This window comes from Ictidomys tridecemlineatus, chromosome 11 (genome assembly GCF_052094955.1).
Source record: "Ictidomys tridecemlineatus isolate mIctTri1 chromosome 11, mIctTri1.hap1, whole genome shotgun sequence".
NCBI lineage: Eukaryota > Metazoa > Chordata > Mammalia > Rodentia > Sciuridae > Ictidomys > Ictidomys tridecemlineatus.
The window spans coordinates 104,824,087-105,111,786 of NC_135487.1; the positions used below are offsets into that span (position 1 = coordinate 104,824,087).

The 287,700-nt window shown below is 48.3% G+C and overlaps 2 protein-coding genes and 1 long non-coding RNA gene across 21 annotated transcripts; 2 read left to right on the top strand and 1 right to left on the bottom strand.

Annotated features, from left to right (window-relative positions):
• Positions 1-2,640: 2,640 nt before the first annotated feature.
• Positions 2,641-211,817, bottom strand: Kcnd3 (potassium voltage-gated channel subfamily D member 3). 3 transcript variants are annotated; one of them, XM_040287394.2, is made up of 8 exons: positions 211,431-211,817; positions 203,332-204,509; positions 19,028-19,190; positions 11,969-12,070; positions 11,531-11,620; positions 9,938-9,994; positions 8,552-8,799; positions 2,641-7,821 (listed from the first exon to the last, which is right to left on the bottom strand). In XM_040287394.2, the coding sequence occupies exons 2-8, from the start codon at positions 204,435-204,437 to the stop codon at positions 7,620-7,622; spliced, it is 1,968 nt and encodes a 655-aa protein (XP_040143328.1). In that variant the 5' UTR covers positions 204,438-204,509; positions 211,431-211,817; the 3' UTR covers positions 2,641-7,619. The 3 variants fall into 3 exon arrangements, with proteins under 3 accessions (XP_040143328.1, XP_021590437.1, XP_021590439.1); XM_021734762.3 differs by lacking the exon at positions 211,431-211,817 and adding an exon at positions 211,153-211,411; XM_021734764.3 differs by lacking the exons at positions 9,938-9,994; positions 211,431-211,817 and adding an exon at positions 211,153-211,411.
• LOC144368250 (uncharacterized) lies at positions 145,471-186,937 on the top strand. The gene is made up of 2 exons (XR_013428049.1): positions 145,471-146,132; positions 185,180-186,937. It is a non-coding gene; the product is annotated as an uncharacterized LOC144368250 (long non-coding RNA).
• LOC120890528 (uncharacterized) lies at positions 210,548-220,380 on the top strand. Of its 17 annotated transcripts, none has more exons than XR_013428033.1 (4): positions 210,549-211,787; positions 212,693-212,802; positions 219,700-219,771; positions 219,939-220,380. XR_013428033.1 is itself a non-coding variant. In XM_078027006.1 (3 exons), the coding sequence occupies exons 1-3, from the start codon at positions 210,600-210,602 to the stop codon at positions 216,003-216,005; spliced, it is 1,302 nt and encodes a 433-aa protein (XP_077883132.1). In that variant the 5' UTR covers positions 210,558-210,599; the 3' UTR covers positions 216,006-220,380. The 17 variants fall into 17 exon arrangements, 2 of the variants coding, with proteins under 2 accessions (XP_077883132.1, XP_077883131.1); XR_013428028.1 differs by having other exon boundaries at positions 210,561-211,787; positions 212,693-212,730; positions 218,160-220,077; positions 220,182-220,380; XR_013428029.1 differs by having other exon boundaries at positions 210,561-211,787; positions 212,693-212,730; positions 218,160-219,771.
• The last annotated feature ends 67,320 nt before the right edge of the window (positions 220,381-287,700 follow it).

Here is a 287,700-nt window from a genome sequence, read left to right on the forward strand (position 1 = left end):
GCCTCTGAAGGTCCAGTTTTCTCATCAATAGAGTGAGAAAATTGGGGTGGGGACTGGAGATATACACAGTGACAGAATGCTTGCCTAGCAAGTATGAGGCCCTGGGTTTGATTGTTAGCACTGGGGAGTGGAAGATTTTTAGGGTTCCTTTTAGTTTTAAGATTTAATTGTTGGGCTGGGATTGTGGCTCAGCGGTAGAGTGCTGGCCTAGCACAGGCTGGACCTGGGTTCGATTCTCAGCACCACATAAAAATAAAGGCATTGTGTTGTGTCCATCTACACCTAAAAAATAAATATTAAAAAAAAAAGATTTAATTGTCATAGAACTGGGGATGTAGCTCAGTGGCAGAGTACTTGCCTAGCATGTGTGAGGCATTGGGGTTTGATCCTCAACACCACATAAAAATAAACAAAGGCATTCTGTCAATCTACAACTATAAAAATTTTTTTAAAAAAAAGATTTAAAAAATTTAAAAGAAGGAAAGAGAAAAATCACTACAAATATTTGCCTTATTACCACCTTGACTTAATAGTGATCTGGCAAATAATTATGCAGAATTGGTGGTACAAGGACTTGCTTTCTCTATCCATTTATACATTTAGTTGGCTTCCTATTCCTATACACTAGTATAAAAATAATAAAATCTTCATTCACACCATATAGTTTTTAGTATGTAATCAATATGGGTATAATAGCATTACTCCAGATTCCATTAGATATAATATTTGATTAAAAATTTAATTGTTAAATGACTCATGAAGCAAAAATATTTTCTAATCATAGAAAACCATAATGAAATTTATGAATATAGAGGACCTTTATAAATTCAAGTAGTGTGGGTGAACTCTGATGCATATTGGTTAAATGTCTAAATTTTCAAATAGTTTTCAATCCATATGCTTTAACTTGAATTAGGATTTCAGTATTAACATGTAGAGAAATCTTTGGGAAATCTGCTTCTTTGGATATTTCTCACTTAGAATATGGTTTACTCTTTAATTAAAAGTAATATTTCCTAAATTTACTAAGCTTTAATGATATGTGATTTAAAGGTAGACTTCAGCCCCAGAATATTAAAAATAACTTTACATATAAATTCTAGTATTTATTGATGAAGCTTTATAAGGGAGTAGTTTTTTTTTAATTTTAAAATTTGTTCTAATTAGTTATACATGGCAGTAGAATGCATTTTGACATATTGTACACAAATAGAGCACAACTTCTCATTCCTCTGGCTGTACATGGTGGAAATAAGGGAATAGTTTGTACAATAAGGGAATAGTTTGAAATTTTGGGGCTTTCTCTCCTTAAACTGAAATTGGGTTAATATTTAAAAGTAAATATTTTATAAATATAAATTTATTTTTGATAGTTATAGCTGACATTGGAACTCTTGCAAGGTTATCCTCTTATTTTTGTAGAACATGTTTATTTTATTTTTTTTTAGAGAGAGTGAGAGAGGAGAGAGAGAGAGAATTTTTAATATTTATTTTTTAGTTCTTGGTGGACACAACATCTTTGTTGGTATGTGGTGCTGAGGATGGAACCCGGGCCGCACACATGCCAGGCGAGCGCGCTACCGCTTGAGCCACATCCCCAGCCCAGAACATGTTTATTAATTTGTACCTCTGTGAATAAGCACATCTGTCCTACTTGACATTTAGTGCTTTTTAATGAAAACAGGGATTCACATCTGGTTTTCTTTCTATCAGATTATTTGAGCTGTAGTGACACCTAGTGGGTGATGGGGATGTAAGCATTAGTGATTAAAATGAATTTAACAGCCAACTTCTAGGACCTTAGGCCATCAAGCATCTGCCTTAATGTTCCATTTCTATTTCTGTTTTCATTGATTAGTAGTTGTAGGGAAATTAAAAGGATTCATATTTTTGATGCCACACTGAAACATGAAAATGGCTGCTGTACGTACCACTTACATAATTTTAAAAATTTTAAAGCAGATCTTCAAGGTTAAGATGAGCAAAGAAATGAAGCAAAGAGAAAGTGACTGATAAGAAGTCATATGTGATAGAACCTAAATAAGCCTCTGGTTACTAAGCTTTCTACTCAACCCCATATAACAAACACTTTGGATTTTTATTGCTTGAGACTTTGATTTAGATGGAGGAGCAGATATTATATATATATTCTTAGTAGAACCAGAACTACACATAATGGCAGGTTCTCTTTCAATGATAAAGGGCTGGGCCTCAAAAGAGCTATTGACAAATGTAGTTAAGTGATTTACCTTTTAAATGTTTATTAGTGAACATCCATTGCTATAGCATAGGGGCAGGCAAGAACCATCAGAAGTTCTTATAGAGTTACTTACATTGAGGGAGGCTAATAGGTGGGTTAGACTAGGCCTTTATGCAACCCTAAGATTGTCATTTCTTGAGAAAGGTAGAAAGCCCTCTTTGTTCATATTACTATTATTTTCTAGTGTATGGTAGTACCATTGGAAGGAATGGAGAACTAATCTTAAACTGTTCATGGATGGGGTTGTGACTCAGTGGTAGAGTGCTTGCCTAGCATGTGTAAGGCACTGGGTTCGATCCTCAGCGTCACATGAAAATAAATAAAGGTATTGTGTCCATTTACAACTAAAAAAAATTAAAAAAAACTATTCATAGTCAATCTCAGGGTTTGTGGCACATAGTTTAATCCAGATTGGATACATCAGGTATAGCAGTGGCACACGACTCAATACTGTAAATGATATACATGTTGTAACATATGCACTACAGTTTCAAAAGAAGACGACAGGAAACTCAAGAGTCATTTTCCCATAGAAAGTTTTCACGTTTATCTTCCTGCAGTTTTGTACAGTATATTTCTTTGCTATGTGATGTAGTTTAAGCAAAGCTCATTTATTATACGAAAATAGAAAAAAAAATCACAATTGATGTTTTTCACAATAACAATGGGAGAATGTGACCTCTAAGGAAAACATACTGGAATGTCTGATTATCAAAAATAGACCATCCCTCCCACCTCCCAGGTTTGTAAAATAGTCCATTGGTCCGAGGGCCTCCCACCCCCACCCCCAGGACTTGGGTCAGTGCCCTACACTGGTTAGAGTGATTGATATCAGCCAGTGTAGTAAAGTAACCTGCTAAGATAATGTCATTCCCACATTTGATGAGAAAAAACGTAGAACATCCTAAATAGAAAACAAGACTTATAAGGAATCCCTTTAAAGCTGCTTTCATTTTCTGATAGCCACTTTCTTTTAGTTCTAATGATGCTCTTCATGATTCCGTTTGGGAAACACTCCAAGGGTCATGGGTCAAAACAGTATTTTTTCTTCATCCAATCATTTTAAAGCTTTGCAAATAACAAGAATTCATTAGGAAACCAAAAAGGGAAAAATTAAAGTTTCTCAGGTTTCTGTTATCATGGTAACCATGCTGACTAGTATAGAGGGATACTAATATTGTCTTAAATTAACAGTGTTGGGATCCTTCTGTCTTATGTTACCTGGTAATTAAAGTGAGGGGGGTAAATGCCTGAAATTCATTAATAACCTCAATTCTAGTGTTAGCTCAATTTCAACAACTACTGTGCAAAATTTTAAAAAGACCGAAAAAAAATCTAGGTATATAATGTTTTAATGTATACATTCCCTACTTGACATAATCCTGAACTGCAGGAAAAAAACCTGGATAAAGTCCTCAGCATATCCACATGTGGTTTTGGTTAATCATGGATGAGTATTAACCACTTTCTTTTTAAATTCTGTGTTATTGTAGACTAATGTGTTCAGCTGTCATTGAGAATATCTATTGGTCTCTTGAAAAGGGTTCTGTACAATTAGTCCTGAGCTTGACACTACTTAGGAAAATAGGGGATTAGGGAAAAATAATAGTTAGCTTCTAGAAGTCCTGATTCCTCAGGGTGGTTCTGAATGAAATATTTTCTCCCCTAATCACCACCCTTGAAAACCAGGTTTTAAAAATATAAGCAAGCCTTATATTTTTAAATATAAAATAGAAAAAAAAATCTCAGGTCAAGATGTTTAGGTCCTGAATTGAATTGTGGTTCTGCCACTAACTTGCCATATGAACGTGGATGAGTCTGTCTGTTTCATCTCTCTGAATCAAGGTTTTAGACATTGTTATCAGGAACATAAGGAAAGGTATGCTTTGAAATGGTATCATCCTAGCCTTCTCTTCATTGAGAAAAGACATCTGACTCAAAAAAACCCTTGACTATTATCTGTTTCTGTCAGAGTTGGTGGTCCATAGATGGTTCTACCCAGGAAATGGTAACTTCTAGAGTACAATTTGTATTGGCACTGTCAGAGAATTTCCAAGGGCTGTGTCCAAGAAGTATTTCTATTTACAAGACTCTCTAATTCTAGCATGGAGTCTTTCATGGGTCATCTCCAAAGCATTGCTTCTGGGAGGCAATGTGTGTGTTGGGGGGCGGGGGGCAGGAAGCATTAGCCAAAGGACTACACTTCTGGTCCCAATTCTGTCATTAACTGACTGCATGGCCTCGAGCAAATCCATTTCTCTGGGTTTCATCTTTCTATACTATAAAATGAATTAGATATTCATTCAATTAGACCTAGTCTCTTCTAGGTTTGATATACTCTACTGTATTTTCTGTTTCCACTCAGTTGACATATTTGAATGGAGTGTTTTTTTTTAAACCCTCCTGCCCTCAATGCCTCCTGGTTACCTCAAAAACCATGAGTGGGAAAAGTGATTTTGGGAACTTTCTATTAAGCTACAGTGGTTCACAAACTAAAGAAGCTCAACATCATTGTATCAAAAAGCTGTTGGTTTTCAGAAAACTGATTTCCTGGTTTTTCAGTTGCTAGTCAATAGTTAAGACTTATTAAGCTGATTCAGTACATTTTGATGGTGTGTTTATTTTAAAATACCCTTTAGCAGTGTAGCCTGGCTATATTCTATTGTGTAGGTGAGCCATTTTCCTGGGTTAACAACTTTGGACTAGAGGTAAGGTGGGTCACCCATCACTGACTAATGCTGCAAAGAAAGGTGGAAATGAAGGGAATGGTCTAATGATCATTAGGAAGTGTCATGATGTGGATTTTGGAAATGAAAATGAAGCAACATAAAACATTCAATTCCTTAGGGTCAATAAAACATGGGGAATTGGAACATCAATTAAAATTAATTTTGTAAGGACCACTAACATACTCCCTTTGGTGTAGTATCAAAAGTGACATGTAGATTCTTGGTTAAATCAGTCATTATTCTTAATACTGTAATGACCTTAAATGAAACACAGGCAATTTGTATATGCAACCTTGTGCCTATTTACCTCTCAATCCTTTACCCCATTCAGTTTTTAGGATGTATAATGTCCTTAGGAATTCCTACTTTGTTCCATTATCCATGGATTCAAGAGAAAGTTCTTAGTCCTTTGCCTGCCTTCTAAATGGGAATCTGGCTTGGTTCTCTGCCTTTCATGATGAGATGTGTGTATGACATGGTTGGATTTATTTATTTTCAGATATGTTTAGGTTGGTGGTGTGTTGTATGCACACATATGCCTCCATAGTTGTATGGTAATACTTTTCTGCTTTCTTAAACCAAAGCTGCAAAGACAGGAGCCACCCCATTCCCATGTTAAGGGGAAATTCTTGAGGCCAGACCCAGAGAAAGGACTATCATTGGGTAGTGAGGATAAGCACAAGGATATGAGGATTGAAAGAAGGCTCTCCTCTGATCTTCTGCTTACCTCCTGGTTACCTCAAAATCCATTGACTTCTGCCTACAGGGTCGTTTGAACTAGGGTCAGAAGGAAGCCCACAGAGAGAGTTTTTAGGTTCCTAGCTGGTGAAACTCATCTAGATGACTGTGGTGGGCAGAGAAATTCTTGGTCTACAGTTAAACAGTTAAACTCCAAGCTACAGAATGGATGAGGAGTTCCGGGGAAGCTTGTGCATTTCAGTGCCCAGGCTACAGAGGCTGCAGTAGGGTAGCTGGGGATTGAGGAGGGCAGGAAAGGGCTTGTCACTAACCCTGAGGCCCACCTGCTCTGCTTTAAGTGATGAAAATGGTTAGGAGGATTCTAGAAATGCTGTTCCCAGCCCCACCAGGATGCAAACTAGAACAAAAAAGCTGTCCAGGTTTTCAAGAAATAATCTTCATTCCCTCATTGGTATGGAGGCGATCAGCTTCTTCCCCATTGCAGCTATCTTCAGAGATCAGGCCTGAAGATGCTTCAGACCCAAGGCATCTTTCAGACCAGGTAAGAATCTCTAATTTGATTTCATGCTTTGAAACATCTTTCATGAGGCACAGGATTAACCTGCCGCCTCTATGTGGGAGTTGCCTCAGGCTGGAGGTAAGTCAGAAGACTCTTGTCCATTATGCTGTCCTTTCTGGAAGAAACTGCTCATGGGGCCTTTTTGCAGAGCTCCTGATGGACTTATGGTGGATCCTGACATGAAGAATAGACACCAGGTGCCAAAGGGATGGCTGCAGCTGTGAGTCCTGGAGTCTTCTGTCCTCTCTTCACAGGTACACTAGAGATGATGGCTTCCCAGAAGTTGGCTTTTCCTTTTTCAAGATCTCAGTGTGATAAATCTGACCATTTCCTCTCTTCCCCAGAAAGAGCAATTGCAAATACTAGTGGTTCCAATGACAAGGGAAACATCTTTGTTCATAGGTGGACTGGCCTCATCCCAAAACTCTCCCCATTCTTGCTTCATTCCTTCTTCTTTGTCATTTGCATTCACTCAGATGTAACTCCCAGGCACAAGTCTGTAATACTTGGCAGTGACAGAGAAGGCTTTACTAGCACATCTCAGGATCACTGGATCCATGTAGAGACAGATGGTTGGACTCAGAGAAAAACAGCCAGGGGGAAGCAGAAAGGTACAGAGACAAAGGAGACAGGGACAGACAGAGCATAGGGTTATTGTATGGTCAGTTGGCAGCTCTGTGCAGGTCAGCTGGGCAATGAGGGCCCAGACTCAGTTGACCTCACCCACCTGGGAGAATGGAGAAAGAACTCAGCTATAACTGACTTAGAGCCTGAAAGCTTTTGCTATAAAAGGAAGGAAAAAACAAAAAACAAACAAACCCTCACAAAATGCATTGTTTTGGTTCAAAGATGTTGGGTCCATGGAGAAAAACATTTCACAAAAATCCGTTGGTGTTTTTGTTTTCCACCTTTTCCCATGAATAAATATTATCCATTAAGAGCCTTGAAAAAGGTGCTTAAATACACAGTGTTATATTTTCTTCCTGTTTTGCATGTGACCTCTTGGCCTCTGCTGCTCTTGGTCTTATAGTTTCCTCACTGGGGACTCCAGAAACAATTGTCATTTGGTCTGAGGCTCCCCTTCCAGGACCTGCCTTGACAGGCAGCCTATCCCCCCACCGCCCGTCCCCTACCCTTCCCCTCCCTCCCTTTCTCTGGCCCCAGTGAGATGCAGTATCACAGGGCTATGTCCAGGTCAGCAGTGGGGACCATGGGTGCCCCTTGCTGCCTCTTTTTCCTTCTCAGTGCTAGGGGTGCAATGGGGCAGGCAGAAATAGTGGAGAATGGGGGAGGGAGTGGTCCCACTGGCCACCCACCAACATGCCAGCCCCCTTCACTCCCTCTACCCCATGTGGCTTTCTGTCCAGTGGTTTTACAAGGCAGAGACCTTGACAACATTGCTGGCTATGGAAGGAATGTTCGTGTTGGGGCCCGGGCTGGCAGGGGGTGGCCGACTTTCCCCCTCTGGGGTTAGCGCTGGGGGAGTGGGGATGCTGATGATGGCTGTGGTGATCTGGGATGTTTTGCAGTTTGGTCTCAGTCCGTCATCTGCTTTCAAATTAAGGCTGGAGCGACTAGGATAGAAAAGAGTGAGTTGATGATGGTTCCTGCCTGTCAGCAGCCCAAAGCTTCCTTGACCTCCTACATTTCTTCATTATTAGGAACTAGGAGAAAATTTTGGTGACCATCTACCTCTGCCTTGGGCAATCAGCTTGTAATTTTCCACTCTCAACTATTATTCCTGAACTACTAATAATTACAAAGTCATGTGAATTGGGCTCAGAAATGCAGAGTATACATTCCCCCACCCTATCCCCTTGCCCTGCAGTGGTCATTTACCTGTCATTTGTGACATTTGGCATTTGCTTTCCCTGAATTCTCTGCAACTTATTTGAAGGTAGTGGGACGTGGCTTCAATAGAAGCAGAGAAGGGAGGGAAAAGTCAATCTGTGGTTCAAAATCATTCTGGGATAAGCCATGCATAACACAATTGTGAAAATTATTTCTTTAATAAAATTTCCTTCTTTGCACTGAGGTGGATAATTTTGGATTGTTTTTGAGTTTTAAAATCCCTAATATCCAACCCCACTTTTGGCCTGCTCTGTATCCTCCCACAGCCTGTGAAGGCCTTTGGGTTAACTTCAAAGGATGAGAAAGATGGTGAGGGTGGAAGGAAGATGCGGGCTCATGCATTAGATAAAGGGACATCTTGAAGGTTCACAAGTTCTCCAAATGCTGAAATTACTGAATTCTGCGAATGGAATTGTGCAAAGCTTTGGGAATCATGGAAGGGAAGTCACCTACCTGGTAGTGAGGGAGGGCTGCTCACTGCCCTGGATGTGGATCGTACTGAGCTCTTGCATGCTGCGTAGGCGAGTTGCTGGCAGGTTAGAATTGGGAAGGTGTGTGGTCTTCTTATTACGACGGGAGCAGCAGGTGGTTGTGAGGCCTGGGTGGCTGGACAGTGAGGGACTTCTTGTGGATGGGTAGTTCTGCATTGAGCTCTCCATGCAGTTCTGCTCAAACATCTGCTCATCAATAAACTCATGGTTCTGTGGGAGGCAGAAGGAGAAGAAGTGGGAAAAAAAGGTAGGGAGCAGGAGCATCACCCTATACTCTGAATGCTGCCTGTCTCTGTTTTGGGCCTTGAAGGAAGGGCTTCCAGCTGCCCAGATCACTGATAAGCATTTGGGTGAGGTCATATGGGCATCAAATGTGAAAAGAAAGCATTCATATTAGCAGCCTGGACCATCAGGTTGAAGGGTGGGAACTGTAGTTGTTATGTCATGATATATCCATCTATAGCTTTAAGCAGAAGGGAAACAGAGGACATGGAGAGACTCAGTGGCATCATCAGAGCTAGAAGCAAAGATTTTTCTTTGTAAGCTTTGTAAGATCTGCCAGAGATGGCAGATAAGGAGTCATTGAGTAGAGTACGCTGGGTCGTCTTTTTTGGATCTTATGAATTATAAGATTGTCACAGAAACTTTTAAAAGCACTGAGTCATTCACAAAATTGGGAGAGCATTTGTCTTAAAAGGGCCTGGGTCAAACTGTCAGGGATTTGATTTCTTTCCCCCTTTTCTCCTGATTATGGGATGTAGATCCTAAACATACTTTGGAAGCACAGGAATCCCTAGGTCAAGTGTAAGCATGGGGAGGCAATGCTAACGGTCTCCTTCCTAATTTAGGACAAGAAGGTGGCAGGGGGCTGAACCCAAGATAACTAGAAAATGGCTGTTTGGCCAAGGTAACTAAAAATCCATGGTGTTAATGATCTGACTGAGGCTACCAGGGTGAGGAGAAAGTCTGAGGAGAATTAGCATGAGAACTGAGTTCAGAGACAGACCAGCCCTGGCAGCCAATACCCAAAGTCCCCAAGATGCTAGGGAGGTGGCTGGGACAGAGGCTGTTCGTGGATACTTACGGGATGCCAACATTGGTGGTATGTTCTACCACCCCCTCTAAGCCCCTTGGGAGGTCAAAAAAGGGAATCAGAAAGGGAGTTTGATAGTTCAGCACAAAAAAACCTGAAGCCTGAACGGGTACATGTGTGACAGCAGAGGTAGGAAAAGCCCCAGAAGAATCAACAGCACATGCAGGGAACCAGACCAGGGGTAAAAAGAAGAGAATCTACAGACTCAGAAGAATCAGAGAGAAAAACATCAATTGAATTTTTAAAAAGTTATACCTTGATGGTGGAGGTTCGTACAGATAACAGGGGATCATCCACAAGATAGGACAACCCCTACAGGACAACATGCCAACAGAAGATAAAAACACCATTGATTGTACATTCCAGCATTCACAAGCCAGTTTTGACATTCAAACTCTTAATCCCAGCATTCCACCCTTTGAGTTCAACATTCCATCCCTAGTTCCAGCATTCTGTCTCCCTTGTCCAAACATTCTACCCCTTGGCTGCAACAGGACCCACCCCCCCCACTTCCCCAACATTCCTTCCTTCATTCCTCCCAACATTCTGTCTTTTCCATCTCAACATTCCAGCCCTGAAATCCAACATTCCTCCCCTAAAATCCAGCATTCCAGAGCTTTAATCCCTGAATCCCACCCCCACAGTCCAACATTCTTTCCCTCAAACTCAGCATTCCACCCATTCAATGCCAGCATTCCATCCCTCAATTCCCAAACTCCCATTTTTTCAATACCATCATTCCAGCCCTTTAAACCCCAATATTTTCACCCATGTTCTTTCAATTTACACATTCCACCTAGCTCATGCAAACTTGGAAAGGGCAGTTGGGTCTGGGCCTATCCCTTTGGCAAGTTTAGTCTTTGAGAAAAACTCTAGATATGCATAAGTGATAAATCCTTGAAATAAGGGTCTCAGAGCACCTTCCATTTTGGAAGTTCTCACTGGGTTCTGCTGCCATTCATAGTATCCATGTTATGCTCAGACTGAGTCATCTAGCATCTATTCCTGCCACATCTGGGAGGCCAAGATACAGAATAGTTGGAATTAGGAAGTTTCTTCCTTAGTGTATTGATCCCTGACTATAGGCTTTTGGGGGAGGACCTTTCTAGAAAGGAACAGGGAAGGATTTCCCTTTGGCCTGTCTACTCTGACTTCTCCCTCCCCACTATTCTCAGCACTTTTTGCCAAGGGTTCAGGGTTAGCCCTACTGCCCTTTCTTTGAGGCTGTTAGTGAGGCACAAGCATCATTCACATTCCAGCTGTGGTACCCTACACAATAACCACTTTAACAGTCAGAGTTCAGAGAATCTGAACTCCCTAGGAATTGCAGGGTGACCAACAGGGGTTTGAACTGATAAATGCTGGCTAGAGAAACATACACAATGCCTCTTTCATTCACTGCCTTCCATTTCAAGAGAAATGTAGGGCACAAAGGAACCCACAGATTGCATCAATCTAGCCCCAGGGGTGGGACAAAAATCAACATTCTACTTTCCTGTGCATATTCGGTCTGGATTTTGAAAGGTGACGTATATCAGAGCTGAGAAATGGATGGGCCGAGTCCTTAGCCCTCAGCCATCAAGAGAGGACTGACAGAACTGGTGGAGGGCTTGGGAAGGCTAGTGGCCTGGCCTTTTCTCTGATGCTGCAGGACGGAGCAGATCTCCCACCCTTATGACCTTGCCCCATTTCTTAGGTCTTTTTCCTGGGAGTTGCCAGACCCCATCACTATCTTTTGAATCTGAAGGGGACAGACTGACTCCTAGTGCTGGATAAGGATGCGAGCAGAGCCCTAGGGAAGGCCAGGGGTCAGGGAGGAAAAAGGAGATGGGGTGGACTGGCACTCACAGTGGTCTTTTCCAGGCAGTGCAGCAGGTGGTGGTGCTGGCTCTCGATGAGCGATGTGGTCTTGCCCACGTGCTCCTCTTCTGGGGTGCCCTAGAGAGAGAAGAGGAGGAACTGAGAGTGAAGCTGGTGACATCTCCTCTTTCCAGCAACTTCTCCACAGGTGGGAGGACACCAGAAAAATCCAGATGAGCCAAATTTTAGGGTCAGCATAGGACATGCTCACCTTTGGGGTGGGGGTAGGGCTTTTGTCGGCAGCTGGTTTAGGGGTACTGGTGATATCCCATAGGAAAGGTATGTGGGTAGGGAAAATTTGGAAATGTCCTCCTCAGGGCTCAAACGGGAGGGCGGGGGGCTTTTGGACAGGAGTGCTGGTGTCTGTTGAGAAAACCAGCTCATCTTTCCCTTTACGGTTCCCAGCCAGGTCCTTTAGGCACTTACCGCCAGTTCCAGAGCCTCATTGAGGAGCCCGTTGCGCTTGCTGTGCAGGTAAGCATTGGAACTTCCTGTTTTGGCCACACGGATCCTGGCAAGGCGGGCCTTCTGTGATGGGCAGAGATAATGAAATAGTGAGGGAGATCCAAATACAAAAAAAACAGGGGGGCTGGCAAAGCCAGCAACAGTGGGCTTCCCAGAGGTAGGTGACATCTGACAACGAGGAGTGGCCTCTCTGCTTAGAGACTGTGGGACTGGCTCTGAGACACTGTACCCACTTTGAGCAAGTTTGGCCATGGTAAGAAATCTGAGGAGCTTCCACTCATGGTTTTTAGCCTGTGTGTACCTGGCAGAGAAATAGTATCTATCCAAATTCTTTTTCCTCCCAAAATTTTCATGACCTTTACTCAGTATCACACAATGCTGTTCAATTGAGTATTATCTCCTAACTAGATTGCAAGGGCCTTAAAGGACAGTATGTGACAGCGTCTTGATTCTACTAGGATCCACTACAGTTCCCTGCATCAGAAGGTCTCCAAATATTAGTTATAAGAAAAGCCACCAATGCACATGTGCCCCTAAGAATATGTTTTATATATTTACCTTGCTACTGTTTCTCTCTCCCATTAGAATGTAGACTCTTTGAGGGAGGAGTTTTACTTTGGTTTAATGATGTATCCCCAGTGCTGAGTAACCAGAGAGTCAAACTTCTGAAAGTTAATAAATGTATTTACAATTGCATATCTGTCTTTGGGAGTGAGTCATGTTTGGATGTGTCAATATATGTGCACTGTGTTGTGTATGTTGGTGGGAATACATGTAGTGCTCATGAGAGGTGACCCAGTATGTGGAGGTGAGGGATGGAACACATTTCCATATACCACTTTGGCTTTAGCTAGGACTGTTGAAATCTCCCCAGCTCCAACATGGGAAGCTTCAGCAGAGAAAGCCCCCTATAGGGGGTCTGCGTGGAACCTCTGTCTGAGCTTCTCTCCTGCTTGCAGAGGCAATGGGAGAGGCTGGCCGTGCTTCACCTGCTGGCTGCTCTTCTTCCTAATGACCATAATCAGCGTCACCATGACGGCAGCACAGCCAAAGAGAGGAGACTAAGAGAAAAGAGTCTTTGGTACTGGGAAGAGGGGTTCGTGTTGGTTTAAAAAGTGCAGCTTGAGTTTCAGGCTCTGTAGGTCTAGACCCAGCACCAGGATCTTGCTACAAGAAGCAGAAAAAAGCCCACAAGGATCACAGACCCATCCTGGAGTGGAGGGCTTCCTCCTCCTGCCTCTGGGCACATCTAGAGATAACTTCAGTATGGATTCTGAGCAGATGAATCCTTGAGAAATTGTGGCAATTTCCATTTCTTGTCACATTCTCCCCAAGTATTCCCCCAACCCCAAGCATCCCATCAGCCTGGTTCATCTGCTAAAAGAAAGCCATGGGCTCAGGTGTTCAGGTGGTCAGCAGACATACTATGTCTCCTGCAAAGTCCCCCATTAGCCAGAATTTCCCTGCAGAGACAATTCATTCCCTTCCCTGGATTCTAAATGTGGGGAAGATCCTGATACAAATCTGAGGACAACTGCTTCTTTAGATAAAGGAGAGAATGAAAAGGGGAACAATCTGGGAGAGAAAGTCCAGAAAGTCAGTCCTATTACTCTTCCTCCTCTTTGAGAAAAAAAAAAATTCATTCAAGGTCTAGAGTAGTTCTCCCCAGGAATCCTGCTTCAGCCCTCTCCTTGGCTAGATGTTTGTATCTCCTCAAGCAAGTTCCTCCTTGTTTGCTCATGTGGCTGTATTGCCTTGGGTGAGTGGCAGGTGTTGAGAGCTGCCTATGGAAATCCAATTGTGTCAAGCTCATTATAGCCTTATATAATCTGATTGCACCACTTAGAGCCAGACCTTTCTCATATCTGGGGTCTGTCTTCATTACTTTCTAGAGATGAAAGATTCTCCTGTTCTCCTCTGTGGCACTTCTTTTAATCTTATCTTACCCTGAGCTCTATTAAAGCAACAGATTGTCATATCCAATGCACTGTATCATTTAATCATTTCTCACAAAAGATAAAGAGGTTTGTGATGTATTAACAGAACCATACCTAACACATGAAAATTGTTGGGGCCCTTTGGCTTGGCTTTGAGCTCCTGAGGGCCAGGACATGTGGCTTATGCATATTTTTATCTTTGGCACCCAGCACAGGGCTTTATGCTTTGCTCAAGCAGTTTGTGTTGGCCAAGGAGGTAAGGAGGATAACCACATATGGTCAGATAGACATTTATGCTTATTAAGCCATTGGTGCAAGCTTGGTGCTTGATCCTTGGACTGATCAGCTTTACTCTTTCTCTGACCATAAGTATGATATGAAGGTTAGAGGTTATCTATACCATATCAATGAATGAATGAATGAGTGAATGAATGAGTGAAGTGTGTGAGGGAAAATGATTTATCCAGGGCAATGTAGTGGACTAGCAAACTTGGGCCTTCCTTCAAGCCAAGTGCTGCTTCCATGGTACCTCCTCCTCCACCTCCCCTGAATTTCTTTCTTTTCTTTCTTTTTTCCTTCCTTCCTTCCTTCCTTCCTTCCTTCCTTCCTTCCTTCCTTCCTTCCTTCCTCCCTCCCTCCCTCCCTCCCTCCCTCCCTCCCTTCCTTCTCCTTCTCCTTCTCCTTCTCCTTCTCCTTCTTCTTCTGTACCGAGAGTGAATCCAGGGACACCCCATCCCACTGAGCTACACCCCAGACCTTTTTATTTTTCATTCTGACACAAGGTCTTGCCAAGTTGCTGAGTTTGGTCTCAATTTTGCAATCCTCCTGCCTCAGCCCCCTGAATCACTGGGATTACAATAAGATGCCACTGCACCTGGTTTCCTTCCCTGAATCTCAACTGCTATCACACAAGTTTCTAAAGTTGAAGAGCAAAGCCCAGGAAACTGCATTTTTGACAGATGTGGAGATTCCAGGGTTGGAGAGAGCTGGAAGGAGGATGCTGCTTCCCCGGTACAGTTTGAGACACTGTTATGATCAAGACCATAATCCTAGGAAATCTTGTGACGCCTTTTAAGACTGAGTGCTTTCTAGCTGTCTAGCCATCGGGTGCCCTTTTGGCCATGAGTGTTTATATCTCTTGCTCCGGAAGAAGCAGAAGAAAGAAAGAAATGGAAGGGCCAAAAAAGAAAACAGGCAGTCACACCCTAAAGCATTATCTAAGAGATATTAAAACTTGAGCTTACATAAAACCTGTGCATTTGACAGTAGCTTCATTTGTAACAAATGAAAACTAATCATACCAGAAGTTCTGCAAGAGTTACACTGATGCGTCCATATTATGGAATACTACTCAGCAGTAAAAATGAATGGCTATCAATACACACAATTTGGGTTGAAACTCCAGGAACTATGCAGAATTTAAAAAGTTAATTTCCAAAGGTTACCTACCATATGAATTCATTTATGTGATATTTGGAAGTGACATTTTATACGTGGAGAACAGATATGTGGTTGTTGGATTAAGACGGGGTGGATCTAGTTATGAAAGGGCGATACAAGGTCCTCATGGTATTGGAAGTGTTCAGTATCACTGTCATCAGACTGTGGTGGTCCGCACAAACTTAGGTGATGAAATTGTGAAACACTTGCAGGTGGGCTGGGGATGTGGCTTAAGCGGTAGCACACTGGCGTGGCATGCGTGCAGCCCGGGTTCGATCCTCAGCACCACATACAAACAAAGATGTTGTGTCTGCCAAAAACTAAAAAATAAATAATAAAAAATTCTCTCTCTCTCTCTCTCTCCTCTCTTAAAAAAAAAAACACTTGCAGGTAAACAGATGGAATTAGAGAAGATAATGCTAAGTGAAGTTAGCCAATCCCCAAAACCCAAATGCCGAATGCTTTCTCTGATATAAGGAGGCTGATTCATAGTGGGATAGGGAGGGAGAGCATGGGAGCAATAGATGAACTCTAGATAGGGTAGAGGGGTGGAAGGGGAAGGGAGGGGCATGGGATTAGAAATGATGGTGAAATATGATGGACATCAGTATCCAAAGTACATGTATGAAGATACAAATTGGTGTAAATATACTTTGTATACAACCAGAGATATGAAAAGTTGTGCTCTATATGTGTAACATGAATTGTAATGCATTCTACTGTCACATATAAATAAAAAAATAGTTTAAAAAATTGTAAACACATATACAGGTACAAGTAAAACAAGCAATTTGAATAGATTGGTGAATTGTATGAGTGTCCATACCCCATATAATATTTTACTATACATTTTTTAATACGTTTATTTTGTTTATTTAGTTTTTTATTTTGTGTGGTGCTGGGGATTGAACCCAGTGCTTCATGCATGCTAGGCAAGTGCTCTACCACCGAGCCACAACCCCAGCCCTTACTATACAGTTTTATAAAATGTTGCCCAAACTGGGGAAAACTATACAAGGGATCTCTCTTTATTCTTTCTTTCTTTCTTTCTTTCTTTCTTATTCTTACTGGGGATTAAAGCCAGGGGTGCTTAGCCACATCCCCAGCCCTTTTTTGTATTTAGAGACAGGGTCTTGCTGAGTTGCCTAGGGCCTCACTAAGTGCTGAGGCTGGCGTTGAACTCTCGATCCTCCTGCTACAGAACCCCGAGCCATTGGGATTATAGGCATTTGCCACTGCATCTGACTCTCTGTATTATTTCTGAAAACTACTTGTGAATTTATAGTTACCTATTGAAATATCCGTTCATAAACAAAGGATATGGGATTGCACCAGAGCTGGACAAGGGTCCAAATGTCCCTCTGCCCATGCACTGCAAGATCTCCCCACTTGACCTCTACTTCTCTTGACTCAGCATGCAGACTGAAGTGAACCAGTGTCCACAGATAGAGATGGCAATGTGGACTTCCTGCACTCAAGTCTTCTGGGCTGGAGCTTACCTCTGTGGCCTTGATGGCCCTTAGCCATGATGTCTAGCTGGGGACTAACATTAATCTCCCTGACCTCCTTCCTCCCAGGCCCAGCTCTCCACTCCCATGAAGTACCTGGGCCTGCCTGTCTTGGCTCACCAAGACAGACTCGGCCTGGAAGCAGGCAGTATTGTATTTTTCCTCTCTCAGGAAGTCCAAGGTGAAAGAGACAGAGCAGAGCAACCTTGAGGAGAAACAATATCCAGGCAAAAACACTGTAAATATTTATTCTGATTTCAAAGGGAGATGAAGAAGGAGAGGAGGATGGGAGGGAGGGACAACCCTCTTGAGCAGCAAGAGGGAGGAATAAGCCAGAATGACTCCTTCTGGATTCTAATCACACACAATGAGCTTTATTCAGTCCCAAAGGGACACATTCACGGCTATGTTCTTTGCAGATGAGATGCTCTAAGAAGTAGGTAAGAGTGTGGGTAGGGAGTGGGGCGGGGGCTGCAGGAGCGACCTAGAGCCCAGCTGCGATGGACTGTGAGCAGAGAATTCTTGGGAATCCCACCTGTTATGCCCAAGAAACCTACGTCAGTTTGGAGTGGGGGTAGGAGGGTGTATATGTGACAGGATTCCTGGATCTTCAGCCTTAGGCTTCATATCCAGAAACTGGATATGAGTTTCCAATTTCCCCCTGCCCCTTTATTTAGAACTGTGTAATGAATTTAGACATTGTTCAAACTTGCCAGCTGACTCCAACAGGGAAGGAGATAAGACTATTCATTTCTGGGATGGCTGGGAGCCGGTGGGGGTAGGGCAATCCTGACCTTGGGTGAGACAGGTGCTAGAAAGGTCGGAGAGGTCAACAGAAGAGAAATCATGAGGCTGATGACATTATAGAACAGGTCAAGATAAGTAAAAATAAGTTTAGCACAGGAAGAAGGGGACAAGACCACAAGGGCACAAGATCTGTTGGAAGTAAGAAACAATGGGTTACCATATAATTAGAAATTGTGTATCTTTTATTATATATTATTCTAAGTAAAATATAATAAGTGATATACATCTTGGAACTAGCGTTCACAAATTTGTGGCTTTGTCACAGTTAGTATATACAGATCTGTTCTGAAATTCTGGAGTTCTTCCATCCAGACTGAAGCCGTACCACTGCCTAAGGCTTATCCTTACAAGTGGGAGGAAATAATAGGCCTGCCCATAGTAGATGCTCAGTAAATGTTTGTATTGTAAAGGAATGAAAGAAAGCCTAAAATAAGGAGACAAAAGCCCAGGCCTCCATAAGCCAATCTTTTAGTGAGGTTCCCTCCTGGCCCTTGTACCCAGAGGCTCTGACCCTGCCACTTGGAGGCAGAGATGCTGCCAATGGGTACCCTGTTTTGGCCCAGATCAGGAAGGAAATGGAAAACTGCCCTCAGCCCTTTCCTTATGGGAACACTGGTACAAATTCCTGCCTTACGTTCACTAGCCAGATGCCTTAGAAACTCAGGGGACTGAGAGCTGGCTGACAGGGCGAGTTGTTCTAGAATGGAGGTTGAGGGCGAGTTGTGCAGGAACATCCTCAGAGCCCAAGCCTTTCTACGTGTGGCTCCTTTGCACTTTGCCCTTCTCCATTGACTTTGGGAGTGCACACTGGGCATAATCTAGACCTTTCCTGAGGACTGGTGGTGAGCCCATCAGTTAAGTTCTGTGCCTTCACCCTATGACACCCTGAAGGTTACTAAAGCCTGATGTGCCATTTGTCCCTGAACCCAGTGGCCTCAGATTGTTCTCCTTTCAGGGTGTTCATTTTTCCTCTTGGCACAGTTATTTTTGTCACTAGACTTTGCATAGGCTATTATATTAAAACGGGACTGTGTTTACCAGCAAGCTCTTGGCTGGGAGAGGGTGGAGCCAGGGACCAAGGAAGTGCCACAGAATATCCAAAAGGGGGATGATCAGCTTATGGATATTGCAGGGTCTGTTGCATTTTGCAGCTAACCGGGGCTGGAAATAAGGACACGGTGGGCAATTAGGGACACAAGGCTACCTTACCTTCCCCAGTCAGAGGCCAGCGGTACAGCGATCCTCCAAAGGACCCCAGGCCTGACAACCCACCTGTGCCCCCTCCCTTTCATGCCACCCCCGCCGCCATTCCTGGGTCCACAACTTACCTTTTGTGCCCTGCGTTTATCGGCTCTCTGATTCTGGTGGTAAATCCTGCTGAAGTTGGAAACAATCACAGGGACTGGCAGAGCAATGACCAGAACACCACTCAGGGAGCAGATGGAGCCGAAGATCTTTCCTGCAATTGTCTTGGGCACCATGTCTCCATATCTGAGAGAGAGAGAGAGAGAGAGAGAAAGAAGCAGAGTGTAAGGAAGAAAGGGACCATTTGAGGACCAAGTCAGGCTTCCCAGCCAACTCACCCATTTTTTGGTTTGTTCAAGTATCGTTTAGAGTGCCTACTATGTGCCAGGTCCAATGATCCAACCTAGGAGTGAACGAAAGAGACCGGGTCTTTACGTTCACAGAGCCGACTTCCTACAAGGGACCATACACAGGAAAGTGAGTATGTCAGCAAAAACTGGAGCTTGTAGTTTTTTCTAGAAAGAGAACAGAGGAAGATACTGTGTCAGGTGGCAGTAGTGTGGTCAGAGAAGGCCTCTCTGAGGCTGAGATCTGGAGGTGAAGGGTCCAGCTATGCAAATACCTGGGCACGAGTGTGCCAGGTGGGAGAACAGAGAGTATAGAGGCCCTGAGGCAGAAGGAAGGAGGATGACTCTTTCTAGAAACTGTCCATCGGCCAGTGGGACTGGAAACAGGGAGGGAGGGGGAGAGCTAGGGCCAGGCCAGGCAGAGCTTGCAGTAGTGCAGTGGGTCATGGGGAGGAGTATGGACTTTATCCCAAGTACAGTGGGAAGACATGGGTGAATTTTAAGCCAAAGAGCAATAAGGGTCTCATTTATGATAATAAAAATAAAGTAATAAACCTGCTTTCTATTCCTGTGGAGGTTTATAGTTGACAAAGCACTCTTACAGATTGACCTCTCATAAGCCCCTGAGCCCTGTGAACTCTGCCCTTAACCCCACCTCACAGATGCAGGAGCTGAGGCTCAGGGACATTGCATTAATTGCCCTTCTTCCCTCAGACGGGCTTAAAATCTACTTCTCTTGCTTTTATTTTCTATTGACCACCCTGGTCTCAGAGGAGGATCAGGATCTCTGGAACTCAGCCCCTTAAGCTGTGAAGCCACATTGGGACAGTGCCGGTTCCTCTCAGAGCTTGGAGAAACTCTCTTAAAGTACTTCACACCCTGGCAGCTGCCCGCTGGGACTGGCGTGGTCTGGCTCCCACTCAGCCCCAGGCAAGCTGGCCAGAGTCTCTCTCCTCCAATCAATAAGATGCTCTCCACAGTGGTTAAGTGTTTAGCCTCCTCTTTATTGAGATAATTTAAAGGCCTTATTAAGCAAAGAGCTGTGATAACTCCTCTGGCCAAAGCCAGAAACATTATCTCCCCTGTCTCGGAGCAGAAACAGGCTTAGCATGACCACGAATGGTTGTCGCTGAAGTAGGCTCAAAAGTCACTTGTCCTGAGGGGACCCTGAGAAGAGGTGGAAGGGGATGGGCAAGCTGTTTCAGAATTCTGAGGTCCTCACCCAAACGGCTCAGGGCTTTGTGGAGGGTGCAGCAGAGGTTGCTAGCTGTAGGGTAAAGAATGGATGATCTCATTGAAGCCCCTCTATCCCTGTGAAGCAGGTTCCTGTTTTGAGAACTGCCTTCTTCCTCCTCAGAGTCGAGGCCTTCGTACTTGCTCAAGCGTCCTCAGACACGCACTAACATCAGGGCTTGCTACGCTCCTCGGGGCTCTTTGCAGGCCAGATTTGCCTTCTTGGCCATGACATGCAGGGCAGGCTTTAACTGAAGAGGTTGAGAAGGTGGATTCTGCAGTAAAATAACCTGGGTTTGAGAACCCCATCCCACCATTAGTCACTGTGTGACTTTAAGGGACTGAAACTTGGGTCCTCTTTTTCCTTATCTATAAAATAAAGATGAGAATAGTAACCTGCATCACAATCCCACTGTGACCTATCCAGCTTCCATCTAGGCATTCTGGAATCCATAATCTCCATTGGTGGGAAACTCTAAAAACACAGTTCATTATCCCAAGTTCAAAGAAACACAGTGCTGGAGAAAAGCAAGCCACCCCTGGGATTAAGCTGGGATTTTCAGATGACCCAGTTGAGAGGCAGCCATGGCCTTGGATGAAAATGAAGTGTGGCAAGAACATACAAGACCAAAGCTGTTTCAGAGTGACCAAGGCTAGTGAAAATGCCAAGGTCAACAGAAAGATTGTTTTATCCATTCGAAGTGGTCTGCCAGTAGCCTATGACAGAGGCACAGCAAAACAACCCCACTACCAGGTGTTTCTGCCTTCTCCTCTCTGAAGAACGAGCCTCATCTTGGAAAGGCTGGGACAAATGTCCATAGGAAGGATCTGGAGCTAGCTGGAAGTTGGGGAGTGGACTTGCATCACAGGCCCAGGTGGACCCTATCCTGGGACATGGGAGGACTGTGCAGATGGGGATGCAGAACCACTGCTCATGATCTCTGAGAAATAATGGTACAGCAGAGAAATACCAAGAGAATAGAGATGGAAAACTCTTGCATTTATATTTTTAAAGAAGGGGAAAGGAGAACCGAGAAACCACAGGCCATCAGGCTTGGCATCCATCAATTCTGCCATAGCATTGCTTGGCAGAATGTGAGAGCAGATTATTAAGTGGACAGCTTGGGAACACTTGGAAAATAATTCGTATTGGTTTGCTATGCACACGTCTTGCCAAATTAACTCGATTTCTTGTTGTGAGAGCAAGGTTAACTGGCTGATGGATCAGGAGACTGCTACAGACCTATTGCATCATGATTTGAGCACGAAGTGTTCTCGTCCCAGTTCTTTATACCCTTGACAAGCTTAGGAAGGTGGTGTGGATAGCAATGTAGTTATTAGGGGGTTGAGTAACCATCTCTAGATTTCTGGAACTTCTTCAAGATTGTCAAGGGGGGATTCTATGCCAGTAAAGAAAGCTCAGAGTTTCCAAGCTCACAGTTTTTGCAAAGGTTGACTTTAGTGAAACAGTAAGTGAAACAAAGAGTGGATCTAAAGTTAGGTCTCCAGTGGTGTGTTCCAGAATTTTTCAACAACTTGTACAAAGCCAGAGGGAGGCAGCATGGCCTAATAATTGAGAGAGGAGACTGGACTCAGATGTGAGTTTGAACCCTATCCCTGTATTGCTTACTAACTAGCTTAATGATCCTGGGCCATTTAATTTGACCCTGTGCCACCCATAAGATGGGTATCTCCAGAGTTGTAATAGTAATTCAGAAAAACAAAACAAAACACTTCACTCAGTGTTTGGGTGACTGTAAATTCTCTATAAATAGCCAGTGTGGTGGGCTCCTATTTTTTTTTTTTTTGTCTATGAAAATCCTACCTCATCTAGGACCCGTGGCCCACCCATTATTATGACATAAACTCTGCACAGAGGAGCCACCATAGTTTTGCAAAACTTCCCCTCTGCTCCTTCTGCCCTACTCAAAGTAAGTTCAAAATAGAGCATCTGACCTAAGCTGGGTCAATGGTTTCCTTTTCTGGGTTTATTTTTCAACAGTTTTATTGAGATACAATTGACATACCATAAAATTTGACTTTTAAATCATACATTGCAATATTTTTTTTGTGTTTAGTTATATAGTTATGTTTCCATCATAAAACAGTCTAGTTTTAGAATATTTTCATAAGCCCCCCCACCCCCCAAAAAACCACCTTGTATTCATTAGCTGTCAGTGATCATTCTGCACCCTTACTCCCTGGTGACCATTGATTCTCTATAAATTCCCTGTTTTGGATGTTTTATCTAAATGAATCATAGAATACGTAGCCTTTGTGTCTGATTTCTTTCACTCAGCATAATGTTTATGCACATATCAGTACTTCATCCTTTTTGATGCTCAATAAATAATCATCTGTATGGATATATACCATACCACATTTTGTTGAGCCATTCATTAGTTGACAGATAGTTTGGTTGTTTCTACTTTTTACCTCTTATGGCCTAGAAAGCTTTTGTGTGGCCATGTTTTCAGTTCTTTAGGAGTCAGATGGTAACAGGATTTAACAGTTTGAGGCACTGCCAGACTGTTTTTCAAATGCACCATTTTTATGTTCCCACAAGTGATGAATGAGGGGTCCAATTTCTCCTTACCTAAGACAACCCTTATTACTGTCTGGCTTTTTGATTATAGCTATCCTGATGAGTATGAAGTGGTATCTCGGTGGTTTTATTTATTCATATTTTTTGTGCTAGGGATTGAATCCAGGAGCACTCTGCCACTGAGCTACATCCCGTGCTTTTTGGGTATTATTTTGAGACAGGGTCTCGCTGGGTTCCCAAGGTTGGCCTCATGCTCCAGAGTCTCAGGGGTTACAGGTGTGGGTACTGCTGGGCCCGGCATCTCAGTCTGGTTTTGATTTTCATTTTTCTGACGGCTAATGATATTGAGCCCCTTTTCCTCTTTCCTGGATTATACCTTTGGGACCAGATCAATCTCCTTCAAAGGAAGAAACTGCAACAAATATAGCTCTGGAGTTGTTGGCAGCTATGCTTTCTGCCATTGGAAAAAACCAGGGCGTAGTTAGAGAGGAAGAAGGCTGCCATGTGGAAAGAGATTCGAGGTGGGAACAGAAGTTGTGGAGTTTGAGTTCCTGTGACAGTTCTTACGGAAGGCCAGCTTGACCTCTGACCTTTCTGTGGTTCATAGTTCAGTCCTTTGACGATGCTCACTGACAAATTATTATTGTTGCTTAAACATCTTTCTTTTTTTTTTTTAAACCTTTTTCCATTTGGATCTGAAGATAATTATGATGATGATACTACTGCTGATTGTTTTAAGATCATTTTTTCCAATTTCTAAATGACAGAGCTACTATGAATTGGAGTCTTTAGGAGTCAAAAGGATTTTAACAGGTTGTAATCATGGGAGAAACCAACCAGCTTCATTTTAACAAAGACAAATGATACCACCAGCATTTTGATTCAAATAATCAATGGCTTGTATAGCGGATGGGAGGGACCTGGCTATGTTAACAATCACAGGGGAATTTAACTTCAGCAGCGTTGGCCACCAGTATTAGCTGCTAAAACTTTAATTTAGCAGAAAAGGGGAGTCGGTAGGCCAGCCTCTCTCCTTTGTGCAGGCTGCTGGGTTGAGTTCCAGGCGCTATGGGACATTGGACATCGGCGAACTGGCCTGTGTCCCAGAGAAGGACACTGGGATTTGAATTATCTGGAAATCATCTCAAGGGAAACAAAAGAACAGGAATGCCTGGCCTGAAGAAAAGGGGCTGGGGACGGAAGCATGGAAGCCAGCAGTGTACAGAAGCCTTTCTTAAGAACTTGATCTTCATCAGCAGGACTCAAAACAAGCTGCCCTGACAGAGAGGGAGAACCCTCTACTGCGCTCCAACTGGGCTAGTTTGTTTGACATTGCCCTGCTCTTTCATTTCCAGCTTCTCCTGGGCTGGGTGGGGGTAGGGGTGAGGTGTCAGGTGTCAGGAAGATATGGTCCTGGAAGAGGGCTCTGGGAGTCAGTTAGATATTACCCTCTTCTCTGCATCCCCCCTAACCCCCAGCAATACAGTTTTGTGGTACTTGAGGCGAATCCTGGCTCTGCTGTTCATTAGCTGGTCCACCCTGGGCATGCTACTTACCTTCTCTGTCCTTGGTTGCCTGGCAACGATAAAATAATGGAGGGAACTTCACAGAGTTGTTGTGATAGATTAAATGAGTTACTATTTGTAAAAGTGCTCAGCTTGGCACATAGGAAGAGCTTTATGAGTGTTTATTAAACAAGTCCTGGATCCAGACCACCATTGTTTCTAGACTGTACTTCTGCAAAGGGCTCTTAACCAGACTTCTCACTTCTACTTCTGTTCCCCTTGAATTCATAAGCATGTTCTTCAAATGCAAATCCAAGCACATCATTCCCCTGCTCAAAGCATTTCAATAAATGTTTGTGGAAAGTACAAGTTAATGAGTGAAACCTGCCTTGCAATGTTGGTGTCAAGACTATGTGCCTGTTAGACTGCAAACGTTCATTAAGCTGTAGCTAATTATAATCGTAATGACCATGACGGGCAGGGACATTTCTCCCACATTCTCTCCTAGGTCCCACCTGAGCAGGAGCACTGTGGTGGGGGGGCTGATGGTGGCTAAGTCCTGATGGATTCTTGGCTTATTTTTCTCTATGGAATTTCTTAGAGAGAGATTAGAAAAACAAAAATAGAAAAGCCATGACCTAGGGGAACAATGACTACAAAAAAAAAAAAAATTAAACTAAATCCAGAGACTTATTCACTTGTCTTCCTCCATCCATGCCAACGAGGACTCTCTTCTAGGCCCCACCCCTGCTTTGAGGGCAGGGATGGTAAGGGGAGGGAAAACCCTTCCAGAAGGCCACAACCCAGGTACAGGTGAGCTAGGTGCTCACACCAGACTCAGGAAGCCACCCAGACCCCACCTGGGGTCAATGAGGAGCAGCTATCTGCCCTGAGCAGGTGGTGAGGGACCTAGGACTGCATGCCTCTCTGCCTCTCTCTCCTCGAGCATCCTCGGTAATCCACAGTGATGTCTGGGCTGAGGCAAGAGCAGAGAAGCTTACCCTCCTAATATGGAAGACTAATTAATTTGTATTAGGGCTTAGGGATAATTAAACTTTTTATCTGAACTTAAGCTGCACAAACCACCCGCCTTGTACAATTAATTGCTGCCTTCATTTCCTCCTCCAGGTGCCAGGAGATAAGTGCAAGCCAGGCTCCCCTGTCCAATTCTGCCTGCCTCCCAGTCAGGGACAAGGCTGCCCGTCTGCTGGGGAATCTACGCTTACTGGAGACCACGACGCAGCCCGTTTAGGGGGCTCAATCAAAGACACACTAGTGAGTGTCAGGAAGGAGGAGGCCCCAGCCTCATGCCACGCCCACTCCTGCACCCACCTTCAGCCCTGGGATGCCCCTGAACTTGGCTTCCTGGAGACCCTGGTGTGTGGGGGTGGGAGTGGGGGAGTGGGAGGGGCAGAGGCTGTTCTGTGGGGCAGAGTCAGGGTGAGGAATGTTCTCGCAAGAGCCTGGGCCTCCAGAATGAGTTCCACAGACTTATCTGGGGCTTACTGTCTGTCCAGGGGCAAAGGACAATTGTAGACCACCCTGGAGGACCCCGAAAACACCAGCCTGGACTGATGGTGTGTGCCCCTTGACACCAGTGCTGCCTCTTTCAGGGTCCAAGTCCCATCCTAGGTAGCAGCACTGCTGTCCTCTGTGTGGGTGTTTCAACCTCACCTCATGGCAGGTACTGAGCATATAACGTTTCCTTTGCTCCTTCCAGCAACCCAAAGAAGTAGATACAATTAATATGCTTATTTTACAAATGAGAAAATTGAGGCACAAACTGGTCAAGAAATATAGGCTGGATGTAGCTCAGAGGTAGAGTATTTGCCTAGCATGTGTGAGTCCCTGAGTTTGGTCCCCAGCACCACACACACACATACACACACATACCCCCCCCCCCCACACACACAGCAATCTGTCTATATGACTGAGTTGATCATTTAGTGTCAGTTGCAGAGCTGAGACCTGGACCTGGACTCCACTACTAGTTACTCTGGTCCAAAGCTGTGGCCCCTGAGAAGTCAACATGTCAAGCAGCAGTCAGATTAGAGGGAAAGGGGAAGAAAACTTCAGAGCTGATCAGATCTAGGGCATGTGTTTAGTCATAATTCTTTCCCTAATCTTGTTTGTTTGTGGTGCTGGGGATTGAACTCAGGGCCTTCGCATGCAAGGCAAGCACTCTACCAACTGACCTAGATCCCCAGCCCCTTTCTGTACTCCTGATTCCTCAGGAGGGAACGTGGGAAATGAAAGCTCCTCCTTTCATTTCAATCAGTCCTCCTTTCTACCAACACCCCCTGCCCATTTCCACCCCTGCAGCTAGGTGTTCTGCTCATCTGCAAAGTGAGTCTTAATTGTGAAACCAGGAGCCAAAAGGCTGGGTTGCCTTTTGGAACCTTGCAGATCCTCTGAAAACCCCACCTGGGGATGGACTCAGAGGGGAGAGAAGAGGCTCAGAGCAGGAAGTCTAATAACAATCGCAGTGGCCACTCAGCAATAGTTTATTTTTACTTGGCATCAATACGAGCTGTTCAATCTTCACAACAACCTTAGGACACATCAGTCTCATTTTTTCAGATGAGGAAACTTGGAGAGGTTAAGTAACGTGCTCAGGATCACCAACTAATCTAAGCTGGTCTTCCAAACCAGGCTTGTCTGACTCCAGGCCCTTCTACTTTCACAGTACACCCTGCTTCAGGAAGGGGGAGATGAACCAAAGGGTTTGCTAATCCACTGGATTAAGAAGAGTCTCAACACAGCAGAGGGGCCCTCAAAGGGGTGTGATTCCTGAAACCCTGCTGGAGGCTCTCAGGTGCTAAGGGAGATGTCTCTGGGATCTGCCTCTAGAGATTCTTGGAGAAGGGACTGTGCCACTCTTCCTGGTCATTGGTGGGTTGGCTGTACCCTGCAGTGTCACAGCCAGTCTCAGCTTCAGGCTCTTGACAAGAGCTAGACATCACTCTTGGCCTGTGGCCATCTTCTCCTTGCCTTGCCCCCTCAATGGCAATTGTGCTGAGTGATAAAGCTGATGCTCAGAGTTGGTGGTTCTCAAACTTCAGTGTGTATCAGAATTTGCCTGGAAGGCTTGGTAAAATGTATACTGCTGGGACCCAGAGTAACGCTTGAGAGTCTGCATTCTAAGTTCCTCAAAGTCAGTGATGTGGGTGATCGTGGGATCACACTTTGAGAATCACTGCTTGAAACCACTTTCTCCTGTGGATCACAGATTTGCAGATTCATAGACTGCCAGCTTCAGACCAGTCATTACACAATGAAGAAACCAAGACAAGCCAGGAGCATGCCTGCAATCCCAGCAGCTAGGGAGGCTGTGGCAGGAGGATCATGAGTTCAAAGCAGCCTCAGCCAAAGTGAGGTGCTAAGCAACTCAGTGAGACCCTGTCTCTAAATCTTTAAATAAAATACAAAATAGGCCTGGGGATGTGGCTTGGTGGTCGAGTGCCCCTGAATTCAGTCCCTAGTACTCCCACCCCGGCAAAAGAAAGCAAGACAAGGTCATACATAGAGGGAGAGCCTGCCTGATAGTTCAGAGGGATGCCCTGACCATTGTGTTCACTTCATATGTGCATATGTGCACACCTCTCTCTCTCTCTCTCTCTCTCTCTCTCTCCTCTCTCTCTCTCCACACACACACACACACACCTGCACTAGTCCACACATTTCTACCCTCTTGACTGATTCATTAAACCTGTGTCCATACTTTATTAGGCTCTGAGATACAAAGCTAGTTAGACAGGCATGTCCTTGTCCTCAAAGAGCTTATGACATCATAGGGAAGACAGACACGTTAATCATGATGCTAGCCCAATGTTACAAGGATGTATGCAGGGTCCTTTGTAAGTGCAAAGGAGGGGCCTCTAAATCCCACTGGAGGGGGATCAGAGGCTCTGCCAGGGGTGGAGGCACAGGCGGATCCTGAGCCATGAGGGAGTTATGAGAAAGTGCTGGCTGGATTAAAAGTAGCTGGGAGATGAGGCTGGGGCGGTGGTCCCATGACGGGCCTTCGAGGTTAATCCAGCTGACTCCGGAAAGCCATGGGGAGCCAAAGAAGGATGTGAAGCAGAGGATGGATATAATCCAATAGTCATATTTGAAAGATCACCCTGAAAACACGGAGAGCGGATGGGATGGGGATGAAGTCGACCAGTTAGTAGGCTATTGCACCTGTCCAGGCAGGAAATGATGAGGCTTGAACCGTGGCAATGGGGCTGGAAAGGAGGCGCCAGGTGAGTACTACTTAGGAAGCAGAATCTGCTGGACTCAGTAACTGACTCGTTAGGGGGGTGGTGGGGGGAAGGGAGGATCCTGGAGGGACACTCGGGCTTGGGAAGTGGGGTAGCTGCTGTGTACGTCTCCAGCCAAGCTCTGGCCCTTCCCTTTCGCTGCCCACTCCTGCCAACTGTGCTCCTTGGTGCTCCCAGATGCACTGGGCTCCCCCATGACTCCAAGCCTCTACCCAGGCCCTCCTCCCTGCTGGTGTGCCCTGCTGTCTCTCATTCTTTGCCAGGAAACTCATCTTTTCAGATGTTGTTCCAATGTTACCTCCTGAGGCTTCCCCTGACTCCTCTGAGTACCACTCATTCCTATCTTCCATTGGAGCACATACCCCTTTATGCCCTGATCAAGCCTCCCCGAACGTCCGTTTTCCCCACTGGGATAAGAGCAGTCTGAGGACAGGACTATCTGTGCCTGAGTCCCTGGTGCCTAACATGTTGTGGGATGCATAACGGGGAATCAATAGTTCGTGAGTGTGTGTGTGATAAAGCAACTCCCCCAGAGTGTGTTCCATCGACTGGATTTGCCCCCAGGGTCAATTTTTTTCTGAAGCAAACCACAAGCTCCAGGAAGGCAGAAACTGTGTTCTCAATACTTACAACCATGTCTGGTACATGATAGGCACTTGTGATATTTGCTGAATGAGTGAATGAACTATGAATAGATTCTCAATGGCATTTGCTCACTTCAGACCAGATCATCAGAGGACCCATCTGCTACCAAACATCTACAGTCTGAATATGCTTTTGATGCATCATGGGGTTTACTTGACATAGGAGAAATTTCACCCCCAATAGAAAGGAACCAATCGTGAGGCAAAATCACAGCTGGGAGGAGGGGGCCTAAAGCAGAAGGAAGAACACTGTTGCTCTGAGGCCTAGGCCCACAAGAACCAGGTGATCTGATTGGTCAATGGGAAACTGATCCTTGGGCTAACAGCAGAAAGGGAGAACTTCAAGTTCAGTTGGGTCTTGGACAAAATCATGGAATTTGCAGGGAAATGGATGGCACTAGAGCAGATTATGCTAAGTGAAGCTAGCCAATCCCTAAAAAATAAATGCCAAATGTCATCTTTGATATAAGGAGAGCAACTAAGAACAGAGCAGGGAGGAAGAGCATGAGAAGAAGATTAACATTAAACAGGGATGAGAGGTGGGAGGGAAAGGGAGAGAGAAGGGAAATTGCATGGAAATGGAAGGAGACCCTCATCGTTATACAAAATTACATATAAGAGGAGGTGAAGGGAAAGGGGGGAAAAAAAACAAGGGAGAGAAATGAAGTACAGTAGAGGGGGTAGAGAGAGAAGATGGGAGGGGAGGGGAGGGGAGGGGGGATAGTAGAGGATAGGAAAGGCAGCAGAATTCAACAGACAATAGTATGGCAGTATGTAAAAAAGTGGATGTGTAACTGATGTGATTCTGCAATCTGTATACGGGGGAAAAATGAGAGTTCATAACCCGCTTGAATCAAATGTATGAAATATGATATGTCAGGAGCTATGTAATGTTTTGAACAACTAATAAAAAAAAGTTGGGTCTTGGAAATAGGCTGAAATGGTTCCAGATGGTAGTACTACCAGGCTGATAGGCAAACCATTTCAGTTCTGCCCTGTGGTAAACATCCTAACTGAGCCTTTCAGAATTCCCACAGATTAAGGGAAAAAAAAAAAAGAACCAACAAAACCCAAACTAAACCAAACCAAAACCAAAACCAACAAGCAAAAAGAAAAAACAAGGAAGTAAACAACCATGAGTGAGAGTCAACAGAAAAAAAAAAAAAAAGATGTAGACCCTGCCCCTAAAAGCTTCAGATATCATAGGTAAAGAATATCTATGTATGCAATGCCTCCAGAAAATAAAAGATGAAATAACAAAGATGAACAAGAATAGCCATCAAGAACCACCAGGCAAATGTGAAAAAGCATCAAATGAATTTCCATGCTAAAATTAATTAGGACTGAGCACAATGCCTCCCACCAACTGGTCATCTCCCAACTGATTCCTTAAAGACCTCACGTTGTTACTTACTCCAAGACATCCTTGTACCTGAGTCTATTCCTATCATGACCAGTAGGAGAGCATTAAAGACCAGGAAGCTGCCTGTACCAGCCTTGTCATCCAAACAGGTGACCAGGGTAGTGACATCACAAAGCTGAATGAAGCCGACTTCCTATAGAGACGTCATCTCTTTGGCTCACATGGCCCCCAAGAAAGACTTGGACCAATGTAGAGAGGGTGAGAAGACAGCAAACCAATGTGAAAACCAGAGAGGGATGGAATAGCAAGGGCCAGCCACCAGCAGATGAAAACCAGGAAGAAGATGTGACCATGTAATTAGAGTCACTGCCTGTCTTCAATTGATGGGATGATATCCAAACAAAAAGTGGGATGTGGTTAATGATGGTGATGGTGACATTTAAATAGTCAGTTGTTCCTTGCTCCCTGGATGTGGTTGCTCAAAGTGTGACCTTCAAGGACATTTGTAATTTGGAGGGAACAAGTAGAAGGTAGAAGACTGAGGCCCCAGACCTGTGAAGCCAGCTAGCCCCTGCCTGGGGATGAGGCCCATCAGATGTGGAGAGGGCGGATGCCTTCACCTGGGGTCCTGTCCCCAGGTGGGCTAAGACACATCAGCATGTCCAAGTCCTAGCCCCAATGTTTGTTTTTTAGTTGTTGTTGGACACAATATCTTTATTTGATTTATTTTTATGGGGCGCTGAGGATTGAACCCAGGGCCTTGCATGTGCTAGGCGAATGCCTTACCGCTGAGCCACAACCTCAGCCCCCAGCCCCAGTCTTGATATATATGCTCTTTGAGGAGCTGGGCCTTGGTCAGTCCATCCTCCCCAATCTCAGGCCCCAGGAAACGAATCCCCATCGTCTCCCCAGATTCCCAAGGGTCTGGGGAAAGAGCCACAAGGAACAGAACACGTGTCTGCTGGAACAACAGTGCTCCCTTGGAGACCTCTCCCCGCAGGCCTGCGCCATCTGCTTCTCCTGCGCCATATGTGCATCGCAGCAGCCCCACTCCCCGGGGCAGCTTCCCGGCCTTCTGCCACCCTGGGCCAGCAAACATTTGTTGGACAGGGATGTGCTACGTCAACTCTACAAAGCAAGAGCCGTGACCAGGCCTTTGGTTAGGGTCACAGTGGGAACAGGTTGCAGAAGGGAGGGCTCCTCTAACTTTTGCCTACTGTGAGAATGGGAGACGGTGGGAGGGGCTCCAGAACATCTGTGTGGCCAAGGTCTATGTGGCCAAGGTCAGGCACCACCGGCACTCCAGGGGTGAAGCACTGAGGTTGACGTGCACGGAAGCGATGGAGCGAGGGTGCAGAAGCGGGCCTGGGCATTGTGGACTGAACATTCCTTGTTGGTGTGGACCCTCCCCGAGGCCCAGCCTGGCCTCCACTAGCCCCCCCCTCCCATTCTGTCTGCTGTGGATCCCACTGAGGTGGCAGTTGGGGGTGGAGACAGGAAGGAGGCAGAAATGGGCAAGATGCAAGAGGACGGGGTGAGAGGGGTGTTAGCTCCAGGCCAGGACAGATTGAGGTGCTAAGTAATTTGGACCCTATCCATGGCCACCAGGTGTCCCCATTCTTCATACACACAGCTCTCCCCTGCCCATGGCCTGGAAAATCCAGGCTGCTCTAACCGCCCTTTCTGCATCTTACCTGGTTCTTCTCCCCTCCACCCTGTGCTGTTCTAGGACCCCCCTCTGCCATCTTGAGGCTTCTTCCTTCTGCTTTTTCCTATCCTCAAATCGTCGGATGACCAGAAGTTCTCCCTCTTCCACAAAACCACCCCTGTCTCAGTTTCAGACTTTTACAGGGTCTGGTAGGGTCTTAGAGGGTGCCAGGTCCAGGTACAGGACCCTTTCGTTTGCAGCCCCAGCCTCTGCCCTCCCCTCCTGGCATAGGCTTTGGAGTCGTACAGACCTGGACTGAATTCCATGAGCTCCCTGTACCCATCTAAGAGGCCTCAGGCTTCCCGGGCCTCCTATTACTAGTTTAGAAAACAAACTGTAATAGCCTACTTTGTGGGGCTGTTATAAAAGTCCAGTCCGTCAGAATACTTTATGAACTGTGAGGTCGCGGATGGTGCTTATTTATTCTACTGCAAAAAAACAACTTGGGCCAAGTGCCATGGTGCACGCCTGTAATCCCAGAGGCTTGGAAGGCCGAGGCAGGAAGATCATGAGTTCAAAGCCAGCCTCAGCAAAAGCGAGGTGCTAAGCAACTCAGTGAGACCCTGTCTCTAAATAAATACAAAATAGGGTTGGGGATGTGGCTCAGTGGTTGAGTGCCCCTGAGTTCAATCCCCAGTACCCCCTCTCCCCCCCCAAAAAAAAAACCCCAAACCGAAAAAACAACTTGGGTCATGGCTGGGCCGCTCCCGGTGTAGGTTTACTTGTGAGTCCTGCTTCTGCCCTTGGGAACTCCAGAGCATGTCTGTCCCATCTGCCAACACCTCAGCTCTTCTCAGTCTCCTCAGGCACAGCCTGACTCCATCTCATTTACCTTGCACGGCTGCTGGTGGTTCTGCAGTTACCTGTCCCTTTTTCACGTGACCCTGAGTTTGGGAGAACGTGATGTCATGCAAAGAACACAGGCTTTGGAGTCACAAGGCTCCAGATTGCAAACCTGCGCCTCTCTCTCTAGTTCTGTGAATTTAGAGCCTCACCTCTTTCATCTGTAAGATCTGGAATCATGACGTTTCCTGATGAGGGGTTCACAGGCTCTCGCAGATTCCATAGCACGGCATTCACATGGTGTTGGGTTCACATCTTCCTAGCCACCAAGTGAGCTCCATGACAGCAGGCCTGGTACCCAGCTAGGCGCATTATCGGTGCATTATGAGTCTAATGTCACCATCCTGAAAAGGGGTCTTTACTTTCCGCCATTCTACTTGGCTGGACACACCACTTTTGAGGTGGCAGAATAAATCCAGTCTGTATTTCTAAGGCAGGTTTCCTCTTAAGTCTGTAGCAGGACTAAATTCCTGGGTCCCCAAGACACTTAACTACTTCCTCATCTCAGGCACTTAAAATCCTGCTCCAGGGCCTGGGGCCAATTTATTGTTTCCTTTGAGCCGTGGAAAACCCAGAAGAATCCTTTCTCATCTTACCAGCTTCCAGCCCCAGGCTCAGTGCTTCTGGGCTTGGTTTGATTCAGTTTGGTAAATTCGACTGAGTCTTGATCATTCCCCCAAAGTATTTCTTTTGCTTTGGAAGGTGGAAATGGAGCTGTGTGCTGAACTCCAGCTGGCTTGGAGCCCACCCGAGGCTGTGCTAGGGTGAGGAGACTGCTCCCGTGGTCCTCAGCAGGGATGTGGCCTTGGACACCTGGCCTCTCTCCGACTTGGGTTTCTGGTTCTCTGAGCCTTTGCTTCTTTCTCTCCATCTTTTACCCTCTGGTTCTAGATGAGAGGCTCTCTGTGTGACACCCTGGCACGGCACCCTCCCCTTCTCTCCCCTGCCCTCTAGTATACGCTGGTGACAGCAGGGACTTTGTCTCTGTGGGTCTCCTCTGCTTCTCCAGTGCCTAGTCCAGGGCCTGCTGTGGTAGGGTCTTATTACCCATTTTATGAATAAGTGGACATTTATCTGTCTCTCTTTCAGTCTCTGCCTTTCAGACTCCCCATGTAGAAGCAGATTCAACCAGCCCTACCTGAGCTGAGACCTGCTAGGATCATCGAGGACAGTTTCTGAGCACCTGAGATGGACCTAGGGGGCTTGTGCAGGTGTGTGTGTGTGTGTGTGTGTAAAATCCTCACCTATGCGGAAGCTGGACACGGACAGATCGCTCTCTGCTCATTCCTTTAAGGGAAACCCTCTGACATTCACCATTACACGCACAGAACAGGACACAGAGCTACAAGAAACCTTAAAAATCATCTGTTTGGTGCCTATCGAAGTAATCATGGGTGAAACGACGCATCTGGAATCCACTTTAAAATACTCTGGGGAAAACACAGCCACCTGTGGAAGCAGGAGATGGGTCCGGGGGGTTCATTTACCATCAACTCTACTTTTGTATATTTGAGAATTTCCATACTGAAAAAAAATTTTTAAAAAACAACAGCAGCAGAGTTAAGAAAGGAAGCATCTGCTCAGTGTCCCTCATTTTCAGAGGCACCTGAGGGTCCTGCACAGTTTGCACATCTGGCCAACAGCCCTGCAAAGTCCCTTGTCGCTTCTCTGACTTTGCATTCTGGTGGGGCTCCTCTCAGCAGCTAGATTCTTGCTTCTTGGGGGCAGAAAATAGGACACTGGGTGGAAGCCACCCAGCCCTTCCCCTTGGAGGACCGAGGTCCGCTTTGTAAGGCCCATGCCCTTGGCATTTTCCTCCTCCCCCATCACTTGACTCTCGCTCTTTCCTGGCTCCTGCCAGGGAGGATGGGATAAGGCGACAGCCAGACTCCCAGGTTTCCTTGGTGATCAGTCTCCTCCGGCCCCGGCACCGTGCATTCCTTGTTGGCCAGTATTTAATTTAGTTTAGATTCTCATGCAGACAGGAGGGAGGCAGGTGGGCTTGGGGGTCACTGTGGTGCTGACAGCAGCCCTGTAACCCTGGTGTGGCTGCCCACGTTACCCTGTAACTCAAGCCTCTTTGCTCTGAACCCTCCTTTTAGAGCATCTATAGCCCCTGACCTTCCGTCAACCTTCTGCATCCTGGGCCCAATGTGGCTGCAGTGGGCAGGGTCCGTCTCAGGGCTCCACATGGCTTCTTGGGCAGCCCCACCTGCATCCTCTGGAGGAAATACAACTGCCACTCCAAGTGCAGTTGACAGGAGGGGTTGCTGTGCTCAGCTGCTGGGGGAGAACTTTTGAATAGTCATAATGTATGAATACTTACTGTGGCACAGGCACTGCCCCAAGAATTCTCCCGACAAGCCCAGGAGATGGGTTCTATGGTCATTCCCGTTTTTCAGATTAGGAAACTAAGGCTCAGGGAAGTTAAGTAATAATGGTCAAATTGCACAGCTAATTAACAGGAGGTTGGAATTTGAGCCCAAGGGGTCTGCCTTCAGAACTTCTGCTCCTTCAGGGAGGGAGGAGCACAGAACAAAGGAGCACAGGCCATCCCATCTTCTGAGAACAGCCATGCTTCCCATTTCTCCTTGGTCCCCTCCAGGGCCTCAAGTGCATGGCTGACAGGCAGGAGGCACGAGAGACCCTCTCAGTCTGCTGCAGGGTGACGGGTGGATGAAATGAAGGACCCAGGTGTTCTTGGTGTGGAGAAGAGGGCGACTGAGGCCAACAGGCAGGGCTTATTTATTGCTTTCTCTTTGTCAAAGGGCCCCTTTCAAATGACTCAATCGACTATTAATCTTAATGGAACATCAACCCCAACAGAGAAAAGGAAGAGTACAAAAATCTGCAAGACGAGAATGCATACATCTTAGCCCAGTCCACAGGACAGGGGCATGTGGGGACACTGTGGGAGGCAAATCTTCCAGGGCCTTCCATGTCTCTTGTCTTCACCCCTGCCCCAGACGGAGCTCCCAGTCTACCTCTCTCTGCTCCCCTGCAGCTGGGTCCTCGCTGGGCCCTCACAGTCAGGCTACCAGAACATACCCTGGGCACTTTAATGTGCCTCCTGCATGGGTGGTGTGGAAATGAATCTTAGCAAATTACCAAGTTCAAAAAGGAAATTCCTAGAGGGGTGTAAATCATCCCCTCTTAAAGAGCTTGGCTCCGCAGAGGCCTTAAACTTTAGGGAAATCCACACTTTCCTTGAGAATGAAAGCCAGAAGGGGGAGAGGGGAGAGCTGCCCTCTGCCCTCTGCTCTGCTTGGGGGAAGAGTTGGAGGAGACTCTCTCTGCTGTTCAGCAAAAAGGGTCGCAACTGGCTTGTGGGGGGCAGTGATTACGGATGTGCTAACCTTTTCATAAACTTGGAGGTCTGGGACCAATGTGTTTTGGAGTCATTTCTTGGTGGCAGTAAGAAGACGGGAGGACAGGAAGGAGAGAGAGGAATATGAGTAGCTCCCAGACCGAATCCTAAGGCCTCAGGCTGACCTTCCTCTGAGGTCCTTCTACCATGGGGTCATTTAATGTCTCCTGGTAGCACTTCAGCTGGGTGGAGCTACCTTCTGGGAAATGGCACCCAGCCTCTGGGGTGCTCATTTGCTCTCTGGGCACCCCAGATCAAGGAGGGACACCTGTCTCCCCAAGGGGGTCAGATCTCTTTCAACAGGAACCCTCCACGGGGACAGAGATCACCCACTCTTCCTGGCAGGCTACTGTCCCCGGAGGAGACTCCTTTCCACCTGGCAGTTCTGCTCTCATGGATGCGTCTGTTCACGGCTGCCATGTCCCAGCTCTCTCCTCTGTCTCTGAACTCTTCCACATGCCCTTCCGGAGCACTTTAAGTAACTTTTCTGTTCCTCTTTTCCATTCCCAAGCATTGTGTAGTGGGAAAACTATGGGCTTTGGCTTTAGAACGATCTCGATTGTTAGAGATCATAGGGGAACATTTCTGACCCTCATTCTCTCATGGGTAAAATGGGAAAATCCAGAGCTGCGCACCTCACACAGTCATTGTGAGGAAAAATGGGAGAAGGGACATCGAATGGCTTTGGAAAACTAATTGATTTGAATAAACTTTTCTGCTGAGGACAAAAGCAAAAAAAAAAAACAAAACAAAACCAAAGCTGGATAAAATAAACATTTTCTTAAAATCAACCAAGAGATAACAGAGTGATGAGAAGTGAGAACTAGCAGAGGTAAGCCCTGTGCTCCATACCGCTCTGCCTTTAAAGAAAATCAGTTCAGCCGGGCGCAGTGGCACAGGCCTAAAACCAGGGGCTTGGTGGGTGGGGCTGGGGTTGAGGCAGAAGAATCACTTGTTTGAGTTGAAACCCTAGCTAAAAAAAAAAAAAAAAAAAAAGGCAGGGGTTGTAGCTCAGTGGCAGAATGCTCCCTGGGCTCAATCCTCACTACCTCCCCCAACAAATTAGTTCAGAAGTAACAGTGACAAAAATGAGCCTCGGCTTTTGCAGATTCCCCATTCCCAGTCAAGGTAGAAGACCTGAATAAGTAGTTTATTCCATTCAAAGTTGGGATGCTAAAGGGCCATCACCTCTCATGGGTTTTGCGGCCTTGAATTTGGATTCAGAAATTTGGATGAAGGTGGTCCTAGACTGGTAGTCCTCCCCCTGGGTGTCTGGAAGAAGAAAACCAAAATGCTTTCTGGAGAAGAAATACTTATTTTAAGCTACAGATCATTCCTTCAAGTCATTTTCAAGGACATGGGCTGACAGGGCCAAAGATAACGAAGGGCACAAGGGAAGACAACACTGTGGGCGAGAGAGAGCAGAATAGACAATAAAAAGATGCAGAGGATTGAAATATTGGAATCATCAGAGGATTTTGTTTACAATTCAAAGAAATAAAAGGTGGGCTTGAAAATTTTGTCAGGAAATGAAACTAAAGTGGCCTACCCATTTTGAAAACGCCAATAGAAATTCTAGAACTAGAAAAGCGCAACAACTAAAAGGAATGCTGGCTGGCTGGGTTTGGATGCTAATAAAACACAGCCAAAGAGAAAATTGGTGCGCCTATCCAGAAAGCAGCAAATAGAAACACGTGTGTGCTTTGTACAATGCCTGGCAGCACAAGTAGAAACTCAATGAATGTTCTATTCTTTCTCTACCTTCAGGTTCTAAAGAAAAAGATTTCTTCTTTCAGCAAACCTTTCCTGATTCTTTCGACCTGACATCTATCACTCCAGGACTCTGATACTCTGAATTTTCTTAGTATCTCTGTGCTGGGTTAATTCATATTGATAAGAACTCATTTATTTCTCAAGATCAGTGAATACAAGAGCTAAAGTTACTCCCCAAACTGTCTTTTGGTCATACATTTCCTGGTTCACAAACCTTTTCTTTTCCTCGGCCATGATGATGTATCATGTAAGGTCTTGAGGTATTGATTCAAGGAAAAAGGGTCAGTTGAATTCCAAAATACGGTCTGCTTCCTGACCCTGTTCCCTAATCAATGCTGGGTCAAAGGTTAACTGCTAACCAAAAACAGGTGCTCCAAGTTTCAGGGTAAACCAGGATGTGTGACAAGCTCTCTTAGGCCATGGTTTTATCTTCCATTGGAGCTTGTCTTCTAAGTGCATTCTGGAAATTCTGATGAACAAAGCTGTGATTAAGAGTGGCCAGAGGTTGCCATTTATGCAACCAATAAAATCATCAACCAAAGAGGAGACTGCCGTGGAGAAGTACTTCTGTTCTACAGCCCTGGCTACCTGGGGACTTTGAGAATGACAGTGGCCTTGCCCGGGAACACTTCTTTCTGAACACTGGCTTTAAGGATCTGCCCTTCATTTACAAGCACTGGAGAAAGAGGGACTAGGAGGCCCTGAACAACCCCATTCCCTATCCCCAGTCAGGCTTATCTGAGACTCTTGATTGGAACCAGGACCAATGGCCTGTCTCAGTGGACGTGAAGAAAGGGAGAGTGGTCAGCATTGGCTCTTGGAGAGAACAAGAGAGCTCTGGAAATGTTGGGTTTGAGAAAGGTCAATGAGGGGCTGGGCAGAGGATGAGAATAGGGCCTGGGCTGTTCTAGAAGGGGACAGACTGGAGGCCAGGGAGGGAGGTTGCTTTGTGCAGGCGGCAAGGAAAAATGGTGGTAGTTGTGTTTTGATTAGTAATAGCCCAAGGGGACTACAGAATCCAACATCCAGGTCTTACAGCTTCTGTTCCAACAGCAGAAAATTGTGCTTCTAGATTTGGAAAAAATTGTGCCACCTCCCTTCCCACCCCATGTGCTAATAAAGGGTTTGAACAGTATTAATTGATGACCTTTGTAGGTCAGGCACTGGGCTGAGTGTTGGGGACTCAAAAATGATCCCGCCAGGGTCCTCAGCATGCCTTCTGGATGCACACTGGCTCAGGTGCACTCTCCATGGCTGCAGGCTCTGCCCAGCCTGCCCTGGGGCTCTCTTCATTCACTGATTGGTATCTGGAGCAGCCAAATGTTTCCTCACAACTCCCTCCTGGGCTGGGCTCCCAAGGCAGTAGCGGAAATTTCAAGCAAGAAGCTGCTTCCTTCACCCAATGTGGACAGGATATTACTGAGATCAAAGATGGATGACCTGTTCTGGCCCTTGTCCACCCTTTTTGCCCATGATCATCACAAAGCAGGAGATGACCAAGGAGGTCAGCCTGGGAGGGACCTCCTGAATCTATTTATGGATCCACTTTGAATGAGACTGGGTTTGAGTGGTTGTGTCTCACGACTCCTCTGGCTTTTATTTTCCTTCTTTTTGGGGGGTCAGATTAGGTTCCTGGACCCAGTAACTACTTAGCCTCTTTCAGTTCTTGATCCTATGGAATGGGCCTTCACCTAGTGAGAAGAGGGCAGTGACCCTCATGCTGGAAAGGAGAGGTCCCTGGTTGACCTGGGACCCATAAGGGCCACTGAAGAAGCTCTGCTCTGCTGCTCCATCCGTCTGTCTGCACCTAAATGCCCACTCTGAGCACAGGCCGACACCTCCTGACCTCTCTGTGCTCCATCCTGGCTGGAGGGACAGCAGGTGGCTGAGGACTGCTATTCCTTGTTTTCTCAGTGAGACTCTGTAGCCAATTAGCCGAGACCAGGCAGGTGGAAAATGCCTCTCTTCAGCCCTGGAGCTAACAGCAAATCCAGTGCTTCTTGTAGACAGGTCTGTGAAGGGCGAGGATAAGGGATAAGCCCCCAGGAACCCAGGGAGCTGGTTTGTGGCTGTCAGCCCAAAGCTTCATAACAGAAAAGACAAAGGGACCCTTTACTTAGTAGCTTAAAATAAGTGAAATAAGAGTAAAACTTGGCCATGTCTTTTCCAGAGTCTGTCTGTTCTTTCTTTTTTTTTTTTTTTAACTTTCCCTGGAGTCCAACAAATTGGGGTCTTTGCTGTGAGGGACTGTGGCAGCTGTAAGAGGAAGCAAGCCAACAACAGAGGGCTGAAATAATTGGTCTCAGGATGTACACTCCCTCTAGCATCTGCCTGTCACCCCCTCCAGCTGTGGGGCCTCAGGCAGACTGACACACACCGGCTGCTGTGACATCTTTGTGTCACCGCCGTCAATATTCCATTTCATCCGATTTTATCTGTAGAATCTGCCGGGTGAGGGGACAGGGGCCTGAGCAGTGTGGCTGGGGGAGGTTCTAACCTGTGAGTCTCACAGGCCACCTCCCTCTCTGTACTTGACTATCCCCTCACCTGGTCAGACAGGTTGGGTGACACCTGCTCCCCCCCATTACCTGGTCACAGGAAGAAAAGAGGAATCTCTGAGGGGTGTTTCGAGTGTGCCAGGTCCTGGGCTAGGTGTGCTACACACTTCCCTCACTTGGCAGTTGTATGGTGGAGGTCAAATGGAGTAAGAGAGGTCAGTGGATTTAGGATTTTTTTTTTGGGGGGGGGTACCAAGGATTGAATCCAGGGGCTCTGAACCACTGAGCCACATCCCCATTCTGTTTTTATTTTTTATTTTTATTTTGAGGCAGGGTCTTGCTAAGTGGCGGAGGCTGGCTTCAAACGTGCGATCCCTCCTGCCTCAGACTCCTGAGCAGCTGAGGTTTCAGGCTTGGGTCCCCTCACCAAGGGAGAGGTCATTGATTTAGACAAAACTATAAAATGCTATACAAATATGAAGGTTGATATATTTTCCTGCTCACTACCCCAAATCAAGAAACCCGGGCAGTGCCGACCTCAGAGGTTATACTGGATGAATGAACCCTAGGTTATCTGCCGTGTTCCTCTCTCCCTCACCTGGGGACTGGCTAAGGGATAGGAGATGACAGGTGGGCGGGCGAGTCAAGGCATGAGTAGGTCTTTCTGGGTCCCTGGGTGAACGTCATTCCTTGGATTCTGGGGTCAGCTGCCCTCTCAGGATCACCCACTCTCAGGGTACTGACTACATAGGCTTCTCTGCTCCCCCACGGGCACCCACGGTCAGATTCGGCTGCCTAAAACTAAGACTTGATTTATTTTTAAAAATCTTGGGCTGGGGTTGTGGCTCAGCGGTAGAGCGCTCTCCTGGCATGGGCGAGACCCTGGGTTCGATCCTCAGCACCACATAAAAATAAAATAAATGAAATAAAGGTATTGTGTCCAACTGCAACTAAAAAATAAAATTAAAAAAAAATCGACTGGTCTTATTAAGGTATGACTAACGTTCTATTTTAAGCTTCCCCTGGAGAAGTGTTACTCACTGGGAATAGGTGAGTAACAATAGCATTTTTCTTTGAGAGTGGAGACCCAGAGATTTGAGGCTCAGATGTTTCTTTTTCTTATTCTTCCCCTGCCTGCTTCCTTGGCCTGGCACAGAAGTGGTTTCAAGACCTAGAAGCCGTGAAGAATGAGACTAAGAACAGGCAAGAACATTCCTGGCTCTATTATTTGCAGCGGCAAGGGGAGCAAGTCTCTCTTGAGTTTCAGTTTTCTCAGGTGGAAGGTCTTGTGATCCTGGGGACCCTGGGACGCGCTCTGGGTGCAGTAACTGATGCTATCGGAGGGGAGGCGAAGGTCATGGCCACTTCCCTGGCTGTACTGGGAGTGCCCTGTGGCTGGTTTTCATTTCATACCCCAAGGGTGTGGAAGGGCCTCTGTGTGCCACACCTAGCACCCCCCCCCCAGCATTAGGGACGAGGAGGTACCAATGGCAAGGGTGTCGCTGGGCACCCCGCACCACCAAACATGGAGCCAGGGGAGGGTGAACATGCAGAGGGTCACTGTGCGAAGCGGCCTTCAGATCACAATGTGGTCTCTCTCTGGGAGCAGGGACAGAATACCTTGCAAAACGTCAGCAGCCATAAAAATAAGGTCTGTGCCCACTGAGTGGATGCTTACTAGAGTTGAGAAACTGTGCCAAGCACTTTCTTAACTTGATCATTTTACATTTTCATCTAAATGAGGGCCCACTGAAGTAGGTTCTCATATCACCCCATTTCATAGATGGTAAAACCAGGACTCATTGCATAATAACTCCACTGGTGTCACCCAGTTTGTAAGTAGTACAACCAAACATCACGCCTAGTCCTGCTTCACCCTAGTACTGAGCCAAAGCCCTGTCTCCCATGCCCTGGCCACTGGGCACAGGGAGGCTGCAGGAGCCCACGTCAGCTACTGCAGCACACACATCCCATCCCATCCCATGGATTTCTCTGGCTGGGTTCTAGGGGCATCCAGAAACATGTTCTCCTGGCCTCCTCTGCCCCTCACCCCCACTAAGATGGGGCCTGGCGTCTAGAACCTGTACAGTAGAGGCAGGCAGCTAGGCTGGGTTTCAAGGTGAGGGGTGGGCGGCAGTGGGTGCCCCTGTGTGAGTAACAAGACCTCAGGTTTTTTAGAAGCCAAACATCATGCTTCTCCCTCAGCTGAAGAAGAGCAGGAGGGGAGCCCACCTGGAGGCCAGCAAAGTGGGTGTGTGGGGAAGGGGTCACACAGGCTCACAGGGGCCCCAGATCACCCTAGAAACCTTAGCAAGGATCAGAAGCCAGCAGTTCTGGGGCCAGCCCTATCAGACTCCAGTCCCTCAAATTAATGCACAATCTGATTTAATTTCCCTTTAGGAAATTACGTATTTTTAAAAAATACATGAAGAGTCAGTAAGGAGCCATAGCAACGAGGAGGCTGAGCATCAGAGTCCAAACCCCAAACCTCTACCCCACCCCTCAGCTGGACCTGTCTGGTCTGCTGGGTCGGAGCCTCCAGACCTGCGCATATCGTAGCACAGATGGAAGTGGCGACACAGTCCAGAGCACTGGCGTCACCAGGGACAGCAGTCTGTAGCCAGAGGTGAGCTGCTTGTGGCTCTACTTGCCCAGCCACAGAGAGGTGGAGGGGCCTGGGTCTCTTCATAGTGGTCCAGGTGGAGTAGCTCTGCCCTGGACATCAGAGGCTGGCTCTCTAGCTGGGTCAAAGGTGCCAAATGGGGTCAGCTGACACTGACTGTAACCCATGAGGAGCCAGGCAGGCCTCACCCATGGCTTGCATTCAGTGACTTGCCCAGGGAACCAATAAAAATACTCAGTGAGGGCCTGTTCTCGGTCAGGCACTGTGCTAAGTACTTTATGCTCATTATCTCCTCTGCGGAGAGGCCCTACCACACCACCATGCCTGCCATCTCTCTGAGCTTTCACACAACGTGCTGAATGCACTTGCATTCACTCATCAAATGAAGAGCAGATATGATGTCCTGGGCCCTAGGGTAGGTAAATAATGGCAATGGTCCTGTCCACAGGAGGCCCATGCTCTAAGACAGACACGTAGCCATCTGGACCCCGTCGAGGTTTATATGATGTTGGACATTGTGCTGGACACCTGTACAGAAGGATGAAGCACTGAGACCTACTGTTTGCCCTAGGAAAGTGCAAAAGGGGAGCCAGACACTTAAAATGATAAATTACAATGCAGCACGGGGTGCTTCATAATAGAGGTAGCAACAACCTGCATGGAACCTAGAGGAGGTGTTCCATCCTCCACAAACACACCTGTGGACACACGCCGTGTCTTGAGGATGACTTGTGTCTTGTATGACCCGGTTGGGTTCTGCATGTAGCAGGTGCTCATTGCTTACATGCTGCACCAAGGGTTGGCTGGGTGATGAGTAATGGAGGACCCTCTGCTATCTTCTTATTTTTTTTTATCTCTCAGATGAATCTGGTTTTAACGAATGCTCAAAGCAGAGACCTCATTATTAGAGAAACCACAGTTTGGGGATCAAGTTTGCTTTAAGAGCCTGGAAGTTATTGCCAGAGAACGGATGCTAACACAAGTTTCTTCTGACATCCTGTTGGTGTGGGGGACACAGGCTCTGCTGCCGAGATGGTGCCTGATTTTCCCTTGATGGGCGTCTATCTCCACAGCGCTCAGCTTTGCTGTTTAAGGCACATACTCATTTTCTTCCCCGACTGAGTCCTGGCAATGTGTCTGCTCAGCCATATGAGAGAGACCCAGTGCCCTGGTATGTTTATGGAGTAGCAGGACATTTGCCAGGTTGGGAAGGGTCACCACAGACTGGACGTGCTCTCGGCTACCTGGGAAGAGCATGTTGAGTGGGGTGGAGTTGACCCTGCCCTCAACTCCTGGACAAAAAGCCTGGACAGATGTTTGGTTGGTTTAGCCTCCTGCTGCCTCAGAGAGAAGCAACCAGTTCTGTCTCTAGAAGGGGTAGTGGAGGTCCAGGGAGGGCATGTGTCTTGTCTGAATCCCCAGGGTCTTGGTGGCAGAGCCCAGGCTAGAACTAGCCCTGACTGTGGGGTGGGGGTGGGGGGTCAGGTGTCAGACTGCAGCTGGGGAAACTGAGTCCTGCCTTCTGCGTGCCATCTCCAGGGGTCTGTGCACCAGGACCAATCCATTTGCTTCTCTGTAAATTTCATTCCAAATAGCACCTGGCGCTCCCCCCTTCTCTCCCTCTCTTCCTTCCACTTCTGCTTTGTGCTCATTTCCCTTCGGGGGACATTTTCTCTTTGAGCAAACTTTAGTTGGACTCCTTGTCATCTTCCTCTTATAAGGTCCTTGCTTAGCATCTGGACGGCCATCTTAAGTGAGAGCCGCCATTTTAAGGAAAAAGTCTTGCTTTCTGGCCCGTGGGCGTTTCTGAGTAAGGCTCACCACTCCCCCATACCAACCCGACCCTGTTCACTGCCCATGAGGACCCTCCGGGCTCTGGTTCCTGAGCCTCCCCCATAAAAGTCCCAGAACTCAGGCCTGGGTTGCCTCTCTCTCCTACAGAGAGATGGCCTTCATTTGTCAGCTCTGACAGACTCTCTGGTCTCCGGCTTTCATTTCTCGCTTACCGGTCTCGTCCCTTGCTTTCCCTTCACCCCCAGCTAGGCCTTCCCTTTTGAACTTCCATGTCTGTCTTTGCATGGCTCAATTTTAATAAGAACCCTGTTAAGGCACAATCTGATCACCCTCAATACCCAATCAGTTCCTCATCCCCTAACCACCCCCCGCCCAGGGGATGCCAGTTCACCAGTCACAGCGGAGCCCTGGAGTACTCAGGCTGCACCAGGCCTTGGGAACTTTTCATGCATCACCTTCCTTAAACCCCACAATGTCATTGAGGCAGATGTTATCCACATACCCATTTTATAGATGAGGAAGCTGAGGTACAAAGAGTTTAAGTAACTTGCCCCCGTCACATAGCTTGGAAGGGTGGGCTGAAGAGGCAAAGCCACACAGGTGTCCCCAGAGGCTTCCCACCACCACACTGCCTCCCTGGGAAGGGTGTGGAGTCCCACTCTCCATAAGGAGGGCCTGTGGCAGCTCTCCCCACACCCTCCTGCCAGCCGGGCCTCCTCCCTCCCTCTCAGGCATTCACGTCTCACTCATGAAACGCCAGGTTGGGAAGGGTCACCACAGACTGGCATGCTCTCAGCTACCCGGGAAGAGCATGTTGAGGAGGGTGGAGTGGACTCAGCCCCTTTCTTCCAGTGGGGCCCCACACGCGTTTGCATAGACATTTATTCATTCACTCCACAAACTCTGCAGAACCTGAAGAATGAGTGGAGTTTCTGTGGCTAAAGGACAGAGAAGCTGCTGTCTCTCAGGAGTGGTCATGGCCTGGGTGTCTAGCAGGGTCCGTGCAAGCCTGCCTTCGCACCCAGACTAGAGGACCACAGGGGAACTCTTCCCGGGGGCTTCTACTATGCCTTCATGGTTCACGTAACATTCCCCACAATTCTCCATCTGCAGCACCATCGCCAACCACCTTACAGCCGAGGAAACAGAGACCAGATCAGAGAGGGAAGTAACTTGCCCCAACTCACAATGATGGACGTGGTGACATGGAGTCTGAATATTCGAGCTTACATTCTTCCCTCCTCACCTCTCTGTTTCCCACAAGAAAGTGAAAATAACTATATGCACTCGAGAGTACAGACACACAAACCCAAGCACCTGATCACAGAGATGCACCCACGGCCGTGTACACACAGAGGGGGGGTCCTCTGCACACACGGGCACACGCAAATCACTTTTAAAAATAGCCTTTGCATGTTTTGATCACTATTCATTAAACACATGGAAAGATATCTAGCCTCCCTGCATGCTAAAAAAAAAAAAAAAGGTGAATTAAACAGTACTTCCATTTTACTCCATCAAATTAGCCAAAATTAGGAGAGAAATGTGTCACCGTGAGAATGCAGCAAAATGACCATCCTCACACACGACTTTTTGAGAAAATGACTTGGCCATATTCATTAAGATGTTTAAAAGCGTCCAAGACCAAGAGTTTCACCTACACAGCATTCCCAAATAAATGCATCCAAGTGTTCAACACAGCCTTGTTTACTACCGCACACTCTTGATAGTGACCTGTACAACTTAAACTAGTTGTTAGTTCATTAAATTATACAGAAGAAAAATGAAGATAAACATCAAAACTCACGATGTCATTGTTGGTGGGTTTGGGCCATCAGACTGTGATTAACTTCTTCCCCATCCCACATCCAGTTTTCTTTTCTCTCTGGTTTTAAAAAAAATATTTTTCAATAAAAAAAAATCATGCCTCTATTTTCAATAAAACAAAACTTGGTGAAAAAAGTTGGGAGCAGATCAAAATACTACAAAATGAGTGAGCGTAAGCTGGACCACAGAATTCAGCGTTGTGATCGAGCGAGACCTGCAACAGAAATCATCTATCACGTCAACCAGGTGCAAAGCAGAGGCACTGCGCATAGGCGGTTGGACATAAATAGTGAGGAGTGCTCATTAAGAGCTGTAATTAGTTTGACTTTTATACCACAAAACCAGGTTTTAGTTCTTCTCTTTGTTGTTAATTCTTCAGCATCTGCTTACTATATCAGGCTGATGGTTTAGCCTAAACCCAGGTGTAAGCTGTTCCCACAGGCACGTGTGCTCATGTGCATGGCGAATGCACACACACACACACACACACACACACACACACACACACACATAACTATTATGAGGCAGCTGTCTTGCCCATCAGGATCCAGGGCTGGGCTTCAAGAACCCCTGGGCTGGGCTGGTGGGTTCTTGAAGCTGTTAACGCAATGGAGGGGGAGAAAACTTGGAGTGAGAGGGGCGGAGAGGGAGGAGGTCCAGGGCTGGGGGGACTGAAGGCCCTGGCCCCTCCTTCCCAGCAGGAGACCTTGAGAACAAATTCCCACTGGGCTTTAGCCAAATGTACACAGAAGTAGGACCTGACTAATGTCAGATCCGAGGCTAAAAGCGGATGGGAGGCAGACGGAGAGGGCTGGAGATCCCCTGTGGCTGAAGATGGAGGAAGACTGTTGAGAAACAACCCAACGTTTTGTTGGGGAGGGATTTTCACCTTCATGAGCGTCGTCTCAGTTTTTATCTTATTGATTTACCAATTGCGCAATTGCCAAGCTTTTCAGCGGTCCCTTAGAGACGGGCTTACAGGTCCTCAGGGAACAGAGTGAGGGGCCTGCTGATGCTCTCCAAACAGCCCGAGGAGAGGCAGCTGGCTGTTGTCCTTACGTTTTCTTTTCTTTCTTTCTTTCTTTTTTCCCAGAACCCAGGGTGTCACACATGCTAGGCAAGTTCTCTACCACTGAGCTACATACCCAGCCCTTTTTAAAAATATTTTGAGACATGGTCTCACTAAATTGTTCAGGCTGGCCTTGAACTTGGAGTTCCTCCTGCCTCAGCCTCCTGAGTGGCTGAGATTAGAGGTGTGGCCATGGTGCCTTGCTAGATTTCCCTTCTTGCTCAAAGCTCTGAATTGGCCTCCAGGAGCCTCCTCACTTTCTCCTCAGGATCAGAGGTCAGTCTGGGTTCACACTGGCTCCCCCCGACAGGAAAGCCAGTCTCTGGCTTGGTCTCATTCCGGGGAGTTCCTGGGGCAGTCCCTGAGGCACAGGACCTGAGGCACAGGTGGCCCAAGCAACACTCTGTGCTCTTGTCCGAGCAGAGAAATAGGCCTTGGGGTACCTCCTCTCCAGTTTCTGAAAGAGCAGGAGCGTCCCATTTGCGTTTGGACCCAGCAGGGCCTTCCAGCTATGAGGACAGCTCACACGCTCCCAGATGTGGTCACGTGTGTGCACACACGGCCTCCCACTTGTGCCCACTTGCACACACACACACACACATACACACACACACACACACACGCCTCACTGCAGGGGGATGGTGCTGCCCCAAGCCACAAGTGTGGACTGTTTCAGCCGTGGCTTTGGGAGCTTGGATTCTGCTCGGGCTGTAGCCGGGAAAAGTCACACGGGCCCTGCTCACCTCCGAGGAACCAGGAGGAAAAGAGGTACGGTAGCCGGAATGCAGATCACAGGTGTGAAGAAGAAGAAATAGAAGAGGAAAACAGAAAAGAAAAGAAAAGAAAGAAAAAGGAAAAAATCCCCAGACCCAGCCAGGAAGGAAAGCTCATTAACGTCTCGGCTCCCCTTCTCATTAAGCAGGAGCTCGCTCATAAATATTCACAGAATTCTAAAGCAAGATGGAGGTGAAAGTTAAGTTAATGCAGAACAATTAAGACTGCTCAGCAGCCTGACCAGGCTCTCGCCTCCCCAAAGCCCATGGATCTGGATGCATCTGGTGTCCCATCGGGGAAGGGAAAGGCAGCAGCAGATTCTCCCCCCCGGCACCCCACGATGCCCTGTGAAAGCAGCTCATGAAGCCCCACTCGCGTCTCCTTAGGCTACGAGACACTAGCTATGGGAGGGTCTTGAAGATCTAGCACCTGTCCCTGGCTCGCATCTTAGAATGAGCTGACCATAACCAGAGAAGTTACATGACGTGTCCAAGGTGATCAGCTCAGCCACGCCAGACTCCAAGGCACTTTCCAAAATGCACCTTCAGTCTCTGGCCAGGACCAGGAAAGCTCTAGTCTCCATGGGGGATCTCCTGGGCTCCAGGACTTGGGCTTTCCCTGCTCTGGACACTGCAGAGCTCTCTGACTGTGCCCGGCATAGCCCGATTAATTTTCTTAAATGCAGGTTTAATTGTGTCACTCTTTCCAAAAAACATTCATTGGCTCCCCATAGCCCATGAATTAAATGCAAACTCTTCGTGCTCCGCTGTCCAAATGCTCCTTTATGACCTCAATTACCATTACTCCTTATTCATTTCCCCAAATTCCAGCCAAATGGAACTCCGGTGCTCTTCTTCAAGCACGCTCTACACTTCCCTGAAGCCAAAGCTTGGTTTTGTAGCGCTCCCTTCCTGGAATTCTCCCCTCTTCAAGTCCCACCTGTCAAAATCCTGTCCACCTTTTCAAGGTCTATTTCAAATGTCATCTCTTCCATTAAGCTGATTCTATTCCGCACCATGTGATGTCGTCTACTCCAGGGTACTTTGTGTGAACGTCTCCTAGGCTGTATCATTTTCCTGTGCCTCGGCATTCAGGTAACAATGACACGGTCACAACAATATTAGCTCCTTACTGCCTACTAGGTGTCTGTTGTCTTTGCAAGGCAGGTAGCCTCATCCCATTTTACAGCTGTGTACGTGGAGGTTCGGAGAGGTTAAAAGCCCAGCTCTACCCGGCTCCAAGGTTTCTGTTTGTATTTTTTTTTTCCTTTGCTACATTGATTTTACTCTTACTTCTGCGAGCTCCCTGGGTTGAACTGTGTCCTCCTAAAAGACATAGAATCCCTAACCCCCTGCGAATGTGATCTGGTTTGAAATAGAGTCTTTGAGGCTATGATCAGGTTAAGATGAGGACAGACTAGGAGGGTGGGCCCTAATCCAATGACTGGCGTCTTTATAAGAAAAGAAAAAGGAGGACACAGACGCACAGAGGGAAGAGGAACCTGGGAAGTTGGAGGCAGAGACTGAAGGGATGCAGCCACTAGCCAGGAGAGAGGCAGGGAATAGATTCTCCCCCTGAGTCTTCTTTTTTGGGGGAGGGTGCGGGATACCAGGGATTGAACCCAGGGGCACTCAGCCACTGAGCCACACCCCCAGCCCTATTTTGTATTTTATTTAGAGACAGGGTCTCACTGAGTCGCTTAGCGCCTGACTTTGGCTGAGGCTGGCTTTGAACTCGCGATCCTCCTGTCTTAGCCTCCCCCGCTGGGATGACAGGCTCCCTCTGAGCCTTCTATTAGGAAACAAGTCTGCCTGCACCTTAACCTTGGACTTCCAGCCTCCAGGACCGTTGTTCTAAGCTACCCAGTTTGCAGGGCTCTTTGACTGCAGCTCTAGGAAGCGAATACACTCCCAGATCGGGATCTGTTTTCCACCCTCATTACCTTTTACAGAGATGGACATGCTGTCTTCACATGCCTGCGGGACATAGCCGAGTTTCGTTCCCTGCCTGCAGAGGTCCCAGGGGCAGGGAACCCATTTAATATTTTCCCGAGGGGTGTTAGAGGACAGGAAAGATCAGTCGGTCACCTTATGACTAGGTGGCAGTAGGGTGGGTCCTGGGGCAGGAGTCCTGGGTCTCCGTAGAAAGGTCAGCCCAACCCAGAGGCCTTGAGAGTAGCTGGGGCTGTCTTTGGCACCACCAACTGTGAGCCCTTTCAAGTGTCCTGCAGCCATGGGAGTGTTGGGGACGGAACTGGAGAGTGCCGGTCACCTGCCTACTCAGGAGGCCCGGGGGCGGTCAGCTCTGGTGCTGGGCCACATGGCCGCTCTGGAATTTGGGTGTTCCCAGGAGGTGGACTGGAGACTGTGGAGCTTGGCACACCTTCCTTCTAAGCACCCAGTGGTGAGCCTGCCTCCCCTGTGACGTGGGGCTCAGCTGGTGTCCTCTCCCACAACAACAGCCAGATGTCTCTCACCCTGGCCCCCTGGTACCTCTGCCGGCAGGCACTGACCCCTGCTGGACATGTCCAAGGAGACCTCCTGGGAGAGGATCGGGAGCAGGGGCTGAGCCTGTGCCGGAGGCTCCTGGTGCCACCACAGTTGGCGGCAGATGTGAGGTGGGCTGACCCTGAGTGGGGGTGTGGTGGTGCCACAGGAGCTAGGGGGTGGGGCTCAGCTCTAGCGCTGGCACCGCAACCCCACACTGTGAGGCAGTTACACAGCACCCTGAGATCTCCCCCAAGGCCCAGTCTCCCTGCTTGTGACTCGGAGGCGTGGATTATTTTGCTGCCCCCCTCTCTGTGGGTGTGGGAACTCAAGTGCTCTTTTTTTTTGGTGGTGCTGGGGATTGAACCCAGGGCCTTGTGCCTGCGAGGCAAGCACTCTACCAACTGAGCTATGTCTTCAGCCCTTCAAGTAGTCTTTGTTTCTTTCTTTCTTTTTTTATATTAAAAACCATGTTCTCTTAAAGTTTTACAGGATTTTCACATTCTGATATTTACTAACTCATGTCATGACCTAAGATTTAAGTGTACTTTTTTTTTTTTTTTTTTGGTCACGTAAGAAATTTCTCATTATGTAAGACACACACAGCATAACATTTACCATTTGACTCATTTTTAGGTGTATTGTTTCGGGGGCATCGTTTGCATCGTGGTACAACCCGCAGCACCATTCATCTCTACCATCTTTTCATTGACTCAAGATGAAACTCTGCACCTACTAAATAATAACACCCCCCCTTTCCCCTTTCTCTGGCCCTGGGCAATCTCCTCTCTCCTTGTTGTTTTTCTAGGTACCTCATATAAGTGGAATCGCTGCAATCTCGCTCGCTCCCTTGGGTCTGGCTTTCTTCACTTAGCACAATATCTTTAAGGCTCATCCATGTTGCAGCACATGCCAGAAAGTCCTCCTTTTTGAAAAGGATGAGTCACATTCTGCTGTGTGGTGATGCCATGCTTTGCTTATCCACTCAGCATCTCGGACACTTGGGTGGTACCCACCTTTTGATTATAGTGAGCAATGCTGTCCTGAACACGGGTGAATGAGTATCTGTGAGAGGCCCTGTTTTCAATTTTGGGGGGTCTATACCAAGATGGAGAGTTTCTGGACCACACAGTAACTCTGTTTAGTATTTTTTCTGTGGAATTAACCTTTTTATAATCAGAAATAGAAATAGGAGGGGCTGGAGTAGTGGTTCAGTGGTAGAGCACTTGCCTGGCATGTATGCGGCCCTGAGTTCGATCCCCAGCACCACATATTAAAAAAAAGATCCATGAACAACTAAAATGTATTTAGAAAGAAAGAAAGAAATAGCAATATGGGAAGTGGACAAAGAAGAATAAAAGAATCCATCTTTTGAGCACATACTTCATGCTACGGATTTTATGTCACTTATTAAAATTTTGCAAGAAGCCTGTGAGCGAGGTATCATTTGCATTTTATTGATGGAAAAGCCAAGACGCAGTGGCCCCTGCCCACAGTCACATGGTTTGTAAGTGTGGAGGGACAATCTGAACCCAGACAGATGGTGGTGGGGTCCCATAGGGGGCTGAGCTATGGATGGAACCACAGAAATGGGGGGACTTACTGCTCCACGGTCTCTCTACGTCTTTCCTGTGACTGACGAGGAGGCTGCCGGGGGCTGCAGTGTACCTCAAAGATCCTGCAGGGGGTGCAGGGCAGGGTGGGGTGGATGGGGAGAGGCTCTCTACAGCTTGTGAGGCTCTTGCAGGAACCCCTAATTCTAAGCAGGCAGGGTCGTGGGTGCCTTCCTTTGAGTCTGTTCTTATCTAAACTTTCCAGTTTCTTTCAGTGGCTTCTCGTGTGTGACAGTGGCCAAAGCCCTCACTGTCCTTCTGGTTTTCTCTCTATTGAACCTACTCTGGTTCCCAACAAAACACAGGCTGATAATTTTGTCCCTGCCCTGCAGACCGAGCCCGGAGGTTCTAAAGCACCCAGGGGTTGAGCTCCTTTATAGAGTCATCCATTGTCTATCTTTGCTCCTATTTTGAGCTCTGCTTCTCTTTTTTAATGATGCTGGTTTTACCCTTCCCAATCGGAAGAGCATTCGCCTTGATGCAAAAAAGCAAAAGGAAAACAGACGCTGAATAACACATTTCATTGTGGGGTGCATTATGCCCTGCAAAGCATTTTTTTGGGACGACCAGCTCATTAGGACCTTGTCGCGACCCTGAGAGCTAAGTAGGGCAGAGACATTGCTCTCAGCGAGGTTGCCCGATTTGCACAGGGGCCCCCAGCTAGTTAGCCATCCGGGCAGGATGTGGAGGTATGAACCCACGGCCAGGGACTCTTAGGGGGAAATTCTGACTACACAAGCACAAATCACCCCCAGCAGGAGGCATCTAAAGACACCAATATGGGCCACACCTGTGAATCTTGGACAGGTTCTGTGAACCTAAGAAAAAAGGCTGCTTTAGTTGTAAATAGACAAAAGTCCAGCATCGGGAAGCCCCCAGGGAAGGGCGCCAGGAGATGCTGGCTTTTTAGGTAAAGCTGAGGTTTGGGAAAAGTGCAGAGACAAACTAAAATCATTTTTAATTATGTTGATAGCATGATCCCATGATGGCTCCAACTTAAAAAAAAAAGCCCAAATAACAAACCAATGAAGAACAACGAACCAGACAGAACGAAGTCTCTAAATCTGCAGGTTGGAGGAAGATGCAGAAATACCAACCTAGAGGAGGGGGCCTGAGAGCGTGGGGAAGGGGACCCAGGTGAAATTGGGAGAGCAGGCGTGGCCTGGAGTCAGCCAGGAGGGTGACTGGCAGGGAGCCACCGTGCCTCCTCTACCTTTGTGTTTCCCGATGCCCAAGGTTCTGGACTAGCTCAGTGTCCCCAAATGTCATTCACTCATTCTCCGTCGCTCGCCATTTTGGCATTTCCACGCACGACCTGCATTATTACATTCTAGGCCAATGCTGGAGGGGCTCTGGCTTGGTTAGAAAGGGAGATGAGCCAGGGTTAGAGCGGCGTTAAAGATATTCTAGCATCCAATGAAGACTTCATCTTTGGTCAGAGAGACTGAAAGACAAATCAAGGAGAAAACATTTGGAAGATAATTCTACCTAAACAGTCCCAAGCATTGTTGGAGTCATTTGGAAGCCCTCTGCCGGTCCAGGGTTCCCGCTTTAGGAAGCAGCGGACCGCAGTGGTGGCCACTGTCATCTCTACTAGGTGAGGATGTTTGAACCGCGAGGTCTGTGGTCCAGGATGCTTCTCCCTTCCTAGCTCAGTGGGCCATTGTGCTCAGGTTGTGTGTACCCCCCGTGCCTGTTCTCCTGTGGCACCTCACCCCGGTCTCCATCACTGTCTTGGGGACAACATGGTGGACGTTCCTCGTGTGGATCACAGCACTGCCCACAAGCCAAGACCCCTCTGAAGCTTTAAGGATCCTTGACCTCAGACCACAGGGCTGCACCTGTCTTCCAGGGTGGGAAAACCTCGTACCCTCCTTTTTACATCCCATCCCAGTGCATTTTAACAAATGTGGTTTATTTTTCCATAATGATAATAAGGTATACTCATTGCAAAAAAAAAAAAAAAAAAAACCTGACTGCCAAATAAACGCAGAAAGAACTAAACAAATCATCTTGGGTTCCATCGCCCAAAGATGCCATCATTCATTATTGTTCCCTTCGAGAATTATGGCTTTCCTAAAGTTATGGTTGTTCATAGATAATCTGTACAATTTTGTCTCCTGCTTTTCCCCACACTGCCATGAAATCATCATAAACACTGTTCTAGATGGTTACATTTTGATTCTTTCTGATTTTTGCTTGTACAAATAACATTATTAATTACAATATTTCAGAACTTAGCACAATGTCCTTAGAAGAGATTCAAAAAGTGACTCTCCTGGGTGTCAAACTATCTGCAGTGTTTGAATGAGACAATTTTGTTTCACTCACCGGCAATGGGTTCTCATTAAAAATCAAAATCGAAGGCTTTGTAAATTTACGAGGCAAATTCTAGTTTGGATTTTCATTTTGATTGCAAGAAAGACTGTAGATAGTCCATCTGTTGAAAAGCCTGCCTTATTTCTTTAGTGAGTTGTTTATTGCATCCTTGACTTACTTTTCTATTGGGTCCAAGAGGTTTTATTATTGATTTATATGTGCTCTTTATATATTAAAGACATTAACTATTTCCCAATATCTCCTGCAAATATATATTTTTTTGCCAGTTGGTTTTAAAAACTAGGTTCATTAGAAGTTTCTTAGGTAGCTACACCAATTTCTTTAGATGTTCCATTTTCTTTCTCCTTGGACTTGTAGGTGATTTTACTGTCATAATTTCATTACTAGAGTCTCTCTCTCCTTGTGAACTGTTTCCTTCAGAGTTTGTAGGCATGGGACCATAATAACTCTGCTTTCAGCTTTCAAATCCAGGACACTCATCTAACCTGCTCCTCCCTTGCGTCCCATCTTTCCCTGTCATGGACACACAGAGATGCTCAGCCCTAGGCTCTCGGGTCTGGTTCAGGGATTTTCCTGAAAATCCCTTTGAAGTTGGTGCTGTGATATTTCCCAGTTTTCAAATGGAAAACTAAGAGTCCTTAAGTCATCTGTCCATGTGCAGCGGGCTGGGAGACATGCCCGCGGTGGCATATGTGGCCAGGAGAACAGATGTGCGTGCAGATGACAGCTGGAATTCCCTGTGGGGAGTGGAAACTGAGGTAAGAGATGAGAAATGCCCAAAAGGTAGCTGGTACTGGCCTGGAGGCTAAGCCCGGGTGAGCTCGCCTGCGTCCTGTGACTCAGTGCTGGGTCCCTTGACCTTCGGTGGGCTCATGGATGGAGCTCATAAATTCTGGAACTCATTCTACCAAGGGACCGTAGCTACCTTCAGGGATTCCAGAACACTGAGCAGGCAGAATGCTGACACCTGCCTACACTGCAAGTTCAGCACTGGGATTCCTGACCCATGATGGAGCCTGGGGATAGAGAACAAGAAGGAAAAGAGGCTGCAGTCTGAAGGCTGTTGGATTCCATTTTTTCCCCCCATCGTGAAAGGCCAGGGAGTTCTGGAGGAGGGGGGCAGCCTTCTGCTGGGGGTTACTGGGAGCAGCATTTCAGGGCCCCAGACTCCCCCCCCTTTGCCTGAACAGTGCACTAATGGGGCATATCCGGGCGTGGGAGGCAACTCTCAGTGATCTTGGTCCCATCTGCATTCACTGGGCTCCCAGGGCTGGCAGCAAGATCCCATAAAGGCTTTTCCCTTCCCTCCCAGGGCTTGGCCTTCATGCAATTTCCCCCATGGTGGTTTTGTGAACAGAGACAGGACCTCGCCTTTACTTCGTCTGCCTCTGGCTGTCTCCTTATAATTGTCTCCCTTCATGGGCTCCTTTCACGGTTTTTAGCCGGCTACTTCCCTTGTTTGAGTAGACCAAGGAGTGTGTTCATATGATCCCACTCCATCTCCCCTCAGTCACCCACGTGAACCTCCTGCCAAGAGAGGCCAACTCCTTCTCTGTCCTCCCAAATAACAAATGCCACCTGGGAGCCTCGGGTGCTGCCAGCTGCTCCTCGACCAGCCCCTCTAGTTGGAAGTCTCTGGACCCAGTAGTCCCCAGAGTGAGCCAGGCCCCCTCTGAGCCGGGCTGATCTTTCCTGTCCCTCAGGTAAGCTCAGGAAGGCTTATGCACCACCGGCCTCTTTTGTGTTGCTCTAACAGAACATCACAGACTGGGTCATTTATGACAAAAAAGGGATCCAGTTTAGGTCTAGCTACGACTCTGACGCTGGCAAGTCCAACATCCAGGTGCCTGCTTTGGATAAGAACCTTGTTTTGTCAGCTTGGGTCTCTCTTCTTATAAAGCCACTAATACCATCATGGGGGGCCTCACCCTCATGACCTCATCTAACCCTAATTACCTACCCAAGACTTCACTTCCAAATATCATCAACACATGAATTTGGGGATTATGTTTCCAACACGTGGATGTTTGGGGACATAGGGGAGCCATAGCTTCTGGGATGCAGGAGATGGAAAGAGCCCACCCACAGCTCAGCTCTCTGTCCCTCATCCAGGCACACGGCTTGGCTCTTTGCTCTTACCCACCCGTCTTGCCACACAGTCACTGGCGGGCTCTTGTTCTGAACAAACAGGGCACTGGAACCAGGCAACTATCTCCCATCTGCCTTTGAGTTTTAGGGTGCTCATGGCCCTCTGTGGTTTTGCTAACCCTCCAACTTAGATTCCCCCTGACACAGATGCTGGGTAGGCTGGCTGGGTAGAGCTACTGGTCCTGGTTTTCTTCCTTCCTCATCAAACCCATTTGGTTGAGGTCTTACCATTCCTTCAGGAACCACCCCAGAAATCAGTGCTACAAAGTCAATTTGATGCATTTTCTGCTGTCCTACGGCTTTCCCTGCAGCCCAGGAGAAAGTCACATGAACAAACGGTGGCACTGCAATGCGAGGAGTGCACTGGGAACATGATGGCACCACAACCCAGGAGCTGAAGACAGTCAACTGTGTCTGATGGGTGGGCTTGGGTGGGGTCGGGGGACCACCTAAAACGAAAGGGGATGGTTGTACAGGTCTTGAAGAATGAGAGGGAATCCTGTAGGTGGACACATTTCTGATGAGGCTGGAAGGAGGAAATGCAAATAGACTTTCTAGACAGAATAGTAAAACAGAAAAGCAAAACAGAAGCTCGGGGGGTGTAGAGGGCAAGGGAGGGAGAACTGGGCAGACCATGAAGCCATGGTAAGTGGGGACTGAGGGAAAGGGAGCATTCCAGGTGGATTTCAGGTTGCCAGGTCCAGCAGGAGCATGGTTATTGGTATAACTGGTCTAATTAGGGAGCTGTCTTCAAGCATAGGGGAAAGACAGCAAATCTGATTTTAGATATGTGGAATTTGAGGCAGGATTGCAGGATCAGGTGGGTAAATATTAGTGACCCTCGTCTCACTTTGAGCACTGTTCCTTATTATCCACTCACCATCCGAATAAATGACAACTCTCCCATCTCAATCCCTAGTGCAGTCCTCCATCCTGGGAGCTGGACACACATAATCTGACAATCTGCTGGACATCTCCACCTGAGTTCCCCTTCATCCTGGGCACGTCCCACTCAACGTGTGGCCAACTGAGCTGATTATCTTCCCTCAAATGGCTTCTCCTTTTGGGTGTTCCAAATCAGAAACCAGTTAGAAAGCTGAGCATCGTCTTTAATTTCCCTCGTGGCAATACTGGTCGCTATTCTTCCCTTTGCTCCTACCCTCCAACGCTCTCGCCTACTCTATTCCTACTCTCCCGGGCACCCTGGTCTCGTCTTGGACTAGAATTGCCCGACCTCTCCTCCCCTTGGCTTAATTACCCTCCAGTCCAACCTTCTGTGCCAGTAAGATGAATCTGTACGTGGTAGTCATTGTTCCATTGCTGGGACAGAATACCTGAGAAAAACACTAAGAGGAGGATTTATTTTGACTCATGGTGTCAGAGGTCTCAGCCCACGGTCAGCTGGCTTCATGGTTTGGGGCCCGAGGTGAGGCAGAACACTATGGCGGAAGGGCACTGGGAAAGGACAACTTCTCAGCTCACGGCAGCCAGGAAGTGGGGGTGGGGTGCTGGTGATGCAGGGAGGAGATATGCCTCCAGGCTGCCCCCAGTGACCTACTTCCTCCAGCCGGGCCCCACCTCCTGAAGTTTCCACCACCTCCCAGAAGTCCATTCAACTGGGAATCCCCTAGTGGATTCACCCATTGACAGAGCCCTTATGATCCAGTCGCTTCCCAAAGGCTACAGTTCTGAATATTGTCGCACTGGGGACCAAGCCTTCAATACATGTGTCTTTTGGGGCATTTCAGATCTAAACTATAATTGTGTATTTTTTTGGGGGGGGTCAGGGGGTACTGGGGATTGAACTCAGGGGCACTCGACCACTGAGCCACATCCCCAGCCCTATTTTGTATTTTATTTAGAGACAGGGTCTCACTGGGTTGCCTCGTGCCTCGCTGTTGCTGCATCAGCCTGGGGAGCCACTGGGATTACAGGTGTTTGCCGCCATGCCTGGTAACCATGCCTGGTAACAGTGGATCTTTATTTCCATATTATCTGCTTCCCTGGTAGAATGTAAGCTCCCTGCAGACAGGAGACTTCTCTGCCCATTGTTGACCCCACTGCCTGGCACAGGACAGGATCTCAACAGATATCAGTTGAACAGACCCACAGTGACTCTAAAAAGGCAAACCTGATCCCATCACTTCCTGTAGCTCCTCCTTGGAGATATGGGCTGGCACCGAGAAGGTACAGCATTTAAGGCTCGGCCCCAGCCCTTTCTCTAGTCCCTCGTGCTCCTTGTTTCTCTCTGTCTCCGCCTGTGCTCCAGCTGGGATGAACTTTTGTGGTTCCCAGACACCTCAAAGTATGGTTTGTGGTTCCTTAGGGCCCCATGACCCTGTTGGGGTCCTATGATCCCTTAAGGTCGATGAGTATGGATAAAAGACCCATTTGAAATGCAAGAACAACCAGTAGTTTTAATGCCATTGACTAGGAGAAGTGCATTGGTATGGTTCTGAGTCCATAATACAACTAACCCACCACTTTTTGGGGTCCCTTCATTTTGGGTCCTGGGCACCTTGTTTGCCCCACCTGACATTGGGCTCTTCATGTACTTCTACCAAAAACACAGATAACAAAAGGTGGAATGCAGATGTGAGAATCCAGTTGCCTTCTATTAAGCCAAACATGAAAGAGATTTTTCAAAAATATAAAACAACGTCTCTTTTCTGTTTTTTTCCTTTTTAAATGTAGTCATTTTTCTTAAAATTTATGTTAACATGCAAAAGATTTACTTTAAAATGAATTAATAAATATTTAATTTTTAAAAAACTTCCAGTATAAAGTTCTAATACCACATGTATCTCGGTAAATAAAAGCTCATTGGGGTCCTTGATAATTTTTCTGAGGCCCAGAAATTTGAAAACCGCTTTGTTGAACTATAAGTTGTAGGAAAACATTGTTTCATTTTTTTTAAAGAGAGAGAGAAGAGAGAGAGAGAGAATTAATATTTATTTTTCAGCTTTCAGTGGACACAACATCTTTATTTTATTTGTATGTGGTGCTGAGGATCGAACCCAGCGCCCCGCGCATGCCAGGCGAGCACCACCGCTTGAGCCACATCCCCAGCCCACATTGTTTTTTTAAATGTAAAAATAAGCATGGTTTGTATGAGCTTTAAATAGGACCTCAGAGAAATCTCAATGGATTCGAGCAGCATCCCTTCGGGCCTCCAAAGTTTTCAATCATCACTTTCATCTGATATTGGCTCTGCTAACTTCCCCTTTCATCCTCAGCAAACAAAACCCGTGGAGATGTTTCTCCGTTCCCTAGGCTCAAACCTCTTGCCCAAATGCCCTGACTTACCCTTTGTGGTTGTTTTTCCGCATCCTGTGCTTAGCTTGTCTCCTATTTTCTTCTTCAAGGTACAACTCTGCTCTCACCTACGGTGGGAAGTGTTCACTGACCAAAGAGTCCCAAATGTGGGCGCCCAGGTCTGTACTGGGCTGGCCTCAGGAGAATCAGCTGGTGGGGGGGCTGCAAAATCGACAGACTCTGCAAGTCCAGCCCATCCCCGGATCCTCTGACTTAGAGGACCCAGGGTTATGTGTCTTCACGACTCTCTCAAGGAGACCCTGCAGCCAGGGCTGGGAACGGCTAAGAGTGCATTTCCTTCAACAGGCTGTGATCTCCTGGAGCACAGAGCTTGGTAGCCTCCTTCCTTATACAACCGAAAAAATGAGCTCAGGGCTGCTCACAGGGATGCAACCTGATGGAGTCCTACTGAACGGGGATTGGGAGCACAGTGAGCAGAATCAGGGTCCTCGAATTACAGTGTTTTTTTTTTTTCCCAGTGGGAATTGAGCCCAGGTCCTTGGGCATGAGCCTCCCTTGTCTCCAACCACAGTTCGTGCAAACACAGGCACCCGCCCGCAGAGCCTGTGGCTTTTAACTCCAAGTCTGGACTGCTCAGTGACAAGGTGGGCGCCATCCAGCAATTCTTTTGTCCCTTTTCTGGAGACTTTCTAAGTCCCCAAAAGCCTCCAAGGAGGATTTTGTCAAGCAAAGTCTATTTAATCAACATCAGTGTAATTCTCTCATCATTTCTTCTATGGTTACCCATACATCTCTCTGCTTTCTCCTTTATCTTTTTTTTTTCTCTGAAAAGTCTCCAACCTCACTGCTCTTCCCTAGAGGGTGTGGCAGCTGGAACTATTTCCAAGACCAGAGCAGGGTAAGGAGACCCTGGAGGAGACTGTGGGTCCTGCTTTCTACTAGACTCACCGTAGTCCCAAGTGAAAACTCACAGCTTCATTTCAGATAGAGTGTCTCTGTGTGTCCCCCACCCTCAGCCCTCAGAATTCAGTAGCAGGATGACAAATGTGGTGCTGGAGATAATGAGGCCAAAGGGAGGTGTAGCTCTAATGGAATAAATGCATCTTTGGTAAATCTGCCCACCAAGATGTCTCTATAACTAAAAACAGCCATTCTGCTCCCCACGGATGCTGTGAAGGCCAACAGGCTCTTGTATTCCCGGGGAAGCATCTCTCCTCCATCCTCTAGCTCCTCACCAGCAAACAGACATCCGAGTAGACCCAGGAGATAATTAAAATTTCAGGGGGCAGGTAAGAGGCAAGAGGGGAAAGGCCTGGGGCCATACATTGGCAGTATTGCCAAGGTGGCCTTGGACCCGGATTCCTGGTGACAGCCAAGCATCCGCGTTCGCTTTTTTTTTTTTCTTTTTTTTGTGGAGATTGAGAAGAGCTGGAGGCTTGCTTTTTGCCAGTTCTGACACCTCTCTGCTTTGCACATTAACAGGCTCACTGCTTGACACCATGTCTAATCCGTCCGCTGCTCTGCAGAAGTGTCAAGAAAACTTGCAGAGATACTAAGGGCCCAATTACAGTGCCCGGTTTACACTTGGATCTTGACAGATGCTGGAAGACTTTAAGACTCTGGGATGATTAGTGCAGACCTTTCCCTTCCTCTCAAGCAGCCCGGAACCCTTGCACCTGTTTTGTCGGCATCCCATGTCTCCCTTAATGAATGGCCTTTCCCAATGTGGCCCAGAGCGACAGTTAAAGGCTCGATGACAAGGAGCCTGAGGCCCAGAAGGGAAAGGTGACTTGCTTGAAATTATACTTCAAGCTGGTAACAGGGCCCCCAGTCCCTTAGGAATCAGGCTTAAAATAAGAAATTCAGGCAGGTCAGGGCAGAGAGCAAGCAGGCCAGTTGGAATTTGTTGGATGAAGAGAAGAGCAAATTAAGGGGAACGCTGTCCAAATGGTGGTGCTGAGTTCTGGCACAATGACTCTGCCTTCTGCTGTCCATGCATGAAGGCCAGGAGTCTCCAATGGGCTCTCTGTCGCTTCTTTTTTTTTTGGGGGGGGAGCAGGGAGTGGTTACCAAGGATTAAACTCGGGTACTAAGCCGCATCCCCAGCCCTATTTTGTATTTTATTTAGAGACAGGGTCTCACTGAGTTGCTCAGTGCCTCGCTGTTGCTGAGGCTGGCTTTGAACTCGTGATCTTCCTGCCCCGGCCTCCTGAGTGGCTGGGATTACGGGCGTGTGCCACCGCATCCGGCTCTCTATCACCTCTATCACTTCTTTTATCAATACCTTTGTCTGGGGTTTATCTGCCCAAGTATATAGCTGATAAGTAATATGTAGGTTGGTATTCAGGGAAGATGACAGTAGGCATTGGTAGTTGAAAACCTTTAAGAAGAATAAACTAATTTGACTAAAAAAGCAGAAAAAGAGAGAAAGAAAGAAAAAGATTAAAAAGAGAGAGAGAAAAGAAAACCCAGCAAGAAGTGGCACTGAACAGGCCCTGTCTGGGGAGGCAAAGGAATCGTCTGGTTGCCTGCACCGTGCAGGACACACAGGTCAGGAGCAGGAGGAAGATCAGTTATCCAATCTGGTATGGATGTGTCTTGACAAGATGGAGAGGAGGGCTCCGAGTCAGCTGAGATGGCCACTTGGGAGGGCCCCATTCCATTGATCTCTGCTACCTTTTCAGATGGGATCAGATAAGAATTTGACCCCCACAAGGGATTAGATATCTACAGCCATCGCACTCTCTGATCCTGTGATCACCTGAAATTGGGAAGAGAGGATAACGTCCAGGGAATAAAAGGAGCTACGGATGCCCGCTAGAACTTGGAGATGATTTTCTTAAGGGGCAGGTGTCTTTAAACATCAAAGCAGAAGCTCAGTCGGGGCCAGGGCTCAGACTCATATTTACTGCATCTTCTGGGGAAAAAAACAAATTCAAAACCCAAACCCAAGACCTCCTGAGTAGTTCATCTGCCCCAAGCACAGATTAACCAGCTCCTCTGCATCCACTGGGTTTAAACCAACGTGGAAGGACTGGCAGCAGCCTGGACTCCTGTGGTCTGGAGGCGTAAGAGTTAAGTGAAGTGGAAACTCTAAGCCAATCATCCTCCAAAGTAACCTGCAGAGATGGAAGCCAGGCTGGCCCGAGGCTCTGGGAAAGAATCAGCCAAAGCTAAGGAGGGTGAAGCTCCTGCCCTTGGGACCTGCATTCAGATCTCTGTGCTGGCTCCTGCTGGGAGCCTCTGGTGCTTGGCAATGGTTGGGTGGGTGGGCGGGGATTCATGTTAGTTGTTTTTGTTTTTACCAACAAATATTCAAAAAATCAGTGTCTGTGTTATTTAATGTAAACCCAGATCCATCTGCCACTGTCTGTTGTAACTCCAGACTCCATAATTCTTTCCAAATACATTGCTGTTTATTTCCCCCTCCTCCCGTGGCACATAGGAACATCCTTAGGAATCTCTGGAGTATGGAGATTGGGGCATAATGTGTAGCTTTGGGCTTCGGTGCTGAGGTTTGCATAGCTGAATGCTGGACAAGAGACTTTGGATCATTTGAGATATGTGACAAGTCCACGTGAGTCCTGAAGGGCCAAATCATTCATACTCCCTCGGCCCCACTCCTGTCACCGGGCTGCCTCTGGGACAGGCACTGTCAGTTTGGGTCCCTTGTCTTCTGGGAACTGCCCATGTTTCTTTCTACACCAGATTCACTGCTGGGTCGTTTTGCAATGATTCTCCCATTTCTCTCACCAGTCTTCCCAGGAATCGGATTCCCTCTGGACTCTCATTTGACCTAGAACCTTCTCCAATGCTAAGAGCTTGATAAAAAAAAAAAGGGTTTTGAAAGTGTTTGTGACAGATAACTATTCTTAGTCTGCACTCTGCTGACCTAGACTGAGTGTGGCTAAGTTGTTTACCGGGGCTCACTGAGTTTGCCCCTTTTGAGGGTGGGTTTTTCTCTTTTGATCCCTAGAAACCTCCAAGGGCAGCAACCATTTTAACCAACAGGTCTGATGGCTGTGGGGGGCGCTCTGTCAGGTGAACCCCACCATTTACCCATCACTACCACAAAGGCAGGTCCCAGAGCAGCCACCACTCAGTATCTACCATGGGCAGGTCCAGTCATACATATGGTCCCCTGGCAACCCTGTGGGGGTGAATTCACAGATAGGGAAACTGAGGCCTATAGAAATTGAGTAAATTTCCCAAGATCCCACCCCTGATCCCAAGGCCCGTGCCTTCTCCCCATTCCTCTCTGAGTTCATGACATCACCCTCCTCCCCTGAAGAGAATCCAGTGCCCCCGACTTGCCCTGGACGACTCTGGAGTTTTAAAAGGTGAATGTGTCCAATGACAGTCTCCTGTCCTCATCCCAGCCCTGTGGACTAGCACAAAAGGAAATACACATTTAAGATCACTTTTATTCACAATATATGTGGTCACCCAATTGCTTTCATTCCATGCACTTCCATAATTATTTACTCTTTCATCCACTTAGTCATTCTGCAAACTTGACCTCAAGGTGTCTTTACTTGCATTTTGAGGATAAGAAAGCAAAGGCTCAGTAAGTTTGGGACATACTTAGGATCACAGTAAATTAATAACCAAGACTGTCACTTCCACCTGCTGGCCCTTCCTTACTCTGCCCTGGTCCAGTCTTCTCCAAGGTGAACATCATGGGTTCCCTCACCTGATGCTCTTTACTGAGATCCTGAACATCCCTTTGAAATGAGGCTTACTCCAAGAAACAGGTCACAGGGCCTGCCTTGCCCGTCAGACATCTGCTGCCATTTACTGAAACATTCGCTCTCTGAGGAGTTACTTTGTGCCGGGGGCCTTGAGCTCCCCGGTGGCTCTGTGAGGTACTTCTCAGCATTAGCTTAGTTTGCAGACGAGGAACTGAGCACCAGAGAGACTAAGTGACTTGACTAGGTTCAGACAGGCCAGTATGTGGCAGAGTGTGGGATGGACCCAGGAAGTTCCCACTCCAGAGTTGAGGCTCCTCGTGTGATCTAAGCCTGTCCGGACACTGAGGTGTGGTTGGTGCAGCCCGGGGACTACTCTGCCCTTTCCTACCCATGTTGCCCACTACTGTATACTGAGGTCCTGGTTGACTGGAAGCCCTCATGTCTTTCCCCATAAGCTATGCTTATTTAGATGTCTCCCAAGAAACATAATTCATATTTTTAAAATGCTCAATGCAGGAGTTTGTAGTGAAAAAGCTATTTATTTTAGAATAATTTTATATCTACAAAAAAATTGTGAAGATAGTTCAGAGTTCCCATGCATACCCTGTTTTTCCCATTATTAATATCTTACATTATAGTACCGCAAATTTTTCATTATTAATGAATAATTAATATTAATTGATATTAATATTAACATTAACATCTTATTCTCTAAAGGCTGTATTCAGAGTTCCTTACTTATTATCAAGGCTTTCATGTTACCTTTAGTTGTCACGTCTCCTGAGTGTCCTCTGGACTGGGACAGTTTGTTAGACAATCCTTCTTATTTTTGATGACTTTGACAATTTTAAACAGTACAGGCCAGCTATTTTATAGACTGCCCCTCTATTGGAGTTTGGTATTTTTCTCACAGTGAGACTGGGGTTTGAGGAGGAAGGCCACAGAGGTGCCATTGCCATATCATATCAAGGGGACATATCATCAACACGTCCTGTCACTGTTGATGTTGACCTTGGTCAGGGGCAGAGGTAGTGTTTGCCAGGTTCCTCCATCGTAAAGTTAAAGTCACTCCCGCCTCCTGTCAGATGTGCTGTTTGGAAGTCACTAGGTGCAGCCCACACTGAAGGCGGGAGGAGGTAAGTTCCTTGGGATTCTCCCGTGTGTCTCTATTACATTCCCCTCCTGCAAACCCATCATTTCAGGTGGTGGAGATCTGTTTGAGTCCTGCAGCTAGTAACTCCAACCTGGGGATTTGACTTGTCCCAGGTATGTGGTACCTGTGCATCCACAGGCATGGATTGTCTTTAGCCATGTCACTCCTAAACACACGGAACCAAGTCAAACACAGCCTGTGCCTACGGCACCTGTTGAGAGATTCTCTTGATACTGGGTGAGAACAACTGGTACTTTCAGGACTGTTACCAAAATCACAATTTACTATTGTCCAAATTACCTTTCTCCATTTCACCTGCAATGTACTATTTACTACTCTATCTTTTTAGACTTCTTTAAGTTTGAGGTTGGTCGGATCAATTGGAATTTCTAGAACCTTCCTTTTTTTTGTAAAGTAAGAGGTTCCCATTCTTTGGGCATCTCCTCTGTGCTGTACGGTTTCTCAGCAAAGACCAGCAGTTCCAGCCTTTGCACCTGCAGATTCTTTTAGTGCTTCCACAGCGAGCGTCTGGCTCTGGAGTTGTGACCTCACCCATGGACGATAGATATGCACTTACTGACACGTCAGATCAGATTTTTTTCCCCTCTTTGGTGAAGAAGATGGAGGCAAAATGAGAAGCAGGTGGTTCTGTTTTTCTCCAGGCGTGCTTCTCCACACAGGTGCGTGTGCTGTGTGCTCCCCACTGATGAGCAACATCCTCACTCCCTTTTGTTAGGTATTTCTTTTGAACAAAGCTAATATTACATCATCTTCCCCAAGGATCAGCCCTTTACCTTTTTCATTTTCTTGCTTTAGGCATTACTTAAAAATAACAAAACCACTAAAAGCTGACCTTTATTTAAGGGTTTGACAATCAGAAGAGGACAGCAGGGGCATTACAAACAGGATACGACGGTCCTAATGACAATAACGATGGCTAATACGGATTGAACAAAATGTGCCAGGCACTAGGCCAAGCACTGAGCGTGCATGAGGTAATTTAGTCTTTACAATAATTCTTTGGGAATAGATATTATCCTCATTGAACAGACAGAGAAACTGAGGCACTGGGAGGTTGGAGAGCTTGCACCGGTTGCCCAGCAGAGATTCAAATCGGGTGGATCTGAGTTTCAAATTCTTGCTCTAAGCAATAATAATTACAGAAATAGTGAAAGATCCTTTTTGCTATCTGGAATTTTAAAAAAAAAATGCCTTATTCTAAGTATTCGAGTCTACTTGGGCTACTATAATAAAACACCATTAACAGAGTGGCTTTTAAATAATAAAATATTTGCATTTTTCACAGTTCTGTAGGCTGAGAAGCCCAAGATCAAGGCACTGGTGAATTTGGTGTCTGTAGAGGGCCCATTCTGCATGGTGTTTGGTTGCCAAGTTCTCATAGGGTGGAAGGGCCAATGAGTCCCTTTTATGAGGACACTAATCCATTCACGAGGCTCCTCCATGGGACCTAGGCACCTCCTAAGGCCCCGGTTCCTAACACTATGGCTCTGGGCTTAGACCTCCAGATAATTCCCACCCAGCGGGGTGCTCCCTGGCACTCCTTCTCTGTTTTGGAACACTCTCATTGCCTGATGTGACCTGCACTCTTTCCAAGCAGAACCTTCTAGAAGCATTCTTTACACCTTCATGGCTTCCTTTATATTAAATCTTCTTAACACAATATCACTAATCTAAAATTATAATAAAACATTAAATAGATGGGTACTGTATTTTTTTTTTTAATCTGGGATAAAGGGTCAATAGTTTTCATTAGATTTCCCAGGGGGTTTATTATCCGCTCCCTTCTCCCCATTTAAAAATTCATGTCATTTTTTTGGATGCCTCTTGTTTTTTCCTTGGTAGGGATGGTTTTCACTGTGATGCAGACATTCCATTTCTATAACCTCCTGCCCATCTAAACCACGCTCCCTTGGGTCCCTGGTGTGAAGCTGGGTGGCAGGCTGTGCTGTCCCCTCTAGATCGGCCCCCCTCAGACCCCTGGGCTACCATTCAAGCCAAGATGACATGGTCTTCTCCTCCCGTTTCCAAGCCCGGTTTTTCATGTTCACTGCAATAATCATCCAGCTACTCAATGGCCAGAGGCTACCCCCGGCAGGTGGGACACCCCGGTGAAGGAAACAATGTCCTTGCCCTTGGGCCACCAGCATTCTTCATATCAACAAGTCACATTTTTTCTCCCTGTGGATCACAATGAGGTCTAGACTCAGTTCCCCTAGTTGTCTGTTCTACCTTTCAAGAGAGAAAATTATTAGCGGGTGAAGTGAAAAATTTATCAGCTCTTCTGCTTTTAGCAGAATAATATCTGCAGTCGTCTAATTAGTCAGAGGCCCCATCACTATTCCTTTTGGTTCTGTGCTGCGGGAGGGGGGGGGCATCATTCCTGGTCCCATCCGGCAGGCAGTTCGCCTCTGACTTCCCCTCAAATCCTCTCACCTGCACTGTGCTCTCTGGCTCCCAGGTTTGGACACATGCACAGCTTCCTGGAGTGTGGTACTTCCTTCTCCCTCTGCATTTGGGGTGTCCCTTGCTCCACAGGACAGGCCTCGGTTCTCCTTTACGGACAGGAGGACCCATAAGAGCACAAGTTAAGCCATTTCCCTCTATATTTCTTAGCAGGTAGACATCAGAGAATCCGACAGCTCCTGACTGTTCACCTGCTACTTCCTGAGGATTCCTGGTCACCTCCTCTGCAAAAAAAGTTCTTTCTCTAGAATCACATTCTCAAATGATAAAAGATGTCTTCCTTTATAGAGCAGGGGTCACAATATTTATCTTGTGGGGTTGATGTAAAGGGTAAGTGAATCCCAGGTAAGTAGCTGAAGGGCCAGCCGCACAGAGAGGCCACCACATAAAGGCCAGCACACGTCAACTCCTGCTTTTCCTGCTCTGTCACGTCTGTCTTCCTCCAGGATCGACAGCCTTTTCTGGGCATTTCTCTGCTGACTTTTACTGTGAAGTCTTATTTTAGTGTCTGCTAGTCTGTACAATGGTCAGGAAGGCCGGGAGCTATGCCTGGGTGCCCTGGGAGCACAGGCCTGGTGACCAGGGAGAACTCTTTGGCCCAGATATGCCATTTCTAACAATTCCTAATTTTCAGCCCCTGTCTCTAGAGCAGGGCGCACAGGGGCTTTGCAGCATGGAGACACATCCCACAGAAAGTCAGGACAGCTGGGAAGCAAAGCACCCGAGGGGCCATATGGACATCAGACTGGGTCCCCCAAATGCCAGCCAGAAAGAGCTCAGGTGTTCTGGATTCAGGACTGCTCCCGATCTGGTGAGCATCCGGGGGGACCCAGGACTCCCAGAGCCCCTGGCAGAAGTGTTGATGGAGAGGGAGCCTCAGTGCTGGGCTCCACGTAGACCTCAGCTGTCCAACTCTCCACCCAATCTGGGTGACCTTCACTGCCCATATGGCGGCCTGCTTTTTTGTTTAGTTTTCCATTTTAGTGTCCTATGAGGAGAGTCATGGGGGCAGGAGGGACCCTTGATAGATGCCAGGGACCAAGAGTGGGAAACTCGGAGCCACTGCCCATCAGGAGGTGCAGCGAGGCTCTGACCAGACAGGAAATGCCAGTGAGAGGTGTCTGAGCTGCGAGTGATGCAGCAGCATCTGGAAGACTGAAAAACAGGTTCCAGACTTCAGCCCAGGCCTGGGCTATGACTGAGCAGGGCAGAAAATGATTCCAAGGAGCATCTTCACTCTGGACAGGGATCACCAGGGCCCCACAGAACAGCCCCTTCAAGCTGTGGTTCTCTGCTGCGGTGAGAGGTACCAACCTCTGTCTGCAGGACGATGTCCGCATGGCAGGTGCCCTCCCGGTTCAGCTGTCACCAGGATGAACCAAGGGGCGTTGCCAGGGAAGAGAAAGAGGGGGAGAAGGGACAAACCCAGGGACCTGGTTCCAGAAGAAAAAGCACCGCTCCCTAGCCCCACTCCCTGTCTCCTCTGCCTTTGGTCCTTGGGTTGTGGCTGTGCCTGTGACCAGTGAGGACAACAGAATACATGGCATCTTGAGGGAGGAGATGAGGCTCATTTCCCGCACCCCTAGTTCCACCCTTTGCTGAAGGAAGAAGTAAATGTTGCTTGTGTTTCATTGGGTTAAGTTCCACTGGGAGCCTCCTTGTTGCTTTACCCTCTGAGTTACAGACTTGCCCCCAAACAGCTCAAACCGAACCCAGGAAAGCACTAGCTAGGGTTTACGGAGGGGACTGTGGACAGAATGACCCCTGAAGTTTGGGGGTCCCACAGCAAGGTCCTTGGGACTCCTGCCAGAGACAGAGCCCAGGGCACAGGACTGCCAACGTGGTTCTGATAGACTGCAGTCCCACTGGACGGACCGCCACACGGATGTCCTGGCTTGGAAAACGTGGACGGGGTGAGGGCTGCGTTCCCCTGGCTTTTCTTCATGAGTGGTGACGAGAAGGCGGAGCTTGCCATTGTCCCAGATGGTGTGGGCCCCAAGCTCTCTGTTTTCAAAAGGGGGGGGCAGGGCTCAGGGTCCCACAAGGGAGCTCAAAATAACATCCATCTGTTTCTGCCCCCTTGGTGGGAATCTGGGTGGCCTCTGGGAATAGGTGAGCTGTGGTCCCCCTTGCCTGGGGGGACATCCTGTTTCTTTTTGGACTGGGAGCCAGTGCAGCACCCTCTGCCCTTCATTTCAGGGCACCCTGATGGAGTCATTGGTGCTAGGCTGGGATGTAAGAAAGAAAAAAGTGAAAGGAACAACTAAGAAACTAGAACTACCTTTGCAAAAGCCTAGGCCTCTCAAATTTGGACCTCGAGTTTCTTCCCACGCTGCTACCACAGCTCCTTTGGTTACATATTGCAATGTTTAAATTTAAATATACAGTGAGGGACACATTTCAAGACCCCAGCAGATGCCTCAAACCTTACTATGACCCTATAAATACTGTTTTTTTTCCCCTTAGAGGCCTGTAGTATTGCCACAGAGCCTCTTTTGCATCACTACTCTTGGGCTTTGGGGCCATTATTAAGTAAAGTATGGCTCACTTGAACTCAAACCCAGCAATACCACAACAGTTACTTTGATAACTGAGACAAGCTACGAAGTGACTAACAGGTAGGTAGTATATACAGTGTGGAAACAGTGGACCAGGGGATGACTCAGATCCTGAGGAGGATGCATCACGATGACATGAGATTTCATCATGCCACTCAGATGGTACACGATTTAAAACCTATTAGCTGTTTGTTTCTGTAATTTTCCATTTAATCGTTTCAAATCTAGGGCCACCATGGGTATTTGAAACAAAAACCCAAAAACCTCAGGCAAGGGGGATTACTGTACTGAAAAACCTCAGTGCTTGCAGACATTGTGGCAATCATGTTGGACTGGCATAAGTGAGGTCTGGAAATGGAGCTGGATGGGTGACAGGTTTCATGCTCCCTGGGACTATGACTCATACCAGGAGTGACAACAAACATGGCTTTTCCCCCTTGTCCCTTCCAATTCCCCATATGTCCCCTGAGAACAGAAGCTACCCACAGCAGAGGTGAGGCCCTGAGCCGGAAACACAGGTATGAGGCTGGTGCTCCCCAGTGCTTCTCTCCTTTTGGGATGGGAGAAGGTCTCCATTCATTTACTTGCTCACTCAACCACTCCATGTTGAAACGATCTACTATTATTTCCTAAATGCCAGGCCAGGGAGGAGCTAAGAAAATTAGGCCAAGGCAAGCTGCACACAGCCTCTGCCCTCAGGTTCGCCAGGTCCCTGCAGATCTGTCCAGGAGGGTACTCATTTTTTGTAGGCGGAGGTGAGGTGTTCCTCTCCTTGATAACCAACGTCATTTGGAAATTATTCTTTTGTTGTCAGATTTTTTTAAAAAAAGCATCCTGCATCTTGGACGTTAGCTATGAACTTCTTCTATCCTCTTTTCAGTCTCTGTTGTTTATTAAAGTCCTGGTCACCCAAAACCATGGCAGTTAGTCTCACTCTGCTCCAAGCCCTGCCATGGTCCTGAGTGACCACAGCCTCCCGGTGTGGTCCAGCCTGACCTAACAGCGGCCTTCCTTCAGGTCCCTCAGTGTCCTCTACGTGTCATTCTTTACACGGTTCTTTCAAGTGCCAACCCCTCTCTGAAGCCTCCTTACTATCATCCTGTCACTGCAAACAGAACATCCCTCCTCTGAAGTTCCAGAGAAAATGGTGGCCGTCCGCCTCCGGGTGCTCAGCACAAACGCAGCCGACCAAGGTGTCCCTGTTCCTACTCCTGCTCGTCTCTGCCTTCCCATCTCACCATAGGAGGCAGCCTCCCTGCCATCAGAGCCAAGCCTGCTGGGACACCCAGTCCCTGTCCCCTCCTGTCTCCTCAAGGACTGGGCTCCATCAGTGCTACCATCATCTGACACTGTCTGCGACCCTCCATCTCTGCTACTCTCTCCCGGGTGGGTTCCTGCTCCTTAAAGACACAGACAGACACCTCTCTCGGCCCTCATCCTGCTGCCCAGCAGTCCACACGCCTTCCTTCTGCTTCTCGACTCTCCATTCACAGCAGGGTCCTCTCATCTCCTGGGAGATGTGCACGCCAAGATCACCAAGGGCCTCTGCTGCTAAATCCAGCAGGGGCTCCTCGGTCTTTGAAAAGCATGGTCTCTGCAGCCCTGGACACTGCTGAGGGCCACCCCCCACCCTTGAAATTCAATTCCTCTCAGCTTCTGGGAAATGATCATCTCTTGGGTTTACCCGTTCTGATCATGCCTGGGATTCCTCCTGCTCCTCTGCTCCCTCCAAAATGAAAAGGCTGGTGCTCCCCAGTTGCTTCTCTCCTTCCACTCTGTCCACTCCCAGTGACATGTGGACGACGCTAAGGTTGAAATCTAGCAGAGACCTTCCTTGCATCTTAGGCTTGGAGGGTCCAGCTTCCGGTCAGGTACCTCCACTTGCTTCGGACAACCTCAATCCAGCAATTCCCAAATGGCCTCGCTGTCTTCCATCCCTGCATCTCCACTTCTCAACATCCCTGCCTTGATGCTAGCTGACCACCTGCTCCCACTGCCATCGATGCCAACTCAACTGGACATGGCTGTGTTATTAGAATATCTTATTCACAGACAAAGGAAGGGGGATGTGGAGAGATGAAATCACTCACCCAAGTTCATATGGATAATCAGTGATTTTCTCCCCCCGGTAGAGATTTCACAGGAACATTCTACCACTGAGCCATACCCCTCTTTATTTGTGTATTTATTCATTTATTTAGAGACGGGATCTTGCTAAGTTTTCCAGGCTGGCCTCAAACTTGTGATCCTCCTGCCTCAGTCTCCTGAGTTGCTGGGATGACAGGTGTGAGACACCATGCCCGGCTACGGTTTAGATCTTACAAATCTCTCTCTCTAAGGCCCATTTGCTAAAGGCTTGGTCACCAGCCTGTGGAAGTTATTGAAAGGTGGTGGAAATCTCAGGAGGAGGGGTCTGGTGGAAGGAGGGTTGGTCATTTGGGGTGTGTCCTTGAACCAGATATTGGGACATTGACCTCTTCTTCTTTGCTTTGCTTTCCAGTTGCCACGAGGTGAGCCCCTTTGCTACTTTACACATCCCCTATCATGATGTTCTGTATTGCCACAGGCCTAAAATCAACAGGCCCACCCAAGCCATGGACTAAGACCACCAATGTGTGGGCCATAAAAACCTTTTCCTCTTTATAAGCTGTTTATCTCAGGAACTTTGTCACAGTGATGGAAAACTGACTAACACAGTAGCCAACGTGGGATTTAAACCAAAAAGACTGGCACTAGAGTCTGTGGTCTTCCCTACTGGTCCGTCACTGATGGTAACAAAGCCCACAGCTTCCCCTTCCTAAATAAACCCTTCAACATCTTTGTTCCCCTGAAAGAATGGTCTGTTTGCCTTAGCCTCGTCTCCCTATAATGCATTCTCCAATGGGTCCCATGTCCTTCAGGAAAAAATCAGAGTCTCCAGGTGGGTTAGCAAAGGCCCGTTTTTACTTCTCTGGAATTATGGAGACCATATAATTTGTCGTCCTAACTGAGATTGAGAATGAACAAGGGGGATTTATAAGTGAGCTGGGCCAGTAGCTATCAACCAGCACAGTTCCAGGTAGACTAGGCTCTGTAGCTGGTCTAACTACTATCCCCTTATGTTGGAGTATTCACTGTCCCCAAACAAGCTGTGTTCTTTCCCTTGGGGGGCCTCTGAACACACCGTTCCCTCTGCTAGAAAAAGCCCATTTATCCTCTTTCAGGAGCTCTTCCCTGATGTCACTTCTCCCAGGTTATGTAAGGACCTTTCCTGTGTAGCCCCTGACACTTTCTGCTGCTGCTGCTGCTGATAAAGGTGGCCAATATTTCTGGGTGGTGGGGTGCAGTGGGGGGCAGGATGGAAAAGTGGTTAAGCATAAAGGCTTCGGAACTAGGCTACCTGAGGTGACGTCCCAGCTTGCTGCGCACCCAGATCAGGCTCCTCCACCTCCAGACTTACGCCCAAGCCCCGAGCACCTGCAGCACCTTCGGTACCTGTGTTTCCCTGTCGGTCTCCCTTCTTAGCCTGGGAGCCACCTGAGGGCAGAGGTGGCCTCTTTTGCTCTGTACCCTCAGCCCAAGCCCAGAGCCTGGGACCTGCTTACAGAATGAAGGTTGGAGCTTGCAACCTGGCAACTGGAAAAGCATGCTCCAGTCGGACCCAAACAGCTCCGAGAGGAAGGAGAGTTGTCGGGACTCAGGGCCACCGAGCAGGGAACCGAGGTGGGTAGGATGTTCCCCACCAGGTGACCCAGGGCGTCGAGGGCATTGGGTTTTTAAGTGACAGAGCTGGGTTTTTAAACCTCAGAAAGTGAAGAGATGCCTCTGTATCACCTTTTCTCCCAGAATTCAGGTTTTAAAGTTTTATTTTTTTTGGGGGAAGGAGGAAAACAGAAAGGAGAAAGAGAGGGGGAGCAGGGGGTAGGGAATGAATTGCTCCAATTTGGGCTTCTCTGTGCATCTTATCTAAGATAAAGACAACCCAAAAGGAAATAAACCTCTTTCAACCTTCTTTTCTGGAATAAAACCGGCAGGACGGGCAGCCCAGGATGCCACGGGCCTTAGATGAGCATTTATAGTAATTGGGCGATAATGAAGCTGGGCGTGCGTGTGCGTACGTGGGGGATGATCTAGGTGGGGTTGGCATATTAGTGCCCGTTCCTGAAGCGAAACAGAAGCAAATTAACAAAAAATATTCCTCCCAGGCCTCACACTGCTAGAGAGTAAATATAATTATCCTTAATCAATACAGGTCCTTCAGCACTAACTAATGGCTGTCCTGGGCTTAATTGTTCTCAGCAGTTAGGGAGGGTGGGGAGGGAACAGGGTACTCCAGCTTCCCTCCAGCAGGGCAGGGTGTCCTGGAGCTGGGCAGGATCCCCAGGTCAGTGAAGGAGGCCGGGTTCACCAAGGAGAAGCTCACGTCATCTGCTCCAGATGGACAGAGGTGTGGCTGGAATCACACAGCTCCTCTTGTGCTGGCCGACAAAGCTCTCACCTAGCCCTCCTCCCACCTGGGGGTCCCTCCTGAGGTCACCTGCGAGGTAAGGGAATGCAGGGCCAAGTGGCAACTCTGTTGTCGCCTTTTAGCCTTTAAAGACCCCTTATGTTTCATGAGCACCTACTGTGTTCCAGAACCCGAGGCTACAGGTGACAGGTTGAGGCACAGGCCTCCCCTCAAACAGGGGTTCAGCTCCCTCCTCAGTGACTCCATCTCCTGGCACAGTTTTCTCTAATACAAAGGGGATGATGCCATCAGGGGACGAGGCCACATCCTGTGGCTCCTTGGTGACAGAGGCTGTCTGAGACTCGCCACCTGAGATCAGAGTTTGGGCTGTGCCGTCTGCTCTAAGACTGCTAGTGTTTCTGACTCAGGGCCTCCTGGGGTCATTGGAGGGGTGCAGTTATGAATGGGGGTCCACAGACCAGAAAGTTCAAGAGAGCTGCACGTAGAGAGGGCTTGGAGGGTTAACTGTTCCTTCCCGGGTGCCCAGCGCTCTCCTTCTTTCCTCTCCCTGCATGCAAATCTCTTGTCTTGAGGTGACTATCGGTGTCTTCCTGCAGGAAGTGCTGGCTGCCCTATCCAGAGACGGCCGTCCAAGCTCTTCCCCTGGCCCCTGTGTTCCCCGACTCTGGTCTGGCCCCCACCCTTCTTTCAGGTCTTCTTGTCTTTCTCTTCTCCCCTCTCCACCCCCAGTGCTCCCTGCAGCTCCCTCCTCCTCAAAACAGAGGCCCTCGGGAAGGACAGGCAGCAATGGGAGCTCCTGCTGTTATCTTGCTGGGCCAGGTGCAGGCCACCCCAGAGACTGGCGTCATATTGATTGGGCCCGAACACCACCGTCTAGACATGGCAAAGCTCCCAAAGTGGGTGCTTGCTACAGTAGCACCGTTGACTCTCTGCACTTATTTCCCTCTCCCTGGGGAGAAGACAGAGGCTGTGACCTGACAAGCTGCCGGCCATGCTGCAGGAACCAGCGAGGAGAGGCTTGGCCACAGGAGGTGAAGTTCAGATCTCACCCGGCCCAGACTCCTCCCTCACCTCCTCCCTGAGGACTCACAGAACCCCACCTCTTTGCAAGAAATACCTGTGGCTCCAGGCATGGCCCAGTGCCCTGGGTCCCTCTACCCCCTGGGTAGCGCCATCTGTACAGGCCCCAGGCCAAGCTCTGGGAACAGTCTAGATGTTCTAGATGGGGGAGGCTGAGGAGTCCAAAGTCAATCCCTTAGAGACTCAGCCTCAAGGTCATTGTGTGGACATGTGCAGGTCCTGGACCAGAAGGGGCTGAATTCTCTGCGGCCGCCCTATGGAGATGGGGGAGGCACCTTTTTAATGCATATAATGATGCCAGTTAGCCTGGCCGGGCCCTGCTCAACCTAGAATCTTCCTGCCTATTGGTCCTCCCTGAAACTTGTGGCTTGGTTCTCGGTAGGGACTCTATTTTCTGATCTAAGCCACAGTGTCCTCCTCATGGCCTCCAGATCTTCCAAGGAACCTGTGCTGATTCGGTTCTTCATTCCCTCAAGGCAAAGAGTCTCCCTTCTTGCTTGAAGAACCTGCCGAGAGCCCCTTCGCTCTCCACTGCTTTCCGTCCCGTCTCCTCTTAGCATCTGTAACTCTGGCCCTTCTCTCTGCAGAGCTGGAGGATATCTGATTGTTCCCTCAACCAACCCCTGACCAACAACGTTATCTTTCCTGGTCCAGTCCTAACAGGCCCTGCACAGAGTATCACACCTCCTGGCACCCTCCGTTGACCTGATTAGAGAAGCCCAAATTGCCCGAGTGCTAAAAATAGCCACATCATCAGTGACTAAACAACCTGACAGACAGCACCCCATTCCCCCTCCTTGCCCTCGGGAGCTTGGGGACTCATCTCCTGAGCCTCTGCTCCCTCAGGAATCCTTGGAGGCTGCAGCACCATCTGGGGACCCCTCACGGCCAACCCGCAGGCCTCTCCTCTCCTGGGAACACACTTGCAGCTGAGGGCACCTTTCCCTGTGAAAGACAGGAAAACCAGTGGAGGGACAGATGGGATCAATAAGCCCATCACAACCACTGCCCTGGTCACGGCCGCGGCGCCCTGAATGGGAGCCTCCAGGAGAGGCACAGGAGCCATGGGCCAAGAGGACCCTCAAGTGGTTCCCCAGGCCACTGGGAGCCAATGGCTTTCTTGTATTTGTCTTCAACTAACAGGACACAAAGGGAGTGACCAGGTGACATTGCTGGTAACAGAAAATGGCTGCCTCGTATTCAAATGCCTGCATGTTCCATCCACATAGGGCACAAGCCACCGTTGCTGAGACTGAACAGAGTGTGTTTCTCATGTGCAAGAAAACCCTGTGTAGGTGAACAACTTAGGTTTATCTTCAAAGCTGGGGCACCTTATATGACTCTCATTTGTATTATTGTTGAGTCCCTGTATTGGCCAATTGTTTATGTCCTTATAATGATTCCCAGTGATGATAACCCTCATCCTGCCACAATTTATCAGACAACTCCTAATCCCCCTTCAAAACCCACTGTGGACATGACCATCTCTCAGAAGTCTTCCCTGAACCACTGCTCAAATCCGCATTCCATGTAAGTGATTGATTCTTTCTGTAGTGGGAAAAGGCTGTTCTGTGATGGATATATATTTTTTTGTCCCTTTCCCCTTTATACCAGGGCCGCTAATCATCTTTATATCTTCTGAGTCTAGCACAGCACCTGGCATACAGTAGGTGTCCAATAAATGCTCATGGAGTAAATGAGTGCAATGGGACTTATCCCACCTAGAATGCAGGCTCTTTGAGTCTAAGAGCCACATGCTATCCAAAAGCCAGTCCCTCTAGTGCTGAGCACAGAAATGCTCACATATCTCTGTGGAATGAGAGATGCCATGGCTTCCAGTCTGCCCCCAAACTCACCTGAATTCAATGAAAATCTAAACCTTTTCATCACCGACTCCTTCTGGCACACTGAGTCACTCCCCCGTCTGTATTCAGGCCTCTGTAAACACGTCTGCAGTGTGGCATTTATCCTACCGTATCGCAGCCACTTGTTTACCTAGCTGTCTTCCACACCAGACACGAGCTCCTTGGGGACCAAGCCTGCTCCTCATTCTTCTACGTTCTCCCCACCCCAGCACCTAGCAGGGTAGCTGGCACTAGGCAGGTGTTCGGTGCCTGCGCGTGGAGTGAGTCACTGCTGTGAGCGGACTGGGCTGTGGGACCAAGAGTGGCTTCCAGCAGGAAGGGAACCCTGGAATGAGACCGACATGCCTCTGGATCCTCACAGAAGCGCCTCTCCAGAGCCACGGTCCTCTTGAGGGCGACCACGTGCTGGGATAGTTGACCGTGATGACCAGATCCTTGATTTGGCTTCCTCTTGTCCCCGCCTTTAAGCTCTCAGGAGTCCTTGACCCATCAATCTCTCCAGTGGCCACCATCTGGACAGCTGACTCTGGGTGGAGGTCCCAGAATATGTGGTCCACAGGCTCAGGTGGCTACTTGGGAAGACTGAGTGAGCATGGTTTTGTCTTCTTCTCCTCCTAACCACCCCTTGCTCCATATAATCAGGTACCTACTATGTCCAAGTCCCTAGTCCAGGTGCTGAAAGCTCTTCTCTGGCAGTCTGAGAGGTCAGTGGCTGTCCCTCTTTGGAGGAAGGCTGGCAGGGAGAAGATGAGGCCGGGGCTGGACAAATCAAGCAAATCTGGGAACAATAAATTGCAATGGCCAGGCCAACGGTCTCGGCATCTCCGAGGCAGTCAGAGCTCTCGGTAGGCCTGCTCAGCTCCACGGGAGCCCTTTCTAGGGGCCGCCGGGACCGAGATGGAGCCGCACACGCTCCACAATCAGCATCGTCTGTGTGTGCCTGGCCCAGAAGGTTTCCAGCCTGGTGCTGGGCTTTGTCCCCAGCACCTCGTTGAAGGGGTAATCATTTTAATAAATATAAACGGTGGGACTCTTGCCTGAGCGTGAAACTGAAATGGAATCCATAATCCAGACATAGAGGAGTGCAGCTGCACTGGGTTAATTACACACACACCAAGCATATGGTGGCGCACCTCCAGACCAACAGGCGGAGAGCGATCTCGGGGATGCAATTAGTTCCTGCGCATGCATAAAAAATGAGCCAGCGCCTCCAAAAGAAAAATAAAATTGCTGAAGTCATAACCTCAAACCGATGTAATTACAATCATTGAATCTCACCACTTGGCTTTAAGCAATATTTACCCATCCGCTGTCCCTCAGGTGGGCTTGCTGAGCAGGGCTTGCTCTCCAGCTTCATTTTGCTGGTCTGTCCTCCATTGTCAGGGCCTCTATTTCCTCCCCAAGTCCTGAGCACCATGTTGCTTAACCCCAGAGTCATACCATGAGTGGAGCGATATTTTTAGAATAATAACGGCCCAAATGCAGTGAGCCTGGCACATCACTTGCGTTCTTCATGGAAGGGAATAATGTCAGTCCCACTTTTCAGGTAGGGAAATTGAGGCTTAGAAGGTTCAGCAAGTTGTGCAAGGCTTCCCAGACAGTCTGACCCACAAGCTTCCCCATAGGCTCTGGTGGACTTGGAACCCCAGGCAGGAACATTCAGGAGCAGGAGGACCCTGAGCAAGACATTTTATCTTCCCTTGCTGGAAAAGTGAGCTAACAAAAGTTACCTTCAGGGTTGTTCTGATATGAGAATCAAGTGAAATGACAGACCCTCAGCCAGGGTCTGGGGGTAGAAATGCAGAGTGACTGAGAATTGCTACGGAATCGGAACCTTCTGGGTTGAAGCTCCTCCCCCTTCTCAGACTCTTCCCTCCCTCCTTTCTGTCTTCATTCAAATGCAGAAGGAGGCCCATCCTGACACCCTAAATTTGGTCACAGCATCCCCCCACCTATGCCACTCCATAGTCTCATTCTTTGCTCTTGGTTTCTCCTAACAAAACTTTTCATGTACAATACGTTGCACTTTCTTTGTTTATTCCTATCTCCCCCACCTTGCTGCCCATCCAGGGTTGAGCTCCACGATGATAGGAATGGTTTTCTGTTTTATTCACTGCTGTATTAACAGCACCGAGAATGGTGCCTGGCTCCCACTAGGTGCTCAATAAATATTTGTGCATGAATGAATGATTAATATCAATAAGCCTCGGTTTCCTCATCTGTACCACCTTCTTGTTTTTTTTGTGTGTTTTTTTTTTTTGTGTGTGTGTGTGAGGATAACAGGAGATAGCCTCTAGAGTGCTTAACACAGTGCATGACATTTAGCATCTGCTCCAGAAGTAATGGTTATGAAACAAGACTTTATTTTCCATTCATTACTGTAGCTCCAGTGTTTAAGAGGGAGATTGGTATTAGGTAGATATTCACTAAATCTCTGCAGAATGGATTATTGTTCAAAGGTTCTTTGAATCTGAGAAGATTCAGATCTATGAGAACCAGAGGCCCTAGGATTCCTGTACTAAAGGATGGCTGATGGCCCACAGAGAGGGCCACAGCTGAGTGTATTGAAGTCTCACAGTGTGGCCACTCGCCAAGGCAGGGACCAGGCAGCTGACTCTATTTGCAAGCCTAGGAGAAGGAACGCCAGATAAAACATGACGCCCAGCTCAATGTGAATTTCAGATAAACACAAGTACTTTTTGTGCATAAGCTTGCAACATTTGGGGCATACTTATACTAAAAAAAATAAAATAAAATCCATTGTCCTATAATTTTATTTACTAAATCTAGCACTTTAGCTGGAGCATGTGTTTCAGGGCACCCTGAGTAGATGAAGGCTTCAGGAAGATGTCCCTGGGACACAGCCACATCTTCTCTGCTATTGCAGAGTGTGCTCAGACAGGGACTTCAGCGAACTCTGAAGCTAGAGAAGCCAAAACTTGTGGGTGTTGGCTGTCCAGTGGAGGGAACTGAGGGACATGGAGAGGCAGGCTCTAGGGGAAACACTAACTCTGCCACCAGGTAGGGGCTGGTGCTCTGAGTGGGTACAAAGGGTGATAGCATAAGGTGCCCCCCTTGGGACAGATAGATATTCCTGCTCTCAGTTGCTGTTATTTCAAATATCCCACATTTGCAAATGCCTTCATTAATCTCGTGGTGGGTGTCCCTTTCATGTTGAGACCTGAAGGGATTAAGGCTGGAGCTACCAAAAGTACTGCCTGCCCCACTGCTGAGCTGGGCCTCCACCCCTGGCCTCCAGATGCAGGCCTCCCGTTGGAAACAGGGTGAAGTGAGGCCATGCTGCCTAGCCTGGGCCATTCTAAAGCACCTGGAGGATCCACTAACATCTGTTCAGGGCTCTCTGTGTCTCTGGAATTATGTTGTGGGTGCACTTGGGTGCTCGAACTCTGTGGCCTGGTCAGCCTATGTGCCCACACCACTGGGCCCAGTCTCCATCCTGGCCTGGCTGGCTGTTCTCCTCACCCCTGGGGCCACTGTGTGGAGCTGGGATCCCTAGGTCCGTGGTGGAAGTTAGGGGGGTCAAACCCTGACTGAACCTCAGAACCACACACACAGGTCCATCCCTTCCTGGAGTTCCACGGCCTAGGCTGCTCCAGATGCGAGCCTCTGGGCCTCGCAGCCTGATCCATTCCCCACACTGGGGCAAGCCCACCCGTCTCCCTCCTGAGTATCAGGGTGACCACCATCCAACCGCTAACCAATCTGACCCCCTCCCAGGGTCAGGGAGGCATGTTCCAGCAAGAGAAACCCAAGGGTGACTCTAATCACCAGCCTGTAATTACTTTTCACACTTTGGTTACATCTTGATGATCCTTCCCCAGCAGAGTGAGCAGTCTGTGTCATATGCTAATGACCACATCCGGGGCTGGGGTGGAGCTGCAGAGGGTTCTTTAACACCTGGGAGGCTGCGGGGGGACCTTCCTCCCAACTGCAGGAATTTGGAGCTTTACGTCCATATCTTGGTGGAATGGGCCAGAGACAGTGCCTGTTTCTACATGTGTGTCTGGGAGGACCATCCCTCTCACCTTAGACCTTCTCCGTGAGCTCCTGCTGCACCCTCATCCCAGAGAGATGAGACCCCCGATTGGAGCAATGGGGAGGATTATAAAGGGACCTGTGCAGAGACCACAGGGCCAGAGGATGGTGGGAGGGAGTGGTACCAAAGCCTAGGATAAGAGAAGCATGTGAAAGGGCTTCCATGAGAGACGCCACGGCCTCCAGCTGTGGGACAGAGTCTGTCCCAGGTGACCACAAGGAGGCGGCCAAGGGAACAGCCCAGTTGCACTCTCCTCACCCCCACCCCCTTGCCAAGACTCCCCATGGGCCAAACCCAACAAGAAGCCAGGTAGAGCTGGATGAGGGGGGACCTGGAGAGAACTACTCTGGCTCCCCTGTCCCAGAAGCCCTCCCTGGTGACCAAGGGGATCATTTCTCTATTCTGCATCTGCCTCACGATGGGAAATAGAGGGAGGATGGGGCGGGGCAGGGTTTCTGTTTCCCACAATAGATGCTGCGAGGGCATTGATGTGCTATGGGCAGAGGCTTTCAGAAGTTCCAGAAAAAGGACGAAATACAGGACTTGTTCAGAGAAGCCTCAGGACCTCACCCTGTGTGACCTTGGGCAAGCCACTCACCTCTTTGGGTCTGTGTTCTCATTTCGAAACAGGCACTGCTAACACTGATCACCACGGAAGGCTCTTGTGAGGAATGCACAGGATAACGTGGAAACCCTTAGCACACTGCGGGCCACCTAGGAGGTGTGCAATAAGAGAGACCTGAATCTCAGATGGCAGGTGGGGTGTCACCTGAGGACCTCAGTGTGTCCACAATCCTAGCTTGCTGCCTGCGGTCTCCTTCAGCCTCTCAGCCCCTCACACAGGGTGGAAGCTGAGCTCTGCCCAGCCTGGGATGGGCTCCAGGAAGTGGGCTGCCAATCCCACCTGCCAAGAGCAATCCTCGCCAGCACCCAGCCTGCCACAGCTTCCGGCCGTGTTTGGTTATGAGCACTGGCTCCGTGCCCTAAGGGACTCTGCTGTTGGGTGCCAAGGGAGCAGAAAGGAGCTGGAGGCTGGGCTGGGGCCATAGAGGGAGGAAGAGCCACCCTGTAGGATCCTGCGCTCTGCACCCTGGATCAGCAGCTGAGTAGGGCAGGAAGGGGGGAGGGCTCTTCCTGCCTGGGGAAACCGGCAGCTGCCTGTCTACCTTGTTAACTGGAGCACAATCAAGGCAGTTAGGAGTTGAGGATGTCTCATGTTTATTTATGCAGCTGGGACACACTGTCTTTCTGTGCTGGCCCCAGTCCCTGGGGGTGCTCAGTGGCCACTCTTCCTCCTTTAACTTTCTGTGTCTCCACGCAGCTCCTGGGTGCACGCTGGCACCTTCTCACCGACTCGTTTTCAAACGGTAAACGAACATCTGTATAATATCTTACAGTTTACAGAGCACTTGCCACATCCGTTACTCTGGGGAAGTCTCGCGACAGCCCTGTGTGGTTTCTAAGATCATCATCCTGCTTTACAGATGCTCTGGGTTCCATGGTCCCCGCAAGATAACACGGAGGCTGTCTCTGGGTGTAGCTCTGGGTGTGGAGTCACAGTGGGTTCTGAGAAGGAGAATGGAGATTGTGCCATTCTGCAGCGGCTCTCGAGGCGCATGGGGTCCATTTTGCTGACGCATGTGGTGGGAATAGGAGACAAGTGTTCCTGGGGCTGAGAGAAGGGAACATCCTCAGGTGAGCTGTCACCCTCTCCCTCTGCTGGCTGAGCTCTGGGGGCTCCTCTGCCGGCAGGACAGCAGGGAGAAGTGAATGCCAGTCACTGTTGGGTGGGCGAGGGGGGGCGACCCTCTGTTGGAGAGCAGCATGGTAACAGGGGCTGCCTCTCAGCCTCTAGCCCAGGGCTCCTTCTCTGCTCCTGCTGGGGTGCCCAGAGCACTCCTAGGCACGCCCCGCTTCTTGGGAAGAGCCTCCCCAGCTACAGGTGAACAAGATGAGTTCAATGTATCTAAAAAGACCCCTGGTTAAGAGCATATGAACCCTGGTAAGAGATTTGAAGTCTCTTATTGGCTTTTCCTCCCACTAGAAGACAAGTCCCATCAGGGAAGGGTTTTAATCTAAGTCCTTGGTGACTGAACTTATAAATGGATGCATAAATGATACTGGGTCTTAGGGAAAGTCCAATGCATATTTGTGAGCGCCTACTATGTACCAGGTGCTTTTATTTGGTTATGCTAAAAGATCTTTAGGTTCTTATAATGATGCTACAGGAGAGATTTCGGGACCCCCTTATTTTGGAGATAGGGAATCTGAGGCTGGGAAGGATGATGGGATTTGCCCCTGGTTGTTGGCTGTCACGTTCCACATCTCAGCAAAAGTCACCTTCAAATGCACGGCTGCCCAAGTCAGTGAGCTGAGAGTGACGCAGGCCTGCTCCATCTTCCCCTCCCCACCGCGAGGCGCACACTGGGACAATCCTCGAGTTGCCCGCTAGAATATTTCTAGATTTTGCCTAATCCCATCCTCCTTGCCATTTTCCTAGGCAACCCACCATCATTCCGAGGACTGCCTTGCCTAGTCCCCTCCGTGTCTTAGCTCCTTTCTTTGTAAAATGAGGGTAAGTCCAACCAACCCTGAGCCAAAGTCCCTCCAGAGGCCTTCGAAGCAGGGCGATGAAGCACCTCTGGTGCCCAGGGCTACATGAGGATCGTGCTGGATCTTTGACTTTTGCGCTTCTCCTCCTTCATCACAAACTGGTAAAAGTGAGGCTTTACAGTTACACTGGGATAAAGACACACACGCTCCAGGCTTGGTTCATTTTTACATCGTCATCATTATCATGTTCATTGTTTCTTCTGGTTAAAAATAAAAACCATTTTTGTGAGCCCTGAAAGTCTAGGGGGTTCTATCCACTGTCCTCTGTGCCTGACGGACAGGTCTCTGCCGCTGATTTGGACAAGGAAAGTCCCACATCCTAGGAAACGCTGCAGCTCTGAGCAGCTGGTTACTGTTCTGCAAGCCCCAGGGGTCTGGCTCCCCCACCTCTCTGGGCTCATTGCTTACTCCCTTCCCTCAGCCAGTCTGACTCCAGAGACCACCACCTCTGCTCAGAACCTATGCCCTCACTCCCACTCTGCCTGCCGTAAGCATCTGGCTAACTTCCTTCAGATCACCGCTCAAATGTCACCCTGTCGGTGTAGCCTTCTGTGACCACCAATGCAGCAGCCTCCTTACTGGTCTCCCTTCCTCCCTCCTACTCAAGTCCAGTTCTTTCAACGCCCAGCAGCCAGAGTGACCTTTCCAGAAAAGCAAATTTGATCATGTGTGTCTCCTACTTCAAAATGTTTCTGGGTTCTTATTGCTTCTAGAAGAAGATCAAAACTCCCTGGCGTGACCTACAAGGCCCCGATGAGCCAACGCTACTCTTTCGGCAGCTGCTAGGGGCTGCTCTGGTCTGGACCTGCATCTCCGAGGGCACGGGCTGCCCGGTGAGCAGCTTTCCAGGTCACATGAGCCTCCGTGGTCCCTCATCGGAAATGAGGAGAGACCTCAGTGAGGCAGGGAAGGAGCGGGTAGATGGGATGACTCCACAGGGTCCTGCAAGTTTAGGGTTTCTCTCACTCTGCCCCTAAGCCCAGCTCGATTCCCTGGAGAGACACTGCAGGACACTGGGGCCTGGCCGGTGAGCAGTGCCAGAAAATTTTCTTGGCAATATTTGCCTTCTTTCACTTCTGGCCATTTTTGAGCCTAGACAGTGCTTTCCAGAAGCCCTCATCTGTGCAATTTACAGATCCATTAGGAAGTACTTCCTTGTGTCTACCCTGCAATCCTGAGGCCAGGATTTCCCCGCTGGGTGGAAAGTGGAGCCAGGAGGTCCCCTAGCACAGTGTCCTTGGTTTCTGCAAAAGCTGAGTCCTGCTGAAACAACAAAAAAATGGGGACTTGATAAATATCCATTTAAAATTGGGTACCAACTGTGTGGTGGACGCTATGCACTGCACATGCATGGAGTCACTGGCCACAACGGCCCCAGGAGTTTTGAGCGCCCATCTGCCCACCCCTGTTGATGAAGCCAGAGTAGCCAGAGCATGTGGATACCTTTCTCCATCTCAGTGTCTTACGGGAGGGGCTCTGTGCTCTCCAGGAAAGCACCCACATTCAAGCTGGGACAATCCTAAGGGGATAACCTCACTGGTGCTGTGGCTACAGCTGACGGTGACACTAAAGAATTAACTTGTTGAGCATCTACTTAGTGCCAGTGCTCTAAAAGATAATGCATACACATCATCTCACTTAAGCCACACAAACCCCTAAGAAGTAGCTATTTTTCATTCACTTAACAGATAAGAAAGGATAAGCCATTTAACCAAAGTCGCGTAACACATCAAAGTGACCAATGCCGCATCATGAATAAAAGCTTTGGGATTTGTTCCTAGGTCTGTTTGACCTGCTCCTAATGCCTCGGGTGCTTCGTTAATACTTGTTAGGTGGCTGATGGACGCTGGGTTTGTGACAGCTCTACCTGGAACAAAATGACAAAAAAATAGCCCCTTGGGGAATATTCCCCCTGGGAATGTGGATGGTGGCTGCCACTCCTCTGTCTTCCCCACCCAGCGCCGCCCTGGGGGATTTAGCCCTGTCCACGCTGCTAATGCATGACCTGTGCTGCTCAGCCGCCTCCTCCGCCCTACCCACCCTGGAGCTGCGGCTGTGAAATTGTAATGACAGATCCAGTTCAGCTCCCAGGATGAGCCTTGTTTGTATGTCTGCCTGGGCAGGGAGGTGACCTCAGCTGTGTCCTTGCACCACGACAAGGGAGCTTTCTTCCTCTCATTCAGGTAGCTACAGGAACGCTACCTCCTCCATGGAGCATTCCTGGATTGCACAGACAATAGCTATCATCTAATGCAGGTCCTGCATTCCAGAGAGAGCTTTGAACCCAGATCTTAGCCACTGCCTGTCTTACTGGGTGACTGATGGGACTTCTCTGTGAAGGTCTAGCTCCCAGCTCAGAAGTGTTCCTGTGGGTCCCCAGGGGAGTCCTCCTTCTTGCAGGAGGTATCCGCCAGAATGATTCCCACCACTTCTCACTTCAAGTTTCCTAAATGAGGCCCTGCTGGGTGAGGCTTGCTGGGTGACCCATAATAACCCCAGCCTGCAGCCGGGTCTTAGAGGGGCCATGCTCCAGCTCAGGCTGGAGATCCAGGCACATGGAAGCACTCTACGTTCAGACTTTGAGTTCTCCTAGACTTTGGCCTGCAAAGCACTTTCTTTCCCTCCCGTGGCCCAGTCTCAGAGCTCAGAGTAACCAGGCTGCCGAGATCAATTCCAGAGAGAGCCTTCTCATTTGGCAGATAAGAACACTGGGGTCTAAGACTTGCCCTGGGCCCACTACAGGTCCTTGCTCTGGTGCTCACAGAGGGGAGCTGGTGCTAGGAGGGGGCCAGCTGGGAGCAGAATGAACCCCCACGTGGTCTTCTCCTTCCTCCCCATATCCCGAGGTAGTACTTCCAGCCTGGCAGAGCAGGAGTGGGGGTGCAGAGAGGCTCTGCGGGGAAGGAGGGCCTGCAGGGCCAGGGCAGACACCAGTGACAAGAGCAATTTATTTCCCAGACACAGATTAGACGGCAGCTGAGAAATTCTTCCTCATGCAATCCATCAGGGGGCTGCCTCCAGCCGCCGACGGGGACTCGGGGAATTTGTCTTGACTGCATTGCCCCGCCACTTCATTGGGGCCCCTGTGGTGCGAGTCATACCACAGACCCCCAAACCAGTAGACGACCTCCGCAGAGCTGGAACCTCACGAACTGCAGCCACTCGGCCACCTGGGAGAAGATGAAGTGTTTCCTTGGGGTCTGCAGGAGTAAGGGTTGGGAAAAAGCAGCCCCTGGAGGCTCTGTCCAGACAGCTAAGGTCACAGGGGTTGTCCCAGCCTGCTTTGACGCCAGGGTGTTGGCTGAAAGTACGTCAGCTGAAGGGTCAGCAAACCTTTAAAGGGTCAGATAGGAAATATCTGAGGCCTGCAAGCCCTAAGTCTTCTGTTACAACTACTCAGCTTGGCCACTGTGGTGCAAAGGACACCATATGCAATACGCAAAGGGGCAAACAAAGTCGTGTTCCAAGAAAATCTTACACAAACCAGACAACTGGCCCCTGCTTGAACGTTAATGCCCCAAGACTTGGGAATTTGGAGACGCCTTTGCCCTCTGATCCATTAGTAGTGATAAGTTGGGAATTTGGAGACGCCTTTGCCCTCTGATCCATTAGTAGTGATAAGTTTTGCAATGGAAAATTCTAAACTAAACCAAGCAATGAGACTGTTGGAGATTACCCTACATCCTAACATGGTGACTCTGTAAACCGTATCTCCAAGTCTCAGAAACCAAGAGATGGGCACTCGTGTGAATCTGGGGCTACTCGTTCACATGATCTCCCTCATCTGTGTTGGACAGAGCTGGGTAGGAATTCCACATGGGCCTGAAGTCCAGTCACTTGAGCTTGATCCTTGCTCTACTACTTTCAGCTGTATGACCTTAAGTCCCTTGCCCCAGTTTCCTCCTCTGTAAAATGGGGACAGTGAGTGTTTGCTCTCATGTGACACAGAATGAGTTATGATAGGTGAGGCATTTGGAAGAGTGGCTGGCCCATAGGCCGCCTTCATGCTGTTGGCAGACCTTAGTTAACCTTCACTAAACAGTGACCAGGGGCTGGCTGACCTTGGGTGATAAAGGGAGTCGAGGTGTGGGAGCATTTGTTCCTACCAGATGGGCAATAGGGATTGCTTTCATCCAGGAACTTGGGCATAGGCATGTAGGACTTGTCTTTTGTCTGTGCCCATTTTGATTAGAATAGGAACTGTACTGATTATAACAAAGAGAAGGAAGAGAAAGCCAAGGAAATACATTTATTATATTTTGTATAATGGACTGGGCAGGGCTAGGCGCTTCACATCTCTTTATTTTCATAAAACCCACAAAACCACTCTGTAAGGTGGGTATTAATGTCCTCGTTTAATCATCTAAGACATTAAATCTCAGAAAGGATCTGTAAGATGATCAAGGTCGCCAAGACTGCCTAATTACAAGTTCATTGTTCCATCAAATATTTCTTTTTCACCAATTATGTGTCAGACACGGGCTACCCTATTTGTTTGGGAGAAAGAAAAAAAAAAAAGAAAATGAACTTATGGTTTAGATGGGTGAGAGGAGAACTTAAATCAATCATTAAGGTGGGGTTACAGAGGAAGTGTGGGGGGGAGGCAAGAAGGCTTCAAAAGAGAGGAGACACTTATTCTGAGTCCTGAAAGATGAATGGGTCTCCTGGGAGAGCAAGCAGAGAAGCGTAGTGCAAGGAGAAGTAACATCACATGCAAACACGCAGAGGTATTAAATAACATCTCCAAAATAGCCATTCATTCATTTTCTCTGGTAGGGTTGAGAGGACAAGTGGAGGGCAGCGAGGTCAGAGAGGCAGGTTGCAGGGGACCCAGGGAGGTCAGTATGCAGAGTTTGAACTTGATCCTGTATGCAGTGGAGAGACATTTAAAGGGGTTTTAAGGACGGTCCACGGACTCACACCGTGTTTTAAAAATTAAACATGGAGGTTGGACTGGAAGGTGAATCGGGGCACGGGGCAGAAAGACCATTTGAAAGACACCTGAAATAGTCCAGGTGAGAAATGACGAGTTACCAAAGAGATGGCGGTGGGGTGTTGCAGGAGAGATATTGTGGAGATTGGGTGGGCTGCAGTTGATGGTGACTGGAGTTGGGGGTGAGAAGAGGGGGCAGGAAGGGAGTCGAGGATGATTTGGAGCCTGACTTGAGTGATGAGGGGGGCGGGGCAGCTTTGATTGACAGAAGGAGAAGAGGGATCCTACGTAATGAGAAGGAGTTCCATTTTGGCCCTGCTGAGGAAGGCTAGCATGCGGGTAGATGTGGTAGAGGGCTAGGTGTCTGATGGGGATATGAGACCAACACACTTCTAGGCACTCACTGAGCAGAGCTGGGAAATAGCAATCCATCAGGCTTGGAGAACCAACTCTGGGGAATTGTGGAGGGTGATCCTGAGGTTGCTCTCTCTGGAGGAGAGTCCTGGGATAGAGGGAACCACAGAGAAGCATAGTGCAAGGAGAATTTCTCTTTCTTCAAAACACAGTTTGGTGTGAATAACCTTCTCTCCTCTCTTTTCCTCTTCTTCCTTCCTTCTCAATAAAATGTAAATTCTGATAATTATGCTGTGGTCCAGTTTTGTGGCTTTTTAAAAGACTGAAGGAAATACTATAAACAAAGGCCTTCCTTTCATGCAATTTGAAAATATCGACTGGACTTTCCCTGTCCCCTCCAGACCTTGACCATAGATGGCATCACAGGAGGAACTCCTGACTCAGCGAGGTCACGCACCTCCCACAATATGTCCTTCAGACAGACTTACTCCAGTTGCAGTCTTGACCTCCTACAGGGCACATCAGGGGGAAAGGGCAAAAAATGTTGCACGGGGTTATTACAATCGTGTGCATGTTATCTTTTTGCACCTGTTTGCATGTGCAGGACTGCCGGAGGAGCGGAAAGAGGGGAATGCCAGGGAGTGAAGAAGACATAGGAGACGAATACAGTCAGAGAACCACAGAGAGGATGCTCACATCAAGAGAGGTGTAATTGAGAGGCTGGAGGTAGGAAACAGATACCAGGTGGTGGTGATGGGGCGCAGGCGTGTAGCAGGAATAGACAGGGATTCAACCACCCAATCTGTGTCTTGGTGAGAAGGTGTCCTTGGCCATGGTGCTGAACTCTAAGTCTGCTATCAAGTGGAGGGGGGTGAATCCCGCTGTGATTTTAAGCTGTTACATTCACCAGGGCCTTGTTAGCAACACTGAGAACCCACTGGATACCAGCTATCCTGCTACTGGTGCCCACCCATTTTATTTAATCACCCAATAATTTCCTAATACAATACTTCAAAGGAGTGCCCAGGTCTTGCCTTCCGTTATTCAAACCAAACTACAGTAGGAGGCAGATATTGACCAAAAGTATTTTACTTTAGGAGGACCTTAAAAATAGGAAAGCCAAGAGGGGAGAGAGCAAGTCTCTGGTTACTTTTAAATGATGACCAAAGGGGTCAGGGCTACATGGAGAAGGAGCCAGGGTGGATCATGTCCAGGATGTGTCCCACCAGAACACTGCAGCCCTGTGATGACAGTGGACAAGGACTTGGGGGAATTTCAGGCATTATTATAAATTAGTATCTTTAATTTAAAAATGGCATATCCAAATGAGAATGCTTCATGGTAGAGATTCTGACAACTCTAATTCATCCCAATTATATGGCTATTGTTAAAAATGGTTTTAGATTCCTTTTTTGGGGGTGGGATTTCCTTAAATATGTTTATTTATTATATGTATTCAATTGTAAAACTTTGTGGGTACAGATTAGGGTTTTTTTAGATGTTTATTTATTTATTTTTTTAGTTGTAGTTGCACACAATAACTTTATGTATATGTGGTGCTGAGGATCGAACCCAGGGCCTCACACATGCTAGGCGAGTGCTCTACCACTGAACCACAGCCCCAGCCCCAGATTAGGTTTTAAGTAAAATATTTTTTTGACTATTTTATATTTTTAGCTTTACATTTCTTAATAGGCTTTGTTTTTAAAGAGCAGTTTTAAAATTACAGTAAAACTGAACAGAGACCATTTTTTATTTTATTTTTTTGTGTCTACTTCCCCTGATTTTGTTTAAATACACACATAACCACACTATGGTTAAGAAACTGAGCAAAACTCTTTGGGGTCAACATCGAGGTGTGATCCTCATGTGTTAAGGCTGACTTTCTTATTGGACTCCTAAATTGTATCTAATGACCATTTCCAGAGAGGCCTTCTACAATCAATCAACATGCTCACACCACTGGACTGAAAACCCAAGGGACTCCTTCAGAGGGCACTGCAATTATTTTAATAAACATCATGGAATGAATCCTATGTATGCTACTTTTAAGTAATGATTGCTTTTAAGTCCTGGCTCTACTACTTAGTTTCCTGTGTGACCTTGACGAAGTCTGTGCCTCCATCCTTTCATCTGTAGAAAGGAGATAATGATAACTGCTAACGGACAAGTAAAAGGTGCTTAGACCCATGGGTGGCCCATAGCAGGTGATGGTTTCTTTTGAAGGCTCTGCCTTCAAGGCCCATTCTTGGGTAGAAAATTCGGGTTTGTTCAGGCATGGGAACAGCTTGGTCCATATTCTGGTATTAGGAAGGTGCTCAAAATGCATTTGTTGATCCAAGTGGAACTAAACATGGCCCTTGGAGGGGCTTTAGGGCTTTAATTAGGATTTACTGAAAAGAGAAAACTCTTGTGGATCCTACAAAATAGTCTTAAAATCAGTGTGTTTGGGGTATTTTCTGAACATGAAGAGTACCCAACCAATCCTGCATTAAAAGTGGGGTGCTGCGGTGAAGATGGAAAGGGAACTGGCCTTCGGATCCTTGTGGGGCATCCCTCTCCTCTGGGGAATCCTTCTCTTCCCACTCCCATGCCTGGGGCTGGGGAGGGTTGGGGTGGAGTCTGAGCTCTTGACTGGAGCTCCCCTGGTCCCATTGGAGAGCAGATCTCATTAACATGTTTATTCATGAGACTTATTCCCCCTCCTGGAGGGTGTTATGCTCTTCTAAGAAGGAAATGCTTGAAAAACTCTAATAATAAGTTTGCCAGAGAAAGCATGGCAGGTTACTTTGAATGACAGGTAAATTAATAAATGGTAGCTATTATAGTCGTGACAGGTGAATAGGAGAGTTTGGGGTTCCTTGGAAGGAACCAGAATCCCTCTGAGCTCAGTGGAAAACCAGAACCAGAGAAGAGGGCTCCCTCAGCAAGAGCAGCCTGTGGCATAGACCTCAGCTCCAGCTCTGGCTCCAATGCACACAAACCACGTGACCTCGAGGAAGCTGCAGCACCTCATCTGTCAAATGGGATGCTCCTAGCACCCACCTCACTGAGTTGTTCTAAGAGTTCAATGAAAGCCCATGAAGCACTTAGCAGAGTGCCTGGCACATGAAGCATTCCCCATAGTGACTGCTATTATTATTTTATGCAACTGACTATAATAGCCACCATTTATTAAGCACTTACTGTTTGCTAAATACTGCTAGAAAAACTCTATGCACACATTTATTTAAATTTCACAAAAGCCCTTTGAAGCATCATCCCTGCTTTACAGTTGAAAAGACTGAGGCCAGGGAACGGGAGTGGTTTTGTCCCAGAGTCATATAAATAGTTTAAGTGCAAGTCAGGATTTGAACCCTGGACACCTGGACTTGGAAGCCTGTGTTCTTAGGCTCTGTGCTGTACCTCCCACCACTCGCCACCCACCTCACCCATGGGCCATCCCACCACGCAGACACTTGACGGAAGTCAGAAACCTTCTTTTTCTCCTTAGAATGTTTCTTCTCAAAACTCTGCATTGTAGACTTCAGCCTTATAAGTGTGCTCATGAGACACAGAATTGTATAAGCTGTGAAGAGTGACAGGGCAGGAACAGAGCTCCTGGGCTCCCTTGGCAGCCTCCCCAGGCATCCAACATGTGGGCTTCCTCCTAGACTTCACTCCGTGTCATCCACTAGCCTAAACGCTCTTCTTCCAATATAGCATCACCCCACCCTCTTTCCCTGTGTCACTCTTGGACTTTGGATGTGCTGGGTCTCTAGCCCCATTACACGTAGCCCACACCTTCTTCTAGGAGTCTTGTACTCCCTGCTTACAGACTGGAAACAGAAATACCAGCTCAGACCAGAAGTAAACAGAGATCAGTGAGGGTCAGCAAACAGAGATGGGACTAGAGCTCAAATTTTGCTCATGCCAGTCTTGTCCTGGATAAGATCACTTCCTATCAGAGCAAACAACAGACGGGGATGTCACAGGGGGCTCGGAGCCCCAGACTCCAAGCAACCAATTCTCTGTGTTCTCAGTCAGGAAGAGAGGAAGGAAACCAACATGGGGAACAGCCATGTCCCAGACCCTGTCTGTCCAGGTTCATGTGAATCATCTCATTTAATAATACTGCAAGGAGGATTATCAGCCTGCTTTTATAGATGAGAACATTGGAATTCGTGAAGGTTCACATGTAAATCCCAAGTGGTAGGTCCAGGTCTGAGATTCACATCTGATAGGGTCTCTGAGTGTGTATGATGTGTGAGTGTGTGTGTGTGTGTGTGTGTGTGTGTGTGTGTGTGTATGTGTAGCTGTCTTCAAAAAGAATGAACACACACATACACATAAGCAAACACAGAGTCAGGCATTGGAATAAAGTATTACTCTCAAATAAATGTGAAGGACAACTGTATCATACATGTTTTGGGATGGGAAGCCAAAGAGACTATTTTGGATACATACTGGCAACACAATAGTATTGAGCACTGGCTATGTGCCAATCATTTCTTCTGTTTTCCATGTGTTAGCTTATTTAAAATCTATGAAGCACATATGTGTGTCTCTCCCCATTTTAAAGGTAAGAAAACGGATGCAGAGAAAATAAGCAACTTACCCAAAGTTATTAACCCAGGAAATGTCTTTTTCAGATACCGTTTCAGCTCCAACCATTTCCTATTCTTTGTTCTGAGCTGAGACTCTGTATTCCCTCGATGGCTTTCCTATCACGCCTGGCTAATAGCAGGTATTACGAGACTGCAGGGCAGGAGGGAGGGAAAAGGGCAATTCTTTCCTTTTATTACCTGCTCCTGTCCTCGGAGCTCTCACATTAGCTCTTAGCTCCAGCCACTAACTCTCGGGGCATCCCGGAACTGGTCTCTGAGCTCCCGCCTCCAAGGTCTGAGCATCAGCCCCTCTGAGCTCTGGTTTGGAGGGCTTTTCCTTTTCATCCTCCCACTCCTAGAGGTGGTGGTGTCTTCCTGCATTTATTATCTCTGGGTGACTTTGGTGCTCCCTTTGTGTTTTTTCCAGCCCTTAACTAGTCATGGAACCAACTCCCTGTGTTAAATTGCCTCTATTTGAAATACCTAGGGTGGCCTCTTTTCGTCTATGTAACCCTAACTACTAGGGTACCTGGATTAGATAGCTTGTTTCTAGACCATGTTCTCTCTCTTTTTTTTTTTCTTTTGGTACTGGGGATCGAACAGAGGGCCACTCGACCACTGAGCCACATCCGCAGCTCTATTCTGTATTTTATTTAAAGACAGGGTCTCAGTGAGTTGCTTAGCGCCTTGCCATTGTTGAGGCTGGCTTTGAATTCCCCATCCTCCTGTTTCAGCCTCCTGAGCTGCTGGGATTACAGGCATGCGCCATGACGCCTGGCTTATCATTCACATTCTATGGAACAATGTTGTACAAAGCAGACTTTAGGAAATGCTGGTATGAAGGATTTGCACAAAGTCATGGGCAGAAACTCGAGGGACAGAAACAGGAGGATTCTGTTGCTTTGTGTTGGGAGGAAGTGGGGTTTTTTAATAGGGGAGCAAAATTTTAGGATGAGCTAATTAATGGAAGTGATAGTGACCCACAGTAGGAAATAAGGAATCTGGGTGCCAGACAATATGTCCACAACACATTCAGAGAGCTTGAGCTGGGATTCTTAGAAAAGAGACCATAGGAGAGAAAATTATTATGAATTCCATTTTACACAGCTTACATCAGCTCGTCCATTCCTATGCACTCAGTGTGAAAATTGAACAGATTTACAAGAGCAGATGTCATCATGGTCTGTGAGGACAATCTGTCATTCTAAATCCTCTGCTTCATCCATTCACTAATTTATTCACTCCAGAGGTACCTGGGCGAGGGGCAGTGTTATTATCCCTTTTACCTTTATGCACTTTCCTCAGCTCTGGATTCTGAAGCCTGGATTTTATTCTTGCTTCTGATTCTTGGACTTGAAGTTTCAAGTTCATGCTTGAGTTTCCTAGCATGTGATGGTCAGTCTCCTCCCTAGCCTCTAGACAATGCCTCTGTGGTTCTCTACACCTCATGAAGCTCCAGGTTAAGAATTCAGATCCACACCAAAAATACAAATCACCCAATCAATAAATGGGCAAAGGAACTGAACAGACACTTCACAGAAGAAGAAGAAATATGATTGGCCAACAAATATATGAAAAAATGTTCAACATCACTAGCCGTTAGAAAAATGCAAATTAAAACTACACGGAGATTTCATCTCACTCCCGTTAGAATGGCAATTATCAAGAATACAAACAACAAATAAATGTTGGTGAAGATGTGGGGCAAAAGATACATTGCCAGTGGGACTGCAAATTGGTGTAACCACTCTGAAAAGCATGTATGGAGAGTCCTCAGGAAACTTGGAATGGAACCACCCTTTGACTCAGCTATCCCACTCCTTGGTTGTTACCAAGGACTTAAAATCAGATTATAGGGACAAGGTCACATCAATGTTTATAGCAGCTCAATTCACAACAGCTAAGCTATGGAACCAACCTAGGTGTCCTTCAACAGATGAATGGATAAAGAAAGCATGTGATATATACACCACGGGATATTACTCAAACATAAAAAAGAATGAAATTATGGCATTTGCCAGTAAATGGATGAAACTGCAGACTATCATGCTAAGCAAAATAAGCCAGACCCCCCAAAACCTAAGGCTGAATGTTCTCTGATAATGTGGATGCTGATTTATTTTTTTTATTTTTATTTTTTATTTTTTTTAGAGAGAGTGAGAGGCGGGGGGGGGGAGAGAGAGAGAGAGAGAGAGAGAGAGAGAGAGAGAGAGAGAGAGAGAGAGAGAGAGAGAGAAATTTTAATTTTTTAGTTCTCGGCGGACACAACATCTTTGTTGGTATGTGGTGCTGGGGATCGAACCCGGGCCGCACGCATGCCAGACGAGCGCTACCGCCTGAGCCACATCCCCAGCCCCAGTGGATGCTGATTTATAATAGGCAGCGGGGAGGGAGGAGGAGAGGTTCACCAGATTGGACAGGAGGGACTGAGGGTACTGAGGGGGATGGGAATGGGAAAGACAGTAAAATGAATGGGACATAACATTCCTAAGGTGAGGTATGAATACACAACCAGTGTAACTCCACTCCCTGTACAACCACAAGAATGGGAACTTATATTCCATGTATGCATGATATGTCAGAATATATTCTACTGTTATGTATAACTAAACAAGAAAAAATAAAATTAAAAAAAATAGAAAAGAACTCCGATCCATTGCAGGCCTAGGCATCCCTTCCTGACCCTGGCCCCTTGTGGAATGTCCCAGATTTCTCTGCCCATCTGCCCTCTGCCAAGAGGGGTGCGTGTTGTGTAAGTTGGGGGGTGGTGCCAAGGGTGAGGGCACTTGGGCTAGAAGAGACCCTGTTCCAGCCAGGACAGAGGCGACGCCCACTCTCTTTAGCGCGGCCTACCCGTCAGCATATCAACAAGGCACATCATGGTGTGGAGTGTGTCATGAGGCTCCCGTGGCATGACAGGTGGTAGGAATTCTTGGCTAAAGACTTCTAAGGAGCCTTAAACAAGTAATCCCCCTTGGGGGTAGAGGATTAGGGGCAGAAGAAAGCCTGGTTTGGGAATTCTACTTTATGAAGACGAGAGTACTTCTTTTGGCCGGATATATTCTATGGGGACAGCGGTGCTGCTCCCTCCACCTGGGACGATGAGCTAAGTACATTTTAATGTGCAGCTGCAGCCCCTGCCCAGGGCCCTGATCAGGCCCTAAGCATCTGGCTGGAGAGGGTCTCTCTTCAGCAGATGCTTATTATAGACTTATTCTGAACACTTACCGTGCCTTCTCTCTCCCAGCTGCTAAATGCCCATTTCCAAGTTATTGAAATTCACTGGGAAGTGTGGTTAATATGTGAATATAGATTAGCCAGCCCCCTTGCCACCAAAGCAAAGCTGCCTGCTTGGCAGCCTCTGGTACTCAAGATTCATGAAATATCTGCACAAGCCGGGGAAGCAGGGAACGAATGGGCAGGGCTGGGGATGTGGGTGGGTTTAATTCCCAGGCTGCTAATGGATCTGACTGCAGCCAACAGTGCATCCTACCCAGGTGGGTTACACACGGGGCCAGGTGTCTGTCGAAAACTTTAAGTCCCAGGAGATTTTCCCCATGGCTCACATACTCAGAGAGCTCCCAAGCAGCCTGACCCAGCCATTCATGGGTGTGCGCTCGCAGACGGGCAGCTCATTTCCATACTGGCTGAAGCAAAACACAATTAGGAAGGCAAACGCGCTGTAAGATATGTACAATGTCTGTATTTCCTACCACACATTTGAAGACCAACAACACTGAGCTTTTTGATCATCCACCGTTTTGAATTAATCACCCCACTGCTCTCCGCCATTAGCAGGAACCAATAAGAAGGAGCCACAGCCCAGGAGGCTGTTTTAACAAACATCTGAGAACATGCACATTCAGACGTGTTGTTCTTTGGAAATCGGCACCTTGGGACCCAGCGGCTGCCTGGCTCGAAACACTTCCGGAAGTTCTTTTTGTTGGTTTGGAATTGCCTTTGGGTCTTCTCGTCCATTCTTTAAATGCCTGCAGCTGTCTCAAGGGGGCAGATCTCCATCCTGCGAGGACAGGATTGATTTTTGGTGACAACTGAAAGCATTCTGGAGCCAAGCATAGTGAGTCAAGTGCGATGTTTTAGTTCTTACTCAGATTTGTTTTCCTACTTTCTTCTTCTTCCTTTTTTTTTTTTCCAAGAAAGTAGTTTGAGATGAACTTTGTGAGCCCTGGCCAAGCAAAGGGTGAGCTCATCCCTTGAACAAAATGAGCAAGAGAACACCCCCGCCCCCAACCCCAACAGTGACACACGTCCTTTTGCTTCTGAGTACACATCTCTTGGCCTGGCATCCACTGAGAGTCGTCTGGGCCCAACCCACGTCTGACTGGCCCCCAGGGCCTCTCCTTCCTGGAGATGCTAGAACACGGCTTCAAACGCGGCTCCGCTCTGGGCTAGCTTCCCCCGCCACCCAGCCAGTCCTCACCCACCTCCCAGGGCCTCGGATCAGCCTGTGCCAAGGAAGGCAAATTCACAGGAATGTCAATGTCCAAGGTGATCGGGAGGATGAAACCATGGCAACAGCCTCCAGCAAATGAATCTAATGTCCCCAGGAGACATTCCAATTCCAGAGGGGCAACGTGGGCTGCAGTGAGTGACCTGGGGCTGGACACTTTTCCAGAGGAAGAGAAGGATGGGAAGCTGTGCGAGGAGATGGCAGTGGCTGGAATGTGTGGACCTGTCAAGGGAGATCAAGCCTGCTTCTCGGTTTTAGAAGTTCTGATCCATTGGCTAAAAAAAATAAGTCAAACGTCTATGTTTGTGATCAGAGGGAGGAAGCGGCAATCTGGGGATCCCTAAATGTCTGGTTAAGTCTGTTTTTTAATTTATGGAGTAAGGGGCCCCCTAAATTCTTTTCAGATCTCTAGAAAGGCAGGTGAACTGTCCCCAAGACCCTCCAGAATTCCCTTCCCTTAAAATATCTAGATTGGAGCTTGCACTTCAGAGACTATCCATTCTGTGCAAATGAAGGAATGAGATTTTCAAGAACGAAAGTTCAGAAAGCTGGATCCCCAAGGAGTGTGGGGGGCGGGGATCTGGGATCCCCAAGGAGTGTGGGGGGCTGAGCATCAGGAGAAGAGGAATGCTTGGCAACAGCTGCAGCCCCTTCTCTCTTCCTTCTGGGATCCTAAACCTCCAAGACACCAGTCTCTGGAGAGTTTCCGTGACACTGGGCAGAAGTGAATTCTGGGGTTGTCTCAGCCTCTCCTCCCCCCAGGGATGCTTTCCAGCCTGCTCCAATAATTTCCTTGTCTTCATTTCCCTGGACTCAGGGCCTCTAGATTCAGAGAAACTAGAATTCCATTCTTTCCTCTAAGGAAAACCATTAGACCTGCACTTAGCAACCACCAGGAGGGTATTTTTAGCTCTCTGGCAGAAGTGTAATGTACAAAATGTAATAATCTCGGCCTTGAAGTTCCTCACAGCCCCATTCAACATGAAATTGTGGCTGATGGATGTTCGTGGAGGCAGCAGCAAAACAGGGCCAATGAGCTTGTCCGCTGTTGGCCTTCTCTGTTCGGAATCAGGCATCAGAGATGGCAGTAAAGATCAGAGGCACGCAGACTTGGCAAGCCCGCTATTAACTGTCGGGGAAGCTAGCCTCCAAGCGTCCATTTCCTTGGGCCAGGTTTATAGCCCACAGGCTAAATCCACTATGCTGACATCCCGGCATGAACCAGGTGCCTAGGCCTCTTCCCCCAGCTTACACGGTGCCCAGGGGTAAGTCCCTTCGTCGATCTGCCTCACCTGTCACATGCTCCTTTTCAATACAGTACAGTCTATATTCCAAACACTACCTGGAGCTAATGCAGGGCCAGCCCCAGGGATTTAGGTAGGTGGGGGCCACAAACAACCAAATGGCATGGATTTAGCGAGGGCTTATGAAATATTCAGCGCTGCTAGGTGGCTGCTGTAGACCTGGCCCACTGTGTGGCTGAGTCACTTCCTAGGCCCTCTGCAGACAAATTTTAATTCTCAGGATGTACCAACCCCCCCCCCATCTGACACCTCTGCTTCCAAACTGCGTGCCCTGACTTTGGCTGGTGAGAGGCCCAGGAATTGCGAGTGGATTTTAATTCCAGCCCAAGCAAAATAAAACTAGGCAGGTTCAATCTGCTCCCAGACACTCACGGAACCTATTTTGAAGCCAAAAAAAAGTGATTTTTGAATTAGTTACTATTTTCAGATCACCTAAGGGGTAGGGAGAAGCAGATATTTTGTTTTCCCTCTTTGGCTTGGGCTCTCCCCTCGGCAGAGAAGACGAGAAGAGGGAAGGAAGAGGAGCAGAGACATTTACAGGGAGGAGGAATGAGCTGGAGCCGGGGCCCCTGCCCAGAAAGGAGAGAAGACTGGGGGCCCCTTAAAGGAGTCCACTCCCTGGTCTTTCCTCCCATCCCGCCTGCCTCCAGGGAGGAAGGCTCCATATCTAGAAGGAGTGATGGGGATCTCTCATTTATTCAAATACATTTAGAAAAGTACCTGGCACTTAGCCAGGTAGTGTGCTAAGTGCCCTGGGAGGTAAAAAGAAGTTTTACACAGGATTATTATTATTATTATTATTATTATTATTATTATTATTATTATTATTATTTGGCGTAGGGAATTAAACCTGGGGCACTTAACCACTGAGTCACATCCCCAGCCCTTTTTCGTATTTTATTTAAAGACAGGGACTCACTGAGTTGCTTAGGGTCTCACTAAGTTGCCGAGACTGACTTTGAACTCATGATCCTCCTGCCTCAGCCTCCCAAAGGATAATTGGCGTGAACCACTGTGGGATTCAATTCTCAAAAAATTAAAGTCTCAGGCAGAAATATCCTGACCAGTTTAAAAAAAAAAAAAGCTCATTCATTCAGTGAATTCATAGAGTACACCTCACTTAGTGCCAGGCTCTGGGCTGGGCACTACAGGTCATTTGGAGAGCTAGTTCTGCCTGCCCCCAGTGGAGTTGGGATAAGGTTTCTATAGGTCTTAAATGTCCTTAAAGGCAAAAATGCTTGAAATTGCACCAAATCAGTTTTCTCAACACTTTCTGTTCATGTGTCCCTTGAGAAAGGGGGTGGGCAGGGAAAGGATACATTGAGTCCCCTGGAGGAGGGGAGTCGAGGGGCCAATTCACTTCTGACACCATCATAACCAGTGAGAAGGGTGTAAGGGGGACCAAAGGTGCAGGGAGAACAGGACGGAGATGGGAATTACAAGGATGGAAGGGCTTCAGTTTCTATGCTGTGCATCAATTACCCATAGCCACTGCTTCCGTCATCCACGCCAGGAGGGAGGCGTGATCATGGAGGATCTTCTGCATCCTTCCCCAACCCCCCAAGCCCATGGTGGTTGATCATCAGCCTCTTATGTCTAATGGGGCGGAGGGGAAAATGTCCCTGACCTTCCCTTTGGTAAGTTCATTCCAGAGCACATATCACTGGCTGCTAGAGTGAGTCAGCCTCGGACTTGAAATTCACTGTGGATACTCCCCTAGCACAGTACGGAATCTCCAAAATCTCAGGGAGCAAAAGAAGGAGGCTGATGGTCAATCATAACCATCAACATTTATGGCGGCCCTACTATGTGCCAGGCATTCTATTATACAACGTCATAACTCACTGAATCCTTACAAGTACAAACCTGTGGGGACACTTGTGTTCTTTTCATTTTTTTTTTCAAATGAGGAAATCTACATGGAAAGGTTAAGTGACTTGGCCAAGGTCACAAAGCTGGTGAACAGAGGACAATGTGTGATTGGGACAAAAGCCCCCATCGGAGCCTCAGAGCTGTCTTCCCTCTGGAGTTACTGGAAAGAGAAGTCTGTACTTATCTCCTCTGGCTTGTTGCCACTGTCAGCTTTCAGATGAGCAGGCAGAGAAGCCTGTATATAAAACCTCTTTCTGTCTCTTTGCCGAATCCCATTTCCCAGAGTGCGAAATGTGCTGCCCTCCTGCCAGTCACAATATGGCCTTATTATGCCTAATAAGACACCAGCTTCTAGTCAACACAAGCTCACTGCTGAGCAAAGGGGAGATGTGGGGACTCTGCCTGCAACCCAGCCTCCTCTTGTCCAGGGTACCTGGGGCTGGGGCCTGAGCACACAGACTTGGAAGGGCTCACGTGTGGACCCTTCTCCTCATCTCTGACTTCTCTACTCCATTCCCTCTGGTAGTGTGGATCTGGGGAGAAAAAGAAGGGGGTTAGGAGTGGAGAGGAACACTCCCATGGCTGTGCACGGGTGCTTTAACCTGCACAGCTGGCCGCTGAAGCCAACAGATGCGGGAGGCCCAGGGAAAGGGCAACCTCGTTAGTGCAGTTAATGGGATGCTATAGGCACACTCTCTACATTCCTGCTGCCTAGAACAGGAGCTGAGGGGTAATGAGCAGAGAACCTAGAGCTACTGCACCCAGGCAGAAGCAGCAGGATGGTTAGTTTTCTGTGTCAACTTGACTGGGTCAGGGGGTGCCCAGATATTTGGTCAAACACACCCTGGGTGTGTCTGTGAAGGTGATTCTGGATGAGATTGATATGGGAATCAGACTGAGTAAAGCAGATTGCTTTCTCTACTGTGGATGGCCCTCATCCATTCAGCTGAGGCCTGAATAGACAAAAAGACTGACCCTCCTGCAAATAAAAGAGGCCTCTTCCTGCCTGGCTGCTTTGAGCTAGAATGGAAGTCTTTTCCAGTCTTTAGATTCTACCTGAAACATCATCTCTTCTTGGGTTGGAGCCTGCTGGCTTTAGGAATGGAACTAAGCTGTGACTCTCCTGGGCCTCCAGCTTCTTGGCTGCAGGTAGTGGGACTTCTCAGCCTCCCCAGTCACATGCGCCAATGATTTATTCTCTCTCTCTCCATCTCCCACTGGTTCTGCTTCTCTGGAGAATCCTAATGTCAACACCATAAACACTCACTGGTGGGGATCTGGCTTAGAGATTGGTGGTTCGGTTCTGCACGTGACCAACAGTTCTGAGCCCATGCACTCGTATTCTCGCATCACAGCTTCTGGGGATTACTTAAATGGCCCCTGAAATACAGTCTTGAGCAGGACACTCAGTATGAAGGCATTTCTCTGACCAAATATTCCTAGATATAGCATGTTTTTCAAAGCTTGAAATTAAAATCCGTGCTCAGAGCCCTTGATTTTTCCCCAGTTCTGCAAGTGCTATAGGGCTGAAAAGAACCACATGGTGTGAAAGGTTGAACATGCTTTATCTCAGCCTTGCAGAGAGAAGCTTTCTTGGGTGTCCAGACGCCATGGTTAAGTTCAAGGGGATGGTGTTGACCAGCCTCCTGTTTCTGAGAAGTAGGGCTCTCATCCCAACATGTGCTCCTCAAGGTCCCCAAGAAAGGCACAAGCACAAGCTTCCCCTATCATCTGGATCTTCTTCTAGTACTTTTTTTTTTTTTTTATACTGGGCATTGAACCCAGGGGTGCTCAACCCCCTGCGTCACATGTCTAAGCCTTTTTTTCTCTATTTTGAGACAAGGTCTTGCTAAGTTGCTGAGGCTGGCTTTGAACTTGCAATCCTCCCGCCTCAGCCTTCTGAACTGCTGAGATTACAGGCATGTTCCACCAAGCCTAGCTTCAAATACTTGAATTCTAAGGAACTGTTTCTGCATTGCAAACTTGAGTAGGTAAATCTGGGTGCAGGCTGGTGAGACTTAGAAATTGAGTTATAGAGGCCTGTCCACCCTCACTGGGTTCTAAGTTGGCACCTACTGTAGGAGACACAACTGAGCATGTGGGTCTAGGGAGAGCTTCCCCAGCTGGGCAGAACCTGCCATGGCACACAGATGAGTGAGAGCCAGTTGGCCTCCGGTGACTCTGTTGAGATCCCAGGTGGGTGGACAGTGCCATCTCCTCTGGGGCCTGGATAAAGAGAGAGGCACTCTGAAACGGCAACAAAGTTTTGAAGTTTCCTGCTGGGATTTCTTTGCTAGCACCGTACAAACACGGTTAAGAGCACAATGTCTTCAGTAATAAAGGAGGAGGAGGAAAAAAAAAATAATCCAGAGAGAAATCAACTTATGGCTCATTTAAACCTTATTGAAATTTCTACTGTGGAAACATTTAAATATCATAGTTACTGCCGTGTGCCTTCGCTCCTGCGATTCCCCGGTGGATGTTCCGTTGCACATTTGGTTGGGGAGCAGAACGATCAAGCGGCTTGGAGATTGCTTTCCCACTGCTAGTTAATTACAACAGGTTTTTATTCCAAATGTAAAGAATGAACTGTTTTTTTTTTTTAATAAAGGAAGCTCTTGATTGATCCAGGCCCCCTGCACCCCCAGACTCAGTCTGCACTGGCCCTTTGTTCCCACGTACCACGTCATGTTCCCAACATGACCTCCTCTGTTTCCTGCCTTTTCTGTAAGAAGCAGCTGGAAGGAGCTCTCCAGCCTCAGCTGCCGGCTCTTCTATCTCCCAGCCCGGGAGCCTGGCTGTTACTGTTTAGAGAAAGGGACAACCCACTCCAGGTCTCTGTCAAGAACATTAAATATTTAGCCTGACTCCATCCTGGCCATCAAACACACTCAGTCTTCCTTTCTTACCCAAAGTGACACATTTCCCCACCTCCATCTTTTTTTTTTTTTTTTTTTTTTAATCCCAAGCAAGCAATTCAGGATTAACGCGGCATTTGTCAGCTCTGCACACAGGCGTGAGCTCATCGGCTCTCTCCCACCAGATAGTTCAGCCAGGCAGCCAAGTGAGCACCTGCCCAAGACTCAAATCCCTATCCGCTGCCCGCACCCTGCTTTGCTCGGGCATCCGGTTCCTCAGGTCTAGCTCTGGGCGGCCTTCTCCTGGTCACCCGACACATTTCTTTTCTTCCCTAACTCTCTCTGCCTCTGGCTACTGTGTGGGGGGAAAATAAATTCTCTTTATGCTATGTCACCTCGAATGTCACCAGGAGCGAGAAGTCCTGGCAGCAGCCTCTACTCCTCAGGTGACATGGTTGGGAGTGCAGGGCAGGCTCTGGGACAGGACCAGGAGCATGGCTCTGAAGGTCAGCTCATTCTTTTGCAGCTGTGTGGCTCTGAGGGCTCCCTACCCCTCTGCCTCTCAGTTTCCCTTTCTGTAATATAAAGGAGGTGGACTAGATATCCCTGCATCCCTTTGAATGATGATACCCCCCAACGTGACATTTTGATAATGCCCACTTCAGTCCATTGTCTGCTGCTACCTTCTCCATGTCCATGTGCCCTTCCCTGAATATAAACATGCAGGGCTGGAGCCAGACAGAAGCAGTGTGCTTGGTGTGGAGTCACATGGCTTTGAGGGACAATCGTCTGTTAATTATCAGGTTTGTTCTTGGGAGAGGCAGAGAGTGAGGAATGCCACAGGGCCCAGGTAGACTGAAGAAATATGAATGGGGACCCAGCAGCTTTCAAAGGGAGGCAGGCGAGTGGCCCCCTGGGGACAGACTGGCTGCTGGCTTTAGGAGTTGGCCCCCTGCACTGTTTCTGGCTGTACCTTTGGGGAAGCCACTTGTCCTCTCTGAGCTTTGGTTTTCATCGTTTATTTAATGGGGTGATATTTTCCATGCACTCACTGTAGGGGTATCGGTGAAGAGGTGAAAACAAATTTTTTTGGAAGGGAAAAGAAGCCGGAGGACCAAAGGGAAACCGAGGCAAGGGCTGTTCCATGCAAGTTAAGAAATACTGACTACAGCTCTCCCCTGGAGGGAGAAAAGGCCTCTTGTGTCCAGTCTGGATATTCATCGGGGTCCTGGCATTTCTCAAGGTCAGCGTCAGATGGTAGAGACCTCTATTGCTGCTTGGTAAAGAGATCGCAGCAGAGAGCTGGGGGACAAGAAGGGGCCTGGAAGGAAAGTTTCCTTGTTTGCTCCCAGCCTGGGGGGCAGGAGGCCGTGACCTTGTGGGACGAGTCCTCCAGGTGAGAGCAAAGGCAGGGCCCAGGCCCTGGATTGCATGAGGCTGGTTTCTGTGGTGTGGCCAGCTCAGCGCAGAGGGCGAGGGGGTGGGGGATGGGAGGAGAGCAGCGGCTGTGCTGGGGGCGGACAAAGGGAGAAGACAAAGATTATTTTAAACCTGTATTAATCACTGCTCCAAACAGGGACTGGGGGTGGGCGCCGCAGCTGTCACAGGGAGGCTGGTGAGGGCGGTGCAAGAGAGTCCGGTAGGGAGGGGCCCCGAACACTTCACTTCCACCCAGGACCTCGGTGCAGCCCAGCTGTGAGCCCCAGGGCCTGGCTGAGTCTCTGCGGCACGTTCCAGAGACCAGAGTGAAAAATGGTAAAAACCAAACTGTGGCCCAGTTTCCTGGGCCAACTAGTCTCCCTGCATCTATGCACCCTCCTTGACAGCTTTACCTTCCGCTCTTGCCAGGAGTCAACCCAAATCAGTTTGGATTAGGTGACTCTTCTCCAAAGCTGGGAATGGCTTCCCATTGCCCAAAGAGTGGGCCTCCTCCATGGCATGACATACAAGGCCCTTGACCACTGGTCCATCTGGACCTCATGGCCTGGAACCCTGGCCATGAGTATGACAGTGATTGCCCTCCACACACTGCCAGGACGGGAGCTAATGCTTCCACACAAGACTTCTAGAGTATTCCCATCTACCTTGCAGGTTACTTTCTACAGATGAGGAAATCAAAGTTCAGAGAAGTTGGATAAGTGGACCAAGGTCTGTCTGATATGCAAGCATATGTTCTGAATTTCTGGAGAGTTCCACAGATATTCATGAGTCCCTGCTTTTTTTTAAGCTCTTATCTCATCCAAGGGGTCTCCTCTTTTCCCTTCTGTCCTTATAAACATACTTCTCATTCTTCGGGGTTCAGCTCCAATACCATCTCTTTCAAAGAAGGCTTCCTGGTTGGAATTCAACCACAGGCTCAACAAACATTTTTATTTAATCTTCACTGTCGTTTCTGTAGTTTCTATTATCTCCGTTTCATAGATAAGAAAAAAGACGCTTAGAGAAATGAAGCAAAGTGTCTGTGTTCAACAGCTAAGCGGCAGGACAGAGATTCAAAGCCAGGTCCCCCGATGGCCCCAGGTCCAGTGTTCTTCAAAACACTTTCCACCATGTCAGTGACCCTCCCTTTATTCATCCACAGTCTTTTGTTTGGGTCTTTATTTAAGCTTATCAGAGTCTATGGGTCTAACATCTGTTGTAGGATATTGGAGTACTCAATAATAACGACAATAGTCACTTCTTATTAAATTTATTAGGCACTGCAGACACTTTTTGTTTTTGCAACCATGAGGTCATGATTGCTATGCCCATTCTTATAGATGAGAAACTGGCTCTTCAAGGCGCTAAGAATGATAACTGGTTAACACAGTTTCTAGGCTGCTGTGGGACTCTGATGCAGATTTGTCCCAGCTTCATGCTTTTCCCACTAAAAGCCTGACCCTTGCAGGCTCTTTAACAGTGGGGTCCAGGCTTCATTTATCCCTGAATCAGTAAGACCCTAACAGCATTTGGAGATTGGCCAATCCTGGTTAAGAGCATTGGCCACCACGGTCTCCCTGGGGAGCCTGGGGCTCTGCTGGACACCAGCAGCTCCTTCTTTCACATTTCAACTCAATTGTCTTACACCTAGTCTTCTAAAGAGGTGTGGTAAATACTCCTCTATCTGTTTGACAAGGATTTTGAAATGTTACACTGGGGCCACAGACACCTCCCTGAGTGGGAAATGGGTATCTTGAAGAGGAAAAGAGAGCCACTCTGCTGTGACTGTTCCCTTGTTAAGACATTTCCCCATGATTTCCTAACTCTCTGTAGATTCTGTCCCATTCCTGGCTGGGGTGGGGGACAGTGAAGGGAGAGAACCCAGAACTGAAATCATCCCCAGGGATGTGAGCATTCCCAGGAAACAGAGGAGAGAGACTTCATTCCCTCGGAGACATCTCCAAGGAGGAGGGACCCTCTGGAGGAGTTATTTCCCGTGAGAGGAGCCATTCTCAAGTCTGAGGACTCTTACATGAGACGGGAGAATATAGATGATGTTTTAATTCATTCAGAGGATTCTTTCGTGCTAAAAAGAAATTGCACATTAATGCAACTTTTGAAAAATGGTAATTATTAAGAACCAGCATGGATTCATCAAGATCAGGTGACACCAAATGAATCTTTTAATTATAAAGTTTTGGGGGCAGCTGTTTCTAAACCAAGGTTTCTCAATCTTGGCAATATTGACACTGGGCCTGATCATTTTTGTGTGCGTGTGTGTGCGTGTGCATATGTGTGTGTGCGTGTGCATATGTGTGTGTGTGTGTGTATAGATTGTCCTTTGCAATGTGAAATGTTTAGCAGCACCCTGGCCTCTACCCACTAGATAACAGCAGCACCTCCCAATACACACACACTCAACTGTGACAACCAAAAATGTCTTCAGACATTGCTAAGTGTCCTTTAGGAGAAAAATCTTTTCTAGTTGAAAACCATTATTCCAGATCAATCAATCAGGAAACTTCTATGCACCTAGTTCTTCAGCAAGATATCTGATGCATTTGAGCATTATCCCAGTGAATAAGAGGGAAAAAGATGGAATGTGAATGATCCTGGTTAGATGTGTCAGGAAGTGGAAGAACACTGCGTGACAGCGTGGATTTACGGATGTCATCAAGCTGGGGCATGTCCATGGTGACAGGGCCCTGGGGTCTAGACATTTCTCTCAACAATTTGGAAAAAGACATTGATGACATGCTTATCATACATACAAATGTCACAAGACTGGGAGACATGAAACTATGTCACATGAAAGACTGAAGATGCAAAAGACCCTCAGACAATGTTAGGTGAAAAAAAGCCACACTTCAGAGCAGTTTGTACTATAGGATAACGCTTGTGTAAAAGGTGGTGAAATGTAAGAATCATTATTGGTATTTCCTTATATCTACATAAGAAAACTCCAAAAGGCTACATAGGAAACTAAGAACAACATGGTCATGACCTATGTATCTATGCGGAGAGCAGGAAGCCTGGAGAGACAGAACAAAGTTGATGTGGGAATTTCTCGGTTTACCCAGTTGTATGTTTTGATTTCCAAATATGGCAGTGCATTATCTATTCAAATAACGAAATTAAAAGCAGATATCAACCTATAGTCAAAATGAATCCAATGCAATCGAACAGATGCACATCAATCCTGCACTAGTTCAAAAAATTAATTTGGCTGAGCACGGTGGTGCACACCTGTAATCCCAGCAGCCTCAGCAATTTAGTGAGGCTTTAAGTAACTTAGCGAGACCCTGCCTCAAAATAAAGATAAAATAAAAATGGATGTGGCTCAGTAGCTAAGCACCCCTGAGTTCCATCCCTGGCACTCCCCTGGAAAAAAAATAAATCAATTTGGCCAGTATGAGGAAATTAGGCTTGATAGGCTGATGTGAAAATCAGGTAGGAGTCACAGGCCATTAAGCCAACCAATTAACAAAGTGACCCACCAACATACACTAAGAGAAGCTTGGACTGTTTATAGTGCCCAGATCAAGGGCAATATCCCATTGCACTCTGGGCAGGTCAGACCCCATTTGCAGTCTTACCTTCATGTCTGTCTGCTGTATTTTTGGAAAGGCATTCACAAGCATGGACAAAGGACAGTGACCTAGATGGCAAAGACCTGGAAACCATGAAAAATATGAGCAATAGGTGATGCAGCTAGAGATTCTTAAATTGGAGAAGACAAGACTTAAAAGGGACATGAAAGCTGTCTTCAAATAGCTGAAGGGCTGTCCTGTGCCAGAGGGATTAGCGGCTTTTTGTGCTGCCGCTCTAGACTGCAGGCTCCAAGCTATAGAACCAGGCCCTCTTCAAATTATTGGGAGGCCAATTTCAGCTCAGAACCATGCAAATCTGCCTTGGGAGAGAATAATAAGCAGTTACACATGTTGAGCACCTAGAAAGCATCAGGCACCGCCATAAGCATTTTCCTAGCATCCTCTCCCTGACTCTCTATAACCCCTGGACAAAGGTACTTTCTTCACTGTCATTTAACAAAAGGGAGAACTGAGCTTTCTGGAGAGGTTGAGTAAAAGTGCCTGAGGTGACACCTCCAGTAGATAGTGGACCAGTGTGACCCCCAACACACTGATTCTCCACCACTAAGCCAACTGCCCAAAGGTAGTGAGCTCTCCAGCATAAGCAGCATTCAAAAGAGATAGAAACACTGCCTGGCCTCAATGCTATCAGGAAATTCCTGCAGTAAGTGCCAGGGAATGGAGTGAGGTATACGGAGAAAATCAAGCAGACTCTGGGAATAAAATTACTGCTTTTTGTGGGAGTTGTGGTCAGTAAAAAAATCAAATAGGAAGAGTCAATGAGTAACACTTCCCTGGTACTGGACAGTAGCTTCTGTTCAAGGAAGCCTGTGACAACACATTAAGTCACATGTGCAGCAGTGCCCCTTAGCTCCAGATTTGCTTTCTGTGCTTCAGTACCTGTAGTCAACTTTACTATGAAAATATTAAATAGAAAATCCAAGAAAGAAATAATTAACAGGTTTTAAATTGCCCACCATCTGAGTAGCATAAGGAAATCTCACACCATCCCATTCCGGCTCAGGATATGAATCATCCCTTTGTCCAGCGTATCCATACTGTATATGCAACCCACCCATTAGCCATCTTGGTTTTCAGATTCACCATCGTGATGTGGCAGTGCTTGTGTTCCAGGAATTCATCTTTTACTTAAAAACGGTCTCAAAAAAGTAGTGCAAAAGTAGTGACTGCAGCAACCTGGCTTTGTCAAATAGTAGCTGTAAAATGTTTCCTCTAAGTGAAAAGATGAAAGTTCTCTACTTAATACGAAAAGAAAACTATATGCTGAGATTGATCGACAGCAAGAACAAATCTTCTAGCTGTGAAGTTATAAAGAAGGAAAAAGAAACCAAGCTAGTTTTGCTACTGCACTTCAAACTGCAGAAGTTACAGCCACGGTGCATGAGAAATTCTTAGTTAAGATGGAAAAGGCACTAAGTCTACGGATGCGTTCATAGAATGAAACAGTATACGTAGGGTTTGGTACTATCCATGGTTTTGGGCCCCCACTGGGGATTTTGGAATACATTCCCTGTGTATAAGTGGAATTGTGCTTTCCTATTCACAAAGTCCCTTCATGGACTAATCTTATATAAGTGATCAACCGTCTTATAAGAAAATGTCCCCTCTGACAGGATGCAGGTGGCATGGTAAGGTGAGAAGTTTCTCCAGAGATGGAAAGGGAGAAAGATAACACAATTTGGTTTTCATTCGACTAATAAGGATGAATGGGGGGGGGAGAAGAGAAGAGAGGAGAGAAAAAATACACAACTCTTTCCAACCTCATCTGGGGCTCATCAGACCTGCGTGTCTGCCCCCATATACTTACCAGTATTTCCAAACTGACCGAACTCCAAAAGGCAAAGGACCCATTGAGCACCCTGATTCCTCTACCATGGAGTGGCAAGAGTGAACATTTATGGGTTGGAAAAAGGAAAAGCCTGCAAGTAATAAGCCAGATTTAACTCTGGCTGAATGAAGGCAGATAAACCAAGTTTTATAAAGTTATCTGACATGCTGGCTGTAAAAAAGAAAGATGAGCGGGACTTAAAGATGAGAAGGAATTGCTTTGGGGCATCAAGAAAAATTCATGCTCAGTGGAAAGGCGCTATGAAGAAGGATTTGTCATTTGGAGGGGCTCCCACAAGCCCCGTTTACACAGGGGACCCAGGAAGTTGGCATGAAATGTCAAAGAATGAGCTCAGGCCTCGGGCCCACTACAGGGCTCTCTCTCTGGCAAAGGAGGAAGGCCCCAGGTCCTGGCAAAGGCCATGGGTCAATACTGAGGGCCTAGAGCAAGGTCACCTCAGCTGAGTGAACAAGAGTTATTTTGGGAGCTTCTTACAGAGAGGCAAGGAGCCAGGAGGGCAAGGGCTGATGGCAGATTGTGCTCAAACCAGAGGCCATGGTCATGGATGGAGGGGCCCCGAGTGCCTGCCTGTCTGAAGGCCAGTGGCAGCCCAACCTCCTGTCAATCTCTGGTTATGTCTGCAAGGGAAGCAGGAGATGGGAGAGGTCAGTTTATCACTGGGGACCTCCCAGGACCAGGGATGTGTGTTGATCTTGATTAGATGAGTCTTTCTGGGTTAAGGGAGGTGACGAGGTTGCTGGGCTGGGCCTTATTCTATGGTACTCAGTACGTTACTGCTCCTCCCTGGACCAGGCCATGGAACACAAGCATCAGCACCATGAATAAGCAGAGGGCTGGCCTGGAAATGTGGGGGGCAGCTGCTCTAGCTTTGCCAGTGGGTCAAGCCCATGGAGTGAGTAACTGGTGAACCTTGACCCTATTCAGGCAAAGATGAAGGACAGGAGGCCCCCTGGTACCCACTGCCTCACTGTTGGCCTGCTTTTCCCCAGAGAGATGTTCGACAGGTACTTCTGGGGTGCTGGCTCTGTGCTTAGAATATCACTGAACAAAACAAAGATCCTGCTCCTGTGGAGCCCACACTCTAGTGAGGGGAGGGTCACGTAAATAAGAAACGTGTCCAAAGATGGAGGGTGAAAAGTGCTAAAGAGGAAAAACCCGAGCAGAGGAAGTGGGAGCTGGAGGCCCGGGGAGGTTAGGGTGGGCTTCGTGCAGATGTTGGCATCTGAGAGAGCTGGCGATGAGGACACCTGGAGGTGAGCATGTCAGCAGTCAAGAGAAAAGTCCTAAGTTGAGAGCATGTCTGGAAAGTTGAGTGACAGCAGACAGAGTGCTGGGATCAAGAGGGAGTTGTAGGTGATGGATTCACAGAGGCTATGGGAGTCATATCATGGAGGTCCTTGAAGGGCACTGTAAAGAGATGTGGCTTTGCCTATGGATGAAAAGAGATTTTGAGCATCAGAAGGGTCTTGAGCAGAGGAAAACAAACTCTGAATTACGTCTGAAAAAAAGTCATGCTGGCTGCTATGATGAGCAGATAAGGGGTCCCGGATAGCAGGGGGAGACCAGTGAAGAGGACATTACGGTAATGCAGAGAGGACGGGGGCTTGCAGCAGCGAGGTAGCAAGGGGATGGGAGACATGGTCAAGGCCCGCGTGTGCACTGAGGGAAAGATGGCAAGGTTTCTGGAGACGTTGGATATGGGCAGTGAGATAAACAGAGGCAGCAAGGATGACCCCCTGGCTTTCTATCCATGAAGGTATATGGGGGGAGCAGGTGTGGGCCAAGCAGGGCAGAGGGAGGAAATCACACAATGGGTTTAGGACTCATTAAATTTGAAATGTTCACCAGATACCTAAGAGCTCAGCTGGATACTAAGCTGGAGTTTGGAGAGGAGTCTACAGTGGAATTATATACACAGGAGTCTTACTATGCAGAGTGTCTAAAACCAGGAAATTAGAAGAGATGACATGGAGTGGTGCAGTTGGAGCAAAGAACCCAGGGCAGGTCCTGGGCCCTTCCACATCCATAGGTGGGGGAGAAGAGAAGGCAGCAAGAGACTGTCAGGGAGGGAACACCGAGGTGGAAGGACAGGACAGCACGGTGTCCTAGAAGTCTGGAGAAGAAAAGGCATCATGCAGGCTGAGTGACCAGGTGGGCTAAATACTATTGACATGTGCCAGGTAAGATGAAGGATGAGCAATGACTGTAGAATATGGCACTATGAAGGTCACTGTCATCTCAAAATAGAAGAGTTTCCGGAGAGTGGCCTAGGAGAGACCCTGGACGGGTGGGTTTCAGGCAGCCCAGCGCAGAGGAGCTGCAGAGCAGAGTGATGGAAAGCGTGGGCCGTCCAGCCGCTGTTCGAATCCCAGCTCTGTCTAGGACTAGCCCTGGGACTGTCTGCGGACGTTTCTCTGCTCCATTTCCTAATCTGAGGCCACCTACTTCATAAGGTGGTTATGAGGATTAAGCCATTTAGCACCTGTAAGTCGTCAGGCACAGGAGCAACACAATAAACGCTTGTTAGTTAAAAAGAAAAAAAAAAAATAGGGGTTGGGGTGGTGGCTCAGTGGCAGAACGCTTGCTTTGCATGGGTGAGGCACTGGGTTCAGTCCTCCGCACCACATAATAAATAAATAAAGTAAACGTATTATGTCATCTACAACTAAAAATTAAAAAAAAATTTAAAAAGGAAAAAAACAGGAAGAGATGAATCAGTCCCTTGTTTCAAGGAGGATCGGCTGAAGAGAAATGGCGAGGGTTTATTAGTAAAAAGTAGTAAGAGGGAAAGTGTTTTTTAAGAGGGAGGGAATATGGAGCATCTGGATGCCGACTGGCAACAGTCCACTAGAGAGAATTCACAGTGCAGGAGACAGAGGGGAGACTTGGTGGAGAGCTGTCTTGCAAGAAGAGTGGGACCCAGCACCCCAATGCACAAGCTGCATGTGGCTCCTCAGTTCCTCAGGGGGTCCCCAACAACCCCTTCTCAGAGCAGCCCTGGCTCACCAGCTAAACGCTCCACTCTCATGTGCACTGTACCCCCTTCTCAACGGTCTTCGTCAACATCTGACTTTTTACCTCACTTATCTTATTTTTGCCTGTCTCCCAAAAAGTAGGTAAACTCCCTAAATGCACGGATCTTTGGCTGCCTTGTTGATAGTTTAGGAAGTGCTTGGTAGATAGTAAGTGTTCAATAAATATTTGCTGACTAAAAAAAGGAATCGGCATCTGTACGGAGGGAGATCCTTGCCCATCAGGGAAGACTAGCTTCCTTCTTCATTTAGTCTACAAATACTTTCTGAGCATCTGCGTTCCAGGAACTGCATTAGGTTCTAAGGAACTGGAGATGAATCCCAGCCCCCCTTGTCCTCACTGAGACAACTTCTGTGTGTGTGTGTGTGTGTGTGTGTGTGTGTGTGTGTGTGATGTGTGTAGTAGGGTGAGGAGAAAAAATACAAGGCAATGTGGTAAGTCCACCAAGAGAGGGAAATCAGGGTCTCAAAGGCTAGGGCATGTGGACTGGGAAAAGCTTCCTAGAGGGTACCCAGAAACCTGAAAAGTAAAACAGAGTTGGCCATGTTTTAGGTGAAGAAGCCGCAGGAACAAAGGTCTGGTAGCCAGAGACCAAAGCTCACCTCAGTCCTTGTGCTCTCCTCCAGAAAGCTCTTCTGGCCACTCTGGCCCCCAGACTCTCTCTGCTCAGACCCTTAAGAGCACCCGTTGTATCACGTAGTGGTGAGTTTTGCCCTGGACTATGGGCCCAGCCTCCAGAACAAGCCCTGAGCCCTTAGGCAGAGGTGAGTCTTCTTAAGGAAAGAGCTATGCACCCTCTAGCAGCCATTTATAGGTAGCGAGTGCTCAGAAGCCATTTGCTAACAAAATGATCCCGAGTGCTCACCGTGACGTAGGTATAAGGGAGGCCGCTGAGAAGGCAGGAAAAGCCCTGCTTCCTAGAACCACCATCTGTGTGGGGAGATAATGCCACTGGTCTCCTGGTGTTTCCATTGACTCAGGGGTCAGGTCGTATATGGAGAGAGAGGAATCAACAGCTCCATTTTGGACATCATAGGTCTGAGGAGCCTGTGGCTTAGGGCGGAAGGCAGGACAGAAGAGAGGTCCAAGCCTGCTAGGGTTTGGACATGAGGTGTCCCCTGAAAGCTTCCGTGTTGACGCACCCACGTTCAGAGGTGAAATGATTGGACTGTGAGAGCTGTGACCTCATCAGTCCATCCTGATTTGCATGGACTGACTGGGTGGTGACAGTGGGCAGGTGGTGGGTGGCTGGAGGAGGTGGGTCCCTGGAAGGGTCATCTTCCCTGTGGCCTCTTGCCCTCTCCTGCCTCCTGGATGCCAGCAGGGGAGCAGCTTTCTTGGGCTGCACCCTTCTGCCATGTTGTTCCGCCTCACACCTTCCGCCCAGAGCAATGGAACTGGCCCATCATAAACAGAACCTCTGAATCCATGAGCCCCCAACTTTTCCTCCTCTGAGTTGCTCTGGTGGGGAATTTTGCTCACAGAGATGAACAGCTGACTAAAATAAGGACCCGAGACTTCTGCCATCAGCCCTCTCGCTGGGCTCTCAGAAGCCCCCTCTCTCCCCACCACCCATCCTTCACACACCAGCCCAGAGTATTTCAAACACGGTCCAGATCATACTACCTCATGGCTGCCAACCCTCCCACGGCTGTCCATCACATCTCACAGAGGTTCCACATCTTCCTATGGATCGCGAGGGGCCCTGTGGTCTCCCCCTCTGCTCTGCTCAACTTGGGATGCCTCCTCTCCACCAGACTTGCTCACTCTCCCTCCTTCCTCAGACAGGCCAGGACAGGGGGTGGCAGGACCTTGGGCCTGGAATGCCCTTTCCCTGGGTCTCTGCGGAGCCACCTCCTCCACTTCAGCTCCTCTGCCCCTTCCTCAGAGAAGCTTTGAACTTGGCTGAAGCTGGGTTGCTCTCCTACCCGACCTGTCCACGGCATTTTGCTTGAAGTCATCTTAGGTGTCGCATGTGTATTTTTTACAGTTTGTTTATCCCCCTGTGCTCTCCCCCTGCAGAACGTAAGAGCAGGAACTCTGGCCCTGTATTCTAGAACAGGACCTTGGCACCTAGTAAACACTGATAAATGCTCTTTGCAGGAGTTGAAGACGGCAGGAAGGACGGTTGGTTTCTGCACTGCCTGCATGGGCGGCGATGTGGGCAGCTCCTGGTGGGGTTGGAGAGGGGCTGGTCCAGGGTCGCCAGCTGAGGAATCAGTGGGCCCCAGCTGGAGGGAGGGAGAGCCTCGCTGGCCGTGAGACTGTTTGTGTAGCTGCCTCTGGGCCTGCGACTGCCTGACCTTTCTGAGGATTTCTTTCTCTTAAACAAATATCCAGAGACTCCTCCTTACCTGGGAGAGGGGGAAGAGGAGAGGGAAGTAGAAGAGGGAGGAGGGAAGAAAGGGGAGGGGCAAGATGAAGGAGGAGGAAGAAGGAAATCAGGAGGGAGGAAGAGAGAACAGGGGAAAGGGGGAAGAGAAGGAGGGAGTAGGAAGAAGAAAGGGAAGATGGAGAGAGGACAAAGAGGGAAGAGGCAGGGGAGGGAGGAGGAGCAGGAGGGAGGACTCTGGCTCTGTGGGATCAGGCTGGGCCAGACTGCCAGGGGGATTCTCTGCTGGAACCCTGAAGCTCAGGGGAAGCCCTGGGGCAACAGAAGGCTTGCTTCAGAGCCCCCAGGCCTCCTAGAGCCAAGCGCACCCAACGGGGAGGTGGAGGAAGGGGTAATAAAAATTAAATTAAAAAAAAAATTTTAAAGTTGGAAGAACAAATTATTTGGAGACGAAGCAAAAATATCTGTGACACACCGAGCACTGTTTTAATGACAGCCCGTGTGGGAGGACAGTTTAGTCATATTTTTCATTTTCTCTTCCCCGGGGAGCTGCGTTCCAGTGATCAGGCCCTGATATCAAATTGGCATGTTCCCTGAATCAGTCACCTCCTCGGTGTATCCAGTGCGTGGTGAGTCAGGGGGCCGGGAGGAACCCTCGCCTTCTGTTCAGGATGCCTCGGTTTGCCCTCCACCCTCCCTGGGGGGAGCAGGGGGCCTAGGGGGGCCGGGTGCAGAAGAGCAGGTGGGCAGGGGCCAGCAGGTGGGCAGGGAGCTGCGGAGGAACAGCTGTCAGCTCCCCCGAGGGCCCAGTGTCTGAATCTCCCGCCAGCTCCCCGGCTGAGGATGGGACTCCTCCCGGATCTGGGGCCACCTCCAGTGTGGAAAAGCACTTCTTTGAAGAAAGCTTGGTGAAATGCCAGGAGGAAGAAGAGCGGGAAGCGCTTCTGCCATCCCCTCCCTCAGGCGAAGTGCTTCCAGAACTAAAGACAAAATAATGAGGATGATTTCAAACGACAGAAGGCGAGGGCTCACCGGGCCTCCTGGGTTCTCCTCCCCAAGGCCCTGGGAGGCGGTGCCGACAGTCCCCTGGCAGCGACAGAAACAGAAGCTGAGAAATAAAGGGACTCTCCACATCAGAGTGGAGAGTGGAACCCAGACCTGCAGGATCCCAGAGTCTGAAGCCCTCCTGCCCAGAATGGTAGGGGACAGCAGGTGAAAAATGACACAGAAACTGGAGAGGGCCTCCCTCTTCATCCAGAAGTTATTTATTTATTTATTTAGACACAGGGAGGGTCTCACTCCACTGCCCACACTGGCCTTGAACTCCTGACTCAAGCGATCCTCCTGCCTCAGCCTCCCAAGTAGCTGTGAATGCCTTCACCCCGATCTCAACTCATCCTAGTTACTGTTTTATTTTTAATAGGGTTCACTTAGTCCCTAGAACTGCATATTCCCCCAAAGTTAACAGGGATCAGGAATGGCTCTTCTTCTTTGATAGGTGGGGAAACTGAGGCCCAGAAAGAGGTAAGGGACATTGAAGGACAGTGCCATTCAGGCCCTACAGAACTCCAAGTCTTACCTCAGTTACCTACTGGCTGTCTAGAAGACAGCACCCTACTTCAATTTTCCCTCTTCATTTTTCCCGTCTGTAAAATCAGAATAATGAGCTCCATCTCAGAGAACTGCTGATAGGTTCAAGTGAGCTCAAGAAAGAATGTTGAAAGTACTGGGTAAACTCCAAAGTATCGTGCCAAAACAGGAGGTGTTACCCTTCTTCAAAAAACACCATCATCAAATATTGGTTAACAGCATGCATTGCCTGGGTTCAAATACTAGCTCCTTCCCTGATGAGCTGGGAAGCCTTTGACAAGTTAATTAAGCTCTCTGCTTGTTTCACCCTCTGTAGAGTGGGAACATTGTTAGTACGTTCCTCATGAACTGTTATAAGATCTAAACCCATGAGCACAACCTGTAAGGGGTGAGAGAGTTCCAGTGCATGCAAGAGCTTGGTAAGTGCCATTACTGCCATCAACACCACACTGTCCTGCTGACCAGATGCAAACTCCTTGAGGCTGCTGGATCTGTCTTTTCCCTTCTTCTGCATGCTTATTAGCACACAGGCTGGCAGAGTAGGTGCTTGGTATGAACTGGTGAACCGAGAGCTGCACACCTTCCTACGAGTGCATGCCCTGCCCAATAAATGCCAGGGGACTTTCTGAAGTCCTCAGCAGTGTTTGGTGCGCATGAGGTTTTTCAGGGTTGCCATGACAATCCCATAGCTCCACTGCACTGAAGCTCCTGACCCCAGGCTCCAGCTCCTGCCTGTCCCCCGGGGATGCTCACGGCCTAGAGAGGTGAGGGGGTCTTCCCAGCCCTTCTAGTCCTGTCTCCTTACCCCAGAAAACTGCTGACTCTGAGCCCTTGGCAGGGCTCCTGGGCCTCAGTCCAGATTGCCTCCCCGGACTTTGGCTCTGGTTTGGGGGCTGCCCTGCAGGGGTGAGACTCAGGTGCTTGTTCCTCTGGTGCCTCTGCACTGTGGCGTGGCATAGCACTGCGCATGCAGGTCTGGGAGGGGCAGACCGAGGGGAGTTGAGGGCAGAGGATGCATGTGCAGCACATGAGGGGGTGGGGGAGGCTGGGTGCAGGAACAGGTGCCTGCTTGTAGGTCTGTGTGTGTCACCTGGGGGAAGGGGCAAGAGCAGGTCCCCAGACCCACCTCTCAAGACGCGACATGGACTCAGCATTTAATTTCCATGAGGAATCTGAAGGATGGATAAATACAGATCAGTCATAATGGAGAAAAAACTTTTTATTTCCTGTTCAGCTATGTTTTGGTCCACCAGATACTTTGGGACATCAGCAGTCGCTCATCTCCCAATACAACCCTCCTTCCATAGAACACAATCTGGCCTCATCAGCCCTTGGGCATCCTCAGAATGGCAGCCGCTGAACCTGGACTTCCAGGGTTGGTGTCCCAACCTCACTTCCTGCCTACGACCCTCGGCATGTTACTCAATCTCTCAGGTTCCGTTTCCTCTTGCAGCAAATAGCACCACTATAGTGACCACTCCTGGGGATGGGGAAGAGGAATCCATTAATCCAGGGGAGTGCTTAGAGAGGGAGCGGCTCCTGCGGTTCACTCAGCCTCTTTCCTAGCCTTGATCACACCCATGGGTGGGCAATAAAAATGAATTCATAAAAGCCCACCATCCCTGCTCTGGGGAGCCCTCCTGAATCTCCCTGCAGGGTTTACTGCCCTTCACTGCTCTCCACAGTTCAAACCTGCACCTCTCTGGGCCTGGCCGTGGTTGTTCTGGTCACTGTTTGACAGTGACTACACAAGGTCACCATTGGAGGCACGTGGCCATCTACCCTGGGAGCTTCCTAAGGGCCCAGGACGTTTGACTCTGGGTCTCTGGGGCTGGCACAATGAGACTTTCAGTAAGTGTGTGGTGAATGAAAACCCATGTAAAGTGGCACTGCAGAGAGTAAATATGTGTGTTTTACTGATGTTTACCGAGTGTGGCGCTTTAACTAAAGATAAAGGAGTGACCTCATCTTCTAGAAGCTCAGAACCCCAGAGGAGGTGCACATAAGGAAACAGCAGCCAATCAAACTACGAGGTCCAGATGGCTGTCCAAAGGAAACTGAGGCCACTTCTGGCAGAGGGCAGGGAGCAGAGGCAAGGGTAGAGGGCACTCCTGGAGCAGAGGTGTCTTCCTCTGCCCTCAGCTGCAGGACCCCAGACCAGACTCGTATGGCAATTGCTTTACACCCTAGTTAGGGACGGAGCTTTTCCAGAGCTCAGCACCATCTCATTTGTTCTCTTCCCTATCACTGGTGTTACCTGCTGGCACACTAGAGCCAGGGACAGGGTGGTAGATCCGGTTCCACCCTCCTCAAAGTAGTGGCAGGAGCTCTCTCTAACCACCCTGTGCCATCCAAGCCTCCCAGCACTAGGGACCAGGCTCTGTTCTTACCCCAAAGGCCACAGCCAATGTCTGCCCTTGGTGCAGTCAAACAGTGGCTGCGGGAGTCACTTTATAGCTCGGTTCCAGTCTCTTCCCTGCTGTTTTGCCCAATCTCTAGTCTATCACTCTTCTGACTGGTGACTCCACTGAGCCCTGAGTGTCTCAGCTGTAGAACAAGGTTGAAAGTCGACCCTTCCTCCCATGGATCTGGAGAGGCCTAAATACAGGGAATGTAAAGCGCTTAAGGTTTTGTCCATAAGAGTCCCCTGCAAATGCCAGCCCCCTCTCCAGACTCTGCTTTTCTTCCTTTTGCACAAAGAGCATCAATCTGTAAAGGTCTTTATGTTCTACCTGAGGTTGGGGCTGGGCTGGGGAAGCTGGGATGGCCTTGGCATCCTGCCTCTTGCTCTGGGTGACAGAAGGGATGTGTCTGCAGAAAGGCCTACCGAGAGCCACGCTGACCACACATCCAGACACAATTTCTGTGGCTTCACGCTCATCTGGTCAACTACATTGGGTCTAGCAAAGCGAGGAGACTGAGTTCCATCTGCTGCCCACTAGAACCCCTACCCTCGGGAGTCAGACTTGGGAAGTTGTTTTTCATCCCTCCTTTGATGTCTGTGAGCACACACGTACACCTGTGGGTGGGAGGAGGCAAGGGATGCAGGTGGAGGCAAAGGAGGACAGAATTGAGCGCTCCCAGGAGAGCTACCTGGCACTTGAATATGGAGCACCCTTGTGGCTGGGAAAGGGTGGGTCTGATGCTACAAGGGTGTAGTCTGAGGTTCCTTGCCACACTCCATGTGAGTCACTAGGGGACCACGGCATCCATGTAATGCTTCCCAGGGACTCTATGCAACATGGCCTGGAGCGGGGGACAATCAGGGACACTTTCCCCTAACTCCTCCATGTCCCTCTCCCTCTCAGCTCTGGCAGGGAAGAGCCTCTCTCTTCACCTCGGAAGCTCTCATCATGCATTATCTGAGACGAGGGTGCAGTAGAAGCCCCACTCAGCCTTCCAAACCCCAGAGAGCGCACTTCAAGGCTTGGCGCCCAGCGTGTTCCCTGCCAGACAACCATTCACGTTAGATTCTCGAGGAACTGCACCCTAGTCACAAACTTGACACAGCGAGGAGAAAAAGATGATGTAGACCCAGACTCGCCTCCCCACACAGGGTCTCACCATTGCCCAGGCTGGCCTTGGGCTCCAGGGCTCAAACCAACCTCCTGCCTCAGCTTCCTGAGTAGCGGAGGCTGCAGGCACGTGCACCTGACCATAGAGGCAGACTGGTCACTTGCGAGCTTTGTGATTGCAGAGAGATTCCTAAGGTTCCTGAGTCTGCTTCCTCGTCTGTAAAATGAGGTGAACAAAATTGTGTTTGTCTTGCCCAGGCAAACAATGGAGTCTGAAAGGCTGGATGAATGAACGTGTATGGAATGATGGTTACTGGGATTAAATGAGATGGGAGAAGCGAGGCACTCACCAGTGCTGTCACATATTAAGCATTCAGTAAAAGGTAGTTATTATTGTTAGCTATTATCCAGGAACAAAGTCTTATCATTCAGTCAGATCAGTTCCCAGAGCTAATATAAAATCAGGTAATTAAGGTTAAATAGTGACATGCCCCAAAGAATCCATGCAGCGGCTCCTGGAGTCCAGAGGTGATTTGTTGTATTCCATCCCATTTATTTTAACAAGTTTCTATTGAGCACATCTTATGTACCCAGGATTGGTGAGATCTGTGCAAGGTACAGAAGATAAAGCCAAACCATCCTCCTAAAGAGTCACTTTTTAGTTGGAGAGGCAAGATCAACTCTTATTAGTCTAAGCACCTTCTGGCTGGGCTAATAAAGATGTGGATGCATGCTAAGGCCAGGGTGAAACTTTCATTTCTTTCTTTTTTTTTTTCAACAAATATTCCTAATGCACTAGCTGTGCATAGCAGGCCCCTAGTGATGCACTGGAGACCCTGAGATAAACTGATGAGCTGCTTCCAGATTACAGACTGAGATCTCATGAAAATGGGTCAGGACAATAAACACTAAAGCAGAACACGGAGCTCGGAGCACTATCTCTGCATGGAAGGTGGGGAGACCTGTTCCCAGTACTTCAGAGGAAAGAATTGAGGAAAAATGCTCTCTTTTCTGGGGGACATAGAGCCCAAATCCTCAACCTTCCCTCACCTCCCTGGAGGCTGGAGGGAACCAAGGTATTGACCTGGCACCCCATGTTGACCACTGTAGACAGTCCCTGAAAGCAGCATCTCCCACCACGATTCCCAGGCATCCCAAGCTTTGCAAGAATCCTGGAGCATCAGCACTGATCAGAAGGGAACTTCAAGATTGTCCAAATGAGATGGAGCCTTGTTTTGTTTGCAGCAGAGACTGAGGCCCGGAAAAGTTAAAAAATCCCAAACTACTCCATCAGGCAGCAAGAAATTGAGGAAGATCCCTGGGCCCCCAATCTGGACAGTGCTCTACTTATTGAAGCATGAAAGAGCCGGAGGATTCAGAATCTCCCAGAGCCCCCCAGCCTCAACAGATGGATCAGGTGAATGGAGAGAGGTGGGTCCCTGCTCCCAGCACCTGGCCAGTGGACCCAGGAGGCATGGGGCTCAAATTAATAGAGTGAGGGAGGCCAGTTTTAAAGTGGGCCCAGGACTCTAGGGAGCTAATATGTGGGACACTTTGTACTGTGAGTCAGAAAAATCTAGTGTTCAAGGGTTAGAAGGGTGGAGGAAGGAGCAGGTGAATGGCAAGTGACTTGTAAAACATCTGTACCCACTGGATACAACTGACAGGGCCCTGGAGCAACAGACATCAATTTAGTGGAAGAAAAGCCCCTCACGTCCCCCAGAAAAAGGGGAGTGTGGATGGAGACACAGGAAGTACGTGGCTAAGATAGGTCCCCAAATCTCGCACAAGCTCCTGGGCAGAATGCTGTCTCTAACACTGGGTAATGAATCCTGCTCCCATCCCGCCTCCTCATTGCTTGGTCATGACAGTAGTGTGTGAAGGTGCCTGACTTGTGTGCTTACTACCATGAGAGCTGTTGGTTCAGAACTCCGGGGCCAGGAGAACATTTGCATTCAAATCTGAGCTTTGCCAGCTATTCTCCAGGGCAATACCCTAGGACAAGTTCAACCTCTCTGATCCTTAGTTTTTCCTTTGTCCAAATGAAGTTAACTATGTACCTTGAGGTTGTGAGGCATCTATGACATGCACTGGGTGTCAAACATCTAATACGGTGTCTGGAATATAGTAAGTGTTCGGTAAATGATATGATTATTATTTTTTCATATAGTCCCCTGCTCATTCTCAACACCCTTTGGGAAAGTAATAGTGCTTTGCCCATAGTAGGTGCTCAATAAATATTATTAACAGTACACATTTGCATATGTTCAGGCATATGGAGACACAGTTAACATACATACATAAATGCATAACTGCTTACAATCCGAGTTCAAAAACAGACTCTGAAAGTCAGAAGGATTCCTTCCTCCCATATACTTTGGGGTAGGACTGGGCTGCCCAGAGAAAGAAGTGGGACTCTTTTTCTCTCTGACTGCAGACATGGACTACTATGGCTGAGAGGCTGGTGACCACCTGTCCAGGAGGGGCAGAAGGAAGTGCCAGTTACAGCACCGGGATCTTTGCTGTGGCTTTCCTTAGTGCCCACTTCTTACCACCAGCTGAGTTAGTGCAGGAACGGTCAGGCCAGTGGGAGGTTGGAGACATTCGACATGGAGGTGATACAGAGGGAAACTTCCAAACGTCTTTGCTAACATAAAGCTGAGCAGTCTGGAGAGGTACCCAGACACCCACTTGAATGTTCCTGGCCAACTGTGGTTCAGGCCTCTGAAGATTGCTTCTCTCCTCAGACTCAGAGATGCCAGAGTGGAGGTTCCAAGGGAGAAGCCATTGATTTCTGATCTTTTAACTTGCTTGCTAAGCAACAGGGTCATCTGCATCTACTGCCATATTTGGGCAAAATTTGAACAATGAGAATTATCCTGATGGAATACTTCACCTAACACTGCCGACATACCTGCAGAATGTCAGGTCTGCTGGGCATGTCCCACACAGACTGGCAGGGAGAGGCATGCGGACCCAGACCCATCGGTGGTCCTCCTGCAGCCCCCGCCCCACCATTTCACACTGCGCTGGGCTGCATGAGCCTTGGGCTCTATCCTTTGGCTTCCTTTTAGTGCCATGCTCCTGGGAGCTTAAGGAGCCTCAGGAGGCCAGAACCTCAGATTCTCCTTTCCTTGTACAGTGCCCCAGGCTGAGGGAGCTCAGTCCAGGACACAGCTTGGGCCACCAAAGCAAGCAGAGGAACAAATAATTACCTGGTGAATTCAGGCAAATAAACAACTTATTGGTTCTGGTGTGCTGAGCTCCTTTCTTGTGTCTTTGGAGGGCATGGAGGGGGGCACTTGGAGCAAATCCTCAGGCTGCCTGGCCATTAACTTCCATTTCCAGCCACCAAGTCCTGCTGTGCCCTCCCGACTGTGGAGTCCCTCCAGAGATCCATTACTCCAGGACCCTGGGACAAATGCTCAATTGCCCTGGAGTGCGCTTCCCTGGGTCCCCCTTGTAGATGCTCCAGTGCCCTTTCCAATGCCTGCCTGGTTGTCTGCTTCTGCTCTCCAGGAGCTTTAGATTTGGGAACGGGGTGGGTGGGTGGAGGGGCTGTTCAAGGGCAGTTTCTCCATTGCTATGGCCATCCGTTTTGCTGTCCCTTTCCCTCTTGCTTTCCTTTTAATCTATTTTTCTTTTAAGGCTCTCAAGGAGCAAAACACAGCCCCGTGGAGGGTGTGTCTAATTGAGGGATGTTAAACCTTCCCATGCTGGGCTGGAAGTCAGCCTCTCACGAAGCGGGTCCACCAGGGACGCACCCGGTGCAGGCGCTAAATATAGAAAGGGCTCGCTCCTCCCCCAGCCTCCGAGCGCTCCCGGGGCCCGCACCGGCCAGGATCGACCCGCGCTCGGCGGCGGCGGCGGCAGCGGCGGGCTGCGTGACAGCCGCCCCTGCTCGGAGACCCTTATCTGCACCTGCCGCCGATTGGCTCAGAGAGAGCCCTGACACTGCGAGAGGACAGGAAGTCACCATGGCGACCTCGCACGGCGGAGCGAGCGGGAGGGGACGGGCGGGGAGAGGCCGGCTGGGGACACGCCCTCACCGGCTACCAGCGGGCCAAGCAGGGGTCCTGCCCCTCGGCCTCGGCCACTCCAGGCGGCTGGCCCAGGGCAGCCCCGTCGGCGGTGGCGGGGAGGCGGGCGACATTATTCACGCCGGAAGTCCGCGCGCACTCAGGAGCTCTGGTGTGCCTCCCCAGAACACCAAGAATGGATGAATCAGTCCCGGCTCATCAGAGCCTTTCATGCTAAACCAGCCCAAACGACTGATTTAGAAACTGCGTGGTCCTGTTCTTTGAGTGGATTTCTGAGGCGCACTCCAGAGCAGGCCCAGGTCTTCATTATCTCCATGCACACCCTTTGATTAAGCATCTGTGACCCAACAGTGCTGTGTGCTGGGTACTGTACCCCAGAGAGGCACAGAGCAGGACGCACTGATGGGAGACTCGGTGTAGTAGGCAAAGAATAGAAATGATACAGTTTATAACAACACCTCAGTGGAGCATCGCCCAACTGCAAAGAGTTGCTGTGATTCTAATTGAAATAGAGCAGAGGGGTAGGGTGCCTTTTGGGTGGACCCCTAGTGACAGAAGAGACAGACTCCAGTTTTCTAGCTCCAATTCTTTGTAAGAACTTCTGGTATTTCCCAAACAGCTGACCATGTACCTGCGGCATCAGAACCACCTGGGGACTTTCTTGAAGGCAGATGGTTGAGCCCTGCTCCAACCTGGCTATCTGCTTCGGGATGTGGAGGTAGAGGATGTATCAGTCCGTGGGTGTGCGGCCCTTCTGGAGGTTGCACATGAAGCTGTTGTTCCAGCAACCTTGGCAAGCAGGTGGTCCAGTGGTTCGCAGCCTCAGCAGGGCCTCAGAATCACCTGGTCAGTTAGAGGGTGCAGTAATGTTCAGGTGGCATTCCAGGCCCTTTAAAATAGATTTCTTTGTGCTTGCTGACCTTAGAAAGTTCCTTGAGTGAGTCTAGTAATGTGCAGCTGTCATAGGAACCCACCTTTTAGGCCCCTTTGTCTTACAGAGGAGTCCCCACCAGCTCCCACAGCTGGAGTGAGTTGTCAGGAGTCCCTTCACTCCCTGGGGGGAGAAGCTGGAGAAGAATCCATTGCTTTGCCTTTTATTTCAAAGCTCTCTCTACTCCTAAGCTTCATGTTCTTGAGATTGTGAGTCCAGAAGCAGACATAGGAATTACTTACCTGTACAGAGCAGTTTGGAGGGAAGTGCTAAATTTTTTCCTAGTCTCCTAAGTTTAAAGAGTGTCAGGCTATGAAAGGGACATGGAAATCCTCCCCCCCCCATCTAAAGTGCATGAGGAGGGAACTGGGACTCCCCCTACTATTCGCTCTGATTCCTGGCTTCTGAGTTCAGGATCTGTGACTATGAACAAAACTGAACATTTGTGCCTCTCTGCAGGGAAACAGTGCATCTTGCCAGGTCACACTGGCCCATGATGTGAGCCCCATTAAATGAGAGGCACACTGTCCAGACCACACCAGGAGGATGAGCTCTCATCCTCTCAGGTCAGTGTCAACATCAATTTTTTGGCACTTGGACATTTACTTGTGGCATATGACACCTAGCATATCACAGTAATTTAACAAACAACCAACCAGAATTCCAGTCTTATCAAACCAAACCAGTGAGGGTTTGTTTGTTTTTGTTTTTCCTTTAGTGCTCAGAAGATCAAATTCAGGGCCTTGCACAGGTGAGGCAAGTGAGCCCATCAGGTGGTTTTTAAATATTGCCCTAGCTTTGACCTGCTTTCCTCTCGGGACACTGCTTTTCTTTTGTCTTTCCTTCGTTCTTTGGGACACTGCTTCTTGCACCTTGCTTCTCCTTTCTATCTTGAGCTCAGAGACGGTCCCTCAAACCCAGCGTTTGAGGCTAGGGGATCCACCTTCTGAATCCAGGGTGACCCAGGCCATCTAGATGGATGCAAAGAGAGCTAGAGAATCCGCTGTCCCGTTCCTTGCCTCTCCCATATTGCACCAGCCTGGAAGCCTTGGTTGTCCCCCAAACATGACGCCTTTCTTCCCTCCCCGTCAATGTTGTCTTCTTTGGAGGACCTAGGAGACCATGTTTTCTCTGTGCTTGTGTGAAACAGCAAAGGTATGCTGTGGCCTCCTGGTACTGATGTCTCTTGCATTGCTCCTGTGTGGGGGCTGCACTTGTTGACAATTGACTTGCTGCTAACTAGCAGAATATGGCAGAAGTGCTGGGATCTCACTTCTGAGATGATAAAATGACTGGAGCATCCATCTTGGGGCACAGGGGGCTTTCTCTCGTCCTGGATCAACTGCCCTGGCATCACCTGCCAGCTGCCATGTAGGCAGAAGCCACACGGTGAGGGGCTGAGGCCAGCCAACAGCCACGAGTCAAGCCTTTACATGGCTGACATTTTAACTGCAGCCATATGAGAGTTCTTGAGCCAGAGGCCCTCAAATAAACCCTAGCTGCATTCTTACCCTCAGCATCTGTGGGATAATAAATATTTATTGTCTTAAGTAGCTCAGTTTTGGAGGTACCTTGTTATGCAGCGTTAGATGACTAAATAATATACATCCTTTGTGTTCCTCCTGGGTGCCCATAAGCTGTGGGCATGGAAAGAGCAAGTGGCACCTAAGGGGGCCTAGGGCAGGCTGGTGGGGTGGGAGGGAGAGCTGTGGGTCCCAGTGAAGACAAGCAGCTTGCAGGGTTCTCTCTACCCTGCTCAAATCCCAACTCCCCTACCCGCCCTTTTAACCATACTCATGCACACTGGATGCTCAGCCCCTCTGTTTTGTCTCAGGAACACATTGCTTCTCTTCCTATTTTATTATCTGGAAATAATTCTTTATCCTTTTGTTCTCCTGATGTATGTAGGGTGGCTCCAAGGGACCCAGGGCTGTTCGCCTCACAATGCAGACAGAATGCTTTGTTCTGCTTCCTTTGGCCATCCTGAGGCAACTTGCAGTAGGACACCCTTTCCTCAGAGCGGGACTTCCCATAAACAGGCCCCATTCAGCATGTTGCAGATACTTGTTAATCCAGGCCTGGATAATGATGAATTGCCTATCAGCAGCATTTTAAAGGTATATGTTTGTGTAGGAGGAAATAGCCGAATAGGTGACTGAGAGCTTTTTGATTGACATTTAGTTAAGACTTATTTTATGTCTGGTGAGCAGCTAGGCACATTTCCACATATTAGCTAATTTAATCTGCACAAGTATTTCTTTTGTGAGGCAAATATACTTCCCATTTTACTAGTGAGTAAATTAAGGCTCAGAGAGCTAAAAGAATTTGCTCCACTGCACAGTAAAAATAACAGCCAACACTGGTGGATGTTCCAAATTAGCTCACCAAATCCTCTAGTATAAGCTAAGGCAAATAAATATCAGTGAATCTGCTCAAGTTTACATTTGTAAGCTAGCAAGTGGGCAGTGCCAGGAATAAAGTGCCAGGGGTCTGACTCTGGACTTTTTCTTCTTCTTCTTCTTTTTTTTTTTTTTAATCCAGGGATTGAACACAGGGGTACTTAACCACTGAGTCATATCCCCAGACCTTTTAATATTTTATTTAGAGACAAGGTCTTGCTGAGATGCTTAAGGCCTCGCTAAGTTGCTGAGGCTGGCTTTGAACTTACAATCCTCCTGCCTCAGCCTCCTGAGCCACTGGGGTTACAGGCATGCACCACCATGCCCAGCTTGGAGTTATTATTCTTAACGCTGCTAATGGTGGTAGCGGAACCAGAATTCCAAGTGAGGCCTCTCGGTCACCCCTGCTTGGTGCTGCTCTTTCCTGCCTCCTGCCCACGATCCCCCTCATCCACCTGACTTAGTTCTCCCCCACAAACCAGTGACCTTCCACTTTGACCATGAATTCACTTCTCTTGCATCTTCCCTTGTCAACCCCTTTATTCTGCTCAGAAGTGAAGAAATCAGAGCTCTTCTAGAAAGAACCTATTGCCTTCCTCAACTTTTTGAAGGTCCTGCTGCTGGGTGAGATTTTTGTTGGTGGGGAAAAAGGAACAGAAGGAAGAAAGATGGAAGGAAGGAAGGAAGGAAGGAAGGAAGGAAGGAAGGAAGGAAGGAAGGAACTAGAGCAACATGAGTTTCTCATCTCTGAGGCTAAGTTTTGGGTTAAAATGAGTCTAAACCCCCGGTCTGGTGCTTTTTTTTTTTTTTTTGACAGTAGGAGAATAATGGAAACTGAAAGGGAATCAGATTTCTTCAGGCATCAGGTGGGAGTTGATAATTCAGAAGGCGCAAGCTCCTCCATTCTGAACTGAATCCCTTTCTCCCTGGACACTAGAAGGTCTGGGTTGCCCTCATCTTCTCCACAGCCCCCCACACGCTCTTCATGCCAGTCAACATTCCTGCCCTGCAAGAGGTGTGATTGCTTCCCATTTTGTTGTCATGGCAACACCCCTTGTCATCTGGGGGTGGGGTGGGGTGGGGAGGTGACCACGGAAACAAATGAGTGGCCAATCAGGCTTTCCAGGAAAGTCTCCTTGTGACATACTGCTCACTGCCAACTGCCAGAGCCCTGTGGAATGAAGCTGGCCTAGGAAGACCCTGTTCATGGGGCACAGTGACCGCTCCCTCCCAATATGACCAGGGGACAGAAACAGAGGGTCACGGTTATTCGGTGTTAATGACTATTTACTGATCGATAGATTATTGATCAACGCGAGATGGGAGATATACACAGCAAAAGGCCCTTTAAGGTTGTGTCGGTCGCCTGATTCATATGAAAGGTTCACAGAGGACTAATTCTTTTCTGGGCCGAGATAAACCAGGGATTAGAGAACCTAGAGTCACCATGGTCATTCCCTTCTCCTTCCCCCACTGTCAAGACCTCCAAGGACAGTGAGCCCTGAGTTTCAGATGCACGATGTTTTGAAGGCTGTGCCAGGGAGCAGCTGTGTGGCCTCCCTCCTGCTAACATCTGTCGGCCTGTTTTGTCCTCTAGGACACTAGGGATCATATAACAGCACATCCCTTGTAGGGTTGTTGGAATGACTGAATGGGGTCACTCACGTGCCTGCTTAAGGTAAGTACTCAGTAGGTGCTGGCCATTCTGTAACAACTGCTCACATAGGCTCTGCCGTCAAGGATGGCGCATCCCAGTGGCTCCCCATCTCCCTACCTTAGGTTCTGTGTTCTGGGGAACAAACATTGCAGGAAGAATCTTTAGAGGCACACAAAGAATTCTGCTGTAAGAAACTCCCAAACTCTTAAAAGAGCGTACTATAGGGATACTGCCACATCAATGATCATAGCGGCACAATTCACAATAGCTAGACTGTAGAACCAACCTAGATGCCCTTCAATAGATGAATGGATAAAAAAAATGTGGCATCTATACACAATGGAGTACTACGCAGCAATAAAAAATGACAAAATCATAGAATTTGCAGGGAAATGGATGGCATTAGAGCAGATTATGCTAAGTGAAGCTAGCCAATCCTTAAAAAACAAATGCCAAATGTCTTTGATATAAAGAGAGCAACTAAGAACAGAACAGGGAGGAAGAGCATGAGGAAAAGATTAACATTAAACAAAGATGAGTGCGGGGAGAGAAAGGGAGAGAGAAGGAAAAGCATATGGAAATGGTAGGAGACCCTCAATGTTACACAAAATTACATAGAAGAGGATGTGAGGGGAAAGGGGGGGGAAACAAGGGAGAGAATTGAACAACAGCAGATGAGGTAGAGAGGGAAGATGGGAGAGGAGGGGAGGGGGGATAGTAGGGGATAGGAAAGGTAGCAGAATACAACAGTCACTAATATGGCATTATGTAAAAATGTGAGTGTGTAACCGATGTGATTCTGCAATTTGTATTTGGGGTAAAAATGGGAGATCATAACCCAATTGAGTCAAATGTATGAAAGATGATATGTCATGAGCTTTGTAATGTTTTGAACAACCAATAAAAAATATATTAAAAAAAGAAGATCATGTAGGAGAAAACCTACTGGTATGACAATGTATTTTAGATACATTTAAAAAGGCATGACTTATTCTTAATAAAAGGAGAAAACAAAACAAAACAAAAAAAAGAAACTCCCAAACTCTGTTTATATCCCTAGGTGGGGAAGAGCCACTGCCATGCTCTGAGCCTTGGCGGGTGGGAGGTCACAGCTTGGCATTCCTCTTTAGAATGGCCATTGACTTCACAGGGCCCTCCCTTTAGCTCCACCCAGTCGAGGTCTACATCATGAAATGGGCCTTGAAGATGAAGCACAGCATCACCCTCAGGTGCCTCCCAATACATGGGCAGTTTCTCAAAGCTCAGATCCAGAAGTTTCTAGCTCACTTGTGTCCCAATACCCAGTGTCCGATACTGAGCCCCTGGGGCTTTCTGATCGAGAGCAGGGAAGACAGCCAGCCAGAGCAGGAGACTGAGGTCGACTGGAGTAATTAATCCTAAAGGTTACCAGTGCCTGTCCTGCTGGGGAGCAGGAATCCAATTACCCACAGTGACAGCAGCTTATTCCCCTGGGACTCACTCAAACGCAGGGCAGCCGACAACCTGTCTGCTTGAAATCTCGTGACAAGCACCCTCCACTCACCCCCTCCACTTCCTCCAGTGCTAGCCCGGCACAGGCCCCAGCTGCCCAGGACCTTGCCCAGGCCATGGGCTGGGGAGCAAGGGAGTGAATGTGGAAGGCTGGACCAGGATAGTTTTGGAGGCCTCCTGGGACATCCCAACTCTCCTGCAGAACCAGAGACCAGAAGAACTGGTCATTATGCCAGTCTGAGCCAGACCTAAATGATATGTCCAAAGCAGGAGGGAAAGAGAAGCAACGAGAGACTCCAAATGAGTTTATCTGACCATTAAATAAATATGCAAAATTATGCAGATGTGGAAATGGGCATATAATTCTCAATTGCTGTGGCATCATCTGAAACAGACCTGTGGTTCTGGATAAGGGGCCACTGGGAGAGAATTCCGGCTCTTTCCTCCCCAAAGAATGTAGGACAGGTAGCAGGGCTGCTGGAGGGGGGTGCTATGCCAGATGACCCCTTTTCCACGTAGCCCTGACCCTCACCGAGATAGGCTCCTCCTTGTCCAAAACCTCCACCTGGACAAAAGTGAAAAGGAAGCCAAGCCTTCTGCATGGCTGTCACCAGGGAAAGGAATTCGACTTTTGTAATGCAAATTGGTTTCCTGGCTTGAAAGTACATGATTAAAATGATATGTTTCCATGTGGGAGCCAGACAGCAGATTTGGTATTAGAAAGCACCAGCTGCTGCTGACACAGAGGGGTGTCACAAGGTGCGTGGAAGACTAGGTAAAGAAGTACTTTCTGAGGTCTGGAGACCCTGGGACTTGCTAATCAGCGTGGACTGAAGGTGAGAATCTATAAACCTGAACACAACCTGGATGTAGGATAAAAAGACTGAGTACCCTTCTCTCCTTCCTGGGAAGAACTCAGTCCCAGATTGGTCATTTATTCAACATTTACTGAGTACCAACTCCAAGTACCAGGTGCTATGCTAGGTGCTTAGAAAATCGCAGTGAACCGATAGGTTGGCAGAGATTGGACTTACCTTTCTGTCTTTAAACAACTAAAAATAATCATATAAAGTATATTAAATACTTTCAAATATTGGACCAGAAACAGTATGGGACTGTGATTTCCGAGAGGCGAATCAAACAACTTCCCCCTCCTATCGTCTCCATCCATTTTCCAGGCTCAGCACAGGGAAGGGGAACCCGAAGAGACCCTAGAATTATTAGGGTCTCAGTCAAGGAGACTGAGGCAACTAGAATGTTCAGGGAAGAATCCCAGGAAGAGCTCTTGAGATCCGGAAGCCATCTCCTTACATCTTTGGCTGATTCACACACACAAGAAATGAAATTCCACGAAGTCAGAGGAAAAACCATTGAAAGCAACGGGCCACACAATTTCCAGAGCTCAAACAGGGCTGAGAAGTTCAAGTTCCCATGAGCCAGAGCAGACAAAACTCATATTAAGTTTTCAAAGCATCAGGTAGAGCTCAGAAAGCTGTCACCTGAGTCATAGGGCTAGGTTGGCCCTAAATGAAAAGTGGCTCCAGACTCTCAAGACTTTGAAAGGATCAAACTGATCCCAATGAACTGTGTGCCGGGCCAAAAGTCTAACATTCTTTAAAAGAATAAAAAGAGAAAGAAAGTTCAGCATCCAACAAAGTAAAATTTCACTAACAGTTAATGAAAAAAAAGTGTACAAAAAAAGAAGCGTCACCAATAACCAAGGGAAAAATCAGTCCAGAGAAAATGATTCAGGAATGTCAGAGATGATAGAATTAGCAAACAAGAATGTTAAAACTGGCCGGGCATGGTGGTGCACGCCTGTGATCCCAGAGCTCAGAGGCTGAGACGGGAGGATCGCAAGTTCAAAGCCAGCCTCAGCAAACAGCGAGGCCTTAAGCAGCTCAGTGAGACCCTGTCTCTAAATAAAATACAAAATAGGGCTGGGGATGTGGCTCAGTGGTCAAGTGCCCCTGAGTTCAATCCCCAGTACCCCCTGCCAAAAAGTTAAAACTACCGTAGCAAACATATCTGTATGCTCAAGACCTCAGAGGAAAACATGAACACGATGAGAATAGAAATGGAAGAGAGAAAAATGACCCAAATGAAACTTCCAGAAATGAAAAAAATATATAGTTAACTGAAATGAAAAATGGAACAAACAAGATTAATGGCAGATTCGACACATCAGAATAAAAGGTCAGTGAATTTGAAGAAACGTAGATAGAAAATATCCAAAATAAAGAAGCAAAAAGAGAAGAAAGATTGAAAATGAAAACACAACAAAACAAACATGAAGCAAACCATGCCAAGGCACATTGTAACCAAATTGCTGAAAACCAGTGATAAAGCAGTCAGTGGGAAAATGGCATTATAAATAAAGGAACAAAGGCAGGGTGGCAGACTTCTAGTCATAAATCATGCAAACCAGAGACGATAACAGCTTTAAAAGGAAAAGCGCTCAACCTAGAGTTCTATATCCAGCAAAAATAGCCTTCACAAATGAAAACAGAAGAAAGGCTTTTTTCAGATTAAAGTTGAGATAATTTGTCATCAGACCTGCCAATAAGAAATGTAAAAGGAAATTCTCCATAAAAATAAAAATTATGTTAGATAGAAATTTGGATCTGTACAAAGAAATGAACAATATGGAGAATAGTAAATGAAAGACACTTTTACTCATTTTTGAAATCTTTTAAAAGTATTGACTATTTTTATAGCCACAAAATTTTACCATATCGTGGAATTCACAAAATGTATTAATAAAGTAAAATGTACAACAACTATATTGCAAAGGGCAGGAGGAAGAAGGTAAGATATACAGTTATAAGTTTTTTACATTATATACAAAGTTGTGTATTATTATTTGAAGGTAGATTCTGAGGTTATTATGTGTATTGTAAATGTGCAGAACAACCACTAAAAATAAAACAGAGATACAGCTAATAAGTCAGCAATGGAGATAAAAAAGAATCATAAAAATAACATAAAATAATGCAGAGAAGAAAACAGAAACAAAGCACCTATGAGACAGAAAGTAAATAGCAAGATGGTAGATCTGTTAGGTGCAGAACAGGCTGAACTATGTTATCTGCAGGGCAGGCTGAACAAATGTTAGCTGCAAGATGGCCCACGCACTCAACCTCCTTCTGTCTGGTCCTTTATCACCTGTTTGTGTCAAAGCTGAACATTCAACCCCCACTCAAGGCTGAACACTCAACCCCCCTTTGTGCCAACAAGGCAGCTTGCAGACCAGAGACCCCATGAGATTTGGGCTATAAAAACTCCCTCCTGCTGGGCCCCTCTCTCTCTTGCTTTCTTGTTCTGTTGCTCTGTCTCTCTCTCTTGCTCTCTCTGTCTCCCTTGCACGCATGCTCTCTGCTCTCTCTCCTCTCTCTCTCTCTCTCCTTCTCTCTCTCTCTCTCTCTCTCTTTTCTCCTCTGCTGCACTGCTGCAAAAAGATCTCTTGGTCGCTCTGAGTGTTGTGGTCACTTTCCTTTCAAGATCTAAACGCAACCATATCAAAACTGCATTAAGTGTAAATGATCTAAAAGCTTTAATTAAAAAGCAGAGATTGTCATATTGGATTTTTAAAAACCAAGATCTAACTACACGTTGCCTATATGAAATACCCTTTAAAAATGAAGACACAGGTCCTTATGAATAAGTAAAAAGATGGTAAAAGATATATTTAACAAAACACTGATCAAAATAAAACAAGAGTGACTACATCAGACAGAGTAGACTTTGGAACCAGGAATATTACCAGGGATGAAGAGGGATATTTTATAATGATAAAGGGTTGACTTATTTAAGAGATGTAACAGCCCTAAATATATATGCACCTATTATTATTTTAAAAAATATTTTTATTAGTTTTTGGTGACCTTTATTTATTTATTTGTTTATATGTTGTGTTGAGAATCAAACCCAGGGCCTCACACATGCTAGGCAAGTGCTCTACCACTGAGCCACAGCCCCAGCCCATTTTTTTAAAAATGTTTATTTTTTAGTTGTAAATAGACAAAATATCTTTATTTTATTTATTTTTATGTGGTGCTGAGAATCCAACTCAGGGCCTCGCACATGCCACTGAGCCATAAACCACTCTACCACTGAGCCATAAACCCAGCCCCACCTATTATTTATAGAGCTTCAAAATACATAAAGCATAAACTAATAGGAATGAAAGAAGAAATATACAAAACCCAAACTATCATTGGAAACAAGCATTCTTCTCTTGGTAACTATAGAAAAAGTAGGCTGAAAATCAACAGAAGAGTAGTAAAAGACCTGAACGATCCTAACATCTGCCCTCACTTGACTGACATAATCATGACATTCTACTCAACAATCCAACAATCCACATAAATCTTCAGGTGCACATAAATCACAGACCAAGATAGACCATGTTCTAGGCTAGAAAACCAGTAATTTAATAGCATAATCATACAAAGCCTTTTTTCTTTTTTTAACCATGATGGAATTAACTAGAAATAAAATGCAAAAAGATATTTGGAAAGTCCTCAATTATTAGGAGTTTAAGTAATGCATTTCTAAGAAACTCATGAATTAAAGAAAGCATGAAGAAAATCTGAAAAAATATTTTGAACTGAAAAAATGAACACAACATACACAGCTCAGTTGTATGTAGTAGCGAACACAGCATTAAATATTTACAGTAGGCTCAAAGAAGGAAAGGTTCAAATCAATGGTCTAAACTTCTACCTTAAGAAACTAAGAAAGGGGAATTAAAACCAAAGTAAGCAGAATGGAAGAAATACTATAGATAAATGACATAGAAAACAGAAAATGAAACGAAAATTCAATAAAACCAAAACCTCTTAGAAAGGTGAGTAAAATTAAAAATTTGATCAACTGAAGACTTATCAAGACTATAAGGAGTCCCAGGCACACATCTGTCTGTAATCCCAGCAACTCAAAAGCTGAGGAATGAGGACCGCAGATTTGAAGCCAGCCTAAAACTTAGCAAGGCTCTAAGCAACCTAGCAAGACCCTGTCTCAAAAAAAGAAAAAAAAAATATATATATATATATATGGGCTGGGGATATAGCTCAGTGGTTAAGCACCCTCAGGTTCAATCCCTGGTACCAAAAAAAAAAAAATAAAAAGTCAAAACTCACAAATATGAGACATGAAAGACTGAACTTCACTATAGCTTCTATACACTTCTAAAATCAAAGACAATATTAAAAACAACTCCATGCCAATAAATTTTAAAAATTAGATGAAATGGAGAAATTCCTTGAAAGATATTACATACTAAACCATCGAAACTCATTCAAGAAGAAACAGATAACTGAAATAGCCTTATATCTATGAAATAAACTGCATTGCTTCTTGAAAACCTTCCGATGAGTAAAACTGAAGTTACAGATGGTTTCACTAATATATTCTACCAAACATTTAGGGAAGAAATAACACCAAGTCTATACAATGTAATCCACTATATCAACAGACTAAAAATGGAAGTTCATATGATGATCTCAAGAGATGTATAAACAGCTTTTAATGAAATAGGATACCTACTTGATTAAAAAACAACAACCACCTAACAAGAACCAAAGGACTATAGGCAAACTTTCTCAATGAGAAAAAAGCATCTATTAAAAACAGACCACTGACATTATACATAATGGAAAAAACCACTTCATTCAACATTGTATTGAACATCCAGTTAGTGCAATAAGACAAGAAAAAGAAATAAAAAGCATATGGATCGGAAATGTAGGAGGAACACTGCCTTTATTTGCAGACTCCCTGCTCATCTTCCAACTCCAAAGGAAGTAGCAATGATTACCTTACAAAGATAGAACTCCAAGTGTGTAGAATGCTTAGCACAGTTCAAGTGCTCAGCATAGTTCAAATGTTCATTCACTACTGTTATTGATTCAAATGATGACAAGAGAACTGAGGCCACGTAATGGGGGTCTAGCTTGGTGGGAGTAAAGGGTTGTGAGAAACATGTCTCTTTGCCTCTGAGGCAACTGGTGCTCACCGAGGTGTGGGAATGGAGCAGGGCCACTGTAGGATGGGAAAAAAATGAGCTCTCACATTTGTATTTCCCCTTACGAAGGTCTTTAGGTCTTTGGGAAAGGACAGGGCAGGTAGACAATATCCTGGTAGGTGACAATACAGGGTGCTTCCTGCTTTGGTAGGAGCATTTGAATTTTGGCAAATCTCAATAGGCATGTGAGGAGTCCTGTCCAGAACATGAATGGGCCTTGAATTCAGGATGGCCGTCTGGGACACTGGGAATAGGGCCCTTGGGATTTGCCTTCTTGCTTTTATACCAATGTCCTAGAACCTTCATATTTGGCAGAGTTTGCACAAATGAGGCTTCTAGAAAACGACCACATGAAATACTCAGATCCATCACAGTACCCAGCAAGTGCCCAGGAATATGTTCACTTAGAAACTCAAGCCTGACGGGAGGCCAGAGGAGACACCAAGTGGCTTAGATGTAGCGGAATGAACCTGCAAAAGAAAATCATTTTGTACAGTGTCAAGTGTCATACAAATGCTGGGACTGACCCTGGCAATCATCTGAGAGGACAACGAGGCCTAAAAAGGGAGACCTGAGAAAACTGTCATTTGGGTGGAGTGGAGGGGACATTTGGGAAGGAACTTGGAAACTTTTAGGAAAAGAGTTTGAAAAGTGTGTCAAAAGCCCAATGTCAGGAGTAGGGCTTCAGAGAGAAGACTGTGTCTCCAGCACCTCTCGAGGACTCACAGGTACTGCGCTAAGTGCTGGAGAGACAGAGAGAAAAGGTAGGTCTCCACCGCCAACCAGCTCACAGCCCTGTGGGCAGTGCCAGGCAGACAGACGGGCTGATGTTTTTGATGCACGGTGGCGAATGCTGGGTGATGGTAAGCCCACAGTGCTTGGGGGAGCACAGGGGAATTGGGGGAATGGCAGAGGGAAGCTAAGATCAGCAGAGAGCAGTGGTTAAAGGTTTTCATATGAAGCTGAGGGTCTGGACGAAGCCCAGATAAAAACCCATCGAAAACAATGTAATTTCCTTTTGTTGCTCCAAGGAACTAACAGGAAGTAGTTCCCAAGGCTGGAGGCGAGGAATGATGAACTGGGAAGTGGAGCTAGAGACCACGGAGCAGGTCGCTCTGAGCCATAGCGTTTTCCTGTGTATGGGTGATCCCCTTAAGATTTTGCTGCTTAAATGCTCTCTTGCACTTTAAATGTCTGTGTGGTGGGGGAGAGGCAACTGAGGAAGAGGGCAGGGGGCAGATATCCAGGAAACGGCAGAAGAGCTATGATAAAAATCACCCAAATTGCTCATTTGCAGAGCTGCATTAACCTCAGCATCGGAGCCCAGGGGATCATCTGACCACAAGGCCTCCTTCATTCATTGATTCTTTAGAATAATTTCGTGAGCACCTACTATGTGCCAGGCACTAGAGTACGTTAGGAAACCGATAGGCAAGGTCGTTGGTTCACATGCAGCTTACATTCTCATCCGTGGGCCAAAGAAAACTTTATGGCCAGGCACTATTCGAGGTGCAGGGAAATGTGGCAGTGAACATCTGCAATCTCAATGTTCCTTTCAGCACCTCTGGGAAATAATCATATTCCCAGCACCGGGAGACAGCCAACAAGAATACAAAATAAATGAATCAGATAAGTATAGATAATGATGGGTGCTGGGCACACAGTAAGTGAGAGGAATGGAACAAAACAGGTTGATGGTGGGCAACGGCAACTTGATACGATGCTCAGGGGAAAGCATCTCCAGGGAGGTGACATTCACCTGACACCTGGATGATGAAAAGAGGAAGCCTGAGAAGTCAGGGCAAGCAAAGCCACAGCTGGTGCCAAGGTCCTGAGGCAGGAATGAGACCGGCATGTTCAAGGAGTAGAAAACAGGCCAAAGGGGTTCAAGTCCTGAGGGTACAGGGACCCATTACGAGATGGGTTAGGAGGGGAGACGGGTCTCATTAGAGAAGGCCTGAGAGGACAGGGTAAAGAATTTGGCTTTTATTCTAAGTACCTTATTTAATCTCTGGATTAGTGGCCCTAATCCAGATTGGATGGTGTCCCTGAAGCAGGTTCAGCAAATCTACTCACATTATAAAATGCAAAATCTCACAATTTCATATTCTTCTCGTCAAATCCACGCTGGAGTCGTTTCCGCAATGGTCTCACCAAAGGATTAACCCAGCAAAAACTGGCACCGTCTCCCTCCTGGGGTGGCATTTTCTGGACAGTTAGGACTCAAATTGGTTTGAAATAGGTGCCACCTACTTGTCTGGGCTCTGGGCGGTGTGGGAACAAGTGGCACTGTCCTTGAAGGAGCCAGTGTGCACGGAGGGAGGATGGGGGTATCTCAAGGCCCCCATTAGGAAGCCAAGCCCCCTTTTCCTTAGGAACAGGGAGCGATGCCCGGGGCCACTGCACAGACACCCACCTGATGCCCTGGGGACTTTGAGGGCTGGGAGGAGCCCCACCTGAACCCTCCACCAGCTGCCAAAATGGACACTTCCACACCCGCCCACGTTCTGTCTGGGAAAGGTCACCCAGACCCTGGACTCGACCAGCAGGGGCAGCAACAAACCCCCTGGGAGGACAGGCCATGTGGCCGCGAAGGCCCTGTCTGCACGCGAGTCCTGACCCGGGCCAGGAGGGGTCATGTTCCCGCAGCCCGACCTCACACATTCCTTCAGCATCCCTGGGAAATCATCACACTCCCCGCACCCAAGGAACACAGTCAACAGATTCTGGTTTCCTAGAGACGCCAAAGGCTTCTAAAAATAGCCCGGCAATGACAAAGCAAATTGGCATATGGACTGCAAATAATTCCAGGACCAGCTTGCTTGGCAGTGCCTGAGCCTCCCGGTGCCGGCGCTCTCTCCTCTTCCCTCCCTGTTTCTGAAACAGTCTCTTGTGGCCGATCACCCCAGGCCACGCGTGAGCTGGAGGGGCAGTGGAGCCCCAGGGTGGGTCCTGCCCAGGGCTGGCACCTCCTGCCAGGCTGATGCCCCTCCAGCTCCTGCTGCTGCAGTCCCGCCTCCCTCCCATGCTCTCCGCCACTCCCAGGCAAGTCACCAGTGGCTCTGCACCTGCCCTGACACCTCCAAGCAAACAGCCCTGTCCCCTTTGGTGATGGGGCTGCCTGGACCTTCCCACCCTGGGCTCCTCGGGGGTCTGGGAGAGGACTCAGTCCATGACACACCTTGTTTTGACTCAGTCCCTCTCCTGGCCCCGGGAGGGAGACTCTGAGAGTAGCTTTCCTATTTCAGCTTCTCCATCGCCCGGGCCCTGCGAGCTGGGGGGTGCTGGCCATGTTGGATGGCATGCCCAGTGTGGCTTTCCAGGGGGGAAAGACAGGGGCCTGGCCCGGGAGAGGGGAGCCAGGCCAGCTACTGCGCTGGGTGAGCCTCACGGGAGTGTCATTTACTTCTCCATCAACCTTGATAATGACCCGGCAAAGCAGAGAGTCTCCTCTCTTCTCATCTTACTGTTCTTCTTACTATTAACTTTACAAACAAATGAAGGACAGGCGCTCAGAGGCGTTGAGTCATTTATGCAAGGTTACAGCTGAGGACAGTGGAGTGGGCTTTCTTTTCACCCCCCTCTGGCCTGAAGGCCCTCAGCCCCATCGCGAAGCGCAGCACCCACCTTGAGGGGTGAGGCCCAGCCGGCTACCAGCCCCCCCATATGAAGCTACAGGAGACTGTGTTGGGAGGCCCAATGACAGAGCTGGGAGCAGGATTAAGGGGCTGGAGGGATGCTGAGACACCTGGTAGGAGTGATGGCAGGGGACAGTGACCTAGGCCTGAAGACACAGGAGGGATCAGGGCGAGCTGGAGCCGATGGCTGCCTGGCAGGAGCACTGACCACACAGTGATGCCCAGAGCAGGGAGTGGCACGGGCACGGGGGGACCTGGTCTCTCTTCCAACCTGCCAGTGCCGCTGCTGAGCTCGAGTGGGGGCCAGGAGGGAAGGAAGTGCTGGGGATGCCACACCCAAGGCACAGAGTGGACCGGGAGGACACAGAGGGGAGAGAGTAACAGGATGACCAGTACCTACAAGACACAGGGTATGCAAACAGCTCGAAGCTGCCCGGATGCTCAGAGCTCATTAAGCCAGCGCCAAGACAAGGCAGGGAAATGCAGGCTAAAGGAAGTGCCCACGATGATTAGGGACGGGGAGAGGGACAAGCAGGGAAGTTGGGAAAGATGGGCTCTAGTATGGAGGGTCTCGGACAAAACCCTTAATTCTGTGGATCAGTTTTTGTGTTTGTTTTTGGTACCAGGGATTGAACTCAGGGGCCCTTAACCACTGAGCCACATCCTCAGCCCTTTTTTTTTTTTTTGTATTTTATTTAGAGACAGGGTCTTGCTGAGTTGCTGAGGGTCTCGCTAAGTTGCTGAGTTGTTGCTGGCTTTGAACTCACAATCCCCCTGCCTCAGCCTCCCTGAGCTCCTGGGATTACAGATGTGTGGCCACACGTGGCTGGTGAATCATTTTGAAATTATTATTTTAAAAACCATTTAACTGTAAAAATTGCCAATCTGTAGTCTATGCCTAGATTGCATTTTGCACACCCCTGTGCCCCCAGACCTAGCACAGTACTAGCACAGATATTTAGTGGCACGCCTTGGCTATGAATGAGTGGGGAGACCTTCTCTCATGTTGGCCTTCCCACTTGGTTCTGAGAACACACACACAGCTCATCAACCAGGTGAGGACCAGAGAGGCTTACCAATTAGTAGCTGTCATCATCCCAGGTAACACTTGCATCAACATGAGTCAGTGTCTCCATCTCCATTTTACAGGTGAGGAAACTGAGGAAGACAGAGCATGCTGGGCCTGACTCTCTTCCTGCATCAGCTTCTTTGGCCAGATCCAGTGTGGAAGGCACTGGCAGAAACCCGGGGGGCAGGAGGAAAAGGGAGGCCAGGGTGTATCGCGCGACCCTCTTTGCATGTTTGCTGTCTGCCTTTGGAACTCTGAGAGATGCTGACCTGAGGTGTCCCATCTCTTCCTCTCTGGGAGTAGTGACCTCTGCTAATCTCTGGTTACTGTCCCCACCTGCAATTTGTCTTCTGTTACCTCGTCAATTCTCTGCATTGATTCTCCGATGTCCCCCCTGTTTCTAATATTCAGAGTGGTCTCTGTTTCCCTAGTTTGAAGTTGAGCTTTGATACCACCATATGTAGAATGCTACCAGGTTCCCTGCAAGGGGTACATGGCACACAGTAAGAATTCAAGTCCAGGTCTCCAAATCAAGTGCTCCTAACCACTTTCATCTGCATCTTGAGTCAGAAATCATCTAGGTCCTAACTTCTCATTTTACTGAGGCTCAGAGTGAGTGAGTGACTTGCCTGAGGTCACAAAGCTAATTAACGGCAGAGGAAGAGATCCAGTACACAGGTCTCCAAAGTGTTCCCAGTGATCGTCTTCCTTTTGAGCACCACAGACTCCGATTTCTCCCAGGCCTTTGTCTTTCAGAAAGACTCCCTATTTATTCTCACAGCTAACTTTCCCTCGCTGCATTGGAAAGAGGCACCCTGGCCTCGCCTTCCCCAGAGCTTTAAGAAGATCAACAGGATAAATCAGGGCTCGGGGCTCCTGGGCACATCACGTGCATCAGCCTAAACGCGAGGCATCATGGCGGCGGTGCTAACAGAAAGGCTGAGGGGTGAGCCATGATTTAAAATGAAATTTAGATCCTGCCGTGGCCTCGGGGGTTCTCTTCTCCTCTGAGACGTTGCTGTCTCCAACTACTTGTGGCCTTGAAGCCCAGGAGTGCTTCCAGGCAGCCCTGATTTGTCCAAGATGAACAAAGAAGAGGTGACGCCATTGTGAACCCAGGGCCACGGGCAGCATCTTTGATTCATGAGCAGGCGGCGTTGGCCAGAGGAAAGGAAGGGAGACGTGAAGAGGAGCTGCCTGGGGCCTCCGCCTCCAACTCAAGGTAGAACTGAGATTTCCAGCCAGGTCCAGCTCGGCTAAGTGGATTTAGTCTGTGTACGAGGACAGCTGAGATGGCTCTGGTCTGGAGAGATTCTTCCTACCCACCAGACTGCTGCCCGCTAAGAGCACGGCTGAAATCCGCCAGCATGATCCCTGTGCTTTTATCCCTTCATTCTTACTAAGCGCACTTAAGTAATAAAAGTGAGTTCTTCTGAGTCAGAAAGTCTGGGTTCAGATCTTGGCTGTGTACGTTTGGGAGATACTTAACCTCTCTGTGCCTAAGTTTCCCCCGCTTTAAGCAGGAATAATAGCCACCCTGGTCTCCTAGATTGTCAGGCAACTCAATTAAATTAATACATGAAAGGTCTTGGAATAGTGCCTGGCCTATAGGAAGCATGCTGAGATCTTTCTAGACACACTTTGGCTCTGAAGTCAGATCTGAATCTGAAGTCTGTGTGTAGCACTTAGGAGCTGTGTGACGTCAGGCAAGTAATCTGACCTCTCTGAGCCACAGTTTTCTTCATCTAAAGAAGAGGAGTCCCTGTTCCATATGGTAGTTATGAGAATTCAATGAGATGGCAATATAAATGACCTAATAAATGTTTTTTGGAGTGTCTCCCTGTTTTGATAATGGCCCTGCCCTTAAGGATTCGGTCTGGGGAATAAAGTCAGGCATTCAGGGCTAAGGATCCCCGAGGGCTTTGGAGGAACATTGGCCCACCAACTACAAGGCCTGGTCCTATCCTGGCTCTGTCCTGATTAGCTGAATGACCGCTCACAAGACTGCCTGATTGGCAAGATGGAGGTTTGGAGTTCATGGTCTCTGAGGACCCTGACAGCTCAACCATCCGGAGTCAGGGGACGTTCTCCCAGACTCTCTGGCCCAGACCTCCTACTGAGCACCAATGTGATAGAGCGGAGTGGGCACAGCACCTCAGGACAGACCCGGCCTGCATCCTGGGTACATGGTGGCCTTGCACAGTGCGAAACACAGTAGGTTCTTCCCTGTCCGCTCCTCCTGCCCTCCGATCCCTCTGGGGGCTGAGGCCGGAAGGCTGAGAGGGCTCCCACTCTTCCTGCGCTCTATGCCTCCCCTTCCCACAGCAGCTTCCTTCTTTTCTCTGCCTGCTTCAGGCACCAGGCCTCTGGGGCTCCCGAGGCTCAGGGGCTCACCGACAGCCATGCCCCACCCGGATCTGTAGACAGGGATCCCACCTGGGCGGCACGGGGAGCGTGCGCTTGACCTCACTTGCATTTCCAGGGTTCTAATCTCTGGCGGTAGAACACCTGGCAACATCTTGGAAGTTTATTTCTGAACCCTCAGCTGAGGAGGCTGCCTATGTTTCTGTGGCGGTGAAAAACCCAGTAGGGTCCTGCTACCTCCTCCAGAGCTTGGAGCTCTTCCGTGGAGGGAGGGGCAGGTGACTTGGGACCTCAGTGCTGGGAGTTGGTAGGTAAACGATTCCTCCTCACCTTACTCCTCCCCCCAGCAGGCACAAGTGCTGCTCCAGTGCTCTAGGCAGAGGGACCTGGGGACAGGGTACCAGGTAACTGAGCCCTGGGCAGATGACATGGAGTGAGATCTCAAGCCACAGCTGAATTCACGAGCTGTCCCTCAAAACATGCCCACGGGCAAGGACCCACCAGCACAGCCGTCTCTGCACATGAGCACTCGCCAGCAGATGGCTGGTGTTGGCATGGGCCACAGAGGGCTGTGCCTCCTGCCTCCCTCCCACAGCCACCTGGCAAACACTTCCCCGGGCACCTTTGTGTCAGGCTCTGATGTGGGGCCGCAGAGGCAGAAGTGGAATAGCACAGGCCCCTCCCTGGGAGGAACCGGCAGCCTGGAAGGGAGGATTATGCATATATAAACAAATAATTACAGTGGTGTGCACTAAGTGCTACAAAAAGCAATAAACGCCATGCTCAGGGAGCAGGAGATGAGAGGGAACATTGGGCCCTGCAGAACACTCAGCTAAGAGAGGTGGAGACCTGGGCTCCATCAGGCCTGTGCAGAGCCTCCCAGATCACTCCCAGTCCACACTTGGGGCTCGGGAGTTCTTCCTTTGTGGAGGTTAATGTGTGGGGGAGGTCGATGCCACAGCTGGACGCTCTGGCCCTGGGAGATGCCAGAGGGCAGGGCAGGGCAGAGCCATCCCAACAGAGTGGCCAAAGACCTCTTGTGCTTAGAAAATGCTTCCCCACTGGGATTTTGTCAGCTTGGAGGGCCAGGGCGAAGGTAGCTCTGGTTGACCTTGGTTTGGGAGCAGCAGAGGTCGGGGGTGCTGCAGCTCTGGGCTGTTTCAGGACAAGGAGGACTTAAGACATCAAAGCCTGACAGGACTTCCCTCCAGACCAGGCTCCCCTGCATCTGAGTCTTTAATTTCTCTGGAGGGGACAACATACTGCTTGTGGGTCTGACCGTGAGAGGGACAGAGCATCTTCCTTTTTGACTGCTGTCTCCTCCCAGGGAGGTGAGCCAGACCTGCAAGCATATCCGTTCTGCAAGGGGACACTTCTGAGACAGGGATCCATGCAGCCAGGCCAAGCATCTTGAAGTGAAGACCGTTACTGCTCTTGTCTCCACATCTTGGCCATCCCCCATGTCCAGGGACCAGCCCCCTGAGGTTCAGGTGATGCTTTGGACCTCACCTCAAATCCCCCTTGACCTCTGTGGTCAGCTGCCTAGCAGGGAACTAGGCAGGCAAGGAAGGGGCTGGCCAGCCCCATCCTACTCTTGGGGATGCCCATGCCCCTATGGCTGGCCTGGGCTGTGCGGGCTCTCGGTGTCCCCAGAGCGGGTCCCCATGCCGCGTCATGTCCTATGAGATGGGCTAGGCAAGAACAGTGGCAAACAGGGTCTCTGCCCTAGCACTTTGACAAGTGTCTTTGGGGGATGAGGTCATCTCTGAGCCAGGCAGCTGAGTCATGTTCTGGTATGGAGAGGGAGCTGTCCACCGGGGCAGGGGCTGGACCCAGCTCTGGAAGTCCCAGTGGAGCCATGCTTTCCCTCCTGGCTGCTGTTCAGCCCTCCTGTAGCTGGCCAGTGGGTGAGGGCACCAGAGAGAGGGGCTAGCTGCAGACCACCCTTCGTGGTAACAGCAGCAGACATACAGTACCCATGTAGCACCAGGTAGCGTGCTCAGCCCTGCACACGGGCTAGTTCATTTCATCTCCACAGTGCCATTATGATGCCCACCGGACAGGCAGGCACTGAATGATAATGAGAGGTCACCGTCATCTTGCTCAGGGTCACTCAGCTAGTACACATGGAGGTTGAGGGGGAGGGCACAGGATTGAAACCCCAGAATGTGAACCCAGAGGCTGAGCACCTACCAACCACACTACTCCCTTGAATTCCTCATTTAACCCTGAAAGCAGCACAGTGCCTTATAAATAGCAGTTTTAGTGGTGAATGGGGCAAGTTCCCACAGTCTGACCTCGGTGGACCTGAAGGCTAAGGGTGTGACGATGGAACGTCACACTCTCCCTGGGCCTCAGCTTCTGCACATCTGTGAAATGGGATGGAAAGACTGGCCTTAAAGGAGGCCGCAACACAGTGTATTTAGCACAGTGTCCTTCACTGATAAACATTCCCCAAATATTAATGATTATCATTGACCCTACACAGGGAACTGGCCAAATCTTGATTCCTAGTTGTGTGACCTAATGTGGGCCATTTTGCACTTCTGTTTTTCCATCTGTGAAACAATGGGAATGTAGCCTAACACATGCCCTGAGCGAACCCAGGTGACGGGGCGAAGGTGGCTTCTAGCTGGTCTGGGTTTAAAGTGGTAAGCTAATAAGCATATGGCACACTTACTTGTAGTTGTATAAAGATCATGAGCTTCTAGGTCTTTCTTGGGCCTTTTGGTCCTTCTCCCCACCCCTCTGTTGGCTCTCGTCGTTTTTCTCCAGAGCCCTCACCACCGACTCCCGTAATGCACATCTTACTTATGCTTATTAACCGTCTCTCTAACTATATCATAAGCTCCAAGAAGGCGGTACCTTGTCTGTCTTAGTCACCTTTAAATCCCTAGGACAGGGTCTGGCACACGAGGTGCCAAGTAAACCTAAATGTGGGCTGAGTGAATGAATGAAGGAAAGGCCTCAGACCTCCCTCTCGCACTTCTCACCACGGGCTCCTCCATCTGCCTTCTGCCACTGTCCCCCGTCTCCCGTTTCATCTGCTATTAAGTTGCAGAAGAACAATATGATTAGGTTTCACAAGACCAGATGTTTACAGAAAAGGCCACAACAGTGGCTCATCGATGACTTTATTGAGCGCGGATGGGGTACCCTGCACCGGGCCACGGACTTCACATGCATTAACTATATTAACTCAACTGGTCCTCATCACAAGCTGATTGTTTTCCAGTTCACAGGGCAGAAAACTGAGGCAGGAAATTCAGCCCAAGCGGTCCAGTTCCAGAGCCCGCACTTCCAACCACATGGTTCTGCAGCCCCCCAAACGCTGGTGATGCTTCCCACCAGCTTTTCTTCCCCCTTCAACTCTATCTTCCCACTGCCTTCACCTGTTTGTCCCCCACCCCAGCCATTCCCATTCACCCTACGCATTCACTCGACACGCACAGTTGAGGGTCTTCAATGTGCCAGGCACCGTGTTAGGCACTGACTGTCCTAACTGGAAGGACTCCCTTCTGGCCACAGCCCAGGGTTCGAGGATGGCCCAAGTGGATTGTCAGGCCATAGTGTTGAACCTGGGATAGGGTGGCTATGGGGCCTGGCCCCAGTGTCACTTGGAAAAGGGACCACAACCGTCCTGTACAGAATAAAGGATGGACTTTCAGCCACATTTGATTGGGCATCTTTCCCGCGACTCTGTCCTCTTCCCCAGGCCTGGTGTTCTCCTTCCTCTTCGCTGATCACAGAAATGCCTTCTTTGCCTAATTATTACATATACTAATTATTTTCATTTACATGCCTAGCTTACCATTAATGCCTAATTATTGTGCGGCTCTGAAACAATTATGCATACCATTAAGGATGTATCAGGGTAACTGTGCAGTGAATTTTACTTAACTTCTATACCAAATGATTCGTGTGTGATTCATCTCCACATCTGTGGTTCCCATGGTATAACAGCTCCCATGCCTGAGCTGGGTGGGGGGGGGATATTGGGGGTCCCACTGCTCCTGCTCTGTGATGGTGCTTAAGAACAATAACAAGAGTAGTCATAGCAGAAACAGTGATAGGCATAGCTACAGTTTATTGAGCAAATAGTATGTGCCTGACATGGCTATTTAGCTATATTATGTGCTTTGGACTTCATGACCACCTTATCATTAGAGATGAGGCTTATGAGGCTCAGCGATTAATACATCCAAAGTCACTCCGCTGGGAACTGGCAGGCCTGGGGTTCAAATCTAGGTGTTTGAGTCCCTTGACATCTTTGCTGCCTCACAGGTGCCTGTCCCATGGGAGAGCACCAGGTAAGCCCTGGGAGGCCTCCCATCTACTCCTGAGGCTGGGGCAGACCCGCAGGAAGTCCGTCTTGCTCCAGCGCTCCAGGGGGGAGCTGCCTGGGGACAGGAGCACAGTCTCTGGCTTCCTGCTCCTCTCTTTGGTCAACACAGATGGTGGCGCGCCTGTGCGGCTCGTCGGCCTGGTTGGGAACAGCACTCTGCTCTAGTTCCTGAGCTCTGGCCTGCTTTAGGAAGCCCGCATCTCCCTTCATCCTGCAGCCTCCTTCTCTTGAGAGGCAGCAGCCCTGAGCACCCACCGTGGGCAGGCTGTGAGGCCGAGCACCTTGTATCTGTTTTCCCTTGCCTCTTCCTGACACCTCTGTGCGGCAGCAACAACCATTTCCCCCCATTTTCCAGCCAAGGACGCTGAGGCCCAGAGCAGTTAAACGAGGTCCAAAGTCACATCTGGTGACATCAGAGTGCGATCCAGGGCTAAGTGTACCTGCTTCTGGAGCCTTGTCTGTCAGCCTCGTCTCTCAGCATGATGGTTCCTGCTGTCACCTGTTGGCCAGGTTGGCCTCGGATTTCTTTGTTACGCAGCCCAAATCAAGTATCCCAAAGTTTTGAACCCAGAGGTTCAAACTGACTCCAGAGCTGACTTTCTTTCTATTCCAAAGCTTTGGGCATTGCCAACAATGTGGACACTGCAGGGACCAGGCCAGGTTCGAAGGGACCTTTCTGGAAGATACCCACAGGTTCTCTTTCTGGAAGATACCCACAGGTTCTCTGCTGCTGGTACCAGGAGATGCAGCTCCCTAGACCAGAAGTTGCCTGCTCTCCTCGCCTATTGTTAGACTCAGCAACAGGCGGGGAAGAACAAGACAATGGTGCTTCAATTAGAGCTGGGGCTGTTCCCAGTCATAAACAGCACTCTCCGCTCAGGCCTTCTGAGCTCTGAGCTGGGCCTGCCTTGGGGCCCTTCCGGCTTCCTGCCACCGGTTACCCAGGCTTTCCAAGGCTCTCCCGGCCTCAGGGATCAGGGAGGACCAGCAAGAAGGAGCATCCCCCACCCCATGGAGGTTGCAGGGGACACACAGGAGGAGGCAGGGCAGGGTCCCCATAACCCTGGAGGCCTGTTGGCTCCCCCTGCCCAAGCCTGGCTGTGGACCATGGTGCTCCCACCCCAGGTGCAGGAGGGTTATCACTGCCATCCACTTTTGGAAACCCCTCCCCCAAAATGGGCATGCTCCCCTCTTTCTGAGTCACCAAGAGCAGGGTGGGGAAATGTGACCGGCAGCCAGGGTCCTGTGTTGTTGACTCCGTTAAGGTGAAAAGGCCAGGGTCACTTCTTTTCAAGTGGGCAGAGGGAGAGGACCGGGGGTGGACTTCCCGGGATGAAGTGTGAATAGGGGAGCTTATGCTCATTTCTCCATCTCCTTTTTCTATTTCCCTCTCTCCCTCCCTTCCCTCCTTTTTTCCCCCTCATTCCTTCATCCACGAAGCAGTCTGTGAGTCCTTACTAGAAGTTGGGTGCCAAAGACACAGAGACAAATGATATCACTGCTATTGGGTTCAACGGCAGTTCGCCAGAGTGAGTGAGTGGGTGAGTCAGAAACGACCTTGGTGACATATGGTGGCCTCCAAGACCCCTTGTGACCTGGACCTTCTCTGCTTTCTGACCTCACCTCCACCACAGTCCTCAGACATCCCAGGCCGGCTCCTCCTCCCTCGCTGCTCACCTCTCAAAGGGGCCTTCCCTTCCCCTCCCCTCCCTTCCCCTCCCCTCCCTTCCCACTGCCCAATAAAGCCCGCCATGCCCCGGTGGCTCTCCACCTCTGTCCAGTTTTCTTTTCATAACACTTACTACCCTGATATTTTTCTCACTTACAGACCTCTGGGTTATCAACCCCCACTAGGGTATAAGTTCCCTGTGGGCGGAGAACTTGTTCTATTGTGCTCACTGTGAAATCACTAAATGATCAGCATAGTACCTGTCACACGGGAGTTCAACAATACCTGTAAAGTGAATGGATGGCACAGAGGGAGAGGGGCCAGCAGGCATGAGAAGAGGAACAGGCGCCTGAACAAGGCTTACCTGCTCCCTGGGAAGCTCAACCTCTGGGAGCCCCAGCCGGCAGGCTCCCCTGTTCATCAAGATCTCCAAGAGGACCCCTCTCCAAGTCCCTCCTCGCTTGTGCACAAGGAGCACAAAACACAGTCCTTGCCTACTGTTCTGCCCCAGGGGAGAGGAGCAGTCATGAAATTCAACCAAGGCAGGGGCCCTGGCCGTGGAAGCCACTCCCCTGGGGCTTCAGAAGGCACCCTGCAATTGTTTGGAGACAATATCTACCACCCCAGCTGCCTGTAAGATTAGGTTTTCCCTCTGGTCACTCTGGGACAGTCCCCTCTAGCCCCACCTCCCATCCCTGCCTTTCAGTGTTGGGAAGGAAAAGGCCACACAGCCGGGGGACCAGGGAGGAAATCTCTGCTGTGCAGACATGACACATGAGAGAGGTAACAAGCCTGTGATGGCATCAGGGGTAATAGACCTGCCTGCAAACTTGGAATCCAAATGGCTCTGGCAGCTGCATTAAAATCTAAACAGTCTTTCCTGTGGATTTTTCTGATTAATGCAAATTTGTTTTGCTTTGCAAATTGAAAATCAGCTGCAAGCACCTGGTGTAATAATTCCAGCAGGAAGCTGAGACCCCTGAGGGGAAACCAGGCATCCTCACACCATCCCCGGATCCCCCACTGTGCCACCTTGCGGGCCCGGGCAGCCAGGCCACTGCCTCGGTCCTCAGCTGGGTCCCTCACCTCTCTGTAAACTGCTCTCCATGTCGCACCATGGGCTGACAGCACCCAAGTGGCTCCCACAGGGGTCCCAGTCTTTCTTCCTCCTCAATGGAAGGTGACAGGTATAATCAGGGAAGTCACTCAAGCCCTTCGTAAGAAGCCCACCTTGGCGCTTCCAGCGGGGAGGGGGGGCAGGAATGTCATTATCATTAGTGGCACTACAGAATCGCACTGCTTCTTCTCTCAGAGAACTGACACATCTCTTGGGAGGCGCAGCTCCTGGTGGAAATCCGGGCCTTTCCACAGTGTTTGTCCCAACAGCCTCTGCTTCCCTCTGAACAAGTGCCTTTTCCCACAGCACCAGGGAAAGTAGGGTGACTTGGGGATGCTTCAGGGATCTCATAACTGCCAATCCCATTCTGTGTCTGCCTACCTGTCATAGCGGAGCTGGGAGCCGGGAGCTGAGGCAGGAACACCTTGGCTGCCTGCCCTTCCCCCCACCCAGCAGATACGCATCGTTCATTCAGCTCCAAGATAAGTCGGGAGGGACAGCAGTTATGAACGGCCCGGGTTGTGCTCCCCCTTCCTCTGCTACGCAATTTGAAGTCAGGAGACAGAGAAACGCTCTGGAAATCCAAATTAAAATGTATTCCTGCAGCAATCCCGCACCCAATTAAAGTAACCCAGAGCCTATTGTCCTTTTGCTAAATTTAGAAAATGCTCAGGTGTGTCTGATCCGACTCTGCAAAGATATTTTTAATACAGATTTAATCATATTTTGGGTTAGGAGAAGAAGCTAATTAGGCAGGCAGATTTAGAAAGGCTGCTGGAATGCGGGACAAAGAGAGGTGATTTGATGCAATTCACTGTTTGGGGCTTTTTTTTTTTTTTTTTTTTGAGCATTAAGTTGTGTCAGGACTGGGCTTTAGCCTCACAGCAAACTGACTTGAAAACAGAAGTGAAGGTAAACAAGGAAGTCTCCCCATGATAGTAGTCAGTGAATCCTGGGGCTGGAGGGGACCCTAAGAAGGGTCTTACCCATCTCCTGCCTCTCAGAGGACCCTCACTTTAATGTGACACCAAACTGGAGCTCTTAATTCAGAGCATGGGAAGTGTTCGCTCAGGCTCTCTGCAAGAAGCCATGACCTGCGGCTCAATGAATGCTGGCTGGCTGGATAATTGGATCAATGACTGAGCCAATGAATCAAGAAACCAGCCCCCACCTAAACAGGTGAACGCTCTGGCTCCTGCCCGCCTTGTCCCTGGACACTTGCCCGCCCAGGGTCCCCTGGTGCTAGATGAGATCTAACCCCTACCCCCTTTGCGCCCAGATGTTAACAGAAAACAGGAGTCCTGGCTTAACTCTGTGCTGAATGGTCGTGGAACTGAATAAACAGCTTCAAAGCCCCTCTGAGCCTCAGTTTCTCAGCGTGGCCTGCTGGGAATGAAGCCGGAATCAGACAGGCAGTCAGTGGAGATAGGTAAATCAAGTCGGGTTGGATCCAGGAGGCCAATTTGAGTCTGGGAAGTTGGCGACAGTCCCCTGAGGGAGTGAAATGCCTTCAGAGCCCTTCCTCCACCCTTATCAAGATAACCTGCCGGGCTCCAACCAGTGGCTGGTCCCAGGAATTGTCCCTCCCTATAAGTGGTATAAAAGTTGTTGATTAATGTGTCCTGGGCTGCTCCATCTGGCCTTTCCCCTGTCCATCTACTCCTTATCTTTTGGGCATCCCACCTAGGCATCCCACAGAGGCAGGAAGGAGAGAGATAAGGGGAATAGAGCAGGAGACAAAGGAAGCCTAGGACATATAAACAAGGCACAACTACGGCCCCTTCTTCCTCCAGGGAGAAGTCTATGTAACCCCTTTTAAAATAAACCCGGCTTTATCTGCTTGCTTCTCTAATGTTAGACTTCAACCTCTGGGGAAGCAAGACTGGTCACCGGTAACTATCAGGAACACCAGGAGGTCAAGCCACGGCAGCACACGCCCAGGTAGCTCAGTGAGATGGGTTCCGTTGTTTGGAACTACTGTGCGAGTGCTCTGGGGGTCTCCATCCAGCACCCCTGGGCTGTGTGATGAAGGAATCTGAGCCCGTGAACAGGCAGTTAAGTTAAAACAAAGTGAAAAAAAAAAAGTATCTGCAGTATGTAACCCCTTTTGTGAGAAACGGGGGTGTAAGAAAGCACACAGGTAACTTGCTCGTGTGTGGAGAACTTCCCCCCCCTTTAAGAAAGAAAAGCTCTGCAGAGTTCGCCCTGAGCCTTTCTTGTTCTCAAGGAATGACTCCCATAGAAAGGAGAGCTCATTATTTTCCCAGGGTAGTGGCTGAACGTAAAGATTCTGGAGTCTGGCTTCCCATCCCAGCTACGCCATTTACAGGCTGTGTGACTTTGAACAACACTCAGCCTCTCTGGGCTTTAGTTTCTTCATTTGTAAAATGAAGTAAAACAGTAACTACCTCCTACAGTTATTGTATATGTTAGTACAAAACCAGGGCTGTAAGCCCCTCAGGGCAGGCAGCACCTGGCACGCAGTTAAATGCTTCCTATTGTTATTTGGGGGTTGGATGGTTAGGGGCAGGTGCACTTACTCCTTTACTGCCCCATGGGATTAAAGTGCCTTTCTTCCCCCAGGGTCTCCCTAAAGCATTGGGAATAGGATTTTCCAGTGTCAGGCTCAATCTAGTGACATGAACCTCTGAGCTCCAAATGCCCCTGCTCAGGGACTGTATGGGCTTCCTGTTGCTGCTATAACAAGTCACCACATTTTTTTTTGTGGTTTTAACAACACAAATGTATTATCTCATTGTTTCGGAGATAACAGGAATGGGTCTCACTGGACTATAGTCCTCAGCTTCCAAAACAGCACAGTGGTCATGTCCTCCTGTCACATCACTCTGACCTCCTCCTCTGCCTCCTCTTCTACTTCCAACCCCTGTGATTGCACTGGGCACCTGGATAACACGGGACCCCCGCTCTTCCTTTGGGTGAGCTAATTAGCACCCTCTATACCCTCTTCGGCATTAATTGCTCCTGGCCATGGAAGGCAACATGTGGGGACCCGGATGTGCACATCATTGGAGGGCAATATCCTGCCACCTACAAGGACCAACTCTTCACCTGCTCCACCCTCTCTGCTTTGCTTAGGGCTTGGGTTTTGTTTGTTTTTACCATTTTAAACATTTTTCACATGTCCATCTCAGTGGCATCAAGCTCAGTCACACTCTGGGGTACAGCCACAATTATCACCCATCTCTACACTTTAAAAAAAAAATTTAAGTTGTAGATGGACACAGTATCTTTATTTTATGTATTTATTTTGATGTGAAGCTGAGGATCCAACCCAGTGCCTTACACATGCTAGGCAAGCTCTCTACCACTGAGCCGCAACCCCAGTCCCCACTACTTCTTCATCTACCCACACTGACACTGCACCCAATAGACACCTAACTCCCCATTCCCACCCCCCAGCCCCTGGCAGCCACTTTCTGTGTCTATGAATTTGGATCCTCTAAGGACCTTATGCAGGTGGATCATACAGTGCTATCCTTTTGTGATTGTCACATTTCACTTAGTGTAATTCCCCTCTGCTGTGGAAGGTGACATGTGTACAGCCCTTGAGTCTTCGAGGGTCATTGTGCTGGTCTCGTTTTGCAACAACTCTGCACTCCTGGGCCACTCATGCATTCAAAAGTTGGCCCTGCAGAAAGTCCCTACCAGGAATGACATTTTAGGTAAAAGTTTGCCAACCGGTGGCCTGGAGATTTAAAAAGAACAGGAAGACCACAGGGTGTAGCTAGAGCTACTCACATGTGGGTCAGCTTCTAGACTTAGCCACACGGCAGTGTGTAATCTCAGAAAAACACTAAATCCCTTGAAGGCCAAGTTCTTCCTCTGTAGAATGGTGATAATGATGTACCTTATAGGACTTGCAGGAAGTTTAAAGAAAATGAACAAAGGCATATACTTAATGGGGCCCTTGTCTAATAGTACGTGCTTGACCGTGTTGGCTGTTGCTCCTCTTATTAATAGATATGCACACTGGGCCTTCATGGGTCAGAGGATTACTGTGTTGAGAAAAATCTTGGAATTCACCTAGAGCAGCCATCGGCAGCACAGCGGAATCCCAGCTGAACCTGCTTACCCTGCTAATGGGACACTGTAGCACAGTCTAAGTTGTACCCATGAGAAATGTCACATCCGAGAGACAAGGACAGGTGTGCTGCCCACATGAGGAGACGACATGAGTGAAAGGCCAGCTGCTGGGGCACATCAAGTTAGTACTGTTCCTGGGTCCTTGTCTAACATGGGGACCCTTGAGGAGGCGGCAAAAGCAGAATAATAATTCTCCACCTTTGCTGGCCTGAGAAACTCATTCCCTCCTTCTCTCATCCTTCCTCCTTTCCTTTTCCTATTTATTTATTTATTTATTTTCTCAAAGAAGGTACAGAGGAGAATGTTCCGGGGAGCATCCGGGTCAGTGAGCTATAATGCTCCTGACTGCAGCCCTGTGCCAGGACTTTGAAGCATTGATGATATTTTTCCGGCTGAGGTCTCCATCCTCCCATCTGTAGAATGGGGATCAGGCCAATCCACTCCCAAGAAAGACATGGAAGAAAGTCAAAGTGATTAGAGACAACTCTCAACTCTGAATCCACAAAGTAGAATGGTAAGGCCTCCTTCACCCTCATTTTCCTCCCCTACTCTTAGTGGCTCTCCTATATTCAAGGAAGTAAGACCTAAAACACATTTGTGTAGGTTGCTTCTCTTAGAAAAGGGCACAGAACTGGGCTCGGTGGCCCAGCCTATAATCCTAGCATCTCAGGAGCCTGAGGCAGGAGTGGGTCGTGAGTTCAAAGCCAGCCTCAGCAACTTAGTGAGGCCCTAAGCAACTCAGTAAGACCCTGTCTCTAAATTTTTTTTTTTTTTTAAAAAGGGTGGGGGGAATGTGGCTCAGTGGTTAAGCACCCCTGGGCCCGATCCCAGGTACAAAAGAAAAGGAAGAAAGAAAAGGGCACAGAGAAGATTTGGTAAGTTCTGACTGAGTGCCAGACACTTGACAGCCCAGACATCATTGATTTCATTTATCATCACAAGAAATCCCACAGGGTTATTCCTATGTCACCTAAGAGGAAACTAAGTCACAAAAGTACACTAATACCAAGTCACCCTAGTGTCATTCTGTGGATCAGTGGAGACAGAGGCAAGTAGAGCAACTGGCAACGGTGAGGTTGAGGAGTTTTCTGTATGAGAAAAGGCAGCTGCGCTGACCACCCAAGGCTGAGGAGGCTGGTCCTAAAAAGCACAGTCAACTCATTTATCCATGTCACTGGAGGGACGTGGAGCACCCAAATACCTTTCTGTTTGGCTCTGATGTTTATGATACATTTTATGATTTTTTTTTTTGGAGGCAGATTTATCCTCTTGATTATACAATTCTGAAGGCAGCTACTAAGATGGATTTTTATTCTCTGTGCCCACATGCCCCTGCGTGTGTGAGGAGCTGGCTGGGACTCAACAGGCTGTGAAACACCCTCCTGTGGCAGTAGAGAGTTGCCAATGTCAGAAACAAAGGGCCGAGTGGGAGGGCGACCAGGTTCAGCGGGGAGATCAAGGCTGCCCTGGGTGGTCCCTGAGCTAGCCAGTGTGGGCTGGCCAGGCTGGGCCTGGGACAAAGGAGAGCAAGTTGAGAGCTCCTCCCCCGTGCCCCCATGCCCACTCCCCACCCTCTGGTATCAAAAGAGGCAGGGAAGGCTGGGCAGCTGTGCTAGCACCAAGCTGGTGGTCTGAGCCCTGATGGGCTCCGCTCTCACCAGGTGGACTTCATCTTTGTCCGGGTGACAGTCACGATCACAGTCATCTTCCTCAGTCAACAGTGTTTCCCAGACCCCCTGCTGGGTGGGAGGACAGAAGGCTAATTCCCTGGCTTAGCTCTCCCATGGTGGGGGTGCAGGCCTCAGCAGCAAGGTCCTCCCAGGGAAGCCAACTCTTAGCCGCTTGGCCAGATTCCCCAGCCCTGGCCCATTCCACCTCTGGCCCTGAGTCAAAAGCATGGCCTGATCAGGAGTAGGGCTCAGCCCAAGCACAGGTTTCTGGTTCCTGAAAATTCCTGGCCTGCTACGGGATTAGGAGGGAGGGATCCGGGAAACCGGAGTTTGGAGATGCTGGTCACAGCCAGGAGCCTACCCTTGAGGCAGAAAGCCTAGGCAGCCCAGGGGAATGCAGTTGTCTAAATTAACCTGCAGGGAATCTGTAAACCAGTCCCAGGCCACCATTCTACCAGACTCCTGTGTGTTCTAGAAAGACTGATATCTTTCTTAGAAAGAAAAAAGGGGTTGAAAATCCACCACCAAGTGTGCATGTGAGTTTGCGTGTGTTCCTGCAGCTGTGTGTGTGGATACTGAAGACAGTCATGCAGGTGATGGAGTGGTTGTGAGCACAGGCTCTGGAATCTGTGTCTGATTCCTGGTCTAATCATCTACCCACTGGGTGAACTCAGGCCAGTGCTCCAACCTGTTACCCCTCAGTTTCCTCATCCATAAAATGGAGATACAAATGTATTTAATTCTTGGGACTATTGTGATGCTTAAACAAGTCAACATATACAATTGTTCTCCCTTCTTTAAGACTTTGCTTGCTGAGGTTTCAGTTACTGAAGGTTGACCAGTCTGAAATTTTTAAATGGAAAATTCTAGAAAATATCCATAAGTTTTAAATTGTAGGGCATTCTGAGTAGCATAATAAAATCCTGTGCCATCCTGCCTTGGGCATGATTCATCCCTTTATCCAGTGTATCTGTGCTGTATATGCTACCTGTGCGTTGTTGAGTAGCCTCTCAGTTATCAGAACAATTGCCGAGGTATAGAAGTGCTTGTGTTCGAGTAACACCTCATGTGGTAGCTTAACACTATATCACAATACCTAAGTCACTCACCTCACTTTACCTCATCACATAGGCATTGTATCTCATATCATCACAAGAAGTGTGAGTACAGTACAATATAGTATTTTGAGACCACATTCACATAACTTTTACTATAGCATATTGCTACAATTGTACTATTTATTATTAGCTGCTAATCTCTTATTGTGCCCAATTTATAAATCAAAACCTATTATATGTCTGTATATGAAAATACATAGTATTTTACATAGCTCAGTGTTATCCTTGGCTTTGGCCACACAATGGAGGTCTTAGAATGCATCTCTTGTGGAGAAGGGAGCCTACTGCAGAGTAGGCTTCATGCTTGGCATTTGGTTCAAGCTCAACAACTTTTAGCGACGTTTATTATTATTTGTATGCTTATCCAAGTAAATTGATTCCCGTATGTCCCTTCTTCTTGATTCTAAAATAAGGCCTGGGCTGGGCATTGTATTGCATGCCTATAATCCTACCTACTCTGAAGGCCAAGGCAGGAGGATTGCAAGTTTGAGGCCGGCTGGGCAACATAGCGAGACACTGTCTCAAAATAAAAAATAAAAAAGGGGGGTATATAGCTCAGGGGTAAAATGCCCCTGGATTCAACCCTTAGTACCACAATAAATACATAAATAAATGAAAAAAAAACAGATAAAGCAGAATGAGGCACAAAGGGATCCCTGGAGGCTGCCATGCTTGAGCCAGATTCAGGCATGAACATATCGTATATACGTACACTCACTTCCTGAATTTTTACATTCCCAAATTCACAAGAAGGACTTTCACAGAAATGCCATCTTAGAACTCATGCCGTTTGGGACCCTTTTATACATTCAAACACTTAACAGCAAGGTCCTTCTGATACTTCATCAACCCAAACCTTTTAAACTGGCCCAGCCAGATCCACCTCGTGCTCTGGCTTGATTGCAGAGAGCTTTCGGAATCGATTTTAGAGCCTGCTCTCTTGGCTTCTGGATTATTTGTGTAACCACTTGCTTTCTTTACTCCCAGATAATTGAATTGCCTGTTTTTACTCATTAACATAGAGCGATATCTACATAAATGAAATCATTTTAATACCTTATCCTTATTGGGTTGTAATTGCTCAGAGAGAGAGAGAGAAAAAAAGTCCTTTTCCCTTGGGAGATGCAAATCTTCAGTATTTGGGCGATACACTTGGTGATAATAATAATGAAAAATTAAATAAAATGGCAACAATATTGATGATGATACTGAGGAAGGTGGCAGCAACATCTATCTCTTGCTGAATACTTATGTATGTCAGGACCTGTGGTAAGTCCTTATGGGCATCAGCTCATCCAATAGAGTGGAGCTGCCACTTTGCAGCAAACGATGGGCAATCCCTGAGGAGCTTTGCAGGGGAGGGGCTGGGGGCCCCAGAGCCCCGGCCACAGATCCAGAGGGGACACAGATTCCAGAGCCCCGGCCACTGATTCCAGAGCATCCTCCTGGAATCCCGAAGCACTGCGATCCACAGGGAGGACACAACACCCCAACCCACTCTTCAATTATACACACACACACTGCCCCTATGTCATTACCCCAACAAATGTGCTAAAGGAAAATAAACTCCGCAAGACTGGCTTATAAAAATAGCAAAATGCACAGCACAGGCCTGCTCTGTATAATTCATGCAGAAAACATGGAAACATCTTATCCTGATAAATTGTGCTTTTTGAGGTTTCCATGAATTTGCTGACTGCACACACACACACACACACACACACACACAGAGAGAGAGAGACACACACACACACACACACTTGCATGCATGCACTGTGTGTATTTTGGTAATACTGCTTATATTTCACTAAAGAGAAGGTGAGAGCCCCAGGCTAAAGACTGGCATGCCCTCAGGGAGCTTTTGGCCTAAGGCTGGGAATCTGGGTGGGGAGGCTGATCCCAGTTCAGCCTTGCCCAGCTTATTAATATTTACCAAGTCTCTGCATCATGCCAGCACCCGTGAGCAGAGGACTTCCAGGGAGGAATAAGGGTTCAGAGGAGGAAGCGGACTCCTGAACAGGTAGGTGTGACCATGAAGTCGAGCCGGAGGATCAGGCAGGCTTCCAGAAAGAGCGGGACTGAATATTAAAGAACAAGTACAGTGCCCAGGGAAGGCAGGTGGGAACAGCATTCTAGATAGAGTAAATGAGCCGGGCCCAAGGAAACAGGGGACAGGGTCATTTGGAATCACCAAGGCATGCAGTGAGTTGAGGCTGGGGTGGTAAATAGTAGTCACAACAGAAGAAAAGGCCTGGCCACCCCAGTCAGGAGTCGGGCTTCACTGTGGGAGTGGTTGCTGAGCATCCCGTTAACTCCTGCAGCTTGTCACTCATGGGAGGAGACCCTCCCTGCCCTCCACCTGACTAGGTCAGAGCCCAACACCCTGGACTGCCTTCCCTGCCCACCATGGTGCTTCTAATTCCAACTGGAATTCTAGCATGATCTGGATGGTTTGGGGGCCCTCTCTGCCCGGCTAGACACTGTGGGCTGTCCTGCTCATTGCCGAGTCTCCAGTGCCCGGCACAGTTCCTGGTAAAATGAGTCACGCAGTAAACATTTGTTGAATGAATGAATGGCTAATGACTGACTCTCGCAACTCATCAGGAGAAGGCTGAATAGGGAGAGACTGGAGACTGGGAGACCAGTTGGGAGATGAAGAGTTCTGCCTGAACCATGCTCAGGGTCTGAAGTAGACAGCAGGAGTGAATCCGAAGGCATTTGGAGGGTACAATCAGCGGGCAGAGGCTGATGGGACCTGCGTGGGGAGAGGGAGTTGTCTGGATAAGTCATTTGCTAAGATGAGGAACGAGGGGGAAGGAGCAGGTTTCAGGGAGAGGGGAGGGAAGAGAGGGTAAGGAGGGAGGAGAAGGGTTAAACGAGGACAACCTGGACATGGTAAGTCTGAGTTCCCAGAGGCTCAGGACATCCTCTTCCTGGAAACAGACACAGTGACCTGTCTCGCCACCCCCGGGAATGCCCTCGCTCCCTGCCCTTCCATTCCCCCAACCCCGACCCCCACATGCACAGGCAGATCAGCCCTCACGCTGCTCCTGCAGAAGACGGACCCACCCCGGGCACTTGTCCATCCCAATGGCCAGGCCAGATCATCAGACTCCCTTGGAGAGATGGTGGAGGTGGGGGTTCCTGGCCTCTCTAGGAGGACGGGAAGGATGCCTGCTGGACATGGAACCCAAGCGGCCTCCCAGACAGGCCAGTGCTGCTGCTCACCCACACTCATCCCTCTTGGGGCCCTTCTCTCTCATCTTAATAGGCCTGGGATGTAATAGAAACAAAGCAGCTAAGACCCTGCATTCTTGGGGAGGTGGGGCGCTAGCTAGCCAGTAAGAAAGATGCACCTCAGAGGGCAGCAAGTGCTGTGGGGAATAAGCCAGGGGAAGGGGCCAGAGCAAAGGTGGAAAAGCAGAGTTCACCCAGGGTGCTAGGGAAGAGCTCTTTGGTATGTGGACATCTGAACAGAAACTTGAAATAAGGAGCAAGTGCAAAGCCTTGAGCCAAGAACATGCTTAGCGAATTAGAGGCACAGCAGGGACCAAAAGTGAGGCACAGAATAACACCAGTACCCTCAGAGGGGAACCGAACAGTCCAGCCGGGGGCGGGGGGAAGACTTTGTCTTTTACTCTAAGTGAGATGGGATGCCACGGGTTCTGAGCAGAGCTAGGGTATGAGCTGTAGAAGGGGGGAGAGTCAGACGGACAGGATGCAGCAGGATGAGGGCATCCCAGCCACAGTGAGGCCTGGGAGAAGGTAAGAGAAGTTTCCCCAGTGAGACTCCCCAAGCAGGATGGGCAGGTGTCCAGATAAGGAGCATGTGTGCATGCGTTTGGTAGGGAAGAAGGAAAGAACAGAAAATGATATTCAACATTCGCAGAGGATATGGCATATGCCAGGAACTGGGTGAAATATTTAAACTATTTTATAGGCATGAATTTGATTCTCCCATTTTGCAGATGAAGAAATTGAGACCCAGAAAGATTGTTGTTCCTCCCCACTCCTGATAATACGAGAGGCAGCACATAAAGCCAAGCAGTCTGGCTCCTGAGTTTGCATTTCCTTTTTTGGCGGAGGGGTATCCTAGGGATTGAATCCAGGGGTACTTAACCACTGAGCCACATCCCCAGCCCTTTTTATTTTTTTATTTTAAGACAGAGCCTCACTAAGTTGCTGAGGCTGGCTTTGAACTTGTTATCCTCCTGCTTCAGCTTCCTGAGTTGCTGGGATTACAGGCATGCACCACCAAGCCTGGCTGAATCTGCATTTCTAACCATCACACAGTGTCACACTGGGAACAGTGTTCCAGGCACCAGACTAGTAAATTCAAAAGTCTGGAACTAAGAGAGGTCAGGAGAGAGGGCTGGTCAGGCAGAGGGAGCACCAAGAGCCTGGCACTGTCCTTTCTCTGAACAGTTGTCAAGAGTTAAGGAAATCCAAGCTGGAGCAAGATCAGACATGCACCCTGGGGAAAAAAAAAAAGATCACATCTTAGCCCTAGGGGACATCTTAGCCCTAGGGGATCCAAAGCCTGAGGGCAGGGCCACTCAGCCTGGTCGCTCTACCAGCACCTCAGTCACCTAGGTGATTCCTAATTGTTCTCTAGATCATAGTTACTCAAAGTGTGGTCCCTGGACCAGTAGAATTGGCAAACCCCAGAAGCTTATAAGGAGAACCACAGGCCTCACCTAGATCTACTGAATCAAATCAGACCCTGCGTTTTAGCAAGATCCTCAGATCTGTAGTAGAACCATTAAAATTTGCAAAGTCCTGTTCTTGATCTCAGGCCAAACACATTTTCTTAGGAGCTTTTCTGACCCTCTGATCCCCTAAGGGTCTCCCAGGTGATTTTATACTCAGAGCAGTTTCAAATCCTGATTCACAGTTTTCACCATTATCATGCAACTCTTCTCAAACCTGCCGTACATTATAGCAACCTGAGAAGTCATAGGTACTGAGGGTCAATGGCACTACTTACCAGTGACATCAGAACCCCTGGTGATGAGACCCAGGTTCTCTCATACCTAATCCTCCCCGGTGTCACCCCACAGACACACCCTGGCATTCCCAGGACAGCCACAGTTTCGAGTCTCTATGGTAACTAAAGCTTCATACCTGCCCTCTGTGCCTAAGTCCCTGTGGGCAGGAACTGCGTTTTCCTGACTTACTGCTGTTCCCAGGGCCAGGTTATCAGCACCTGGCACCAAGTAGATGCTCAGTGAAGACTTTCCCAAAAGAAGGCAGGGAGAGAGGAGGGGAAGGAAGAAGCATCCCCAAGCCACCAGCCACTGCTCCTTTGGGGTTAAAATGCAGAGCAGGGCCTTCTCAGCGCTGGCTGCCCAACTTCACACATAAAACTTGACATGTTTTCTGTTTCTTCTCACTGACTCCTCTAGGGAAAGCCAACAGCCCAGCAGGGGTCAGCTCTGACCTCCCCAGAGGGAGTGGTTCCTATCAAGTTCTGGTGTGGGGCGCAGGTGTGGTGCCTCCTGCCTGTGGGGCACCCTTTGAGAATCCAGTCCTGCCCCCTCTGCTTTTGAGCATGAGCAGGTCTTTGGGGACATAACCTGGGAAAGCCTGATCCCAAACCCTAGGCCCTGGCCCAGCTGGGGTCCTGACTCTAGGTCTACTTGGGTTTTACCACAGCAATCAATCAGGGCCTTGTTTTACCCCAGAGCCCACACGACTTCTCCTCTCACCAAAGCAAACTTCGCTCCCATCCCTTCTGGAGAGGTTCATTTAATAGCGTGTGAAATGAAATGTCAACAAGAATTAGAACAAATGGCACTGTAATCCCCAGCAGATGACAGGCAGCCAGGGGGCAGGCCTGCTCCTACAGACCAGGGCCGAGGGGAGCTGACCAGGGGACCACTCGGCTCTGGTTCCAGGAAGGGGACCCTTTGGCACACCATCTCCCTGCTCGTGGCTGGAACATCGTCTTTGAGTTTCTGACAGAAGAGGAGAAACTGCCTTTGACATAGGGAAACAGCCTTCCTCTGACACACAATTAGCAAGGACTCGTGTTCCCCAGTGCAGGACCCGAGAGTCCTCATCAGCTGGCCGTGGAAACAGAGGGGGCCGGCCACATGCAGTCCTGACCCACTGCGGACAATCATTAGATCACCTTGTCTTGCACAGAGCTGCTGCTTTTCACAGGTCCCTGCAATCTGTCCACTTCTCCTGCCTGGGGACTTGGGGTGTGAGAGAAAAATGCCTCTGCCCTTTGACAGTCAGATCCCGGTGGACACAAGCCACATCCTCATCATTTGATGATGGAAACAGCAAGCATTGCTTAGGTGCTAGGCGCCAGGCCTGGAGCTAAGAATTTTATATGTATCATTCCTTTCCACGAACTCATGTATTCATTCAAACACATACCTATTGTCTACTCCGTACCAGACACACTTTGGCACAGTGGACAGCAGATACAAATCCCCGCCCCAGAGGAGCGTGGTGGAGGAGGAAGACCATGGTAAAATGAACAAACAGGAAAAACATCTACAGAGAACCAAAAGGTGCGCGGACTGCGGGGACTGCACCACACCCCATCAATGCTGCTGTGGTATAATGATGGGGTCCACCTTGAGTCTGCACCCGTGGGACCCCCAGGGTTACTCTGCTCTGCTGTCTCAGGGTTTCTTCCAAAGCCTAGGGAACAACCAATGGGAATGAAGGCAAGTGCTCCAGGCTCCTTAATTCTGAGGATGCAATATAGCTCCTCAGTGGTAACCAATGGCAGAGCCCCTTGGGGTGACCGGCTCACCCTTCCCTCAGGGCTGCCCCTTCTCTGGGTCTAGCTCACTCCTGGCTGCTGCCTGGACTCACCCAAGTTTTGGTCTTGGATCTGTTTTCAGAGGAACCCAAGCTAATCTGCAGGGCAATACATGTTAGGGAGGAAATAAAACAGGAAAGGGGGTGAAGAGTCATTTTAAGTCGGGAAAGAACCATGGCATTTTCTTTTCTAGAAAAGAAACAAAGCGCTGGCTCTGTTTCAATAGCTTTGCCGAGGTCAGCCCATGCCTGACAGAACTTAGACTTGCCTGCCTTCCTTTTGACCCCAAAGTGGAAGATGCTCCTCAGCACTCTCCTCCTCCCCTCTCACCTGGATGAAGGAAGGATGCTAAAACCCTGGAGGCGTGTGCTGGACGGCAGGCCGCAGAAGACGTCTGAAGGAGGAGGACAGAGGCAGACTGCTGGAAGGAAGTCCACCCAGGAGTGGAAAGGAGTGTTGGGCAAGGGGAAGTGGGAAAGTCACATTTTACTGAAGAAGGAGGAGGTGGTAAGAAAGCCAGGCATCAGTGTGAGCTCAGAGGCAGCCAGAGACCCTGGCTGAATCCTGGCCAGTAAGAGTCGACCGCACACAGGGCAGAGGCACCTCGGTCCCTATCTATTTCCACTTGGCTCTTTCTCCACGGTGGCGAGCCCCATGCCCAGCCCCTGGTCCACAGGCAAAGCCTCAACACCTCTTCAGATGCAGAGCCCTGGTTCACCCTCCCCTGCCCTGCAGACTGGCATGTCAGTGGCTTGTTCAAAGTCACACTGTAAGATGGCAGCAGAGCTAAAGTTGGAACCCGGGTCTCCTGATGTCTGTGCAGGGGCTGGATGCCCTTTGCCTCTCTCCCAGGAGAGGGGCTATGTTTCCATGGTGTGTGGCCCCTTAGTGTGTTGCCTGGATGGGCCAAAGCGTGGCAGGGAGGAGGCAGGTGAGGGCAAGGGCTATCCACACGTCTTCCGTGCACTCAGAGAACGCACTTGAGTTCTTTCTCGTGAATTCCTCTGCCCTGTGAAATCGACAGAGTGGCCATTATTCACCCCACTTTACAAGGAAAGAAACTTGAGGCTCAGAAAGTTCACCCAGCCTAGGAGCGGCACGGCCAGACCCCAATCCAGAAGCTTGATTCCATGTTTCATGCTCTTTCCAATTACTCGGAGCTAAACCCAGCCGGCCTCACAGTGATTACCTTTCATTAGCTGTAGAAAAGCCTCTGCTTTGGTGAGTTTCATAAAGGACTAAATCTGTCAGGAAAACAGAAAGACAGGGCCCTCATCCATCTTCTCGACAACTATTTATTAGACTTATTATTATGTAAATACAAAGGAGGAGGGGAAAACTACATTAAAAATCTAATCGAGCAGGCTTCAGAGGAGGGGTGTAGATGGCAGGGGAGGAGGAGGGAGGCTGGGTCCCTCTGGCCTTGGTAGAGGCCCACCTGGTGGAGGGAGGCTGGCTGAATGTGAGCCTGCTGAGGGGCAGGAGCAGGGAGCAGGCCATAGGAAGGCCACTCACAGCCAGGGCCGCACTGCTCAGCTTACAGACTTGCCATGTCATCCCACTCCCAACTAATGAAAGGTTAGGACACAATTAAAAAGCCAAATGGCATTCTTGAGCTCTTGATTGTGACCGTAGGGGTGGGGGAGCAGCTAGGTTAGTGCCCCCTCCTCCCTGGTCCCCTGCAAAGGGCTGAGAGTCCCTTTATGCCCTTTTGTATGTAGAGCCCAGCCAGCCCTGTTCTGGGCACGGGTGAGCCTCAGAGTCCCCCAGGGCTGGTGCAAACCGCCCTGTAATTGATCTGCTCACGTGTCCCACAGCCCTGTGTTGCCACTAGTGGGCTCATTGGTCTTTGTGCATCCCCTGTGGTGCCTGGCACATACAAGGAACGCAGTAAATGTTCCTTCTCAAACATGTGAATACATTCCCTGGAGGTGATTATGCTCTGAAGAGAGGAGAGGGAAAACAAATACAGGCATCTGGGCATTTCAGTCATTACCATTACAGGAGGCCTGGGGCGAACCAGTTAGCAGGCGAGGCCGTCAGCAGCCAGCCCTGGCCTGCCGACCTTGGCACTCAGCATGCCACACTGTGACTGTAGGTGCCTGCCTCCGCAGCTCAACCGGGAGCCATTGGTGATGCATCAGCTCCCCAGTGCCCAACAAGCAGCAGGTCCTCCATAGGAATGTAAAAATTAGGCAGGATATGGGCAGGGCTAAGTCCCCACCCACTTCAGCCCGCCCACAGACACACCCCGGGCACCCCATGGAGAGTCAAGGGCAGCCCCACCTCGAGCTCAGCCCTGCTTGGGGGCAGCACGTCCCCACTGCCCCTGTCCTGGTGCCTTGCGCAAGGCACAACTGGCACAGCCATATGTGACAGCTTTGTGAGGTTCAGCTGGCACAGGAGGGAATGCCGGGGGAATGCACAGAAGGCAGATTCACATTGGATTATTCTGGTAGACTAGAATGTAAAGTTCAGCCTTCAAGGTCAAGGGCATATATCCCATGAGTTCAGCTACAATTACCTCCCACTGATGGAGCGCTGCCAGTTCTGGACATAGTTACTGAGAGATTCCCCCCATTAGTTCTCACTACAGTCCCATGAAGATGGCATACCATTACCCACTTCACAGATGAGCTTGTTGAGGCTCAGAGAGGAGATGGGAAGTTGCTCTGGCTGACCCAGGGCAACCATTTGTATGGTTATGATCAAGTCAGTTCTTGGCCAGATCTGAACTTCTCACAGCTCTGTGCCAGGGAGTCGTCACCCAGCAACTGCCAGGTGAACCTTGAGTGAAGCTCCGGGCCATGACCAGTGCTGGGGAACAACGTGTTACAAAACTGCCTTCCTGTGATGCCTGACGCCTGCACCACTGCCAGCCCCTCTCCAGAGTGCACCAGTGGTGTGGGAACAGGGTCTTTGGGAACAGATGAACTATGCTCTGGTCCTGGCTCTCCCATGTCACTTGCTAGCCTGATGATCTTGGACAGCTTTGACTTCCTCATCTGAGAAAAGAGAACGCTACCCACCTTACCAAGTATCATGAGGATCTCATGTGCTCCTCTGTGCACAGCATGCGGCCTGGCACTTGGCATGGACTGGGCACTGGAGAAGCAGGAGTTGCTATTCCTAATAAATTGTCCGCTCACATGGAGTTATGTAATCGGGCAAGACTGAGGCTATGGTGGACCCCTGCTCAGAGTACAGAGGACACACAAAGAAGAAGTGACTCCTAATGTCCATGTTTATGAGGGGAGAAGGGCATCTGCGGATGGTCAACAAGGTCTCCATAGGTAGGGAGAAGGTGGTTGTTTCAGACAGAAACTGACCAGAGTGGTGAGCGCCAAAGTAAGCAGGTCTGGGAGTACAGTTGAGACTCAGAGGGATACTTGCTGAGTACACAAGACAGGAGAGATGTGGTCTGAGTCCTGCATGCCTTTGCTAGAAGAAGACAGCCTGACTGTTCATGGCCTCCAGCCCCAGGGCCGGCCAGGGATCACTCCCAAGCCTCCAGAACCCTCTGGCTGGCACATGCCTGTTTCCTTCTTATCTAACTTCCCTGGACAGAGGCAGCACATTCTCTCTGCAATATTCCCCCAGAGACGAACAGATTATTATTAAATACCAAGAAGTGAGGACTCTGAAGGTCTTTGTGTTTGCGAAGGGCTTGTCCACATCCTGCCAGAGCTGCTCCTGGTCCCTACGCCCCACCTCGCAGGAGGGCCCCACTGGATCAACATGGTCAAGGAGACAGGCTGTTCTGCGGGCAGAATCATACATTCCCTCAACCAGTCCATCAGTCCAACAGAAACGTAGGGAAGGAGGGACAGCTCAGGGCAGGAACTCTGCAGATAGAATGGCAAGGTCGGGACTAGTTCCTTTCTCTCTCTTATGGTATCTGATTGCATGGAATATCTTTTCCCATTCCTTCACTTTGGTCTGCTAATGTCCTTTAATGTGAAATGAGTCTTTTAGGCAGCAAGTAGTTGGGTCTTGTTTTAAAAATACATTCCGGCCACTCTAGGCCTTCTGGTTGGAGAATTTAAGCCATTTGCATTCAAAGTACTTATTGATAGCTAAGAACTTTACTGGTGCCATTTTGTTAATTGTCTTCTGGTGGCAGGGCTAGCTCATTTCCTCCCTGAGGGCGTAGTCTGTGTTCGAGGTAAGTGAGGTTATTGCCTAATTTCTGATTTCTGGATACACAATCATATATTTTATTAATTTATTCAGCCTGTGAGTGATTACTATGTGCCAGGCCCTGTTCTAGATGGCAGGGACACGGCAGGGACAAAAATAAGGTTCTGCGGGCGAGATAAGCAATACGTAAGGGAAACATTGGTAGAACACTTTAAAGTTTATAATATACTTGCTCAAACGTTATCTCAATTAATTTTCACTTCAGTCCTGTGATAATTGCATTTTTGTTATCCTCATATTATAGATGAAGAAATTCAGACTCCAGAGAGTTGGAATGACTTGGCTTCCTTCGCACAGCTAGGAATTGATGAGACCAGGACTCAACTCCCAGTTTTCAGGCACAGAAGATCACATGCTCTTCTGGCAATAGCCTGCCAGGGTAATGGCCAGTCAGAAGAGCAAGAGGAGGAAGGTCTCACTGTGTGTGTGTGTGTGTGTGTGTGTGTGTGTGTGTGTGTGTGTGTGGTGGGGGGTCTTCCTTCCTCTGTCCAGGGCTTCCAAGAGGATGCTGAGTTGCAGGGACTCCAGATATTCTCAAAATGGCTAACAAATGACCTACCCTGGTAAACCAGCCATCTAAGAAACTATCAGACGGGCCTGTGAAATCCTGCGAAATCCTGCACAGGGATGATATTTTTATTTGATTGGATTTTTGTTTTTTATTTTGCTTTGCAACTCTTATCTTGGGCTCAAAGACACCTTTTTCAATGGGGACTGTAGGTATGAGAGGGGCCAGGTAAGCAAACGGGGACGGGAGGCAATGCCCTGACCTCTAAGGAACCTTGTTCTTTCCTTCCATGGACCCCTGGTGAGTTCCTGGGGGGCCTGGGGTAAAGGATGACCAAGCCAAGCCCTGTCTGCCCACTTCAGGGAGGCGGCCTCACCAGGCCCGCTGGACAAGCAGGGTTGGCTGTGTCCCTGTCCTGTACCCGGCCTTGTCCATGCTCCCTGTCTGCCTGTCCTCCACAGAAAGATCTATTTCAAGGCACTGGGATGGTGCTGGGCATGGGGCTCCCCTGCCAGAGAGGAGTGCTGTTCCCATCTGTAAATGGCTCCAGCTCCTGGAAAAGCAACCACAGACGAGTGCTTAGCAGCAAATAGATCACTCCCCACAGAGCCTGTGATTCACAGGGCAAAGCGCCAGCCTCCCCGGGGCGGCACAGGGAGGCAGCAGCCCTGGAAGGTGCCAAGGAGGTGCTCAGGACTCTGGCCTGCACTTAAGGACAGGATTTATCTCTCCTTTCCCCACAGCCTGCTGGGCTGCTCTGCCTCTCTCTCCCACCCCCCTCCCCCAGGGCTGGAGAGAGTTTCTTCTCCTCCGTGGTGCAGGGCATTTCCCCAGAGAGGCTTAAAAACCATCAGACCAACCTGCTGGAAGTCTGCGCAGGCTCCTCTTGGCTTTCTCTCCTCAGCTAGTGGACCTGCGGTCCCCCTCTGGGAACTAGCCCAGCCCCCTCTCTGGTCCCCTTACCTCTGCAGTGAGCAGCTGATGGAGCCGAGCAGCACAGCCAGGGGAAGGGAAGAAGCAGGGAGAGACTAGGGAGGACCAGGAGAGAAGGGCAGGGGTTCTGGGAGGCGACAGGAGGAGCAAGAAGGGTGGAGAGGGCAAGCGCAAATGAACAGAAGACGAAAGGGCAGAAGGCTTGCTAAGATGGGGATCCTTTCTTTGGGGCCCAATGTCATATTTCAAGGTGGACAGAAAATCACAAGCATTTCCAGAACTCACTCCGGGTAGGTCTACCCTTGAGGGGAGTGTTCAACTACAATCTGTGGCCTTCACCCCAAAGGGACTAATGAATGATCCATCGGGCCGCAGGGCTGCTGCGAGCATCACACACTCAAGGTCCAACATAATGTAAATAAAATACTTTTTTTCTGGGAGTTGAAAATACGATGATGGTTTGTAGACTTGGGGCCTGGACCTGAGCTGGGTCTCCCTGAGCCTCCGTTTCTCTCCTCGAAAAGGGAGGTAATATGGTGGACCCTGCCAACCTCACATGGCCAGTGGGACGCTCAAAGGTGACATTCTGGGTGAAAACGCACTACAAATCCTAATGCAGGGAACAGTGGGGAGTCGGATACGGCGCTGAGCGCTGAGACCACTCAGAGTGGGTGGAGGGAAGAGAGAGCCAGAGAGAAGTCCTGGGGCAGGGCCAGAGGCTGGGCTGGAGAAAGGAACGATCAGATTTAAAAAAAAAGAAAGAAAGAAAAGGGACAAGCAGGAGAAGAGTGGGGAGATCAAGGGGGAAGACAAACGCTCCCTAAAAGGCATGGAGGTAGGCCTGCACTTATTTGTGGGACAATTAAAAATATAATTCTTTTTTTTCCTTTGCCGTTTCTGCCCTCCCCACCCCTGGCATTTCTAGGTGAGTCCCTCTGCCTAGACCTCCCACATTCCCACCCTTCAGCATGGAAAACTTTCCTAATGGTCCAGGTCTTATTGCGACATCACTCCTTCCGAGAAGCTGTGCCTGATTCTCAGGGATGGGTGCTCCCATAAACCTTACGTCAGTGTTTTTTCCCAGAGAGTTCTGCCGTGACCCCAAGTAAGGAATATATTTTACATCACACAATCAATCAATCAGCATGAAAAACGGAAATGGTTTTTAAGAAGTAACATTTTTCCCTTCTTAGGAGTGTGTGGTGCATCCTGTGTTCATTTCTATTCTGCTCTACTTAATTTTTCTTTTTTTTTTTTTCAAAATGCCGTCGTGACCCACTAAGTTAATTTCGTGACCCACTAATGGGCTGGTAACCCACTGTTTGACAACACCGCCTCTGCTCACCCTGCCAACACACTCGCTCCCTGCCATGGACAGTCGGGCAGCATCTGGTCTCTGGCCGGATGGCAAAGTCCCCAAGACAGGCATCTCCCTGGCTCTCCCCTGGTGCAGCCCCAGCACTGTGCCTGGGTCCCAGCAGGTGTTTGAAAAGGTTAAATAGATTAATTACTGAGTGGAGGGACGCCTGGATGGGGCAGAGGAGTGCAAAATAGAGCGGGACAGGAAGAAGAGGGTCTTGCAAATCAAGTGGGGGGAGGATGCAGTCTGAGGGTAGCAGAGCTCACACCCCAGGCAGGAGAGGAGGTCCTGGCTGCAAGGGTCCTGAGGAAGGCTCCTTCTTTGAAACTGTTTGAAGGGAGAGATGACGAGGCTCTGGCAAAGCTCTAGAGGGCAGAATAAGTGACAATGAAGACCCCAAGTCTCCAGCCTGAGGTGGAAGACAGGATGAGCTGTTAAGAGCCATTCTGCCCAATCCTCACAGCTTAGTAGAGAACAGCTTGCATTTAGTGAGCACCTACTGTGCACGGGCACTGTGCCAGGTCCTTTGCCTACTACAGTCACAGGCCGAGGGCACAGCTGGTGCGTGGCCCAGACAGAATTCAAGTCAGATGGTCTGAGTCCACAGTCCATATGTATCCCCTGCACCACCTGGCCTCTGTGTCAGCTGTCACCGCCACCTCCTGGCATCCATTTGTGGACGACATAGTCTATAAGTCCCCGATTTCTTTAGAATTGGGAACTATTATCACTAGGAGAGGAGCAGATGTGAGTATAGGGGGGGTGGATGGGGGTGGTGGGATGACATCTATATTAAACACCTTTAGCATGGGAACCGCCAAAGGAGGAGGAGAAGGGTATTCACTCATTCATTCCACAAACCTGTGTCTAGTGCCTTTTATGTGCCAGGCTTTGGCCAGGATGCTACGGACCCAACAGAGAACAAAACAAAGTCCCCTGCCCTGAGGAAATTCCACACTAGAGGAAGGAGGGAGCAGATATGAGCCAAGTAGATAACCATGGCAAGAGGCACAAGTGCTAAGGAGAACAAGAAAAGAGCCTGGGTCGGGCTGAGTGGGTCGGGAGTCGGGAAGGTCCCTCCAGGAGTGAACAGAGACCGGGAAAAGTGCGAGAGGAACTCTGTTGGCTTAGGTCTGAGATGGGCCCCCCGTCGCTCATGTGTGAGATAATGCAAGAAGGTTCCAAGATGAAATGATAAGATCACGAGAGGGGTAACAGAATCAGCGGATGAACCCACTGATTAACTGGGCAGAGGCTCAGTAAGGTGTGGCAGGAGGGAGCAGGTGGAGGGGTGCCTCTGGGCTTTTTATTTTGTCCCTGGTGAGTGGCATTCTCTGCTTCCTGGTGCCTGTATCCAGAACGGCTTTCCTCTGCCATGATGTTCCGCCTCACCTCGGGCCCTGAGCTATGGACTTAGCTGTCTATGGGCTGTGACTTCTGAGACTTTGAGCCAAAATACACTTTTTCTTTTTCTATGTTGTTCTTGTTATGTTTTTTGGTTACAGAGGAAAAACAGGTGACTGAAATAAAACTGCAAGGATGGGGGTGGGGAAAGAAACTCCAGTTAGGGAGCAAATGCTCCCCCTGAAAGACCAGGCCCCTGCTGGGGGTGGGGGAAAAAGGTCCCTGACCTGCAGCCAGAACACACCTGAGTCCAGCCTTGGGGGAGTGGTTTGGCCCAGACCAAGGCCACTATGGAAAGCCTCTGGAGGCTGCCTCAGGGCGCCCGAGTCACCCAGTGAGGTGAGAAGGGCTCTTGGCCTGGACTAGGTCAAGGCTGCTCCTGCAGTCCCTTCAGAGGTGGCGCTGGCCGTGCATGGGGATTGGGCTTTGCTCTCAAAAAGATCCTCACACACCCCCACCCACCCTTGCAGGGCAGGGTGGGACTGACCAGAGGCCTCTTCCACACAACTGTACCCTCCCACCACCTCACCTTCCCATGGAGGGTCTAAGGAAGGGAGAAGGACCCTGAAGCTGGTGCGGAGGACCCTGGGGGCCTGGGCAGCTCCGCTCAAAGGTCATCATTTTTCATCACAGCTTGCAGCTCAATAAGAGGAAAAAAACTTCCAGGACTTGGCTGATACCTCTGCCTGTCCTCTCCCTCACATCCAAGGTGGCTGGAACGGGTGGGAACAGCTCTTGTCCTCTCTATTCACACGTCCACTGCAAGGGAGATACTGAAGGCTGGACCGAAACTCAGGTTGGGCTCAATGCTAAATATGAGAGAACCCAGAAGCTTCTGCACTTTGCTCCTCTGGACACACGAGCCCAGTGCCTCCTACTCACCCCCACCAGGCTTTAAAAGCCAGAGAGAGGGAAGTAGGTGTCTCTGGTTCCCTTCCTTACCTCTTCTTCTGCAAGAGGAGACTTCCCCCATAAACCATCTCCGAAGCAGATGAAAAAGAAGACTAATATCAACAGCATTACACTGAACTCAGTAAATTCTCAGCATTATTCTAAATGTTTTATCTGAACAAACTCACGAAATCCTCCCAAAATCTAACAGCTAACCATGATCCCGGTGCACAGACAAGGGAACCAAGACACAGAGAGATGAAGCAATTTACTCATTGTCACGAAGCTGGTGTAACTGGATGTCGGACTTCCTGAATTTGAGACACAGACAAGTCTGTACATCAATAGCTACCACATCCTCCAGTGAGGGGTGAGGCCTCCTGGGGGAATCCGAGCTGTCTGCCCACCCCAGCCCGTCGGTGGGGTTGGAGAAAACCAAAAAAAAAAAAAAAAAAAAGGGGGTTAACAGAAATTGGAAGAAGACCATTAAAGAGAGTCACTGGTTTACTATGTGTCAGCCAAGAGTGAAGGGCCTGAAGGAAACCTCTCAGAGAATTTAACATGGGTCTTCTGCCTTTGGGGGACACAGAAAACTGGTGTCTGATTCACAATGGCATGAATGATGAGCTCACAGCAGCTCAGGCCACAGGGCGAAGGAGGACTCTCTCCGGTGTCCAGGCCAAGGTGAAGCTGACTTGAACCACACCTGGGAGAACCCAACTGAAAGGCTGTGGGATGGGCGGTGGTCCCAGAAGGAAGTGGACAGCCTGTCCCACACTTGGGGACTGAGGAGGGAGCTGAGCGTCCACCCAGGAAGAGGCAACTGCTTTCTAGTGATTGTGTGGGGGCAAGGATCTCTGAAGAACTCCCCTCCCCAGGGGAGAGGTCGGCTTTACACATGGGCCAGGCCCAGAGAGCCTGGTCAGAGCCCTGACCGTCACTCAAGCAAGAACTTCCGTGCCCTGCTCTCCTCCCATCCCCTGCCTCCATTCCAACCTGGGGCAACTCCAGTTAGCAACGTGGGAGAAGAGGATGGCCTCACTGAGGGTGTTCCCCTGCCCCTCCAGACCTGCTCTCCACCCCTGCCCCCCCTCCACCCCCAGGAAGCATGTGGGTTACGAAGAAGTATTGCCTCTGCTCCCTCCATGCCAGGTCACCATGGGTTCCCGAGTCCCTCTCCTGAAGGTGGTACCCCCTTCAGGTGGCCCATCTGTATGGCTGCCTTCCCTTGGTTCTAGTAAATTCTCCTTCCTGAGGCTCCTACAGGCCTGAGAGTCTCGCCTTTTTAAATAGTCCTTTTATGATCCTCCCTTCAAGCGCCCAGTTTATATGAGGCATCTGCTTCCTACAGGGACCTCGACACAGAGGGGAGAGGAGGCAACTGCACCCCATCTCCCATTTCCACCTGCAACAGGAAGAGCCAAGGAACGGGAGGCGTCTCTCACTTCATTGGAGTTGATGACTGAGTTGGACACACGGAATTAGGTGCTAAGAGTGACCTGAAGAGTCACAGGACACAGCTCCGATCTCTTCCAGAGCATCATAAATGGCTCTGCCAAGTGAATTCACAGGGACGGTGGGAGACAAAGTCACTCTTGGGTTACTCCAAGAGTGGTACTCTTTGGTTCTCCTAAGTACCAGCGCTGGGATCCAAGCCCCGCAGGCTGCCTCCAGGGCCCATGCTCTAACCACTCCTTTCAGAGTTGGTCCTCCTGGAAGCGCCAATCTCTGTAACTGAAGTCTATTGTGAGAAGACCCTCAGGGAGGAAACTGGTCTATGTCCTTGGAACCAAAGCACTTATATAGAGTGTGACATGGGCTTCCTCTTCCTGTCTCTTCGCTGAATACCCGCCCTTTCTGCCTTTGATGACAATCTAGACAGACACACCTGCTGCTGACCTCGGAGGGTCTTTCTTAGGTTCAGGCCAAGATTTCCTAGAATTATCTAAATGCTAACTTTCACGATTCTGGGTCTTTTCTTTGCACATACTCTTCCCTCTGCCTCTATATGCCCTTCCTTTCCTACAGTTATCTTTCAAGTCCACCCTATAGACCAAATATTTCAAGATGTCCCCCCATGGTATCCCCAGAAGAGTCAGTCACTCCCTCATCTGTGCCTCTGCTGGATCTTGGCCACACTTCTCTTACTGTTCTCACGCCGCATCATAAAGATCCAGTTGCACGTGCGTCTTGCTCACCAGGCACCAAGCAGCTCAGAACAAGGGTCATCTGTGATTAATGATTTTCCTCTCTTCCATGTCTGGTATGAGACCTGACACGTGAGCACTCAATAATGGTTTTCAGAATAAATTAACAAATATATTAATAAGATAATAAACTCCTTTACTTTGGAATCAAATAGATTAAGCCAGCAATACTTATTAAACGTGCTCAGCATGCCAGCACTGCACTAGGCACTGGGGTGGGGGGGGCAAGTCAAGCAGGAGGGCACCATTCCTGCCCTTGAGACGCCATGATCTGGCTGGGGGGCAAACTGACACCCAGGTAGCTGTGGTAGTGGTGGGAGCCACAGCCACCAGTAGTGATTGATGCTTTATTGATTTTATGATGTGGTGGGCACAGTTCTGGTGACCATGTGGAAACTCATTTTCACCCTCATCCGCCACCCTACCAGGAAGGTGCTATTCTCATCTCTAAATCTACAGATGAGAACACTGAAGCTTAAAGCCACCCAGCTAGGAAGTGGCTTACGGAATCTCAGCCAGAGCATCTCATGTGTTGGGTGGGTTGCAGATGTTGCCAGAGTGGACAGAGCTGGGAGGTGCGGGCCGGAGCAGTGGGCAGTGTCGTGCGAGAGAGCCAGGACAAGAGCAGAACCAGGACGAGAGCAGAGCCGTGACCCCCAGGCCACCCCACGTTTCCTCCTTCACCCCTGGGTGTCTGGAGCCCTGGGGAGTCCACTGCTTGTTAGATGACTTTGTGAGGCGCCAACGTCATCATCACTCCTGCCAGGCGCCTCCCCAGTTCCGGAGCCCAAGGGGGCAGGAGCCCGAGGGGGCAGGAGCCCGCAGCAGCCACTGATTAATTTCCACTGACAAGAGGTTGCGTCTTCGGCAAGCACGGTATTAAATAGCTCCTTTTGATCATAATTAAGTTTCTCTCAGGCTGATGCTATAAATAGCCATGCCCTATTGATTGGAGGGTCTAGGCTGTGAGCTCAGCACCCTCCGGGAGCCTTTCCAGCCTGGCCCAGGGCTCTTGAGTCCCACTTTTCTCTTCCTGACACGCAACATTCCTGATTTCAAGGGCAGGTGCAGCCAAGCACCAGGCTTGGGTTCAGCCCATTTTCTCACCTGCCCCTCTCAACCCTCCTCCTGCCGTCCCACAAACCATTCCAGGGTTGGCTCACTGGGTTGCTAGGTTTCACAGGGACACTGGCTTTCCCCTGGCTCTGCAAACACCCCCGTTCCTCCCTACTATGCCTGGACACCTCCCTGTTATACCAGTGGGGAAACTGAGGCCCAGATAAGTCAAGTTCTTCTTTAAAATGTCTCCAGGGGAGAAACAAACTCACAACTAGGATTGCCCCTTCCTCCTTCTCTTCCTTCACCAAACCTTAACCAAATTTGTTTTGCTGACCTCAGTGCTATGTCCAAACGGATGGGAGGAGGGACTGGGGACCTGTAAGGTCCAAGATCACAATAAGAGGGGAGGGAACATGCAGAACATGATTCCTCTGCCCAACACATTTTTTTTAAGGAGAGAGAGAGAGAGAGAGAGAGAGAGAGAGAGAGAGACAGAGAGAGAGAGAGAGAGACAGAGAGAGAATTTTTAATATTTATTTTTTAGTTCTCGGCGGACACAACATCTTTGTTGGTATGTGGTGCTGAGGATCGGACCCAGGCTGCACGCATGCCAGGCGAGTGCGCTACCGCTTGAGCCACATCCCCAGCGCCCCCAACACATTTTTATACTGCTGAGAAAAACACTCTGGGGAACACCCTCCCTCTCCCCAACTGGAGGCCTAGGAAGCACCCCGGTTCTTTCTCCAAGGCTACATCCCAACACTCTAGAGCTCCTCTATAACCACTAAACATATACAAGGTACCATTGGGCCCCGTCTGTGATTTCTTGGTGTTGGGGGGGGGGGGAGTTGCCTGTTCTGCCCTAGGGAGCTGATGGGAACAAGGCAGTGTGGCCCGAGGAAGGGTCTGCCTGGAGATGCCAGGCTTTGCCTGATCCCACCTCTGCCACCAACTAGTGGCATGGTCCTGGGCAAACTGCTTGACTTCTCTTAATTTCCATCATCTATAATATAAAGGGTGAAAAGAAAGGACCTGTAATGTTCTTTTCAGTTCTAAGTTCTATAATGTTGCGATTCTGAGTAAGAAACAGGCATGAGCACACATGTGCCAGGAAGGTAGCAGGACTCTTCTGTGCTGTGTTCTCACTTTAAAGCAAAATATTGCTTGAACCCCAAATGAGGGTTCAAGCAATATTTTGGATGGAAATATTTTGTGGAACCCCAAAGGAGGCCATCCACAGAGAACAGACCCTGGTGCCAGGGTTTTGCCCTCCACTCTATATGGCAAATTCTGGCCCTTGGGTCAAATATGTTCCAACATTTGTCCTTGGAAATAAAATGGGAAGAAATCCATACGCGTTCATTCACCTGGTGTCTGTGGCTGCTTTCATGCTGTAACGACAGAGTGGAGGAATTGTTAACAGAGAATATACGACTCGCAAAGTCTAAAAATTTACTCTCTGGCACTTTATAAATAGATTTGCCAGGCTAGGGCCTGTCGGTGGGGTAGGAATAGGGATGGAAGGACTTTCCCAGTGGAGGTCAGCCTCGGGGAGATTCTAGGGGAGACAGACTGCCTATTCTCCACTGGGCTATAGATGAGGGTGTGGAAGGGGTCATTGGTACTTTTCCAGGAGAGACAGGTAAGGATCTTTGAATCCCTACGAACTCTGCTCACTGACCTGGCTGCCTGGAGATAGGCTGGCCCAAATCACCCCCCCCCCAACCCCCCTCCCCACAGAACTGGGTGGAGGTGGGGCAGGAAGGTATTTTTGTCTTAGTGCGTGACAGAGTGAGGGTCCTACTCCAACCTGACCAGACTCTGCTCCTCCCTGCTGGGTTCCATGGTTAATCTGCTCCAGAAAACCTCTCCAATCCTCTGTGGAGCCTGAGCTGAGTTGGGGAGGAGGGAGCCTGGGGTCCAATTCACAGTGCTTAGTAGCACAGCCATTCCCTAGGAAGAGCAGGAAAAGTTGGTCACCGACAGACAAAACAGAATGGAGCCCTGTGAGCGTCACTTAGCTCTCTGATGTATGAACAGAGCCGAGGAGCTGCCAGGGAACTGGGGAGCAGGAAGTGGGCTGGAGCCAGAGAGAGGAAACAGAGACATTAAGGAGAATCAGAATTGATGAAATAAAAACACATCGCCATTTAGCTTCCACTCTTTGTGCTCCCCCAAACTTTCCAGGCTGGGGCTGATCCGGTTTGGATCTCTAGGGGTGCTCCCGTTGCTCCCCACTATTCTCCCCTTTGGAGCTGGTAATTTAGCTCCATCTGGCATCTGTCCTGGCAGACAGCATGGCAGGACGAACCCTTGATCTTCACCCCAGGGTCTCATGCATCCACCTGGCGGGATATGGGGGTCTTTGATCATCTTCTTTCCCTCAGCATGAAGTCTCATCAGGTTTTTTGGGGTGGTGGGGAACAAAATCTCTCGATTAGTTTTTACACAGAGGCTGCCGGAGGCCATATGCCGTGTTCTTCAGCTCTGCCATTATGCATCTTGCTTGTAATTGCTTTAGAATGACACTCATCATGTTCTATTTTATCACCCAATGACAGATCCATCCAGGAGGAGGGAAACACACGCACTCACAGAGCAAGCCAGACTGCATAACGGTTAGGCAGAGTAATTGTTCTGAAATTCTAAGAGCTGGACTCTGTCCACTTGCTTAAATAGAGAAGGTGCTGCATTCTCGGCTCCTGCCTCTGCGTGTTAAGAGCGGACCGACCCAGCAGCCCGTGCTTCCAAACGCACTTTCCCACACTCACCAGCTCCCTCCAAGCTCCCCCATAAAACCCTCCCCCCCCCTTTCTTTGCTGTAATTACTCAAGGAGGAAGATTTCCTTCAGCGGTAAAAAAGCAACTATAAACAGAGAAGCAGACATCAGAGTTTTCCCTGGTGTTCAAAGATTCCTCCGCCTCAAGCATCCTGTGCCCTGGGACAAAAGCCCTTCTTTTCCGTCACCCTGGGCCCTCTGGTTACCTCCCTTGTCCCAGGAGCTCACCCACCCACCACTTCCCACCCCAATAGGCGAGGTCTCTCTTATTCCTAAAAGTTATGGGATTAGAAGCTTATGGGGGCTCCTGTGAACTAAGCTGCAGACACTTAGGATCATTGATTCCTGCTTCCTAGGGACAGCAAGGGCAGGACATCTGTACCCTCTCCCTCCCGACTGCTGAGAGGGGCAGAGAATCCAAGAGACCAGCAGCTAGGCCAACAATGGAGGCATCTTTGGCACCAGTGCTGTCCCTGACAGGTGCTGTGTGACACACAGTGGGTGAGCAGTAGAGCACCAAGAACGTCCCTTCCTCAGAGGCCCGAGGTACAAGAGAGGCTTCCCGAATGGGCACAACGCCCGAGCCACTTCTCCCTTTTCCATCTTGAACCACAGCTCTCCATGGCCCACTGTTAGGGCCTGACTCTTTCCCTGAGCTGGCTTCATAGCAGAACCCAAATGTCCAGGACCCCACCAGTTATTTAGGGCTTGAAATCTGGGCCCAGAGGAAATATCCCAGAGCCAAAGGTTCTGTGTTACAAAGGAGGAAGATCCTCAGAGGGTTTGATACAAGTCCCACTTAGCAAACCTGAGGACAGCTAACAGCCTTCAGTCACCCTGCAAATAGAGTCCACCTGGGGCTGTGGATGCCACCCGAGCTGAAGACCAGCCAGGGCCTTGCTTCCTTGCCTCCCTCCCCACAGCAAGACCTCAGGCTCCCAGGGTTCCCAAGAGCATGGTACCTCCCCTAGCCCCGACAGTGGCCAGGGACAGAACACTGAAAGATCCTTGGGGAAACTCAGGACAGAAGTGAGATAAGGGGAGACATCCCGTGGTGACCGCGCAGGCAGAGTGAGGAGAGGCTTGATTGACATAAATTGCTTCAACTCCCGGGGAGATACCTTCTCCTGAACCCCCTTTCTCCTATAAAGATGGGAATAAGCTGAAGTCCCCAGGGATGTAGAAGAGAACAGAACAGACTGTTTCCAGAGCGATTTTCACGGCACTCATTTTTCTATTTCTTAATGAGGAGCCCGAGGGGATCCTGGGGCCTTGGCAGTAGGAGAGGTTAGCGAGTGATTGGGGAACCCCATCCCATCAGCTTTCCATGATAAGGGAGCCCCCCTCTTCCATGGGGTGCTACCCTGCCCACTCCACTCTCCCTACCAGGGCAGCAGGGAAGGGGCCTAGACAGGAGCACCTTCGACCATGCTCTTGTCCTGGGAGGAAGCAGTTCAGCTCTGGGCGAAGCTCTCTCTGTCCAGGGACCTGGGCCACGTCCTGGCCCAGTTTGCTCCTCTCTGGCTCAGCTGCCAGAGATTGGCGGCCAGGATTCTAGCTGGCCACAGAGGGCCTGTCCACCTGGGCTCATCACAAATGCAACGGGCATCCTCAGCTGTCCGTCAGAAAGGCCACTGTGCTCTGAGCAGCCCCATCACTCCCATCAAAACTCATTGGCAACAAGACTCCTGGTCTTTGTTGTATGTGTCCAGTTCCCTACTCACTCATCCCAGATAAACTGTTTTCTTGTTCACTCCAGGCAGCTCCGGGCAAGGGAAGAGTGGAGGCTCACATGATGCTCTGGATGGTCCTTTCTTTTGTCCCTGGGTGTCTGAAGGCCAGGATTGACTTCTGCTTCGAGCCGGGGGCACAGGCTGCTTTGCAAAGCCTGTAGCCTCCCTAGCAGCGGGCGGCATTTACCATGCTCCTTCCCTCTTGGCCCCTCTTCCCACCTACAGTCTGCAAGCCTTCTCTTCCCATCCCCTATGCTGAAGATGTGCGTCACGGAAGGGAAATGAGAGGGGACCCAGAGGGATGTTGACCTAGGGAAAAGGATGTTTTAACAGAGGCCAGAGGAAAGCATTTGAAGATCTCATGGCATAAAGAGAACATCTCCAGGAAATAACGTCATCTGGGTTCCAGTCTGACCATGGCTGCTGCCCAGCTGACGCTGGGACTATCATCTCAGCTTCCATCCACGTAAGAGAAGGGGCTCAACTAGATCCCATCAGGCCCATGTGAGTGATGCCCACAGAGCGGAGCCCTTGGGCGGCTCCAGTCCCATTTCGGTTTTCTGCCCTGCGTTTCCCTGGCCTGAGTTGCTGGCACACCATCTGGTACTACTGGGTGAGCCAAGAGTTATTTACCAGTGACAGCTCTGTTCATCTGGCCATTGCCACCCATGTGCAAGGACAGAAGCGCTCATCCAAAGCCAGCGATGGCTAATATTGAGCCCTCACGTGTGCTGGGCCCTGGTCTAGGCACTTAATAAACATCATTGTATCCAGTCCCCATGGCAACCCTCATTTGCCAGAAGAGGGAACTGAGCTTCACAGGTGGACTTCTGCTTGATGACGCTGTCAGCAAGTGGCAGAGCTGTGGGTGGCACCCAGGCCTGCCTGCCTTGCACAGTCCATGCTCTTACTAACCCATCTGCCAGTGGGGGGCTCCTGAGATAAGCCAGGCCTGGCCCAACAGGTGCAAGGGGTGTGACTCAGGCTGCCATTAGAACCTCAGGACAGGACAAGCCCAGGGCTCTTTCTCCTTTGGCCTGGAGCAAGCTGCAACAGGCCTCTGAATGCAAGTGACTGCCCTAGAGGACTGCACCACTCCCCTCTCTGCCTATTCACCGCTTTCCCCACCTCGACCAGAACAGCCATATCAGTCATCACATCCCACACTTGAGATCCCCTGCCTGGGCACCGGCTTTAGCACCTTGGTGGAAACAACTAGGACTTTTGACCAGGCTGAGGTCCACGTGGGCCCCTAGCCTGTTCCTTCCTCCCCTCTGTTTCTCACCACGAAATGCAGCCCACTGGGTTCCTGGTAAGGACCCCATGGTGGGTTTACAAAAATGACCACCTGTTCTTCCCGTCTTTGTACTCACACCTGATGTGATGTGATAGGATGCTCCTCCTTTCCAAAGGTGGAATCTTTCTCTACTCTTTGAATCTGGGCTTGGCCATTTGATTTCCTATGGCCCTTAAGACATCAGCAAAACTGGAAAAGAGCTTTATACGTTGGGACTTGACCTCTTGGGCAGCAGCTGGGAGCCCTGCAACTGCCACCATCTGAGGCATCTGGACTAGTCTGCAGGATGGTGAGAGACCTGAGCCCAGCCATCCATCCCTGCTGCCCTGGGCATTCTCGAGCCAGCTGCCAGATATGTGAGCCAGGCCACCCCCAGCTGACCCACAGATGACCAGGAGAACAGCTGACCAGCCAGCCAGACGAGGACAACTGCCCAGGCCACTCAAACCCACAGAATCATGTGACATAATAAATGTTTATGATGTAAGCCACTGGATTTCCAGGGTGGTTTGTTGTGTAGTAAATGAATTCTAAACTCTACAAAGGAACTGATGAAGGTGCTAGAAAATAAGTCCTGCAGTTGAGAGTGGCAGTCTATTGCAGTGGTTTGGGGGCTTCTGGGGGCAGAATGTCCGAGTTTTAAACCCTTCTCAGCCACTGGGTAGTTGTGCGACCTTTGACAAGCTGCTTAATCCCCCTGTACTTCAGTTTGCTCATGTGTAAAATGGAGATGATAGTCATGTCTACTTGGTGGGGTTGTTGTGAAAATGGGTTAATACACAGAACACTTAGAACACGGCCTGATCTACCATGTGAGGGTTTGCCAAAGTCCCAATAGTCAGAGGGTTCTTACACAAAGGAAGGGCGTCCATCAGATCTCTAGCTCCTGAGAGGGCTGACCTCAGGCAGCGAAATGACCCTATCATGAGGGACAAATGTTTGACATCAGGAAAGACTTCCTGAATAGGGAGTATGGCTAGATACAAAAAAGGTTCTGGAATATCTTTTAGGCAGATGGCCTTCTGAGGCCAAGAGAAGCACGGTCAGCAGCAAGGTTCTGCCATCACTGCACCAATGCACACACAGGGTATCCTATGTTGGGGGGGCAGGGATACTTGGGATTGAACTCAGGGGAACTCGACCACTGAGCCACATCTCCAGCCGTATTTTGTATTTTAGTTAGAGACAGGGTCCCACTGAGTTGCTTAGCACCTCACCATTGCTGAGGCTGGCCTTGAACTTGCGATCCTCCTGCTTCAACCTCCTGAGCTGCTGGGAATACAGGCATGTGCCACCACACCCAGCTAGTCTTCTCTTTAGAAAGACCTACCAAAGCAAAGCTTTCATGCCCTCAGAATCATCTTACTGCCTTCCTCGATGCAGCATCTCAGAGGGAATTCGTTCTCTGAAAAAAAAGAGGAGCAAGAACTCATCCCTTGCCTCCATTCACCCGTTAGGGCCTCTGAATTAACTTCTGGCTATAACTCTACTGAAATGCAGCAGAAGGAGGGAACAGGTACCTATATACCACTATGACTACCTGGGCGTCCAGCCAGGGGCAGGCAGTGCCAGGAGAGGGGCCAAGACTCCCTTTGAGTCACCAGCTTGAGTTCTGGGACCTGACCCTCTTCCCTGGGCCAACATTCTCACTGAGGATGGCTCAGCTGGAACCCTGAGTAGCAGGTGAATAGGGATGACTTCTGAGTCAGATGAAACCCAGGAGGCTAAAGCAGGTATTCCTTGCCTATGGGCCATGGTATGCAAGTGATAAAGCACCCCTGGTTTCAATCCCCAGAACCAAAAGTGGGCGGGGGGGGGGGGAGAGAATGGTTACAGGCATAGAGACAGACATGGATCCTCTCAGTTCCCAAGGTGGCTGGGTGGGGTGTGAGCAGAACCCCTCATCAGCCTCAAGCAGCCTGGCCAGCCCCAGGTCACAGAGCAAGGTTAAACACACAGCCAGGCGACCACACGGAAAAGCACGGTTCCAAAGCAAAACACTACCAAGCCTAAATGGGAAGGAGGCACAAACTCAGAGGGGTTCCACTTGGAGCAGAACAGAAGGTGATATTTTTAAAATTCTCGCTGTTACTAGAAGGTACACACCAGAATAAGATGGGGACGGGACTGACTCTGGATCTTGCAAAGTTGGGAAAAGGAGGGGTATCATCCTCTCCACTGAGGTGGGGCTAACCATCGCCAAGAAAGGAGCCCTGGGTGCCGAGGCCCCAGAGACGGCTGCCTCCTTCACCTTTCTCCCCATCTCCTTTCACCGCTTACGCGCCTAATTATAAGTGTCACTCCAATTCATTTGATTTATTTTCTGTGCCTGGCAACCATACCTGGCAATCATTTGGGGACCTGAACACATGGTTAGCACGCCAGGAATGTTTGTTGAATGAATCAAGGCCATAGGCAACACTGAATTCAAGTTGGCATCCACAGTTGGAAGCCCTGCTGCCCTCTGCCCACCCACCCCAATACTTTTTTTGTGTGTAAACCAGACTACAGATCCAACGACTGCTGGATCTCCCTGATTCAGGAACCAACCCCCAGCAACTCTCTTAGGATTCTTTACCTTCAGAGTCAATTTCTGGGGAGAAGCGGTAGGTGGGTGGATGAGGAGATCAGGATGATGCTTCTGGTGTAAGAGGGTCACCTCTCAGCCTACTAATCTTCCAAGAATAGAGGGACTCCGGCAGAAAGGAAACAAGTACCTAGAGGTTTCCCGTTTCAATAATGGCCCAGGTTATCCTGAGAATTTTCCCCTCCATACCACTCTCAGCCAGCAGGCCTTCTCTCTCCCCAACCCGCTCCCCTCACCCATAATATTTATACACTCCTGCCAGGTCTCTCTCTTGCGTGATTTCTCAGGATGAAACAGATCTGATGATCCCTGATCATCTTATCCAGATTCCTGCTCCATCTGGACTGGAACTCTCCCAGAGCTACATACCCTGCTACCCTGCCCCAAATTTGGGTATCTCCTCCCTTGCTTTATGCCACAAAATGCACAACCCTGGCGCCCAACTCACTGTCTAATGGTGCTTGGTTAAAGTTTTAGCTTTCGGTGTGTTCAACCATACACGAGCAGGTGCTTCTCACTCTGTCCAAAGGGAACAGGCAGGACCATGATGAGGTGGCAGTGGGCAGGTGCACATTGCTGAACCCCTTCTGAGGCACTCTACTGCGAGCTGGGGCCCAGGACCAGAGCCCCTGACTTTGAGAGGCCAAGGGTGCGTGTACAAGCAGGGGCTGTTTCATCCAGGCTTTATGATGGCAGGAGCTTTCCTAGGAGAGGACTCAACTCACCTGGCCCCATTACACCATACTTCCCCTTCACTGTCACCAACCTGCCACCTGCTCTCTGTCCTCCACCCCTCTGAATACTGGATAGAAAGCCAATGATACATTCACAGCCCAAGAGAGTCCACACACTTACCCTTTCCCCAGTCCTCTGTGATCATTTAATGGTTGACTTCATTCAAATAATAGAAGATAATATACACCAAGCTGCCCACACGGATGCTAACAGCAATCTATAGATCCTCCTGCACTCCTGGGGAGCTCATCAGAAAATAATGGATGTGGAGTAAGGAAGGGCCATTTACAGACTATCAGGATAATAGTGGGAGGATGGGGTGGGGCAGGTAGGAGGTGGAGGTTATCAGGGAGGTGGGGTGGTAGGAGACAATGCAGGGGGTGGGGATGCCAATCATCCCCAGAATCTATCCATCCATGCTACAGGGTCCTTGGCTATCCATTCCAAAGGGGCTGATAAGAACCTTAGGTGGTGGCTCACCCAGGGAATCTCCATGGCCCAGGGGGATTGGATCTGGCAGGGCTGGATCCAGGTCATTCTAAGTCTGTGCTAGGACAGATACTCTAGGGTCTTCTTGACACCAAATCCCCAAGAATAAAATTTTTTGACCATAATTATCCCTGCCTTCCAGAACTACTTCCTCACAGAACCTCTGGTTTTTCACAGCCCTTGGACTTTGGGAGCTTAGCAATGTAGATCTGAGTTCAATACAAAGAGGAGGTTTATGATCACTGACTTGTCTCCAGCAATGGAATGGACTGCATCAAAAAGGGTAAGGTCCCCATTTCTAGAATGTTCAGCAGACCTGTTGTTGAAGGGAGTCTAGCTCTGAAAGGCGATAGCAAACTAGACTCTTTCTAAATCTAAGACTCATGGGGCTTAAATGTCTGTCTGATCTCACCCTTTAAAAGCTTCTTGGTCCCAGGGTTAACATCTGATCTTTCCCTTCACATGGCCCATCAGAGGTGTCTAGGGAGCTAGAGTCACAATTCCCTGCTCTCTCTAGGCACAGCACTCCAGCCCTAGGTCACAGAGGGCAGTGACCTTGTTGACTATGTCATAGTGGCTCACCATCCATCAATCCCTCTGGGGGAGTCTCCAAAGAAGGACCTCCCAAGCTTCTCTGCAGATTGGCATTTTGATGGATGCTTTGGCCAAGGATCCTTTTAACTTCTGCCTCTTTGGAGAAGGAGAAATGAAAAGGGGAGGTTGCCGGTGCCCTGCCATTTAGAGGCTGGTTCTCCAGGCTGTGGATTATCCAGGCTACTGGGTTAATGACCCATTTTCCTTGGAAGAGGGAGAGACGTAAGGCGCATGTAACCGTGATAGGTGGTGATAACTCACTAGATGCAACCCATTTATCATTTGGAAGAGGATACTGAGGACCAGAGAGAAGAAGTGACCTGCCCGAGGTCATATAGCCTACCAAAGTAGGTTTTACATAGCCCTACTCCAGCCAAAGGATTCAGCCACCCCACATAAGCCAACTCAGGCATAAAACACTGAACTGGTTGCATGAACACAGCAGCCTCTAGTCTCCAGATGAGAAGCTGACCTTACATGGGAATATTCGCAACATCAAACACGGTGTGTGGGGGTGGGGAGGGGAGGGGCATAATAATCTCTCTAAGCCCTGCCCAAACTGAGCATGCCAGTTGAGTTGCAGGAGAATGTTTTATTATCAACACAATGCCCTTTACTCACGTGATTAGAGAGGGAGGACAGGGGAGGGAACCAGGTGCTTGGCTCAGAAGACAGGGACACAAGTCCTCAGGTGCAGAAATCTCGGGAGATTTCTCCCGTCAGCTACTGAATGCAGAAGAGAAATGGGAGGAAAAAGAAGGGGGAAAGAAAAACCCTAGAGTCCCATATTGTTCTTCCTCCTGCCCGTGCAGAAATGGCATGAAAGAGGCAGACCGAGTCCCACGGCCACAGCGTCAGAAAAGCCAATGAAGGGGAGTGACGGCCACAACTCAGGAGCGGGGATGGCACCTGATCACTGGGATCCCTCCAGGAGGCCGCAAGGCAGGGCTTTGACACCCCAGGGGTGACATTTTCCAGAAGGATCTTCCCCCTCCCCACCCATCTCCCAGAGCTGAGAGAGGTCACAATCACCAGGAGGGGCTATTGCTAAGGGAGCACAGGGGTCAGTCAGAACCCGTGACAAGCACAGGCCCCCACCAGGGCTGCTGCCCCTCATTCCGAGACTGTGGGGACTGGCTGTGTCCGGCTCCTGCTGGCTGAGCTTCGGTCCTTCTTGTGGGCAGGGAGGGGCCGGCTAAAAGGCTAAGTAGTGTCCAAAGGCAGTTTAGGGTTGGGCAGGGATGCCACCGATCCCTAGACTGGGACATTAGCAGCCAGGCCACCTGGGACCAGAGCTTCTCCAGAGGACATGGCTGATGATTCTGAAAATGTTATTATAAAAGATAATTATACAGGGTATTTACAGTTGTTCCTCTCCCATACATTTTTAGAGAGGGTGGAGGAACAGATTCTATTAGAATACACTGAAAGATCCCCTGTTCTTTTTAGTCTTCCCTCTTTTCCACCAGCGTATCCCCTGTTGTGAACTCCCTGCCTGCCTCGTGTGTCCATGTCACTGTGGGCCCAGCGAAGCCTCAACACCCACACTTGCATGCCCACTGGTCTCGTCTCCCTTGAGTCTGACCTTTCCTTTGTGGCATTCTGCGTCCGCCACTCATCCTTGTTACCTTTGCCCACTGACCCTGAGAGTCCTCAGTCCCTGCATCTTAGGGAGTCAGGGGGTGCTTATGTCTCCTCTACCCAGGACAGAGGCTGTGGAAAGAGATTTGTCACCTTCCAGGAAATGCAATTTCAGGCTCCCCAATGTCCTCGGAGGGGAATGTGGCCGGTGAGTGACAGTGCCAGCGGTCTCCAGGCACCAGTGATGGCCTCTGAGCCGGCCTCAGTGTTCACAGCTACCAAACATGGGCAGTATCTCACTCCTATGGTTATTGGGAGAATTAAAGGCATATAAATAATTCATATTCAGCACACACCTGGAACATTGCTAAAGCCCAGTAACGTGAGTTATTATTGTTAAGGAGAATGATAGGCCCTCAAGGTCAGAGTGAACCTACTTCCACCCATTCAGTCTTCAGTGGGGCTGGCAGACCTATGTTTCTTGTCCTCTGGGTAACAACCCTGAAGAGACTAAACACAGTGATTAAGCCATCACTTCCGTCCTAGAGAGGGCCACTCTCTGACACCTCGCCCAGTACGGAGGACCACGCTTTATTCCTCGGGCTGTGTCCCCAAGGCTCTCCCTGCAGGTTAGGCCAATGGCTTCACTCTCTCCCCTTTACCAGCTTCAGTCCCTTTTTCAGAGCTTCTCCTTCAACCTTTCATTCTCGTCTTATACATTGATTTGTTTATTGTCTGCGGTTCCTGAGAATTTGAGTTGACATTCACAGATTCTTCCACAGACCCCATCACGATGTCCTGTGCATGGGAGACCCACGGTATTTTTGAACGAATGGTCCAATGTGTGAAGGTATTCCATTTCTCCACCATGATCTTCCAAGGACCAACTGAATTGCCACCTCCTTCAAGAAGTCTCCCTGATTCCTGCCGCCTCTACCTTCTCCTCATACCTTCCTATCTTTCGCTCCTGCCTCTTAGCTTACTGAGCCCAGGAACACAGCTCTGTGAACACAGCCGTCTCCATGACTGAACTGGGTTTCCCTACGAGGTCAGTGAATTTGAACACCCACCTCATGGGGTTTGGTCCTTGTCTCTTTGTGACCCCTCATATCAACTAGGCCTAGTTCACGGTGACACATGCTTGCTGAATTATTGAGCCACAGTAGCTCACCCAGAGCTCAAAACAGAAGTGCCCCTAGAGGCGCAGGTCAGAGGATGTGCTGAGTGATGTCAGGGGTGCAAATGACATTTTTCTCCAAGGAGAAGAAGGAAACAAGCCGGAGTAGCAGTGTCTCAAGTCCCTGGAAGGTCTGCCCAAGGGTTTCTCACTTTAAGGATCAGGACAGTGCTACGCACAAAGGCTGGACCACTCCCCATCACCCTCAGCCAGGCAGAGACAGTTCTTTGGTCTGTGACCATTCAGACCCTCACCACCCATCTATGTGACAATGTAAAGGTCCCTTTATTAATTTTATTAATTTTTTTTTCAGCAAAGCCCATACATTTTGCTTTCCTGTGTGGATGCTGTTTATTTAATTATCATTGTAGGAGTCTAAAAATAAGCCTTGTTTTACTCAGAAAACCAATCTTCCCTCTCAGCTCCAACAAAAGCACAGTATGAAAGGGAACTTCCACAGGCCGAGAAGAGAGAACAAATGGAAGCTTCTCTGGCAAAGCAGTTGGTTTGCAGGTGGTACTGGCATTCCTAATGGGAATGAGGGTAGGGCATGGGGCAGGAAACGCTCCCCAAGGCCCTCTCCTCTGCCTGCTTTAATTTTTCCTGGGACAGTCTCATCCATTTTTTTTTTTCTGCTTTAGCTGATGATTTTGGAAGCTGCCTCCCTGCTGAGTCTCAGAACCACCTCTCCACCTGTCTGCTGGCCCCCTGGAAGACACCCACCATTAACTGAAAACACTATCGGTCCAAAGCCAGGTTCAAGGTCTCTACCTCCTCTCTTGACCTCCTGCCAACCTGTTCCTTGTCTAATGTCCGCTAAGGCCACACCTCTCGTCATCCACACTCCTGAGTTCCTTTCGACTTCTCCTCCTCCTGGTCTTTCCATTCTAGTCTTTTTTTCCTGCTCTGATACTGTGCCTGCACCAGGTCAGGCTTTCTTTACCATCTTTCTTCATACCTGGCTCAGTCTTCCGGCTGACTGTCCTGGGTCCGGGGATTCCCTTCTGACATTTACCCAGAAGACACCTGCCAAATACATCTTCCTGTCCGTACGTCACTGGAGCCCCCAGAGTGGCTCCCTAGTGCCTACTGGCTGAATTCCTTAACCTCATGTTTCAGGTCCTCTGCATCTCTAGCAAACCTGTTGTTCCTGCTTATTTCAAGCCACTTCCCTCTTTGTACACCTGAAATGCTAGCAAACCAGCATATTGGTGAAGCGTTCAAAACATCATGCCCTTTTGCAATTTACTTGGATTTCCATTTCTGTATATTTAAATCCTGCTCATGATTGTTGGTCTAGCTGAAATGTCACCTTTCCCACAAAGCCAATCATTCCTTCATCAGCCAATATTTATTAAGCATTTATTCTGTTACAAACACTCCTGATCGTTTCGGCACACAGACACTCTTGTGAACATATTCAGATCCCCCATTATGCTGTAAATTTCTTAGAGCTGATCTTTTATTTATTTTTATATCTTCAACACTGCCTAATAATGTGCCTTGCAAATACTGGGTGTTCAATAATATTTGTTGAATCAAGATTCATGCTGTCTGTGGTCTTAATGTTGTTTAGTTTAATTCTCCTAGGGTTTTTTTTTTTTCTGCTTAAGTATGCATGTCCAGAAAGAAGTAAAAATAAACTAATGATACTTCTCAGCAGCTCTAAGCCTGTAATTACGGTTAACTCTCAGTTATCCATGCCATTGGGGGAAAAAAAGAGCATCCAAAAGAATTCCACACGAGAAGCAAAGAAACATTATTTCTATCAGTCTTTGACATGTATTGCATAATTTTTAAGCATCTGATTTGTCATTTTAATTCTGTTTGACTGATCAGTTGATATTTGCTTTTATAGTCCCTCAATAACTGGCGGGGTGATAGGCACGAAAGGGGAGATGGAGAACTCTGCTGGTTTGGAATGAAACATTTGCTCTGAACAACTTCCAAGGCAAGGCTCCGGATCATCACAACATCACATGCTCCCAGGTGTGGCCATTTCTCTCCAGTGATAAAAGAGACTCCCAAGACCCCTAAACAGCTCATTATTTGCTAAAGAAGATGACAAGAGCCACCAGGACCAACGGGGTTCTGGGATGGAGGGGGGGCTCTGCTGCCTTCCAGTCTGTTGGCATTGGAAGGTGCCTTGCTGTGCCACTGGGAACCTCTGGATGCAAATCAAAGGAACCGATATTTGCAATGTTGCATCGATAGCCAGATAACGTAGGGGAGAAAGTTCCCCTTTTCCACTTCGGAAGCAAACAAATATCACATGTGGTGACTCGGCAGCTGCATTAGTTGGGGAAAATTGATGCACATTTCATGTGTCAGGGAGCTGAATTCCAGAGAATGGAGCCAGCCTCCCAGAAAATGGTTTCTTTATATAGTTCCATCCATTTATTGTTTGATTGGACTTTCTGTATATTAAATTCAAGCTGTTCTGCAGCTCATGGGTATTATGATGCGTTGGCTCGGTGGGAAATAATGAAGGTGATGGGATTTTACAGCATCGCATTACAAAGGAGGCGTCCCCAGCCTCATCCATCTCTCCATCAACAAGCTTGTGTGTGAGGTGGCACTTATATTAAAACGATTTTTCTGATTCCGTTTAATGACACTCATTCGAGTCCTGACACCAGGAATACGATTACATGAGCTAAATGCAATCTTCCTCCATCCAGTCATGGTCACTGAAGGCTGAGCTCTTCCCTCCTCAGTCCCACCTTCCCATTCACCCATCCCTTGCATTGAGCTGGGTGGAGGGAGGCAGTGAGGAGACGAGGTGGGCATTCTGGCCGGAGGAAAGTGGGTTGGACAGAGTAGGAGGCTGAACTTGAGCTGGGGGCTGGGAGAGCTGAGCCCTTTGGCAGAGAACTTTGAATATCCAAAAGCACCATGATAACACTTCCCTCCTTGTCACAAACAAGTCCTCCTTAGAAGTTGGTTAGCAGTCAATACTGTGCGCTCTTTCCAAAAGAGATGGACAGGTCTGGTCCCTACTTCCCAGAAAAGAAACACTGACCAGTGGATGAACATTTAAGATACATATGAGCCTTGGGGAGAGCGTCAGCTTCCTAGAAACACTTGGCTGTGTACAGGGCAGGAGGGGGGCACTCTGCTCCTCTCCCTGGTCTAGAAGAGCTCCCAGCCCTGATGGAGGGTGGATAGGACCCTGCAATGGCCTGGGTCAGGTGCTCACCGAAACAAAACACTCAAAACAGTGACTGAAGGGCTCTCCCCCTCCCCTGAGGACAGGAAGGGCCAGGTGGATGACTTTTATTTACATGATTTTAAGGCGGAATAATTGCTGCTCCTCGGGAAGAATCCTGTTTGTGTTTACGGGTGTATTTAAAGAGGGAAACCCAAACAAAACCAAGCAGAAAGAGGTTGAGATTGATTTCGAGAGATTCCGGAAGAGAGCTGTGAAATGAGCACCAGCCTGGAAATTCCTTTCCAAAAATTGCAGCGATTTGAATTACTGAATCGGAAGACAAATCCAACACGAGGCTCCTAGTGCGAAGCACCCAAAGCCTCAAGACTGACCTTGCCCTCCTGGGTAGCCTGAAACCCTGTGCCCACCCCACTCTCTAGGGAGCTCCCGCAGTTGACAAGTGGCCTCTGTTTGGTGTCTGCGTCAAGGCATGATGGTGAACACATATCAGTCCCTTGCCAGGTGCTCAGGAACTGCTTCCTTGGTGCAAAATCCAGGTGCGGATACTCCCTGCTTATACTCTGAGATGCTGCGGCTACAGCTCAGCTCCTTGGGCTTGTTCTTTCCATGCGGAGATGTCAGCTGCCCTGGGCCTTGGAGCCACCCTGCAATACCTTGAGGCCTCTACTTGTGAGATGCTTCCCCTTGGGCAGGAAAAAGATCTTTAGGACTGTGTCTTCCCAGACAGTTCCTTGCTGTACAATTTTGGAAAGTGTCCTGTTGCCTCTCTACCTCCAAATATATGCAAAATCTCCCCCTCTTCCCATCTCTACTGTTACCACCACCACCTCTTGCCTGGATTATTGTGCTGGCTTCTCCCCTACATTATACTTACTACCCAGCAGCCAAAGTGATTCTCTGGAACATAAGACGGCGGCTCAAAACCCTCCAATGGTTTCCCATGCAAAGCAGAGTAAGAGGCAAAGACCTCGTGGTGGTCGCAAGGAGCCTGTCTGAGCTGCTTCCCCCATTACCTCTCCAGTCTCATTTCCTGGTCCTCTTCTGCCCCCTCTCATGCAGCTCAACCGTTAGGGACTTCCTTGGAATTCAAAGAATAGCAAACCAGACCTCTCCTGCCGGATTTTGCATTTGCTGTTCCTTCTGCTTGGAATGTTGTTCCCCAAGCTACCCACATTCTTTCAAGTCTCTGCTCAGTATCACCTTAACTGAGAGCTTCTTCTTGACCTTCTAATATAACATAATAACTCACTCAGTACTCCTTCACACTCAGTACTCCCTGTCACGTCATGCTTTATTTTTCTCCGTAGCCTGAGATGATTGTTTGTTAACTTGCTTACTGTCTAGTACTGTCCACTAAGCGGCACAAAACTGTGTTTCCAGGGGCTAATGGGTGTTCAATATATATTTGTTGAATGAATAATTAAATTGAGAGAAGCATCATGGGCAGGGCACTTAGCTATAGCTCCTTTCCTGCTCCTCCTGGGCTCAAGAGTCTGGAGGGGAGCATCGCCAAATAACCAAAAACAATAACAAGGATTGGGTGCAGATTTTCCTTGCAAGAAGGCCCACTTCTGCTAAGACTAAAGGCTTGTGGAGGGCTTGCTTGGCTCCCAGTCTTTGCCCTGCCCATAAACACCCCGCCTGACGTCTGGCTAACTCAGCTGCTGGCTCTCCCAATGGCCAGAAGATGGTTATCAAATGAGAAAACGGAAGCTGGGCAAGTCAAGGTACAAACCTGTTTGGTTGAACAAATAGATATTAAAGCCCTGTGCTAGGCACACACCCTACAGTGATTTTTGGTAAAAAAAAAAATGTGCCTTGAAGAGCTCACAACCTGGGGAAAAAACAAACAGCCAAAGTCAATAAAATGTGGCAATGACAAGACAGAAGAATGTAAGGGCTACACTGGGAGGCAAGAGGAGAGTCCCTATCTCCTGGAGGGACAGGAAGGCCTCATGGAGAAGATGCTATGGGGTTAAGTTTGAAAGATAATGTGAGTCAGCAAGACACAGGAAGTTAAGAAATGTCACCAAAGAAAGGATTTTGAGGTCATTTGTTCTCAGTGTCTTATGATCAGTTCCCTGGGCAAGGACCCAGTGGGCACATTAACCAGTGCCCCGACTGAGGCACTTGGGCGCTGGGAGGAGGGTTGATGGGCCCTGGAGGCAGCCGATGAAGGTACAGACATACTTCTGGAACCTGATGGGTTAACAAAAACAGATCTCAGACCGACTCCAGTTCTGGCACCAGGAGTGCCCGATCGAGTGCCCCCATCCATAGTGTTCCTGTCTCGTTCTCCTAAGCCAAGTGTCCCTGTCTCCTGGAACTCAGGCAAGCCCCTTCCAGGATTGTATTTTAAAGGGAAATGCAAATCACCTGGAGGCTGCTTTGTGCCTGGAAGAAGTAAAAATCGATTCTGTTTTCGTTAAAGTGATTTTTTGGACACTGTCAAAAGCTCTCATCTCAGAGCACAGGGTGACAGATAGGCTGCCGATCTCAATTACGTAACTGAGCCGACCTGGCAGCAGAGGGCCATCTCATCAGGAGCAGACGTGGCTCCAGCCATTCCCAAGCCCGATTCCCCTTCTCTAAGATACTCAAGAGTGACCCCATTCCATTCAGGCCTGGAACTGGCCTTCTGCAACCCTTGTGGATGCCTGCTCACCAGGCTTTCCTTCCACATGCTCTCCTGGTCCCCACCTGAGTTCCCCTGAGGGACTGGCTGGGGCAGTCCAGGCCCACCGTGAGGCTGAGCAAAGTCAACCAAATGAAGAAGGGAAATCTGCTTTGAAAAGGTTTACGTCACATAATACATTCTCGAACTAGTTACGTTGGTCTTATTGAATATTGGGAGTTCTATGTTATCCCTTCCCCTCTGCTAACTCAGATAATTGGGAATTTATTTTATTTATAGCATCAATTATGAATATGGAAATTAATCCTTGAATGGTGAATTTCCGGAATTCAACTGTCAAGGGAGAGCACAGAAAGTCTGGGCAGAGCTCCGGGGTCTCTCCCACCAGCACAAGAGGCTGTAAAGGAAAGCCACCCTCAAGCCCGGGTGGCAGTTTGGACTGTTATTGTTCTTGTGTGTGGAAGGAACGTGAGAACATTAAATAACCGGTAATCATTGGCTCCAGGAGATCCCTCCCTGGGGGACGCTAGTAACTCATTGGCAAAGTGCTGGAAAAGCAGGCAGAGATGGCAACGGAACTAGGAAGAGCCAGCACCTCCCCTCAGCACATCAGCCCTCCTCCTGTCAGCCAGCCCGGCTCTGCAAAGCAGCGGAAGACCGTCCCTCTGCAAAAAACGGAGCTTGGGAGAGGAGTAGGGCAAGGGCAGTCTGGAGACAGGAAGAGGTAGGTGTCTGCTGGGAGGTGTTGGAAGCAGGGACACTCTGGCAGAGAACTGGTCCTTGATATCCCACGGCCACTTGAGGCTCAACTGCCAGTGCAGAGTCAGACAGAGATAGGCTTTTCCCAGTGGTTGAGAAAAGCTACAACTAGCCAGTGAATGTGCTCAGGACAGGCACCAGCCAGGGGAGAGAAAAGGTTTCCCCAACTGAGTCAGCAAGTCCTCCAGTAAGAACAGCATCTCCACAGTCCTGCAGAGCATCTCAGTGGACAGATCAATTCACCAAGTAAAGGCCCCTCTCCTCTCTTCCTGGGAACCAAGGCTTGGATCTATACCCTTAAGAGAGAACAGACATGTCCAAAGGGGACTGAGGACAGCATCAGGCCAAGTGAATGGAGCAGGACCCCATTTAACCTGACCCATCCATTAAAAAGCCTTTTGTCAAGCATCTGCTATGGAGAGTCAAGCAAAGGAGCCTGGTAACGGTGCCAACTGCCAACTTAGGTCAAAGTCAGAGTAGCCTGATCCGGCACTGAGCTCCACCAGCCAAGATGGAGGGGGGAAGAAGAGGCTGCTTTCTCGTAACGTATCTGAGTTTAAGGAAGACACTACTGAATGGTTTCCTTTCTTGCCTGAGTGGTTCTCCTCCCAGAAGTGAGACAGTTTAATGCATGGGGAAGGAAGACAGACTTGTTTACTGTAGGTGTGGGGTGAGCAAACCCAAAGGCCCACGGTTGGGGAACCATGCTTCACCCCAATGCAAGCATCCTTCTCATCATTTTTACCTTCACTCTTAGAGTCTGTCTGCTCCCCCATCTCCATCCTAAGAAAGTAAATAGGAAGCCAAGACTGTCCAGCTCTCACGCTGGACTTGCCCCTTGAACTACAGGGCAAATGCTAAAGGAAATTAGCTGTTTCTCTGGCAGCAGTAAAACACTGGATCTTGCTACGAAAACAGCCTTTAATATCTAAGGCAGTACTTTAAACTGCCTAGAAAGAAATGTTTCATGTATAAAATTTCTGTGCCTGGTACAGTGCCTGAAATGCAGTACTCACTGAGCGGATGTTTTCTTGACTAGTAATATGACCTGAATAGAATATCATACCCTGAGGCCATCTAAAGAGGCAATAAACCTGAAGGTCTGATTTCTATCTCTGGGCCCTGGTGGATTGAGAACAGAGTGGAGTGATAGAGTGAAAAAAAGAATGGGCAGAAGGCCCTAGCTTTTGAAAATTAGCTCTGCCCTTTATCTGTGATTATGGGAAATTTACTTAACCTCTCTGAGTCTCACCTTTTGTATCTTTAGAGGGTATAGAATTGTTCCTACTTAGCAGGACCATTGTGAAGACTCAGAGCTAATATATGCAAAGTGCTTAGCACAGTGCTGACACATAGTAGACGCCCATATGTTGTTCTACTAATAATAAAAAGTAACGGGCAGGTGGCCAGTGAAGTTTCCATTGATGTCCTCCGAAACGATTTAATTTTAATTCTGACATCCATCAGTCTACTCAGGGTTTATTCCTATAAAAGTTTCTCCCTCTGTTGTATTGAGTCCTATCAAAAGGAACCTGAGGACACTGGGCAGTCAGGGCCATATCAGGAGAATACCTTGGGGTCTGGGGTGTGTGTCCCTGGCCATGGGTGAGGTCCCCTTCAGGAAGGTGAAGGGATGGTCTGGTAGCCACAAAAGTGCCTCTTTCTCCTGACAGCAGTCAGCTTCCAGGCCCATTTTATACTTCAATATCCCAGTATGCCCAAAAGCTCACATCTACCACTTGAACCAGGAAAAATAAAGTCAAATAACCCCAAATTCTTACTCACCCCGGGTGAGCAGCTACTTGAAAAAGAGAATGTGTGTGTGTGTGTGTGTGTGTGTGTGTGTATGTGTGTGTTGAAGTGGGAGGAAGGGGCAGGGTGGCTTCTGTTAGACATAGAGGTAAAGGAAATGTCCCCATCAAATGTGGCCTTCACAAATGGATTATGACACCCCTTGCTCTCCCCCTTCCCCTCCCTTGTGGCAGAATGACAAATATAATCACTTTAAAAGGTCCCATCACCTGCTCAGTCATTCCCAATAAGCATACGCAGCACTATGGAAAAACCAACACCACCGCCAAGGGGTTCCCGCCAGGAAAAGAAATCAAATCACCAGGATGCCACCAATGGAATTGTCAAAGACCAAATAAAAAGCGTCATGAATTCTCCATCAGCAATATAACACTCCCTGGCCTAAGCAAATATAGACCCAGCATATGAACTGTGGAGGGATTTTGCATTCGCCTCAATGGCTTCCTATGGCTGAAGCAGAAACCCCTATGAAATCCATGTCTCCATAAAGATGCCTTTATTGGCTTTCATCCAGTTAGGGTGAAGACTGTAATCTCCTTCCTGAGTCCCCTGCTTCTGAGACCTCCCCGAGCACCTCTCCCTCCCTATGATGATGCTGCCGCTTCTGTCTGACCATGTGATCCATTCAGATGATCTCACTGCTACCCAGGTGGGCCAGGTCATTCCATCATTGATTCAGGCTGAAAAAGCAAGACTTTCCTCCTTTAGTGAGAAAAGAGGAAAACAGGTGCCTCACTTTTTAGGCAAAACCCCAGTTCAGGGTCACTTAGAGAAAGTCTGCTTAGAGCGACTGAACCCTTGATCATTTGTGGCAGCAGAGAAAAAAAAAAATAAGGCAAATGAGAAAACAGCTGGCAAATATACTAGGAAGAATCCAGAAAGAATGCTCTGGGTGTCTTCTGGGGAGGGAAATCTACACCTTCATTACCACCTTCACTGAACTTCTCACAGCCCTCTTCCTCCCCACGACAGCCCTTAGAGGCGCAGATGCTCCTAAGGATACAGCCATCAACTCCCCGGACCCTACATATCTCTCTCTCTCACACACACACACACACACACACACACACACACACACACACACACAATGCATGGCTGACAAAAGAAATAGTGACTTAATTTTCCACCTTTTATAAAAAACATGCCCCACGCCCAAAAGAATCAATTCAGAGCAGCTCACACGCCCCAACCAACCACGCATGTTCATTTTCCCTCGTGGTGATGCTCCCGGACTTGGATGAGGCACTCCCTGCTCCTCTCCCCAGGCCTGATACCAATCCAAAGCTTCACGGTCCACCCCACCTCCAACCCTCGTGGAGTCTAGCAGCGTGCTGACTTACCCCAGTGTGGTCATGGTGACAATGGTGTACCAAAAAGAGGCTGGGATGCTTGTGAACTTGCTGGCGGAGGAGCCCTTCTCGGCGTAAAACATCACAGTGGCAAAGATGATGATGGCCATGGTGAGGGAGAAGAGGAGAAAGCCCAGCTCCGAGGCGCAGCTCTTCAGGGTGTAGCCCAGGATCCGCAGGCCCTGGGAGTGGCGCGAGAACTTGAAGATCCGAAAGACGCGGAAGACCCGGAGCGTGACGAAGGCCCCGGACACGTCCTCGTTGTTGGTCATGACCAGGCCGATGTAGTAGGGCATGATGGCCACCACGTCGATGATGCTCATCACGCTGCGGATGAAGCGGTAGCGGCTGGGCGCCGCGAAGAGCCGGAGGAGGTACTCCACCGTGAAGATCATGACGCAGGCCGTGTCCAGGCAGAAGAAGGCCACCGAGTAGCGCTCGCCGCACGGCAGCTCCTTGCTGCCGGGGACCGTGCCACAGGGCACCGTCTCCACCACGTTGGTGATGACCGAGACGGCGATGAAGAAGCCAGTCACGTAGTAGAAGACCAGGGCCAGGGTGCTGGTGTGCGGGTTCTCGAAGGCGCGCCACATGGTCTGGCGGAAGCTGAGCGAGGGCATGGACTCCTGGTTGTTCTCCGAGTCGTTGTCGTCCATGAGCCGCTCGGCGTTCTCGCGCTTGCGGTCCTTGTACTCCTCGTAGCAGCAGTCGCCGATGATCTCGGGGAGGATGCCGTAGAAGGCCAGCTCGTCGTCGTAGGCCGAGATGCACTCGTAGCGCGGGTAGTGCAGCTTCCCCGTGCGGTAGAAGTTGAGCACGCAGCGGAACACTTCCGGGTCCCGGTCAAAGAAATACTCCTTGGTGTCCTCGTTGAAGAAGAATTCCTTCTCGGTGCTTCCCAGCAGCGTGTCCGGGTAGCGCTCCAGCGTGGTCCTCCAGGTCTGGAAGCGCCGCCCGCTCACGTTGAGGACGATCAGCTCATCCTGCCGCTTGTTCTTGTCGGCCGGGGCCAGGGGCATGGGGCAGTTGGCCACGGGCATCCACCCAATGGCCGCAGCCCGGGCGAAGGGCAGCCAGGCTGCAACTCCAGCCGCCATGGTGACTCCAGCTCTCGGGCCGGGAACTGCGCCGACACTTGGCACACCAGCTTGGAGTTAGCTCGGCGACCCCTGGGAGACGGGAGAGAGCAGAGAGAGGAGGGCTGAGTCCATCTTGAGTCACCGGCAGGAAAAAAAGACCAGAGGAAAGGGTCACTGGTGGGTGAAACCGTCTCCAAGAGGACTTGATAAAACGGAAACCATCACAGAGAGGGGAACTTGATTTTTTTAAATTTTTTTTCAGTCCTCCCCACTTAGGGAGCACACCTTAGCAGGGGGTGGGGCATCAGGGCGGGATCACCAGATGTTGAGGACGGACTGACAAATTGTCAAGTTCCCAGAGAGGGCTCGGGAGCATTTGGAGGGAAAGCCTCTTTAGCAGGAAGATGTGGGAAGATTCGGGTAATAATCAGCTCTGAAAGGTTATGGCGTTATTACGAATTTAAATTGGGAGAGGGTAAATGAGTTCTCATTAAACGAATTTAAAAGTGGGATAAACATGCTAATTTTTATTTCACTTCATCCACCAGGGTAATCAGGAATGGGGTGTGGATGAGGGAGATCAACCAAATAGATCCTTTCTATTCCTCCCTGGGGAGGGAGAGGCTGGGGCTACCCAGGTCTGGAAAACTCTCTGCCACCCACAGGTGACCACAGTAGGCCTAGCTTAGTGAAGCTCTGTCCTCATCCTGTGGGAGGAGTCTGTCTCTGGCAGAGTGCTACTTTTGGGGATACTTGGTCTTGCTTCTGTCTCTGTTAACTTAATGTCTAATTATGCCCCTAAGAACCCTGATGGAAAGACATAGTTGTGAGGCTGGTCAGGATCTCTTGGATTCTTGGTTCACCTGGCTTCCAATGTATTGTCCCTCTCCCTCCCCAGAGGAAGCTGATCTAAGTCCTGCCATCCCTATCCTATATTCCTTGCTTCCCATCTCCATCTGCCCAGCATCCATAGCTCCTTCTAGTTACATAACAATACTCCTTCCCAAGCCAGCCTCTCTCACCTGGCCCTGCTCCACCCTTGGAGATTCCTCCAGAGCTGGGCCACCTTGTCCCTTCACCCACAGTTCTCTTTATTTCCCTATCACCTGCATGAATGGAGAGGACAGTGGCATGGAGAATTATATTTGGCTTTGGGAAGCACATTTACCTTCCCAAATCTGTCTTTTTAAAGATGATAGTGAAATGACTCTGCAATCCCCAAATGTACACCATCTGTAGGAAGACATGTGGTGACACAGAAACACACGTAACAGCGACGGAAAATTGTTTGGGGTTGGCACACTCATCTCCACTAATCCTAAACTGATCACACAGAACAAATCCTAACTCAAATTATTTGGATCCTCTGGAACTCACTTGATTTGACTCTGTGTTTAAATAAACGAGGCAGAGGTGAGTCCTGGAGTTTTTTTCTGTTATACAAAGACTTGTAGTGGGATTTGATTTCACTGCTCTCTAAAATCCTGCTTGACCTTCTGACTCCTGGCTCATCTAAGTTTCTCTTGCTCTGAGATACTACTGGACATTTCTACCTGGATGCCTTTGAAAGTGGACAGGTTTAAACTACCTCCTTGCAAAAAGCTGTCCTTTACCTTTTGCTTAGCATTCCTAACTCCAGGCCTGTCACCTGGCACATCTTTTTCATAGTCCCACCCCAAGAATTGACAAATAATGAAACAGCTGCTCTTAATGTCTTCGTGATGGCCCAGATTCCCTCCAGCCTCCTTCCCACTGGAATTCTTATCTCTCACTCTCACCCTCCACCTCATTTCTCCTGTTCCCCTGAAATCTATTCTACTCAGAAGATCCTCCCCAAAGCAAGGTTCCAATTGTGTTTTATCCCACAGCCTGTAAAATAAAATCCAAACTCCTTGGCCTGGCAATCCAGCATCTCCACAGTGGATCCTGGCTTAACATTCCAGTTGAACGGCCTATGCACCTATCCTGGCCTCCAGCAAAATGAGCACTAGCTCGTGAACGAACCTGGGGAAGGTTTGTCTCTAGGTCATTCATCCTTCTCCCTCACCCTGCCTATTAGAATCCTACCTGTTCATCACCTTCCCTGAGATGCCTCCTCATCTCCCCACTGTAAGATGCTTTCCTTCCTTAGGGCTCTCAGTATTTTGCCTCTCTACTTTAGTGCCTACCACCCTCTGGCCAGGATTGCACCTTCTTTACATATGTCTTATTAATAATAATAATAATAGCTAACAGTAATTTCACACCTATTCTATGCAAGCATTGCACCATTTCCCATGGTTTGTGTCACTGAATCTTCACAGCAATCCTAGGAAGAAGAGTCTATCGTGTCTCTTGCTTCATAGATAAGAAAAACTAAGGTTTACAGTTACAGAGCAGTCTAACAATCCCCAAAGTGGCAGCACAGAGATTTCCCTGCCAGCAGTTATACTGAGCACTGATCATGCCAGGTACAGGACCCCATGCTTCCCTGCCTCATCTCCATCTAGCCCATCAAAAGCCCTGTGTGCTACATACCCTCCTAGTCCTCATTTTTTGGATGAAGAAAAACAATTATAAGGAGTTATAACAATTGTCTAAAGGATATGATAAGTACGCAGAGAGCTTTAAACCCAGGCAGTCTCAATGCAGAGTTAAAAGTGCAGCCAGGCCACTCCCTGGCTCTCCCCAGCCCACACTAAGCTCTTTAAGGACAAAGGCCATGACACCTCAACTTTTCCATCATAAGCCAGGAGAAGCACAGTGCAGTGCAGGAGTAGGCACTCAATTGGCACCATCTGTGGTCCATTGATTTTACTCTGTGACTTGCTAATGTATTTCAGGGACGTCAAGGGAGGGTGTTCTTTCTCCAAAAGATAGTGGATTCTGAAGACAGAGCTGAATCAAAAGAACCCTAGAATTGAGTGTCTGCTTCTGACTCACTGTAGCCTCAGTCAAGTATCCTCAAGGAGCCGGAATCTGCCTCAATTATCCCCCCTGCACACCAAGGGAAATCTCACAGGTCCCTCTGCTCCCTAAAAAAAGGGGGGTTGATCCAGATGCTACAGAAGACAACAGCAAAGACAAGGATATTGCCCATAAGTGTCACCACTCAGAGAATAGGAAAACAGCACAGGTCTGATGAGATCTTGATTAGGGAAACCAAGAGATGCAAGGAATGAATGGGGATCTTTTATCCAAGACAGTGGGTAGCCCACATGCCACTAATAAAAGATGCAGGAATACATCCTGCATTGTTTATCTTCAATAAATTTACCCTCATAATGAACGAACTATGCTTTTTTTTTTTTTTTTTGGATAGGAGATTTTACTGTCCCTCAGCACGCTTGGCTAATTTTCCAAGAGACCAGGGAGCTGGGAAGCAAGCCCTAAATCTAGACATTGGTCACAGAGGTTCCAATTCTGACTTAGGTAATGTTTACTGAGCATTGACAATGCCCTGGGCATTGTGGGAGGCACTTTTCTACATAGCACTGAACTTTTTTCCACAAAAATCCTATGATGTTTCTGCCCATGGGAATCAGAAAATTTCCTCCAAAATGACTAAGTTTCACGTATATAGGAATTGACAATTTTTAAATAGACCATTCATTAGCTCACTACCAAATGGCTTTCCTGATCTAGGTATGGCCAAATACAACATTCCTGACAGGCAAGGGCAGGATACAGAGACTCCCCTCCCTGCCTTCCCCAGGCAGCAGATAGCAAGGGCTCTGGAGAACTTGCATTCCTGTTTCAGTGCTATCCTGAACCTGTAAGCAAATCACTGTTACCCTCTGAGTCTCAGAGTCCTCTTCTGTGAAATGAAAGAATGGGACAAGAAAAATGACAGGGGATCCTTTGGCTCAAAAAAAATCTCCAATTCTACTGGATCCAGGACATCAGGAATGTAACTCTGGACTCACTGAGACAGCCTCATGACAGCTGGCCGTGCAGAGCGGGAAGTAGAGCATCTGGGCTTGTTGCTGTGGGGATGCAATTAGCCTGAGCTTCGTCTCAGCAGAGGGAGTTCTGGGAATTCCTGATGAGGCTGGTGCCCAGAACAGGGCACACAACCTGAGTCACTTGGAACCCAAGGCAATGCAAGGCCTGGTCTGACCACAGAACCCCTGGTCACTCACCTAGAGGGGGCCAGGCCCTCAGACTCTGGGCCCTGAGCTTCTGACCCTTAACATCCTTGCTTTATCCCAGAATGGAGCTCAAAGAGGTAGGACCTGCAGAGGGGTCAAGTGACAAAAAGTAAGACTATTGAATCAGAAGATACCCTGTGGAACCCTGTTTGGCCAGCTGCATGGCTGTACAGCCTGAGGGGATGATACTGTTTCCCTTCCATTCTCCAAGTTCAGCTCCGTCTGACTCCCAAGCCCCAATGCCAGTACCTGTCTCTGCTAAACTGAGTCCCATCACCTGACTCTCTTAATCCTAAGCCAATTTCCTCTTTTCTAAAGGCCATGAGTATTTTATAAACTGCTTTTATATGGATAATTGAGAGCTCAGGGGAGGGCAAAAAATACCCCCCTCTGTAATTATCATAAAGTCTTTGGTGCAAGGCCAAACATTTACCCCATGAATTAATGCCGGACAATCTTCCTGAAGAAGGTCAAAAAAGTACCAGCCTATCTCTAGAGCCTCAGAATTTGTCCTCCTGGTTAAAGGTACAAAAAAGAGCAATCATCCCATTGCTACTTTCTCTGTGTGTGTGCACACACATGCGTACATGCACACATACATGGATGGGCATACACCTGGGTTTGGAAGGGAAGGACAGTGTCCCACTAGGTACCATTCCCAAAGCCACACCAACCATACCAGCATACAATCCTGCAGGCATGACCTGCTTGATCAGGGCTTTTCCATGGCAGCTACTGCACCACTCACCGCTGAAGGCACCAACACCTCCCAGAGCCAGCCTGGGTATGAATCCTGCAACAGGCAGTACCGTGCGGCCCCATTTCCAGCCAATGGCACTGCACATGCCTCAAATGCCAAGGTTTTACTAGGACGTGGACGCTTTACAAATGAAAAATATGAAGCTATTTTTGTTTTTGGCAGAAGAATTTGACAGTGGAAAAGATTTGGCAGTGGGGAGGGGGTGGGGAAGACATTTAAAACAGGTAAGCTCTGAAAGGACAAAGGTAAAAAATTCTGGAAAAGGGAAACACATTTTTTTTTTCCTGCTTTAAAAAGTCAGCTGCCCTGTTAAACAGTTTCTGTTTTGAAGGTATAAGACCAAAAACAGGCAGAGTGACTATAGAACCCATCCTAGGGCTTGACACCGAACTTCAGCACAGGCACAAAGCAGCAAAAATGTCATATCCCCAAGGTCTGCCCTTCAGTGACCTCCGTGGAGAGTCTATGGAAACTTACTTTCCATAATCTTATATCACATCCCCCTTGGCTCGGAATGGGGCTGGTTTGGGGACAGGGGAAGGTGCCCAGGATCCAGAGGGTTTCTACTGTGTCCCCAGGGTTTGGGTAGGAAGGCATGAAACTGACAAGGTGAGTCAAGCTGGAGATCTGAGGGGCACAGGCCTGGGACACAGAGATCCTCTTCTCTACAGTGCCACTCCTAGGCTGGCCAGGGCACTTTCCTGAACTCTTTTTCTTCAACCTCAACAACAAAGGGGAACAAGTCACTAATCTTTCTTCCTCTGGGGGTCCCTGTGTATTGCCTTGTGTTGCATTCAAGTAGAGACAAGAAAAAATTAACACGTAATTCCTTTCCGTGTGCCCATGTATGTCCACAACGGGCAAGGTGCACATGCCTTTCCTTCAATTTGTGCACACCCAGGAGCCCCTTCTACGGACATTAAACATCCAGAAGTAACAAAAAATAAGGCGGAAATTTATCATATATATTCATGCAAAATACAGCAACACATGCTCGGTCTTACAAACATTGTGCCTTAGGACCCCAAGAAAGTTCAGACGCTCTCTCGCAGGGAATACACTTCTTTTTGCTGTTAAGATTCCAGGTCTGGAACCTCAGCCTGTTGCTGACTTATCAGGACAGCCCGGGAGAAACGCAGAACATCTTGGATCTGATTCAAATGTCAGCACTAAACAAGCGCAGGAATTTAGTTGATTCCAGGTAACTTCTCTGCCCAGTCCCTTCTGTCCCCCACCCCCAGTGTAAACACCTCGTAAAGCAAGTCACTGGAACCCCTTCACCAAGGCTGCATGGCCTCTGGTGTCACTGAGAGAGACCTTTCCCAGAGCTTGCAGGGTGGAAGGGGCGCCGGGCAGGACCAGATGGACGGGTCCCCAGCCTCTGGTAGGCACACCGCAGGCTCGCCGGGCCGGAGAACTTTGCAAAGCGCCCCAAACCGCTCCCAGCATCCACTCTCAGCCATTTCTCTCCTTCTCAGCTCACAAAGAGCGGGGACCGTGCAAGCCGCCGCCACCTGCAGCGGGATCCTGAGGCGCTGCCTCTGGCACCCCGGAGGGAAGGCAGGCCAATGGAAAGAGGGCAGAGGTTCACACCCCCACCCCCAAACCTCACAGCGCCTAGCTGCCCGGAGGTGGCTTCACAGCCGGAGGGAACCGACGCCTCCGGACCGGCTGCCGGCTCCCCCACGGCACCGGCCCCACCCCCAATCCTTCCGGCGCCCCAGCGCCCACCCACCCAGGCGCGGGAGTGGGAGGGTGCCTCGTGGGCAGCTGGAGCAACAGGCGTGGGAGCAGCGCTCCTCTCACTTGCTGGCTCCAGAAGGCTCGGTCGCGTCCCTCTTACCTTCGGCGAAGCAAGCCCCAGGCCCCGCGCCCCGCGCGCGAGGAAGCTGCGGCCGGGAGCCGGGGGCCGCGGAGGCGCTGAGCGCCCAGCCGCGGGGGGAAGCGCCCAGCCGCTGCCGCTCGCGCGGCTCCTCCTTGCCGGCGAAGTCTTGCTCGCTCCCTCCCTCGCTCGGTCGGTTCGTGCGTCCGTCGGTCCGTGGGGCCCTCCCTCCCCCGCCGCCGCCACCGCCGCCACCGCCGCGGCCGCTCCAGCCCCAGCTCGGTAGCGCGTCCCCTCACCGCCTCGCCGCTCCGCTCACGGGCTCGCAGGCTCCCTCGTTGGCTCCCTGCCCCCGCCGCTGCCGGCGCCGCGCAGAGCGGAGCCCTGCCGGCCACGGGCTGCCTCTCCCGAGGTCCCTCTCTGGAGGAGGTGGTGGGGGCGCGACGCAGGCGGGGCGGAGAGGAGAGTCCGGGGGAGGCGGCGAGGCTGCGCCCTCGGTTCCCTACAGATCCCCGCCGGGCCGGGCGGCCCCAGGCCCGGCCGGAGAGCGCCGAGCAGCCAGGCAGCGGAGGGAGAGAGGAGGAGGACCTGGAGCCTCGCCGCGGGAGGGTGCCCAGGGCGAGGGCGTGCGAGGGGGAGTGACTCCGCGCGCGAGGGTGTGTGTGAGTGTGTGTGTGTGTGTGTGTGTGTGTGTGTGTGTAGAGGGGCGCGCGCGTGAGCGGTGATTGGGGGGGAGGGCGGGGGGCGGGGAGACTAGGCAGAGCCTGGTGCGTCTCCCCGGGCGAGTGAGGAATCCTAGGGTGTGCCTGAAGGTGGTGAAGTGTGCCGACGCGGGTGTGAGCGCGTGTGCCGGCGAGGGTGGGCACCAGGGTGAGTGTGGCAAGGTGAGCTCGGCCTGGAGGTGGGGGAGGAGCGGGGAGTACTGCGTGAGCGCGTGTTCGGGGGCGTGTGTGGCCGGAGACCCAGGGAGAGGTGGCAGGGAGTGCCGGTGTGTGCGCGCGTGGGGTGTGTGTACCTAGCAGGGTGTTTCTCATTCACTGTCCACTCGGCAGTAGCACCTGCTTGAGGCCAAGCCTGGCCACCTGGCGAGGTGGAGCCCATCACCGCGCAAGCTTCCGGGCTAGCCCCAGGCGCTGTTTGTACCAGGGCTGGAGAGATCCCTGGAGGCTGGAGTGGGGGACACACGGCCCATATCCCACCGAAGAGCTGCTCTCCTTCTGGAGTGCAAGGGCATGGCCCAAAGGTCGGGATTTGCTCTTCTAACCCGCCACGTGTACCCAGTACCCAGAATCATGAGTCCGGACTTGGGAGCGTGAATTCACACCTGAGCCGGTCCCTTTCCTCCCAGAGCCGGCCCAGCCCCAGTGACCCTTCCTGAAGTCCTTAGATCCTCATTGCTTGTTCCCTTGACCTAGAATGGAGAGTGGGAAGTTGGCGTGCGCCCCCAGGGCCGAATGTCCAGCTCCAGTTCCCACCCTCAGGGCGGTGGCGCGCAAAGGGCTGAATCCCTGCTGCTGTGCTGACCGGCGGCTCCGACTTTCCCTGTTGTCTGTCGCCTCAGTGCTGGGAATCCCAAGATCTCGGCCTGCCGCTCCGGAGGTGAGACAGCTGCTTGCCTTTGCCAGGACCGGAACGCTAGGCTTGAGCGATCGCAGTTCTGAATGTGGAGAGGTGGGTGCTGAGACATACACCGAGAGCAATACAAAGTGTTTGGCGAGGGCGAGATTGTACTTGCCAGGGCAGCTCTAGATCAGGCGCTGGAAAAAGACCTTCCAGAGTACAGAATAGGGCTTTTGGCTTGTGACAAACCCTAACTGTCTTTCAGTTTAAGGGGTGAGTGTCCGTTATTGTGATCTGAGCTTACAAGGACTATTGTGAGACCTTGGAGGCTTAGAACCCCTAATTCACACGTGCCCTCTCACTTGGTGCAGAGCCCCTTTCAGTGTGTCAGTCTGAAAGGTGCACAATTGGCCTTTCAAGAGGTGGGCGTGGGCCTCATTAGCATTTGCCTGGAATCTCTGAGCTGTGTGGGATTTGCATACTGATTTGCATACAGTAATAATGATTAACAACACTGCCACTCCCTGGCAGACCAGGGAAGAATTCAGGGAAGGCTCTGGCACTGATCCCACCTCTCCTCCTCCCCTCTGGGGAAGAGCTGATTTTCTCACAATTGCCATCCTCAACGGCTGTGACCCCTAGAAGGTGCCTCAGTCTCTGGGTAGGCAAGTCCCAGAAGGGACACTTTTCCTTTGGTCATCCACCCCATGTCCAACTTGGGTGAGTTGAATCCCACTCCTCTACTTCTACTCAGGTTTGAATCCCTGTACATTCCCATTATTTTGCATCTTTGCCAGTAGCTCAGGGGCTGGCCCCAAAGCTTGGAGACTTCAGAGGACAGTTAGCCTGGGGACTTGGTTCCTTCCCCAGAGTGGTCAACTAGTGGGACAGCTGTGGCCTCCTGGGACTTGTAAGCCCTGTGAAGCCAGGACACTCATTCAGAAACTCCTTGCTCCATTCCTCCCAGTCTAAGTGAACTAAGGATAGACTGTTCTCTCTCTTCTGAGACTGTTCTCTCTCCAGGTTCTAGAGATGCATATGAGAGACTTGGATTTCTAGTCCAGGCCAGTGTGGATTTTATTTACGACTCTTCCCGTAGCCAGGTGACCTGGAAAATAACAGTGAGTGAGGGGAGAAAGGATGTCCCTGGGCCACTAGAGGATCCACTGTCCAGGGAATGCGGGTACTCCCTGGTCCCCAGCCCTCCAATGCGTGTCTTCCAGTACTGCCTGTTCTCCTTCCCGCTCTGCCTCTGGCCCAGCCTGGCCGGGATTTTCACTTGCTTTTCCCCCATGACACGGCCGCTTTTCCTTTAACTCTCAGCTTCTATTTAAAAAGCTAATTTGGGAGCTTGTCGATGCTCCCAATTCAGACATTTTAAATAGGAACTGAAAACCAGGAGCTGCCAGGGCACTAGATTTTCTCCTCTTGCCCCTGGCACGGCTGAGGCTTCGTTCAGTTTCTCCACTAGCGCCCTGGCTGTGTGTGTCTCTGTGTGTGACTCCCGCAAGCTCAGAGAGTATTTCAGGCTATCTTTTCTATTTAAAGACGATGCTCCTATGGATGACTATTCTGTGTGTGTGTGTGTGAGTGTATGTGTGTGTCCTTTCCAAGCTGTGCACACATGAGGATTCTTCTTTAGTCCCCTGGCTCTGGCCGCTATTTGCAGAGCTTGTCATCGTGTGGACCGTGAGGGTAAGCAGCAGCTTCGCTCAAAGTCGGCTGCCTCTTTGCTGACATGCCAAGCCAATGTGTCTGCTGCTGTTTCCAGGGACTGCTCTGCTCGGGCTTGCTCTTTGAAGCTTGCCTCAGAGTATGCTAAGGGTCGCTCCCACCCTCACTGCTTGTGACTGTCCTACTTCAGCAATCTGTTCCATCCTGGGAAAGAAATTTTGGATTTGTGGGCCTGTACTTCTGAGGGTTACAACTTTCTACATTCAGAGTAATGTGCAGGTAAAAAGCATAGATTCTGAGGTTGGAGCTGTCTGGATTTGAACCTGTATTTGCTACTATTACCTAACGGTGTGAACTTGGGGAAGCTACTTAATCTCTCTGTGCCATGATTTCCTCATTTATAAAATGGCAATAAATAATACCGTTGCATAAAAGGGTTATTCTGAAGATTAAATGAACTAGCATTTAAAACAGCACCTGGCACCTTGTAAGAACAGTATGATCTTTGGTTGTTGTTGTTGTTGTTGTTGTTTAAAATAGCGGTGTTGCAGGCAGGAGAAATGTAGCTAGGGAGGAAGATAGAACTGCTAGATTGTGTACACACACACACACACACACACACACACACATGCATATAACAATAAAAAGGCCAAACCACAATCCCCAATGAGTCAAGTTTACCTTGCTGGGAGAGCCGATTCCCTAAGCCCCAGAAGAGGGAAGCTTCCCTCAAAGGAATGGAGGAAGAGTCTTAGGGGTAGGGATGAGGAAGGGACTTCCCCTTTCAGAAGTCCATGGGGAATTTCCTATGGGCCAAGTTCCAGGACCCTTACTGTTAATTCTTCCCCAGCCTCCCTGGTTTACCTGACCACATAAAGTCAAGATTTCTGGAAGTGGAGCCACAGTGAGGCACTTAGGAGGGGGGTGGCCCCTCATTTAACTCCTAGGGCTTGGAGTCCTCTCACTCGGATACTGCCCCTGCCTCCCACCCCCGATCCACCGCTGGACATATGAGTATTGACTCAGTTGCCATCAGAGTCCTTGTCACCTCCAGAAGATGGGGCCCCAATGAGGCCACCAGCAGGAAGAGGAACTACCAAGGATGGAGGACAGGAAGGCTGCCTGAGAGACCCAAAGCCATGTGCAAGTCCTGGATTGTATCAGACTTTGCATATTAATCTGAAGTCAAGGAGCTACTCCATGCTTTGATCCTGGGTGGTCGATATCACCAGTTTTATGGATGGGAAACTAAAGGTAGTGGTGGCATTGCCAGGGGGGTGTGAGGCTGAGTAGCTAGCAGAAAGCTCTCTCCCTCCTGCCACCTCCCAGGATGCTGACTCCCCTCTCCTGTGAGTAGAGGGCCTCCACCAGACAGGGTCTGCCTACAAGGACACATGTGGCCTGGCTCTGTAGGCCTCTCCTGTGTTTGGTCTCCACAGGACGAGGCATGGGGGGCTTGGTGTGTGCAGGTTGGGGTTGTAACCTTTTGAGTTATTTTCAAGTTAAAGTCTGCCTGGGGGATCTCAAAGCTCAGTGGTGACTCAACTCTCTCTTATTTTCCAAGGTGGGGTAGGTGGTGGTGGTGTACAGATGCCAGGGAGCTTTGTCCCTCTCAGGAAGTTCGGGGACTCACCTGCTGAGCGTCAGCCCAGATCATCCAGTTGGCCAAGCCAGGATATGCTGTCCAATCTAGTGGCCCCAGTGGCCGAACTCAAAGCCATCAGGTGCTTCCAGTCCCTTCTTGAAGGAGAAGAACCCTCACCTACTTCCTGAAGCCCTCCCCTCCTTTGGGAGGCCAGTCGTGGCGTGGGTGGCCATCTCATAAGACCAGTCCTGTGGTGGCAAACTGGAAGCCATCAGGGTTGCTGGGCTCCAGTGAAGCTTCCAAAAGCCAGTCCTCTCTGCGGACCCACGGCCAGCTCGACACCTGCTCTGACCAAGGCGGATCCCAGGAGAGTCCTCGCCTTGGTGAAGGGCTTTCTGCTCATGGAGACGTCTCTTGCAGAGAGAGGCCAGGAAAGGAAGCCAACCCCGGGAGGGGGAAAGGCCCTGATCACCTGATTATGTGTTTAGTTTCTTGCTAGGAACAATCAGGAGGCCTCTGGGTGGAGGCCACGGACACAGCTCTGAGGTGCAGTGATCTGTTCTCCTCCAGTGGCTCCTCTGTCTTACGTGCTGATGTTTCCCAGGGCTCTTTCCTTTTCCCTACTGTTTCCCAGAGAGTTTGTCAGCCCGTGGTTTCAGGTTCACCCAGCTGCTTCTGCTCCTTCCCTGAGCAATCCCTGGCCCCTCACCATCCACCGGGCATCTCCACCTCTGCGCTCCATCTCGCCACTCCTCTTCCACCATCCGCAATCGGCTTTTTCCTCTAAGATGCTGTTCCCCTCACGTCTTCTCCTTTTTAACCTTACCTTTCTCCACCCGCTCACACTCTATTTTCTAGCACACAGCCTTTTTTTTTTTTTTTGTCTCTGACAAATATCTCCCCTGTCCACATCTTGAGGACTTTATTCATGTTGTGCCCTATTCTAGAGATGCCCTCCACCGCTTCCTGTTCCCCTGTGTCTTCTCTGAGCAAACTCCACTCAGCCTCAAACCTTAAACACCCAGTGCAGAGTTCAGATAAGCATTGGTGAAGTCATGCCCCACTCGGGGCTTCCACGGTCCTTCCTGCGCACCTCAAACTAGGTTCTTTGCACCTGGGTGGTCTTAGTTGTCGGACGGTGGAGTCTTTTTCTGGCCGTTAAGCTGTGTAAGCCAAAGGACCTCAGCCAGTCTTGAGTCTCAGGCTCGGTGCTTGGCACATTTTGAATTCATCTTAACCTTCGTTCCCATGGGCTGAGAATGTGGGATGAATTTGCCAAGGGGTCAGCCTCCGGGCCCTATCTGATGGATCTTAAGCCCTGGCGTGAGGACAGAGAGAAAGGACAAAGGTGTTCAATTGGGGGCTGATCCTAGATGAAAAGAGTCCCAAAGCCCTCCTCCTAGTGCAGGAGGGGCGCTTTTCAGATCTACAAAGTGAGTCCGTGTTGCCTGCAGAGACCTGGCCCGTGTCCTTCTCTGGAGCCAGATTGGTTTTCAGGGGCCTCTTTTCTTTCCCCATCGGCAGGATGTCAGTTACACCCCCAGAACACCTCCTTGGGAACAGCAAGGTCATAGTCAGTTGGAAATGTCCCTGGTTGCCTGCAGCCGTGGCTATGTTCATCATAAAGATCAGTTTGGGGGCCTGTTGGAAACCCATTAGCTAGAACCCGGCATGGCTTAGGAGGTTACCGAAACCAAAGGTTGCTGGACTCTAAGTATAAAATTGTGTGAAAAATCACATCAGCAAATGTGGGACAATGGAAGCTTAATGGTGTGAACATGGGTTCCGGACAGACCTGTTTAAATCTCGGCCCTGTCATTTACCGGCTGTATGACTTCAGGCAAGTCACTTTACTTCTCTGGTGCTTGGTTCACTCACCTGCAGAATGTGTTCTAATGATGGCACCATCTTCATGGGGTTCATGAGAATGGAGTCAAATAATACATATAACGTATCTCACCTCCAATAATAAACAACAAAAAAAATGTTGGTCATGAAGTTACTGTAACTGAGTCCATAGATGTCTGAAACTAGCTCCTTTAAATCTTGGGTACAGTTTCACAGAGTTTATTTGTAAAGCAATTTGGACCAGTTACTTGAGTTCTTTCCATGTGATCACTGTTCACACTGGACTTCCAGAAGTGTGCAAAATCAGGGAAGTTTGCCCCCTGACTTAATTTTTCCATTGCCTCCTCTTTTCATTTTGTAGCATCCCATTTCTGCATCCTGGACCGCCAAAGGGCCCATTGCTCCCCATTCCCTCCTCATTAGCAAGAAGAGATGAAATTGTTTAAATTAACGTGCAAGTGACTGTGTCATCCAGAAATATAGCTGAAGATATTCATATTTTAAACAACAGAGCAGTAAGCTAAGACAAGGAAATAGAGTGGGTGGGATTTCAGCATTCATCAGAGTAATGGGGGAACTTTGGAGAAGGGTCTTCCGACTTTCTGACTTGAGTCCTGTCCACACATAAAACTGGTCTCTACGAAGCGGTTACAAGCAACAAGGTCAGCCATTCGGGAACTCTGCAGCCAGAAAACTGAGTCTGCAGCCTTGGCAGAAGTTTGTCACGAGAGGATCTGTGCACTGATTTTACACGGACCATCCTCCTCTTGGTGAACAGACACAGCCCATGACCATCAAGGCCCCGTCCAGCGTGGCACATCTCTAATGCTCCTACTCAGATGCATTTTTCCTTCAGAGCTCAAGTTGAGGTTGGGTGTTTGCCTCCCTAGGTTTGTGGAAAACCCAGCTACAAAATCATTAATTTCTTTGATGAGTCAACAAAATAAACAAAGACAGTCTGGCTGCTGTCGTATGCTTGGTCATAAGAGGTTTTTGGACTTCTCTGCATAATCCTTGTTTAAAGATGAGTCTTCGTGGCTCTTTAAAAATTCTTTATCATGGAACATTTCTAACCTACACAAAAGATGAAAGAATTGTATGATATTCCCCCTCGTTCAATGAACCCTCATTTAGCTTTTGATCATTACCAACTCGAGGACAATCGTGTTTCATCTATACCCTATCCATCCCACTTTGAAGCAGATTCCAGATACCCTTTAATTTCATGGGGAAATATTTCAGCAACTGTACCTTGGTGGGAGTCGAGAACAGCCACAGTGCTGGGCATGGTGGTGCAGGCCTGTAATCCCAGTCGCTTGAGAGGCTGAGGCAAGAGGATCACTAGTTCAAAGCCAGCCTTAGCAACTTATCAAGGCCCTGTCTCTAAATAAGATAGAAAAAAAAGGGCTGGGGATGTGGTTCAATGGTTGAGTGCCCCTGGGTTCAATACCCAGTACAGCCACAACAATAGCCTTCTCCAAGGGAGAAATCCTTCCTCCTGACCCTCGTGTTTGTCCAATTCTTGTATCTGGGTCCAGCAGTAGTCCTTGGGTCAGGCAATCTCAAGGGCTTGCTGAATTCTGCCCAAAGTCTGCCCTATTCCTTGGGAAGAAAGCAGGATCTATGAAATGGCTGAGTGGTGCTCCAGGTGCAAGATTTCTAGGATCTGCAGGGCTTCTGCCCAAGAGCACAATGAGGCCCAGGCTAAGAGGCAAATGTGGTCATGAATCCAACTGGACTCCATGTTTTTCATGCATTATTTCATTTAGTTTCATCAAATCTTATTTTACTCCCAGTTTACAGATTTAAAACAACAACAACAAAAAACTAAGCTCTAAGCTAGTGGTTCCCTGCGGCAGAGACTAACTAGATGCCAATCAAACTTAGTTTCTCTTTTTTAGGGGACACAACTGGATTACATCCCCAGGCTCCCTTTCAGTTAGGTTTGGTCATGTGACTAAGTTCTTGACAAGGTAAGTAGTATAGTTTGGATCTGGAGTGTCGCCCAAAGACTCGTGTGCTGAAGGCTTGGTCCCCAGATGGTGGTGCTATTGGGAGGTGATGGAGACTTTAGGAGATGGGACCTGTAGAAGGGAGACCACTGGGGGCACCTTCTTGAAGGCTGTATCTTGTTCCCCAGTGCTGCCTCTTCTCCTTCCTCTCTTTCTCCCTCTTGTCGACGATGAAGTGAGCCACATCTTCCCTGCCATGATATTCTGCCCCATCACAGGCCAAGAATGAACAGAGCCAGGTGACCATGGACTGAAAGCTCTGAAACTGTAAGCCGAAATAAATCTTTTCTCCTTTAAGTTGATTTTCTCAAGTATTTTGTCACAGCAACGAAAACTAACAATAATAGAGGCCAATCTCAAAAACCATCCAGGGTAATCCTGCATGTTCTCTTTCTTTCTCCATCCACTGGATGAATGGAGAGAATTCCAAGAGATTAAAGGAGGGCAGAGCCACAAGAAGAAAAGAGCCCGGATCCTTGGAAGACTGTGTCACACAGAGACTCCTCCCAGCCTTCTATGGGTTGTAAAAATGAGCAAAAAATAAACTTGTATTATGTTAAGCTGCTGAAATTTGGGTGATGCGTGTTAAGGCAGTAAGTCTACCCTGACCTTCAGTGGCACAGATAGGATTTAAATCCTAAGTCCGACTGTGGCAACATCCAGTATCCCCTGTACACAGCACCTCTAGGCACGACAAATATGAATTGCTTATAAGAATTTCCTTCCTGCTCAGCTTTTGATAAAACCGGCTTTAAGAATCTCACATTTTAAGACTTTTCCTGTCTAGTATATAGCCGCTAGCCACAAGGGGCTGTTTAATTTAATTCAATTTAATAAAATTTAAAATTCACTTTCTTCACTGCAGTGGTCACATTTTAAGTGCTCGATAGTCCCATGTAGCTAATGGTTACCACGCTGGACGGTACAGATGGAGACTATTTCCATCATCACAAAAAAGTCCTGTTGGACAATGCTGTCTTAGATACACCTGTGTTCACGGTGCCCCCTTCCCCAGGCCCGTGCAGAAACCTGGGGGAAGCTGGGGATGTGCCCAGACCCAGGGCTGTCATAGTTCCGGGGGTTTTAAAAAATGGACACCAACCAAGGAGGCCAGTACTGCAGCTCATTGTCCAGAGCAGTTTTCTAAAACACAAGCCCAGGACTGTCGCCTCTTGGTTGAAGTTGTTCTATGAATCTCCGTTGCCCCCAGCACTGAGCACACCTACCCCAATGTGTCTCGTCCTGTTATCAAATCCTTGCTGACTTCTGCTTTCCTGCTTTTCTCTTCCTGGACATCTCGAACCTGGTGCTCCCTCCATGTTGGAAGAGTCTTGGTGTTCCCCAAACCTGCAGGTTTCCTTTCCACGGGAACGCTCTCCTTCTTCCCCACCTCTGTTGAACTAACACCGCATGGCAGACTGTGCTTGGAAACACGTCCAACCCGCCCACCCCTCTACCCGCAATGGAACTTACCACATAGCCCAAGGGAACAGCAGATGTTTGCAATGCACGGACCAAAAGCAGAGACAATTATATGGAGGGTTTTCTCAAGAAGCTTCTGGGAACGCCTTCTGAATCCTTCTAAATTATGAGTCTTGCTTCCTCTCTCCCCTCAACAGGCATACATCCATACGTCCCACTGACTTCCCCGACAGAGTCATCAGGGAGGGGCCCTGCGAATGTCTCAGCAAGTTGTGATGCCCTGAAACCTCGGCTCCTTACCCCCTCAGCCTCTTGGAAACAAGTGCCACTAAATCCAAGCACACTGGGGCTGGGGTTGGGGCTCAGCGGTAGAGCGCTCACCTAGCATGTGCGGGGAGCTGGGTTCGAGCCCCAGCACCACATAAAAATAAATAAATGAAACAAAGGTCTATTTAAAAAAAAAAAAAAATCCAAGCACATTCCCTACCTCTCCTTCCAGCTGCCATCCTATCCTTTGAAAGGAGGCCTGATATACAGAATGGGGAGAGTGGTGGTTACGGTCCAAAGCTGTGCTGTGGGTCTTCCCTTCATTGTAATATTTTTATGGGAATCAGAGCAGATCCAGGCAGTGACTCCCATGCCTGAGACATCCCGATAAATCGCCAAGGCGGCTCTTCCACAGCTCATAACTAGTAAATCAAATCTATTGAACAATACATTTACTGCAGATTTAAGAAGTTGTTCTTCCATTTTTTAAGTGTATGTGTTAAATCATACTCAGAGTCATAAAGAATGGAGACAGCCGGCCTGAGAGTGAGAGAAAAAAAAAAAAAAACGCATGCCTAAAGAAGAGGTTAAAATGTTCCTTGCCCTTTGTCGATGAGCGTGAAGACCCTTTGTGACAGGCCCATGGGACTTCCTCTCACCCAGACGACCAGAACCCCCAAAGTGGTAAGGTCTTGACTTCTTAACTACTGCCTGAGTCCGTTTTGCAAATACAAGTTCACTGTCATTAGGCTCCTTTAAGGAAACACACTGTAGCCTTCTTCATGAAATACTGAGCGGTGGGTTGGTGGATGAGGGGCAGAAGGAAGTTTTCTTCTATTACTCACTTCATCCTATTCAAATGCTGCCAAGTGGAACTCAAGTCCCAACTCCAGGTGCTGTTGGCGAGGACACATGAATAGGCTCTGTCTCATCTGCACACCCTGCCCCACCCACATACTAATAAGAACCTGGCATTCAATAAACATTTTATATGAACTGATAGGTCTTTGTGCACTCACGTTAGTGTAGCAAACACCAAAAAATTCACTGATCCATTCAACATATACGTACCAGGGCCCCCCTGGTCGAGGTGCTGGACATATATGGTGGTGAACAAGACGGACACAGCCCTGCCTTCTTGGAGTGGAGCTCATGGTTTAAAGAGAAAATGAGTCTGCACTTTGCAGTGAGTGATGTACAAAATCATTCAAACCTCATTGGAGGGTCAGTGGAGGTTGAGGGATGAATAGATGCTAGATTTAAGAATTCTCAAAACAAGTCCACGAGGCAGGTTTATCCTTATCCCCATCGTTCAGATGAGAAATTGGAGGCGATTGTCACCCAGCTGTGGGCAGTGACAGAGCTAGTGCGTGTGATGAGTGTCATGGACTCTGGGGCAGCATGTGGTCCAGTCTGAGCACTCGGGAAAGCTTCTTGGGAGGAGATGATGTCTGAGCTGAGTCTAAAAAGAAGAAAGGAGTCAGCCAAATGAACAAGGAGTTGACGTGAGCACCAGATAGAGCAAAGACAGCAGGGCACGGGGCAGGGCACAGCGGGCTCAAGGCTGGGCAAGCCGGCCCACAGAGGTCTTACCTGCCAAGATAAAGAGTAGAGCTCTATGATGCAGGCCCCAAGATGCCTCTGCTTTGGGCAGATCCATGGTGCAGCCAGATATATGTTTAAAAAAAAGAACTCTCTGGCCCAGAAGTGTGAAGGATGGATTTAAGGAGGACCAGATAGGAAGCAGGGGGACCAATTAGCAGGCTCATGCAGTGGACCAGGAGAGAAATGATGAGGACCTCAACTAGGGCAGTGGTACTGGGAATGGAAAAGAGAGGACATGAGAGAGAAATATGTTGGAGGTAAAAACAATCAGGACTCTGGCTAAATACAGAGCAAAGCAAAGGGGCTCAGGTCAGGCTGTACTTCCTGAGCAGACAACCCTACCAGTCTGGGGCATGAGAAGGCAAAGCAGAGCCAGGTTGGGGGTATGGATGCAGCCCTTCCAGGAGGGAAGGTGGTCAGAGTTTTTTTTTCAGAGTTCTGTCCAGTCCGAGCTGTTTCTGCTGGGTGAGAGGAAGCTGTCAGCTGGAGACATCCAAGACTGAGAGCAATGCAGACCTTCAGAAATGGGCAGGGGTTAACTTAGAACAAGCTCATTCCTTTGGCTACCGGGGAATGAACTCTCCAAGTAAAGCTGAACAAATCCCAGCCTAGCAGGCCACACTATCTAGAGGCTTATAGAGTGACTGATCACTGTCAAGATAAGAGGAGAGATTAACTCTTGGGTCTCATCTCTTGCCATTCTTCTTTCCACCCCCTTATTATCCCCAACATGCAGATACACGTGCACATGGGTGCGTGTGTGGGCCTTATCCCTAAAATTCTCACCTTCCCCCGGATGCACCAGGCCTTTCACACTTCCTCTTTGCACCTGCTGTTCTCTCTGCTTGCACTCCTCTCCCAGAGTTCTCCACTGGGCAAAACCGTCTTCCTCCTTCCAAACCAGTCCTGGCATGGGGCCTCTCTGATGCCAGGCCTCACTGCCCCGTGTTCTGCCCCAAGTGTCCTCTGCCCACTTTCCTCTGTCCAAAAACACCCTGTGCTGTGTTTCTCGGAGGTCCTTCTTTGATGCCAAGCTGGAACTCCTGAAGTCTTATTTGTCTTGATGTCCCCAGGTCTGGTTCATACGGGTGCTCAATAGCGGTTGGAAGAAAAAATGAGCACATCCCCTGGAGGTGAACTGCAATACACCTTCACTGGCCTTTGCTTTATTGAAGAAGGTTGCCTTTGCCCTTGCGTTGCTCGCAAGCCACATGGGAAATAGAACCGGCACAGGCAGGAGACAAGGCTGTGAAGGTGGCACCCACCTTCACCCTCAGTTCTCACGGGCAGGTCTGTGTTTCTCTGAGATTGGCCTTTATTTTTGTCCCCACTCACAGATGATGGTTCTGCCTTCACCAAAGGCAACAGCTCTTGGGCTAAAATAATCACACGCCTGTGTTTGTCAGCTTTCCATCACGGTAACAAATACCTGAGATAATTCAACTTATAAAGACAAAAGGTTTATTTTAGCTCACAGTCTGGGAGGTTTCAGACTATCATCCATCGTTCCCATTGCTTTTGGACCTGTGGTGAGGAAGCACATCAGGGTAGAGCTCATGGTGGAACAAAACCATTCACCTCGTCGTCAAGGACTGGGAACAAAAGAGAGGAAGAGGAAGGAGCTGGGGTCCCACAATCCCCTTCTAGGCACAACCCCATTTCCCGGAAGACCTCCCACTAGACTCTAGATCTTAAAGGTTCCACCACCTCCTGACAGTGCCAATCTGGGAACCAAGTCTTTAACCCATGGGGCTTTGGGGAACATTCAAGATCCAAACTATAGCACTAAACACCTTTAGGCAGACAGGGGTAGGGGAAGAAGACCACCAGCCATCTGGGGTTCTAGCCTTACAAAGACTCTCTAGGCTGACCTGGTGGCCCAGATGGAGCCCTCAGAAAGCAAGGCCTTTGGTCATTTGTCAGGTGGCCTCTGCAAATCTCTGGGTTTCTAAGTGCCTTTTGGAGCAGGAGAGGACTGATTGCTGTGAACCAACTTGTCAGTCTTAGGAGTCGTCTCTGCCCGGCTCAGGCTGGGCAGCTCAATCTGACAGAGGGGGGTGGCAGTGACAGCCATGGAATGGACAAGGGCCAGGAAGAGCTAGTGTCTGGAATCTTCATCCTCCTCCTCATCCTCTTCATCAAATTAAAAAGAGCTCCAGTAACACAGTGATAGCTTTGCCTGGCGTTTGCTGTGTGCTGCACACCGTGCCAAGGCTGTCTCTGCGTTCTTATTTTTCCGACTTTACGATACTCCTATAAGGCAGGAACTGTGATCCCCATTCTCAGATGGAAAGATGAAGGCACAGGAGAGTCCAGCAGTTTGCTCAAGATCACTTAGCAGGGCTGGAATTTGAAACCAGAGTTTCATTCCAGACCTCTTACTCTTACATTCGACACTGCAGGGAGCTACAGAAGGCAAGCCGGGCCCCTGACCATCCAGAGATGGACACCTTAGAAACCAAGAAGCCAGCACCTGCTCACTGGCCCAGCTCCCTCGAGGCTCTCCAGCTCCAGGCCTGGTGGGTGCCTTTTCCTCTCTAGGTGAAAGCTATGCAGAGTCCCAGAAAGCGTGGATACATTGGTGAGTGCTGTGCATGTGAGCTGGGGTACCCCTTACCCCCAGCCCTCGATCTCTCACGATGGCCTTGGGATTACCGCTTCTCTTGTCTGCCTGTCTGGAGCCTAATCTCCATGCTGGTGGTTTTGGTTGCTATGGTAATTGAATTCGCTTAAAGTTGTCTCCAAGCTAGACTGTCTACCTCTTTCTGCCTGCAGCCTGCAAGAGCACAGGCTTCAGGCTGACAGCAAGGAGGGACTGGTGCCCGGGGAAACCAGTGTGTATTTCCTGAACAAGAGGTCTCCTCAGAGACAAAGACAAGAGACAATCATGGAGAAGTGTTCTTTCCAAGTGTCTCCTTCCACCTTTCTCTTTGATGCCTTAACTCCCTTCTCTATAGATGCTCTGGAATGGGGCTAGAAAGGCAGGACCTAGCAAAAATAGAAGGACAATCCGAGAGCATCTTCCATTCCTTGGCATTCTGTTACTCGATCAACAAACACGGAGCTGATTTATTTGTCAGGTGGCCTCTGCAAACGTCTGGGTTTCTGAGTACCTCTAGATACTAGTAATTGTCATTGCAAGCAGGGATCACTCCAGAGGCAGAGGAGCATCCAGAGCCTCAGGAAGTACCCCTTGATGACACATTTCCTATGGCTATTGCTCTGCTCTTTCAGAAAAATAGCCCAGCCAGGGTCAGACCTTGACAAGGAGATGAGATTGTGGGTAATTCTCCTTTCTTCCTCTTTCTGCTGGAGCAATATTTATCGTGCAGCTCAGGGCTCTTCCCAGGTGGGGAGAGACCAGAGGGTCTCAAGACTGAGCTGCAGTGGGACCCGAGGGACAATTCATGCTCTAACCCTCCACCATTCTCACACCTGAGAAACTTGGACACTTGAGATCAACACCAGGGTGGACACCAGTGTCAAAGAGCTGCTGAGCCTCTGCAGGAATAACAGACCCTTCCCTGACCACCGCCACTTTGCTTGGAAAAGAGGATGAGGATAAGGTCACAGTGGATTATCGGTGATCATATGTTTGCAAGTCTCAGCCTTTTAGCAATAACTGTGTGAAGCAAACCAATAAAAATTTTATTTAGCTTAGACTGTGTCCTGGGGCAAGAGGCTGGTAAGACAACGATAACTGAGATACATGGAAACTTTCAGAGAGCTCACCATCCAGGAAGAATAACAAATGAGCAATACAAAGGAGTGTGTCCTATGACATGGGCAAGAGCAATGGGCTCTGGAAACCCAGAGCTGGGAGAAGACGGAAGGGCTGTCTGAGAAGAATGCACAAAAGTCAAGGTTCATTGAGTCGCATTGGAAAAGGTGAGGGATTCTGGAGATAGAAAGTCATTCTGTGCAAAGTCAAGAGCATGAGCAAACGCCCGGAGGTGTTACATGAGCGGCATATCTAGGGGTGGGAGTCCAGGCTGAGAGAGGACAGGTCCAGGAAACAGATAAAACAGGAAACACCAGAAAATGAAAAGCCCAGCCTGGGTTCTGTCCTATAGGCAACAAGAGGCCCTTCCACTAAAAGAACTGCATTTTAGCAAAACAACGCTGTCGGCACTGAGAAGGGCGCTTAGAAGTGGGAGGCAAGGGGGCCTGAACTTGGGTTGTTGAGCTAGCAACAACAACCCAGCAGAGAATGGGGAGTGGCAGAAACCGTGGTCTCTGGTGAGTGACTGGCTGTGGGAGTGGGAGTGGGGGAGGAGGGATTAAGGGCTGAAGGACACTGGAAGAGTAGAAGTCACTGGGCAGAGTCAGGTGGGGAATGAAGCTCGGCACCCTAGCCGTCGGCCTGGGGGAGTTCTGGTTGGGGTGGGTGAGCCTGGCATCAAGGTCAAGTTTCTGAGGGCAGAAGGAAGTGCACTTCTAGAACCTGGGAGGGAGCGCGCATAAGGGAACCCTTAACATAGAGGTGACAGCTGAAGTTGCGAGAAGAGACGGCACTGCCCAGGCGGAAGGCACAGAGCAGGGATGAGGCAAGGAAGAGGCAAACACTGCTTCCAGGGGTCAGAGGCAGAGGTGATCTGAGGCAGGGCAGCTGGTGTCTCTCAGGAAGGTGGGGGAGCAGCCCGGGGTCCAAGATCGGTGGAAAAAAGCAAGTACACAGATGCGCTAGGGTTTCAGAGAAGACCCTGCTGGGGGACACCTGAGGAAAGTGGTCTAGAGTTGTGGGTCTCGGACGTGAGCACCCATCTAAAATACCCTGGCGTCCTGGCCCCCCTGGTGTTTCTGATTCATTGGTCGTGTGAAGAGGCCCGTGGCGAGTTAGGCAGGGCTGTGAGGATTGAGGCCGGCCGCAGGGCTGTCAAGTCTTGAGTCTTCCCCCTGAAAAACCTCATCCCTCTCCCCATCCTTCATTTCTAGCCTTTTAGGGTCATGGCCAGCCTCTGGGCCTCAGGCCTTCCCAGCAGAGCGAGGCAGCTGCCCCATATCCTGGATCATCTTTCACAGGGGTTGCTCTGAGGACAAGAAGACACGACACATTTTTTTATTCTCTGCCCAAGACCCCGGATCCCACGTCCTGACACCCGCTATGAAGAGGCTCCTGACCTCCCGCTGGACACCCTCCTGGGGCTGATCCGTCCTGCCAGGGGAGGCTTTGAAGTCGAGCCTTATTTTCTACCAGTGAAGCGAGTCCATAAAGTAAATCCAATTCATCGGTGTCCAGGAGAACATTACCAAGATCGACGCGACACCATGGGCAGTATTTAATTATGAGCAGGCAGAGCAAATAGGAGGGACACAATAAAAATGCTAATCAGGGAGGGAAGGGAAAAAAAAAAACAGGCTTCATTTTCTTCTAGAATAGACTAAATCTCATCTCTGTCCCCTCCTTTCTTAGCCCCCAAATGAATGCCACTGTCCTCATTTTGAACGTGACATGGGTGACCGTTGAGCCCGTTTTAATCCCGATTCCCAGCTTCTCCTGCTTCTCTGTGGTCTCAGCAGCCGGGTTCCTAGAAGATCCAGCCCAGAGGAGGGAGGCGGGCCCTTGCAAGTGCACAGCTTCCACTTTGGCCGGGGAGAACTGGCAGAGAACTTGGAAAGGGAAGAAGGTTGCTGTTCAGGGCTCCATTCCATGTCCCCGGGAGCAGTTGGGGAAAATATATATATTTTTTCCCTTTCAGTAACATACTCAGAATTTGTGCAAGAAGAGAAACAGGTCAAAGACGTACCCCTTGACCAGCCTGAATTCAATGGGCTTGGCTGAGTCTGGCCTGTAAGTCAATCCAACTCCAAGCCTCTTAGGATGAGCCCGAGAACACCATCCAGGCCCTGTGCTGAGTCTGGCCTGTAAGTCAACCCCAGCTGGCTGAGCTTGGCTCTGAAGCAGGACTCAGGATCTGCAGGCCACTCCTGTCTTACTCCCAATTTGGCTCACTACTCCTGTTGTCAGATCCTTTGGGTCACTTCGTCCTTCCTTGCAGCCTGCTCCTTTCTCATACTTCTGCAAGTGACATTTACTTCTCTTATTTTCTTTTGTCTCTGGGATACCAGAACCCCCATTTGGGGGTGAAACTTGCTTTCCTCACAGCCCTAAGGATCCCGACTCACCCCAGGACCTTCCCCCTAGGTTGGCCTCTTCTGTGTACTGGACACTCCAGTCATCCTGGCTGGTTTCCATGCAGCTTCCTCTTCACCAGAGTGGTCTCTTGTCTCCTCAAACCCTTGTGCAGCCGTGAGTTCTTCCCAACATCACCAGTGAAGAAATTGGTATCTTGTCCTGGCCCACCTCCTCTCTCTGCACCACTAGGAGACAGCACCCAAGACTTCTGGCTACTGCCTCTCCTGGAAAAATATCTGTTGGATTAAAAGTTCATGTATCAGCTCAGCTACTTACTTGTTATGGGACCTTGGACAGGTCAATTACCTTCTTGTGCCTCAGTTTCCTCATCCAACAAATGGAGATGGCATGATCGACTTTGTATTCATCATAAAAAGTCAGTGCAGATGCGTGCCACAAGCTTAGAAGGGTGCCCACCACATAATCAACACTCTGAAATTGTTAGCTAACAATTATAATTGTTAGCTGTCATTTATAACTACTGCTGTGAATTTTTATCATAAAAGTCAATGATTGTCTTATTTGCCTGTATGTCCAGGTGCTTGGTGGGTATCTGGCATGAATAAAGCCTCAATAATCATTGAAGGGTTGAATAAATGAATGGTTTTTTTTTTAAAGCTAATTCTTTCCAAGATGTTACCCTTCCAGAAAATTTTTTTTTTTAAAAAGAGTGTTATGGTTTAGATGTGAGGTGTCCCCCAAAACTCATGTGTGAGACAATGCAAGAAGGTTCAGAGGAAAAACGATCCAATCGGGCTGTGAGAGTCCTAATCCAATCAGCGAATTAATCCCTGATGGAATTAACTGAATGAGGGCCAGACGCAGATAGGATGTGGCTGGAGGAAGTGGTTAATGGGGGAGGGGGCGTGGCTATAGGGTATCTCTTTTGCATCTCTCTATGCTTTTTGATCACCACGATGTGAGCTGCTTCCCTCTGCCACACACTCTGCCATGATGTTCAGCCTCCCTTCAAGCCCTGGAGGATTGGAGCCAGCTTTCTATGGACTAAGACCTCGGAAACCATGAGTCCTCAAGTAAACTTTTCCTCCTCTATAATTGTATTGGTCTGGTCCTTTAGTCACAGCAGTGAGAGGGCTGACTAAAACAGAGTGATCTATATGCCGATGACAACGGGCAGCACATACATGGCTAAGCATTTCTGGGGAGTGGGTTGAAAGTTGATGGTTCTTTCCACAGTCTTTCCCATTAAGTCTGTCAGTTCCTAAAAACACAGCTAGCCCTGCTGTCCTGGCCAGCAGCTCCTGGCTATTTTCCCTGGGGTTGAATCTCCCCTCTTAATTCTAAAAGTAACAAAACTTTGGAAAGAGGATCCACAGAGGGATTAAAGGAGACAAAGGAAACTCTGCTAGCTATAGAGACAGCATCTCTTGGTCTTCCCAGGGACCCAAGTTACCACCATCTGCATAAGTGTGGAAGCGGGGAAGCCACATCAGCTCATTCACATGAGACAGGGAAGGTGAGCCGCAGTTAGCTGACCTCAGACCCCGCACCATGAGGCTCCTTCCAGACCCAGGTGCTAGACTCTCTTGGGGACAGCTCTGCCCCTCCCACCTCACCAAAGATTTTTCGTAATGGAGAGTAGAAATATTTCATCCAAATGTTGCTAGGTGGCTGCTGTGCTCTGAATCTGTTATGGGCCATGAGGACCGAGTCTCAATGGGAAAAAAAGGATGATTCCAATTCAGAGGCCAGGGATGAGACCCCTCGTCTGCATCCTGCCCGGGCTGTGTCCCTTCAGGGAATGTCTTCCCGATGCCTGGAACAACAGGTAGTGGGCAGAGTGGGAAATTTACCCCTTCTTCTTTCTTTGGCATCCTTTGAAAATATATATCTTACTTTCATATGGTTCAACCAAATGTCACCAGTTCCCTGCGTAATCTTCCAGAAAGAGATGCAAACACAAGCAAATATACACATATGTCCTCTCCTCCCTTTGCATCGATGGAAACCTTGCTTTATATACTGTTATGCATGTGGGTTTTTTTTTTTACTTAATATATTTTGGAATTTATTCTATATAATCATACATATTATCTATACATTTGATAGATGTGTGTATAGATACATAGATAGATAGACATAGATATTTAGGTTTTTATTTATTTGGTACTGGGGATTGAACCCAGGGGTGCTATACCACTGAGATGCAACCCCAGCCCTTTTTGAAAATTTTTTTTTTTTTTTTTTTGAGACAGGTTCTCTCTAGATTGCCCAGGCTGGCCTGAAACTTGTGATCCTCCTACTTTAGCCTTCCCAGTTGCTGTGATTACAGGCCGGTGCCACCATGCTGGCAGAATATATATATTTATGCCATTCTTTTTGGTGGCAGCATTGGATTGCATTCTTCTATTTAACAAGCCCATTTCCATTGCTTCCAAGGGTTAACTTTTACAAACAAAGCGATAGCGAATGAGCCATGCACAAGCACAACCCTGGGACGTAGGAGAGTGTGTGGGAAGATAAGTCTTGAATTGTTGGCTCAAAGGCTTTACCTTTTGCAAAAAATGGTAATTATGGGTCAATTGCCTCCCATGGTCTGTTTTGTTTCTTTGTTTGTTAGAGTTGACAAAACCAGAGGCTCAAGGGGGCACAAATGACTTGATGAAAGTTATACAGACTTTAAATAAAACAATGGGGTAACAGAGGGGATCGCTTTCCTGGCTGCTCCATGGTGTGAAATCAAGAAAGTAGACAGAGAGAGCTTCTCTGCAAGATGGATGAACAAAAAGAAGCAGGGGGAACTGGACATTCCAAGCAGAATGGGGACTCAGGAGATTGCATATAATAAAATAAGAAAGAAATCCTCAGGAAGCACCAGCCAGAGTGGTCCCCTCCATGAGCACGGTGGAGGGATAAGGAGGGGAACCTGCATTTTTAAGAGGCCTGAGGTGTGTCTGAGTAAAGAGTGTTTAGAGATTAAGCACATATCCCGAAAAAACTGAAAGGCGTGCTCTACAGTATCCCCAGGTGGGAAAGAAGCCGACACATCTTCAGGCAGAGTGCAGAGGACAAGAAAGAACCATTTTGCAGCTTCGATGGAGGGGCCAGCAGCTGAGGGGGCCAATTCTTGGCAAACTCAGGTTTGACCAGAAATCCAGGCCCAGTAAACACATACTGCATGACACAGAGTGCGCTTAAGTGGCAAGGAGGAAAATCCAAACATGGAGAGAAGTTTACACAGGGAACAACTGGTCATGGAAACCCACCTGGTTCTACCCCTCCCTCTCCAGTCTGGCTGCTTGCAGGAACTGCTGGGAATTTGGAAGGGCAGGGCCAGGAGAAATTGGAGACTGAACGTGAGACCAGGAAATGTGGGGTCTGCAGGTGACATAAGAGTCTAAGAATCGGCTCCCCCACTGCATGAATGGAACCCAGGGGAGGTCCCTGGGGTGCAGTCTTCCAGCCTGGATCAGCAATTACTGGGCCCGGGTGGTGCACTGCTTTAAAACCTCCAGACCAACTGGCATTCAGTGAAGTGCCTGGAGCCCGCCTAAACCCCACCTCCAGGAATGCTACCCAGGGGACCACCTCTCTCACCCCAGCAAGCCAGAGGGTGGAGCATCGCGCTCCAGATGACCCCGCCTAAAACTTCTGAGAAGCTGAGAATCTTTTGAACTCCAGTGGGAAGAATTCTTCAAGTTTTCATCAAGATTGGTTTTTTCCCCTTTTTTAAAATTCTTTTGTCTTTAATTGTGACCTTAATGGTACATATTCATACTTGGTTTTTTCCCCTCATTTTTAGCGTGTTTGAAGCCAGTTATTTTTCAGGGGTTAGTTTGTTTTTTTTTTTTTTTTATAAAGGGTTGCTTCCTTTTTAAGAGAGAGGAACTGATTTTTTAAAGAGAGAGAAAGAGAGAGAATTTTTAATATTTATTTTTCAGTTTTCAGTGGACACAACATCTTTATTTTATTTTTATGTGGTGTGCTGAGGATCGAACCCAGCGCCTCTGTACATGCCAGGTGAGCGCGTTACCGCTTGAGCCACATCCTCAGCCCATGGGTTAGTTTTTTGAAGAGTGGGATGTTTAATTAGTATATTTTAGTTTAGTTTTGTATTTTTTTTATTTTTAATTTTTTTAAAAAAATTTTACTTTATATATTTTTTCTCTTACCTGTTTCCCTTGAGTCTCTTTCTCTCTTTTCTTTTCTTCTACTAACAGCCAATCTCTATTGTTCTTTCTTTCACTCTCCATTAATTTTTACTTCTATCTTCTCTCCTCCTCCCTCATAATCATCACATCCTATATCACTTCTGTTCTCTTCCTGCCCACCATTTGAATTTGTAAATGCTTTTGCAAACTTGCTGTTTTTATTGTAGGCAAAAACTGATCATATAATTTCTGTTTATTGTGATAATTAACATTGTATATTTCATAGTAGGGACTATTTGATTTAATGCTGTATATTGTTTGCAATGGTTGTTGTTATTACTTGTCTGCCCCTAAACAGTGAGGTACTAGAAACCTTCAAGGACACTCTAAGTTCACAGGGTAGAAACTCTACTGCCTCAGATCCATATTTTAGATGGGTAGACACACAAAAAACATGAAAAATCAAGGGAACAAATCACCCAAACAAAGTAAGATACCTCAATAACAGAATCCATCAACACCACAGTGGAAAAATGTCAGAGAAGAAGTTTAGAATGTACACAGTTAAACTTATTTGTGAAGTAGAGGATGGTATAAGGACTGAAATCCAAGAGAAAATACAGAAAGTGAAAGATCACTTCAATAGAGATTAAAAAAAACAGAAATACTCAAAATGAAGGAATCAACACACCAAATTAAAAATCCAATTGAAAGCATCACCAACAGACCACATCACTTGGAAGACAGTTCAGGCAATGAAGACAAAATATATAATCTTGAAAAAAAATTGACTTGGAGAAAAGATGTTAAGAGACCATGAACAGAACTTGCAAGAAATATAGGATAACCTGAAAAGACCAAATTTAAAATTTATTGGGATAGATGAAGGCTCAGAGATACAAACAAAAGGAATGTACCATATTTTCAAAGAAATAATATCAGAAAATTTCCAAAACCTAAAGAATGAAATGGAAAATCAAATAAAGGAGGCTTACAGAACCCCAAATATACAAAATTACAACAGACCCACATCAAGGCGAGTTTTTATGAAAATATCTAACATACAGAATAAGGATAGAATTTTAAAGGCTTCTAGAGAAAATAACATGTAACATTTAGAGGGAAACCAATCCAGATTTCAATTGATATGTCTACCTGACCCTCAAAGCTTGGAGGTCTTTGAACAATATACCAAGCTCTGAAAGAAAATGGAAGCTAGCCAAGAATAGTATTCCCAGCAAAATCAAGCTTCAGAATTGATGACAAAATAAACTTTCCATGATAAACAAAAGTTAAAAAAATTCTCAACTAGAAAGTCTGCACTACAAAACATATTCAATAAGATATTTCATGAAGAAGAAATGAAAAACAAAAGTGAAAACCAGCAAAGGGAGGAACTACACTAAAATAATAGTGACTCAATGGAGAAACAAATTCAAATGCAAATTCAGACATAAATCAAAATGACAGGGCATAATAAATCATATTTCAATAATAACATTGAATATAAATGGCCTAAACTCATCAATCAAAAGATACAGATTGGTAGATTGAATTCTAAAATAAGACCCAACAATATCCTGTCTCCAAGAGATTCATCATAAGCAAAGACATTCACAGACTGAAGGAAATAGGATGGAGAAAAACATATCATTCACATGGATTACATAAAACAAGCAGGGGTTTCTTTCTTCATATCAGATAAAGTGGACTTCAAGCCAAAGTTAATCAGAAGGGACAAAAAGGGCCATTTCATCCTGCTTAAGGGAATCATACATCAACAAGACATAACAATCGTAAATATTTATGCCCCAAACAATGGAGCATCTACATGCATAAAACAAGCCTTTCTCAATTTTAAGAAGCAAATAGAGCATACCACAATAATACTGGGTGGCTTTAACACACCTCTCTCACCACAGGACAGATCCTCCAAACAAAAACTAAATAAATAAGCTATGAACTAAACCCCACAATTAATAATTTAGACTTAACATACATACATAGAATATTTCGTCCATCAAGGACTGAGTACACTTACTTCTCAGCAGCAAATGGATCCTTTTCCAAAATAGACCATATCTTAAAGTGACTCTTAGCAAATACAACAACAAACAGAGATAAATGCCTTGCATCCTATCAGATCATAATGGAATGGAAGTAGAAATCCACAATAAGAATAAAAAATGGAAGCTACTCTAACACCTGGAGACAATATTGAATGATGAAGAGATAGCAGAAGAAATCATGGATGAAATTAAAAAATACTTAGAAGTAAATGAGAATAGTAATATAACTTATCAAAATCTCTGGGATACTATGAAGGCAGTGCTAAGAGGAAAGTTCATTGCATTGAACTCATTCATTAAAATATTAGAAAATCAACAAATAAATAACCTAATATTATATCTCAAAGCCCTAGAAAAAGAAGAACAAATCAACACCCAAAGCAGTAGAAGACAGAGAATAATTAAAATCAGAGCTGAAATGAATGAAATTGAAACAAAGGAAACAATCCAAAAAATTGACAAAACCAAAAAAAGGTGGTTCTTTGAAAAAAATCAACAAAATGGGCAAACCCTTAGCCAAGCTAACAAAGAAAAAGAGAGAGAAAACTCAAATTACTAAAATTCGTGATGAAGAAGGAATTATGACATCTGAAATACAGATGATAATAATGCAGATGATAATCTATAAACTATTTTGAAAATTTATACTCTAGTAAAATAGAAAATCTTGAAGACACTGACAAATTTCTGGAAACATATGACCTACTCAAATTGAATCAGGAGGACATAGAAAATTTAAACAGATAAATTTCAATCAATGAAATAGAAGACACCATCAAAAGCCTACAAGAAAAGCCCAGGGCCAGATGGATACTCATCTGAGTTCTACCAGACCTTCAAAGAAGAACTAACACCAATCCTCCTCAAAATATTCCATGAAATAGAAAAGGAGGGAACTCTCTTAAACTTATTCTATGAAACTAGTATCACCCTGATACCAAAACCAGATAAAGATGCATAAAGGAAAAAAGAATTCAGGCCAATATCCCTGATGAAAAAGTTTGCAATAAAATACTGGCAAATTGCATGCAAAAATATATTTAAAATATAGTGCACCACGATCAGGTGGGGTTTATCCCAGGGATGCAAGGTTGGTTCAACATACGGAAATCGATAAATGTAATCCATCACATCAATAGACTTAAAGACAAGAATCATAAGATCATCTCAATAGATGCAGAACAAGCATTTGACAAAATATAGCATCCATTCATGTTCAAAACAATAGAAAAACTAGAGATGGGAGGAACATATTCCCAAATTATAAAAGCTATATATGCTAAACCCAAGGCCAACATCATTCTAAAGGGAGAAAATTTGAAAGCATTCTCTCTAAAAACTGCAAAAAGACAGGGATATGAATCTATAATCATTTTAAAAATTAATTTTAAAAATCCATAAAAATCATTAACCATTTAAAAAATGTTTTTGAGAAAAAAAAAGAAACAATGGGATAAGATTTTGCGGTCTTGGACTGATACTTTCTGGGCTTATGGGCTCAAAACATCAGGAACATCTACAAAACATTATGTAGATTGCTGAACTATAATAAAATCTACAGTTTCACTTATTTAATGTTAAGCACTGTGAATTCAACTTGGAGAAAACCATGGTCCCTACCGTCAAAGGAACCTAGTCAGTAAAGGGAGAGAGACAGGAAGCAATTTCAGCTTAGAATGGTAGGTTAAGAACCAGATGCAAGGAGGTAGAGGAGAACATGGCGAAGGTCCCTGGTCAGCTCAGGCTTCCAGAAGAGAAGAGTCTAAGGTGACATCAGATAATCTAATTTAATCACGACTTCCCTTATCTTCAACCCTCACTATTTCCCATCCCAAATCTTTTATTGAAGTTATTTACAAGTAGCAAAATTAATTGCTTTGTAAAAGCATGATATAGTTGGAATAAAAATAATAATAATAACAAAGGCTACAGCTTACCGAGTCCCCACTGTGTGCCAGGCACCGTGCTTTCTGGCTCAGCCATTAACTAGCAGTGGGACCTTGGGCAACATCTCCCACGTTTACATTCACACCGCCAGTAAGTAAAAAGGTTGACCAGATGACCCCTTGTTTCCCACCAATTTTCACATGTCAAGTCTCTCTGGAACCACAGAAGCCTTTCTACAGGATGATGGACAGCAAGTGTCCAGGAGAGACATCAGGGTAAGGGAGTAAAAAGACTAGATAATTCTCAAATTCCACCCTGGGAAGTTCCATTTTGAGAGAGACATGCTTCACGTGTCACATGACTAACAATACGGACACCACCTTATTGTTATGTTTTTCCAAAGTTGCATCAGGTGTTATTTCATGTGTTCTTCATCATGATGATTGAAGGAAGAAGAAGTTAGGGAGGTATTAGTCTCTTCTGGAAGTGGGGAAACTGAGGCAGATCCAACATAGGTTCAGCCTAAGTCCCATGGTGAAGCAGGAACACAACATTGGACAGACCCAGGACTCTTGCCCTGATACCTGACTAGCTCTGTGATTCCACATGGAAGGCAAAAGTTTTGTTGGGAGCAACTTAAAAGTTCCCATGACCCCCAGGAGCCCGTACTTAGATGACCTTTGGGATCCTGCTCCTACCTCCCTCACCGGCAGCCCAGCTCCACAGTAAGCCTTTCCCTGGGTGAGGAACCAGACCTTTTTTCCATTAAAGGAGTCTAACAAGAGGCCTTGGTGACTCAGAGCCAATCAATCCGGCCGTTCGACCTATTCTCGTCTTTGATTCAGCCGTGGTGAGACTTCTGTCTGGCTCCAGTGACCACGCTGGACTCCCTTGTTTACCTGTCTCCTGAGCCGGTGCCCTGCCTTGCTCTTCTGGGGGCTCCAGCCTTTCTGTAAAACCCTCCCCTTGGGCAGATTCCAGAACCTTCATCCTGAACCATTGTGCTTTGCCTGTTTCTGGATCCCCTTTGCTCTGTTCTGTGTTCTGTTCAGACGCGATGCACTGGACCTCCCTGATGCTGCCCGCAATCAGCATGTCTGTCTAGCTCCCCGACGCTTTTACCAAGTCAGTTGCCAGTTGCGCTGCCCACCTGCCATTGCTGCTGAGTTTGCCCCTAAGTCGCTGACCCACCCATCACAATGGAAAATATCTCCATTCTAGGCCTGGACTTGGAGATCTGGTACCATGGTTGGCTGCAGGCTTCAAACTCGGTTTAACCAGCCCTGCTCCGTCCCATCAAAGCTGGAAGCTGACGAGCCGAGGAGCCTGGAGTAACTTGCGATCCCATCCTTTCTGGGTCCTTATTGGCCTAACTGTAAAAGTGCCCCCTGGGTTCCCTTTCCTTGCAGGTATAAATAAGAACACAGCCATTTGGGGTCCCTTGAGGCAAGGCTCTGTCTGAAAACAGATGTGATTACTATTTCCATCACCTTTATAATCCTTTAATCACACGTCTGCAGCAGGGAGCCTGGCCAGGGTGAGTCCATTTATGTAAACAGCAGGAAAAGAGGAGGCTCTGAGTTATATGCCAGCCATGCTTAGTGGAAACGTAGGAATTGCTTTGCCTTTCATAAGCAGAAAAAAATGAATAATTAAGGTATTTAGCCCCAAAGTGCTCACATTCAAGCTGCTGGGACGTGTGCTCACGGTATGAAGACTTGGAGAAAGACGTGTCACCCCGCTGGGGACGCTGGGCAGGGCTCTGCTGGTGGGCAAGGACAGGACCTCGGGGCAACTGACTGCCCATGGACAAAGGCTCTCCCATGTCTCTTGTCCTTGGATCCTGGACATACTAAACTGGAAGTCTGTCTTCCTATCATGGATGGGAAAGGAGTAGGTTCCAAAACCATTGTTCAGAACGAGTCCCCGTGAGATACAGAATAGGTTTTTCTTTTGAAATGGCGAGAGAATGGGGACTGGGACTCTAGAAGAGAAGAGAAATGCTCTGCCAGGGCCTCTCCATGTGAAATGGAGGCTTCTAACCAGTGGCCCAGGTGGTAGAGGCAGAGAGGAGGCCTCGGTGACAGTACTGGGGCCCAGGCCACTGTAAGAAGGACATCTTGATTTTAGGCAGTTTCCAACCTTTCTTTCCAGAGGATTGGTCTACTTTTACATAAGAATCTCCTTTCTGGTTTGCATAGAGCATTCTCCTTTGCTATTGCTGTGAAAACAGACCCCAGAACTCGACAGCAGTCCAGGGTGAGCATTTGTACAGCTCGAAGCTCTGTCTCACCTGTAAGTCTCTGCACTGTGTATCTCTCAAGCTCCTTTGGGACCAACGGGGACAGTAAAAGCAGCTGCAGGTGAACAGAAGAAACATGCAGTGCCTCTTAAAACCTACACTCAGAACTGTCACACTGTCACAAGGCCAAAGAAAAGTCAAGGAATGGGGAACGATAGCCTACTCCTTCACAGGAAGAACTGCAAAGTCACGGCAAAGGGTGCAAATAGAGAGGGATGAAGAACTTGGGCTCACGGCACAGCCTCTAATACTCAGAAAGAGGTCAGAATCTCGCTCCCGCCCTGGTAGCTCTTGCAGAGGTCTCCCTCGTGACACCCCTCCTGCCTGGTGTGGGTGAGATGATGGAGGACCCTCCAAGGGAAGACCCAGTCAGCTGGAATAACTTGGCCTTATGACTCCCTCTCTGTCTTCCCTGCAGTGGTTCCAATGTGGGCACATGAAGAATGGAGAGACAGAGAGTTTGCACCAAGCCAAATGATTATTTCAATCTTGTTAGCGGTTAGGTCCTCGTGAGTTATAGTTTTCATGTCTGAAAACTTCCCTGGGAAAATAAAGCCAGCCAAGGAGCACATAGCAAGGAGTGAAAAATGAGAACCACGCTCATGTCAGGTCACGTGACCCACATTACTGCTAAAGCGTGAACCAGAAAGAAGCATAATGTGCCCAACCTCGGCCGAGACTAGCACGCGGAGCCGTGATCTTGTAAATGATCTGAACAGAGGTTTTACAGAATTTTGATAAAAAAAAAAGCTTGTCCTTGCCTGGACCCTGCACTCTTCAAGCTGAGAGGTCCCAAGTAGGCTGTTTCATTTCCATCAGTGCAGAGTGGCTAGGAACCAGGCCGTGGTGGCAGCGACTCTCCTAGTTTTCCAAAAATCTATACATGAAACTTCCCCTTCATGGCTCTCCCTACCCTCCCCAATTAAACAAACCCTTCTTGTTTTGCTCCTTGCTATAAAGCACATTATTCTATGGTGTCTCATTTACTAGAGGTTACAAAAAAAAAAAAAAGCTAAATTGGGATTTTGTTCAGCTGTTGATGACTGGTGCCTATTACCGTAACTCATTTTCAGTGGCCTTTCAACACTTTGGTAATGAATTAGCTCTACCATTTCCGGCCCAAAGAAAAGAAGGTTTAAATTAATTTTCAGCAAAAGATACTATTGGTCCAGGCAACTTCCCTCCCACTGTGTTAACATCAATGTCTTGTCTCGTTAAATGCCGATAAACAAGTGTAACACTCTAACAAGCCACAAATTGGCTTATTGACACCTCTGTCGGCTGTTCTCTGCTTCCCAAATCCCCTGCTTTTTTTTTTTTATAGGCATATGGTGGTTACACAAAACGGGGGCTCTGATGGAACATTAGAAAGAAGAGATGCTGTTGGCATCTGAGTTCCCTGACTGCTTGCTTTTGCTCTGATTTACATCTCTTGGTAGATTGTCTGAATTTGGTCTCTGCCCCCTGGGGTTCATTTGGAGCACACTCCATGATGGGCCTGCAGAGGGGATGGGCCCACTCTCCTTCTCAGTCCTCCCCCAGCTTTTCCAAGGAATGGCCCCATTAGCTGTTATACTAGGCAGACCTCAGGTCAGCAAATCAGATCATGGAGGACAAAATTGCTGGTGCCCTTTAACCTGATCACTTTGTGTGCTGCTGGGACCTAAGGACACCAGGACCCAGGAAAACAGGTGATATCCAGTTTTATGCTCCACCACAGATGACCAGGCTGCCAAACCCCGACACAAGGGAATGGATGTTTTTATTGTAGGACAAGAAGGATTGGCCTTAACCCACAGTAAGAAAATGTTCATTGAAAGATCAGGAAGAATCGATGAGAGTGGGAGCTGTGGCCAACAGCTGGTATGTGTCACATGGTCAAGGCCACCAGGGTCCCCTCCTTGAGACCCCAGGAACAAAATGAGACCGAAACCTGGTCACCTGGGACAGGCTCAGCTGTCTGCAGAAACAGGGGCATCGAGGAGATATCGCATTCCTTTCATGCGAGAGTTTCATCCTTTTTCTAGTATTCAAAATCACACACAAGTTTTCAAGTTCACATTGTAATGAATTCATATAGGAAATCTCTTCTCTCTACTTTTCCATGGGTGTGGCAGTGTTATCAGTCAGCAGTAGAATCAGCAATAGGAAAAGGATATGAAAACATCAGAGGGTGCTGATTGCTGGGGAGATAGCTTTCCTGGCCCTCATGCACTGAGGCTGGGGAAGATGCTTCATGCGATTCCAGCTCTTCCCAGGGGTCTAAAGCACAAAGGAGACAGGAAATTGTCTTGAGCACGCACACACGTTACACATTGAATGTAGAGAGGTCCGGCATGGAACGGGGAGGAGGGAGAAAGAGCTGGTAAAGAGCCAAGTTTGGCCCACCCGAGGTAGTTCCACGGCAGCTTCTTTTTGCAGTTCCTTTGCAGATTCCTCCTGAGCATCGGGGGGGCTCCAGGACCTTCACTGTACTTTATAGATCATCTCATCTAGTCTTCTATAAATATCTGATCCTCCTCATCTCCATCAGATGCCAGCTAGAGATAGCAAACTCAAACTTTGTTTTGGAAACCAAAATCATCTCCTGAAAGCTCTCTCCAACCTTCCTCTCACATACCCTTTCCCATCCATAAGTGGCAATTCCATTTGGCCAGGGTCCTCAAACCCAAAACCTGGTTGTTGCTTGGCTTCCTCTTTCTTACCTATTCTACATCCAACCCATCTACAAATCCTATTATCTGTAACTTTGAAATATAATCAGAGTCCAACGCTTTTCACTACCCCAGGCTTGGCCATCCTGGGCCAAGTCACCTAGACCAATCTCTTACCTTTTGTCCACCTTTGCACCAACCTCTGCAGTCGATGCAGTCCACGGCCAGCCAGAGTGCTGCTTGAAAAATCCACATCAGATCAAACTGCTTCCTTGCTCAAAGTCCTCAACACCTTTACAGCTGTTGTTCCCTCTGCAGGGAATGCTTTCCCCCCAGGTATGCAAGGCTCACCCTCTCAACTCTTTTAGGACTTACACTAAGACCTTCCCTCATCATATCATATAATGTAGCTCCCCCCCTGTCCCAGAACTGACCCTATCTCTACCCATATTTCTGCTTTTTCTTTACTTCTTTGTCATTTTTCCCCTAGTGCTTGTGACTGGATTCAGGACCTTGTGCATGGTAGGCGAGCGCTCAACCACTAAGATATATCCCCAGCCCTTTAAAAAATTTTTTAAATTTTGAAACAGGATCTAAGGTACCCAGGATGACCTTGAACTTGGTCATCCGTCCTGCCTCAGCCTCTGGAGTAGTTGTGATGATGGATGTGCACCACCATGCCCAGTTTCCTGATTTTTTTTCTTTCCTATACTTATCATCATCATATTTTATGCATACATTTGTACCTTCTCCACTAGAATATAAGTTCTTTAGGGAAGATTTTGTGGGGGTGAGGGGAGGATGGAAGAGGATTGTGCTTGCTCATGGCTATATCCCAGCATATAATAGGCATATAATAGCTATGAATAAATGAGCGAATGAATGAGCACAGCTATCCCTTGAAATCCCAGCTGCCTTCTGGAATCTCAGGTCAACACGTGGCATGGTGGGAGGAAAGTCCGCAAGTGGGGTTCGACTTTCTCCTCTCACAGTTGCCCCTCTGTCAAGAATATTCTTCTCTCTTCCCTTGAACTCCAACTCATTCTTGAAGGGTCAATTAAAATATGACTTCTTCAGTCTGCGGGACTAAATTCAGTTCCTCCGCTAAATGCTTCTGTGGTTCCTGGTATGTCTTTTTGCAGCACTTTGCATGCTTGAGATTTTATAATAAATCATTCATGGCTGTTGTTTAATGTCTATTTTCCCCATTAGATGGTGAATATCACCAGAAAAGGACGGCATTGGTTTTTGTTCACAGCTGGATTCCCCCGCACATGGTAGGTACTTGGCTTAGCACATGTGTAAGCTCCATTAGGAACAGTCAACAGTTGAGAGAACGTGAGATTTAAAATGTTCAAGGAAAACTTAAGAGACCTATGGCCTCTCCGTGTTGTCCCTTGACAGGTCCTCACAAGGTGTTCTTGAATACATAAACAAGAGATGGACATGATTCCAAGGAGAACCCATGGCCCTGCTCACCCAGAGGCATGAGAGATAGCCAGGGTCTGAGTTTGACCCTCTGTGCGCTGAGTGGCATGGGTTAAATTGAATCCCCTCCTTGCCATGGTGTGGGTTCAATTTGCAAATCTAGCTCTTAGGAGCCCCCTGTGTCTGTCCACAGTCAGGATCCTCCTTTAGGTGGGTCCTCCTTGCCTTGGGCTCCATTCACCCTGTCTATTAGGGGTAGGCACTGAGAGAGGCGTCCACACAGGTAAAAACACACAGTTTTAGAACCAGAGGAGACCATTATCCCTATGCTCCCACTCCACGGGAAAGAAAATTGAAAGTCAGAGAGTTGAAATGCCTTACCTGAGGTCATATGAATAAACAATGAGGGAATCTATGCTGGAATGGAGCTAACGATTCAGAAACCCCGACGTCATCTGTGCCCTTTGTGCTAGGCCACACTTGTGCTGTTTTTCTTCTTCTCCTGAAGGAAAACTTCTTTTTGTTTTGTTTTGTTTTGTTTTTTCATACTGAGGAGTGAATCCATGCGTGCTTTACCACTGAGCTATATCCCCAGCCACCCTCTACCCCCCCGCTTTAAAATAAAATTGAGTCAGGGTCTTGCTAAGTTGCTGAGGCTGGCCTCGAACGTGTAATCCTCCTGCCTCAAGAATTACAGGTGTGTGCCACATCACCTAGCTTGAAATGAAAATTTAAAAGAAAAAGTTTAACAGTAATATTAAGATATGAAAGAGAGGGGTCTTAAAAAAGTAAATTTTATAATTTCTAAATATAATTTATTGCCTCATTTAACCCTTGACTATGGATTGTGTGTGTGTGTGTGTGTGTGTGTGTGTGTGTGTGTGTGGTGTGGTGTGTATGTGTGTACAACTGAACCCAGGGCCTCACACATACTAGCAAACACTCTACTATTGAGCCATATCCCCAGTCCTTTTTATTTTATTTTGAGACAAGTTCTCACTAAGTTGCCCAAGCCTGGCCTTAAACTCACAATCTTCCTGCCTCAGCCTCCCAAGTCACTGGGATTACAGGTGTACATGCCAAGGGTAAAGAATACCTGTGGAGAAAACCTGTGAAGAGGTGAACAAAGGACAGTCACACACTCACAGGGTACAAGTAGGCAGGCAAAGGTGACAGACAAAAGGGTGGTTGCTCCTCTCTGCTGCCGCAAATTAACTCCCCGAAAGTGACATATTACCCATCACCACGACTACATTCTAACTAGTATTTCTTTAACTCTGAGCTAACTGAGATAAGGTCCAGGTTAATACAAACACAGAGCCCCTTTCCTCCAAGGGCATCCACATGGAAACTAGATAGTGCACCTGCAGAGTTATCCTAATAGTTTCAAGGGAAGCTGCTGGGCATTCCAAGCCTGGGAAACAGGCTAACTTGTGAAGAATATTGCTCTAGCAGCCAGGCATCCATGCTTTTGCACAGGAGTTTCCCAGTAGCCAGGTGTTCCCTGTTTGCACAGAAACTTCCTAGCAGTCAGGCATTCTGTGTCTTTGCACATAAACTTCTTAGTTACCAAGCATGTCCCCATCACGAAGTTAGACCTCAATCCCAAACACAGAACTCCTACAGCCAAGTTTCACTAGCTCCGATTCTTTCCGTTGCATTGTAGTAAAAGATTCCTTCTGCTCACCCTGATTCCTTATTTCTCAGCTCTGCAATCCCACTCCAAGATTACAAGACCATCATTTCCACTCCAGTGTCTCACTTAACCCAAAGCTCTTCTTCAGGTGTGAGCAGATTATTCCTCTCCTGCATGGATGAAGTTGAACCATGTCCTCTGGTCTCTCGTCTCTTCTTCTCCTTTCCCCTTTCTCTCTCCTGATGCTCCTGTTCCATTTAGAACCTGTGAATCCCTTTTCTTCAAAGTTTCCACCAGCTTCATTCACACTTTCATTGCAGATTTTACTTGGAATTTGCTGGTAATTTGAATACAACCAGCAAGTTTGGGGAATGACCCTTCTTTCTGACTGCATCTCCAATTCAGCTGAGATGTCAACTAAATGACCAACATGTATTATTACTGAGGAGGGCACAGGAAAGTAGGGAATGTCATTATTTGCATAATGGGCAATTACAGCTGCAGGGACCTAGATGTGCCAGCTGATTGCAGGTCAGCAACAGAGATGCTGCTTCTTACTCTCCTGGTCAGGCTCCAGGGGCCAAGCCACTCCCTCTCCTGCCTGAGATACTGGATGCTCTCCCTGCCCCACCTTGCACCCATCCCACACTCTGTTCTGGCCAACCAGGTCTATTTAACATGAAGATCTGGTCCTGTCTCCCCACTGCCACCGCCCTTGTTTTTTTTTTTTTTTGTTCTTCCTTTTCTATTACTGATTAAACTGTCCATCTTCTGTTTAACCAACCCAAGGATGGAAAATATTTGAGAAAAAGAAATTGTGTCTGTGTGGAACATGTGCAGACTTTTTCTGCTGTTCCCCAAACAATACAGTGTAACGACTATTTACAGAGCATTTGCATTGTGTTAGGTGTAAGTAAGGAATCTAGAGAAGAATTGAAGAGAATGTGTTTTAAGGGGCTTGAGCACCCCTGGATTTGGGAACCCTGGGGGTCCTGGAATTGATCCCCTGCAGATACGGAAGCATGGCTATCTTTTTTTATTTATTTATTTATTTATTTTTATTTATTTTTTTTATGGCTATCTTGTCTTCGCCTTCTGCTCCCCTCACATTGGCCCCTTTGCTATTTGCTATAGTGGAATGTTTTTGTGTTGCCTAAAATTCATAGGTTGCCACCTAATTCCTAAGGTGCTGGCATTTGGAGGTGGGGCTTTTGGAAAGTAATTGGGTCATGGGGGCAGAACCCTTGTGAGTGGCATTAGAGTCCTTATACAAGAGGCCTCAGAGAGCTCCTTTGCCCCTTCTGCCATGTGAGGACACAGCAAAAAGGTGATTGTCTATGCACCAGGAAGTGAGCCTTCACCAGACATCAGCTCAGTCATGGACTTCACTTTGAACTTTCCACATCCCAGAACATGAGAAATGAGTTTATGTTGTTTATTTATTTATTTTATTGTTGGTTGTTCAAAACATTACATAGGTCTTGATATATCATATTTCACACTTTGATTCAAGTGGGTTATGAACTCCCATTTTTACCCCATATACAGATTGCAGAATCATATCAGTTACACTTCCATTGATTTACATATTGATATATTCATGTCTGTTGTATTCTGCTGCCTTTCCTATCCTCTACTATCCCCCCTCCCCTCCCCTCCCCTCCCCTCTTCTCTCTCTACCCCCTCTACTGTACTTCATTTCTCCCCCTTGTATTATTTTTCCCTTTCCCCAGAGGTTCTGCTACTCCAAGTGGACTAAGACACCAATCCTCGAATGCACTAGGCGCCCACCTCTAGGGCCTTTCCACTAGTGGTTGCCCTTGATCTTCTACTTCCTTCAAGTCTTTGCTCAAATCACACCTTCTCCATGGGGACCACAGACACTCTACCTAATATGCCACCTGCCCCCAGCTCTGCACCCCAGTCCTCTTATGCTGCTCTACTTTCCCCCACATTGCACTTACCACCTTCTAGCATTCTATAAAGTCTACATATTTCTGTTGTCTTGCTATTCACTGTCTTTTCCAGTTAGGATGTGAAATCTCTGAGGTTAGGGACCAGTTTTGTGCACTTCTGTTCCTGAGCACCTACCATGGCTCCTGGCACAGAGCAGGCACCCAAGAAATATCTGTTGAACCAAATTGTTCCATCACTAAGGCCTTGGCAGTAGCTAGTTGGCTTAAACTTTTTGAGTACTAACTCTGCGCCGGGCATCTCTCTACACTCTGTAGATGTAGTCACTCATTTAACAGATAGTAAGAATTAAGCTCTAACGGTTTTTATCCCTTCTATACCGTGAAGGCTACTCTTCTGGCTTTGTGAACAATTCTCCACCCAGTGAAGATTGTGCATCTGGGACTGGGGACAGAGGGAAGGGCCTGAGGAAGAGGGGGAGGGATGCGGAGTTTGAAAGGGATTCAGTATTATCAATTACTTTTATGATTACAGAAGTTTGACTTTAAAATAGTCTACTTTGTTAGTTGGGTCAGGATGGTGGGTAGAGGGTAGATAAACAACATAGAATAAGAAAGAATTACAGTGATCTGAGTGAAAAGGAAAGTCCCAAAATATAACATTCGTGCTACACAAAAACAGAAGCACAAAGGGCAAGAGGGCTGACAAGATACAACTGATTCTCTCTGTGATGCTCAGAGATAAAAGAACATCTAAGCTTACACTACAACATGACTTTAAAAATGCATATGTAACTGGAGCTTCCTGAGCCCAGGATACACGTGCTCTCTCACCCCCTTGGCTCTCTCCTTCAGGTGATAGCGTCCCCTCCATCTGCTCCCTGGGACCTGGGTCCCCTGTGGAGCCCACATTGCTAGTATGGCTGGAGATGCTCATTGATGTTGGCTCTTTTTCCTGAGTTGGGTGGGATGGGGAGAGCTCTCATACACTTTGGTCACTTGGATGCTGCTGTCCCCCACAGAACTGTGCTGTCCAGAAGGAGAGCCACTGGTCACGGGAGGCACTTGAAATGCAGCTCATCCAAACGGAGAAATGTCAGTGTGTGAGATGCTCACTAGGTTTCAAAGAAAGACTCAGTAGAAAGAATCCAAAGTACTATCTTTCTCATATCGATTACATGTCAGCATGAATGTTCTGGATACCAAACTAAATTAGTTTCGCCTGGTTTGTGTTTGTTTGATTTGTTTTACTTCTCCAAATGTGGCTACCAGAAAATTTAAATTTCCATCTGTGGCTGGCATTTAATTTCTGTTGGACAGCACTGCCATAGTTACTGCCCCTTGTCCTGGGCTCCCCTGGGTCAGCACACGTCCTTGCCACCACCCCATCTCTGGATTGCCAGATGCCACGGCCACTTCTTCAGGGCAGTGTCTCTCTTCCTTCAGGACATTCTGCATGGCCTCTCAGGAAGACACCTGCCCAGGTGGTACCACCAACACCCCCAGGTCCTCTTGGTCTCAAAGTGGCCCAGTGTCTGGCGGCAATAAGGGAAAGAACACCACGCTTCCCCTTTCATGTTCCCAAGCAGAGGAAGCTGTTTTTACTCTATTCTCCTGGAGTGCCTTGAAAGTGTCTTTTTTAAAAATTTATTAACTTATTTCCTGTCATTTCTGCAGAAGGAAAACCAGGAGGTTGACTAGGGTCTGGTTTTTGCTTTGTATTTTTTTTTTTCTATTTACGACTTGCTTTTTGTTTTGTTTACCTTTAATTCAACTCGATTAAGATATAAATTGGGTACAATAAAATGCATTATTTCAAGTATGTAGTTCAAATGACAAATCTGTGTAACTCCACCCTAATCAAGATATACAACCTGCCCATCACTATGAAACTTTCTCTTGTGCTGCACAGATTTGAGGGCCAACTAAAAACTGAATTTAGAAAATGTCTTTCTCAGAAGTTACCAAGTGCCTCCTGTCAGACCTGGTTCTTTTCTCACCTGGTGGGTGATTCTTGGCCAGGAGACCCCTGCAAGCCCCATCTGTTCCAGGCAGGAGCCTTTCTACCTGTTCCCCAGACCATCTGAATCCTGGTCCCTGCAATGCACAGACTGAAGGGGGTTTATTTTGTTTTGGTTTTGCATTGTTTATTTGTTTAGAAGACTCTAAAGTGGCTTCAGTAGATTGGTCAACCTAAGGAAGCTTTAAGGAGGGGTGTGTGCGTGCGTGTATATGTTTAGGCAGCCCGTACAAGTGGGAGAGGAATGGTTAGTAAATGAGGGAGAGGTAACAAGTCAGGTCCCTACAGATCCTGGCCCCTAAAGGCATCTTCAATCTTAAGTCACAGGGTTTTACCTTCCCTTACCAAACTCCAGCCACGGGCATCTCATTCCAATTCTTAAGCCACATCAACATGGTTGCTTCTTTACTGACTTTGCACCAACTACTCCCACCGGCTGGAAAGTCCTTTGCTCTCGGTCTCTCTTCTCAGGCCACCCAACCTAAAATAGGACCCTCATGTTATTCATTTTCTTTCTTTTTCTTTTTTTTTGTTTTTGGCAGTGCTGAGAATCAAACTCAGCCCTCACACCTACGAGGCAGTCACTCTAGCACTGAGCTATATCCCCAGCCCTATTCATTGTCTTTATAAAGTTATCCCAGTTTATTGTGTATTAATTTGCTTGTTTGCAGCCTGCATATTGATCTCCCACATTAGACTATGAACTTTATGAAAATAGAAGCTGTTTTTGCATTATTTGTTCCTCATGCCTCCTTCCCTCCCTGTATTGCATGGTCTAACCGAGAGGGGAATAGTCTTCCCTGGTGCACTGCCTTTTACGCTGGCCCTGTGGCTTGCTTCAGCTAATGTCTTTGAGTGGAAGTGAAGTACACTGTATGATCAGGGACTTCGATGCACTGGCATCTTTTGACTTGCTTTGATTTCTTGGAGCTGCTTCTTTCTGCCAGGAGAAGGGCTTCCCTAGATAGCTCTTGTTTCTTCTTCCTGGGAGACAGACCTGAGAAGTTCTATTATGATCAAACTCTGGCTCTGTAGGCGATAAAAACAAATATTTATTGTTGTTATGCTCTGCCAACTTTGGGGTATTATTATGGTTTGGATGTGAGGTGTCCCCCAAAAGCTCACATGTGGGACAATAAACGAAGGTTTAGAGGAGAAACGACTGGATTATGAGAGCCTTCAACCAATTAGTGAATTAATCCTGATGGATTAACTGAATGGTAACAACAGAAGGTGGGTAGGGTGTGCCCAGAGGGGATGGGCATTGGGGTGTGCATTTGGGGTATATATTTGGTATCTGGAGAATGGAGTCTCTATTTCCTGATCATCATGTGAGCTGCTTCCCTCCACCACATTTTTTCTGCCATGATGTTCTGCTGTATCTGCTCCGAAGATGGAGCTGGTTGATGTCCGAAACTTCCAAATAAACTTTTCCACCTTAAAATTTGTTTTTATATCAGGTCTTTTAGTTACAGCAACAACAGCAACAAAAGCTGACTAAAACAGGTAGCTTCCTATGTAGCATGGTTGCCGTAATAACTGAGATGGGCTTACTACAAAAGAACTCTCTAAATATTTATTGAATGAATAGGGGGAAAATATTTTTCTTTGGAGAAAGTCAAAAGGTAGAGAGTGTAAGAAGTCTACTGTGGAATTTTGGAAGCTCCTTCCCAAGAGGAGAAGAAGTAGTGAGCCAAGACATAGGAGGAAAGAAGGGCCCAATAATTCTTCAAGACCAATCTCGGGAAAGAGCTTTATAGTCTAGGGGAGAACTTTGACTTTGGTCTCTGAAACCACTCTAGCATTTAAAATGTCCCGACCAAGGTTCCAGATGGAGAAAACATGTTGGGAAAGTAGAACATTCACCAGAGAAGCATCAGGTATGAGGTTGTAGACAAAACAAATAAATAAGATGAAAAGAAAAATACAAACACAGAATTATAAAAAAGAAATAGTAACCTAATTCAGTGGAGAAGAGAAAAATTGCTTGCAGTCAGCTGTTTAGGGATAGAGTGCAGATGATTTCTGCATTTTTTTTTTTTAAATTGGTCCCAGTGCCCTTTCCACTGCTCTGTGTTGAGTCTAATGAAGTTTGATGAGGGCAAAGAGGCCGGGGCACTTGGGGGATATCAGTTCAAATGAAGATCAGGATCAAGGGATTGCACCTTGTTTCACTCCTCACATTGTCTCCGTGGGGAGGGTTGGGCACTAAGCACTAAGGATGGTGGCAAGTGTCTCCTACGGTTTGAATCTTAAATCACTCTGTAACAGGGTGAGTACGGGGTTCCCTCCAAAGACCCAGAGGCATCCACTCAAACCCAGATATGGTCAGGAGATTAGGAAAGCAAGTCTCCTTCTTTGACCAATCCCATTCCGGCCACCCCCACCCGCCCACCCACACAGCATTCAGGAGGGGTTCTAGGCATCATCAGTGCAGCTCAGAGGTATCCCTCTCCTTCCAGAGGCTAATGGTCCCTGGTAGCACCAGGAAGGGCTGAAGGAGAGGGCCGTGCTTTCTCTGCAAGGGAGCAGGTGCGTCATCGGCGGCTGCTGTCACAGGTTGCTTTCCTTAGCACCTTGCCATCCAGGTTGGCTGCTCACTGGGCGTACTTACCAGCAACCTTGTCACGTGTTCCCAAGAAAGGTTGAGGTGGAAGGAAGTGGAAACATAAATATTTTGTCACTTTTCTAGGTTCTTCTTCAGGCCTGGGATCCTAAAGGACCCAGCAGTGCCTAGGAGTTAAGCTCTTACCATTTCCACCCTCCCTCCACAGCCACCCCCCACCGCAGCTCCACTTGTCATGGAGACAGACGACCCCGGTTCCAACGATAATTTGAGCAGGTTTCCTCCCAACTTTTAGGCATCTGGCTCTGAAGACAGTCTGATCTCCAGAAAAATCTCCATCCAGTGTGAGAGGCCAAGGCAGTGCCCAAGCCATGCTGACCAGGAGCCCACCATGGTCGTATCCAGGGACCTGCCCTAGGAACTGCAGTGGGGGAGTTTGGAATGGACCAAAGTCTAGAATCACATCTGCTCTCTGAGGTGGGTAAGGCCTTGAGGGATCAAACACAGAGGTTTGGTGATCTGCCAAATGAGCTGAGGGTTGATGTCTGTAGTAAGGTAGGAATTAAGTCCAATTAAGGACTTCCGTGCCTCAGCCCCCACTGTGTCCACACACCTCATCCTGGATGCAGTTCCAGGCTGGAAACAGAATCCCCAGAGACTTCAGCTTTTGGCATTCAGAAACCAGGCTGAGTGGGCAGCGGGACTTCTGTCCACAGAACAAAAGGTGAAGTTCAACATTTGCATCTGCTCCATACCTGGTCTCTCTGCTTTGGAGGAGGGTTGTGCATCCTGTGGTCCATGGATGGAGCAGGAGACTGAGTGCAAGATGGCATTGAGCAGGGGACAGTAATGGTCCGGGTGAGGGGGCTGCTTGTTTGTGTGGGTGTGTGGGGGTAAGAATAAGAATTGGGGAAGGAGACAGAAGGGTAAGCTAGAAAGATGTAGGCAGTAGTGGCTTGAGTTTTTGGAAACTCTTTCTACTGGCTTACTCTTTGATCATTTGCTTGTGCAAATAGAGGTATTATCATACTTTGTCAAAGAAGAGTTGAGTACCTCTATCCCTGGGAATATGAGGATATCTCGGGTTCTCTCTCTCTCTCTCTCTCTCTCTCTCTCTCTCTCTCTCTCTCTCTCTCAAAATTGCTGGGTTTCTTGCTGTAGGCAGAGTGGATGATCTCTGCAGAATGCAGTCTCACTGCATCCTGGCTGGAGGTCGAATTCTTGGTGGAGTTTCAGCTTTTGGCATTCAAGAAAGTGAAACAGAGCAGACTGGAGGTGGAAAAACACCACAGCTTAATACATTTTGAAGGACAGTGAAAAAAGACCTTGGCCCCAAATCAGATTGTTCCTGATCTAAAATTAAAAGCGACTTAAGCCTTAGCATTCGAGAAGAGCGGCAGATAATGATTGTGAGGGTAAGGAGAGCGATTGCTTTGCTTTTCACCTCATGGCTGGGAGCAGACCTTTCCAAGATTTCTCTGGACAGGATTATTTACTGTCTTTAAAAAAAAAAAAACACTTTGCACTTTGCATGAAGATTTGCAAATGCCAGACATACGGCATGCGGGTGCCCAGCCAAACCTCTTGTGGTTAGCCTTGAAATGAGATCATTTCACAGTAAGAAGGAGGTCAGGTTGCAAAGAGGAGAATTCATTTGGCTGCATCAATATGTGGGCTGCAGCACAATCACAGAGCAAAAATTTGTTGCCCTGCCATAGCAGCAAACCTTGGACACAAATCTGAACTCCTTAAACATCTCCCATCTCCTACAAGTCCCTCCTGTACACTCCTTTCTGTCACCTTGCCAGCCACTCCTTAGAATGACACAATAGGATCAGAATTCCATCTTGTGGGACAGGTGGGTCATAAGAGACTTCCTGAAGTTCCCCTTTCAACATGCAACCAGGTGTCTTCCTTTGCCAACCCAACCATCAGAGGGGAGAGCCTTATCCACCCCTTTACCCCGAAATTAAGTCAATCAAGAGTTATTGGGCACTAGGGCAGAGCCAAAAATATATGTGGTATACCAGAAGCCTCTGCTGAAGCAGCCAGAACATGCTGAAGTCATTGATACTCCATAAAGCAAAGTCAGAGGCGGCTTCTCTTGCAAGACAGAAAACTAAGCATAGCCCTGCACTAAGCGAAGGGACGTTGTTAGTTCCCCAACTTAAATGCATTTGGATCTTTGTTGGAAAGACAAATGGATATGGGATGATTTGAGAGTAGTGAAAGCTAGTTCATGAAAACGAGTGGAAATCTGAGCTGGTACCAAGCCTTAGCAGGGCATGAGGCAGTTGAGATAGGGAAAGAGCTTCATAGGCCAGGGTTGTTGAGGAGACTCAATAAAGAGGCAGAATTTAGGATGGGACCATTTCTATGTTAGTCAGCTTTCTGTTACTATAACAAAATACTTAAGATAATCAACTTAAGAGAAAATGTTTACTGTGGCTCATGGTTTGGGAGGTTTCAGTCCTGGTTCCATTGGCCTCATTGCTTTGGGTCTATAACAAAGCTGCCCGTTATGGAAGAACTATGTGGTAGAGCAAGGCTGCTCACTTTGTGATGGCCAGGAAACAGACAGAAGAGCAGGGGTCAAGGTTAAGGGAATCTTCAAAGACATGCTCTCCTGACCGGAAGACCTTTTAAAGTTTCTACAACCTCTCAATGGCACCAAGCTGGGCTCAAGCATTTAACACCTTGGCCCTTGGGGGACCTTGGAGATCAAGCTGTAGCAATTTCCTTTCCCACTTCTCCTTCTGCACTGATTTCTATTTTGTTTCTGAAAAAATTTCATCATGCCCATGGGCTTTCTGAGGTATACCAGAAGCCTCTGCTGAAGTCATTGCTACTAGTGATGGCTTCTCGTGCAAGACAGAAAACTGAGCATAGCCCTGCACTAAGTGAAGGGGTTTTGTTAGAAATCCAATAGCCCAGAGATTAAGTATTACTTAATCAGTTCTATTACTTCAGTTTTGAGCACCACATTTAAGTTCTGTAGGAGCCTCAGCTTCTCAACTATGCAGGGAAGATAATAAAGCTCCTATGGCCTAGAGCTGTTATAAGGATTAAACAAAGTTAAGCATTTCAGGTACATGAGCATAAGATCTGAGCCATAGTAGCTATTTACTATTGTTATTCCCTTTCCTTTTAGAATTCTAAAATCTTATCTTAGAAACAGAGTGTGCTAGTGTCTGGTACAGAAGTGGTCATAAACAAACAAACAAATATCACCCATTTACAGACTCTGCTCACCTGTAGATGGTCACCCAGGCCCTTCGACTTCCCTATCCATGTGTACCTTGGCTAAAGATCAATTTCTGGCTTTTTTCCCTAGAGAAGATGAAGGTACACAAATGACCCCCTCCAGTCATTTACCCCGATTTGTCGATTCTGGCCTTTTAATGGAAAGGGCACTGAAATAAACCACACGATATATTCTCCCTCCCTTGGGTTGGTTTGTTTGTTTGTAAGCAAAAAAGAAGAGACAAGCTTGCAATGCATCTCAGATCCATAAAAGACAAATTAATTATCCCCAAGCAGAAGCTGACCTTTAGCTGGCCCCAGCCAGTGCCTGAGCCACAGCTGCACCTGCTTTGAAGATGACAATATCCACTTGCTAAATACTAATAATTAGTCACCAAAGCAGGATAAAGAATGCAGAGCAAAGTGAACCTGCAATTACTGTACTCATGTGCATCCCCTGCGCCCTTGGAGGGCCAATTACCCCAGCACATTACCATAATTGGATTGACATGTTAACAGCATAGTCCATTCTTTGAAAGTGTCGCTGTCCCCCTTTCCTGCCCCTCTCACCCCCGAGCCTGTGGACCATTCCACACTATGTCTTACGACTAGGGCTGGCTGAAGATGTCAAAGTTGTGCATCCCCTGAGGATACCAGATAACCCCGTGTACAGGTCAAGCATGTGTGCAGAGGATTCTGGAATGAAAGTCACTATTGTTCCCCCCAACCCCCAATTTCATCCTCCAGAAACTCCACCTCTTCTCCTTATGGAAAAATAGCACAATTTTCAAGTGGCTCTATTGACCAATGATGAAAATATTGTTTCTCCCTCTGGAATTTTAGCTTTTCCTAAGGACCACCTGTGTCACCCCTATTCAGCCACGTCCTGAGCCTTGGATGACTGTTGTGGGTGCCTGACTGCGGGATCCCAGGCTTCTCAAAGTCACAACAACAAGCAAGGACAGTTAGCTGTGGAGTTGCAGCCCCTGGAGGGAGGAATACCTTGCCTTTGGTTCCCGAGGGGTGGCGGAAGGACTTGGTCAGGCCAGGCTCAGCCAACAGCCCTGCCCTAGGGAACCCAGTGTGGGACAGGCCCAGCACCTGCAGCAGCCTACACCCTGGCCCCTGCTGCCTCAACACCACGTTATGAGGTGATCAGTGTAATATTGATCATGAGGAGGCTGCTGAGCAGGAGCACCATCTTTGTGCCGGCAAGAAAGAAGGTTCCTGCTGCTGACCTTTCTAAAGCAAAAAAATCAGTTTTTTTCCCCCTTTCCCCTCCTTTCTATCTGATTTCTGTTCCCACTGAGTGGCAAGAGCTTTTTCTCCCAAGTCACTGGAAGGGAAGAGTACTTGGTTTATGACTGTGTTTCCACACCCCTGGGAGCTGAGTCCCTGGGTTTTGTCCTGGCCAGCTTCGGGTCAGAGGGTGAGAGCAAGAAAGGGCCTAGCATGGCCACAGGAGCTGGTCTGGGTGAGAAGCAAAGATCGAGAAGAGAGGTTTGGTGTCTACCCAGGGCCTCTGTGTTGCCCAGTTCCAGGGGCACAATCTCTGCTGGAGTCCGGGTGCCTCATGAAATGTCTTAGAAGATGAGCAAATGGTTTCCCTAGAGTTGGGCAGTGTGGTCCTGATTGTGCAAACACACACACACACACACACACACACATGCACACACCGTGGGCCCTTGCCTTCTCCCAGAGTTGCTCTGGACCTTACAGGCCCCAGGCTTTCTGCTGTTGGTGCTGCTCATGCATGAAATGGTCCACAGGGACAACTTCTGCTCTAATAAGCACCACAGTGTACCCTTTCCCAACCACCATAAGCACACACACTCACTTACTCCTTGGATACTTCTGCCAGCATGACCACTCCTTGACCCGCCATTCCAGGATGATGGCACAAGGCAGTATTAGTGGGCGAATCCAGTCAGTGTCCAATCTCCCATGAAAGGAAAGTAGAGGATTTATTCTTGACTCATCAGATGTTTTTCCTCACCGTTTTCATTAGTCACTCACACACCGAGATACACACCAAGAGCTACACACCACACAAATGTAGCCACCAACACAGAAAGACACACGACGCCCAAGGGCGGGCACACACCCATTCCCAGAGGCAGTGGGCCCCCCGTCATGTGTACAACAGAACCACGTGATACCCACAAAGCACACATTTATATCACACAAACACACACTCGTAAGTAAACTCAATACACACACTCCAGAGGGTAGCCACGGGAACCCATGCATATGGACGACGTTTGTGGCGCTGTAAATGTGATCATGAATGTGCCAGAAAATCTATCCCAGCAATTTATCATCATGGCTTTGGGGTCAAGTTCTGTGGTAGGCATTCATTCCCTCCTGGGTGGCCGACCACTGACTGCTAGAAATATGCAGGGCCTGTGGAGTGCCTGTGTTGGGTGATTTATGGGGCTTTGCCTGACTCCCCACGGGGGCTCCTGCTCCTATCTGCCCATCACATTCCCTTGAAGAGATCAAGAGTTTCAGTGTCTTTCTTCAGACGGCCGCACACAGCTGTGGGCTCCAGGGGCTGAGGGATTCCAGGAGATATTTTCTTTTGCCCAGAATGTGTGTTCTGGGCTTCTCAGAAAGGAGATAGGCTCAGTGCTCTGATTCTGCTCGCAGATAAGGAAGGTAGTATTTGGACTTGGGCTGCAGAAGGTAATTCTTCAGCCAAAAGGGAGGAGGCATCCCACGTCAGAGGGGAAGAGACAGCCTGTGTGTCTCAAGGTGGGATCTGACTCCACCGAGCTGAATTGCTGTGCTTCAGACTTACTCCTAAATCAGCAAGAGACCAGCTCCTCTTAAGACGATGGCTGGCCAAGAGCCCCCAGAGGGCTATATATGTGACTAGCCCAGGCGACAGAGGAGGACGCTGTGGTCTTGATCAAGGGTGAGGGAGGCAGAAGAGGAAAAATTTAGGGGGCAGATAGAGGTGCCACAGCAGTTATTTTAAAAATATGTACACACACTTGTGTTTACATAGCAATTGTTTAGTCTGAAGTAAAGGAAAGTGAGGCTCTGGAAGGGTGGCCAAACCCGTGACCAGCGGGAAGGGAGGAGCAGGGTGGGTGGGAGAAGACTTCTGGAAAGCACGCGGATCAGGAAGGCCCCAGAAATCCACCCCGGGGCAGAGAATATGTCCTCTCTCCTCCTCTTCCCGAGAGCCTCCGCCACACCGAGCCGCTGCTTTAGGGAGACAAATGATCCCCATTAATTCCATCAGGTAATGAGCCAGTTGGTGCCATCATTAATTAAACTAATTAAAACACACGGGCCTTTGAGGTTGGCACACATTTCCATGCCACCCCAAACATTTCATTTCACTCCAGCTCTGCCCCCAGGGCACTGCTGAGCCAAGACACAGGCCCCTGAGATCCTGCAGAAAGAAACCTAGGTATGACCAGCCAACTTGCTGCATTTGTTCCTCTGCCTCTTCATTCAGCTAACCAGCAACAAGCCCCTGCTGTACTGGGGGCTGGAACACGGAGAGAGGGGAGACCTGGCCCTTGCCATCAAATCAGAGACAGACAGCAAAGGGCTCAGCTTTTCTTCCTTCCTTCCTTCCTTCCTTCCTTCCTTCCTTCCTTCCTTCCTTCCTTCCTTCCTTCCTTCCTTCCTTTCTTTCTTTCCAATGTTGGGGATGGACCCAGGGCCTTGTGCATGCTGGGCAAGGCACGTGCTCTAACTCTGAGCAGCCACTTAGTAGCTCTTATTGCAGACTTGTGCTTTACAAAGCATTGCACAAACCTCACCTTATCCAATCTTCACAAACCTGGGGGGAAAGTGCTGTCATCCTCCCCATCTTGCAGATATGAAATCCAAGGCTGAGAACCTGGTGTGGTTTTGCTGCTCAAGGAGAACAGACTGGAACTTGTGTCCATTCCTTTGATTATGATTCTCCCCTTTACCGCCCAGGAAAACCGAAGCAGCTCTCTGTAGCCACGCCTGATCACTTGTTTCAGGGAAGGCTTTTCCAGGGAGGTTATCCATGAGTTGAGGGTTAGTGGATGAGCAGGTTGAATCGGGGGGAAGGTGAGAAGGGCATTTCGTGATGGAGGGGTCGCACTGAGGCCCAGGACGACAGGGACCTAGGCTATTATTCCGTAACTTGATGCATTGGTCAGGCTGTTGCAGAGTAGGAAGAAAAGTGCCATTGCAAGGCAAAATGGAGGTCAAATTAAAATATCCTAAAATTCTAAAAGGCAAAAGATGATTCTGGGATATTTCTCGGAGGCCGAATGGAAAATCAGGATGGGTCGAGAGGAAAGTTTATCCTCGGCATCTGTCATGCTGTCAGGGCTGCCAGCAACAGGGGAGGATTTCACTGTTCAGACCTCTTTTTTCCATAGTCCACTTTATCATTCTGCACTCTGTTTTTTCCATAAGCTAAATATGCCTCCTCCTGTCTAAACACTTGGTTCCAGGGCCCCCTCTCTGCGAGTGACCTGTCTTCTCCATCTCCCGGGCTGCACCCTGTGTGTGGTTTTGGCCCAGCTCCAACTGTGTCTGCTCTTGCCTCCCCGCTGTGTGCCACTGTGGCCCTTGTAGTCTCTTGGTACACAAAGACCTCTTGCCTTGCTCAGTTTTTATAGTTCTCAGAGGTCAGGCTGCCCTGGCCCTGAGGCATGCAAGTGCCAAGGAGAGAGAGAGAGAGAGAGAGAGAGAGAGAGAGAGAGAGAGAGAGAGAGAGAGAGAAGATATGTGGGTTAGAGCAGGGTAAGACTCACTGCTTCAAGAAGCAGCTCTTGTATGTCATTACTCCCCCAAGTTTCTGTCCTCATCCTACAACACCTTATTGACCTGCTTGTTTCTTTAAAGAACGAGACACTTGGCCCATTTTGTCCTCTGCATCCACACCGGGTCTCACTCACAGAGCGGAGCACACAGTTGGCTCAAGTCTTGTTACTGACTAAATCAGGGTCTTGGACACCAGGGCGGGGGGGTAGGCTATTTAACAAAGACTCCAGGATGGGCTTCTCATTGTCCCCTCTGCCAGGCCATTCATATTTAATGGGACTTCAGTGCCTCCTGGCACTGTCCCTCCCGCCCTCAGCCACCCCTGCCACCAGATGCGTGTCTGCTTAATTACAATTCATGAAGCGCTCGCCTATTAATAAAGCCTAATTAATCCAGTCACGCCACCCTGCAGTGTCATCGGAGATGCGAAGACCATTGGCCACCTTGATAGCAGCCCTGAGCAGAAAGGAGTCAAGAGAGACCTGGCCTCAGATCTGGCCTCCCTCCACCACCCCACGTGGGCTTTGAAAGACGCTCTTCTTCAGAACAGCACCATCTTGGAAGCTGACAGGTTCTGTGCCTGGCTGGTGCTTGGCACTGACCCCGTGTCCTGCATGCACAGTTCTGTGTCGTTGTGTCGATGGGCTCCCCCATCAGATGGGAAGCTCCTTTGAAGACAGGGTTGTGGTTGTGCTTTCCAATCTTCACGGCCCCCAGCCCATCCTCCCCCACTTCCTCCACCCTGGCCTTCCACTTTAGGGTTGACTTTATAAGCATGTGTGCATGCAAGAGAGGCATGGGGTGACCGGGACTTGGAGAATCACTCTCCTGTGCACTGTGAGGGGAAATGTGAGTGTGGAGAGGAGTCCCAGCTTTGAAGTCGGACAGATCTCAATTGCAAGCCTAGCACTGCCACTCCCAGCTGTGTGGCTTTGGACAAGTTCTTTCACCTTTCTGGTCCTCAATGTTATCATCATCTATCAAATGAGGACAGCAATATCTGTAATTGGAAATGATTGTAAGAACTAAATAAAGTACCTTTTCCAAAAAAAGTCTTAATGAAGTGATATATAGAGAGGAAAGTCTTATGTCCTACACATTCAGTTGAATGAATTTTCAAAAATGAAACACTTCCGCATCAAACAAGTAGAATGATAAACCACACTGGCATCCTGTGATCTCTATAGTAAACTATCCGTGAAGTGTTTTAGTCAAGTGCTTGGCATTGTTGTACTACTGTGATCGCTCCCTCATTTCAGAACACCCTGTTCTACCACCATCACATCCGAGTCAGGCTTATCCTGAAAAAAAATAGAACTAATGGAATACATAAATGAAGATTTATTATGAGGTATTTGCTTATATGATTATGGAGGCTGACAAGTCCCACAGGCTGCCATTTGCATGCTCAGGAGAATGGGTAGTGTAGTTCCATCCAGGTTCAAAGTCCCGAAAGACAGAAGAGTTGATGATATAAATTTATGATCTGAGTGCTGAAGAAGACCAAAGTCCCAGCTCAAAAACAGGCAGAGAAAGTTAATTACCCTTTACTCCTTCTTTTTGTTGAATTTGTGCCTCCAGTGGATTGGATGAGGTCTCATACCAGAGAGGACAACATGCTTTCTTAGTTTACCCATTTGAATGTTAATCTCATCAAGAAGCACCCTCATAGACATACCAGAAGAATAATGTTTAACTAAATATCTGGGCACCCTGTGGTCCAGTCAAGTAAAGACATTAACCATCACAAAAATAAAATCCTATTAAACAAAACCACCAGCATCCAGATGGCAAAAGCCTTTAGGAATGTTTACTGCCATTATAATGACTAGCCCTTCCATCAGAGTTGGTGCCATTGGATCAAGGTGTTACAGATAGATGGAATGAGACCCAAGTCCAGGGGCATTTAGGTATGAGGTGTCCCCCCAAAACTCCTGTGTTAGTGCAGAAATATTCAGAGGTGAAACAATTGAGTTGTGAGAACTGTAACCTAATCAGTCCATCCTAGTTTGAATGGACTGACTGAATGGTAGCTGTAAGCAGGTAGGACATGGCTGGAGGAGGTGGGTCACCGGGGGCATGCTCTGTGGCCTTTTCTCTCTCCCTCTCTCTCTCTGCTTCCTGACCCCACCATGAGCAAGAACAGCTTTCTCCCACTGGACCCTTCGGCCATGATACTTTGCCTGATCTAGGGCTCAGTGAACTTGGCTCACCATGGACTGAACCTCTGAAACTTGTGAGCCCCAAATAAACTTTCCCTCCTCTAAGTTGTTCTGGTCAGGTGTTTTGGTGACAGTGATGCAAAACCTGGCACTTTGGTTATATCCGAGTAGCCTGGAGAAGTGATTTTCAGGCTTCCAGACCAGGAAGAAGCCTGTAGTTCATCACATACAGGCACCTCCTCATGCCCAGAGGACACTCTGGCTTTGCAATCAAGTTTCAATCTGATCTATGCTCGATGAGGATATGCCTAGAATCCTTCCATCAGTCACCTACTAGTTACTTAAAGTCCAGTGATGAATCGGGTGTGATAGGAAAGGTTTTCCAGACAAAATCATGAGTCCCAGAAGCTGAGAGAGACACGGTGGTGATGGGAACAATCTTTATGGGGAACAGATGCTTGCTCCTGGGACTGGCTGATCCTCTGAGCTCTGAAGAGTGGGGACGACTCTAAACTCCATTTCAGCAGAATGGAAGATGACGACATGAGATGAAGTGAGGGGGTTCCTCCTTCTCTATCTCAAACCACAGCATGGTAAACCAGAAGGGGACTTCTTAATCTACTTTGCACCAAAAAAAGTCTACATTGGGTTCAGAAGCCTTCTGAATTTGAAACCCAATGGGAAGGGAGCCTATGGAGAAGAGCGCCCAGCGTATAATATGTTCCAAGGTGAGAATTCAATATGATGCAAAAAACGATGTTCCACCTGTAAAAGATGCCTGGCTGGGCACAATTCAGGAGCCACTTGTCAAAAGAAACGAACTTTATTTTTAGAACCACACACGCCAAACAAAACAGCTCCTCAGGAAAAACCCTCAGAGACCAAATGCCACCACCGGCTTCCACAAGCCTCTCACCCCCACACAAGCCTCTCTCCACCTCCCCCAATCCTCCTGCTCTTGAGGCCAATTGGCTGAGTCACGTGGGTGGAGCCAAAAAAGTTCCCCAATGAGCAGCTCTGTGGTCTGAAAGGGCAGGGAAACAGCCCAATGAGCATCACCACAGAGGAGCCAATCAGCTAGATGTTGCTGGGGCCGCTGTGAGCCAATCATTAGCCGGCAGCTGGAAGTTTGCTGGGACCCCTTTGGCTGTGGCTCTCAACATTCCACCTGTAAAAGATGCCCAGATGGGTGGGCTCTCCTGGAGATGGTGAATCCCACTGCTGACTAGACTGGCAAACAGGCTGCTTGACTCCTCTTCAAAGGCATTACATAGAGAACCCACATTCTGGAGGGACTATTGACTTTTTTTTTTACCCTCATGTTCTCTTCCCATTGGGATACTACATCTGTGAGCTATCATGCCACCCCCCCTACATACACACACACACACACACACACACACACACACACACACACATTTATGTGAATATGCAGGGTCTAAGGGCCAGACAGAGCCTCAACGGTCACATTGGCCCAAACTCTACCCAGGAAGGGACCATCTTCCATTGTCCTCCTGTACCCTCTGACTCACTTTCACCCACAAGATGGGACTCCATTCCCAGAGGGCTCACTTATAAAGCAGGCATCCAAAAATGTGTGTTGACCAATGACTTTGGATCTACTTAACATCATCACTGAATCTTGGCTTTTCCAGCCTAGAGGAAGATAACACCTACCTTCAGATCTTAAGGCAGTGTAAGAGGGGAACCTACCTAACACTGACAGGCACTTGGCACAAAGGTCCTTCCTTCTGTTTTACCCTTGGTCCCAACCCCTCCCTTTCTTCCCATAGAGCCTATTTCACAGCTTGTTACTGTGCTTCTGGCTGTCGCTTACTTCTTAGTGTCTGATACCCCCACTTGGCTGTGAACTCTCTGAAGGCAGGGTCGTCCACCTTGCTTACACATAATTCATACTCCTAACTGAGAACTCGTTGAATAAACCAGTGAGTGAACCAGCCTCCAGAACTTCCTGAGGATGATGCCCTGTGGGCAGCTGGACTGGTCTCTCATCCAAAAGTCGTGCCTTGGGAAGAACTCAGTCTGCCACATACATTTTCTGTCCATGTGAAACAGCCCTTTGGAGAGTGGTGGTCTTCTCAGTCCTCCCATTGTGTTAGTAAGCTTTTCATGATCCAGAAGCACAACTTAGAGAGGGAAAAGTTTATTGGGGGGTGGCTCATGGTTTCTGAGGTTTGGTCTAAGGTTGGTTCAGCTTCATGGTTCTGGGCCTGAGGAGAGGCAGAACATCATAGCAGATAAACATGGCAAAGGAAAGCTGTTCAGCTTGTGGCAGCTGGAAAGGAGAAAGGGAAAGGGAGAGGCAAGGAGAGGGAGAGACAGAGAGAAAGGAAGGTGACAGACAGATATCGTCCAAGGCCATGCTCCCAGCGACCTACTTCCTCCCACCACACCCTACCTGCCTACAATTACCACCTGGTAGTCCATTCGGCTGTCAATAGATTCATTTCACAAGTGGATTAATCCACTGATGAGGTCAGAGCCCTTATCACTGCCTAAAAGCTGCACCTCTGAGCCTTGCTGTAATGGGGCTCATGCCTTCAAACATGTGCTTTTGGGGAGACATTCCAGATCCAAACTCTAACACCCATCGACTTTCTTCTGAGCTCAGTGTTAGACTTTCCCCTTACATCGGCTTCTGCTCTCCCTCTTCCACTCATTTCTGGAGCCCTGGCTAGGAGGCACCCAAAGGCAGGCTTCCTTGACTGCATGTGACCATTGCCAATGGCTGCTTAGTAGGTTCTTTAAAATGGCCTAGGTTTTTGCATTACATCAATTCTCTACCCACCCCGCCACCCCCGCCCCAACACACACCCCAGGAGCAGTCTCTTGATGCCCCTGATGCCTATATATCTCTATTTTCAATAGAGTTTTCTGTTTGACCTTTCAAACAGAAAGGTCATGTTTGTAATCATGTTTGGAAAACTATAAAGCCCTGTGCCAATGGAAAAGATTTATCTCACCATTCAGGCTGACATTTGCGATCTTTAGTACATGGTAGGAGAGAGTGGGTGTTAGCTTTGCTCGGAAGAAAAGTGGAAAGTTATGAACAACAACTCTCTGTATTGGGGCAGAGAGCCTGAAAGAGGGGGACCAAAGAGGAAGAAGAGATTTGATCCCATGTGAAGGGGGCTATTTGCTTTTTTACAATAACTAATGGAGTCCTGTGTTGGGGAAAGACTTGTATTCCACGCCAATGCTTGGAATTCACTTATGGCTTAATAAATCCCATTGAAGGGTTTCACGAATTAATACAGTGATGGGATTCCTGCCTTTTCCATATACATGAATTTAGTAATAACTGTAATTATTATGAAGTTATAATAAAACATGATGCGTTAGGCTGCTAATTCAATGGCAATAAGGATGAAGTATAGGGACATCCTCATTCTGCGTTCATCATTTTTTCCTTTTAATTATGAAACAAATCCCCCAGCTGAAGGGCAGGAGGAAGAGGCCTCATCCTGCCTTGATGGGGCTTGTTTCTCGTTATCATTTCCTGGTGTTGGGGATCCCCCAGGCTTCCATTCCTCTGGGGCAGGAAGAAGGGGCAGATCTCTGCACAGGAAGTCCCACCTCTCTCATGGATTGAGTTAGCAATTAAGTGGAGGGTTGAATGAAAAATGCCATTTTCTCCCTTCCTGCCTTTTCTATCCCTGACCTAACTACTCTGCCGAATGAACCACCACTTTTAGGCCATAGTTGATGGGCCCAGGGTGAACACTTGAACCCAAGGAACCAAATATCACGACAGATGCTCAAGTGGTTTGTATTGGATTCTGGAACCGGGGATCTTGAAAGGCCAGTGCTGGGGTAGAGGGTGTAGGTCTGCAGAGGGAAGGAAGCAATAGAGGCAGCCTGGAGAGAAAAGAGGAGGAACATCACCCACCCCAGAGAGACTGAAGAGCAGCCCTGGGATCCAGCACTGCAGATGCCCGCGTTAGCCTTTCCTGGTGTTTGGTTGTACTTCTTGCCCTCAGCTTGGCATAAATTATACCTGCATTATTCCAACAAATTCTCTTTTATCATTTTATCTAGTATTGGGTGTGTTTCTAGCTTTGCATCTAAACAGCTCTCAAGATCTTCCTGAAAACGCCCTGCCTCTAGCACAGGTTGGGATTCCTCAGCCTGAAGCCCACAGGAAGTGGAGAGGGCACAGAGAAGCTCCTTCTGCCCCTTCACCTGCTTCCAAACAGATGGCCATGGGCTGTATCACACCTCCAGATGCTGTGCTTCATTGCTCTGTCCAATAATAACATTGAGCCCAGCTCTTAGCAGCTGCTGACTGGCTGCTAAGATACAGAGGTGAACCTATCAGACACGGGTTCTGCCTTCGGGGAACTTGGAGTGTACTAGGGAAGGATCCAGAGCCTTCATGTCTCCAAACTCTCTGGAGAATCTGGATCCAGAGCTAGTCATGCTTGGCCTCTTCGACCACAGGTCAGACTGGCTTCTCAAAGGGGAGTGGGAATGACAGAGGAGCACAAGCCAGGACTCTCTCTGCTTTCAAGTCTTCCTCCTTCAACCGTCTACCGCAAGGGGTACTTCTGCCTCACGTGCTCCTGGGGACAGAATTGGAAAGTCAGTGTCAGCAGGATGAGGAGTGTGAAGGTCTTGGAGACCCATCTTCTCCAAGCAGGAACATTAAACATGAGGATGTGTGAACCCCCCCTTTCGGCTACAGGCAGGGAGAGGCTGTTTCTCCGGGTGATGGGTTGTCTCCCCTCTTGTGAGGACGTCATGATCTTGTTTCCCACTCCTGGTGCTCACAGTTATCAGGACCTGGAGGAAGCCCTTGTTGGATCCAAGTTGTGGTCAATTATGCTTCTCAAAGGAGGGAAGAAAAGCCATATCCAGAGTGGAGAGTCACAATGGAGAGTGAAGATGGAGTGAAAATTCCCAGCAGCCCTGAGTTGACCTCTTTCCCTCTCCCCAGACCTGTTCTTCACCTTCCACAATGTCAAGAATCCACTGCTCCCCATTTCCCAGGTCACCCCTCTTCCAACCTGCCTTCTCCAGCCCAGGTAGAGAGGCAATCCAGCTACGTGGTTACCAACACCAGTTCCCTTGCCCCTTTATATTCCTGCCCATCACCTTCCTAATCCCCTCTAAATATGGAGCAAAGATATGGTCAAGACTTTTTCTACTTCTGCTCCCAATTTTTTGGAAGTTGTTGGAATCCCCCCTCCATACACACACATCTATGCTGGTAGCCTCCATTATGAGTTAAGGTTTTCCGACTCCTGCTGGCTGTGAGGACTGAGCAGAGTGGCAGCCACAGCCCTTCAACATTCTTTTCTCCTCTGACGTTCTTTCTACTCTTGCTCACAGTCCTTTATTGCCACACCCAACCTCTACTACCTTGAGCCCAGCACCTTTTGGGGGCGGTTTAGGAGATCTGATTGGATCAAGATGGTGCCTGTCTAAAGCTAAGGACCAATTAGATTCCATCTAAGAACCGGGACACAGAGGATCCATGTGTCCATGTGGGACTCTGGAGCCAAAGAATGGCAGACGAGCAGAGAGAGCTAGAGAGAGAGAGGCAGGTGCACAAAGAGAAGCAAAAGTGGGATTTGCTTGCCTCGCAGTAAATCCCCACTTGTACGTTGGCTACTCTGAATAGATTTCTGTTCTGAACAAACACTTTTGCTGACTCAGACTCAGCAAGTGAACTCACCTCCTACCTCCCTGATGAGCTTGACACTCAACTTCACTCAGCTTTAATCCTTTGGCCTCCAGCTTCAATCTGTTGCCCTCAAAGTATGTTTGTCTCTGCCTTCACTCGTTCTTTCTGCCCTCCAGGTCAGAGAAAGATGGGCCCCGACTCTCCTGCATGTTCATACCCAAGCCCTGGGCTCCCTTCTCTCCTGCCCCTGGCTCCATTGGTAATGCCTTTTTTCTTATCAACCATTCCTCTGGCTCCTTCTCAAAAGCTTATAAACACGTTAAATACTTTCAATCCTCAAAAAAACAAAACACCATTCTTTAAATTTGCTTTCCTCGCAGGCTACCAGCTCATTTAAGGCTCATTTAAGGGATGGTGGAAAGAGCACAAGATTGAGAATCGGGAAATTAGGATTTGGATCTCAGCTCTATGGAATAATTAGAGCCAAGCAATGTTTATTTAAATAAATTCCCTGGCCTCTCTGAGCTTTTTTATTTAACTGGGGAAAAAATGGTGAAGATGAAAATCCCACCCACTTTGCAGTTATTGTGAGGATTAAATAATTTTATTTATATGGGTAAAAAGAGCCTAACACACAGGAGGTGCTCAATAAATATTCAATCAGAGGAGTAATTTATACTATTACTACTTTTACTTTCCTTTTACCCCTTAATCATTTGCAATCTGACCCTGCCTCCCCTTTTGACCCCATACTGCTTTTTACCCCATGCACTCAACTCAAGGTCACCAATGGCTTCTCGTGTGGTTCTTTCCTTTCCTATCCTGCTGTCACTAATGAATAAAGGAGTGCCAGATCCCCCCTCCAGCCCTCTCTTCCATTCTGAATTTCCCTCTCACCAGCATCAATTGACTGTGTTCCCAAACTTATCTTTTCCTCACACCTGCCATGAAAAATCTACCGCCATTTTGGTGTCTCCTACTCTAGCATCATCAAGCAACCAGTCATGCAAAGCAAGGAAACCGATGCTCACTTTTCTACCTCTCTTCTTGCCAGCCAGTCACTTTTTATTTGAGTTTTGCAAAATAGTTCTCAAACTGTCTTTGTTGTTGTTTTTACTGTTGTTCACGTCCAGTGCGCCATACTGGTTTGGCTTTCTTTGGTTCTTACCTTGTCTAGTTTCCATGGGCTTCCAATCCAATCCCACCACTCTGCTTTTGTCTCAGAACAATTACCTCTGCCCCCTCCCCACAGAGTTAACAGCCACAAACTCTAGCCCCAACCTATATTTCTACCTCCATATTTTTATATTCCCAGAGATGAATCTCACCTTCCATCTTACAGTGGATTCCTTCCTCACCTCTGAGGCTTTATCTAAGCTCCCCTCCTCTCTTTTATGCCTGGAGATAACCAATTAATATTCAATCCTCTATTCAAAGATCCCACCTTTATGCCTGGAGATAACCAATTAGTATTCAATCCTCTATTCAAAGATCCTTGCCATTGGTGAGCCCAGTATGGCCCACCTACACCTGTGTCCAGATTCTCACCTAGAGGAGCACCATGAGTGTATCAGGCTCTTTAACATCTTTTAACTGTTTCCTCTGCCTGGAAAAGTTTTGCTCTTGCTCTTCACAGGACCAATGTCACAGCCATCCCAGCCAGAGCACACCCTTCTCTTTATTCCGTTCTCTCTGCATCTCTCGCTATCACACGGTCTTGTTTCCTTCCTTGTCCTTATTACGAATCCTGATTACCATGTACAGCCAGTTGAGCTGTCTGGAGATGAAGTTTAGCTGGCAGGATGTGTGCGGAAGAGGGACTCTTGGAATCAACACCTGTGTTAGGGAGGGAAGGAGGCAGGAGCCGTCAGGGGAGAAGTCCATCTTGCCTGCAATATCATTGAAAGTCTTGGTTGATCCCATAGGAAAATCTGGAGACCAAACATTCAATGTCGAGCTGAAATGGTTAGGCTTTTATTACCCTGTCTCCGACCGTCCCTGGATGGGGGCCACAGTAGTTGGAGCGTGACCTTGGGCAAGGTAACTTTCTTTGTCTAGTGGTAGTAGAGGTCCCCCCAGATTCCACAAAGCTTTGCTCGGATCTGCATTGAGTCCAAATTAAAACAAAACAAAAATCTCTGGAGCTGAGAACAGATATGAAAGTACAAAGAAACCCCCTAATTTGGGGAGATAATTAAAACTGTGGTTTCCTTTTTCAGCAATTGTTTGAAGCTCCCGGCTCCAGGGCTTTCTTTCAAGTCTCCCCATTCTCCACTAGCCTCATCTCTGGCCTCCAGCCAAGGCGGAGAGAAGACAAATAGACCCTGGGCTTCCCTCCAACTCACTGCCCCTCAGGCCTGGTCAGGAGTCTGACTCCAGCTCCTTTCTCTCACTCAGAGGCCCCGGCAGCTCCGAGACTGTGGTTTGGGTAGATCAACAGGAAAAGACTCAGACCATGGCTCCGAGAAGACTGGAGGGTGAAGGCCTCGGCTTCGTGAAATTCTCCTTTCCCTCCCTCCCTCCCTGGCAGATGGAGTCAATAAGGATTATACTCCAACTCCGAGTGACTCCAGCTTATTGGAAAAAGGAGGGAGGAGAAAATCCTCTTTTCTTCTTTCCGCCTTCAAAGCTGATGAGAAATCAGTAAAGCCTGGTACAGGAGCTCTGGGCCATCTTCCTGCCCCGTCTCTGGCATGTCTGGCCTCCCTCTAAATCTGCACTCACAACTGCCTCTGAACCTCTTCCTGGTTACTCTCCAGGAACCCCCAAAGGAGTGTGTCAGATGGTATCCTAAAGATGAAGTCACAGGCATGTCACGCCTACAGACCTGGAGGACAGAGCTGAGGCAGGACTATGGCAGACACCAAGCTAGGCTGCCAGGCTCCCGTGGTCCCCTGGTCTCCCTGAGTCATCCAAATTTGTCTGTTGTCGCCCTACTTATACAGACACAAAAGCATTGAGGAGAAGCATCCTTCTATTTATTTTTTGAAGACTGGATGGGTAGACAGAAGAGATTATATTGTGCGTCCAAGACCCAAACTTTCCAAATATTCCTCTTTAAAATTTTTTTTGATGGGTGCATTATAATCCTACACAAGAGCGTGGTTCATTGTGACATATACAGAAATACGTATAACAGTTTTCTTCATTCCAATTTCCAGTACTTCCTTTTCCCCTTCCCTCCTCCCTTCCCTGATCTCCTTCCTCTAGTCTCCAAATATCCCCTTTTGCAATCTCTTAACTCAGCCTCCAACTTCTCTCTCCCTGTGGCAGATACTTTGTCTCTCTTGATCGCAGTCACCTTCATTATCATGACAGCCCCTTCCAGCTACATAATCTCCTATGGACATACCCTCTCAAAATCAGCTTGAATTCCCTACTCAAGAGAGGCCAGAGGGAGCCCAAGAGAAAACAATGCACAGATCCTGGCATATGACCTTGAGAAACCAAACCTGCCCTGGAGGAAAGCTGTGTCCTGGCATTTGAAGGGCCCTAGATACAAAGTGCCCCCATCCTGTCTCTCCTGATGTGTCACCAGGCCTTGGGAAAGGTCTTTGGATTTAGAATCAGCAATGGAAATTCACATCTGGGTTCCATCCCATCTTTTTCTGCCATGGGATCTGGGGTAACACAAGCTTCTTGGGGTATCCCAACTTACCATCCCATTGATTTGTCTCAGGTGCTAGTGGGGACGGGTGATGATCTAGAAGATGCCCACACGTGTAGGACACGCTGAGTGGGCGTGACAGAGGAGACAGAGCTCTTGCCAAGGATTCTGCCAGGCAGGAAGAACCAGATGGTGCGGGTAGGGTGAGACAGGGGTGGGCAGGCCACTGGAGAGACCAGGGGAGTGGGGTCACGCATCCTGCACTGCCATATGGGGACCAAAGATAGGTCCCCCCACACCACCACCCCTGGCCACACTGTCTGTGAGAGGGAGATAGCTGGATTAGCCTTGGGCTTGCCAGCCCAGGCCCTGACTTGAATATCAATGCAGGCGGGATGAAATCTCCCCTTCAGGCCTTTCCCATCCAGTGGCTCCTGAACATGCTTGGACACAGGCGGGCAGCAGACTAGAGATCTAATTAGTCTGAGCACTTTGGGCTGCCGATCCAAGCTGTGTGCACCTAGGGGTAAAACTCACTTATGTTTACATGGCCCCAAACTGCTCACTCTTGGGTGAGAATCCTCACTCCCCTATCAGACGGAAGCGTCTGGGCGTCTTCTTTGAGTGGTCTAGGAGATTCCAGAGGACAGAGAGGAGGAGCGGGAACCACTGGGTGGGGGGGCCATTCTAGTGCTGGTACCTTTCCCCAGCCCCTGATGCCCGTTGGCATCACTGAGTCTTTACATCTCTAGGATGATAACGCTGCCCATCGGGGTCTGCAGGAGGCAGAGGAAAAGGACCCACTTGGAAAAGATATGGAGTTTGGACAGGCTCTCAGGGGATGCCATGCTTAATGTTCCCCTTTCACGATGTCACCTCTACTTCTCATTCCCCAGGGCCACCTGACTCTTCCTTCCCTATCTCCTCAGGCCTATTCTGATATTAAAAACTAGTAAACCTGTTAAAATATTTTGGAGAATAAAAGGAATGAAAGTCCCTCGTTTGCAAGTCGTGTAAAGCGAAGGCGCTTCTCATCCCAGGGGTATTTGCATTGATCCTGCCTCTTACTACGAGGGGAAGAGCAACAGCCCTGTGAAATGAACCCCAGGCTCCATTGTGGAAGGAGAAGCAAATTTTCAGTTATGGGCATTTATCACCCCGGTGCCCAGCCTCTGAGGAGGCACCTACAGCAGCTGTGTTAGTTGGCCCCAGTGAGAAATATCCTCTGGGGGTTAGCAGAAAGGACTAGGGGCGAGGGATGAGCTTAAGCAAAACTTTCTGCAAAGCTAGGTAATAGTCACAGAGGTAGCAGAAAGAGCACAGGACAGTCAACAGGCTGATTTCCAGTCCCAGCTGAGCCACTCTATGGTTCTTTTTTTTTTAATTGCTTTTTTAAAATACATGACAGCAGAATGCATCACAATTCTTATTACACACATAGAACACAATTTTTTCATATCTCTGTATATAAAGTATGTTAACTCATGTCTTCATACATGTACTTTGGATAATGATGTCCATCACATTCCACCATCATTGCTAACACCCTGCCCTCTCCATTCCCCTCCCACCCCTCTCTCCTTTCTAGAGTCCGTCTATTCTTCCCATGCTCCGACTCCCTACCCAACTATGAGTCAGTCACCTTATGTCAGAAAAAACATTCGCCATTTGTTTTTTTTGGGGGGGGGGAATTGGCTAACTTCACTTAGCATTATCTTCTCCAACTGCACCCATTTACGTGCAAATGCCATGATTTTATTCTCTTTTATTGCTGAGTAATATTCCATTTGTATATATGCCACATTTTTTTTAAACCATTCATCTACGGAAGGGCATCTAGTTTGGTCCCACAGTTTAGCTACTGTGAATTGTGCTGCTGTAAACATTGATGTGGTTGTGTCCCTGTAGAATGCTGTCACTCTGTGGTTCCTAATTGACTCATTTAAAAACAATATAGACAGGAAGATTTTTTAGATTGTTTTATATTGACACCTTTCTTACTCAGAAGGGAAGTACATCAAGGTGATCCGGGATGAGCAGGGATCCGTGGGCACTGTGTCTGGATAGAGCAGAGCAGGACACAGACCACAGAGGACCAGGGGTGGACATCCGGGTGCTCGGGATTGCAGCTCATCCTTCCCGGGACACTACATGAACCAGGACGGTGTCACCCAGGGAAACCCAGCACCAAGAGCCTCCAAAGAGGGGGACCATGCAGGGTGAGTCACATCCCCCCTCAAAGTTTCCTCCTTTCAGGAGCGCCATGGCTGGGAGCTCGTAATGATGTCCTAGGTGATTCCATCTCGATGAGATTCAAGAAAAATGTAGAAATTAGAACAGTGGTTATCCATTCAGTGAGGGAAGGAGTCCAAGGGAGATTTGCTGGATCTGATTCTTGGCTGGGTGGTGGTTCCATGGACGTATGCATATAACAAACAAAATGCATCAGGCTGTTTGTAAAGACTTGTGTGTGCTCTTCTGTGTATAAATCATAACTCAAGAAAAAAAAAAAAAAGTAACAGAAGAGACCAGGAATGGTTCCAGGCCAGGGAGAGCAGAGTGGTGGATGAGCAGGAAGTGAGCAGCTACAAGCAAAGGGCTAGACAGCCAAGAGAGGTAGAGGTGAGAGTGCAGGCTTGGGGGGAGAGAAAGCAACGGGAAAGGGGAGGACAGGAAGAGCGCACCAGGAAGGAAGAGGAAGAGCCACACTTCCTGGGGGGGGCAGAGTGGCACGGTTGGGGGAGAAGGCAGCTTGGCCTGAATCAAGATCCTTGAAATAACCCTGAGAGTTCTCAAGGATGAGAAACAAGTAACAAAGCCACAGAGGTAGAATTGTTTTTGCAAGCTGCAGGGCTAATGTGGGTGGCCACCCAGGACAACCAGAGTGAGTTTCTCTGATATCCCCGTAATGGACCACCCTGAGACTCAACCTTTGGCAGAAATTCTGGGGAGGACAGGGCTTCCTGTTGAATACTCTGTCCTCCGCTGCTCAGAGGAACCAAGCTCATCCAACACTTGGAGTTTGCAGACCGGCTGAAATGTGACATGCGCCACTTAGAGGCAGACGGACATTGATGTACAGTGTTAATATTGGGCTCTAAGTGGCTTCCGTGTGTTCTACAAAAGCGAGGAATGAAACTGAACAAATGCATTTCTTCTTTTAAAAAAATGTGTGTGTGTGTGTGTTTTTAAAATTCATGATTCAGAGCCTCAGAGTCACCAAATGCGTCCAACATCATTGGTGGGAGCAGCCTTGTCACGTGTGGGGTGAGTACCACAGGTGTGCGTCCTCGTTCTTTGAAGAGTCAGGAAGATGAAACTCCTTGAGGAGTGCCCTGGGGTGGGGGGGCTCTGGGCAGCCTCTCTGCTTCTTGTACCACCCCCTCCTTGACTACTCAAACACAGCAAAACTTGGGGGGGTGACCAGTCAGCCCACCTCCATTTTCCATTCCACTTACTGGCTAAGGGCAAGGGCTTGGAGTCCAGCTTGCCGTGATCCCCTGGTGCCTCAGTTTCCTCATCTGTAAAATGGAACGGCAGTGTCTACAGAGTTACAATGAAGAGTCAATGGCTTCCAACATGGAAAGTTCTTAGGCACTCACGTGCCTGGGGGACATTTTCATTGCTTAGGGCTTATTCTTGTGGCGGTTTTCTCATTATCCTGAGCATGCTTATTCCTTGGCAGCCTGGCCTCCTTTGCTCCTCTAGCCCAAGCAGCCTAAGATGTCTCCTCTCCTCTTCTCGGCAGACACCTGCTTCATATCCTGTGAGGCTCAGTTTGGCTTCACTCCACTGCATCAGCCTCCCTCAATTGTCCTCTAATACGACAAAACGTCGAAAGGAGGTCCAGTGACATGTAGACTCTTTTTTTATCTCCTCAAATACACACTGATTTCCTAAAGGCAGCACCTGAGTTTGATTTCTATAACTGCAGGGTAGTGGGCACCCTATGACCCGAGGCATTGGCTGCCTCCTCCCAACTGGCCCATTGACAGAAATTCCAGCCGTAGCTAAAAGCTCCAAAGTAGAGCTTCTCTGTGCAGGAAAACATTGGCAAGGAATCCACCCTGAAAAAGCTGGGCACTGGGAGCCCTCTGGGGAAGGGAGAATATTCTTCTGTTTTATTATTATTATTCCTTTTATATGCTGCCCAGATTTCTCCCTCAAACCCTGCCTGCTAGACCACTCCACTTGTATGCTCAACTGGCATCTCAAACATGGCACGACCAAAACAGAATTCTGAGAGTTCCTACTCAAACCTCTCCATCTCGGTCCAGAGAGCTATATCCTCCCATCTGGTCGGGTCAAAAAATCCTGGAGCCAATGCGGGCCCCTTCCTTTACTTTCACAACCCACGTCGAATCCTTCCACAATCCTGATCTCTCTGTCCTCAGACTCTGCACTCACACTGAACCACGTCCCACAGTGCTGTGCTGAGAGACAACTGTTAAATATTCATGAATGTGCAAGCTAGCTGTTAGACTGTAAGTACTTGGTAAGTACTTGAAGTCAGCTTTGGTTGGACTAGTTATAACTCAGAAATCAGCAGTCGCTGTGAATTGGGGGCTTTTTGAAAATTTTTGTATTTTTTTCATAGAACTCCACTGACTGCTGTTATCCTCAAGTTCCAAGCCTCCATCATCTCTTCCTTGAGTCATCCCAGTAGCCTTCCACCTGGCCCTCCTCTGGGTATCCTGGCTGCCCTCTGGACTACCTTCAACACAGCAATCCTTTTAAAGTGCCTGTCAGGTTACAACTAGGCTATGCTCAAAACTCTCCGATGGCTTTCTATCTTACTCAGAGTAAAATCCTAATCTTTAACCATGAATTGCAAAACTCTTCACATCTGACCCTCCACCACTTCTCTAATTTCTGCCACTTACTTCATTGTAGCCACATGGATGTCTTTGGTCCTCTTTCAAAATGTCCAGCATTCTCCTGCCTCAGGACCTTTGCACCTGCGGTTCTTCCCGCCTGGTAAGCTGCAGGGCTTACCTGGTTGAGTTCATGACTTTTACACCCATGCCCTTCACTTCTCTTTTTTAGGAGATCAGCCTGATTCCCCTGCCAAAATCAACTTCCTCTCAGTCTGCCATGGCTCTCTGGTTTCCTTACAATCCTTCATATTCTTCTGTTATTACCAGGTGAGACTTTCATGTTTATTTATCTATGTGGCTATTGCTTATGTCCTCATCCCCACTCCTTTAGAATGCAAATTTCATAAGAGACTCTTTTGTTCATTTCTGTGCCTTTAGTGCCTAGAACACACAGTAGGTGCTTGATGTACATTGAGTGAATGATGTTGCCGAGATCCCCAAGCCATTCCCTTAGGCCAAAGGAATCCTTGCTAGACAGTAAGGTGGAGCCATCTCTAATACTGCACAGATGGTCCCCTGGGTCTCCTAACTAAGTGCTCAATCTCCCGTGAGCATCTCTCACAGCTGTCAGGAATTTAAAGAGAACATTTAACAGAGCAAACACCAATCAAAGTGCTAAGATGCCTGATGAAAAGGAGTTCCTTCATAAAACAAAAATTTAACACACAACTTTGAAACCAGACTGAACACAAGGTATCCTACTAGTGTTTATACAGGAGTGTTTTCATAGGTTAAAGCTAGAGTTTCAGACTGAGTTGATATAAAGTTTTGTGCTTGATTTCTCCATTTTCCTCTCTATAGGCTACACCCCAAGTGAAAAAAAATATACAATATGATACTTGCATATACACATACATATATGTATGAATATGTGTATGTGTATGCACGTGTATAAACATATGTATAATTTTATGTGGCAACTGTATACATGTATGTGTATTCAGTTTTATTTGTCAACTTGAATGGGCTACAAGGTGCCCAGATATTTGATCAAACATTTTTGTTGTTGTATCTGGCAGGGTGTCTCTGGATAAGATGAACATTTGAATCAGTAGACTGAATAAAGCAAATTGCTCTCCCTAGCGTGGCTGGGCCTCATTCAATCAGCTGAAGCGGGAGCTCCTCTTACCTGAGTGTGTGAGTTGGGACATTAGTCTTGTCCTACCTTCAGATACCATATGAAACATTGGCTTGTCTTGGTTCTCAAGCCTGTGAGTTCTTAGACAAGAATCGACACCATCGTCTGTTCTGATTCTCAGACCTTCAGACTCGGGCTAGAACTACTCACTTCCTCCCCTGGATCTCCAGCTCACAGACTGTCAGCCTTGACACTTCTCAGACTCTGTGTCCATAGCCAACTTCTAACAGTAAATCTTAATGTAATGTACATGCATATATACGTACACACGCACAGCCTATTGGTTTGGTCTCTCTGGAAAACTATGTATTTAGGCACAAAATATATATGTGTATGTATATATGTATTTGTGTGTGTGTGTGTGTGTGTGTGAGAGAGAGAGAGAGAGAGAGAGAGAGAGAGAGAGAATTGGGCTTACCCTCCAGGGTGGCACATGACTCCCTAGGTCTTTGTCCCATGTCTAGATTCAGAGCCATCTCAATTCAGAAGACACGGTATGGGGGTGGGGCAAGGTGCAGTTACCGTCGTGGCCCTTTTTTCTATTGGGATGGCATACAGTGCGAGAACCCCCCAAAGGAGGGAGAGAAGCCTGAACAATGCAGAATACATTGCTTCACTGCCCCCCCACGTAGGGGGAGTCTCCACCTCTGATAACGGGCTCTGTCTCCAGCTCACCCAGGACAGAAACTTCCAGGGCATTTTTCACAGACACCCCCCGCCGTGCACCCTCCTCTGTCATCAAGTTCTACAAATATGTCTCCTATCGTCACACGTTTGTAACACAGTGTTCACCATGGCCACCTTTGGACAGAGGAACTGGTAGAAAGAAGGGAGACTTTTTTTATATTAGAGTTTTTTTTCTGTTCTTTGTCTTCTAAACTTCTACATAAATTATTCTCTTAGATGTCAGCAATATCAAAAAGTTATCAGAATAAATGTGCTTTTATATATGCGCATATAAATACCCACCACATGCCTGCATATCTATGATGTGTTTATATAAACAACTGTGTGTATTAAACACCTCCTTTTCCTTTTGAATGTCCTTTGACTCTGCTTTCTGGAGCCAACAGGCAGGGCCCACATGGCTTCTTGCTTCCTCACCAGTCTCTTTTCCACAGGTCTGTCCCTCCCAATCCATCCTGCACACTTCTTCTCGAATAACCTCTCTCCAACACATATGAAGTGGTTCTGGGTCACTTTTTTTTTTCTGATATAATGCCAGGAGAGGACTATCAAACGTGGACTTCCCTAGTTTGGTGCCGGCTGCTTAGGAAGCACTCCGTTAAGGCTAGTTTCCCCTCTTCTTTAGCGTCCTAGTATCTGGAGGAAGACTGTCTCCAACAGTTGAGGAGCCCAGGGAGTGAGCTGGGTGCCTCCCAGAACAGCAGAGAGCAGCATGAGAGTGGACAGGAAGGAGAATGTAGGGGATGAGGCAGACAGGCGGTCAGGGCCCATCATGAGGGAGGAGGGTCAAGACCTGATCTCCATTTAAGTCATCACCCGAGGTTCTGAATGGAGAGTAGACCGCGGAAGTTAGGGACAAGAATGGAATCAGGAGATAAAAATAAGGAGGTGAGGTAGGAGCCTCAGGCCGGGATGGAGTTGGAGGAGGCAGATTTGAGGTACCCTTTGAAAGAAACCTAAGAAGATGTGTTTTTAATTGGCTGTAAGAAAAAGAAATCAGGAAATTCCGCTACATTTTTTTGACCCTAATAATAATGCCATTTACTGAGATGAGGAGGACCAGAGTGAGAGGTGCAGGGTGGGGCACTGCAGGGTGACTGTTCGACACCCAGGAGGACACTTCACCAAGGCAGTTGAACATGGAAGGTTGCCTCACCATAAGGAGATTCAGACTACCATTGTTTGACTCAACCAATGAAATCAAAATTTTAAATAAATTCAAAGTCCTTATCATTTGCTCAATTAACATTTGATATACACATATCATGAGGTTGTCCCATGTGAAATAACCATCTTCATAGGTCAAAAATAGTCAAATATTGGCCAGTTTCATATCATTTGAGCCAACACGTCCAAGAGCCATGCCAAGCAGGCCTTGGGAAGGATTAAAGACGTATCAGATACGATACCTGCTCTCCAGGAGCTGAAAGGCTAGAATGAGAAATGACATTTTAATTTAAATCTAGTGACAATAATAAGCACTTGTGTATCCGTGACTTTTGTTCATGCCTCTAATAGGCCGCTTGCATGGATGAAATGATTTAATCATCTTAACTTCTTGAGGTAGCTACTATTATTATTTCTTTCAAAAGGTAAAGTCACTTGCCCAGTCAAACTGTGCTGGGTTAAAGATGGCTGTAAATCATTTACCACTTACTCTACAGAAAGGTGGGACCTATTCCCTCATCCCACACCACCCCAATCCTGTGACTGGCATTCACCAGTAGGACGAGTCGCAAGGGGTTCTACGTGGTCTCCAAAGACAGGCTTTCATAGATCGGAAGTGTTTACTTTTGACCTTTTAGAGAATTCTCTTGTGGAAACCAGCTGCCATGGTAGAATTCCAACCAACCTGAGACCGCCATGGTGTGAGGAAGCCCAAACTCACTCCATGCAGAAAGAGATGCCACATGGAGGAATTGAGGTTCCTGAATGACCCCAGCCACTACCTCCTGGGATAGAGTGACCCCCCCCACTTGAAAATTATAAGCAAATAAACTGCTATTTGAAAGCATTATGTTTTAGGGTTGTTTCCTATGTAGCAATAGATAACCACAACACAATCCAAAAGTAGCTGATCTGAGATCTGAACCCAGCCTGTCTGATTCCACAATTCATGCCCTGAGCTATCACACTATCTCTCTAATATAGGAGGTGCCTGTAATAAATACCATTGAGTGATTATACTGTAAAATCTAGCCTGTTGTTTTTATTTTCCTGGAGTGATATTGATATACATGGAGTCAAATAAATTAATATCCACATCTAGCAGACACGTTTGGAACAGGTTTATATGCCAATGTATGCATAAATCCACATAAACCCATCACTGAAACTATAAAATACACGATTGTATCACATCATTAACATCCAGTGAGAAGTGGTTGTGTATTCATTTTCTATTACTGCAGAACAAATAACCTCAAAAGGAACCACCTTAAAAAACATGAATTGATTTCGTAGCTCAGTTTCCACGGTATGGAATCCACACATTCGTTAAGCGGATCCTCTGCTCAGGGTCTCTTAAGCAGTCAGTGTGTTGGGTCGGCTCCATTCCTCTCAGAAGCTTGGGGCTCTTTCCCAGACTCACCTGGTGGATTTCAGTTTCTTGCAGATGTAAGACTGGGGTCCCTCTCACTGGCTCTCAACCCCAGGCCCGCTCACGGCTCCTAGAGGCTGCCAGCAGCGCCCTTCCACACGGCCCTCTCATGGGCTGCAGGCTCTCTCAAGATGGTGGCTTCCTTCCTCAGGTTCAGCAGAAGACTCTGTGACTCTAGGCTGCCAACAGAATCTTATATAGCATGGTGATGTCATAATGGATGGGAGTGACATGTCATTTGCAGTGTCCTATTGGCTAGAAGCCAGTCACAGGTCTTTTGTGTGCTCATGGGGAGATGGTGAGAGTATGTTAACTCACTGGAGATCAACCTAGAGTGTGTCTGCTACAGTCGATTTTCTTACAACTTTTCCTGATTTTTATGCTTGGATCCACTACCTGTCCTCAGTATTCTATACAACCCACAAAGGCCAAGATTGCATAAGGAAAATAAAAAAGGCCAAACAGATGAGCAATCTGTACTTTGGAAGAGGTGGCAGATATTAACTAGTACCACCTGCTCTGGGACTTGTGTCAATCCTGGCTTGTACATCAGAGACCCCAGTTTGAGTTTGGGTTCTGTCATCCACAATTTATGCAACATTGGGTAAGTCACTTAATCTTCGTGATGGTTTGGTTGTGAGACGTCCTCACAAAACTCACATGAGACAATGCAAGAAGGTTTACAGAAGAAATATTGAATTATGAGGGCCTTACCCAATCAGTGAATTAATCATCTGATGGGATTAATTGAGTGGAAACTGAAGGCAGATGGGGTGCAGCTGGAGGAGGTGGGACATTGGGGATATATATTAATAATTGGCAAATGGAGACCTCTCTCTCTGCCTTCTGACCATCATGTGAGCTGCTTCCCTTTGCCACACTCTTCTGCCATGACGTTCCACCTCACCTGGAGCCCTGAGGGATGGACCTGGCTGTCTATGGATTGAGGCCTCTGAAACTGTGAGCGTCCAAATAAAAATTTTCCCCTCTACAATTGCTCTGGTCAGGTCTTTTAGTCACAGTAGCAAAAAGAGCTGACTAAAACAATCTTTGAGATGATTTTTTTTTGGCTTCCTCATTTATGAAATGTGGTTAGAGGGCAGAGTGTGTACCAAAGGGCATTACACACAGTAAAGTTTACAAGGCTCTGCCTACTCAAGTACTAAGCAAGGGCAAAGGCACAATCTCTCCTCCCTTCCTTTCTGATGGTTCCTTCCCTCCTTGCTCAGAGCAGTTAATAGTCCCTTAATGTCACACGGTGGTACAGGAAGGGAGAGAGAGGGGAGCTGCAAAAAGGCATGTTGCACAGAGTTTTCTCTGACACCCAAGGATGTGAGATGGGTGCAGGTAGCAGGCAGAGGAGAGGGCAGCTTGTTTGGGAGATGGGCTTCATTTAGCTAATGAGTAAATACACCGAGAAATAAATACCTAGATCAAGGATAATGAGAACAAATTTCTTAATTTTGAAGACACTAACAAACATGAAAAAAAAAAGCTAGAAAGAACCATAAAGGGTTGGGTTGGAATTTGAAAGTCATTATGAACTCATGGTTTCTATACATAAAGATACCAACAGTATGTGTATGAGTGTGTGTGTGTGTGTGTGTGTGTGTGTGTGTGTGTCATTGTACAGATATACATATGTGTGTTTGCTGGCTCAATCTCCTGGATGGGCCTAGAAATGCTGACAGCACAGCAAAAATGAGCAGAGCTCATCCTCAGATCTTGGTGTCTGAATATCACCCGCCGTTGAAAGGAACCAGCACTCCTAGAGAAAGCATTGGTTCTAGTCTGGGACAGGGAAAAGGTAAGGTGGAGCCATAAAGGAAAGAGACACTCAAATAATGATGGGGACCATTTTAGCCAGCTCTTTCATGGCTGTGACTCGAAGATCTGACTAGAAAAGTTGTAGAGGAAAAAAAAGTTTATTTGGGTGCTCACCGTTTCAGAGGTCTCGGTCCATAGACAGCCAGCTCCATTCCTTAGGGCTCCAGGTGAGACTGAGCATCATGGCAGAAGAGTGTGGCAAAGGGAGGCAGCTCACGTGATGATCAGGAAGCAGAGAGAGAGGTCCACTGGCCAGATACAAAATATACACTCTGAAGGCACGCCCCCAGTGCCCACCTCCTCCAGCCATATCCTACCTGCCCTCAGCTACCACTCAACCATTTCTCCTCTAAACCTTCTTGCATTGTCTCACACATGAGCTTTCAACAGGGGCACATCAAAAGGACACAGGAACCCCCTTTGAAAGGGTTCTCACTGACTAAGTCTGGGATAATTTGAGCATCAAAACAAATAGTGATAGGAACAGATGGAGCCCAATGAACACCATAGAAATCCATAAGTTCACGTCGATAGGAATAAATAAGAGACGGGGAGGGAAGGCTTGTTTAAAGCGTGATGCCAAATAGATGAGGATGGGATGGTGGAAGCAGAAAATCATCATTTGGCACCATCCTAGGAGAGTCTGATTCAGAAAGGAGTCATCAATGGAGGCTAAGCCTGGTGGGCAGAGTCACAGGTGGGTAGAGGAACAGGATACTGGCATCCTAGAAGAAGAATAAATCACAAGACAAAAAAAATGGTGACTTCAAGGTGGAGGACTTGGCAACGTGACCAGGGAACCCACCAGTGCTGGGGCAGAGTCGACATCCTGCACTGTCGGGGTGATGCACTGAGAGGAGTATGGTGGCGTTTTGCAGTGTTCCTGCCAGAAAATTCTGCCCTGATGCTGCCTGAAAGAGATATCCCACTTAGGTTGGGGCACAGAGTGGTGGGGACTTGAAATATGGGCAGACTGGAGAACTCTCCCAGATGAAGAAGACGGGAGACCATCACCACATACCACACATCCTGGGTGGTCCTGGTCCCCAAAGGAGAGAGTCACTGCAGAATGGAGTTTGTGAAGCGGGTACAGTTTTGGACGTGGCTTGAGTGTGCCCCTCTAAGGGTTCATGTGCTGAAAGTGAATCCCCACTATTTGGTAGCAATAGGGTTAAATTTAATACAAATATGGTGTTTTGAGGTAGGGCCTTTGGGAAGTGGGTAGGATGAATTGTCATCGGTAGAGTCCCCATGATTGGCTCTTGCTGGCCGGATAAGAAAAAAAGAGACCAGAAGATATTTACACATAATACAGGTTCCCTGTCTCTCCCCATGTGACTCCTCAGGACTCTACCAGCAAGAAGGCCATCACCAGGTGCAGCCCCACAACCTTCAACTAGAACTGTAAGCCTTTAAAACGTACCCAGTCTGTGGTATTTTTGTTATAGCAACCAAAGATAGACTGATACGGTGATACTGCACCCAGGACTTTCTGACTGGTAGAGTTGAATAGAGGTCGTGCAGAGAAGATCTTGGTTCTGAAGAAATGCACTGGGGTATTTAGGAGTGATAGGACATCACGTCTGCAGCTCAGTTTCAAATGGTTCGGGGGAAAAAAAGCCTAGTCAAAATGAATCCAGATAAACATAGATAATTAACCCATACATAGAGCAACTGCCGCAACTATGAATAATGAGGGAGTTTGGGTGGAAGGGTATGGCAAGGAATTCTTTGTCCTTAAAACTCTGCAGTAAGCTGAAATGATTTTCAAGCAAATTAGTTTTTAAACGCAGGGGAAAGGAACAAACTTACCATATTTCTTCCCCAAGGTGATATCAGCTCCTTGAGAATAAGGCTCTGTCTTCTACTCTGGTGGTTTTTCTGGCCAGCACAAGGTACACAGGGAATCCTTGGCTTAGACTTGCCAGCAGGCAGGACATAGAATAGATGGACAGCATCGCCCTTTGCAGAATTTAGGGTGTCCCATTTTGCAAGGGTTTATGGATTACAAAATCCATGATGGATGTCACATGATTGGCCAATTGGGATTTCCATTTAGCTCCACAAATCACTTATTGGTTTTACCTCAGTTGCCTCTGGGATCAATCACCTTGGGTGAGGGAAGGGATCGCATTGCCATTCTGTCTTAGCAGCTTGCTGGTCTGTGGGCCTTGCAAGTGTTTGCTGACCATCTGTGGCTGGGTACCAAGCTGCCATTTGCTTTGATGATCCAGATAGAATCTTGTTGATTTGGATCTGCTTGCCTGTGTTGTTCAGTATTCGGTGACATTTAAAGTTTGGTGGTGTCAGTTTTGATCAACCAGGGTATTATTTTTGGCTGGCAGTAACGAAATATATACTTAGAGCTATAAAAGCACTTTTATTATTAAAATTCTTGCAGAAATAATTCTGCCCTATGAGACTGAAATTCTCTGGCTTCTTATCCCCTTTGTTCCTCAGAAACAATTTTTTTTTTATCTTTCTTTTTTTTTAAAGGCTACCATGCTAGAACATTCCAGAATCTCAGATTCTCCTTTGGCAGGGAGTTGTCTAGTGCACAGTGTCCTATCCAGGTTGGGGACTGACTTCTGTACATGGACCTGAGGGGTGCATCTAAGGTAGAAGAGTGGGCAGAAAAAGGGTTCAACCCACAGTTGCCTCTTTCCCCAGGAGTGAGGTATGAGCCTGCAAAATTCGTCTGGCTCAGCAATAACCAGAGTCAGAAAAGGCTGATCCTCCAGACCCACCCCCCCAACCCATGCAGGAGTTCTGCTTCTGGGCCACTCAGGATCCCAGCCTCTGCATAAATCTTAGGGTTCTCCAAAAGCTCTCACTGACGCTCTCTAATCCAATACTGGACTGAGGTCTGAGTGTTTGCCCCTTCTCCTCCTTACACCTCACCTCAACCTCTACTTCTCTGAAGACCCGTCCCAGGGAGGCTAGATCTGGAGGCACACACTTTTGAGGCAGCTCTGTGGGATGGGACCGGCTCCCAGCTGCCCCCCAAAGGGTACTGTGATTGTCGCTTGCCTGTGGTCTCTTTGACGGTTTTGTGTTCTGTGCTATAAATAAATGATTTTGAATGCTTATCTGCTTTCCTCTGTCTGCTTTTCAAGTTATTTTTGGGTGACAGGCCTCTTCTGTGTTAGGTGGGGGCCTGCATTATTGAAGACTATGCGCGCCTTGTCAAAGGGAAATAAGGTCAGCGAGAGTGTGGTGGAGGCTGGGGTGGGTGGGCGGCGGGTGAGGGCCGGGATGGAGATGCAGAGCAGTGTTCGCGTCCTCTTGCTGAGTTTGTCCCAGGCAAACCATCTGGCCCCCGATACGGTCCTCGGCAGTGACCTGGGTCTCTTGCCTCAGTTAAGCCCACAAGCTCCACTGTACTGCTCTTTAAAACAAGCATCATGGACTGGGCAAAGGACCCTGGAGTAGGGAAGGAGACCCCTGGGCTCCTACCCAAGCCTGGGTGGTCCTGGGCAAGTCACAACTTCTCCCTCTGCGTCTCAGATTCGTTATCCATAAGATGGGGCTGCTTAGTCACCACCCTGTCTGGTTACAGGACGAGAAGGCAGGATTTCATTTCCCTCTACTTTGGTAGTTCTGACTGCTGAGGCCCCAAACCTGGCCAGGGTTCAGATCTGTTCCCAGCCTCCCCAATCCCTAGGAAGTACTTAGCTGCCAGCAGCCAAGCAGTCAGGGCCTGAGGAGATTTCCAGCTTGGCCCATTCAGCTGTATTCTTTTGACCTCAAACACCCACCCGTTCAAGGAACTGAAAAAGAGAAACCCTGATTTACTGGGGAGGTTCACTTAAAATCCAAATGCAGAGCAGAGGAGGCTTGAGACCCCAGGCCCTACTATCGAGAGGGGACAGACAGACGCAAGTGGAGGGGACACAAGATTAAGGGAATAATTGTATAAAATGGGCCCACGGTGTGACCCCCCCCCACACACACATTTTCTTTTCCAAGAAGCAATTTACCTGCAACCCTGCCCGGCCTAAATGGACAGGATCTGTCATATCCCTCAGCAAACTACCTGTTATTTGCAGGAGAAAGGCAGACCCCATTGATAAGAGGAACCCAACTTACCCTGAAGGGGGAGACTTTGGTGACTCTCTTCATAGATCAGATCCTGGAATTCAGTGAGATAAGGATAATTCTCCCCGCCCCCTCCCCCCCCCCCCCCCGAACCCTAAAATCTGTAAGAATTTTTGGTTAAGAATCCAAATTAGAGCCTGTCCGCATGGGCCAAAATGACCTAGAGTTGCCATGGCAGCGGGGAATTGAAAGTCTGATGTCATCCTGCTGTCAGTCAAAAGTCAAGAGGTGGACCCGGGCGGGGCTCTCTGGAAACTTCTCTGGGATCCCAAATAAAACTGAGGTGCAGAAGAGGCACACTGTTCCTCTCCTCTCAGGCCCTCCTCCCTTCCAAAAGACACTCCTGCCACTGCCCCCTCAGCACCTCCACGAGAGCATCTCTCTCTTTCAAATCCCCACATCTCCTCCTCCATGTTTTTCAGGCCTTCCGCGTCCATATCCAGAGCTGGATTCTGAAGGCATCCAGACCTTTCGCCATCAGTCTGAGGAGACGTCTGCATTCACCAGAGTTTTCTGGGTCTAATGAGAGAAGAATTGATTCACCCACCAAAATAGTTTTGTAAGACACAGCACCAAGATGTTTCAATGCTTTCGGAACACGCCCCGCCCCTGGGCCTCAGGAATCGCCCCCCCCCCCCATCTTGGGGAGTTTGTTTTATGGGCCACGTCATGCTCCCGACAGCACTTGGTTCAGGCTCCAGTTCCGGGCTGCTGGGGTTTCTTCAAAGCTCTGTGCACCTGTCTTCCTTTGGGGTCCTGTGTTGCTATGGTCCCTGCATCCAGGTTGTTCCCCCAGCACAGCCGCCCGTTTCCCCAGCAGGACTCCCTGTCCCCAGCCAGCCAGGGTTCCTTGTGAATCTGTCCCCAGCTGTGGCCCTTCCTTCCTTTGGCCCTCCACCCTGACCGCTCCCTCCCAGTTCAACATCCAGACCTTTTCTGCTTTTCACCCTCCACTGATTTGCAGCAGGCTGCAATTAATAATTTTAAACGGTCACCAATTTTCCTTGAACCTCAGGCAATAATGGAGATTTAGGTCTAAATTAAAATTTGCTAATTTAAAAGCATTTGCCTGCTAATCTCTACTGGAGCATGGTTGGTTGGCAGGTCTGCATCTACTGCTGTCCTCTTCTGCCTTTCTCTCCCTGTGGCTGGAGGGGTTAACCCAGTGGTCCTCATTGCAGGCGATTTTGCTTCTCAGGAGACACTGGACAATATCTGGAGTCA

Bases quoted from the DNA above. Each gene is read 5' to 3' on its own strand.
- Kcnd3 (XM_040287394.2), bottom strand. From the start codon at position 204,437: ATGGCGGCTGGAGTTGCAGCCTGGCTGCCCTTCGCCCGGGCTGCGGCC. The intron at 19,191-203,331 runs GTAAGTCAGCAC...TCTCTCTCTCAG, and splicing joins GTCACCATGACCACACTGGG to ATATGGAGACATGGTGCCCA. The intron at 7,822-8,551 runs GTAGGTGACTTC...TTTCTATCCTAG, and splicing joins CAGCCCTCCCTCACTACCAG to TCGCTCCAGCCTTAATTTGA.
- LOC120890528 (XM_078027005.1), top strand. From the start codon at position 210,600: ATGGCCTCTGGTGTCACTGAGAGAGACCTTTCCCAGAGCTTGCAGGGT. The intron at 211,788-212,692 runs GTGTGTGTGAGT...CTGTCGCCTCAG, and splicing joins GAGTGACTCCGCGCGCGAGG to TGCTGGGAATCCCAAGATCT. The intron at 212,731-218,159 runs GTGAGACAGCTG...TTCATTTTGTAG, and splicing joins CTCGGCCTGCCGCTCCGGAG to CATCCCATTTCTGCATCCTG.